General features: G+C 38.3%; 1 protein-coding gene and 1 pseudogene across 2 annotated transcripts; one reads left to right on the plus strand and one right to left on the minus strand.

Moving 5' to 3' along the window:
- The first annotated feature begins 40,238 nt into the window (after positions 1-40,238).
- CDH12 (cadherin 12) lies at positions 40,239-224,616 on the plus strand. 2 transcript variants are annotated; one of them, XM_068397004.1, is made up of 11 exons: positions 40,239-40,469; positions 88,593-88,887; positions 144,726-144,845; positions 150,870-151,037; positions 169,184-169,371; positions 178,634-178,887; positions 207,510-207,646; positions 213,206-213,327; positions 214,884-215,001; positions 219,035-219,286; positions 224,117-224,616. In XM_068397004.1, exons 1-11 carry the CDS (start codon positions 40,239-40,241, stop codon positions 224,614-224,616), a joined length of 2,385 nt encoding a protein of 794 aa, XP_068253105.1. The 2 variants fall into 2 exon arrangements, with proteins under 2 accessions (XP_068253105.1, XP_068253106.1); XM_068397005.1 differs by lacking the exon at positions 144,726-144,845.
- Positions 200,946-201,558, minus strand: LOC137661462 (zinc finger protein 330 pseudogene; annotated as a pseudogene).
- Positions 224,617-288,358: the final 63,742 nt, after the last annotated feature.

Here is a 288,358-nt window from a genome sequence, read left to right on the forward strand (position 1 = left end):
GGGCTGGTTTTAAGTAGTTCCAGCTCTGTGCTATTGTATTCCTGAAGCCTGCCTGTAGCCAGCTTCTGCAGATTTCCATTTATGATTACAGAAAGGCTATGGTGGAGCTGGTTTTGTCTGGGAATTATGGGGCAGAAGAGAGTTAAAGCTAAGTTAGACTGTAAAGGGACATGAGTCTCTTTTTCTGCTGCTTTGCTGAAAAAAAAAAAAAGACAAACCCAAACCAAAACTGCTCTCCATGTATTTAGAGTATAACATTTTCTTTTTCCTTTTGAGTGTATAGTCTGTTTTTCATATTCTAATTCTTTTCGCTAATAGTTCTTTATGTACTGTGGAAACCTGTCTTCTTCCAGGAACTCAAGTCAGGCAAAACTGCGAACGTGCTGCAGATTCTAGAGAAATACAATTCCTATCCAGCTAATCATATAATTTATTAAAACCACATCCTTTAATCTTATTTCTTAAAACAAATATGCATGCATCATTGATTGACCAAAATAAATTAGTGGCAAAAATATAGCTTTTTTGCAACTTTCCATTAATAAAGAAAAAATAACAACAAATGAAAACAAAATGAGAGATGTTCATGTGGGAAATTGTAAACTGATTTTTTTTTTTGAGACAGAACATGAGGGTTGCATTTCTGTTCAATGCTGACTCCTTTGAGTATTTGTGCTGGTACAAGAACAACATGCTGCTAACAAGATGAGTTGCAGAATGTTTTGTAGTCATTCTTATGCATCCATAGTAATGTGAGATGTCATTGAAGGACAAGAAAAATTCAAGAATACAACATTTATGGTTGGTTGTGTTAAAATGAGATGGATATTTAGATCAATATGAAGACTTTTGTGACAGGCTTAGTAATAGTTTATACTTTTAAATAAGAGTAAGCCCTTAAAAAGGCAGGAGAGAGGGTTTTTGGAATTTTTTTTGCCTGGAGTATATAGTATATACTGATTTAGATTCAATGGAAATGTTATAATTTCCTAATCTTACACTAATGCTTTAATTACCATTCTGCAATCAGATCCATGAACCCCTTCTGCTCACATAGAAGAAGATAAGTTTCAGTCTTATAGGTAGTACAAAAAATATGTTCATTCAAACTTTTTTTGTGAAATTAAAACATTTGGTTATAATATTTTTGAAGATGTCGTTTTTCTTACACTGAAAAGAAGAAAGAAATTTTTTTCATAGATGTAGTTAAGGTTAGAGGTGTTCATTAGCAGCTGAATTTCCTGCTGATTCAGTGATGGCAATAGGATGAGCTTTTTAAATGGTAGGGTTATTCTTCATTCAGAATTATTCCTTTAGCTCTTTCTATATTAAAAAAAATCCAACAAAAGTAACACTGAACAGGATAACTTGTCTTGTGATTGGCACACAATCTAGGAGCCAATATACCTTTCTTTTCCTCAGTCTAAAAGGTACTTCATTGTGAGGATGTAACTTTTAATACCCAGTTCTCTTTAAGTGATATAATTTGGACTGCCTACATTTAGGTACTTAAGTATTTATAAATGAGGTACTTAATAATTTTATTCTTTGGCATGTCATTTGAAAAAGACAGACAGGGCAACTTTTGTATACCAGAATGTTATATAAAGTTTGAAAGGAAATGTGAAGTCTTCAAAGTTCAAAGCTCTGTTAGGATATAATGAACATGAATTTATGAAAGAGGTAATACAGAACCTTCACAATAATATTATAGGTGATTTTTTTAACTCGGAAGTAGGTTTATAATTGCCTCTATAGTTCAAATGGTTAAATTCTTGCACTGATTTCACTGGCTGAGATAGGTGACCAGAAAAATGAAGCAATTGTTGCCAATGTCTGAAAATTTCTACTTACACAGGAATTTTCTGGAGTGTTTTCCCTAGTTTCAGAAAGAGAAAGAAAATAAGAGAAATGGTTTTAGTTCTTACCAACTGTCCTGTTGGATTGCTTTGGGTTCTGAGAAAAAGCAAAAACTTGCACTTTAGCTTTTTGAGTTTGTTGGTGTTGTTTTGATTTAATAGATTTTATTACTTATTTGAAGTACTGCGATGCTTGAAGGATATTTTCGTAACGATTCTTCATGGGCTAAGCTAAATTGTTTTGCTGTATGAGAAGTCAGGACTCTCCCGGCAGTATAGTGAGTTATGGTCTTACATATATCAGGCAGGGATGGAGACCAGACATTTGAAAAGAAAAGAAAATGAAAACAGGCTGCTTTATTCTTAAATAATATTGGGTTGGAAGCAGTGGAAGTCTAGTAATTTTGGCAAAGACTTCATAAGGTGTTTTTCAAGGACTAGGAATACATAAAATTCTCTCAAAGTCTTGCTGCAGGTCTCAGTTGAGGCAGGCAGCTGGAATTTGCCTGAAGTGAGTGGTTTCGTTGGTAAGCTGAGTGCCACCCTTTGGACCAGAGTCAGGAAGAGCCCTGTCTTGTCACAACTCCTGGTCCAAGACCAGGCTTGTAGTCAGGCCAGTAGAAACTCTAGGTTCAGTCTTCTTTGAAGATCTGCTCTTCCCAATCATGAGACAAAATAGTGTTTCCCATTCTTTTGGGAGCTTCAAACTCCATTGCTTTTGGGGGAGGTCTTTCCTTCCTTCCTTCCCTTCCTCCCTTCTTTCCCCCTCTCTCTTTTCTACTCTCCTCTTTCTCGCCCTTTTTCTCCCACTTTTTTCCCATTTTTGTAATATAATTCCCTATATCCCACTCCCTTATTCCTATACATTATTTTGTATTTTATAGCTGCAGCTACCCTAGTAACTTGTTCAGGACAGGGGGATTTCATAGTCTTTGTAGAATTTAATATATGAGCAACTGTGAGCTGAGCAGCAGATCTATTAGCTATGCACGTGATGGAGTCATCAATGTACGTGTGCATTTCTGAAGTTGCCTTTTATGGGCACAGCAAAAGCGACAAAAAAAAACCCCAAACAAACAAACAAAATCCTGTGAGATTTTAATAAGGAAGAGTGGTGAGGGAGGGTGGCCATTCAGCTCCACAGGATGTTCACAAGGGCAAGGTCTTTGTGGATTTGAAAGCATCAGGAAACCTAGTCATCACCCCCCTACAAGTCCCCACTCTCCAGGCCAGCTGTGCCCTGGTCATCTACTGCTGCTACTACCACCACACAGGTCTGAATTGTCCCTAATGGGAAAAAAGCTGTGGCAGTCTCATGCTTTTGGAGCAGTGCGCTGCTCCCCCAGTGCACCCTGCTGTGCCAGGTCTGAGGTTGGCTCAGATCAACTCACATGCTTGAAGTTAGGGCTGGGATAGAAGCACTTTGCTGAATCAGAGGCTCAGCATGCTGATTGATGTCTGTTCATCATACCTGCATTCTTCAAAGTATTCTGTGTCACTTTCGGTTTATTAATTCATTATGGTAGTCCTGTGCCAGTGATCCAAATACCCCTTATACTTTATATTTCAGTGATGGAAGCATGTGTCTGAAGCGTGATAACATTAAGAATGTCCAGTTTGTTGGGATGTAGATGTCATAGATCAAAGCTGAGCTTTCACTGTAAATCTAGGGGAAATTAAATTTTGAATGATTTATGGCTCTGTTTTCAACTCCAAATACTCCAGCAGGGTTTCGAGTTAGACTGTTCCAACATTCATACAGTCAAATAGTTATGTACTATAAGAGCACAAATCTAATCCCTAGAAAAGGGGTTTTTTTTGTTGTTGCTTTTTTAATTGATTTAGATTTCAGAAGTTTAAGACAGAAGGTTTTTATTAGTTTTTGTAATGAAACAATAGAAAAATGCATGCAAACGTTTGGATAAAAGCAAGGTCTGTTTCGCCAACAAAGCTTAGTAATAAGAGGAGGTAGAGCACTTGAATGGTATGTTCTGTTACAGAAAAACTAAATCCTAGTTTCCTGAAATCTTTTAAAATGATCACTGGTAATTAATTAGCCTTAGATGGTAGTGTTGGACTACTCCGATTTACACAATAAAACTAATCTTGAAAGTTAAAATATTGTGAAAATATCAAGTTAACTATAGTTATGAAACATATAACTACAGGAGGGATTGAGATTTGTTTGACACAACAATGTTCAAAGAAAATCAGCTGTAAAGGAAAAAAAAAACACCATAAAGCTGGAAAAAAAAGAAATCAGAAAACTATCAAAATGGTTTTGCGCTTAACTTTTTCATGGAGAAGCTGTAGCATGTATGAGTTGAAGGTGAATAGGCAGTCTTATGAGTTTAAACCAATTTTTATTGATGCTAACGTGATAAATTTTAATTCTTAATGCTATTTTCCATATTGCTCCACTGGTTAGTGCTGGATGAATTGTTTTGTGTATTGAGTCTTTTTCTGTCTCTGATAATGAAGTCTTTTCTCTTTCTCAAGAGGTTCTTTCATGATATGCTGAAGAGTGGGTGTTCCACCAGGGCAGTATTTTCTTATGAAAAAAAAGTTATCAGCACTTTTCTTATCAATAATGACAGCCTCGATACAGAAGTACGTGTCAGATGCAATCCAGAGATCCACGGCTCTGGGAAGAATGAATGACAGTTGACTTTAGGTTTTAAGACTGGCTAGACAGTTCTCTATAGTTCTTCTGAGAGAGCTATGTACAGCCAGAAAGAGCAGAAGTGATGACATGAGCCGAAGTGAAGCCTAATTAAAGCCACTGCTGTCAACAATTCAACTCCACCAGGACATTTTCTCTTTACTTCTCTTGAAGTTACAGGTCTCACCTGAGTGAAGCTAACCATTAGGCTACATATGTTAGGTGCATTTGGTTTTCATCATGTATTTATATAATATAACAGTACATACAGTATATATGTGTACATCATTAAAGATATACACAGTCTTCAAAATGAGGTTTAGATTGAGGTTTTGGTGAACTAGAAAGCATTACAAAACAGTACCCCATATATGTGAAGCAGAGCAGTTACAGTGCAGCAGATCCAGGCTTCTTTGAAGTTCTCTGGATGTGCCCCCACCCCCTGCCCCTCCAAAATGCAACGAGGTTGATGAAAACTTACTAGATTTCAAGAGCTGAATGTACATTTTTGAAGCTTCTTGTAGAAGAAGTGAAGGAAATTGTGTGTTAACTGTGATTCCCTTCTCAGTCATTAAAATGTTCAATCGCAGAGTTTGGTTATTTTCTGTTGTCTATTTAATTTATCAGCAAAAGGAGTGTGTCGAGAGAACATCAGAAGCCCCTAGTTGTCCTTTTCAAAAAAATGAAAAGTAAAATAGGGCATAATTCTGGCAATTACATCTGAATAAGCAAAAAATCCTGGAAGATGATGATTTTAATTTCAGTGGTGTTTTTATGAAATATTGTAATAGAAACACATATTCACAAAAATGTTAAGTAGATATTCAAATAGTTTTCATATTCTTTTTAATCTGAGCTCAATTTCCATCACACCACCAGGGTTCAAAGTGTAAGAAGGTTGGAGATGCATAGCACCATGACTGATTAACAACACTGGGAATATTGTAGTGCTGACTAAATGAAGTACTGCATGTTTTTAGATTTAATTTCATAAGCTCTGTCTCTGAAGGCAAAAGGAATAAACCAGCATGAATACATAAAAATTATACATAGGTCCAGGCTCAGCTATTCAGTAGCTTTCTGCCCTCATCCCTTTTCAATGTTTCATTTTTGTTGTATTTGCTTTGGAGGGAAATTTCAGGTCTTAAGGAGGATCCAGTTCAAAGAGAATAAGAGTTTTTCATACTGTATTAGCTACTTGCTGCATATTTAATTAACTAGAAATTAGCTACCTACTGTGACTTGATGATATCAGAAGTGGACTGCTAGAGTTTCATTTTAGTGTCTTAATAGGACAACCATGCTGTTCATGCATATATACATTCATTTAACATTGCTCTTAAAAAAAATTTTGTTGGAACAGATCTTAAATCCTTTTGTGGGCATGAGAGGTAACAGTGAAAACTGAGCTGCTGATGTATACCGGTTGTTGACAAACAGTTATCTTTTTGTGTAATGCTGGTCGCAGTTTAGAATTCATAGCCTACAGCTGCAATTGTTTTTCTTAACAATGGTTTAACCTTCAAAATTTAATTAAAAATCTCTGGAAAAACATATAGACCGCTTCCTAGCTACTTCTGATGTTAGCACTCTCATTCACATATATATTTTAATAACCTTACCAATTACATACTCTAAAAAATGTAAGTCATAACTTTTATTTTTTTCAGCCGATTGATTCTGAGGTGTTTACGCTTCATGCTTACCTCTCCTTCTTGCTAGCTTTGCTCTACATTATCATATGTAATGGGAAGTCCCATATATTTTTAAGGCTATAAAACAAAGCAATAATACTCCCTGTATGGACAGACATGTCCAACAGGTGTTGTCTGTGGCTCTCTTTACTCACTGGCCCCTTAGACGTGAGCAGTGTTGATTTCATTATCATGGTCTTCTGCTCCTTATGGCCTTTTCTCCTATGTCTTCTTTTGCCTCTTGCCTCTAGCAGCATGTCTGTCATGTGGCAGGTTCACATTCAGTTGTGCAATGGCATTACGCAGATGTAATTACATCATGTCATATTGTGTAATTTCTGTACATCCAGTCACATAAGCATATACATCATCTGTATATCCATCATGTGAGGGACAGGGCAACTTGATTTTTGGCCTTATGAAGCTGGTCTTCTGGTCAAGTAAAAGGTCAGGAAATATTTCCTTGAATATTAACATAAGAGGCTGTGTGGCTTCCTGGGCCATATGAAGGTCTGTGTATGAGGAATTTTGCAGATGCATCTAACATGGATGATACAGAAAACATCGAAAACATCAGAAGACATGAAAAAAATGGCTGAAAGAATAATCTAGCTCATGACTAGATTCAGTAGTGTATATCAAAGAAATCATGCACCTTGAATCGAAATTTGAACCTTCTTATTTCATCCATGTGGAGTTAAATCCAGAGCTGCTTTTTCTTTTAATGCCACCTTCCTATTAATGTCCATTCACAAACATTTTCAGGCACAGTCTAGCTAGTCATAAGTCATCTGATTTCTGATCTGTAACTTTATGGACTGATACAAAACTAGGTCACTTTTCAATATGCATAATATTGTGTGCAAAACTGAAAGAATAGAGTTTGAGAGAGATGCAGCATTATGATACTGACTGCTCAAAAACCACAAAGTAGATTCTTACCACAGAGAAATGAGAGAAAAAAAGGAACATGTGGAAATCTCTGTCTGTTTCATCTGCATCTGACTTTGGGCCATCTGACTTTGGGCTGGTAGCTTTAACTAGAAATTTAAAACAGAATGAAAAGTAGAAACTACTTATGATCAGTTCTTTAAATTTGTGTCATTGCTGCATCTCAATACACTAAAGGTAGCTAGAAACATTAATGGCCTGAGCTTTTCTGAGGTAGAAAAGCACTCTTACCTGAAGTTGCTTTTAAGTGTCCTTGTGTCAGTCTCATGTGGCCAGATCTACTGCAGAACTTGAAAAATGCCATGTTTAGTTCTGTCCTCAGTTATATGACTTCAAGGCCCAAGGGACTGGGAAGCATTAATGCCAATTTAAATGAATCCGTAAGTGTATGGGAGAGACACGAAAGAATAAGCAAGACACTTTAAGACACTATCTAGGCTTACTAAATACACGTGCCAGAGTGCTCTGCTTGGATTTCAAAAACATTCCTATCACTTGTTCCTTGCTTGTTCCTACAAACTATTTTGCACATAGTCACGGTACATGCACCTGGCCATAAGGTTTGTTATATTTTTCTCAAAAGGTGAAAACGCTGGCTAGGAAACCAGCAAACAGAATTCAGAACACTACCAACAACCCCAGACAAAATACTTGAGGCAGAAGTGCGCACACAGTTCAGAATTGGAAACCATAAAACCCTAGCTTTTAGTCTACAGACATGGGTAAATAGAAGCCTGTCCGGAAAAAGATGGAAGCATTGTAATAGATTACTGCTTTGTAAGGGGTAGTGCTGTTTAGAGGCTGGAAAAAGGGGAGTACTTTGACAAGAGAAAAATTCTGCTGAGCTGCAACTGATCAATATTACAGCTAAAAAGGAATAGACTATCTGCATAGGGAAAACACTTATTAATTTCAGATTAAGCACTTCTACATGAGAAAGTGTGATATAGTTACCAAGCAGGTGACAAGGGGGTAAGAAGGTAAAATTCTTGCTATACAGTGGCAATTTTACCCATATTATCGAAGTATCTGAACTACATGTGTAAGTTAATAAACTGGAGAAAGAGTGACAGCTTGTAATAACGTCTTGGTAAAAGACCTGGAATTGTCAAGAGACCGTTTTTATTACATTTTAAGAGATGCAAAGTACTTTAGAGTTCAGAGTCAAAGCAAGACTCTAACCCCACCCATGATTCATGTAACTAGGAGGTTCCCCTTTTCCTGGGGAAAATTGAAATTCCATAATTAAGATTTTTGAATAACAAGCAGATGTCCTGTAGTAAATATATATTTTTAACCTGTTCTAAAAAAAAAACCCAACAAACAAAACTAACCATCACATCACCTGTACCTGCAAACCAAAATTATGATGGAATTCTTTCCATATATACAGAGCTAAATAATTAAAGAAATGTGAAAAGGGGAGATTTTTTGGTACTAAGAAAAAAGACATTCTAGGAGATATGCTTTTTCAATGCTTTTATTAAAAAAAATAAAAATCCTCACATTACTTTTTGGGTTGCCTTTGGCATCTAGGATATCTTCTGGGAAAATACACTTTTTTGACATAGTAGAGAACATATTGGACATTTAATCTGAGGGGAAGAAACAAATGGAGGATGACCAGAGATTCTGAACAGCTCTGGGAAGAGCTAAAAATTTCGACCATATGAAACACAAACAGGGAAAATAGGGAAAATAGTAAAAAGGGAAATAGTAAGTAGGGAAAGTAGAGGAAAAAGTAATACGGAAAATAGTAAATATAACAAAATGTACAAATATGTCTCAAGATAAAGTCCATCTCTGGCATACCTGCTTTAGCCGTATATGTGTACAACACGTGCATAGATTGGTAAATACAGGGGAAAAAAACATGTTTTTGATTCTGGAAGATAAGTAGGATGTAAAATATAACTTTCAGTAAGGATTTTGAGAAACTGAAGGAATTTCTGTTAGAGAAGTCAAGTGCTGAAATACTTTTATGGGAAGAAAACATTCAGGTTTTCTGCTGATTCTTCCAAGATATTGGCACAGATATTGTGTCTAGTATTTTGCAGTAATAACATCAAAGAGAAGTGTCTGCTTTGGTAATTAAAATGTGAACAAAAGCTGAAAATAAACATTTTCTAAATACGAAAGGGATTTCAGCCATGATCCATGAGAATGTATAAATATATATTTTTATAAAAGGATATTAAGGATTGCTGAAGCTGACTGTTACTGATCTTTCCACTAGTAGCTTGGTGAAAGGATCTTTCAGAGTGTGAGATTTTGCACAAATTGTAGAGACAACTCTTTACAACAATTGAGATGTTCAGGGAGCAAAGACAGGACCTTGATTACAGGCCTGTCGTTCAGTACAGTGCAGTCCAGCAGCAATTAAGCATGACATTGCAGGTTGTAGTTAGGTCATTAAAGCCTGGAACTTATATATGTTCCCTTTCAAAGTTACTGCATATGTTGCTATTACTACAAACTAGATTTTAAACAAAGACAGCAGTCTTGTGACTCTGTCACTGCAGAAAAACATATTTTCATAACAGTGCATGAAGGTTATTTGAATTACAAAAAAAAAGTTTGACCTATTTGTATGAACCTTGGGTGCACAAGGAAATAGAACAAACTGTGAAAGCCTGTAGCTTAGGCCAACAGTGCAAGCTATAGATTACAGAGCCTAAACTGGTGGTTACTAAACCAAATAATACCTCTTTCTCAGCAACTGTAACACTCCTTGCTTCCAAAGGAGCAGCGACTGTCTTAAATTTGTAAAAAACATTTCTTGCCGGCTTGCCAGAGACCTTTTCACTTTCATTCAGAGTACAGAAGAATCACTCTGAAATGAGATCTCACAAAAGACAAGATACCGTTTTTTGCTTTATCCCGTTCACAAGCAGAGAATCATAGAGGTGTAAAAAGAAATCGCGCAACCTGCAAGGAAGGAGAGTCATACATAGTTTTCAGCTGCTGCCCTGTACTGTCATATACTGAATTAGCAAAATGACAGGTTGCCAATAAAACTGAAATAATCACATTCTAGGACAGCATGAGCAATATGAGGAAAGGTATCATCCATTTGTTGAGCTGTGTCTTCTGCTGGTAATGGAAAGTGAGTAGCTAGCTGTCTCCTAATTAAAAACCAAAAAGTTACATTTTATGCTAATATGACCTTAATTTAGTGTATGTGCTGGGCATGCCCAGTTAGCTAAGAGTACATTATACAAACCTGAGGCATTTGAAAGGCTGATGGAAAGCAGACAAGAAAAGTAATACTCAAAATGTAGGATTTTAATCACCATTTTCTTAATCTGAAAAAATTACTCTCACACTCCTATATTGCTATGATCTTTTCCATTTAGTACTATGGGAATTAAAAAATTATTTTGACACTTCAGTTTGAGATTTCATGCAGTAAAGTACTGAAGGTCTTGTGTAAAAAAGTAAAAAAAAGAGTAGTCTTCTGTGAGAGTCAGTAATCTGTATAATTCATGCAAAAAATAAAGTGACAGTGATATTCAGCATGCACTAATGAAAGTGGAAGATCCAGGTCTGCTTGTCATTGTACAGGTAAAAGCTAAGTTGAGTCGTGAGAAGTTGTTGACAGTGGCTTAGAAAAAGATGTTGAAGATCAGTCACCTGAGAATGACTAATTGCTACCATATTTTATCTTAATAATATTGAGCTATATATCTAGAAAACATTGAAATATTTTTCAGGTATGTTTGTTAATGTAGGAGAAAAAAGATACAAAATCAGTAGTGTTTATTGATTGTATATCACAGTTAAATGTATCAGTGGTTCACCAAAGGAAGAGAGGGGATGAAATTTCTCTCTGACCGAGTAAAAAGTTGTTAATTGGTCAGTCAAGCACAGGATATAAAACACACATATCTAAGGAAGCAGAAAAGTACTTATTTTGTTCAGAAAGCAGAGTCAGATGATTTCCTGTGTGGGTAGCAAATATTGTCATTTTCCTGGACAAAGACTGAATCTGCCTGAGTGCTTTGGGAGACTTGTTGGGGAAGCATGGCTATAGGAATGTAACATTTCACGAAAAGGTAATGATTTTTGATGGAGGCGGTAAAGCAGAGGTTCGCTCCAAGAGTGCTGTCTGTGGTATAAACTAAGGAAAAGATTGTGAATGCCTTACTGCCGTCTTCCCTGCGAGACCACAGCAGCTATATCTGGTTTTGAGAGGGGGAGAAAGAACATTCTGGTTTAACCTTAGCTGAATAGACCAAGTCTCTCTTTTGAACACATTTATGAGTAGTAGAGATGAAGAAAGAGGAAAAAAAAGTATTATTTTGAAAGCTGGAGGAAAATACTCATTTTACGTGAACTTGGATTCTGTTAAAGTGATTTTTGAATGTGTTCATAACTGCTTACCACTGAGATATTATAAACATAAGGATAGGATGAACTTAAACCTTATCTCTCCAACGCAGTGTTTGGGGCATCCAGAAGATAATAGAGAAAGTCCCCATTTCATCTGCATAGATCAAGCACCATAAAGATCAGAAAGGCCAGAAAGGTTTTCCAATTACTCATAGTAGCCTGCAACACACTACACCTAACACACTACTGGGATGCATGCGTGAATGCTGAGGATTCTCAGGGAGCATGTAATTTTTGCAGAGTAATTAGGATTTGTGCCTATTCTTCTATGAACTAAATCATGGTTTATCCATCCCATCAGTCACATGCAATGTTATGGGTTTGGTTTTGTTCTGTTTGTTCTAGAAATTTAAATTAGGGAACGTGAAAATACAGGTACTAAAGCAGAAGTCGTTTTTGGAGAGTTGGCATCACCTGGGTAAAAAGAGGCTGAATGGTCTGGTAGAAATAGACAGTCTCTCTGGTAAGTAGTGAGGTTTTAGAATAAGTATGTGAACTGCAATGGTCCCCACCGAGTGTGATGCAACTAAGTGTGAGTGAATGAGTGGTAGGGCAGATAGGTTTTCATAGTGTAGCTTCTTACTTGCATTGTGAAAATTGCATATATTAAAAAAAATCATCCTTATTTTAATAACAGTGTAGTTATTACAAAATAACAAATCCTTAAATTGCTATGATACTTTTTCTGGTTACCAAAACCAATCAGTGAGTTGAGTTAATCAATGTGTCAGTAATGTTAATTGAAATTACTGTCCTAAGGGGAAGAGAAATATGCTGTATAAGGCATTGCTTGAAATCACTGCTTTACCACATTTTTGATTTTTTAGTCCACTAACGTGCCGTACAGAAAGCTTCACTAGCTCATTTTTGTTTCTTCTTGATTGGCTGTCAAAAGCAGACATTTGTATCTCATTGAAGGCCACTTATGATTCCTCTAGGACGAAACAGGCTCTAAATATGCTAGTTGTGAGATGAATTGTGAAGTATGACATAGTATTTTACATATTTTATAAATCAAACCACCACATCATGCCAAAATACTTGAGAGCAGAAACATTGACAAATAAGCATTTATCATCTTACATGAAATCATTAACACTCGATTTGGGAGGTTGGTTTGGATGAGTAGACTTATCTTTGTATGAATATGTGGAAGTTTTCTGATCTTCTGCAAGCCCAGTGCAGGTTTTGAGAATGAGAAATACCTAAAGAACTGATTTTCTCTTTGAGAGTTTCAGGAGGGAGGTTGTGTGACGACTTCTTGAGCTACAGGTCAGGAGAACTGAAATCACATTCTGTCCCTTTGTTCTTGATCCCATCTAAGCCTTTGAGCTCTGACATGAGCACAACAGTTACTCTCTGTGAAAATTAACACAATCACCTCTTTGATTATATGGACAATTGAAAACTGAAATGGTAGAGAAGGGTGCAGATGGACTGAATTTTAAAAAATGTATTTGTGATCACTCTTTAAATACTCTTTGATCACTTAAAAAGAGAACCTGAATTCTCAGTACAGAAAGAAAAACAGAAGTATCACAGGGTTTGGAGAGTGAATGATGTAATACATTCCCGCTCACCAGTGGACCTTGGTTCCTATATGATTTTACTGTCAATTTACTTTACCTGCTTCAGGGAAATTGAGATTCTTTGAGTCCATTTTTTTTTCTTCAAGCATGTTTGTTGAAGAAAGCTGTTGTAAAATAGCTGATATTTGCTGCTTTTAAAATTAAGTGGAATTTTAGTCTTGCAAAAGCTAAAAAAACCCCATCTAAGTTATTCAGATTCCTACTATGGTCTTTTGTAATGCATGTTACCACCTCTATGAGAAAATGGATCCATATTGTCTATAAATGAACCAGAGTAATAAATCACTTACATTTTAGGTAACCACTTGTTTCCTTTTTTCTGCTGCTGATGTGATACAGGCAGCTCTGATTGTTGGGACTACAGAAACGGTTTTGTTTCTGTATTTTATTAAAGGAGAACAAAATCTTTTTGCTCCACGGGTTGGGGGAAGGGGGTAATGATGAAGGGTCAGACATAATCAGGTAGTTTCCTAAGCAGGAAGCTGGAGTGGGAACAAACAGAAAGTGGAAGGGAAACTGCTCCTTTCACTCATCAGGGTAAAAGGTCAGGTAAGGCCTGTTCAGTAAGGAGAGCTTATTGTGTGACAGAAGCATGGAACAAATTAGATGATGTTTCCTCTGAGGTTTTTTTTGGTCTTTCTGAGATTATAGTCAGGTGTGAACTTCCTGTATGAGAAACGTACTTTGATGCTGACAAACCATTTGTTTTTCTTTCAGCTGTGTATACTTCCTAGTGATTATCATGTTATTGGTATCTAAAATATGCAGAGTTTAGGATCAGCTTCAACACCTTGAATATATAGATAGTTTGTGAATCAAATAAGAAAACCAATTTTTTGATCAATGTGTAAAAATCAAATTCAAGATAATGCTGTACTATCATGAATAAGTAATACTCAAAAAATATAACCCATTCATCTTCAACATAACAGTGCATTTCAGCAAGCTTCTATAATATACAAAAGGGTAGCATATATTAAACAAAAGCAGTGAATTACACACAGTGCTATTAAAATATAATTCTCATAAACAGAGGTTTAATCATCCACTCTCTGTAGGGAGGAGAAGAATTCAATAGTATTCATGACATAGTGCACCTGAATAATCAAGTTTCTTATTCTTTTCTACACAGAATAACTTCCCTTTGAACACAATACACATAACAATACACTCAACAAATAAATTGCTGTGTATTTTCTATAGATTGCAATCAGCCTGGAAAATTGAAATGAAGTGTAGCTATTTTTTCCTTTTTTTTTTTCTTTTTTTTTCTTTTTTTTTTTTTCCTTGGATGGCTTTCCTTCACCAAAAATTCATTGGTTTGTGCTCTCATGGAGCTTCTAAGCTATTAAAGAAACTGGTGGTGTTTCAGATGCTTTCTTTTTGATTAAGTGTGGACATTTCAAGGTTACATGCGTGATAGATAGATAAAACCAAATGCACGTTGCATGCTCTGTGCATGTGATTTCCTGCAACATGAAGGCACTAACAAGACAATCTTAGAAGTGAAATCCTGGAAGCCGAGGAAAGCACTTGCTGTGCAATGTAGTTTTTAAGTAACACTGCCAACTATTAATCCAATTTTGTATTCTCAGGATGCAGTTTTTAAAAATGACATGCCCTTTTAGATATGAACCTTTTGGTTTTTTAATCTATCACTTAAAGCCAAGAAGGACCAAGTAAACGTTGAAGATACAGGGTTGGATTAAGTTCAGATCCTAGCTCTGGTATATTCTGTTGCTTACCCAAATGGATTTTTTCAGATCACTTCTCTCTACCTTCGATTCTTTCTTTGTGAAATACAGTTGCTGTTATTCATATTCTGTGAGGATCTGTCAAGATGTTTTATTCATTAGTGCTTAGAAAGTCATATGTACTACACTCTGAAGCATTTATTAATATGATATATATGGGCGTATAGATGAACAGTCCTACTATGTATACTGCTTAGTATTATTTGTATCAGTATTTAGTTTTTTTGGTCTTTGGAAGATTATGAAAACAAGTTTTTATTTAGTAAATATATAATTTCTTTAATCTTTAAAAAGTTTGATGTTCTTCATGTTCACCACCATGAAACTGGGCTGTAAATAACCATACTGCTATATTACAAACCTCTTTCATTTGTATTTTCTTTATATTAGTTACTACATCTACAAAAATGTTTGTTGTTATTTGTGGGGTTAGTTATTTTTTTCTTCCTAAACAGGACAGAAAAAAATTGAAAGCTAATTTTTGTTTTGTTGTGTTGTATGTTTTCTTGGTTTGCCTGTGTTACAGTTACCATGCTGTGTCAGATTTTTTTTTTTTTCCTGAAAAGTTCAGGAGTAGAGTTCAGGATAACAGTAGTAGGTTATGTATTAACATTGTAGTTTAAAGCTTACAGTAGAATTTCACTCGTGTCAGTATTTTCAGAAGGTGCATACTAAGTGTGTTAGATGCAGGGGACACAATCTCTGTTTCCTTTATAATGGAAGCTCTGCCAAAAACTTACGTGGTTAATGCTATGAACCTGCTTTTAACGAACAGCGTATTGAGGAGGTCCATGGAAGGACATTATACCATACAGGAAAGAAAGTTTAACTATTTCGGTATGTGGAACATGAAAAAATTCTACCTGCATCTTCTTCCAATGCAAAACTGAAAGGAGTGTTATCCATTTTTGTTTCCTCAACTGAAAAGAGAGCAGAAAAATTCTCCTTTAATTTATTGTTATTTGTAGTGGATGCAAAAGTCAATAGTATGAAGGTCAAAGAACAAAGTTTTAGTTGCCTTGTGATTTACAGATTTTTTTAAAAGAAGAATATTTTTACTTTTTCTGTCTTCCTATTTTTACTTGTCTTTCCCCTGACTGACTCTGGAAAAGACTGTGTCCAGTGTTTCAGCTTTTTAGCTGAGAAATGAGTTTGTGGAACGAGTGAGCACATGCTTTTGAACAGAGAAATGAGCAGAACAAAAGCACCATCAGGAAAAAATGGTCAATAATGACTGAAGGAACACCATGCTGTTTACCCAGGGCACTGCATACTCACATCCCAGCATGCTTTGCAGCTGTTCTGAGTAGAAGTAGTACTGGATGTCCTAGAAGGTGTTACCTGCAGTGACCATATGCAGAAAAAGGAGCCGTAGGAAATGTATAGGCTTTATAAGAAGCATTCACAGAATTGCAATTGCACTACATCCTTGAAGCAAAATTGTTCCAAATCCTTGATTAAATTACTGAAATTTGCACTGAGTGTGTATAATGTTTTTTAATCTTTCTAGTATAAGAATGAGAAAACTCAAGTATCAGTTTTTCAGGATATTAGGGACTTGAGGAGTTCATTTCAGGTGAAAGTGATGTATACTCATTCTTCTTTTTTTCCCTGCAAGCTACTTTTTTGTCTTCTGAAATGCCATTTAAAAATGTCTCCAGATCCTGTAATCACAAAGGTTTGTTTTGTTATTCATATCATTGCTCTAAAATGCATTCGACAAAAGTGGAAAGAAAAGTGGTAAATTATTTGTTGGGCTTTTTTCAGCATCATTTTCACAAATGTTTCCCTTCTCTTCCCCTTTTCCTTTTTCCTGATCAACTTTAGCAAAACAAAAGGGAACTAATTAACTCACAAAGATGAGTTATAAATGGCTGACATGCCGTTGACTTCATGACTTATGTGGATGCAAAAGAAATTAAGATTTTTCACTAGCACCCAGTGCAACCTGTGCTTCTTTTTCCTGATGTTTGCCCATCCTCTTTCTTTGCTCTTCGTAAGAAAAAAATGGGGGTGGAAGGTGGGGTTACAGTTTAGGCTGTGATTCTTCTTCTTTCTTTCTTTTTTTCCTTTTTTTTTTTTTTTTCTGTTGTTGTTACAGGCTGTGTGAATGCTGTACTTTTCAACTGTATGTTTCTAGACTCTTTAATAAGCCTTAGCAGATTTTTGTGTCAGTTACATTGATAAAAATCTATAACAATACTTGCTTGTCCTTGGTGCTTGTCTAGATGTCTATCTGTGTACCTGAAATCCAGAAAATCTTTTATCTTTTATTTTTAAGATCTGATCACTGATTGCTCGACTCCTGCAGGCAAGTTTGTTAGATCACAAGTTTAGTTTGCCCAGTGTCTGCTTAACAATGAAGTGTCAGGTCTGTTGCTGTTCATTGAGTTAAATGGTTTTAAAAAAAAAAAAAAAAAAAAAAAAAAAAAGAAAGAAAAAAAAGCAGCAATACAAAAAACCCCACATCATTGACTTTTAGGTGGCTACAAATTTAATAACAAAATAAATGCACAAATTCAGAGAAAAAAATCCATAATGACAAAAATACTCAGTAGTTTACTGAAATGTATTTATGAAGAAGGTGGGACTATAAGAAAGTGATCTGAGATCAGAAACATTTTCTATCAGTTTGTCCCATTCCCCACATTAATTTTATTTTCCTCTGAGCTCCAAAGTGCCTGTGTAAAGACAAAAAGCACATTAGCTTCCTTAAGAGGATTCTGTCTCAAGCAATGTCATAACCCACCCAGGCTCTCAAAGTGACATGCAAGACTTTCCCTACCCTTCTCCCTCCTCTATGAAACATTTCACAATGAAAGAGAAGTGTTAGGCTCCTCTGAGTGATTTCTGCTCAGCCAAGCTAATTCCATTATCCGTTAGTCATGTTTACATCAGGCTAACAGCTAATAACTCATGTGGAACTCCGTAACCATCTTTAATCTTGTTCTTCATCCAAGCCAGTGCTTCAGGAGCCCAGCTTTCTCTCATTATTAATGGTGATGGGTAAGTGTCCTGTCAAGCTTCTGCTCACGGAATAGGAGAGAGGCACAAGGTCAGGCCTTTCACACTCTGAAGTGACATTTGGTAGTCTCAGGTTCCCCTCCTCCTAAGGGAAAGAGCTGGCTATCTCATACAGAGTCTCAAAATAGTAATGGAGAGCTTGTTTTCACGCAACCCATTAAATAGTCGAATTTTCACTTCTGAAAAAGTTGGAGATAGAAGTAGAGAGAATTGTGACTGATGGAAAGTCTGCTGTTAGCTTGGTGGCAGGCTGTTTATATCCAAATGAGTCTTTTTTGTAGTAAAATGATCTTACAGAAGAATTCTGAATCCCAGTAGGCATACAGATGCCAAAGGATGCTCTCAGAATGAAATAAAGCATGGATGACATAGAAGAAAAAGAAATAACTTTTTAATACTTTTCTGACTTAAATGATTCAGAGTACAAACAGTATTACAGAGCAATACTTATTTTGTATTAAACTGGTAAAATGTTTATGTATGAGTACTTGAAGGCATGAATAGGTACTATAATTCTCATGCATGCTTATGTAGACAGCAAAAAATTATTAGTCTCAGTACAATAATGTCAAATCACAGTTTTAACTTTACATACTATTGGATAAGACAGACTGAAGTTGGAGAAAGAGCTTATTTAAGCAGTTTCTATTCAACAGGGTAAATCTGCTCTATTGTTACAACCAGAATGAGTGGAGTTTAAGCAACTGCAGGGTCAGTGATCATGCTTTTCCTCCTCGACAGTGCTCAAGAAGCCTGTCTTTCTCTACCGAATAAAGATGATGTGCAAGTATCCTGCCAAGCTTCAGTTTGTGGAATCTGAATGAGGCCAAGAGCAGACCTTGCTAAGGAATCTGTAATTTATGCAGCCCTGAAATGCTGAACATACTTATAGGGATGTTACTACTTTTATGATTTTTTTCTGTTTTTTTTTTTAAAAAAAAAAACAAAACCAAACCAAACCCAAAAAGCCTCCACCACAATTATTTGGTCATGTAAGTCTGTCAGGAACAAAAACTAAAGTTTAGGATAAAAATCATCACTATACTATGTGCATGTACTATGTTCTGCAACAGTCTCTTTTATCCATTCCAGGGTAAAATCTTTAGGTCTGAAATAGGCAACCAGATACTTATCTTATTAAGAGACATCATATCTGCAAACAGATAATGGTTGACTGAATAAAAAGGAAAATTAAGGGATATAATGAAATCTGTGAACTTGTCTCTTGATCGAATTGGAGAGCAATTTGCTATCTCAGTTAATGTTTAAAACTTGACTGCATCATCATATTGTAAAGAACAATTACAAAATTATATGAATAGGCATAATGGACTTTAAAATCTTTTCATACATTTCAGTTAATCATTTAAATACAAAATCTCTTTACTTCCCAAAGTATTAATAGTTTTCTTCACAAGGCTCTAGTTCATTATAAAATTGATAGCTGGTAAATAGACATTTTGGGCCAAATTCAGAATTAATTTAACACTATAAAAAATGAAAGTAATTTTGTACAACTCCACAAATACTTGAACTAAATGGTTGTGGTATATGAAGTATATATCCTGGAAACTCTGCTAAGGCACATGGAAAATAAGGAGGTGATTGGTGACAGCCAATATGGCTTCACTAAGGGCAAATCATGCCTGACAAATTTGGTGGCCTTCTACAACAGGGTTACAGCACTGGTGGATAGGGGAAGAGTGACTAAGGTCATCTACCTGGACTTATGCAAAGCAATTGATACTGTCCTGCACGACATCCTTGTCTCTAAATTGGAGAGACATGAACTTTACGGATGAACCACTCGGTGGATAAGGAATTGGCTGGATGGTCGCACTCAAAGAGTTGTGGTCAACGGCTCAATGTCCAAGTGGAGACCAGTGACGAGTGGCATTCTTCAGGGGTCAGAATTGGGACCGATCCTGTTTAACATCTTTGTTGGCAACATGGACAATGGGATTGGGTGTGCCCTCAACAAGTTTGCCGATGACACCAAGCTGTGTGGTGCAGTCGACATGCTGGAGGGAAAGGATGCCATCCAGAGGGACCTTGACAGGCTTGAGAGCTGAGCCTGTGTGAACCACATGAAGTTCAACAAGGCCAAGTGCAAGGTCATGCACGTGGGTCGGGGCAATCCCAAGTGTAAGCACAGGCTGGGTGGAGAATGGATTGAGAGCAGCCCTGAGGAGAAGGACTTAGGGGTGATGGTTGACAAGAAGGCTCAACATGAGCCAGCAATGTGTGTTTGCAGCCCAGAAGGCCAACTGTATCATGGGCTGCATCAAAAGCAGCATGGCTAGCAGGTCGAGGGAGGTGATTCTGCCCCTCTACTCTGCTCTCGTGAGACCCCACCTGGAGTACTGTGTCCAGCTGTGGGGCCCCCAACATAAGGAGGACATGGAGCTGTTAGAAAGAGTCCAGAGGAGGGCCATGAAGATGATCAGAGGGCTGGAGCACCTCTCCTATGAAGACAGGCTGAGAGAGTTGGGGCTGTTCAGCCTGGAGAAGAGACGGCTCCGGGGAGACCTTCTAGCAGCCTTCCAGTACCTGAAGGGGGCCTACAGGAGAGCTGGAGAGGGACTATACACAAGGGCATGTAGTGATAGCACAAGGGGTAATGTTTTTAAACTGAAAGAGGGTAGATTTAGATTAGATATTAAGAAGAAACTCTTTCCTGTGAGGGTGTTGAGACACTGGTACAGGTTGCCCAGAGAAGCTGTGGATGCTCCCTCCCTGGCAGTGTTTAAGGCCAGGTTGGATGGCGGCTTTGAACAACCTGGTCTAGTGGAAAGGTGTCCCTACCTGTGGCAGGGGGGTTGGAACTAGATGATCTTTAAGGTCCCATCCAACTCAAACCATTCTATGATCCTGAGTTGGCACTTTACTCATTATTCTTCAAAGTTGTTGGTTAGTAGCTGTGAGACTGTGGAGGTACTATTTAGGCTTCAAAAGTTTTGTGAATGACTACAGAATATAATTAAAATACAGAATAAGAATATAGAGCCAGATTCTGATCTCCACTAAAGGTATGTTAAATGCAGAATAACATGCCTGATTTTCCTTGCATCACAAAACTGACATTGGAAATTGACACTTTTCAGCTCTTTACGTTTTTTAATTAATGTAATCACTTATTACCTTAGTGGATAAAGGATGAAATATAGAATGATATTCCTAATTCAGACAACGGGAAGAAATAAAGCATATGGGTAAAATACTTATTTAAAAAAAATAAGGTCAAATGCAATAAAGATTAAATTCTGTTAAGCATTTTTCACTATTTTTTGGTATGGAATGAAGTGTAACCTGTTTAACCCAATTTTTAGTATTTCCCTTTCTTAAATGAGAAGCACTAGGTTTTGGGTGGCAGTGATTCTGTAAGACAGAAATCTTAACTGGCTTAGTGGCATTTGACTCAAAGTAAGGACTTTCTGTTACTGTATGCAATGGGGAAAGATGAGAGGAGAACACAAGTGACAGAAGTGGACGAAGAAAGCAAAGCAAAGCCAAGCTTATGGGCCCCATGAAGGCTGGTTTGCTAACCTCGACAGCTGGAGCAGGTGCAAGCATACAGGTTTGCCAAGAAACTTTGTGTTGACAGCATGATGGAAATTCATGCAAATAAGTGTTTCATGTCACAACTCAGCATTTGGTACATGAAAATTATGGTGATTTTATGAAATTAAACTGTCATTTTATGGAGAGAAATATTTAGAGCTGCTGTGTTATAGTATTCAATCATGTGAACATAAGTACAGGCTGGCTTCAAAATCTTTCCCTCTGAGTCCTTGCTCTTCCTGCCGGGTTCCAGGAATACTGTAGCCTCCTTTGCATAACTCTTTCTGCTGCTGAGTGTTTTGTGCCTGTAGCTGATGAATTCCTGGAGTCTCCAACTCATAAGCCATTGCCCATCATGAGGACATAGATTTTACCTCTCTGCTAATATGACACATTAAATCATCTGGGCATGTTAACCAATACTCAAAAATCAAATAAAATTCAATCTTAATAAGATAGGTATACTGGGAAAAGGGGTACTGTGTTTGCTATAGTCTGTAGAGTTAGCCATAGGTTGTTAAATTTTAACAGGTAACTGTGGACACCCCATTAGGTGAGTTACTGGACCTTTTGTGCTGTTAAGAGACCGTCATGGACACTAGTTGAATACAATAGGGTTACCTGGACTTCTTGCTTTGGAACCAGCTAGAATTGGTCGTGAGGTTTGACCAAGAGCCAAGGTGCTAATACGCCTGCACAAGAAGGAGAGGTGAAAAGTGCACAGCGAGGAAGACATACGGCCTTCATCGCGGAGACCCCGGCCCACGACCACCAGAAGAAAATACGCATGCGCAACTAGGAGGAGTTAAAGGCGGAGACTATGGAAATGATTTCTTGGAACTCATTATAATAAAGACCACCTTTTCGGGGAAAAGTTATGCATAGGTATAGGAATTCTTAGAATTATAATGAATATGTAACATTTTACTACATAAATACAGAATGATTTCTCAAGGGAGGGGCGCACGGCTTTGGAGGGGCTACCCCCCCCCCCCCGTGCTGCCCAGCGCTGCAATAAAGATGTGCCTGCTTCTTAATGCTACATTGGTGTTAAGAGGTTTTATTCCCGATTTCGGTGACAGGCGGACTTCCAGCTTGTGTTCTATATTGAAAATTACTCTTATCATTTTCTGCCTTTGCTTTGTTGGATGGCATCTTGTAATCTTCTTTCTTCCTCTTCTGCTTTTACCTCCCACAACTAACCCCAATTGGACTGTACTCCATTAATTTATGATAGTAGTGACTCCAGAATACAGGGCTACTAGTGTACTTGGTTTTCTTTCTTTGTTTTTTTTGGCTGGTGTTTTTGTTCATAAAGGTTTGCAGAGCTTCTGCTATTAAAAGAGAGTGGAAAACAATTGTTACATATCACTGCATCATACTGGTTTTATGAGAGATCCTACCCTGGAATGCTTTATTTTATTAAAAAAGAGAGGGGTTTTTTGCCTTTCTGTTTAAAAATCCCTTTGGAAACAAACCTTGTTTTACAGATGTTCTTGTTTTCAACTTATGTTTGATCTAAAAAGCTGATAATCCTAAAAGGGAAGGAATCTTTCCCTTTTTTTTTTTGAAGGAATAAGGCACGATTTACAAAGAAAATACGACATTTCAAAATACTATATAAAATGAAAATGTATTTTTTTTTTCATTTTTGAGTTTTGAGGTCAGTAGACATTTTTTAACTTAACTATTTTGATTTGGAAATGTTTCTGTTTTAAAAGGTATTTTATGTCTGAAAAAAATCTATTTTGAAAAACTCTGAAACAGCATTTTAAAAAATACTTCCTAATTTTGTTTCTAAAATAGTTTTTCTTTAATTTTATGTGGTTTAACTTAGTTTAAGCAACAGCACTATGATAGGAAGATTTTCATGTAAATTGTCAGTCATATTTACTTTTCAACAAAAAGTTGAAGAATAGTTCATATCTAGAAGGTCAAAAAGAGGGAGCTTTCCACCTTACAAAGTTTCCTACTTCATATAATTCTTGTAGAGTATATTGTACATTAAATCTAATTTCTTTTTTTTTTTTGGTAGTGTACGCATGCCTCCTTTCTTGGCTTCTATTTTCTACAAACTAAAAAGGAAGAACTTTTTAAAGTTGCATTTGGGGATTTTCCTGTGAAGAACTGTCAGATTAACTCTTCCAGTGAGTCCCAGAATCCCACAGTACAGACATAGCCTCAGATAACCCCTAACCTGTACTGGTGCATGGGGTTATTCCTCCCTAGGTGCAGGACCCTACACTTGCCTTTGTTGAATTTCATTAGGTTCCTCTCCGTCTAGCCTTCTAGCCTGTCCAGGTCTCGCTGAATGGCAGCACAGCCTTCTGGTGTATCGGCCACTCCTCCCAATTTCGTGTCATCAGCAAACTTGCTGAGTGTACACTCACTCCCTTCATCCAGGTCGTTGATGCATAAGTTAAACAGGACTGGACCCAGTACTGACCCCTGGGGAACACCACTAGCTACAGGCCTCCAACTAGACTCAGCACCGCTGATCACAACCCTCTGAGCTCTGCCATTCAGCCAGTTCTCCATCCACCTCACTGCCCACTCATCTAAGCCACGCAATGTTTAAGGCCAGGTTGGATGGGGCTTTGAGCAACCTGGTCTAGTGGAAAGGTGTCCCTTCCCATCTCAGGGGGGTTGGAACTAGGTGATCTGTAAGGTCCCTTCCAGCCCAAACCATTCTGTGATTCTATGATTCTAAGTGCTTTAAATTTCAAATCAAATGTTACTAGCACACAAAATAATAGAAAGTGCATATGAATCTTGTACGAGGAGTTTATACTCTTTGGGATAATGCATTATATTCAGGGCTTTTTTTTCAGTGGAAGAATACACTTCTTTGCCTTATTTCCACACCTAGGCACTGGACCACTGAACTTTGTGGAAAGTGGAAGACGTACTCAGTGGCTGCTTTGGTTTTTTTTCTACTGGAGAACAGCAACTCTACTGTTGAGAGTCTTTTTTCGAGTGTATATGGTATGGGAAGGAAATCTTGCAACTTAAAAAAATCTGAGGAAGTCGTATCAGTGGTGGTGTCCTTCAGAAATGCTTACTCTTTGTATAAATTTGGAAGTAGGAGGGATTTTTACACTATATTGGGAAGGTTAATTTACGTTAGTCAGCAGCTAATATATTTGGTGTTTTTTCTGACAATTTATCACTCTTAGGTGTGCCTGTAAGGAATACACTTTCATTTTTCTTACAAGGCTTATACACAAATACTTGTGTATATATGTGTCTATGTTAGTATTTGTGTATAAATATACACATAGAAACAACACAAAATAAAGGAAAATTTGTTGTCCTGAAATTTCTGGCCTAAAGACCAAAGCAAGTGTAGCTGTCATAAAATCTTTGTCCTGCTTAGTGAGGAGATTGTATCATAAGAATGACTGAGAATTATTTGATTTTTAAATAAGTTGAAGAAAATTGGAGACCTGAGTGTTTTGCCTTGATTTCCTAGGAATATATATTAAAGAAAAAAAAATCAATAAGAGCTTGATAGGAGAATTTGTAATACTTGACTTTGGCTTTGCTCTGAGAAAAATAAACATGTTCTTTGTTTTTTTTTCTTTGGGAGATGGAATGCTTAATCTTTACAGAACAAAAGGGACATTTGGGAGGTGAAATTTTGCTACCTCCCTTAGGCTGAAAGGGACATCAACTCTGAAAGTCAATTAAAAAAAAAAAGTCTTAGTTTTGCTGCAAATACTTGAAAAGATTCTAGAGTTCTTCAGAATCAGATTGGTCACAGTTTGGTCTCTCTGTTTCAAAGAACCCTTCAGACAGCAAGCATGTGAACTAAAGCATCATTGAGGATGCTGTAAATTTTTCCAGTACTCACATAAGTAAACAAACCCTAAGTTTTAACATGGCATATAGTCCAGCCTCCTATACAAACTGATCATGAAAAGATATATTGTGCCCTATGCTAATATGTATCTAAAACTTGTCCTGATTTTCCTGAATACTCTGCACACGCAACCTCTGACTGAGAGCATCTTTGAGAAACAGACGTTTTTAATTCAGGTGTCTAACCATAAACTTAATGTCTTGTGTTAGCTGTTGCATTTTAATAAACAAGACAGTCCCATTTCCTCTCTCTTCCCTTTGCCCTGCTCTAAATACTAGTTCTAAAATTTGCTATGGCAGATAAGAGAGGGAGGTAGGGCAGGCGGCTACTAAGTGAGCAGTAAAGGGGTGAGTTGCTCAATGTGTTGACAAGCTGGAACGCTGGTGCTGTATTTTGTTCTTAATTTATGTAATTTGAGCCAGTTAAGACAACTGGGATGGCTCATAGTTGCTGGCACTCATCTGTGTATTTATGGGGCAATTAGCAATTCCCTGCACCTTGTCTGCAGGTTCACTTACGTAATTGTAGTGTGGTTATTTCTCAGTAATAGTAAAATATGATAGTCTCTATAATCTGGCTGAAAGCATTTATTTGCATAACTATTATTCAGGTTGTTTCTGAACAAGGGCAGAGCAGGTAAGTCTTTTTCATTGATTAGCTGAGAGCCATTTTAGCCACCTCATTAGGAAATAATCACACTAATTCTTTCTGCTCTGATTGTCTGCTGCTCACAGGAGCTACTGCCCACCCAGGCTGCCAACTATTGCCCCAGATGCTAACTAGTTAAATATTCAATTGTCATTAGTGATGCTTGAATACCACAATGATGGCTAACACAGGTAGTAGAAGAAGTAGAACCTTTTTTATAGAGCTAGGAAGGGCCTTCAGAAGGGATAGTGCTTTCTGTATTTGGGGGTATGCATCCTAGTATTTGGGGGGTATGCGTCCTAGAGGATGAATTGCTTATTCTGTGTTAATGGCAAATCTGAATCTTGGAACCTTGTGGGTTTTTTTTTTTGTTTCCTTTGATGACAATAAATTTGTTTCTGAGCTTTCCATCATTACACAAACAAATATAGCAGAAACATCATGATAAATACTTATATGCAAACATGTGAGATTTCAGTCATTCTGAGGTAGAAAATGTGACTTTCCAGACATTTGGCAAAGCAGGAAGGAAAAATACAGGGATAGCCCCCTTCCTCAGTATTATCAAAATATAGTTAAGGCTCTCAAGTGAGTGACATAGTGCCAGTCCAGGTTTTGAACTGCTCAACAGAGATTCTGTTTCACACATGCCAGGTGAGAAGTGTGTCTGCTGGGCTCCTGTCTGGTCTCTCTCTTGCTTTGGTCCTCACTAGAAATTCCTTCCATCTCTGTGTCCGAATGAAGCTAGCAAGTAGATAGGTGGAAACACATTTGGCAGTTTAGCAGATGCTGAGGTATACAGGGTTGCAAGTGGTGAATGAATGAAAAATTGATCACATGAGTTTGTTACATTATGTTTTGTCTGCAAATCCAAAGAGCTTTTAATGCTCTTTAATGCCACAAACCATATAAAAATATGTATGTGTATCAAAAGGGGTAAAAACAAAGAATTATTTTAGTTCTTTTTGAAATGGAAAATAAGACTCTTCCTGGGGATAAAACCCTCCCAGGAATTTCAAAAGCTCCAACATCAGAGAAAATTTTAGCTAAAGTCAGGCAAAGTCATAAAAGCAGTTCAGCTGGAATGTCTCTAACTGATAATCTTTTACTGTCTTTCATATCATCAATTGCTTTTAACACCTTATTAACACCCAGCAAAGCAAATACTTTATTTTATGGTGAACTAATTGTTCACTTTATATTTCTGAATAATCTGTCATAAAATGGTGAGAAATGATTTTCTTGTCTCTGTTAGAGAAAGGTAGGAAGCTGATCACCTTTTTAAAGCATATTAGAGATATAAATTAATTAATTTACAGATATATTTTAAAAAGCTTACTGTGCAAACTGAGCATTCTTTACTTACATACAAAGATTATCCAGATAGCAATTGTGTCGCTAAACAAAGTTTGATTATTACATTTATGATAAAGTATGTCCCAAAAACATTAAAATTAAGAGGTTTGTGTGAAAAAAGACTTTTTTTCATATAAATATTTTAGGTATCATAGGTGAGCTAATCTTTTTGTTCACTGGAATAAAATGCTATCTTCCAAATAGCATTTATTTGGTGCATTTAATATCTATTAAATATCTGCATGTTTATTGCTACTAATTTGTAAGTCCTTAGAGTACAGAGCATATCTTGTTCCTTGAAAGCATTCTGAGGATTTCACCAGGCACGTGAAGTCTGTAGCGCGTCTGAAAAATCAAACTACTTTTATTTAGAAGCATAGAACATACACCTATATTTTGGCCTCCCATGTTAACAAATGAAATTACTAGTAATAATAAACAGAGGCTCATGCATTTATAAAGAAGAAATGGGGAAATTAGTTGAAAAGTGAACTATAACCATCTCTAAAATTCTTTGGGACTTTCAAAGACTCTTTTCCTAGGAGGAAGGGAAGAGGGGTTGACAAATGAGGGAGTTTATTTTGGCTCACCTACTGGCTTGGTGTGAACAACAAAAGCTATCTTCATGGAGAGACTTGGTCATAGTGCTTGTGGGTGAGGCTTTGAAAATCCAGAAAACCAGGAAGTAACTGCTGCTAACGAATGAAGCAAGATTTACCCTCAGTGGAGGAGGACCAGGTTGGGAGCACTTTAACAATTTGGGCATACGTAAGTCCATGGGGCCTGATGGGTTGCATCTATAAATGCTGTGGGAGCTGGCTAATGTCATTGCAAGGCCACTCTCAGTTATCTTTGAAAGGTTGTGACAATCAGGAGAGGTTCCCAAGGGCTGGAAGACAACAAATGATGTGACCTGCATCTTCAAGAAGGGCAGGAAGGAAGATCTGGAGAACTACAGACCAGGCAGCCTCACCTAAGTCCCTGGGAAAGTAATGAAGCCCTCGAAACCATTTCCGAACACATGAAGGACAAGAAAGTGGCTGAGAGTAGTCAGTATGGATTTGTAAAGGAGAAGTCATGCTTAACCAACCTGGTAGTCTTCTATAATGAGGTGACTAGCTTGGTGGATGAGGGGAGAGTAGTGGATGTTGTTTACCTTGACTTTAAAATGGATTTTCACACTGTCTGGCAAACATCCTCATAGAGAAGCTGATGAAGTACTGATTAGATGAGCAGACAGTGAGGTGGATCAAAAACTTGCAGAATGGCCAGGCCACTGGAATAGATTGCCCAGAGAAGTTATGGAGTCTCCATCTGTGGAGAAATTCAAAACCCGACTGGACATGGTCCCAGGCAACCTGCTGTAGCTGACCCTGATTGAGCTGGGGGGTTGGACTAAATGGACTCAAGAAGTCCCTTCCAACCTCAACCATTCTGTGCTTCTGTGATTCTGCAATGAGTGGAACCACACAGTGGGTCACATGACCACACATCAGAAGTTACATCAGGGGAAATACATGTTTATTTCTACCAAAGCGATAGCTTCCTCTGTGGTTTTTCAGTGCAGAGTATTAGCCTTCCTTCTAGCTTAATCTTTGGCCCAGTACTACATTTCTACCTGGACAAAATGTGTGTATCTCTTTGGTCTGTGTCCTCTAGTAAGGTTAATTCACTCATTTTAGGGAAGTATTTGATTTAGGGTGCTCCAGACTAAATGTGTCAATCTTTCTACCTTGAGGCCTGAAGATATATTTTTAGTACAATAGGACTGTGCCCTTAGTGATTACAATATATCTGATTGATTGGCTGCAATCTACAATACTGCAGGTATGACACTGTCCTCTCTCCATAATGCTGTTCTTTGTGAGTTCAGCTGAGGTGCAATTTCATCAGGGACTATTTCAGCACTTTGTTTCACTGAGCTTAACCTTAAAAAGGCATTATTGATTTCCTATCTAAACCACAGTTTTGCAAACTGAAGTAACTAGACAAATTTATACTTATTATAAAAATAAAAGAAATATATACTATAAACAAGTTGCTCATTACATGTCTTGAATTAAGTTATATAAATCATAAACCACCTATCCACTATGCAGTTGCATATTTACTTTAGCATGGAGGGAGCTCAGAGAAAAGTAAGGGAAAAACTTTGCTTAAATTGCAAACACAAAAAAACCCCAAACCACTGCCTTTTTTGAAGACTGGGGCTATTGGGTGTAATAGTTTTTAAAAATATTTGCTTTATTTTAATTAATAATGTTTTATCTATTAAAATAATTCAAAGCAGGATGTTAGGGGAAAAGCATAAGATAATATGGTTTCTATTCTAAGTTAAATCAATGCTAACTGAAAATGGCTTATGACTCTTTACAGACATTTTTGTTTCCAAAAGATTTTTTTTTTTAAATTTTAAATAAGCTTTCAAAGATTGATGAGATTTTTGCATTTCACGTTTAAAGGTGTCTGTTTCCTGCTTTTTTTGTAATGCTGGGAGATGGAGCAAATATATATGAACAACAAAACAGACACAAAAAATACTTGCCTATAGTTTATTAAATTAAAGCAGATACTTGCATAACTGAAATTATGAAAATATATTTACACCAGTTAATGGGGGACCACTTGTGTACCATATGGGGAAAAAACGGGTTAGTGAGAGGAAGCCTCCAATAATTTATGTTGCTGAGTGTGAGTGTTACACAGATGACAAGATCTGTCTCTCTTCTAATATATTATTTTCTTGTCCTTTTAATTTGAAATTTAGAAGGGTAAGAAAGAATCTGAAAGGGAAATTATTTTCACAAACAAGATTTGCATTTATTTCTCTGGACAAGACAGATAAGGCTGAGGTAGTAAGTTGTCACCAAAATGAGCCTTCTATTTCCTCCTGCACCACCTCATCTATTGTCTGCGTTGGGCCTTAATTGCTGAAATTCACAGCAGGCATCTGTTATAAGATTACTCAATTCATTAGACTTGAATTTGGGAAATGAACAGTCGCACACAAGAGACATGAGGATTTATAAAGATGAAAGGCAAGAATATTGTTTTAGCTTTTCTAGAGACTACATAAAACGCCTTGTGGTTGCTTTTAACATCTCTGAGTTTAATCGCTGACTAAGGTTGGGAACACTTCCACATTTACTGGAGAGTGGAAAGTTTTACTTCAGTGAAAGGTTTCTCGAGGCTATTCACAGACAGCTCTGATATTTGGTGAGTTTTCATGAAACACATCTGGTTCTGAACAAGAAAAAACAAATGAGGATTACTTTGACTGAAGTTAGTTATAGACGGCTGTACTCTCTAGTTAGAATAGCTGTTGTCAGTTTAACTAGAGCCTGCCTCAGTTGCTGTGATGGCCTTACATTCCCATGCTGTAATGGTGGGCAAACCAAAGAAAACCATTTTAAAGAATAGAAATAGAAGCACCAGAGTTACTATTTCTGATGTTTTAAAACCCATGAAGGATTTTTTTTGTTAGTTCATCAATGATCAGAAAACAGTCATATGCTCATTACAACTGCAGGTCCTAACAGAACATATGTAAGTAGGGTGAGAACAAGTCAAAATGAGATGTGAAAAGAGATACATTACTAAGCATGAGTTATTTATTATTGAGCATTGGAGTAAACCCAGTGTAAACTAGGTAATTCCAGAATATTGAAAGGCCTGAGCTGAATATTCTCACAGTTAAGAAAAATGATGTGTTGTATCTCAGTCCTGTTGTCTCTGGGACTACTTGTTAATATTCACAAGATTAATGGCTTGAAACTTGTTGGGTAAAGCTGCTGCCTGTCATTTTTTTCCTGAGGAGGGTACCACCTTCTGAAATTATATAATTCAGTACTGTTAGCACAAATATATTAACCTTTCAGAAGACCAAAAATATGAGCGTTGGGCTGAAAGTGCAAGTCAAGCTATGGATTTCCATAAACTATTATGAAAAGGAATAGTAAGGGTTAAATACTTAATACTATGGTGAGGGAGATAGAGTAATTTAAATCTGTTTTATCCAAATCGCAATAATTGGCAATAGGAGACCCATATTTTCTATTTTAAGTGTCTAATGTTATACACCAAGTTTGAATTAAGCAATAATTGTGCCATTATTTATGCAATATAGAAACAAATGCCTGCAAGGACTCCTTTAAAAATATCTATCCTTGAGCTAGTTATGTAATTTAGTATATTTATTTAGTCCTTCTAACAGAAGAAACTATAATGGATTGTATCAGATTTATTATAATCAGAGTCTGACCAATAGCAGAGAGTCTTTTAATAATGGGATCTTAACTAAAGTATGTTTGCAATCTGAAGTAATTAATAGAATCCTTGACAGGTTGGGAAAAACAGAAATGGCCTAAGGAATAACAAAATTATATGTTACAGAGCACATTAAAATGTGCTCACATTCATTTCAGTATCCTGTGTTACCTACAAAATCATAAATATATTTGAGTTGCAGCCTGAGATTTGTCAATTCTTCCCTTACATATATTGCTAATGTGTTGAAAGGTTTTGATTTCTTTGCTTTTCTCTCCTTTCCCCCATCTCATGTATTCATTCAAAAAAACATGACAGAAGAATGAAGGATGGTTTCCTGATTCTCCATGCTTTAACATTGACAGATTCCTACTAGAAATGGAAATTTTTGTAATTTATCAAAAATAAAGATTACAGATCATTGACAAAGTAGGTATAGACTCACTATAGTACTTTTCTGAGACAAGACCAACATAACATGATACAAGACAGAATAAAAATAAAATTGATGATGTTACTTAATCATCTGACCATCTTCCTAAAGTGAAGGAAACTTTGTGCTGTTCTGAGGCATTTTTTTTCTTGATTTTAACTAATGATAAAACTGTAGAGCTGTGTTATATATTTACGGAGTAGTACTGGCCCGGATTTGAATCTCTCCGAAATGAGCATTCATTTTTAACCTGTAGTGAAAATTTCATTTTACCGGAGGTAACTTTCAAGAGTTCAATGAACCGTGGAGCCTTGTGCATTGACTGATGTATTCTTATTTTTGTAATGAAAGTTTCAGTCTTTTTTATTTATTTTAACAGTTACCTCCCTGATATTCTTACACGTTTGTGAGTTAGACATGGTAACTTCCCATGTAGAGGATGATGGCTCAGTAGCTTATATTTAAGTCATAAATGATCCTCTGTAAGTATTGCTAAGGATGACAAAGCTGACAAAATATGTATAAATAATTGTATGTAAAACCAGTTTATTGTGTTGCACTCATACAGAATGTTTTTATATTGCTTTTTTTCATTACATTTTCTATAACCCTCAATATTGTACAGCTACACTTTTTTGGAAGTATGTATCATCTGATTTTATTATGTTACCAAACTCTCTTAAGTAATCATTTTTTTTATATGCTAGAAAGACAATTATTAAAGCATGTCTGTGGAGTTATAATACTTCTATTATTGTAATGCTTAGAAATGCCAAACATAATTAGACTCCTCTCCAACGTTAGGCACTGCATAAATATGTTTACTGAATACTAGTACAGTATATCACGTTTTTTGTGCTGTAATATATCTTTGTAGCAACCTTCCTGTGAATGCGCTACAAGGACACTCCTACTTGAAGATCAGGGACATTGTTCTCATCTCACTTTGGTTTTATCCCACTAAAAACTCAACAGAGTATTCCAGATCCATATCAGTATCACTCCTGATATCTCTAGGCATAACTGACATTAGAATTGAACTCTTAACTCAGTATAGAAAAATACAACTCTGCAAATAATCATTGAATAGCAGAGGGAGCTATAGCTTTGGCAGTCAAATCCAAACATCATAGCCTTAACCAAGCTCATATTTTTCTTGCCAAGTTGAATAATTAGTTAACTTTATATCAAGCAAAATATTTTACATTAAATATTAGGATTTGGGGGCTTTTGTATTGAATTTAACAAAAGGAGAGCTAAAGTCACCTTATTGCAGGAGAAAGGCTGTCATCTGCTTGTTGTCCAGTAGTTCAATCAGTACAATTCTTCTGCAGATGATGAAATAGATCTTACAGAAATACCAAGATTCATCTTCCATCTTTGCATTTTCTACCCATATTTCTCACATTCTATCAGAGTGCTCTCATCACTAATCTACAGAACATTTGGGGTTGGCATAGGGTATTCTGTTTCTGTTCTTCCTGTTTATCAGCAGCTTCATACAAACAACCCCTGAAGAACGGACTGAGATTCAGGTATTCAACTTCATGAGAGGTCAGTCTATAGCTGGAGAGCCATTCTAGGTTTCTACAGCTTATTGTGTTCTGCGCAAAGGGAGATAAAGGAATGACTGTTTTGGATCACATTAAGACCACAGGAAGTTGGATGTTTTCTTAGCAGGTAGAAACACTGATTTTTTTCCATCCCATGAGAGTTACCTGGCATGGATTCCAGATGTTACACTTGCCAAATGGGTTTTGTGGCTGCAGAGGTGGGACTTGCTCAATCACTCTGTTGAAACTCTTCTGACTTGTAGGATGGAGAGACTGAGAATTACTCTCCTTGGTAGTCTGAGGTTTCTAATCTGTTCACTTGTAATCTGCATCCTGACCCCCATTTTGATGTTACCAAGTAGTTCCTACCCTAAATAAAAAAGATAAGGTGGAAAAAAAGTGGAAAAAATGAAGAATTACTGTTATTTCTAAGGTGTCTAGATAGGTTGTGAAGCTCAAGAAAGTCAAACTCACAAAGATATATGGACATCTAAAGTCTAATCAAATGTGAATTCTTTAACTAAATACCTTTGAGAATATCAGCCTAACTGATTGCCTAAGGTCACAGAAAGAAAACATATCAAGGTGAGAGATGAACTGAGGTTTTCCATATCCTTTTACTGTTCCTTTAACCACAAGAGACATCATCTCAAATGCTTTCGCAGTTAATTTTAATAGATACTGGCAGCACAAACCTTTTTTTTTTCCTGTTGTATTTTCTTATTTCAAGATATTGTAGAGAAGCAAGGTTAGACGGTCAGGTATTACAGCATATCCACAGTTATAGATCTTAGCTGGCTTTCCATCTGGCATGAATAAACCATTTTACAGTACTGCCAAGTTTTTTCAAACCTCTTTATGGGTAGAAAGATGGTTGCTCTACATTAGCTGTTGTTTCTCATAAGCAAAACCATTCTCTGTGCTGATAGATTTATGATTAAGGTGGCTGCAGAAGTGTTCCCACCATCGGTGCATAATGGGTTCTTTGTCAGTAAGCAATTTGCCTCCATTCACGGAGGTGCAATTATCAGCTTTGCTGGACTGAAGACAGTTTTGAGTGCTTCATGGAGCTTTAGTGTTTCTTGCACGTCTGCATGTGACAGTAGCGCATCTGCGGTCTGATCCAAGTAGATACTTCATACAGATCTGCACTGGTTTTGGCTGGGATAGAGTTAATTTTTTTCATAGTATCTTGTACGGGGCTACGTTTTGGATTTGTGCTAAAAACAGTGTTGATAATACAGGGATTTTTTATTTATTGCTGAGCAGTGCTTACACAGAGTCAAGGCCTTTTCTGCTTCTCACACCACCCCACCAGCGAGTAGGCTGGGGGTGCACAAGAAGTTGGGAGGGGACACAGCCAGGACAGCTGACCCCAACTGACCAAAGGGATATTCCTTACCATATGACGTCATGCTCAGCATATAAAGCTGGGGTGAGAAGAAGGAGGAAAGGGGGAACATTTGGAGTTACGGCGTTTATCTTCCCAAGTAACCGTTATGTGTGATGGAGCCCTGCTTTCCTGGAGATGGCTGAACACCTGCCTGCCCATAGGAAGCAGTGAATGAATTCCTTGTTTTGCTTTGCTTGCACATGCAGCGTTTGCCTTCCCTATTAAACTGTCTTTATCTCAACCCATGAATTTTCTCGCTTTTACCTTTCTGATTCTCTTCCCCATCCCACTGCAGAGGGAGTGAGCAAGCAGCTGGGTGGGGCTGAGCTGCCTGCTGGGATTAAACCATGACAAGATCAAAGATCATTTAGAGTTTCCTTTGAAAGACTTCTCTAAATCAGGCCTTATGTTCATATTAGTGACTGCAGAGGATGTATGGCTGTCCTCTCTAGAAGGGATAACCTTTGCCGAGCTTGGTGAGGTGATTTGTGTCTGCAGTGTCATGGTTCTCTGATCAAGGGTTGTTGCAGCAGTAATGGCATGCATCAGTTTTGCTATTCCGAAAACATTCCTTTGCTCAGGCCGTTTAGATTAATGGCAGTATAATCCAGGTCAGTATCAAAATTCTTGCAGGAGCACCATTTGTGCTGTATTTTGTTATTCTCAGTAAATAATCTTAGTAGTGATATTTAATTCATCATTTGCATTTCGTGAGTTTCTAAGCCTGCAGTTTTGGGTACAGAGTAAATAGGATCAAAATTTCTTAATTATCATGTTTTAACAGATTGTCCATGTTTGCTGCTGTGTCACTTCACTTTTTCAAACTGAGGAAATTAATAAATGTAATCTCAGTGTATAAAAGCATGTGTGGGCGTAAGTTCATACAGGCTTTCCCTTTGTAGCTCTCTTTATGGGTTGATTAAGTCATGCATAATGGTATTTAAATCCATATAAGATAGTCTGAAGAAATGACTAGCAACAACTAATCTCAGAAAAAAGCAAGATCTAAGAAAAATCTGCCCTTCTGTACTTTCATGTTGTATGGGGAAGAGAGACATTGAGAGTGCATGTTTGTGCACAACTCTCTTCCTAGATAAGTATCTCTTTATGAGCATCAGAGGAAATAATTCCTTAAAAAATTCAGGAAACATAGTACCTTCCTTATAGCTAAATGTTCTGATTGGATTTCTAAATCCTTATCTCCTAGCCCTCATAGCAGTTTTCTGGGCAGAGGTATATGCGGGTGCTAGATTTTAATGTCTGATGAGCGTATGACAACTAAAAGCACTAAGACAAGTTTAGGCATCCTGGCTGGCAGGCTAACACATAGCTTAGCAAGAAAAGACAAAACAATAAACACAGACTAAAAGAAATATCAGTCTTAGCCTTTGAATTGCTGTACAAGTTCCAGCTGTGTTATTAGATATATTCTATCAGGCCACTTTCACCAGGCTTCCTCCAAAGCCAGCAATTAAATGCTTGGGGAGGAAGAGGTGTCAGGGGGAGACCCTCTGCCTCAGTTTCCTACTGCTTTAGTGTTACACAGCAGCAAGCCGGAGTGGTTCTCTTGAGTGCCAAAGTACTGGATTCTCAATTACTGGCCTTCTAACTGCTAGGCTTTAAATTAAAAAAAAAAGAAAATTCTTCATGATGGACTCTTTTGCAGCTGATGAGGGCATCTGTGCTGCAGTCCCGTACCACCCATTTTTTCTTTGACCCTCCCATTCATCAGCTTTTTGAAGCTGTAGGGAATGAAGCAAGTGCTGGCATTGCTCTTTCCTGACTCTGCAGCAAGTGTTCTGGAAGGCAGTCCAGGAGACCAACAGAGAAGGGGTTAAAGTGTTCTGTGTTTTGCACTTGGTTACTAACCTTCCAGCCAAGGGGGAATTGTTCTCCTTTCATTGAAGTCCTTCGATCTCTTTGCATTACTTTTGGTGCTGTATAACATTTTAAAAGCTCCCTGACTGACAGACATGACCGGAGGCAGAGCTCTGCTGGGAGAACTGTAATGTACAGTCTCCTCAGCAAAGAGCAGTGGTATAGCAGTTAAATTGAATATAGCATGATTTTGGGGTTTGTGAAGCAGTGCAGACTACCCCACCACTTTTTTATGTTGTTTATTTCCAGCTCCCATCTATGTCTGTGCACTTCAAAAGGATGCTTTGAGTTCTTTGTTTGGTTTTATTTTTTTGCTGTGTTTCATGGTTACTACGATTTTGCCGTAAAAGGTAGGCATGCACCCTGCAACCATGGATCAAGAGAGGCACAGGAGTTCAGAAGTCTTGGAACTGAATTATGGATGAACACAGTCTGAACCTGATGTTGTATGCTGTTGAATGCATTGAAGAGAGAAGCACAAAAAGTCGTATGCACCGTTAATAAAAAAAGCTGCTAATAGAAATACATACCCAATATATTAATATTTATTGTAGTTCTTTAGTGTGGTAGGGTCCTGTCTTAAAATTTCTTTGCTGGAATAAAATCCAGAGAATATAAATGATAATGCAAGTGGGATGTTTATACCCATTGTACCTAAGAATATTTTGCTCTAGATGAAAAAAATTGAAACATCTTGAGCACACTTAGAAAAACGTTTTTTTTTTTTGTTTTAAAGTATCATGAGCAGATAGTTCTTCCCTCATTTTTAATCTTATCTGAAGGTAGAATTAAGACACTCACTTGCACTAGATACCTTTTCACCACATTTTTTGCTTTCTTTTTTATGAAGACCTAAAACGTAACATTTCCAATCAGAACAGAAAATCTTGCCGTAAATTTAGAATAGGAAGTGCAGTTATTTTTATAGGGTAGTTTTTTTTCTTCTTCAAAACTTGTTAGGTTTTCCAGGCTCACAGTTATAAAACCTTTCTATTTAAATACTTCAGCATGTACCCAACAAATAAGAATTTCTATGTTATTTATTGTTATGGATAGTAATAATATTATTCATAAGGAAAATATAACCCTTGGCAGTGTTTGAAAATGAAAAATATGTATGGTTAGGTACTTTACTGTTTCTTCTTTTCTGAGGTCCATATTGTGTCATTGATTTTTAAGCAGAACTGTATTGATTTGGTAGAAACTTCTGCTTAAAAAATCAATGACACAATATGACCCTAACAAAGTGGTGAATTCCATAGTGATATAAGTTGTATTTTTGTTTTTAAAATGTAAAATGCATCCATCTTAAATCCTACAAGAAGTATTTCTTGTACCTGACAGCCAGCAGACTGTAGAGTAGGCTAGCTCTTCATTCCTAGGTTGTAGGTCTTAATGAGACAAGATTATTAATTTCTTCTTAAGTCTTCAATCCACAGTGGGATTTAAAATTTGTTAGCATAGAACTGTGGTTTATGGAAATGTTAGTTGTCAGAAAACAACTTCCATCCCATTCTATTTAAGTTAGTGCAACATGCAGCCTACCAGTCATCCACCCCTAACGAAGAAGAGCCATGGAAGGGAAAGTGTATTTGTTAAACAGATTTCCTGGGCCTTATGAAAGTGTGAGGGTTCAGTTTTAACACCTGCGTCAAGGCCAGCATAGGCAAGGATAGCTTCAAGAAAGCCATTAAGCCATTCTCTCTATCAAAAGAAAGATCAATGGCTTGGAAGAGTGGGGAAAAAAACAATACTAAAGCCTTCATGTTGCCTCAGTACTTACTTCTGCGCACCTGCAAATGAATGTAGATGTTGTGTTATTGTTTATTGTCTGATTCTAAATTCTAGAATAGCGCAATTTCTTTCAGCATGGATTCCATAGATTTAACAGTCTTCATGGTGTTTTTACTGAGGCCTGGGTCATGGAATTTTTAGACAGTGCAAGTGCTCATTTTCACCAGTTTTTATGGCTGCTGAATTTGGCGCAAAGTTGGAAATGACAGCTATAGCTACATTTTATTCAACTTGCTTTATACTTCATAATATTTAAATATTTACATCCCTAATATTTAAATATTTACATCCTTTAGCACTGTCATTTTATTAATTGCAGACAATGAATCAGAACATTTCAAAAAGAAAGCACCTCTGTTAATTATACTGTGGCTAGAAAACACAGTACATTTTCCTATCTGTCTTTCTGTTAAAATGGTCTGTGCTGTTATAAACAGAGCAATGTGAGAGCATAAAAATTCCTTTAGGTTTTGGGTTTTTTTTTCCTTCTTTGCTGATGGCATTTGGCTGCTTCAAGGATCACCACAATTTTAATTGTCACCTTGATGTGAGAGTTCTGTCTCAGCTCTGTAGTTAGTTAGCACTGATATATTTTTAATCTGTGTACCTGGCATTTGTCAGTATAAATGAGCATCACTGTCTTAACTTACTGGCTTCCGTGTTGTTTCATTTTGTACGCTGACTGCAGTTCTATCATTTTCTCCATATATCAAGACTGCATTTTTAAATGTACTTTGCAATAGTCTTGAAGAACAACACAGCTATCATTTTGATACAAGGATTGTCATGAAAAGAGAATGCCAGTCATAGACTTAATATTGTGTGTTGGCAGCTTTGTGGTATTTAGCTGTGTGGGCATTACTTCCCATTTTTTTATTTCCCATGGAATTCATACCAATCTATTCTCCAGAATCAAAGGTTCAGTATTAACTTTGTCCAAGTCCACCCACAGAGATAAGGGGATGCTTCCAAGATGCTTTTCTGGCAGAGACGACAAGCAAAGCATTCCTGCTCTGGACAGTAGGATGGAAGAGTGGGTCCCCTCTTCCCCAGTATTTTCTGTGTATATCTGGAGTAAATATTTTTGACATCACTGATGGGTAACTGTTTTGTCTGATAACTGGGTCATAAAATAAAGGCTACAGGCCTGTCCTCAGACAGACACAAAGGTAACACTAAGCAGAGCAAGAATGAGCTATTCCTATAATAAGTGTACAATGTGCTAGAGCAGCTCAGTGCTACAATTGAAATAGCAGTCTCTTTTAAAACTGTGATTCCTAATCTTTTTCTCGGTCTCTAGAAACTAACTAGGTGTGAGAATTTTGATGAATGCTTCAATGTAATTTTATGTAATTTGATGTTGCCATGTAAATCTCTTTTATAGGTCCCTTTAGATGGAATTTAATGCGGCAAAAACCTTGTCATCAGAAGGATTAATGCCTGCATTAGCATTTCCGCAATAAAATCAGAAGCTAAGTGGTGGAGGCCACAGACACCTCAAACCTGGATTCCTCTGCTCTGCATTAAGTGCTGGAGTTTTTATTACTTGCTGTAGGGAAGCCTTTGCCAATGCTTACAAGGAACTGCTTATCCCTGCTTCTCTGCGTCCTGTTTGATGGAGGTCTCCTAACGCCACTGCATCCACAACCACAACAGACTTTAGAAGCAGAGCCACGAGAAAATGTTGTCCCAGTGCCAGGGAGGAGGTCATCTGCCCAGCGAGTCAAACGAGGCTGGGTGTGGAATCAGTTTTTTGTGCTGGAGGAGTACATGGGCTCTGAACCTCAGTATGTGGGAAAGGTAACCTTTTACTCTTTCTTTGAAAGTTGAAATGACACTGATAAATAGTAAAATGTGCTATAAATGTGTACCTGTTTCTGGTGGGGCAAATCTTCTTCAACTGACAGTAGTTCCCCCTGTTCATCCCCTTCACCGTTCAGCCTCTCATATAGCCACTATAGACATTATTTTTAGTGCACAAGTTTATAACGCTTTCTACCTTTGTATGTTTGTCTTATTTCCTTATCCTTGGTTTTGGAATAAAACAACAACAAGAAAAAGGAAGTTCTGAGATAAATTTGTGGTGCACAACTAACTTTAATTGAATCTACTGTAACAACATACGTGATTTTTAGCAATGAATGTCAGATTGATGTCAGAGATAAGATTTAAACCAAAAATCTCTAGCCGAGAATGCGCAGTCATTTCTGTGATCAGTATGGTTACTGCAAGTCAGTTTTCAGCTAACGAAGATACCTGCTTTTTGTTCTGTTATCTTATGCCTCAGTATAATCTGCTTTTATTTCTGATTGTTCAGATTGTTTTCAAGTATCTCTGATACATTTTATTGCTTCATAATTCAAACTCTTGTATTATAGCTTGTATTATAGCTTTTATACTCTGTGTGCAGACATGTATGCTCACCCATGCAGAGAATTTATGCAATTCTCTCTCTCATAATATGACCACTGTTTCTGTAATAGGGCATAAGTAATTTGGTAGCCAACTGTTCGAGGAGTGTGGGGGGTGAATTTAGATAATAGTTTTCAGAAAGGAAAGCTGAAAACAAGAACTGAAAAAAAATAGTAGCACAGTATATAATTGCACGCTATGTATAATTTTCAGTTTAAGTAAAGGCCCTTGCTCAATTAAAATAAGAAATGAAGGATTCATTTCCTGGGACCCCAAATGCCACTTCCCTAGACAGTGAGGTTCAAATTCAACTACCATAAAAATGAGGCATCATGCTTCAGTTTTTACTTTAATACTGTTTTAACTTTTTTTAATGTAAAAGGTGGGAATGTGGGTTTTTCTTCTAAATATAAATAAAATTCACAGAAAATTAGTTTTCTCTCCTGCTCTTCCAGGAAAATTTTCTGAGTAGAGGATGTATAAATAAAACAGCAGAAGGCTACATGTGGTTCACTAGATGATTTGACTAACCAGCCAAAAATGTACTTGGATATTACACATGTAGGCATTAGTGTTGAGCACTAAAAATATTAATCAAAACAATTTACAAAGCAGTATGTTTATATCACAAAGATAATATAATGAGTTTGTTTTACAGTCTGAAGAGAGGGGGATCACATAATGAAAAATTTCATCTTTGATACAAATTACACTTTATCTAACACATATCTTTGTTCTGGTTGCTCACTAAAGATGCAAACGAGGACTCTAATCACATTGAATGCTGTAGCACAGGCAACGTGATTGCTGTGCTTTTTACCTCAGAAGACAGAGATGTTATTGCTGCACCACTGTAATTCATTAGTCTTTATTCCGTTATGTAAGATAGTTTCGGTAGTCACTTAGGGTCAGTTCTAAGCTGCCAAAATAATACTAGTTTTGCACAAAATTGACTATTATCAATACATTGAGTTTGAGCTTATAAGCACCTTCAGAACTAATGGGATATTTTCATTAAGAGTAACACTTATCACATCACAGATTTACCTGGCATGTTTTTAACTCTTACGACCTTTTTGAACTGTTACAAGTTGCAGAAAAGACACTTTTCAAGTATGAGGAAAGATCTAATTGCAGTGTAGCACATGCAATAGTGATGTTTCTTGACAGGGTATCATATACCACTGTTATGTGATAAATAAAATAAAATACGGAAGGATCTTGGTGGTGAAACACAAAATAAATTAGGATGTTTAATTAATACATCAGAACATTAAGTCAAAAAAATCTGCTTCCAGAATAATGCAATTCATTCTAGATGATAGTTTTTTTGACAATATTTATTACCTGCTAAACATCCTTTTGATGTTTATTATAACTTATTTTATCTATATTAACTATTTGCTTCAATATACCTGAAAAAAGAACCTGCCAGGTTTTGCATGTCTTCTTTGCCTAATCTCTTTAAAAAAAACTCAAACCAACAACCAAAAACCAAGATGGAGATGTTAGTGTTTTCCCCTTATTTTCCACAAAGCTCTCAAAGAAGGGAGAGCACTGAATGGGAGAAGCAGAGAAGTTCTTTAGAGAAATTGTGCTTTTAAATCCAGGTAGTGAAAGCCATGCTTAATATAAATTCATACCATTGTCAACATACTGAAATACACTCAACAGTGACTAATCAATATATTTAGATCTTATGTAATATTTTAAAATCACAGATAATTTGTAATGTATGACATGCAATTGAGTTCTTGATTGATTGCAGAAATAAATTTGGGTTATATTTACCATAATTTAACTTTAATCCAAAATCATATATTTTCAAAATAATTATTTTTATAATACCACTGTGCTATATTTTAAAGTGATACTAAGTATATTATAAAGTGCAGGATACTTCATGTAACCTGAAATCACAGGTTTTTTATCTTCTTCTTGCAGCCATCATAGCCAGACACAATATAGTGACATGGCATTTATATTACTTATTATAGAACTGCTACACTAATAATGTTGCAGTAATTTATGAATAGGAGTTTAATGTGTCTGTTAAATCAGCTGACAATTTCACTACACAGTTAGGGGTGACTAGTTAATTTTGGAAGCCACCTGTAAGAGAACACAGATTTACAGCAATAATGTCGGCTGTTATCTGCCAAAGCACTTAATTCCTTTTATGTCTGTTTTTAGAAGACTGTCTCAAGAAGTGTCAGGTTGCAAATCAAATTGTAGTTTAGAAACTGATGGGGATTAGTCTAGCTCACAGTTAGAGATCTTGAAATAGTGCTTCATGTTGACACATTAAAAACCATTTAACCTGAATACTAAATCAAAGTTTGGAAATCCTCTGCTTGCATAATACGGAAGAGCTATAAAAATCCATCAGGTTACCAAACAAAAGATAGCCCCTTTAGTAGAGATCCATGTAAGCCGACCCAGGCTAAAAAGCAAAATTGGAATATGGTGTTGCCATGTGACCCATGAAAATTGAAGGGATGCTTGGAAGGCTTGCTGTAAAATAAGGCTTGCTCATGTACTTACTTTGCTGTGCTTTATGTGTTTTCCCAGTACTGTGAAGCTCCAGAAGGCCATGCAGAATAGCACGTGTGTGGATTAAGATAAAAAAGTTGATGATTCTTTTTTTGTGCCAAAGCTCAGTCCTCACTGAATGGTGATAGAAATCATCAGAGTATCAGATCCTCAAGCATGGACATGTCCCGGCACAGTTTATAACCACTAACAGCATAGCAGTTTTAATTGCCCTTCTGCAGGGGTAGCTCAAGGGGGTGCTACCCCGCCAGAACATTATAAATCTTGCTCTAACCCTTCTTTATTGTTGTGTTTCAATAGCGGCATGCAGGGGCAGCATAATAAAATGAAAGTTCAAGAGAACAAACTAGACTAGAACAGTATAGGTTCTTCATTATCAAGATAATACTAATAAAAGTTTTTAGTTGTTATACGTGTAGCATGCTTCCATTTATATATGTGTGTCTTGGCATTCCTAGTGTGTAAGCGCGTTACATCTTTCCCACGTTGTACACCTGCACAGTTGCTCTTAGTATTTTTGCTGGCTGTCCTCAAGCTTGCAGAGACAGGCATGTGGCAACTTGTACTGAACACAGACTAGGTACATAGGAAAAGACTGCAAAGTCCATTTTGAGGTAATGGCCATTTTTCTTCTGTTTTCAGGTGTGCAACAACTAAATATTCTCAGTTTGCTAGATATTATCTTGCTAATGAATGACATATATGTTGCAACATTTTGTTCTTTCAACCTCCGTTACATTATACATGCTCACATACAAACTACTAGAGATTATATTTTTTTTGTTATGATCCCAGCCAGATGAAAAACATGTCATGGCTGCCCTGTGGCAGTACAGGGAGCACGTGACAATATGGTATTTTTCATCTGACTCAGTCCTGAGAAAGCCTCATCATCTTCAGAGATTTCACCATATATCAAGGCAGAAACAGTGCTGATTTGGAGGAAGCAGAGCTCCTGTGATCAGAAGAGAGTGCTTTTCTGAAACGTAATAATTTATCCTCTGTATCTGAAATATGAGCATAGAACTCATTTATGCATTTTATAGTGGATGGTTTTTAGTATAATGAAATTAATGTTGACTACCTTCCATCAGGCTTAAATCAACACCTCTTTCTGAACGCACACTCAGATTTTACAGTTATTTTCCCTCTTGGGTGAGTGTCTGGATGACAGGGCAGTCTGTGAAGGAAATTTTGCACTGCTTGTGCAGAATCTGTTCTCAGACAAACAAATTTACAGTGCTATGGCTATCATTTTGGTGTTATTCACAAGCGTTGAGTTAACTTGAAAGAAAAAATAAAATTAAAGGGAAAGAAATGTATGCAGTGAATTTGAAATTTACTGCCCTTTGAAGGAAAAAAAAAGCTTAAGTCTCTGTTCATAACTGTATCCTGATTAATCTGTTTTTTTAAAAAAAAATATATTTCTACTAGATTTCTGCTGAGAGTCATAAAAATATTTCATTTAAAGCTGTCATAAGGATTTTTCCTAGCTTATCAGATTCTATGCCCACAACTGAAGTAACAATACTAGAGAGAGACCTGCGTATAATTTTCATTAGACATATGCACAGTGCCATCTTCAAGGAGATGAGAGTTGTGTCAGAGACTGCTGCTAGTAATGTGTTAATTGACTCCCATGATGCAGGATATCACAGTTACTCATTTCTGGATGATTTTAATATGAAAGACCTTGCAAATAGTATTTGTGAGAATGAGCTTGTTCAGTGCATCATTAACCCACAAGAATTCATATACCCACCTCTCTCTGCAGTCATCACAGTGAAATTCTTGTTGAGCCTTAGTGGTCCTTAGATGATAATTTAAAGCATGATCAGGTATGATCATGTTAGCCTTGCTTACTAAACCGACTGACTGAGTTTATACCATGCACATTTTCAAGTAAAAGCATTGTCACAATTTATTACAGGTAAAAAAATTGATGAGGAGAAATGAAACAGTAAAAAAGGTGTAAGAGGAATTAGAATGGGGGACAGAACTCTGAACTTCTCATCTTGCTGTGTTGAGCTGAGACCTTTGTCTCTCTCACTTATGTCTGACTGGTGAAAAGAATTATGAGTTTAAAAGCTTTGCATCCTGTATATTGCATAAAGTATGTGAGACACAAAGCAATTTTGACAGCTGCACGTGAACGTTGGAGAAGGAAGTAGAACCGTGGAAACTCATAACTCCCATGAGCAAGTCGGATTTGCATTTAATGTTTACTTTTGCAAGCTTATCTTTTTACAAGATGTATAAAGACCTAGTTTTATTGTCATGTGTGGTAGAGATGAGCAACTTAGCATGTTTCTCATGGATGGAGTAGCTTCACTTATTTATTGATTTATTTAGGTAGCTCATAGTGGGAAAATTAGAAGCAAAATACTAATAGTAGCAACGCCTTTTGCCTGTGATCCTTGCATTCATGAAAATTACATGAGGTATTTGGAGATGAAACAAATATCAGAACACCAAGTAGGAAATTAAATAGAATTAGCTAAACAGCAAAATATGGAAAAGTATTAAATACCTATAGACATTCCCCTATATGGATTATAGTGCATAAATAAAAGTAACATGGAGGTTCAGAAATGGAATAAAATTTATGATCGCTGCAATGTGTGAAGTGTTAAAAACAAGGGGATAGCATAATATCCCACACCTCGAATACCGTGTTCAGTTTTGGGCCCCTCACTACAAGACAGACATTGAGGTGCTGGAGCGAGCCCAAAGAAGGGCAACGAATCACAGAATCACAGAATGTTAGGGATTGGAAGGGACCTCGAAAGATCATCTAGTCCAATCCCCCTGCCGGAGCAGGATTGCCTAGACCATATCACACAGGAACGCGTCCAGGCGGGTTTTGAATGTCTCCAGAGAAGGAGACTCCACAACCTCTCTGGGCAGCCTGTTCCAGTGTTCGGTCACCCTCACCGTAAAGAAGTTTTTCCTCATATTTATGCGGAACCTCCTGTGTTCCAGCTTGCACCCATTGCCCCTTGTCCTGTCAAGGGATGTCACTGAGAAGAGCCTGGCTCCATCCTCATGACACTTGCCCTTGACATATTTATAAACATTAATGAGGTCACCCCTCAGTCTCCTCTTCTCTAAGCTAAAGAGACCCAGCTCCCTCAGCCTCTCCTCATAAGGGAGATGTTGCACTCCCTTAATCATCTTCGTGGCTCTGCGCTGGACTCTCTCTAGCAGTTCCCTGTCCTTCTTGAACTGAGGGGCCCAGAACTGGACACAATATTTCAGATGCGGCCTCACCAGGGCAGAGTAGAGGGGGAGGAGAACCTCTCTCGACCTGCTAACCGCACCCCTTCTAATACACCCCAGGATGCCATTGGCCTTCTTGGCCACAAGGGCACATTGCTGGCTCATGGTCATCCTGCTGTCCAGTAGGACCCCCAGATCCCTTTCCCCTATGCTGCTCTCCAACAGCTCTGCCCCCAACTTGTACTCATACATGGGGCTGTTTTTGCCCAGATGCAGGACTCTACACTTGCCCTTGATATATTTCATTAAATTTCTCCCCGCCCAACTCTCCAGCCTGTCTAGGTCCCTCTGAATGGCTGCGCAGCCTTCCGTTGTGTCAGCCACTCCTCCCAGTTTTGTGTCATCAGCGAACTTGCTGACAGTGCACTCTATTCCCTCATCCAAGTCATTAATGAATATATTGAATAGAACTGGTCCCAGTACCGACCCTTGAGGGACTCCGCTAGACACAGGGCTCCAACTGGACTCTGTCCCATTGACCACCACTAAACCAACGAAGCTGGTGAAGGGTCTAGAGCACAAGTCTTATGAGGAGCAGCTGAGGGAACTGGGGTTGTTTAGCCTGGAGAAAAGGAGGCTGAGGGGAGACCTTATCTCTCTCTACAACTATCTGAAAGGAGGTTGTAGCAAGGTAGATGTCGGTCTCTTCTCCTAAGTAACAAGTGATAGGACGATAGGAAATGGCCTCAAGTTGTGCCAGGGGAGGTTTAGGTTGGGTATTAGGAAAGATTTCTTCACTGAAAGGGTTATCAACATGAACAGGCTGCCCAGGGAAGGGGCTGAGTCACCATCCCTGGAGGTATTTAAAAGATGAGTAGATGTGGTGCTTAGAGATATGGTTTAGTGGTGGACTTGGCAGTGCTAGGTTAATGGTTGGACTTGATGATCTTAAAGGTCTTTTCCAACCAAAACGATGCTGTAACACCTCACTCAAACATACTACAAAAATAAAAATTCTCAATAGGAAAATTCAAATTATAGAAATGTTATTGAAAGAATTGCTAGATGATAGGAGAGTAGTTTAAAGCTCAGGATTTCATATCTATGAGACAGGTTCTTTTCAAAATGTGGACTTTTTTGTTTCCTTTGCTCATTTGCACTTGGTATAAAAAACACTATTTGCAAAGCAAAATTGGAACAGCAAGCTTCAGAAATTTAAATTTATAAAATTTGTTTCAGAATTCCATTTGAAATATAAAAAGATGTTAAAATGTGAATATTTACATCATTTAAATTCATTGTTTTAATAAAATGCACAGAATTATTTACATTTTACGAAAACATAGCGTGAAAAATCACCACTGAAATTCAAAAATAATGTATGTGTATAAAATAAAATGCATTAACGAAATTCAAACTTAAATTTATTTTTTTAAATGAAATTCCAAATATCCTGAAACAAAAACATTTACCCAGCAAGAATCAATCAGTTATTAATTAAGCATGTTTTTCAAGAAAAAGAAAGAAAAACTTCCAAGCAGGTGCCCAGCGCCAGCCTATAAGAGAAGCTCAAGGGTTAGAAGATTATCCCTTTTTCAGCCGCTGCAGTTAATGTACTTGTGCATAAGTTATAAACAGAAATGAAGATGATTAGGACTGGCAGTCTTGTCAGGTGCTGCAGTTTCATCTAGCACGATTTGCAAGTCAGGGCCCTGAGAGTTTTTTCACAGCAGATGTCCTAAGGTGCGAAAACCCCTGTGCTTCTGAAGTACGTATATCAAACTGCAATTTGTAACTCTGTCTGATACAGAAAGCAATGGACTCAGAGCAGGTATTGGTTTTATGGCATGTACTGTTTCCCTCTCTCTCACCCACCTCCATGTCCCACAGTCTGTAAATGACCTGTCTCTTTTCTCCCTCTAGAGATGACCCTCCCCTAATACTTCTTTCTGTCTCCCTATGCCCGACATTCACTCTGCTGCAAAAGCTGCAATGACTTTACTTGTTACAGAGGGTCTGTTACCTATTCAGTTAAATTCTGAGCAACGAACCCAACTTATAGTTGTTTGAACTCTGCAGCTTCTGTTTTGATTTGAAGTACCCAAAAGCTTGCTTCCATTTTCCAAATATATTGGTGGAAGTCTAATGAAAGTAACTGCTTTCATAAATGAACCTTGTATTTGCTAAAAAGTAATTTGTATGTCAAAGATATTAGATTACATTTTTTCCTGGAAAAAAAACTACAAAAAACCCAACATGAATAAAAAGTCAAAAAAAAGTCTTAACAAAGAAGAAAACTGGAATGTGACAAGACTAAAACTGAGGAAAGAATATTACAGAAAAATAAACAAATATTAATTGGGTGTCCCAGTAGTGGAAAATATTTTTTGTAGGAACACTCTTGCGTAGTTCTGTCTCTATTGCCACTTGTTCCTGAACATTTACTCAATCTAAATATAGATTATAAAATTCCAAATAATCCAATAATGTGGTAGAGCCATTTACAAATCAGAGATTATGCTGTTTCTAAGGGTAGAAGATGAACTCAAGCATAAGAATAATCTGGTTGAAAATAACCCTTCTCACTTCTTTCCAGCATTATTTTAAAACTCTGATAAATTCCTTGGTGTCATTCACTGTGTGATACCAGAAGCATGTGTATTATGACCACTGCACTGCAATGATATATATGTTATAGCACTATATAGGCAAGACAGGATGACTAAGGAGAAAGGCGCTTAAGTTGACACTGCTGGATGGCATTTCCCTCCCACACCCAGCCTGGGGGCTGATATGGAACATGAAAAAGGGAGGAGAAAAGCTGAAAGACATGATAATGAGTGAAGAAAATGTCCACGAGCATTGACACAGGCTGAAAGTGAAACCTAAAATAGCTTTAATTAATAGTTACTAGCTTAAATTTAATTTTCTTCTGAAGAAGGTTTTGTTTCAAAAATACATGTAAGAAAAAAAACCCACCCTGTTGATTCTTGCTGCAAGACAAAATATAAAAACTGTAGGAGAAAAACAGGTTAAAATAGAATAGATGAGATAAGATTTAAAGAAATACTCAAGAAGTAAGATGGCAAGAGAGAGCAGTTTTATACAAATTCCAAAATTGCAGCAATAAAGATGCAGATAGACAGTAATGGGGGCAGCCAAGATCCTGGTCCTTTTAGAGCTGTCGGGACTCCTGCTGCTGCAGCAGGAAAGCAGGATTGCAAAGGGTGCCCCGTACACGACATCACAGTATGCAAGCTGCTCTCTTGCTCCACTGACCCATCAGCTAGTTAAACAATGACATTTTTCTTCCTCTAGGTTCACGTACCTGTACTTCATTATATTCTGAAATTATTTGGTCCAGTGATGGTAGCCAAAATGTTATGGCTTGAGCCATGGCAGTGTTAGTTTAAATAGTAAAAAATGCTTCAGAAGTACAATGGGTTTTGTCTAAACAACTGTGTGCAGTAGTTGTTCTTGTATTCACAACAAGAGAAAAAAAGTGTGTGTAGAGAGCAAAGCTGAGCTTGGAAAAAACCTCCTGTCTTCTAGCACCAGCTTTAATTGCAGAGATTGTTTTCTTGTGTACATTGTATTTATTTTCATTGTCTGTCCCTGAACATGTAAGCTAGAGTTATTATTGATACTGTTGAACTAGTGCCATTACAACCTTGCTAGTGCTTGCTGAAAAAATAGATTTTCACTAACAGATGGATTATTCACTGCTGGTGTAATGAAAATACTTAACAGGTCACTGAAAAAAAATATTACTGTGTTTCATCCTGGACACTCTTGTGTTATCTTCAGTATCAGCAAGGATTTAGACTGGGGCCGGTGTTGTTTAACATGATCATAAATGATCTGGGAAAGGGTGTGAATATCCAGGTGACAGTGTTTGCTGTTCATATTAAGCTATTTCAGTTAGTAAAGACAAAGGCTGAACGGGAAGAATGGGGAAAGGATCTTATGAAACAGGATTAAAATAATAGATGACATTTTATATAAAGTGGTACGTACTGAGGGGAAGAGGGGATAGTTGTAACTTCATTCATAAAATGTTTTGCTCTGAGGCAACCATAATCTCTTTCAAATGAGCTCATGTTTTATAATAGTTGTATGCACATTTGGTCAGTGTGCAGTGAGTGCCAAAATGTAAATGGGATGCTAAAAATTCTTAGCAATGGCAGAAGAAAAAAAAAGTCATTAATACAGCTTTGTATCTGAATTTCTCATGAGCCTGTATCTTCAACACTGCGTGAATTATCTCTGGTCTCAAAGAGGACATGTGTCCCAAAGAACTGTGAAAAGCACAGAGAAGGATACAAAGGGAATCAGTACCTTTGGACTGACTGCTCAGTAAGGAATGACTGAGTATGATGGGATTTCTTAGCCTGGAAATGAGATATGATAGGCCTCCATAACATCTAGAACAGAGTGGTGAGGCTGAAGGGGAAGGAATCACTCCTTCACCAGTGCAAGATAGGGGGCATCTAATGAAGCCAACAGTTGGCACGTTCAGAGTGAAGAAAATGAAGTGATTCTTCACAAAATGTATAAATCCAAATTAGGTAGCTCCCTGCCACAGGGTGCTGTGGATATTAGAATTTTTCATGTGTGTGAGAAGAGCGTGAAGAAGTTCATGAAAAATCAATCTGCTGAAGGCTAGTAACTAAGGAGTTACCATTAATGTCTCCACAAATTACTGGAGGCTTGGAAGTTACGTGGTGAACTGTGCTTTCTCTAAGCTTATGCTTTTCTCTAGGTATCCATTTTTGGCCTTTGCCAGTGAGAGAGTTCTGGGTTGAAGGCCACTTGCACACAGTGCAGCACACCATTCTCCTGTGGGGATCATTGGTAATAACAGATGTTCTCCTCCATCTAGGAAAAAATGTAAATGAGAGACCTTAAATAGGAAGTGTTTATTTTGGTCTTGTCCCCAGAAGTGGCTCATTTAATTTTGATGAAAGTCATATGGACAGTTTGATGAGCAGGAATATGATCAAAGAACAATTCAGTTCTAAATAGAAAAATATATTTACTTAAATATTATTTTTCCTAGTGAAAAAATATAAACATTACTCCTTATATGTAAAATGCAAATATCTGTGGTACTTCATGTAGCAATGTACTAATTCTTTAGTGAATGTGGCTATATTAGTAATAATGTTAGTTTAGAAACCTTTCAGACAGCAGAGCAGATCAGCATCCTAATGTGATGTTGAGAAAAACGTGCAGTTAGCAAGAGTTTTGTGATATTGTTGCAAATATTCATGCCTTGCAAGCTCTCTCACTACCTACCATTTCACCCTAACTGTTTCATTAGTTTTCTAGTCCATGTAGCTGGCAGAGGATCTTCTTTTAAAAGATCCTTAAAAAGAGATGAGCCTGCTCGGGCCCCTTAGAGGACCCCTTAACTCTAAAGTTGGCCTAAGCACTGAACACCTATGCTGTGCATGGCTGTGATGCAACGAAACCTCCCAAGCAAGCTCCTAATCTACATGTAACACAAATGTGATGACTCTTGAACTGCAGTGGTACCTGCACTCAAGCCCAAACTCAAACATAGCTGCAAAAGACAAGATATGGCGTACAAATATTCCCATGTCTTCTTGCTGTCATGTTTTTATGTTTTTAAACAAATCTTATGCCATTCTTAGAAAATGCAATAGGTCATTCAAATCATACTTTTCAATCTGCTTCATGAAACTAAAATGACCTGTTAAAGTGGATAAGAGTTTAAATCATGTCATGTTACCTTCTGTTTTACTTCTGTGGAAGAAGTCTTTGTTTATCTTGCAAATTCAAAAACCTTCAGAGTTCTTTATGTTTGCATACAGTCTTTATATACAAAATGAATACCACATAAATTGAAGGAGAGTAGGTGTTTTGTATGCAGGTTGAGTAAGAATTTAGGCCTGTCAGGACTGTGTACACTAGTCTTTTGATTTTTCTTTACTTCCCTGGGTCTTTGAAAGTGGTTTTCTGGTGCTCAGTTCCACTTGGCCTTTAAAGAACCTTAAGTGAAGCAAGGTGAGAGAAAATTTTCTACTCCAATGTCTTAGACGATAATGTCAATAAATGTGTTTTAATTAGTAAAACCTTTTCTCCCTGTGACTATGGCAGTGAGTAAACCATAGTCCCTGGCGATGACACTCTGCCATTCAGCAGTTTGTTCTATGCAATTTTTTCTGGTGTCGTTGCTTTTCAGCAGTGATGTCTGAGTAAGCTGTTGATCACAGCTGATTATGAGTCTTTATTTTTTTCTTATATCTTGGTGTTGATGGAGGATTACTCTGTTGAAGAGGGAACAGTTTTTCAGTATTTCATAACAGAGAAACGAAAGACATTTTCTTTGGTTTGTCAAAATACAGATTTCGTTAGTTAACAAGAGTTATTGTGTCAAAAAACAGCAACCTATAGATATTTATGTATTATGGCTTATGTGAATTAAGGATTACAATTTAAAAAGTGGTGCAGAGCACTCTAATTGCTCTAACAATATGTTTTTTCTTATTGTGAGAAGTGAAGCATAAACTGTCAAAGAGAAGCCAAAAAAAAAATCTCATCATATTTATTAGTGCAATGTATGTCTTCTAGAACCTGAGAGCACTTTTTCAGCACTATCATATAAGCCAGTCAATAGCTGCTGCTTGTCAAATCCAGGTGTTTCAGCCCATCAGTAGGTAACTACTTCTAGTTTAACCCTAATTGATGCCAGTACTAGAATCCAAGAAAAAAATCGATGAGTGTTTGCGGAATCGGGAGATTCCCACATAAGCCTAATGAATTCTGGCAGACAACATTTGTGCAGTTTAAGAACTGTAATAAAGATGCTGAAAAGAAACATTGACCAGTTTTACTAAGAATTTATTTTCAGTAAAGGTATGTGTTACTGTGGCATTTTAAAAAATTACGGTATATATTTCATTTTTAGTAATTTCATAGAGTTATAGAATGGTTTCGGTTGGAAGGGACCTTAAAGATCATCTACATCCAATGCCCCTGCCACGGGCAGGGACGCCTTTCCACTAGACCAGGTTGCTCAAAGCCTCATCGAATAGGGCCTTAAACACTGCCAGGGAGGGGGCATCCACAACTTCTCTGGGCAACCTGTTCCAGTGTCTCACCACCCTCACAGGAAAGAATTTCTTCCTAATATCTAATATAAATCTACCCTCTTGCAGTTTAAAATCATGACCCCCTCGTTCTATCACTACACGCCCTTGTAAAAAGTCCCTCTCCCGCTTTGTTGTAGCCCCCCTTCAGGTACTGGAAGGCTGCTCTGAGGTCTCCCCGGAGCCTTCTCTTCTCCAGGCTGAACAACTCCAGCTCTCTCAGCCTGTCTTCATAGGAGAGGTGCTCCAGCCCTCTGATCATCTTTGTGACCCTCCTCTGGACTCGCTCCAACAGCTCCATGTCCTTATGTTGGGGGCCCCAGAGCTGGACGCAGTACTCCAGGTGGGGTCTCAAGAAAGCAGAGTAGAGGGGCAGAATCACCTCCCTCAACCTGCTAGCCACGCTGCTTTTCATGTAGACCAGGATGCAGCCCTTCTGGGCTGCAAGCGCACATTGCCGGCTCACGTTGAGCTTCTCGTCAACCATCATCCCCAAGTCCCTCTCCTTAGGGCTGCTCTCAATCCATTCTCTGCCCAGCCTGTATTTGTGCTTGCCTTCATCTCCTGGGTAACCAGGTCTCCAGTTTCCTTCTGCAGAGGGCCCACATTTTCCCTAGTCTTCCTTTTATCACTGACATACCTATAGAAGCATTTCTTGTTGTCCTTGACATCCCTGGCCAGATTTAATCCTATCAAGGCTTTAGCTTTCCGAACGTGCTCCCTGGCTGCTTGGACAATTTCCCTGTATTCCTTCCAGGCTACATGCCCTTGCTTCCACCCTCTGTAGGCTTCCTTCTTGTGCCTGAGTTTGTCCAGGATCTCCTTGTTCATCCATGCAGGCTTCCTGGCGTTTTTGCCTTCCTTCCTCTTTGTTGGGATGCATTGCTCCTGAGCCTGGAGGAGGTGGTCCTTGAATACTAACTAGCTTTCTTTGGCCCCTCTTCCCTCCAGGGCTTTATCCCAAGGGACTATACCAAGCAGGTCCCTGATGAGGCCAAAGTCTGCTCTCCTGAAATCCAGGGTGGTGAGCTGGCTGCGTGCCCTCCTTGCTGCCCTACGGATCTTGAACTCCACCATTTCATGGTCACTACAGCCAAGGCTGCCCTTGAGCTTCATGTCCCCCACCAGACCCTCCTTGTTGGTGAGAACGAGGTCCAGCATGGCACCTCTCCTTGTCAGCTCCTCTATCACTTGGAGAAGGAAGTTGTCATCCACGCATTCCAAGAACCTCCTGGATTGCTTGTGCCCAGCCGTGTTGTTCTTCCGACAGATATCGGGGTGGTTGAAGTCCCCCATGAGGACCAGGGTCTGTGAACGCGAGGCTACACCTATGTATCTGTAGAGAGCCTTGTCCGCTCAGTCTTCCTGGTCAGGTAGCCTGTAGCAGATACCCTCTATAATGTCTCCAGTCCCTGCCCTCCCTTTAATCCTGACCCATAAGCTCTTGGTCAGCTTCTCCTCCTCCATCTCCAGGGGGAGCTTCAGGCACTCCAACTGATCATTGACATAGAGGGCGACACCCCTTCCTCATCTTCCCTGCCTGTCCTTGCTAAAAACCTGTATCCTTCCATTCTAACAAAAGCCTGTATCTTTCCATTCCAATGCTCCAGTCATCAGAGTCATCCCACCACGTCTCCGTGATGCCAATAAGGTCTTAGCCTTGCAGGTATGTGCACATCTTTAGTTCCTCTTCTTTGTTCCCCATGCTGCGTGCGTTTGCATAGAGGCATTTCAGTTGGGCCCCCGACAAAGCTGACTTACTGCCTGAAATTCCTTTTCTGCTGCTCTTCTGGCGCTCTCCTGCTGACCTACCATCCTTCTCCAGTCTCTGGGCACCTATTGCTGGCCCTGGCATCAGACTGGCTGAATTGGGATGGACTGAGGTTCCCCTCCCCCGGCAACTCTAGATTAAAGACCTTTTCACCAGCTTGGCAAGCCTATGACCAAAGATAGTCTTGCCCTTCTCTGACAGATGGACCCTGTCAGCTGCCAGAAGACCAGGTTTCTCGAAATGAGTCCCGTGGTCTAAGTAGCCAAACCCCTGGCTGTGGCACCAGTCCTGTAGCCATGTGTTTATTTGCCTAATTCGACTGTCCCTTTTAGTCCCCTTCCCTTTGACTGGGAGGTTTGATGAGAAAACTACCTGGGCCTCAGAGTTCTTTACCACTGCTCCCAGGGCTCTGTAGTCCTCCTTGATATGCCTCAGACTCCTCTTGGCTGTATCACCGGTGCCCACGTGAAACAGCAGCAGAGGGTAATAGTCCGTGGGCTGTACTAGGCTCGATAGTCTCTCCATGACATCCCTGATGTGAGCCCCAGGTAAGTAGCACACCTCCCTAGAGAGTGCGTCAGGTCGGCAGATGGGCACCTCTGTGCCTCTCAGTAGAGAGTCACCTACCACTATCACCCGTCGCTTTTTCTTGGTAGCACTGATCTTTATACGGGGAGCACACTGGGCTGCCTTACTGGGCTCCAGCGTCTCTCCTGATGCGGCGGGTCTTTCCTCCTCAGACTGCAGAGGACTGAAGCGGTTCTGCAAGGGCACCTCAGGCTTTGGGGGAAGTCTCTTCCTCCTGCTAGTCCTTGCCTTTGCATCCTTCCATTCCTCTGCAGTTTTATCCCCCCGTCCTTCTGTTATACCACTGGGGGGTTCTGCAGGGGCCCCTCAGGCTTCGGGGGAAGCAACTTCTTCCTGCTGGTTCTTGCCTTTATGACCCTCCAGTCTTCTGCAGTTTTATCTCCCCTTCCTTCTGTGTGTGCCGCTGGGGGGAGGTTTCGGCCATTTGGCCATGGACCGTGGGGCCACTGCAGACTGCACTTGGACCCCGTTATCCAACTCCTTCTCAGCCTCCTTTATGTCACACAGTCTCCTCACTGCCTCCTACAGCTCAGCCACCTGCTGCAGGAGGTCCTCCACCTGGGCACACCTATTGCAGGCAGGTCTCCTGCTGCCCATCCCTGCCCCAGGCAAAAGATCAAGGCACTTACTGCAGCCTGAGGTCTGCTGATATGCTGATAGACTAATTTGGTATTATCAAAAAGTTAAAGGGCAATAACACGCTTGTTAATTATGTTAGAAGCAATAATTCTGGCTCTTTTATATAGCAAAACATGAAACGAAAAATAAGTTCTTCTTTCGTGTGGGATACAAACAAGATTGGTTTACTTCATTTACCATTTTGTCATGTTCATTGTAATGCTTCATTTGCCATGTCTGAAAGCTGTTGTAAGGCCTGGTTCTGAATTACACTTACTACATCTTTCCTTCTTCAGCAAGCTGAGTGTAAAATTCTGCCTGTTGAGCCTGGTAGCAACTATAACATAATTTTATTATGCAGGGTAGTAAAATTAGATATATTGTAAATTAAAAAATGAATTAATATGCAACCTATTCTTCTGGTTTGGAGGAACTCTTTTTTTTAAAAAAAGAAATTGTAATTGATCTTGCACAAAATGAATTGTTCTGACCTCTACACTTACTATCATCTCTATAAAGTACTGTGATTCAGAGAAATGCTTTTATGGGCCTCATCACTAAGGCATCTGAACATTGCAATGATTATCCCTGTAGTGGCTCTGTGAGGCAAGAAAGTATTAACTCTCTTCCATAAGTAGGGAGTTGAAGCACAGGAAAGATTGAATTCCTTGTCAGAGTAATTATCAAAATTATATTGAAACTCTATAGACCAGAAAGTCCATCCTTCTGATTTTTAAAGTATTTCTAATGTGGCTTTTTAAATATAAATACTTGTCTACAGTTTGATATTGTCTGAATTGATAAGTAGGGAGTTCCGTCTATGCTGAACAACATAGTAACTGAGAGAGCTTGGCAGATCTCCCTACCTGGAAATGAAATGAAGGATTACTGATTAAATTTCTGTACATCCAGCCACTGCAATGCTCTTTAGATTAAATAGTTAGCTTCCAAGTCCATTCCTAGTCTTGACACTAATAATGTCAAATTTGTAACTGCAAGGTGAAGTAAACTCAAGGGAAAGAGGGAAGGGAAGAAAAGGGCGATGCTGTCAATTCGTTGCTAGCCTACTGTATTCATGGATCATCAGACTAGATGATAAAATTATTAAAATAACAGAGAAAACAGGCAATCAAAAGTATTGTGCTGTAAAACTCATAATAATCTATCTGCATTATGCTTCATGCTTCTTCACTTGTGTTCCTTGGAATAGATTTTTAACTTGTTTCTTTGGGGAGCCCAGCCCCAGAGACTGATTCTGAAGTAATGGCTTCCTCAGTGTATTAAATAATTCTGAGACGCTGCTCATTTTCTTTAATTATCTCCAAGTATCAGTAGTTAAAAACTTGTAAAAAATAATGGTATAAGTAATTAGCTTATTGGCATTACTTTTCCTATAGGCTATACAAGATAAGAAATGTGTACTGAATTGGATCACATTTTATGCATTATACAGATAATTTTGCACTATTGGGTAAAATTTAAAACGGTATTATTTGGGGGAAAAAAGCCTGCAACCGCTCTGCCCAACATCCACAGGACAAGAACCAAAGATTCTTTCATTCTGTATGTTTGTGTGGGCTCTATTGCTGTGTTTGTTAATGATCAACAGTTGGTATGCTATGAGTTAGATAATTATGCAGAAGTTATTTGCTTCAGTAGTTTATCTATCTCCAGTGTTACTTCCAGTAATGTAGCTCAAACTGCAGGAAAAATGTAAGTTGCAAAGATAAGTATAGGTAAAATTATGCAAGGACTTGGCAAAGCCATTGACATTGTATCATGATGATGTATTTAAATAGCTGAAAGCCATTTATAGTTTTAATATTCATGAGTGTTTTAAACTAAAGGACAAGATGAACAAGGGCCTAAAACAATGCCTACAAAGAAAGATAATGGTGACATTTGTCTAAATGCTGCCAATACTCCATACATTTTGACACACTTTATTAACACAAATACTTTTCAGAAAATTGATCTTCAGATTCAGGGATTTTAAAGTAAATTTTCATTTTTTTCCTGTTAAATTCCAGCTCACTTCACATTATGGCACTACTAATTTTATAACCAGCTGATGACAGCTGTATATCTTTACTTCAAGAGAAGTTTACAATACAAACATATACTAAACCCCATAGCCCATTTTGAGCTGTGTCCAAAAAAAGTAAATTGGGCCTTTCCTAAAAAATTCTTTTTGATTCTCTCAAAGTAAAGAAGTGGATATTATCCTTCTTAAATACAGAAGTCCTGACCATGTTTCAGAATCGTGGCATTTGTGCACTACCTGATAGCTGGCGAATCTCCATGAGAGTTTTCTTTCTAATCTAAAGTGCACTTTTGAGGCAAATCTCTTGATCATTCAAAGTTACTGTACTTCTGTTCACATCAGGAGAGGTCTTGGATGGTACAAACTAGATCACTTCTGGATAAAAATAAGCTGAGAGGATGCACTACATGAATTGGCACTTAGTCCATCGAACCAGATAAGATGTTCACAACAAAAAAAAAACCTTGAGGTGCATTTATTGTGGGCATCGGTTCTCAGCACCAGCTGCTTCATTCTACAGATCCTCTTTTACTGGTTCATGTTACTTGTTAACATAGGTACAGCTCATGTCTAATAAAAAACAGACATGGAGGAACTACCCAAGGTTAGGTGGGTGCTGGCATGTTTAGTCAGCCCTTTTTCCCTAATTTTTAGTTAAATTTTCCAGTCCTTTTAAGAAGAGCTACTGAGAAGAAGTGAGTTATACAGTCAAGTGTCCAAAGGTGAGGAAGAAATTGTGCAGAACAGTAGTATAAAGTAGGATAGTATGATCTCAGTTTTGGAGTAGCTTTTTGTGATATTTATATTAAGATTTATATTTATGCAATTTATATGCATAAATATGTCATATTTTCATGCTTGTAATGTACAGCTCTCATAATCTACAATCCTTGAAAAGTCTAGGTACTAGAAAATAAGTCTTTACGTGGTTTGCACAAAATCAGAGCAGAGACAGGCTATTGAGTTAGAAGAAATGAGCTTCCAAGGTACAGAGGCAAGAGAGGTGCCTGAGCAAATATTTCCATTATTTGCTCATGTGTATATCCTGCTGTGCTGTTGAAACACTTTTTAAACAAATAACCCCCAAATTGTATTCATGGAGTCTAGTATATATATATATATGTGTGTGTGTGTATGTATACATTCACAAAAATGTCTATGACCTGCATGTGAGGTCTACAGGTGGACTACATGTACAAAATAAAGCCTCCTTAGAAGTTGCATTTGCCCATATGCCTACTTTTTTGGTTAATTCTCAGTCTTATTTGTGTTAGAACATGCTCACCTTTTACTTTTTGCAATGTGAAAAAAACATACAAAGAACAATAAAAATGATGAGACAGATGAAATTTACGTTGAAGTCACTGAGAGATTTCCATTTTAATAAATTTTGACTTGATCCTAATTGATTGATAAGACAAAGCATGAAACAGGCAATGCAAAGTTATAAGAATCATGACAGAGAAATGAAAAATTATTTGTTGATGTACTTGGTCTGGGAAATACGGTCGATTTAAATAAATGTTTTCACTGCAATAATGAAAGATAACATGAAGTCTAGTTAATTTTTTTTTAAATAGAGAGAAAATTAGAATAGTTCAACTCAAAAATGAATTTTTCAGGAGACAAATTTTGGTGTGAAAAAAGAGTAAACGGAGTTATGAAGAACAGACATAATTTTCTAAATATTGATTTATGCTCTTAACAGTGTATTTATTCCTGTGAAGGCCGGTACTTTCTCCTGAATACGTGCTCATGAAAATATTCACTGTAATTTTTTAAAAAATACAAAAATTAATATTTCAAAACTTTTTATATATGAAAGAGATGAGAAAGGATGCATACATTATTCACAATCTGTGATAGAGAAATCTTGTATGTAGAATGCAGTCTAAAATCCCATCTGTCTTTTCCTTTAAGATTCTCATAAAATGCGTATTATTTGGCTATGTAAAATTCATTTGCCCTTTCTTTTGGAAACATTTGCTAGCTGTTTTGCAACATCCATTAGTAATGCACACGCTTTACACGGTTGATCATACTCTTTTTTCTTTTCCTTCTTTTTTTTCCCTTTTTTTTTCTTCTTTTTTTTTCATTTTTTCTCTTCCATGTCTCACAGGAAAAGAAGTACTCTAAAACAAGCATATGGAAAACATGTGGCTGTATGTTTGTGTGTGTAAAACTAGCAGCTGGGGAAACTTCATTTGATTATTTACTTTTGTGGTGATAAATGGTCCAGATTTTCTTCTCATAAGACCTCTGGTTCCACTGTCGTGACCTCTAGTGTTTTCCTACTTAAATCTTCATTGAACTGACCCAGTTTCATATGGGAAGAGGAGAAATTTACTTTAGTTGTTCTCTGTCGAGATCATAATCTCTCTTCTTCTTCAGAATCCACTGGAGTTACTGGGATTGATAATTTCTTAGGTGTTCCCAGCTGAAGTTTTATAAAGTTAGATTACTCTGCTTCACTTCTCTGATCTTTGTTTGGGGTTGTGTGGCTTGTACGAAAAGCAACCTTAATGCTCATCTACAGCTGCTATTGTGCTAGAAGGCAGCTGAAAGACAGAGTACTGCCATTAAAGTCACTACATTGTCACTGAATTCTGTTTAGAATTTGTACCATTGAGCTACTTTGTACCCTTTTATTTCTTTGTCTGTTTCCCTTCCTCTAAGTAGAGTTTATAACGCCCTCTGTAAATTGATGTACAGTTATCATCTGTAGTTCTTATATGAATGTGGGTTTGTAGAACCTGAACATCATTAACTTTCCTGTGTCAAAGTCCATAATACCTCCAGGACTTTGGCAGTGTGTTGCTACTCAAATCCCATATACACCCTGCAGTGCTGATATGTGCTGCTAATTTGCTGGTGCTGTGACCAGTTTATTACTTTGCCTGTCCACAGGGAAAAGTGTTTCTCAGTCCTTTTCACAGCAGACAGTACTACTCAGCAAAAAAATGTAGGAGTTCTTGTGGACAAAGCAGAGAAAGAGCTGGTATCTGCCACCCTGCTGTAGCACAACACAGGTACTTCTGTGGGAGAGAGGTAGGAGTAGCAGCAGGATCAGCCCACAAAATGTAGTCAGTAATACTGGGAGAACAAAGGTTTATTTGCACTTTTGGGAAGTCATCTGGAAGCACCTTACAACCTTCCATCAGTGGTTCTGGTGCATCTGTGTTGCTGTGCTGAGAAGGGATGTATGTTAGAATTCTGCACTGCAGCCACCAGAAGAAACACCTTCCAGCTAAGATACGTAATCGCTCCTCTATAACCTCTTTATAGATAGGCATGCATCTCTTCTTAGCTGTGCTTTGTACAGCCCAGCCTGGATGAAACACCTATTCATCTGCCCATTAAAGTAATGACATTCTCCATGGGCACAGGAGAGCCACTCTGTATAATTTTTTTCTGTCTTCCAAAAATGTTTCTTGTTGCTCTTTCTTAAAAATGAACACAGTGCTTTTTGAGGGCAAGCTTGCTTTGGCAGAGAGGGCACGTGTCAGAATTTTTTTGAGGGGGAGGTTAATCAGCATTTCTGAGGTTCTTTCACGTGTAGGAGCAAAATAATTTTTTATTTGTTTTTTTAATCTTTTTTTTTATTTATATGAAGAGACGTCTTCAGATTCTCCCATTGTTTTCTCTTCTAAAAGACAGATTCCATTTCACATTCATCTCACAATTTAGAATGAATTTGTGTATCTTTATCTTTACAAGGGCAAATAGAGTTTTTACTAAAAAAGAAATATCCCAAGGAATCCCGTATTCCGTGGTGCTGATAATAAAGGAGTCACACAAGTCCCAAAATTGTCACCAGGTGTGCACAGTACTAACACAGTTGACTACAAAATAGATCCTTCAGGAAGTCAAAAGTGCTACATTGCTACTAGCTGCAGCTGGTATGTCAATTTAGGAAGAAAGTAAATTACTGTTGGTCCAGGTAACAGCTGTTCCAGTAATGAAAACTCCACTACTTAGAAAACTGTTTAAAACAAACTAATTTTAAGATTATCTTTATCCTATGGCAGATCGGTGTTATAATGGATTGCTAATCATGCTGGCTAAGCCCAGTCTCACTAGGTCATTAAGTTAATGAACAAATTAGCAAAGAAATCTTAAGGTATTTATGAATTTCAAAATCTTTAGCAGAGGTGTCTCACTAATTTTGTCCATTTTAAAACAATATTTATAGAAAATTTAGTATTCAGTTGAATTCTTACGGAAGAACATAATCCTGATAAGGCTGTAAGTGTGCTGGGGTATAGTTTATTCATGATTTCATAGCATGAAATTACATTGTGATAGGTGTTTGGCATCCCACAACACCAATTCAAGCTTCCTGTAAAGGTATCATTAAAATGAAAAATATGCACTTTTAAGGCACACGTGGTAAATCAAAAGCTTGGTTTTGCTTAAATATTTTCTTTTGCCAGTGCTAGATGATTTTTCAAAGCATATTTTGCAGCACTCAATACAAGGCCAGCTGGATGCCAGTGAGGGATGAATCTATTCTGAAAGCTTAAAAAGGCCCACTACAAGTGAATGCTGTGTTCTTTTCATACCTCTGAGACAGCCTCTCAAAAGCCTTAGTTTTCGAGTAAAGGATGTAGCTCTAAATTGGATCTCATAGCAGCTCAACAAGAATGGCTATTTCCCCGTGCAGGTGTGGAAGGTGAGGGTAGGAGTGGGGAGCTCTGTGCATAAAGCCTTTCCTTTTTCTCTTCTTATTGAGTCAAACTCCCCCTTGTTCCTCTAATAGAACAAGCTCTATGGGGCATGTGGCTGGTGCAAATAGCCCTGTGCCCTGCTGTGGATATGGGTTTTGGTAGTTACGTGTTACCCCCTATAGGTAAATAAAGTGCAGTACTACAGAGTGCAGCCTTGCATGTCTTTCCATGGGTGGCTTGCACACTGTGTTTTCAAAGGCTGCACCTGCTATGTTCATATATTCACACACTATGATCATTGTTCAGGAGGTAGATCTTGCATCCTGAATGAGATAGGAAAATATAGCTTGCTTCAATGCTCAAGAGCAATACTCTTCGATTACTGTAAGCAATACTTACGACAGAATACTCTTGTAAGGCAGTTTCCACTGCATTGAATCTATACGATACAATTCTGCAGTAGATAAATCACCATCAGATATCCTTGAAAGAAATGGGATTTTGTAGCAAATAACTTTGCACTGACAAGAAATATTTTAATAATCAATAGAATTGGAAACACTAGCTTTCCACGGATTCAGTAATTTGTATATCTAGAGTATTTTCCCCTCAAAAAAAGATTAGCAACAGAAATAACTACTGTTTTCTGGCTTTCTCATTTTTTGAAAATGCATTATTCAGCAAGTGTAATTACCTGTTCATCCTTTGATTTGGTTTAAACAAAAGCACTCTGTTTATATATTACCTTCCTGAATGAATTGGATTCTTCCAGTAACTGACTTACTGTCCTACGTAAATTAGACTACATTATCCTTTATTGTTAAATTCAGTTCAATTTATGGTGCAAATATTGCTAGAGTAAGAGTTTCATTAACAAATAGATGCTAATTAGTTTAGGATTAACTGATCTAATTCTAAATAGGTACCAGTGTTCTGTGATCTCATTAACAAATATGTAGTTTCTATACTTATGTCTTTTAGGTATAGTTAAAATTCATCTGTCACTAGATTATATGTTTTCTTAAAGTGCCTTTTTCACAGCAGAGATTCTCTATTATTCAGAGAGTAAAAATATTTGGCAAAACAAAGTAGAAATTTGTTCTTTATCATAAGTTGTGTTTACATTGTCTTTTTAGAGAGGCGCAAACATGTTTCTCAATCCTGGTTTCTATATTTGGAGCAAATGTCATAAGATGATGAACTTGAGAACTGTGTTGTTAAGTCCTTGAAAACTTAAAGGAAGACAGCAAAGGAAATAGATGATGTTTGATGCTTAGAAGGTCTCTAGCCAATGAATTTATTATTATTTAATAGCTAAGTCTGTTCTTACATTCAAAAAGGGCATGTGCAAATCTTCTATAACACCAAAGGAATATTTTTTAGGAAAGTTGCTGAAAAATGCTTCCCTTTGTGACTATGACTTCCTTGATCATAATTAGCAGCTACTGCAAATCCAGGTGAATTTAGCTGTCAATAGCTGCAACATTTGTCAGTGAAAGAAGCCTTACTTCTGTGAACATCAATAAACGATAAAACCCCTGTCACGTAACAAGTAATTCCTGCATCAGTGGAAGGATTTCACAGTAATTTCTATCTAACTGAAGATTTATTGTTAAAATTGCAGAAAGCATTATTTGGTCAAGTTTATCCCATCTCTCAAATGTTGAAGCAATCAAATAGTATTATTTGAGGTTCTGGAAAATCAGAGAGAGAGAGAGGTGGTGAATGATGAAGAAGTGTGGTCTGGATGATCGGGTAGTGAGGTGGATTGTGAACTGGCTGAAGGAAAGAAGCCAGAGAGTGGTGGTCAATGGGACTGAGTCCAGTTGGAGGCCTGTGTCTAGCGGAGTCCCTCAAGGGTCGGTACTGGGACCAGTACTATTCAATATATTCATTAATGACTTGGATGAGGGAATAGAGTGCACTGTCAGCAAGTTCGCTGATGACACAAAACTGGGAGGAGTGGCTGACACAACGGAAGGCTGCGCAGCCATTCAGAGAGACCTAGACAGGCTGGAGAGTTGGGCGGGGAGAAATTTAATGAAATATAACAAGGGCAAGTGTAGAGTCCTGCATCTGGGCAAGAACAACCCCATGTATGAGTACAAGTTGGGGGCAGAGCTGTTGGAGAGCAGCGTAGGGGAAAGGGACCTGGGGGTCCTAGTGGACAACAGGATGACCATGAGCCAGCAGTGTGCCCTTGTGGCCAAGAAGGCCAATGGCATCCTGGGGTGTATTAGAAGGGGTGCGGTTAGCAGGTCGAGAGAGGTTCTCCTCCCCCTCTACTCTGCCCTGGTGAGGCCGCATCTGCAATATTGTGTCCAGTTCTGGGCCCCTCAGTTCAAGAAGGACAGGGAACTGCTAGAGAGAGTCCAGCGCAGAGCCATGAAGATGATTAAGGGAGTGGAACATCTCCCTTATGAGGAGAGGCTGAGGGAGCTGGGTCTCTTTAGCTTAGAGAAGAGGAGACTGAGGGGTGACCTCATTAATGTTTATAAATATGTCAAGGGCAAGTGTCATGAGGATGGAGCCAGGCTCTTCTCAGTGACATCCCTTGACAGGACAAGGGGCAATGGGTGCAAGCTGGAACACAGGAGGTTCCGCATAAATATGAGGAAAAACTTCTTTACGGTGAGGGTGACCGAACACTGGAACAGGCTGCCCAGAGAGGTTGTGGAGTCTCCTTCTCTGGAGACATTCAAAACCCGCCTGGACGCGTTCCTGTGTGATATGGTCTAGGCAATCCTGCTCCGGCAGGGGGATTGGACTAGATGATCTTTCGAGGTCCCTTCCAATCCCTAACATTCTGTGATTCTGTGTGATTCTGTGTGATTTCCACACAAGAAAATACTTCTGTGGTTTCCGTTTTGAGATCTTCAGTTTGTTAAAACTTAAAAGTAGAAAGAAAATTTACCTAAGTGTGTGAAGTGTGAAACAAAAGGAAATGTTTACTGTCACTCTGCAGGAGAGTACTCTGCTAGTACTCTGCAGGAGCATACCCTGCTACTACTCTGCTGGAGAGTACTGTGCTAGTATTTGCAAGGCCATAATTATTATTGAATAAAATTGGAGACAATAGGAGTTTTGCCATTGACTTTCTCAAGGCCACGATTTACGTTTTATGGACACAATTAGGCTTCCCTGGAGCCTGGAGAGATTTTACCCTGGTAAATTATTTTCCCCAGGACTTCTGGAAGAACCATATGCAGAAGGATTAGGAACAAATTAACACCTCTGTTGTTTCATTGAGCAGCTCTATCAGAAAACGGATGGAATATGAACTCACCCAGACACAGCTCTTCTACCTTTCTTACTGCTTCTTACTTCTTCCAAGGTTTCTGTAGCAATAACCTTGCTGCCCTCTGTCTCTGGGGTAAAATGATGCTATGTTGTTCGTTTCCTTCTCCATCCCCAATAGCAGCAGCAGAGGTGGCTGTTCTTTCATCTTGTCAGTATAAAATAAAAGTACAGCCACAGCTATAGAAAACAGAGATCTTACCACAGTCATACAATCATATCTGTTCCAAATTATAAAGCTCTTTAACTTATTTATCTATTATTCTGTATTCTCTGCTGATTCTTAAGAACATTTTTCTTTATCCATTAAAAACTTGAGTAAATCTTGCAGGTAAATGCTACAGCTAGAATATAACTTCATGTAAAGTCAACACATTTTTTTAAAAATTGCAATGTGACAATCCAGCAGAGACAATCACCATTCAGATTTATAATTAAACTGCTCCATTTGATCAGAAATTATTTATGCTTGAGCTATGGAAGATATTTTTCTTTTGCTTGTTAGTACATAGGGGTGACATTTTTATTAAAAAGAAGGCATACCAATATTCTTACACGGTGCAGCTTAATGATACATGAAATATCAATGTACCCATAACTTACAATATATGCAGGATTTCTGTGATTTGATTCAGTTCTGCATAGTGCCATCTAAATTCTGCTTGTTTTGTATAATATAAGCCTGAAGAACAAATTCTATCTGACTTTACCTGTCTTAAGAGCCCACTTTTATCCCATTCAAAAGTCGATTAATTGAAAGACACTACTGAAAGAAAAATTTTCTTATTATTGCAAAACTGCCACAAAAATTTTCTGTAAGTCAAGCTAGAAGAAAATGCAAATTATGCAGTGTGTCACTTATATGTATTGTACCAATTTGATTTATTTATTATATTGTCTAACTTATCAAGCTTTAATATCATGGATACCACCTCATATACAGTCTATTGAAAAGATCGATACTATTCCTGAAGACCCTAATTATATTTGATTGAGTAAAAAATTATAGATATGACCCCTTTGTTATTATTTTTAAAACTCTGAAATTGGAAATAAAGTTCATATCCTTGCCAGCTATATAGATGAAGTTTTTCTGTTTCTAAGGGAGCTTGAAAGTAACACAATCTTTTTCTCAAGTAGGGCTTCTCCCTCTGACAGTATGCCTTGGCTTACACCACTGATTTTAGTTGTCATTCTGGATACGAAATGGTGTAATGTTGCAGTATGGACGTCATGATGCAGGAGGTGATGCTCAAGCAGGCCTACAAGGCATGTGCTCCTTAAGTACCTTCATTCCTCTTCCTCCAGAGTGACCACATTAACCCAGCCACCTCAAAAACATGTTTCTGCTCCTCTTTCCATAGTAGCTCTTCATTAATCTCATTCTCTTTTTAATTTGTTGAACCTACTTACATTGAGGCCACAAAATTTCATAAGTTGCTACTCTGCTGTTAAGCAATCACTGCTTGTATTTTCCCAATTTCTCGTTGGTCCTTGAGACAAAGAATGTAAGTTGATCAGACTGGAAATGACCTTCAGCAAATAGTTTTAAAAAGTGGAGGGATGGCTGTTTATTGCATTATTGTTTGAATTGTGCCTCGACTTCTATCAGTGTTGCACGAAGATTGTCTCAACACTGTAGCAAATGCACAGCAAGTTACAGTTCATGCCCAAAGAATATTTAAAGAACATTTTGAGCCAATTTAAGTTAAGGACATTAAAAATTCAGAAGGTATTCTGTTTCTCTCATAAAATTCTGTGGCTGTAAACGGCTTCAAATTATCCCTCTAATACATGTGTTAAAGTTAATATTTTTCACCTCAGTGATAAAAACTAAGTTGTTTTTTTTTCCTATTTAGAAAAGAGAAGTGGTCAAATAGTTTATAATAGTATACCTTGTCACAGTGATAGACAGGCTGAGGCAGAATCTTTCTGCTCTGTCATTCCCTACCTGTTCTAGTGTGTCATTATCAAACAAAAAGAGACATCTTAAATGACGGTACTTTACAGCAAGTGTGATTTACAGAACAAGTTTTTTGTATTTAACATAACATTAAATTTAAATACATGAGGAATAGAGTTTTTATATTAATTTGCAACACAGTCAGTGAAGAAAAATATTTGAAATAATGAAAAAAACATATATTAAGGGAAAGATCAAAAAGAAGAAAGTTTAATCAGCACCAACAGAATTTAATAGGCCTTTGCTCTAAAGCCCCCCCAAGATCAGACTGGAGTTGAAGAGCATATTGATATAAATAAAGAATGAAACAGCAGAAGATTTATTTGCTACTTAAAGTTCCAATCAATGTCAAATTAAGCATAAGCCTTTATAAGCGGTTTAGAATCTTTGACCTCTTCAAATGCAGTGGACTTAAACTGATATCCTTTCAGCGTGTTTCCAACATGTTTACTCAAAAAGGAGGAGACTGTACAGCTCCAGTATTTCTTTTCATGTTCTAACTACAGGAACCTGTTCGTTTTGATTTATGACAGAGCTCCTGTTAAAAGTACTTAAAAGTTGTGTATTTATCAGTGATTTTTAAAAAATTATTCTTATTATCATCTATGGATATACCCACAGAAAAGATTTCAGCATAGGTAGACCACTGGGTAACACAACAGGAATCTGTATGGTGATCTGTGTCCTTTTCATGTCTCTGCATGTCAAAGAATTGTGGCTTCCTAAAGTACTGTAAACCTAGTTTAGGGAGTCTTATGGAGGGTATGCTTCTAGGAACTGTACTGAGCCTTTGACTTTTGGGAGAAGCTAGCTCTGGCTATTTTGCAGAGCTGAGGGAGCCAGAGTGAGGCTTGGGATTCATTTTGTGTGTGGCCAGGTGCACCATTTCTAAGACTATGGAGGTCAGCTAACCTCTAACCACAGTTTGCTGTGTTAGGGACTGATTAACAGTAGGAGAAAACTGGCTTCTTGACTACTATGCCTTTAGATGTTTATGACTACATAGTTGGACATATATTTCTTCTCCTAGTTGCAGTTGTGGTGTGGAAATGTATGCTGCTCCACAGCTACTGTCCCTCATACAGGTTGCTGCCTCCTCAGAAGAGCAACTCCAGCAGGAAGTTTGAATTTTATTAATTTCAGAAGAGCCACGCTTACAAAGGCCAGCTAGATGGGACAGTATGATATAAAGGAGTTCAAGGGAATTCAGTTAGCTCCAGTCATTTGGGGTGGAGGAGTGAATGCCACCAAGGGAAGGAGTGGGAAGCTGCTCAGAGCCATTATCTCTTCCAGCAGTGGATGTCATTCCATAGCCCCTATTTGCTGTGGCGGCCATCAGCAGGCAGCTGTCTTTTTGTCTGTCACTTCAGAAGCAGAATGGCATACAGTATACTGTCTTCTCTGTGACATACTCATAGCTAATCCTACAGCCTACACAAAGATATTCCCACTGGCATCAGTAGGGCAATTCCTGTGAGAGAAAAAAAAGGTCGTGCAACTGAGCAGATGTAGCTATAACTTCCACGGGAAATTAAATCTCAAGAGAAAAAATGTCCAAAATGTCATGACCTATTATTAGATGAGATGAGGAATCTCATATATTGATCATGTTGGATTTGGTATTCAAGCGTGTGTCCTCTGACACTAATGGTATTTTCCGTGTAAAGCCCAAGTAGTTAACATATAAGGAATAAGGAAAATTAACCATGATTTCTTGCAGCTTAAGACATCTATAGACTATAACTCTACAGAAAATGGATCACGTTCACACACACTTGAAAGAAAATTGATTTTGTCACTTCACAAGCATAAACACCTCATTTTAGACTGAAAATACCTAACCTTGCCAATAGCTTAATTTCAGTGACACTTTGCAATGTAAAGGTCCTGCTTGTTGTCAGCTTTTTAAACAGTGGTTATCTGGTGATCTTCAGAGAGACTGTCTTCATAAATATAATTAGGCAGTCATTAGAAATTATGAACACTCCTCTAATAGGTGTCTTACAAATTTTGTTATAGATATAGCATGTTTCATGTAAAGGCTTCCTAGGTATCTAGTATCTATTTTTATTATATTTATTCATACAGCATAATTCATATTTTCATGCATTAATCTTTTATATATGTTGTAGAAGGGATATAGCAGGGAACATAACGCAAAATAATGTATTACTCTCAGTATGTGGCATCCAGAGAGACGCTGGTCTTTTTAATATTCTTACAGTGATTCCTGTTGCAAAAAACGAAATACTACAGTCTTATATGCTACCTAAAAAGAGCACCACCTCTCTACACTTACAATTTTCATTAATTACAGCAATGCCATTGGGTGTTTTGCAGATCTTGTACAATTAAATAGCAAGAATGTAGAATTTCATTGTAATGTTGTCTTTTCTTCATTTAGTTTAAAGAATTAATAAGTATTGTCTTGAAAAGGGATACAAAAATCTGCTGCTGAAAGCTGTTATGGTTTTTCCCCAGGTCCTTGTTTGTGGCAAATTTCCTTCCCTCATTTCTCAGTTTCGGGCATCAGCGTTATGCTCCGACTTAGCCACCAGGACTCCAGCCAGGCACTAGTTCAGAGGGAGCGCCATTGCTTTCACAGGTGTAAATCAAACCAACTTCACTGGTGCCAACTGAAATGCATTCATTTGTAACACAAATGTGATGTGTTGCACAGACTCTTTCGAACCAGAAGATAGTTTATCATAGGTTTTAAGTGCACAGTAGTGAAAAGAAAGGAAAAGGCCACATTTATGCATGAGGATACATGGCACAACCTCACCTTTCCCATCTGATGCATTAAGGTCTTTGGACTGCAGGGGTTTCAGATTCAATCCCCTGCTCTGTTCCTGTTAAATACTTTGAAAAATTCTGAAATTATAAAAATTTAATGAGATGGTGAAATCATTTTCCACTGAGCTGTCATCAGCAGCTGCATGCTTCATTGTAGCTGATATTACTTCAGCAGGATGTATAAAATTGCATTGGAGAAAGAAGAAATTGGAAGTTGATAAATTTCTTCAAATTCTGTCTTCTGTTGTCTAATGGCTGATGATGGAATTTGTTGTTGGGACTTGTGATTATGTTGTTTACTTTACTGTGGTAATACCTAGAGGCCTCAGCAGATTCAGGGTCCCATCAGCTGTTACCATTCTGCAGAACATTTCTCTCAAATGGAATTCAACATAACGGTGGACTTAAACCTATCAGCATACATACGTAGAGCACATTGTAACATGGAGTTACATGAGTTCAGTAAGAATAATTTAATAAAAAAAAGAGTTCCAATATTGATTAAAGTATGAGAGGACCAGAACACAGTGTTTCTATACGCATCAACTCCAGCTGAAATAGGGATGTAAAAGTCATCATCAGAAATACATGAACTTGTAACTTACATATATAATTACTTGTATAATCATTGTAATGAGATATTATTGATAGACTTTTATTCTTTCAGTATTTTACTAGTGCATAAATATTTTCATTCAGCAATACTTTTTCCTGTCTATGGGCAATTGCATTCCATGAAAGAAAAAAATAATCATTTTGGAATGTGCTTTTGCAAGTGTTATTATTGCATAATGCAAATATACAAAATGTTATTGTAGATCAGAATTAGAAGAATAACAATCCCCGACCCCTCATGTCAGTGATGTTGGTAGGGATGAGGATTCATTTGAACTGACCATAAAAACTGACTGGTTTTATTCCTTGCCAATGACCTATTCGCCATCACATTACTAACTGGCAACCACACTAATTATTGTAAAAGGCTGGTCTGACTTAGTACGCTTAAACTAAATCCCGTGACAGAAGGAGATAATGTTTTGTTTAATTGGGTAATCGGTGTTTTAATTTAAATAAAGCTCAGCTTTATTTGCCAAACAGGAATCATTAGAAAAAAGAGTAGAAAACCTTTTTATTTAGTTCCTCTTGAATAAGAAAGTATTCTAATCTAATTTGGACAGTGTACAAAAGATATTTCAAAATGCAGAACTATGTTGTCTATTACCATTTTTATAAAAATTAGACCAAAGAATGACAATTCTTGGAAGTAGGTATTTTACTAAACATAGGAAGAAAAGCCATAGCAATACATCCCTAAGAAAATTAGTCATGGTGATATGATATGCACAACTTGCTAGTTCAAATAATTATTTTTTTATCCTTGGTATATTTTTTAATATCTATATTTATATATTTTATATGTATACATACACATCCTTTAACTGACATTTTAAATTATTGTTTAAAATTGTCATATCACTAAGAAAGCCTAGTCATGGATGGGGGTCTTGTAAAAGCCCTGTACAAAGCTAGTACAAGGACAGCTCATCCTATTGCAAATAATATTCAGTCATAAAAGGAAACAAAACCATCTTTTCCAAATGACCTTTAAAAAAAACATTATTTTCTGGGTTTGTTCATCTTTCTTTTACCTCATCATTTTATGGTTGGACTCAATGATCTTAAAGGTCTTTTCCAACCTAAATGATTCTAGGCTTCTATAATTTTAGTTGCTACTTCTTTCTGTATGCCTATTTTGCAAATTGTTGTTCATCTGACCCATTTTTTAGTAGTGTCCTAACTCCTCCCAACACAAGCTTTAGTCTGCAGTGTTGGCTGATTAATGCATGTTAACTGAGTATTCAGAAGATGCCCTAGGTAATCCAAATTTTTAGGATCAAGAAACACTTGCACTCAGGATGTTGTGAGCAGATTTTTGCCTTGTCTCTAAACGTCCTCTGGAGGAGTGTGTGTGTGTGGGGGGGGGGGGGGGGGGCGGGGGGTGATGGAGAGTGGAGGAAAGAAAAAATATTTGATTGTATTTGATTAGCAGCAATAATTGTATTGGGTTTTTTTATTACGCAGTTTCCTGAATTAAAGTCTCTGACACAACCACCCTTTTATCTTGGGAAAATCTTCAAATTTCTGTATTTTTAGGGGGAAGCAAAAAATGTGTTTGTATAAAAACAATACATCAAAATCTAATTACAAGTTTTTAAAAGGAGCTATGCAATCTGTGTAGACCATAGAGTTCTTGCCAATAGAAAATATGTGTAGAATAAGTATCTTTTAAAAGAAAGGGTAATGCGCCAAATAGAAAGTCTTCTTAGATGGTTGATATCAAAGGTTTCTCTAGGCTCATTTACACCCTTCTCTCCTGTAGTGGCCATCCCCGTTCCAACACACAGACTTTTGCAGTTGAGGACTGCCAAAACAGCTCTGCTTGCGTCTGTTTTCCATACAACGATGACCTTTTTTCCTTTCCTCAGCTTAGGACGTAATTCCGTATTTGCAGTCTTAGTTAATACTGGAATTAATTGGCTCTTTTGACTTCTTGAACAGTTTTCATTGTGCATCTTACCCAAGAAAGGGCAGGGGGAGGAGCTGGTGGCTACAGAGCAAATGGAGATACTTGGAAGTAGATACAGGCAGAGGAAATAATGAAATAAGGTCCTAAAATATATTACATAATGAAAAATGATGTGAAGATACAGATATGGGATGGATCACTGCTACTGTTGTGCATGCAAGGAAGGGTTAATATCTTGGAATATTTAGCAGTGTTTTTGGTCCAGATATGCATTGCAATTATAGCATTTAAATTGATCTACTAGCAATAAATAAATTGAACAGTGAAATTTTTTTCAGAGTGTGAAATTGGCAATGGAATAAGACTTAGAATCTCAAAGTATATCACAGGGTGAATATATCAATTTAGGGATGTTAAATATTCCTAGTATACAGCAGTTCTTGAAGTTCAGCAGCTAATGCATTTCTTGATCTTTCACGTGGTTTCATATGTAATATCAAATGATTTGTGCAGGTGTATGAACTCTTGAAGTGACTTGGAGTTACTAACACTGGGTTATTCAAGCAGTAAGGTCTTAATTTATTGCAAAAATACAAATAATCATGCTGCTTGTTAGGAATTGGACATAACTGCCTGAAGAACTGAATAAATAATTTCTCTCAGATGTGCTTGTAGTGCATTATTACCAACTTTTTCATCCTCTCTGAAGCAAACTAGCTTTCAGATTGCTAGATCACATGGACTTGTAGACTGACTCAGTGTCCTGGTTTGGCCCAAACCAGGCCAATTAGTCTTAGAGAAACCAAGGTCACTGCTAAATTCCTCACTGCTTATGAGTGAAGAGCCGAAGGGGGCTCGCACCTGCAGGGAGGAGCAGACAGGGCAGGTGACCCAAGATTGACCAACGAGGTATTCCATCCCATACATGTCATTCTCACTTTCCTATTTATCACTAACCCACTGCCTCCTGGAGGTGGGGCCCAGGAGGGAGGGGCCCTCCTGTCTCCCACTGATTGGTACCAGCTTTGTCAGTTTCCAGTTAAAAGCCTGCAGGTGTGATGGCAGGGAACTACTGCATTTTCCCCTCTGCCCGTGATGGGGGAGCAACTCTGCCTGAGGAGGATTTCCAAGCTCTCAGTCTTGGTTTTGTATATATTTGTATATATTTGATTATTTCTATTATTATTGTTATTATACTCTTTTTTTCATTATTATAGTTTATTAAAACTGTTTTAACTTTCCAACCCATAAGTCTCTCTCCCTTTTCCCTTTCCCTTGGAGGGGGGGGAGAGGGTTAACAGAGAGCATCTGCCACCTGGTTAATAGCCAGCCCAGCTTTAAACCGTGACAGATTTATTGGTGCCCAACGTGGGGCACGAGAGAAGCTCCAACAGGTTGCTCTGATAAGTTGAATCCTGGCTCTGGTGGGAGGAGACCCGGAGAGCTCAGCTGAGAGAATATCAGATTTCTTCCTTTGAGATTTACGAGGGATTGGAAAGTTAAAACAGATAGTGAAGATGGTGATGTCATTTTTGAATGCTGTGTTATCTCATCTTTTTATGGAGTTTCTTTCACAGTTGAGTATTGCAATGATGCCCTACCCGCCGTGGGCACTGTGTTATTGCTTGCTTCTTATGAATGTTTACATGCAGTTTAGCAGTGGGCGCTGGTCGAAATGTATTGTTTTGGTATGGGGTTTGATACTTATTTATGCTGTGATGAACTGGGCAGTTAATATTCCGATCTCTTATCTCTATGACACAATGATGGGCAGCTTTAATCGCGAATCAGTAGCAGCGACTTGATCTGCACGCTCCAGGCGTCCTTTAGCTGATTCTGTTAATGATTACACTTCCAGTTTTACTTTGGGAAATAGTACCTTCTCCTTTTCTGCCAAGCTGATTCCACTAGATTTTGCGAAATTAGGATGGTGCTGTCTAGGTGGCATGTTTTTATTTTTGGTTGTCCTGGATGTGTTTCTGATGTGGGATAAGATTAAATATCGGTGCAGGAACAGTTGTAGGTGTTATGCAGCCACCTCAGATCCTACAGTGTGTACTGCCGCTACAGCCACTAAACCCACTGAAACCTCGGCAGCCTGTACCACAGCTGCTACACCCCCCAAGATGGCCACTGCAGCTACTCAGACTCTCAGCACTCCCACGACAGCCACTGCATCTACTCAGACCCCAGCATCTATCGAATCTGTACCAATTGCTCCTGTAACCAGGAAGAAATACCAAAAGAAATCAGCTTGTGAAGAGAAGGATGATGACTCAGAGCCTTCTAAGGCAGAGCCATCATATGACCCAGGTGAGGGCCCTTCTCAGGCAGAGTTAGGGCCTGACACAGATGGGGGTTTCCTCGATCGTCCTTTTAAAGCAGACCCATCACAGAAGAAAGGTCCTTCTAAAGCAGAACTATCACAAGAGGACTCGGACGTAGAGATAACCTACCACTCCTTATCCCTGAAGGACCTGAGAAATATAAGGAAAGACTTCAGCCGTTATGACGGTGAACCTATTATTACCTGGCTGCTCCGATGCTGGGATAACGGGGCAGACAGCATGCAATTAGATGGCAGAGAAGCCAGACAGTTGGGATCCCTGTCCAGAGATGGTGGTATTGATAAGGCGCTCGCAAGAAAGTCAAACACTGTCAGTCTCTGGAGGCGACTCTTGTCAGCTGTAAAGAGCAGGTATCCCTATAAAGATGATGTTATGAGCCACCTCAGCAAATGGACCACTATAGAAAAAGGTATTAACTACCTTAGAGAACTGGCTGTGCAAGAGATCATTTATAGACACCCATGGGAAGTTGTAGATCCTGTAGATCCTGATGAAGTGGAATGCAACCGATCCATGTTCCGGAAGGTTGTGAAGAATGCTCCACCGACATATACCCATACATTGTCAATATTAGTCTGGGGAGAAGATGATATGGCACGTTCTGCTGTGGGCGAAATGGGTAACTGTATGCGACAGTATGAAGATAGTATTTCTTCCCCACTGCAGGCACGCATCTCAGCTGTGGAAAAACTGACTAAGGAGAACAAGGACTCATTTAAACAACTGTCAGACAAACTGTCCAAGATCGAGAATAAACTTGACTCTCTACCTACACAGGCCCGCGTTGCAGCTGTTAGGAGCAAACGCTCTCCTACAGGACCAGCTCAAAGGAAACGGAACACATCACGAGGTATCCTGTGGTTTGCCCTGCGTGGTTATGGGGAGGACATGAACAGATGGCATAGACAACCTACCAGTACCCTACAGGCACGAGTACGTGAGTTGCAAGCTAAAAGAAATACCAGAGAGAATTTTTCTAGAAGGATGGCTGCTCCAGTTACCAGTGAGCAGGACCCCAGCCAGGGTAGATGGGCCTCAAATCACTTTTTCCCAAGTGTGAATAGGAGAAATGAAGGTCCAGTCCCTGTGAGCAGCACGAATCCATTTCTTAATTAGGGGGGCCCTGCCTCCAGCCAGGTGGAGGAAGGGGACAACCGAGTTTATTGGACTGTGTGGATTCGATGGCCTGGCACATTAAAACCACAAAGGTATCGAGCCTTGGTAGACACTGGTGCACAGTGCACCCTAATGCCATCGAATCATAAAGCGGCAGAACCTATCAGCATTTCAGGAGTAACAGGAAGATCTCAAGTGTTATCTGTATTGGAGGCCGAAGTGAGCCTAACTAAAAATGAATGGAAAAAGCACCCCATTGTGACTGGCCCAGATGCTCCGTGCATCCTTGGCATAGACTACCTCAAGAGAGGGTATTTTAAGGACCCAAAAGGGTATAGATGGGCCTTTGGTATAGCAGCTGTAGAGACTGAGGACATTAAACAGCTGTCTACCTTGCCTGGACTCTCAGAAGATCCTTCTGTTGTGGGGTTGCTGAAGGTTGAAGAACAACAGGTGCCAATTGCTACTGCCACGGTGCACCGACGACAATATCGCACCAATCGAGACTCCCTGATCCCCATTCATAAACTGATTAGACAATTAGAAAATCAAGGAGTGATTGGCAAGACTCGCTCACCCTTTAATAGTCCTATATGGCCAGTGCGAAAGTCTGATGGAGAATGGAGATTAACTGTGGACTATTGTGGCCTAAATGAAGTTACGCCACCGCTGAGTGCTGCTGTGCCAGACATGCTAGAACTTCAATACGAACTGGAGACAAAGGCAGCCAAGTGGTATGCCACCATAGACATTGCTAATGCATTTTTCTCTATTCCCTTGGCACCAAAGTGCAGGGCACAGTTTGCTTTTACCTGGAGAGGTATCCAGTACACCTGGAATCGACTGCCCCAGGGGTGGAAACACAGTCCTACTATTTGCCATGGACTGATCCAGACTGCACTAGAAAAGGGTGGAGCTCCAGAACATTTGCAATACATTGATGACATCATTGTGTGGGGTGATACAGCAGCAGAAGTTTTTGACAAAGGAGAGAAAATAATTCAAATTCTTCTGAAAGCTGGTTTTGCCATAAAAAGAGGCAAGGTCAAGGGACCTGCCCGGGAGATCCAGTTTTTAGGGATTAAATGGCAAGATGGGCGTCGCCAGATCCCGATAGAGGTGATCAACAAAATAACAGCTATGTCCCCACCAACTAACAAAAAGGAAACACAAGCCTTCTTAGGCGTTGTGGGTTTCTGGAGAATGCATATTCCAGATTACAGCCAGATTGTACGCCCTCTTTATCAAGTGACCAGAAAGAAGAATGATTTTCAGTGGGGCCCTGAACAACAACAGGCTTTTGAACAGATTAAAGAGATTGTGCATGCAGTAGCCCTTGGACCAGTCCGTATGGGACAAGATGTTAAAAATGTGCTCTACACCGCAGCTGGGGACAATGGTCCTACCTGGAGCCTCTGGCAGAAAGTACCAGGGGAGACTCGAGGTCGACCCCTAGGATTTTGGAGTCGAGGATACAAGGGTTCCGAGGCCAATTACACCCCAACTGAAAAAGAGATACTGACAGCATATGAAGGAGTTAGAGCTGCTTCAGAGGTAATTGGTACTGAAGCACAACTTCTCCTAGCACCTCGATTACCAGTACTAGGCTGGATGTTCAAGGGTAAGGTTCCCACTACCCATCATGCAACTGATGCTACATGGAGTAAATGGATTGCATTAATTACACAGAGGGCTCGAATAGGAAACCCTAATCGCCCAGGAATCTTAGAAGTGATCATGGACTGGCCAGAAGGCCAAGACTTCGGAATGCCACCAGAAAAGGAGGTGACACGTGCTGAAGAAGCCCCACCGTATAATGAACTACCAGAGGATGAGAAGCAGTATGCCCTGTTCACCGATGGATCCTGCCGTCTTGTAGGAAAGCATCGGAAGTGGAAAGCTGCTGTATGGAGTCCCATACGACGAGTCACAGAAGCCACAGAAGGACAAGGTGAATCAAGTCAATTCGCAGAGGTAAAAGCCATCCAGCTGGCTTTAGGCATTGCTGAACGAGAAAAGTGGCCAAGGCTGTATCTTTATACTGACTCATGGATGGTAGCAAATGCCTTGTGGGGGTGGTTAAAGCAGTGGAAGCGAAGCAACTGGCAGCGCAAAGGGAAACCTATTTGGGCTGCTGAATTGTGGCAAGATATTGCTGCTCGGCTAGAGAAACTAGTCGTGAAGGCACGTCATGTAGATGCTCATGTACCTAAAAGTCGGGCAACTGAGGAACATCGAAACAACCAACAAGCGGATCAAGCTGCTAAAGTGTTCCAAATAGATTTGGACTGGGAACACAAAGGTGAACTATTTTTAGCTCGGTGGGCTCATGATACTTCAGGTCATCAAGGAAGAGATGCAACATACAGATGGGCTCGTGACCGAGGGGTGGACTTAACCATGGACTCTATTGCACAGGTTATCCATGATTGTGAAACATGCGCCGCAATTAAGCAAGCCAAACGGTTAAAACCTTTGTGGTATGGGGGGCGGTGGTTGAAATACAAATATGGGGAGGCCTGGCAAATTGACTATATCACACTCCCTCAAACCCGCCAGGGTAAACGCTATGTGCTTACCATGGTGGAGGCGACCACCGGATGGTTGGAAACATACTCTGTGCCCCATGCCACTGCCCGGAACACTATTCTGGGCCTCGAAAAGCAAATCTTGTGGCGACACGGCACACCAGAGAGAATTGAGTCGGACAATGGGACTCATTTCAAAAACAGTCTCATAGACAACTGGGCCAAAGAGCATGGCATTGAACGGGTATACCACATCCCCTATCATGCACCAGCCTCTGGGAAAATTGAACGGTATAATGGGCTGTTAAAAACTACCCTGAAAGCAATGGGGGGTGGAACCTTTAAAAACTGGGATAAACATCTGGCACAAGCTACCTGGCTAGTTAACACCAGGGGATCTATCAATCGAGCTGGCCCTGCTCAGTCAGACCTTCTACATACAGTAGAAGGAGATAAAGTCCTGGTGGTGCATGAAAGGAATCTATTGGGAAAAACTGTCTGGATTCTTCCTGTAACGGGCAAAGGTAAACCCATTCGTGGGATTGCTTTTGCTCAGGGACCTGGATGTACTTGGTGGGTGATGTTGCAAGATGGTGAAGTCCGATGTGTCCCTGAAGGTGATCTGATTCTGGGCGAGACTACTTAATTCTGAACTGTATGTTGTTGCTGCATAAGTGTCTTTCAGGTTAAGACAGTGGTGATGAGACCGGAGCTTCATCAAGTGGCGTCCAGTAACCTCCTCGAGTCTGACATCTTTAACCTGCAACCCGTGGGCACGAACCATGACAAAAGAGAGACTGCTGAGAGACTGCTGGCCCGATGGAAACCCACAATCCTGAACCAAATGAACTTAATGAACTTTTTGTATAGAGATGAATCATAAACTAGTGATATGTGTATATATATTTGAAAATGAAAAGGTAGTGGTGATCTGAGTATGACGTGAATGGTATGGAATAAGGGGTGGAATGTCCTGGTTTGGCCCAAACCAGGCCAATTAGTCTTAGAGAAACCAAGGTCACTGCTAAATTCCTCACTGCTTATGAGTGAAGAGCCGAAGGGGGCTCGCACCTGCAGGGAGGAGCAGACAGGGCAGGTGACCCAAGATTGACCAACGAGGTATTCCATCCCATACATGTCATTCTCACTTTCCTATTTATCACTAACCCACTGCCTCCTGGAGGTGGGGCCCAGGAGGGAGGGGCCCTCCTGTCTCCCACTGATTGGTACCAGCTTTGTCAGTTTCCAGTTAAAAGCCTGCAGGTGTGATGGCAGGGAACTACTGCCTTTTCCCCTCTGCCTGTGCTGGGGAGAGCTACTGCATTTTCCCCTCTGCCCATGCTGGGGGAGCAACTCTGCCTGAGGAGGATTTCCAAGCTCTCAGTCTTGGTTTTGTATATATTTGTATATATTTGATTATTTCTATTATTATTGTTATTATACTCTTTTTTTCATTATTATAGTTTATTACAACTGTTTTAACTTTCCAACCCATAAGTCTCTCTCCCTTTTCCCTTTCCCTTGGAGGGGGGGGAGAGGGTTAACAGAGAGCATCTGCCACCTGGTTAATAGCCAGCCCAGCTTTAAACCGTGACACTCAGTCTGGCATCTGATATTGGATATGATTCAAGAACACTGTCATAGTTTCTGCATAGATTTACGCAATGTATTTCACAATAGCCTCCATCTTGTTATTCATACTTGATTTTTTTATCAGTCATTTCCTTTGCCATATGTGTTATTGTTTGCACACATTAGCAAGAATTAATGGGATGATGTGTCTTCATCTGCCATCACAAAAAAATATTAATCATTTTCTACACTAGCAGGGTTTGCTGCAAGCAGCCATTAATTTTACACTTGGGGTAGATTTGCCCAAAGATCTGACACTAAACTCTGTGTTACTTAGGTAGTGAGAATAACAGAGCAGATTTGAGCAAAAGTAGAAATGAATCCCTTGCTTTTCCAAACCTTTATGGCATTTTTAATATTCAGGATTTACAGCTAAAACATAACAGTAAGAAAAACCCATGTGAATATATTAATTTGTACCTCCTTGTTGCAGTAAATTCAAATAATTCTGAAATGTAAACACATTACAGGGTTTTCGGTAAGATTTGAGCACTTGCTCTCTTGTCCTGTAGTTTTGCTCAAATAGCAGAAGAGCAAGAATTAGAAAATAAGTACAAGCAAGAAGGAGAAATGGGATACAAAACCAAAATTACTGCTGGACACAGTGTCAGAAAAACTAGTCTCTCACAAATCTTCTCTATGTTTTTCAGCACAAAAAAAAATAAATGTCTTTTCTTCTAGTGCAGTACAGCTTGTAACACATAAATCAGAGACACACTGGCAAGCACTAGTTCTTTAGCCTAAACTGCTTTCTGGAAAATTTCAGGCATTGAAAGTCAGGATTATTTTCTAGTGTTGTGCAAGTCCAGTCTATACTAACTCCTCTCTATCTGACCTTGCATCTGAATCTCAGTGTGGCCTGCCTTTTATTTTTGGAGAATTTTGTTCATTTGAAATTAAATCGATCAGCTATTCCCCTACTGTAATTTGACACTTAGTAATGTTGAATTGCCCCACAAATCACAGAATCACGGATTCACAGAATGTTAGGTATTGGAAGGGACCTCGAAAGATCATCTAGTCCAATCCCCCTGCCGGAGCAGGATTGCCTAGACCATATCACACAGGAACGCGTCCAGGCGGGTTTTGAATGTCTCCAGAGAAGGAGACTCCACAACCTCTCTGGGCAGCCTGTTCCAGTGTTCGGTCACCCTCACCGTAAAGAAGTTTTTCCTCATATTTATGCGGAACCTCCTGTGTTCCAGCTTGCACCCATTGCCCCTTGTCCTGTCAAGGGATGTCACTGAGAAGAGCCTGGCTCCATCCTCATGACACTTGCCCTTGACATATTTATAAACATTAATGAGGTCACCCCTCAGTCTCCTCTTCTCTAAGCTAAAGAGACCCAGCTCCCTCAGCCTCTCCTCATAAGGGAGATGTTCCACTCCCTTAATCATCTTCGTGGCTCTGTGCTGGACTCTCTCTAGCAGTTCCCTGTCCTTCTTGAACTGAGGGGCCCAGAACTGGACACAATATTGCAGATGCGGCCTCACCAGGGCAGAGTAGAGGGGGAGGAGAACCTCTCTCGACCTGCTAACCGCACCCCTTCTAATACACCCCAGGATGCCATTGGCCTTCTTGGCCACAAGGGCACACTACTGGCTCATGGTCATCCTGTTGTCCACTAGGACCCCCAGGTCCCTTTCCCCTACGCTGCTCTCCAACAGCTCTGCCCCCAACTTGTACTCATACATGGGGTTGTTCTTGCCCAGATGCAGGACTCTACACTTGCCCTTGTTATATTTCATTAAATTTCTCCCCGCCCAACTCTCCAGCCTGTCCAGGTCTCTCTGAATGGCTGCGCAGCCTTCCGTTGTGTCAGCCACTCCTCCCAGTTTTGTGTCATCAGCGAACTTGCTGACAGTGCACTCTATTCCCTCATCCAAGTCATTAATGAATATATTGAACAGAACTGGTCCAAGTACCGACCCTTGAGGGACTCCGCTAGACACAGGCCTCCAACTGGACTCAGTCCCATTGACCACCACTCTCTGGCTTCTTTCCTTCAGCCAGTTCACAATCCACCTCACTACCCGATCATCCAGACCACACTTCCTCAGTTTAGCTGCGAGGATGCTGTGGGAGACCGTGTCAAACGCTTTACTGAAATCAAGAGAGACCACATCCACAGCTTTCCCATCATCTATCCACCGGGTTCTGTCCTCATAAAAGGCTATCAAGTTGGTTAAGCATGACTTCCCCTTGGTGAAGCCATGCTGAGTGCCCCTAATGATCCCCCTATCCTTGATGTGCCTAGAGACAGCACCAAGAACAAGTTGTTCCATCACCTTTCCGGGGATGGAGGTGAGGCTGACCGGTCTATAGTTACCCGGGTCCTCCTTCTTGCCCTTTTTGAAGACTGGAGTGACATTCGCTTTCCTCCAGTCCTCAGGCACCTCTCCCGTTGCCCACGACTTAGCAAAGATGATGGAGAGTGGCCTAGCAATGACTTCCGCCAGCTCCCTCAGCACCCGCGGGTGCATCCCATCAGGGCCCATGGATTTATGGACGTCCAGATTGCTTAATTGGTCCCTGACCCAGCCCTCATCTACCAAGACAGATTCCTCCTCTATCCTGACTTCTTCTGGGGCCTCAGGGGTCCGGGGCTCCTCAGGACAGCCTCCAGCAGTATAGACAGAGGCAAAGAAGGCATTCAGTAACTCTGCCTTCTTTTTATCCTCTGTCTCCAGGACCCCCACCTCATTCATCAGTGGGCCTACATTGCCTCTAGTGTTGGCTTTACCTGCAATGTATTTGAAGAAGCCCTTTCTGTTGTCCTTGACCTCTCTTGCAAGGTTTAATTCCAAGGAGGCCTTAGCTTTCCTAGTTGCCTCCCTACATCCTCTGACAACAGACTTATATTCCTCCCAAGTGGCCAGCCCCTCCTTCCACAATCTGTACACCCTCTTCTTCCACTTGAGTTTGCCCAGCAGTTCCCTGTTTAACCATGCAGGTCTCCTGGTACCCTTCCTTGACTTCCTACCTGCTGGGATGCTCTGATCTTGAGCTCGGAAGAAGCAGTCCTAGAATGCTAACCAACTGTCTTCAGCCCCCTTACCTTCTAGTACCCTGTCCCATGGGATTTCCCCTAGCAATTGCTTGAAAAGGCCAAAGTTGGCCCTCCTGAAGTCCAGGGTTGTGATTCTGCTAGCTATTCTGTTCCTGCCACATGAGATCCTGAACTCTACCATCTCATGGTCACTACAACCAAGGCTGCCCTCAACCTTCACCTCTTCAACCAGACCCTCCTTGTTAGTGAGGATAAGATCCAGCAGCGCTCCTCTCCTAGTTGGCTCATCCACCATTTGCATCAGAAAGTTATCATCAATGCACTGGAGGAACCTCCTGGACTGAGGATGGCTGGCTGAGTAGGCCTCCCAGCAAATATCAGGGTAGTTGAAATCCCCCTCGACAACCAGGCCCTGTAATTGCGAGACTGCTCTCCGCTGCCTGTAGAAGGCCTCATCCCCCTCCTCATCCTGATCTGGTGGCCTGTAATAGACACCCACAACAGTATCACCCCTGCCAGCCTGCCCCTTAATTTGCACCCACAAACTCTCAACTCACTCCTGATCCGCCCCTGGACAGAACTCAATACATTCTAGCTGCTCACTCACATAAAGAGCAACTCCACCACCTCTCCTTAGCGGCCTGTCTTTCCTGAACAAGACATAGCCATCCATGACCACATTCCAGTCATGCGAGGCGTCCCACCAAGTCTCTGTGATTGCCACTAAATCATAGCCCCCCGACCGAACACAGATTTCCAACTCCTCCTGTTTATTCCCCATGCTGCGTGCATTGGTGTACAGGCATTTCAGGGAGCGAGCTGAGCACACCGATTTCACCCTAGGGGGATGGGAGGCCTCCTGGTCTACCTCAACACTAGAGCGTTGCCCCAGTGGTGCAAGCCCAGCTACTACCCCATCCCCCTTCGAATCTAGTTTAAAGCTTTGCGAATGAGCCCTGCTAATTCCTATCCCAGAACCCTTTTGCCCCTACGACATAAACCTTCCCCATGTATTACGGTCACGCCTGGTGTCTTATAAAACCAGCCATTATCAAAGAACCCAAAGCCCTGCCTGTAGCACCAGTCTCGTAGCCAGGCATTAATAGAGAGAATCCTACTATTGCATCCCACGTCATCACCTGAAAATGGAAGGAGGGAGGAGAAAACAACTTGTGCCCTAGACTCTTTCACCAACCATCCTAGGTTAGCATAGCTCAATGTGAGTTGCTAAGACGCATGCATTTGCCTGTTATCTAGCAATGACATCTAAAAAGCCTATATCGAAATCAGCAGATTAGCATGATTTGATGATTAAATACAGTGTGACAGATCCCCACTAAAGCAAAGCAATACAACTCTGCTTAAAACAATGGAATAGTTCCTGCGTTATACTAGCTGACTGATATTTGTGAAGCACGGTAAACACATCTATAACTGTAGAACTGTTAATGCTGCTGGTTATAAATCTTTTTTGCTCCAATACATTTGAAAAAATCTATGCTTGTGCTTGCCTTTGTATTTCACTCTTCCTTTCTCTTAGGAGCCCTTGTTTTGCTTTTTTCTTGTTATATTTTTTAACTTTTTCCCCAGGTAGGGAAAGCAACTATAATTATTTCTTTCTAGTATAATCCAAGCACTCGGATAACGCATGCGATGCAGACTGATTTGTTACAAGCTGCACATAAACCCTTCAGCTGGCAATCAGAAAGACACTCAACCATCTCAGCTTTAGTGCCCAATCTGATGACAGGAGATGGGAGTAGAGACAATATTCTTGGCACACTTTCCTGTTTACAAATCCCTGCTTCGAAACCACATTCTTTTGCTCTGTGATATTCCTAGTTCCAGGAGTATGGACCAAGGTAGACTTTACAATAAAGCTCAGACATATTTTATTCAATACAGGGACACAAGTAAGAAAATTGTGTGGTTTCCTCCATAAAGTTCTAACATTTTTTCTTTGAGCTTTCTCATCATAATTTAGATTTTTTTTTTCACTCCATGTGTTTCTGTAAGCCTCTATATGATAATGGAAGGAAAATACTAAGTTTTAACTGAGCAAGTTATAATGGAACAGCAGGAAGCTTGTGAGCCACTTAAATTAAAATGATGAGGAAGAAATAGACATTAATTATCTCAGGCTGCATTATCTTTTCATTTTGCAAGCAAGGAAATATTTAACACCCCAGGAGGAAAAGAATTAACTTCCTTTGAATCTTTCCACAGTGAACTAGTGCTCAAGAAGCAAAATGCTTTACTTCGGACTGGAGAGATAATTTTAAGTCACATGCAGGGAGCAGCTATATGAAAGATCAGTCTAGTATATTCACTGAGCAGGAATGGTGAGATGAAAAAGTAGACAAAGAAGAGACTATGTTCATGTTCTCTCTGTCCCACAAACCATGACCTCTTCACAGTCACAAGGACCTATTTTCAATTTCAAGGCAATAGCTATAAATGTTAATAATTGCCTTTACCTCTTTCTTTGTAGCTTAGCTTCTTGCCCCATTACCAAAACCATTTAGTTTCTCAGTAATTCATTTTCTACATAATCTCCTTTCATGTCCTATGTTTCCTCTATTGTGTTTCACCTTGGGCAGTACATCATGTAAATAAAGCCTATATCCATAATCGCTTTACTACACTGCTTAAGGGAATTCACTCGACAAGTCCATTCCAACCTGTGGCCATTATAGTAGATCTATTTAGTCCTGATTAGATGGGACAAGCAGGTGAATATTTTAAAAGCTATTTCAGCATCAGTGGTGTAACCTTGAGTATCTATTCAAAACTTTTAGATGTATTTAAAGGATGAGCATGAAACAGATAAAGGCATCTGAGAAAGAAGTTCATCATACTGTATTTTGATTTCAAAAATTCTTGCATTTGAAATAGTGCTTAAGGCCACATTATAGTAGTATAGACACTGATCAAATGGATAAAAACATCCCAGAACCTGTATTTGAGTATTTTTTCAAATTAAAAATAGAGATTTAACATATTAACAGCTTGGAAAATGTGTATATTGGTATTTAAGGCCAAAATAATTGAGTTAAGGCAGACATGATTGAGTTCTGTATTCTTCCAGTGAGCAAGAAAACTCCTAGTTTCACACTGTCCACAATGTGACTGTCTCACAGAGAGAAACAAACGATCAAATATTTGTGCAAAAGAGGTAGTATTATTAGTTCTGTTTAGCATTTACTGTAATTAAGAGGTGTATATTGTCTTTTTTAAACCAGGTTTGACTTTGAGTTTAGGATTCCGTCAAGCTCATGTGTGTGAAATGAAAATTAGATAGTTCCCTTCTGCTTCTCTGAAAGCCAAATGCCTGTGAAAGCTTTTCACAACTCTCTCATGTAATATCATGTTTGTTTGATGTGGTTATTGGTGGCTTTTCATCCTTGGTCTTAAATTTCAGTTTATAACAAATTCGAAGCCCTGATTCATTGCAGTTTTAGTAGTGAACAGTATTCATGGGAGAAAGCAGGTAGAATTTTGAAATGCTCTCTGTCATGGGTGCTAGATGGGGGTAAAAATATTAGATAACATGCTACCCACATTTTTTCCATGTACTTAGAGGCAGTTAAGGACTTATGAAATTGGTTCCTCTAATGCCTTTTATTACATGAGAGAAAAAAATGAAAATAATAATTGCCTTCCAACCTAGAAAAAGCCATTAATGTTCTTCTTCCTTTTTTTTTCTTTTTGTTCTCAAGCTTCATTCTGACTTGGACAAGGGAGTGGGCACTGTCAAATATACCCTTTCAGGAGATGGTGCCGGCACAGTTTTTACCATTGATGAGACCACAGGAGACATTCATGCCATAAGGAGCTTAGATCGAGAAGAAAAACCTTTCTACACACTCCGTGCTCAGGCTGTGGATGTTGACACCAAGAAACCACTAGAGCCTGAATCAGAGTTCATCATCAAAGTGCAGGACATTAATGATAATGAGCCAAAGTTCCTGGATGGGCCTTATGTTGCCAGTGTCCCAGAAATGTCTCCAGTGGGTAAGTAAGAAGCTTTAAACACTTGATAACTAATTGCATGTTACTTAATTGTCTCAATGTGCATTTCCTGCAGAGGAAAGAAGGAGAAGGCTGAAATGAAAATATAACTTCTAACACCTGTGATTACAACTGTCTCACTCTGTGCTTAGAAATATACAGATTATAGGGGTTTTTTAGCTTTATTTGCTTATATAGAAACTCATTATCCTGCAAAATGAGTGCTTGTGACTTTAAGTCTCTGAAGACAGGAGGAGAAAAAAAAAATATATATATTCAAGGCAGGTATGCTAAGGTCCAGGGGTTCTGTGTACTACCAAACCTGTTATTTCAAGTGATGAAATGCATTCCCCTCTCTTCCTAGTTAACGTTGACTGTTTGCTGTAGATGGTACAACAACAACTTGCCATTTACTGTTCTTGTCTCTGTGGCTGTTAAACTCCTACAGCACTTGCATGATCCTCTAATTATGAATTAGGGGCCAATTCTTTATCGAAGTCCTGCTACACTTTGGGTGCTGAAAGTAATGATTGCCCTTACCTGGCTCTCCACAATGCAAGAATGGGAGTCAGAGAGGCTCAGCAAGACTGGTTCAAGGTCTCAAAAACCTAATGTCCAAGAAAATATTAAATGCATTGGATTCTTAAGTGAAAAAAAAGAGAAGACTGACTGGAAACTAAGTTTTCAAAAAGCTAGTGTACAGTGGAGAGAATAATATTTTCTCCAAAGAAAGGTGACTCTAGTAAGGATACTGAAAAACTGGAATAGGTTTTTGTTTGAAGGATTTTTCACAACACGATAGGCATTTGCCAGGAAAGACATAAAGAGTATTCTGCTTTGGAGCAGGAGAAAAGACTAAATGGGCCCTTCAGGTCTCTGCCTGATGGCTGATTCGGTAGTGGTCCTGAGCAGTGTGTTTGCAACACAAGCACACTGCTTGTGTCCTGCTGCCAGATGGCACTTCAGGCTTCCCTGCAGGCACCAGAAATTAATTCATTCTGGGCTGGGAGGCCTTTAACTTCCCAGTGCTCTTTTCAGCTTATTGCTATTTTCTCCCCTATGTTGTCTTTTCCTGGTACTTCACAAGCCAGTACTAGTCATTTAATACTCCCTGTAGTTGCTAACAGTTTTGGAAGTTTTCTGACTCTGAAATGTGCAGAGGGATCCTGTTGCCCCTTCAGCTATGCAGCTCAGATGTTAATATTTTGAAAGACAATCTGGGAGGCAAATAGCCATCTACACAAGTTGTTATATGGAATTAGTTAGGTAGTATTTTGTGATTAGTTAGGTAGTTATTTTGTGATAAAGTGTGGTAGAATGTGATAAAATGTGATATAAGTAGACATGCAGAGAAGATCACATTAATCTCATACATGTGTAAGAGATGAGTTCGCTATAGTCACGCATAGAGGTGCATCTATATATTCATTATATAGATGTACTATTGTTGTTGCCCCTATAGAGATGCCTAGCAATATTACTTACAGTTATATTATTTATAGAGGGAAAACATTTGTTATATTTGCAAGTCTATTTCCGTGGCAAGTTCAGAATAAAATTTTCTCACCAGTGGATGTATGGTTAGTTGTTAAATTGTATTTAAGACTTGATCAGAGAGAAATGAGCAAAACAATAATGATAATGCTATTTACACAGTGGAATGCAGTGCGTATGTTCATTCGCTCACTCTTGCTCACCCTCCATCTTCCTTTCTTATTTTCATAAATATCTGTGTGCAGTAGCAGACAAAATGCAAACAGTGGTTTTATTTCATGGGAAACTCTCTTCAAGGTATGCCATGCATTGTGGCTGGGAGTTGCGTGAGTAAATGAGATGCAACTGAGTATTTCGTGTCATTCATACAGTGTTTTAAAAGAAATGCTTTTCAATCTATTCTCCTTTGGAAAAACAGCAGTAGATGCTATGGCAAAAACGCATCCTCTTGATCTTCACTTTATTCAGTCACATTCACTACCTCTAGATGTATTCATAATGGTTTTTATTTTCCTGTATAAGAAAAATAAAAGATGGATTAAAATTGATCAGGAAAGACAAAGCAAGGAAATAGTGCCCTAAATGGAGGCCTAAACTCCAATTAGTGGTTACTAAAGCAGATAACAATGTTTGCTGTTGGGTTGTCTTGCAGCAAAAATATCCAGAAATGCCTTCTGTTGCCTGTGATGTGCCAGGAGTTTGTGCCTTCTCTTATATAGGTGTCTCCACTCTCTTCCTCTCTCTTATCTATGCTTTTGCTACCTTATGCAAGCATAGATTTCTCAGAGGATCTAAAACTACTGCTCCCTATAATCAGTACCATTTAGTTGCACCTTTAGAGATGCCTAGACCTACCACTGCTTGAGGCTGACATTGAATATCACTTTTATTTTTCAACTGGTGCAGCATATAGCTGTCTTGGCTTAGGCAAAAACCCTGATAAACTTTTCCTCTTATCTATTTTTTTATACTTTCATTTTCTAGTTGCCAGTTTTCAATTTCCGAATGTCTTAAACTTCACTTACTGTATTTTTGCAACAGTTTTTATTATTAACTGCACTCATGCACACTGTTTCCATTGTAAGAAATGCACTACAACATGACTTTTTCCCCCACTTACTAGTCATTTCTATGAGCCTGACAAGCTTTTGTGACTAGTGACTTGCTGTCTTTTATTGTTGCATGATGCTTGCATGCAAAGGTTTACCCAGTTTGGTAGTTTATCCTAGGGTTATTGGTAATAAGGAACAAAATATGGATGCCAGAGTTCATGTTGAAAGGGGAATAGAGGTGCAGAGAACTAGCTGTAGTGTTCATCCCTGGATTCAGAGTTCCAGTCACGGGTTTGTAATAAAATTGCCTGTCAACGATAAAGTTGGACCTTGGTGATTTTTTAATGGAAAAGGTACAAAAAGATGGAAATTTGCAGGATCCTCAATATCTGTTTTTCCACACATAAATGGGATTTAGACATATCTGTCATATCCAAGTTTTTCGTGGTAGATTTTCCAAGAACTTTGTTGTGTTATTTTCCATGCACATTTTAGGTGGAAATTTATTTTTTCCCTTCAAATCCACTTTGAGGTGCTATTAAAATTTCTTCTACAGTTTCTCTACACTGAGGTTGGTTTGTTTTTCCCTCTCATCAATATCACTCCTCAAAAAAGATTATGGTAATGAAGATCTTTTAGCTTTTTCTGAAGAAGAGAGTATTTTAGGCTTGGCATTTTAGTGGTACATTCTTTACTGGGAGCCAAATTCCTTCATATGACATTTACTAAGAAAAAAATGTTAGCAGGATTTTCACTGTGTTCTAAAACTCTAATGTAAGCCCACTACAAACTAGGACGCCTACCTGTTTTATGCCAGAGGCTTGAATGGCCAGCTAGCCTCTCTCCTTCCATACATGCACTGTAATCTGCTCATGTATGATGGAGAGGACAGTCAATCACAGATATAAACAAAAAAGATACTCTCTTGAAAAGCCCCTTGGTTACTGACTGGTGTAACATGCAGGCTACTGTACTAATCTCTGACTTCCACTATTTCTGATATTTTCTAAATGTGCATAGTTTCTTGCATTGTTGCGGAAGGATGTTGTTACCTGCAAAGCTGACAGTGTATTGCTCACATAATAAATGGGGTGCAGAATACTTTATGGTAAAGAATTTATTTTGGAAAGGACAATGATATGAAATTCCTTTTGGAGAAACTCAGCCAATGGAGTCAGATTACAACACAGAAATAATATTTTAAGAACAGAGATTGCTATGCTGTTATCTTATGCCTAATAAGAGACGTACAAAAGCTTAAGGGCTGGAGTCCTAACATATTTTTTTCTGATATTGAATTGGTTTTGTCAATATCTTTATTTGAAAATATTGTCTTGATTTAGTAAGTGTCCCAAAATGTAGAACAAATTAGAAATGGAAATTTATGTGTGAGGACTGAAAAGGGGGCTGTAATTTCCCTATTTGTAAGTTAGTATTAGCAAAATATGTTGTCCTTAAGTATAATTTAATCAACTGTGTTGTTGCTTCTGGCAGCTGTGACAGCTTTTGTTGCAATATAGCTCACATAAGCATGCAAATATATGGTGAGTTTAAACCAAGGTTATCCCCTTATTAAAGCTATCAGTCCAGATGACTGAGAGTAGGGGTGTACCAGCGTTAAACGCCCGTTCAGGGAAAGATCTTACTATATATTTTTATATATTTATGCATAAAAATACATCTGCATTTCTCATACATTTCTTTCACTGACTCTGATGATTATAATTGATCATATATATTACATGTGGCAAATTTATACTTCTACTGTTACAGTCTACTAATTGTTTTCTAAGGTATTTCCATTATTCCTCTATGCTTATACACAGATCAGCTAGGGCTGTACTAAACTTACCAATTCCATAACATATAGATTCTATATGTTCTTTCCTAGGCAATTTCATTTCATACCTTTCCACTAAATTAACTCTTTATTGCATAGGTGGCCTCTACAAACTCCAGATCACTGTGGCAATTATTCTGCCTTTTTGGTTATTAATTAACGAGTAATGGAATATGTTCACATTAAATAGCCGTACTACTGATTAGGCTTGAACACTCTGTTTGAAACTGCCTCAATTGTAATACTATGTTGTAACACTAAAATGGTCAATGATACTAGAAAGTTGATATCAGGTTACTTTTACTGGGTATCCTCCGTGGTGCAAGGCAGCTACTTGGAGAGAGTTATGGATTTGCTTCCCAGGGTACTGACAGCCTAAAAATAGTCTCTATAAATTTTCTGGCAGTTTTCCTTCTGAAGTGAATACTTAATTAATTAATACTTAGGTAATACTTAAACATAGGCTTATATTTATATACATTCACAAATGGAACATATGTTTACTATATCTGTCTATGTAGTTTTATGTGAAAGGAGTACAGTGTGTAGAAAACTAACCTGATGAACAGGTGCGTAGGAACCTGCATTCTGGTTAGGCATAGCTTAGTACCATGTGCCTGAGTTTAGGCTGAAGCTTACACTGAGCAGAGGCGGGGGAAGGATGGACTATAAAGTATTGGAGCAAATACTGAGCGACCCTTCCCTTGATATAGATTCCTACCTTCTGGCGATATATTTTTAAGGACTTCCAAAAGTGTACCCTGACTGTTGCGGAAGATATTACTTTGGGAATCTGTAGAGACCAGAGAGATTTTTGAATGGTATTAACACAGTCATGGAGAGAGAACTGGCAAGATAATCTGTCTGCAGCCCATCCATCTCTACCCTCTCTGCATAGTTTTTTCTGGTGTTATTGAGTCCTTAGAGACAATGATGAGAATTGGATGTCATATTCAAGATACAAATATATTGAATATTCTTGTTTATTCTCTTTTCCTTATCTTATAATTCCCATCAATCATTTTCCCTTGTTTGTCTGTTGTTGATCATTTGGATGAAAACTTTGGAGGATTTTCCACAGTGATCCCAAGATCAAGAGTGAATAGGTAATCAAGCTACAACCCACTTCTGTGAAAGTACTGATAAGGTTTTTTTTCCTATGCTTCTTACTTTGTATTTCTCAGTGTGAAATCCCCTATCCCCACTTACTTGTTACGTTAAGATTCCCCTGTAACACTTCGCAGTCAAGCATTCTTTTCGTTAAGCTGTCATCTGCTTATATATTCTCTTTTACTGGCAACCTATGAGTTCAGATCCAAATGAGATGTCAGTGATAACCCACCTCTCATATAAGGACGGGCAATTTATTCCTACGATTTGATTTCTATTTTTATTTGGATATTATCTTAGAAAAGACTGTACTTTCTTAATCTATCTTTCTTTATCTTGCTGAAAGCTTTTTTGGAAATTTAGATACTGTTTATCTATCTATGAAAGTAATCTGGAGCTATATACTCACTGATTCACCCAATAGTTTTAACAGGTTTTGTGAAGAGCAGCTTCCTTTCACAAAACTGTACTGACTCCGCCCTTACAGGGTCATATCCACATGTCCTCTATTTTGGTGCTTTATTACAGAGTGTACAAATTAGTCCGTCGCATGGGTCAGACCTCGTGCCCTAGGTCAGACAGACCACTTTTCAGAAAAATTCATGTCCCATCACTGCCTTTCAGTTCTCCATCCTGGGGCTATGTCAGATGGCAGTTTACCCATCACAGTTGACATTTCAGTGGTTTCTCACTTAAAACTGCTTTGTTAATTACTGATCTTCGTTTTTTCATTCTTTTTTTTAATGGTGAAAAGAAACAGCTACTGCCCTATTCGTCAGACTAAATTTTATAGCCACTGTAGAGAAAGGTGAGTTTTGAGGAGGGAGCAAAAGGAAAAGCAAGCCATGGCTGCTTAGCCTTTTGTCAAAGACTTTTTTCCCATGTATAAGGGGCATTGCACAAAAAATACAAAACAAAACAAAACAAAAAAACACTGAGATGTTGAGAGAAAATTACAAGCTGGCAGTAAATGTTTTTGAAAGTGAGAAGTGTTTCTTGACATTATGATAGATCACTAGGCAACCTAGGTATCTTCAACTACTGTGAAAAACCTTAGAGACAAAACCCTTTTAGATCAAAGGGGAGGAAGAAAACAGTGCAGAGAGTCAAGGCTTGCTTTGTTAAAGGATTGTTGCTGTTGTCATACTCACTGTGAGTTTCACTTCATACACCCTGGCTGTTGGAAATTGTCAGCAAAACAGGGAAATTTGGCAAATACCGTTAGCTAGGAGAATCTATGTAAAATGAAAGCTGTGACAGACAGGACCCTACAAACATGCACACAGCAAAGAATCTGAGAAGCTTTTGCTGTTAAAAAGGTGAGATGCTGGGTAAATGTTTTCTGCTAGCTGGTTTCACAGTCCCAAAATGTCAACGTCAGTGTTGAATTCATGCAAAGCAGTTGAGTCTTACTTAATATATATCCAGGTCTAGTTTATTGTGTTTAACTGGAAGTGGGAAAAGTTAAAAACTCATATTATGGCAGATAAAGCCATTATGTTCCTATCCACATGCTGATTTTACTCCATCTCAGTAGCATAAATCAAATAACATTTTATTTTTCATCACACCCAAGTCTTCTGATGCAGACCCCTCTGTTAGGTTAACCAGCCAGTACTTCATTATTAAAATTAAGCTATTTGGTTATGCTCTAAATGTATATGTTGGTCACTTTAATGGTGCTGAATATTAATGCTTTTAGTATATATGGAGAAGCTTTATAATTATTGATACTGTCTTGTGGTTTGCATAATCATCTTTAGGTTCAAGATATACTGCATTAGAGTTGTTGGGATTATGTGTTATTTTTTTGTCAATGATACTATTGCTCAGGGAAAGGTATTGGCATGTTTTAGTGTAGTATTGAGAGATGCAGGAACTGTTTTTATACAGGCACATAGCATCTCTAAACATAAAACATGTATTGATAGTTGTTTTAGTAGCCACTGATAAGCTGTAAATGTTAAAAATTAACAAGAAGTTGCTTTTTTCTTACCACAAAATGACTCTGAACATTAAATATCTTTTCAGCAAGAGCTGTTCTTTTGGCCACCAAGTGGTTTTAAACATTAAACGTATTTTAAAAGTATTACTGTTCTTAGCCACTGAGTGACTGTAAACATTAAATATGTTTTATAAAAGCTGCTTTTCAAGCTACTGCCTGCCTGGCTATGAACATCATTTTTCTTTAAAGTTGCTTTCCAGCCACTGAGCTATTTTTTTCTTATAAGCTCAGTTCTATTTATAATTTTTCACAGAAAGAAACAAGTGCAAGGTTTCACTGGCACAAGGCAGCTCTTGATTTATGACAGGTAATCATGTGCTAGCCATCTTCTCATAAAGATACTGCAGGTAATGAGAACAGACCAAAATTAAAATGGATTTTTGTGGGTATTTTGCATGGACAGTGTGTGCATATCTAGTATTCTTCTCCCCCATTTTTGTGTATAACTGCAGTAAACCAAAATAATAAAAGCAGACGTGAGTGATATTTTGTACTAAGATAACTGGTCTAAGAAATCAGTCACTGATGGATTGTGTGAATCAATCAAGTCATCATCAGCCCTAGAGGAGGACAAAACAGAAGGCAAAATAGTCTCAAGATTGCTAAGCAAATGGGAGTCACTAAACCAAATATGATTAAGGGCTTTAATTCTGTGTGCAGAAATAACTCCATGTGGCAAATTAGATGTAATCCTAGGAAGGCCTGGAGTGATAAGAAAAGTGAGTGTGAGAATCTGGCTTAACAAGAGCTAAGAGAAAAAAATCACTGATCACAAATATTCTGTTAAGGATAAATTATTCTCTAGAGAATCCCATAAGTTTTAAAGTCTACAGAAAAGACACTGCAGATAAAAATAATACCTTAGGAGAAAAAAATCTACATAAAACAGAGGTCTAAAAATATCTGCAGAATACGGAACAGCACATACTAGAGTATCTTTAAATGGCATGTCAGCCAATTAGTAAGTGTATCGGTCTGTCGACCTTGGATTTAATGAATCCTAGATACTTAACGTTTCTCCTTATTTGTGGTAAGGAATAGCACAGATGAGTAATCCAGCCCAATGTCTATCCCATACACCACAGGTTTTTCCTAACTAAGGAAGCATTAAAGATCTTATGGTAACATGAGCCTGACATCCCTCCAGCCTTTGATCAACAAGGGTGCCGACAGAGCTGGTTGAAAGGTTTCCACAGGAGCCATTTTTGCTAAGTTTCTGTAGAACTGAAAGATGCAAACATGTAATTCTGTCAAAACTTTTTATGAAAAAACAGATGGCTGCCTGGTGAGTCATCCTCCAGATTAGCTGGTGACTGGCAAATTAAACAGGTGGTTCCCCAATTAGTAGAGGAGCATTCTTTATATCAACCTGACAAGCCAAGCACTGGCTGGCTGGGAACCTGTAGGCTGGGCATTCTTCTCTGGAGCTGGGAACCTGGCGGGTGTGTCTGTACCCTGATTTCTCTGCCACATAGTTGATGACAAGGCAGGTTGCCATGCTTCCCAGTCAATCTGCAAGCTAAGCAGGTCATAACTACGTAGGAAGAAGATCAATGGACATGAAACAAACTGTCCTCTTTGCTAAAAACTCAGCAGTGTTGATATTGTTTTCTGGAGTGCACAAATAATTTTTTTCTGGAGTGAAGCAGGATGAAGTGAAAGGCCAAAACTATCTGAACTATCCCAGTAAAGCAATATTCCACTGTTCAGACATCCTTACTTGCCAGTTACGTCTGGGGACCTTGTGAACAGAAGCCAGCAGTATAAGTGAAATCATTGAGGGTTAGGGAGGAGAAGGCTGGAAATAGAGATGGGTGTTGATTTCAGGCAGGTGTGAAAGTAAAGAATGATAGCAGAGGAAGAAGAAAAGCTTTACATACTGTACAGATTTCATTTCAGGAGCTACTGGAGAGAAACGTAACACTTTTAATACTGCCTTGGACTTCAGCCTGGCACTCCTAAAGAGACTGTTATGGTTTCTGCTAACAGACCTCAGGACCATCCTTTTATTTTTGTAAGAAACTTAAAGGCTATTAATTCATAAGTGAATGACACTTAAAATAAGAGTGAGACTGTGGAGCAGTCTTGAGGGAGCAGGGAAACAGCACGAAGTAGGCAAGGGTCCTCCAGCAAGGACTGCCTGACACACCAATCTGCACCAGTCATCGACGGAGAATGTTGCAGATGCCCTCAGAGGTGTAATTTCAACTAACTGTTTGCATCTTGGTACACATTTGTTCGCAACTGATTATTTTGACTGGAAATGATTGGTTGACTGCTAGTCATCCCACTGAGGCTGGCATGATGCTTTGGGGGTAGAGATTCTAACTGGTAAAGAAGAATATGAATCCCAACAGTCAATCCAGTAATAAGCAAGTCAGGATATCTACAGCCAGAGAATGTCTCCTCAATCATATCCTTCATCTTCCATTTGTGTTTATTGCTGTCAGTACAGTAAGCATCAATTTTACCATTTGTTCTGATCGAAAGGACTATCCTAACTTATTTGAAACATAAGATAATTACATAGCTAGGTTTCCAATATTGTAGGGACATCACCTTAGAAGCCTGTCTAGCCTCCTGTCTCTGTAAATGGCCAGAAGTAGAGGCTAGGAGAAAGTTAAACACACATTTAGGTAGATTATCTTGTCTATTTGGCAGTAGCTTTCATCCAAGCACACCTTATTTATTTTTTAACTCTGTTAAAAAGGGTTGTTGTTAGAGTTCACAAGCATGTCAAGTTCTTCTCTAATCCCCATTTTGTTAGGTCTAGTGACTGTACGTTCTTTAAATCGATCATGTCATTCTACAAGGCATTTCCTTTTCCTATTTTTAAAATTTTTTGACTTCCAGTCTGGAATATAAAAGATTAATAGGAACCGATAATTTATCTTTGATATAGTCCTAACTACTGTATACATATCTATCATGTCCTGTCTCTTTTTCTCATTTCTAAATTAAACAGATGAAATCTTTAAAGTTCTATGTGGAAAACTTTTCATGTCTCAATCACTGTCACTGCTTACCTTTCAGCTCCTTTTCCTTCTGCTGTCCTTTTAGTGATAGGGAAATGGTAATCAATATTTTCAACAGTCTTGAAAGAATTCATATGAGAAAGATGCTGGAAGGGCAGGTTCAAGTGCTCAAGCCTGCAGTTTATGGTCTTGCAAGAGACGATACAGACACAGATGCTCCAATTATCAGCCCCACTTGCTACTTCTCTGGTTCAGTAGTTCCAAATTCATCCACTCTTTCTTGCTGCTTTCACTCCATGTCACATCATGCCTGATCAGAAACCAAACCCTCTCACACAGTTTTCAGCTGATGTTTAATAGTCCTGGGATTCTTTCATGGCTCTTGCATGTGATTCTGAATGAATACTCTGTTCACAGGTTTTAAGTCCTAAACCAATATTAATCACTGAGCATAATCCAGTGAGACATAGCACCTTGCTGTTCAAACAGCGGATGATCCGGTGTGCCTTCAAAAGATCACCCAGTTGCTAATACAGCAGGGGAAAAAAAATCTTCCCCTGGTTGAGTAGAAAAAATAGCTTTACTATGATATATTAAAGAACTGTGTTTGATAGTTTTATTTGCAATACTGATGGGGGAATAAGGAGAGGACTTGTTAACATTTGTGGAGGAGAAGCAGTGGTTGAACATATGTAAACTGCTGCTTTTATTTGCCACAACCCAGATTCAAACACTAGTGTACTAGGAATTGCTCCAACATAAAATAAGGGATAATAATTTCCTACATCAGCTTTTCTTTGCAACAAATAAACAAAATAAAATTCTAGCCTTTCCTTCTGAAGAAAATCTTTCATAAATGACCTGAAAGGTGCCAAGATGCCAGACTGCCTGCCTGAATCAAAAGATGGCAGCAAGGCATCAGCTCCTTAAATTCCAAAATCCGTGTGAAGCTGATAATTGAACTGGCAAGTCGTAAAGAAGGAATCCTTTCTTTGGGCCACTGCACAAGAATAAGAGATCTCTGAAAGTTATGGGATAAGAACCGCACCAGCACATCCTGCTGTTTTACTGTAGAGCTGAAGTTGTGGCAGTTCAGTAATACCTATGCTGCAATCTGGATGCTTTATATTTTAGCAACTTTTATCAATATACTTTGGGTAGCACAAGGGGACAGTAACAGTGACAACAGGATAGGTTTTATGGCACGAGTAGTACAAGGGACTTCAGGATACTAACTCACCAGCTACCTTGCAGGGATTTCCTAATGGCTCATTTCCAGTGCTGCTGTTACCCAGACTGCCTACATTAAAGCCCACATGAGCCTCCCTGCCCACCTTGCAAATGTGGTTTATGATTTGAGTGTTGACTTACTTGCGGACACAGCGAGTGTCATGTCGGTACTGCTCTCATCAACAGTAGAGGTTGCGGACTTGTTAGTAAGATCTCATTAGTGAACGTTTTTCATCAGCACCTTCTCAGGCCAGATTTGTAAAGGTAAATTGGCACTGAAAGAGTTTTATAGGCATCTTGTGGGTTTGTTTTTTTTTCTTGATATCACTAAGTGTAGGGCACGTAAATGGTTTTGAAAACCCTAGTCAGTCTTTTGACTCCCAAATAGCTTTTAATAGCTTGAGCTGTACCATCAAGTTCCTCAAGCAATGCTGAGCATCCCTAATGTATAGGCACCTAAATTTTGCTAGTACATGTTATAAAAGTGAAGTACAGTGTTCTGGAAATTTGGCCAGGTAGTCCAAGCAATATCTCTGGAGCCCAACCAGATCAGACACAGATCAAATTCATCACTACTACAGTAGGTGATTTGGGATAAGCCATGCAGGGTTAGGTGTCCACATGGATTTATTTGTCTAGTTCTAAATGAAGTATCTTAGCACCTGCCTGAAGCTGGAAAAAAGTAAATTTCTATAAAGGTGTTTCATGGGTGCCTAAAATGTCACCTGAGCCTGTCCCCAATCTGCTTGCACAGAGAACTATCTGAACTTTACACTGCTGAGCAGCTAGATGCCAATTAATGCCTAAGTGCTGTCAGAAATCATAATTCTTTTTCGGAAACCAGTCAGTGACATTTTCAGAGTTCAGAGTTACATCCCATGCAAAATGTGGCGGGAAGAGAGGTTACATGGTTTTGATTTTGTAGTGAGGTAAGTAGAAAACTCACACAAAATGGTGCAGATGCAGCTTTAATCCTTTCCTTTTTTGAAAACCCCCTCCTCATATTTTAACCACCAGACCAGGGAGCCTTTCTTAGGCTTTCTCCTTTCTCCCTTTTTTTGACCTGATGAATATTTAATGATCCTATATAAAACAGACCATCTTTCTCCTTCTTCAAGAGAGTGATGGCCTGAGCATTCACTTAAGAGGTAGGAGATAAGCATTCAACCACCGTGTAACAGAAGTGTAACTTAATTTGCATCTCATGTCAACTGGGCATTCAGGAGGGACCATCATCTGCTTCTGCATTTTGTTTAAGCTATTAACACAAGAAAAGAGTTCAAAATTGCTTTTCCTCAGTAAATAATTTCTGAGAAGGAAGGTATCTAGGATGTAACTTTTCTCATTGGTGTTTCTTACAGACTACAGCACCTTTTCACTAATAAGCTCACTCGTATGGATCTTATTGTTATGCATCTAAATAACACCAGGTAGAAAAAAACTGCATCTAGGCTTATGGCATTTTGCAGTGGCTCTTTTTATGATTCATGCCCTCAGTATCTCTGTGCTGTAGTTGTTGTGTATAAAAGCACTGTATAGTGTTATTTCTCTGTTTTATAGGTGTAGTCTTGAAGATGGTGAAAACTGGGAAGGGAATATTCATTGAAGAGCTTGTTTCTTAATGCATATATGTTATGAGAACTGGGAAACCACAGATGAGAGTGTATGTGCAAGGGAACTGGGGGAAATTCACCTTAAAAAATAGTATGTCTTTTTTAATATGTTTGTGAAGGAGTCAGGAACAAAAAAAGTTGAGGAATAGAAAAAATATGGAGTAAAAAGCTAGGAAGTAGCTCATAGATGAATAACAGAATGAGAGTTTAGTGCTCATTAAAAAATCTGAGCATGATTAGTGAGTTAAGATTATAACCATATTGTCTGTCTTTATGTATGTGGGAAGGACTGTGCAAGGATTATTAAAATCCACCTGATAGCTTTTTTAACAAACCTTCATAGTTGTGTGGCTATTCACTGTATGACTCTCAGACCTAAATACCAATGGCTGAAAAGTGCCTCATTGTCATGCTGTAAATAATGATCTCATCCAGCCTCCAGCTGATGTAGTACTGAAAGACTGACAGGCTGTGATGGTTGGAAAATCTCCTCCTACTATTAAGTATGTGTATGGGTGTCAAAAGAAGTGCCATTTAGGGTATGGGGTTTTTTTAAATTATTATTATTATTATTATTAATAATAATAATAAATTTCTTATTGACATTATCTCCAGCTATAAAAATATACCAGGTCATTTCAGTGATTAAAATGAAAGTCCAGATGTCTGATAATGAATTTATAGCCCACATCCTTTTTCTTTCTTTCTCTCTTTTTCTTTCTTTCTTTCTTTCTTTCTTTCTTTCTTTCTTTCTTTCTTTCTTTCTTTCTCTCTCTCTTTCTCTCTTTCTCTCTTTCTCTCTTTCTCTCTTTCTCTCTTTCTTTCATTTTATTTCATTTTATATGGGATTAGGATAGAATTTTGTTTTGCAGCTCTTGCCACTCTTGATCTTTGGGCAAAATCAATACTTTGGATTTTAAATCATTTAGAATTTTCAAAGGGAAGACAAGAGACCCTGGATACTGAATACATTCAGATTTTAGGCAGTTGATATGTAGGCCTGGATTTGGTTTTTAACAGACATAGATTCATCTGTAAAACAATAACACAACAAATGTTAAGCAAATATTTTCCTAAGAAATGTAAAACTTTTTTTTTTATGAGCACAGCAATAAGTTGCAAGATATCTAGGCCGTACTTAGGTGCATTTGATTTTAACTTCGATATTTCACAAGTTCAGAATTTTATGTATATCATGGCTTGCTTATCTCACAGCTTTTAGAATTTATGAATAAACATAGAGAACTTGGGGGGTAGCTGGCGTAGAAAAGCAAATTTCTAGAACAGAATCCTCACTACAGGTGAAGAAGGGTGAAACAGCACTTCAGCCTGGACAACTATCAAATATGGTCTCTCTTTACTATTTGAATTTTATCTTTCCTTAGTCTGTTTTTTGTTCTCTTTTTTTTTTGGCCAGTGATGCCAACTTAAGCATTGCTTTTTTTCTGGTCTCCAGAAACAAATGATTTTGATCATCACAATGTAGAGAAAAATGCAAATCAGGGGAAAAAAATCCCAGAGCAGGCTCAGAATAGCTCTAACATGTACATGATTCTAACTCCTATCTGGTAAGAGTTATGGAGTTTCTACCTTGGTTATTTAAACAGCATGAAGTACAGAGTTAGGCATTTTGTGTCATCCTTAAGTAGAATTTTCTGCATCATAGCTGTGCCATACAGATATTGAAATACCTGTAGTTAAGCATGTATGTATGGTCACAATTGTTTTGCATGTTGTATTGGGCTTTTTTTGTCTTCTGTCTTGTTTGAAGAATATAATCTGTTTCAATAAAATTGAGGCATTAAAGAAGCCCTCAAATAAGCTACAAGAGCTTTAAATTAAAAGTAAAAAAACAATGCTGCAGCCTGCTATAGAGAAAAAGAGCACACTGCGGCAGCAGCAGCTTATTCCTTTAGAATTTTAAAACAACTGAATTTGGCGTCAGTGTCTGATTTTACTCTTTTTTTTCAAAGTTCACGTATTTGAATTTAGGAAATAACCATTTTCAACATGTTTCTTTTTAAAAACCAGATTACAAGTGAAATATTTTGAAAATGTATATATATAGCTGTGTACGTATTGACTGATATCAGAAGGCTGTGTTGTGGTCACTGATGTTTGCAAGGTGTTAACTTAGTGGAGTGATGACACAGAATTCTCAAACAAGAGAAATTCTTCTCAACAAAGAATTGTTTTAAATGTTGTAATAAAGATTTGTCTGTCCGTAGTGCAGTGATAGCAGGGGAAGACAAATAAATGTTTTCTGCTTACATTTTACAGCTGCGAAAATGAGCAGGTAAGGAAAGTTACTGTGTTACAGCTTAGATTTTTTCCTCACAGCTTTCTGGCTACCAGTTACATCCCTAAATTTTGGGTACAGATAAGGAATATAAGAACATGATGAAGGAATGACCATGCATTAAGGGAGTGAAACTGCCTATATTACCACATATCCTTCAGTCACTCCAATAATAAATCCCAAGTACCTTTTTTTTGTGTGTAATTATTTGGGTCTCATTGGCTTCAGTACTTTTAAAAGTGTTCTTTAAATTAACCATATGCCTAAGAGATTTGCTTAGAATAGTTGTGTTCTTAAAGGTCTTTCTTGAAGCCAGGCTATCATTCATATTTTAGATGTCTCTAAGGCAGTGCTTACCCAAAATATTTGGGCTGTGGAGCGATGTAGTAGGTTCCATGAGTGGAAATTTACCCAGGGATAACTCTCCGTGAAGAGGGAATAACTTCTACTGCCACTGTTTGATCAGTGTAAGCTTTTGACAGCACTCAAGCAGCAGGAAAGGGAGAAGAGAAACCCACCCTGAGTAGCAGGAGGAGGGAGAGACATCCTGGGTGGCAGGAGGAACTCAGGACAGAGAGGATGAAGTTGGAAGGAAGTCCCAAAGAAAAACACCCTGGAGCCCTCATGCAGGCAAGGTTCAGTACAGAGCTCCTGCTGAAACTACTCAGAAGTCCTCTGAGAAAACGTCTAGGGAGATGAGATGTTTGAATATATATCATTTCTGTACCGGAATGGCTGGGATACTGCACTCATGAGGACCATGTAGATGTGAAGGGAGAATATCACATATGCTTCTGAGAGGTGTTTTTCAACATTAGCTTTTAAATACTCAGATAATAGGCAGAAATTCACAAATTTGAGTGTTTTCTTTGGCATAATCCAGAACTGATGTGCCCTTATGTTTCTGATATTGCAAAAACATCTGTCTCAGCACACCTCAGCTCTCTCAAGTGGTAATAGGCAGATGTACGTACAGGAGCGTGGCAGCCCTCCTTAGCGACTGGCATAAGTTTCACAGGTCACGCACGCTTGTTTTTTCCCTTCACACATTGTGCTAGCAAACACTTAATCCCTGTCATAAAGTTTATCTGATAGAGAATAACAAATACTGTTTTCACTGTTAGAAATACCTTCATTTTGATGATCAGGAAGATAAACCACAGGCATGCCTTTAAAATCCAACCCGTACTATACTATATACTTATCTATACTGTACTCTGTCTCAAACTAGACAAATAAAATGCCACATAGAATTATTTCTCTTGGTACCAGTATTTCGTCTTAACTGTTTGATACCTGGATATGTGTTTGCTTTCTAACATCTGGGGGAAAAAAATGGGGGTCTTGGTTTTTCGATTTTTTTACTTTTTCATATGTTCCCTGAGCTACACTGTATTTTTATAGATTAGCGAATGAAGGGTCTTGACACTGTATTCCAGTTTGCAGAACACCAGATATTATCTACTGAAAGTCTACTGTGATGAACTAATATTTTCCATGGCAATTTCCAAATTTTTCATTCAAAATAGAATTTGACAGGATTTCAGTTTTAAGGTAAAACAATGTCAGAGTTACAGAACTGCAACTGTATTGCCACATGCAGAAAAGACAAACTCAAGCTCTTGGACAGATTTTGAATCTGGGCAACTCAGAACCTCATTCTTCTCCTTGGCTGTTTTCCTTCCTAATCTCCCATCTGTATTTAGGGGCTCCCTTCTGACAATGAAGCAGTACTGCAATATGAGAAATGGAGTCTAGCCAGAACTCCCAGGACCATATTAATTTTGTTTATTTATTTTGTTTGCTGTACCATATTTTGTTTCTCCAGTTCCACATGAGAAATATGATCTTATCTGTGTAAATAGACTTTTTTTCTTGTTTACCTAAGGGAAAGAAAAAAATCCCATTTTGTGAAAAAGCTCACCATATTTTTAGAAGGAAGAGGATTCTTCCAATTCGGAGAATTTTGTGAGACTAGCTGTTGTAAAAACAAGAGGAGTACTGCATGTAGCAGTGTATTCTGAAAGTACAATTGGAAAAGTTACCAAGATCATATCTTTCACTGGGCTGATGAATTCCTATGAGCTTTTATTCTTACAGATGTTCACATCAGTTCTGAACATTTTTCCTCTTTGTAGATTAGTTCTACATTTCAGCAAATTCCCAAGTATTCCTACAGATCTTGTGCCCCAATTCTGCCAAGCAATGTATCGTTTAATCTTAGCATTAATTTCAAGCATATTGAAATACTTCTTTAAAACAGATTTAAGGCATGCAGCTTTTAATTTTAAACTACTGCTTGTCTAAATATCCGTACTATATATAGAATAGTAGATGACCCACACTGATTACATGCTTATTAAACTAAGAATACTGAGGAAAATTCTGCTAGTAGTATTTAAGATATATAATATATAATTATATAAGTCAGACATTTGCTGTCAGAGCTCTTTGTCTGAGGGATATTTTCTCACCTGTATTTTAGTACAATGTAGTTTTAAATTATGCATTATGGTAACATACAACATTCAGTGTTGTTATTTATTTTTTGGCCACAGATGATATGAAAGGCTAATGACCTTTAAAGATGTTTTTTTCATGCACTTGTTTTTTTTAAGAAGACGCTTACTGTGCCTTTCTTTTACATTTGTACAATAAGAAATGACATGTCACACCTTAGTAATGTACAATATATTCGCTTTTGCCACTGGTCCCTTTCCTAAAGCAGATCTTTAACTTGTGAGCAGAAATTTAATTTTCCTTTCTTGTCCATTTTTCATCTGGGGACCATGCTCTGACATTGTATTTTCTTCTTTCACAAATCTCATGTTTTGAAAGCGTATGCTAACGCCCTGAAGAGTCATCAAGACCTAATCTTATTGGGGAGTCAGAGATGTAGGTAAAAACTATTTAACCTTCTTTTAATATTTCTTTTTGTGCCATGGAAATAAAGAGTTACGACATACAAAAATGCCTGTAAAAGCAACAGTTTTTTCTTAGTTTACTGACCTGGAAGATTAGGGTGACCTAAAAAAATTATTCATTTTGGAATCAAACCATGAAAGTTTCAAAACAAAACGCTTTCACCGTTCTGAGTATTATTTTAGGGAAATTTATGGTAAAGCTGTTCAGCACAAATTTTGAAATATCTTTGATTGAGCTGAACCTCTGTTTTTCAGTGATTTGTCTACCCTCCAAAATTCAAATACTGTTTAGGATTGTATTCACAAGGTCAAAACCCATTGCAAAATCTTTCAAAGACTTTTTAGCATTTGAAATATTTATAATGACCATCTTAGCTGAAGATCAGTTCTCTTTTGCAACATGGCTGATGCAAACTCTGTGCAGACTCAACTGTGCACTAAGAAATAGATCTGAGATCGACTTGGAGGCTGCATGATATGTGTTGTGCGTATCAAGATCTTTTTAGCAGTAGAGTTCCCAGCAGAAGTGTAAGCAGCGATTTATCCCAGATGTCAGTGTGCAAGAGGTATGTAATTGCAGATCTATAAACACAGCTAAAATGTTCATGAATATTAAATATTTCTAGAATTTGTTTGTGTTTTTTTTCCTAGACAGGAAAATTATAATGCTCGAATGCAAAAGATTCGAGTAAAATGAAGTGAGCGATTCTCTGGCCGAGGGGACTGCAACTGGCCATAGCTACTCCAGATGTTTACAGAGGACCTGTTCAGCTGTCCACATCTGGTGTCAGCCTAAAAGGCCAGTATCTGGATGTGTCTATTCACAGCCGGCTCCAGGCACTAGACAGGCTGTTGTGGAGGCCAAAGAGCAGAAGTGTTTGGGAGCCAGGCTGTGGCCTTTTACAATGGGTTACAGCACTGGTGGATAAGGGAAGAGTGACTGACGTCATCTACCTGGACTTGTGCAAAGCATTTGATACTGTACCACACGACATCCTTGTCTCTAATTTGGAGAGACATGGACTTGACAGATGGACCACTCGGTGGATAAGTAATTGACCGGATGGTCACACTCAAAGAGTTGCGGTCAAGTGCTCGATGTCCAAGTGGAGACCAGTGATGAGCGGCGTTCCTCAAGGGTCAGTATTGGGACTGATGCTGTTTGATATCTTTGTTGGTGACACGGACAGTGGGATTGAGTGCGCCCTCAGCAAGTTTGCTGACAACACCAATCTGTGTGGTGCAGTCGACACGCTGGAGAGAAGGGATGCCATCCAGAGGGACCTTGACAGGCTTGGGAGCTGAGCCTGTGCGAACTGCATGAAGTTCAACAAGGTCAAGTGCAAGGTGGGTCAGGGAAATTGCAAGCACAAATACAGGCTGGGCGGAGAATGGATTGAGAGCAGCCCTGAGTAGAAGGACTTCGGGGTGATGGTTGATGAGAAGCTCAGCATGAGCCAGCAATGTGCACTTGCAGCCCAGAAGGCTGGCTGCAACAAGAGCAGTGTGGCAAGCAGGTCGAGGGAGGTGATTCTGCCCCTCTATTCCACTCTTGTGAGACCCCACCTGGAGTACTGCGTGCAGCTCTGGGGCCCCCAACAGAAAAAGGACATGGAGCTGTTGGAGTGAGTCCAGAGGAGGGCCACAAAGATGATCAGAGGGCTGGAGCACCTCTCCTATGACGACAGGCTGCGAGAGTTGGGGCCGTTCAGCCTGGAGAACAGAAGGCTCTGGGGAGACCTTCTAGCAGCCTTCCAGTACCTGAAGGGGGGCTACAACAAAGCGGGAGAGGGACTTTTTACAAGGGTATGTAGGGATAGGACAAAGGGTAATGGTTTTAAACTGCAAGAAGGTAGATTTAGATTAGATATTAGGAAGAAATTCTTTACTGTGAGGGTGGTGAGACACTGGTACAGGTTGCCCAGAGAAGTTGTGGATGCCCCCTCCCTGGCAGTGTTCAAGGCCAGACTGGATGGGGCTTTGAGCAACCTGGTCTAGTGGAAAGGTGTCCCTGCCCATGGCAGGGGGTTTGAAACTAGATGGTCTTTAAGGTCCCTTCCAACCCAAGCCATTCTATAATTCTATGATTGTTCCCTATTTTGTGCAAAGTGAAAGTAAGCCAGAGTGAGGAACCCGATACACACGACATAGCCTGAAAGACCCAGGTAATGGCAGGTATTTTGAAAGCAAAACATAACCGAAATAGTTCAGAGAGCAGATATTAACTTCGTGACAATATGTTATACCTGTTATGGCTTGTGTTTTTAAAGGTATGGCTGTATTTTAACAAGATGGCAGGGCTGATGGTGGCTCTTCTGAGGACAGTAGTGAAGGTGATGAAACAGCTCTGCAGTTGACACTGTGCCATGATCCATGAGCCAACCCATGCCATGCACCTAGCTGGCCCAAATGGAGCTTCACTAGACCCCAGCTCTTCCTTCTTGCAAAGTGAAGGAGTTTTAGGATCAATATCAATATGTAAAAAAGGAATCAAGCTCTCTGACATACAGTAGTTTTACGTCACTTAATCTCCGATAAAACTGAAGTAGATACTGTTTTTCACCAGTATGAGTTCTCTAAAGATGCTGAGTGTTGTCTTTTAGTCTGTGGAAAGCACTAAGTGCTATGCTAGGCATGCGTGATACTTTGCGGGAAAGAAAAGTTAGAAAAAGAGAAAAGTAACATTTTTTCCCCTGATGCTGTGCTATAATTTGTTTAACCTCTGAAAATTGTCTTTAAGAGGATTTTTTGGCCAGAGTCTGGGAAACTAAACAGATAAGTTCTGTGTTCAATTTCAGCTGAATATGATTTGAAATGGGGGTGATATTAAAACCTGAAAATAATAGTTTAAAAATGAAAGAAAGCCCCTTTCCAGAAAAAAAAAAAAGAAAAGAAATCCATAGCACATCAGTCTAAACTGTGATGCATCAGAAGTATCAGTATGGGACTGCATGTGTTTATTACGTCTCAGTGTGTTGTTTCACTGTCTTTGTACTTGCTGGTCTGTGTAATCATCACTCCCTGTTGGATTTCATGTAAATTCCAAGTGCAAGCAATATTTAGCTCTTCTGGAAGCATTTTGCTGTACCAAACTACCACATGAGGTGATACGATATTCCCATTGCTCAGTGGTCCTCTTGTTCTTGCATCCATATCTGTCAGCCCTGAGGGACTGAAGCTGCATCTGCTGCGGAGCTGTTTCTGTAATAGCTCTCTGAGACCCTATTCCAGGTAGTCTCTAATTAGACACACCCAGATGATCGGCACTGAGCAGATGTACTGCCAGCTTGGGGTGGATATGGAAGAAAGTTTCCTTTTGGCTCCCCATAGTTTGTCTTTCTAATGTTTCTTCTCAATTTTTCTTCACAGTGAGCATTTGAAATGTTTTTTCACAATTTCTAAAACATGAAGCAAACTCAAGCACTCTAATTTTTGTTACAGCTCTAATCTAAGGTACTAAACATTCACAGTGCTTGGTGTAGTCTGAAGCCTAGACATATTGAACTCGTGTTACCCAAATGCTGTCATGAACAAAACTGCTTACTTATGCTTTGATACAGAATCTTTATCAGCAATTAAGATTTTCTTCTTGGAAACTAATTAACAATTATGTTCATGCTGCCAGAGACTAAGTAAGCACACTCAATCATGTCTGTGTAGCCAGCCTTGCAGGATCAAATGAATGTAACAAGTTGGAATAGAGTCTGATGTTTTCAGTCACATGAGTAAACACAAGAAGCAGATCTCCAGAGTGAGAAACATTTACTTTCTGACAGATTCTTTTCACAGCAGAACCATACTTTAAGTGTTTAGCTACATCTGACATTGAAAAGATTTTGAGGCAGAATACTTACTTACCCAGCAATTCAACCACCGTGTTCACTGTGCTGTGTTCCATGCTTCATTTGCCATAACCGTTGATGTATTTTTCACAGCATTCGAGAAAATAACAATTTTAATTTAAAAGTTCCTCTGTTATTCCTCCACCTTTCTAAGCCTGATCTCACTTAGAATTTAAAAAAAATATATAATCACAGTTCCTATGAAACCTCTTGGATTTGCAGTACAGCGTCCTGTAATCACCTATGTTTCAAGAGTTTTAACAAAGGTATCTTTTTACTGTATTGTCATTTTTTTAAGACAATCATTTAATTTATTTGAAAGCAATGTTCACGAAATGGCTATGCGCCAAACTTAGTCATGTATGATGTAAGAATTTGTAAAGTATAAAACTTGGGAACTGAAGATACACTTGAAGTCCCGAACGCAGCCTTTGTGAATCAGAATACTTTTTTGGGGGAGGTTTGAACACATCTTTACAACCTAACTGTCAAGAAACATAACTAAAATATGTTTAAGTTGTTATTTGGATGATGCTTGAATGATAACAGATTTTCACAGTCCATGTGAGGCTTACTGTGTTCTTTCTTGTACGTTGTTCTCTGTTTTGACATTGCTTGGAAGGAAGTCTTTCTGACTGTGTTATCTTTGAATATCTTGTATGAGAGAGAATTACACTGATTGCTAATTGGTGAATATGTAGGATACCCACTAAGCTGCTGCTTAGTCATGCTGCAGCCAGATGAAAAGCAAGAAAATATGGCAGGAAAATACTATTTGTAAAGAAGAAAGAAGAAAAAAACAACCAACCAAAAAAAAAAAACAAAACAAAACACCAAAACCAAATTACAAAATCATTTTCAAGTATTAGTTTTTAGAAGCTAAACCAGCAGAACCTTTTCCATTTTTTCATCATTTGACAATTATGGAGTTGTTGAGACCATCTGACAAGATACATGCAACCACTTTAAAAGCAATTTTATCAGTAACTATATTGTATTTAGATATATTTTAAAATTAGGTAAAGGCAGACCTATTCAGTGAAGAATAAGCATTCTTCTAAAACATTTCTAGAATCAGTCCAACTTTGAAAATTCAAAGATGCTCTGTAATTGATCTTTATTTCCCATTATTTGTTCATTTTCAGATCTATCTTCACCTCATTTTCTAGCGGAGAGTGGTGTCAAAAATTCTGAGAAATTGTAAGCAAAAGTGTTTTGCTCTTTTTCCTGGCCAATTGTGTGCGGAGTATTGGAGACCTACTTCAAAGAGTCTCTTCTCATGGGTTTTTAAGTTCAATTTTACAGACTCAACAGATGTAGAAAAAGTCTTTATCTGATTGAAATTAGAACCCTGAAATTCTTTAAATTCACCCATGGCTAGTGAAAATGTATTATTACACACAGTTACAGTATGTATGGCAAAAAACTTTTAAAATTTTTAATCTTAATGTCCACTGAAGCCAGGTACATGATGCTAACCACTGAAAATATAGCTTAGTAAAATTTGTGTAAATTGACAGTGTTTTAATATAATCTGGTCAGCCAATGCAGTTGTGCTTCTGATAGAATTTTTTGAATGTTTATTTTAAGGCCATAATAGGGCAATTGCTGCAAAAAGAAATATGGTCATTTAAAATGTTACTATGCCTCAGAAGTACCATGCCCACGTTTGAGCAAGCAGAAAGAATCACATGAACACTCCTCGTCTGTTTTAGGGGCAAATCATCTGTCTTCGCTTGAGCTGCTGCTGCCGGAGGCTATTCAAGCTAGTCTGGAGAACATTGCACTGGGTTCAGGTGCAGAGAGCTCCCAGCCAATGTTCTGGCAACTTGGCTGTGCAAAGTCTGACCTAGAGAAGGTGATAAATGCGGATATGGAAGTACATGGGTGGGAGCAACTAAAGGCGTTACATCTCCTGATTACAGGGTGCAAGAGCAGATACATGGCTGTGCAGCACATGCTGTTCACTTTGTGTGTGCTGTTAACTCTGCTAGCAAACAGGGTGGTGTAGCGGTGGTTTGGCTGTGGTATAAGACAACATTAAGAAACGAGTATGGACATTAAAAGTAGTTTAATCAAAGCAGTGTGCTCTCTGCCTGGGGTAATTTCTGTTGGTATTGTGGCTTTTCTGCTTTTACAACCTAACCAAGCTCTTGTTCATCTCAACGCAGCATGACATTCAGCTGTATAGACCTAACTAGGTAATTTTAGATAGCTTGGTTCAGGGATAGAGGAGGTTCTGATAGCAATGCATGTAATCTGTCTGCATCACTGCTTCCACTGTTACTTCTGCTGGTGGTGGGGATTATACTCCTAGAGTTTGGGGTTTTGGTCTTTTTAGTGTTTTAACTGTCCTTCCATCCCCCTGCTCTGAGAGTGTTTAGTACCTTCCACAAGTAACAATAGTGAAAAGTTAAAAACCAACATGGCATTTATAAATGTAATTATAACTAAATGCAATTTTCCCTTTGTCTTTTAAATGAAACTGACAAAACATGTACATGTCACTGATCTTAAATGAATGTTAACTCACAAAATCAGAGGAAGGAGAAGAGAATATTCACATTCAGCCTCAGTTATGTCTATATTATTAAATTATCTCTGCTAGTCTGCCTATTATTTTGTGCTCTGAGTCCTTTCTTTTCCTGCCCTTGCTCTCATTCGTATCTTCTCTCCCTAAGAATAAGTTATTTATCTGATTAAATGGTAATTAGTGACTTCAGTGGGGCTGCATGTGTGTAACTGAGAACAGAATTTTGGCTAAAGAATTTTTTAAATCAGATTTGTAATAATAAAAGGAAACTGAAGTGGTGTATGGTTTTTAATATAATGACCCAAAAATTCAAGGAATGGAAAGCAACCTTTCTGGAACAAAAGTCTTTCCCAGCATGTGAAGTAAGCAGAGAAAAGGGGCAGAGCACGTGTCATGTTTGGTAGATTGTCCTTTCATATTTACTTTTAATTTGAAAAAATTCAGATATATACAGATTAAAGAGAAAATAAAAGTAAAGTCAAGTGCAGGAGTGAAGTATATTTAAATTTAATATAAAATTAGACTAAGACACCTATAAGTGCTTTGTTGTTTTTAAGTTAAGCCTTAGAACTTAAGCATCATATTCATCATATAACTATTTTTAATGCAATGTTTAAGTTGTACAGTACTTACTTTATTGGTTAATGACTGCAGAGGGCTGGGAAGAAAGAAGAGACCTGCCCATTTTGTTCCTGGATAACATCTGGGGAGGCTTTATTTAGTTAGCTGTTTTGCAGGTAGCTAGCTGCTTTATATGTCCTGCAAGTTGAATTCCTGTATTGCTCGGGAAGCCAGTGCACGTGTCACCCAACAAAACACACAGAGAAATGGCAGTGGACACAACCTGCAGAACAAATGTGCAGCAGGTTCAGCAGGTTGCAGGCCATGACTATTTGTCACTCCTCGTGCTATGTTGTCCTGAGCAGCTGCCTATTTTTCTGTTCCCAGAGTGGCTCTGTAGTAAGGTGCTAATAGCTACCTGTCAGCAGTTCCAAAGCTTTATCCGTGGGAAGTAAAAGGCAGTAATTGGGAATTATATCTAGGTACATACTGAAAAGGAAGAATAAAATCTCAGCCTTTCTGCAGTCCTGGTGTCTCTTACAGAGGCTTTTCTTTTTCCTGTGGTAAAAAGAGATGGAAGTGTGTCATTAAATATACTTATATGAAGGTGTGATTTGGTAAGTCTTCCTCGTATGCCATGTGGTGGCATACCTGTAACTTGCCAAAGATAAATCAATAGCTTTCTCTTCTGTGCACCAAGCAAAATAAAGCAAATGTGCCAACAATCCACTGTGGAGATAATTGCACAAGCTTTGGCTTTACCAAACCCTAAGCCCAGAGAAACCACAATAAATTATCTAGAACAGAATCTCTGATTTCATATTTGGAGAAGAGGGATTGCTTCTGTGGAAGAAACTTCATTGTGTATCAAAAGGAATAAATCTTTAAGTTGCTTGTTCTACTAACGTACAATCAAATTAGCTTTGTGCAAATATGGATGGAGTGCACTGCATTTACAAAGGTGACAGGGTGCTTTATGGAATTCATGTCAGAGCAAGAACTTGTTTCCTTAGTGCTGCTGCCTTGTGAGTAGTGGTATTCATAATTTTTTATCTTGCAAAAAACTAATGGTGAACAGCCCTATGTGGTTTATTAAATAGCAGTACAGTGTGTTCAGTTCCTATGTTTCATATATAAGGGACCAGGGATTTTGAAAGCTCATAATTTCATGATTCTGTTTTCAAACTAAGGCTCAGTTCTGATTAGAAGTGTTTTTCCACCTAGCATATGACTTAAGTAGTAATAATGAGAACACACCTGTAACTTTTAGTTCTTTCCTTTCACTAACTTGCACATAAGGAAGCCTGTCCTACTTTAACACAGCTTTCTTGCTTGCTATACCCCAAAAGGGATAATTTAATCTATTCCATAGCTTCTTATACAGGAAGGCACAAATTTCTTATTACAAGGGGATAAGAGAACAAAAAGGAGAAATTATTCCATACCTGTTTCAGTATTTCCTTGTAATGATGGGAATACAAATGCTTCTTTTAGTGCATTATAATCAGGAAGTGAAAGGGATGAAAAATGAGGCATCATTAGAATGATGTCATTCTAGTGGCCATGCATTGTTGAAGACAAGGAAGAACATAAGGTGTACAAATACTGGGAAAAAAAGAGTTTAAATAAACGTGTAATTTCAGATATCTACTTGCAGTGCTTTTGAAGGATGTATCCCTTTAAATGAGTCCTGCCCCAGATCATCAGTAATGTCTGTGTGGAGTCCTTAGTGTGTGTGGCTTGCTGTCAGAAGAATTCCCTAGTGGTTCTGCCACAATCCCTGTAAACACCACTCATTAATCATAGCCAATAACAGTCACAAAGTCAACAAAAAGCAAAAATAGGTAACTTTAATGGCTTTATTTTGGTCTAAACCACAGACTTTTCTTTTGTTTATTTAACGAACTCTGAATAAAGAGCTGATTATCTTGACAGAAGGGCATCAGTATACATAAAACAAAGGATTTCCCAAAGTTATAGAGTTTGATTCAGAATATCATAATGACCATAATGTTTTAAGTCAAGCTATCTATCTGACATCTTTCATTCCTTCTGTGTTGACAAAGGACTTACTTACTTTAAGGGTGCTCCTGCTTAACCTTTCTTGCACTGCCGCTGTTCTTTAATGAAATGCATTCCCCTAGTGAAAAGGAGGAATAATGAATGCATAAATCAGCCCTTGCATCACAGTCTAGGAGCAGCAACTAATTCCACTGGAGGCAAATTAAAAAAAATATTTTCTTTTTGAATGCATACATACTTCCCACAATCTGAGCTATGGAAAAGAACCGCAGTCAGTAAGAACAAACATGTTGGAAGTAGAACTCAGATTCTGTCAAATTTTGGATTAGTGCCATACTACCTGTATCAATTTTTCAACACTGTTGTGGTTCCTGTCATTTTAGTTCGATTTCAGAAGACAAGAGTTGTTCTAATACTGGTGTTCTAATACAATCCATTTGAGAAACCAGCACTGGGCTGAAAAAAAATTAGTCGGCTTCAGCAGATTTAGCTTGATCCCCATATACCTAGGAACTAGTATGACTTCTCTTTTGTACTAGTTTTACTTTCTAAAATTTAAAACGTGAAGTGATTATCAGTCTTCCTTTTTCTGACTAGGGAATCATTAACCTAAAAAAGCTGAGAAACTGTTACAGAATGCTTTTCTAGCAATTATGTAATTTACCATATACAGTCTTGACTCTGTGTAGTTTGCATATGAAAGCCTGTTAACTACCACCATCAGTTTAAAAAAAAAACAAACCCCAAGAAACCTGATGCAGTGTAAAATCCAATAAATCATAAATGGGACAAGATTTAACTTTCTCAGGTTGGTAACAGAAGACAGGTACATGTATATACACACACACATATATACTATATTCATGCCCCAAACCTGATTTGTATGCATTTATATATGCAAAAGTAGGATGTCTAAGTCTGGAAACAAGTTGGACTACATTTGTCTGTAGAAAGGATATTTAGTTTAAGGAAAAATCTGTAGAGAACAGAGAACTGGTTGTGAGAAAGTAAAAGCTAAGGTGTTCTAAGAATACATCAGGCAGAGAGCAGGCTTAGAAAGATGAGAGTCCTGCCAAAATCCATTAGCGTTGTTCTGAGTAACGTGTGAGAGACTCCAAGTTTAAATGGGAAAGTCATTTTGAGAAAGGAGGCACTTCAGTTCTTTGGAGGACTCTGCTTACACGGCGTTCCAGAGTTGTGAAGAAACTGAAACCAGGTGTTACATAAAGTTGCTTATTTTTTTCTCTCAATGTATAAATTTATTGCATTAAGTAGAGAAACGTTTGTTTTGCATCCACTCAGAGTTTGTGTGCATATAGTAGTAGTGCAAAGTCACCACCTCTCCCTGCACACGTGGTGTGAGAGGCAGCTTTGCTCCCAAGGCTGTTTGTGCTCATTAACACACATTTGTGCAGAGACTAACATGTCCTGTATCTCAGGTGGTATTTTGCCTATGTGGCTTTCAGCCATGTGGGGGCTCATAAATATATAGGAGAGTGTCCAGAATTAGCATCAAACCATTTAGTCTGTGTTTTCTGTTTAATCTGTTTTACCTGTGCTTTCTCAGTAAGTGCAGTGTTTATGCCTACATATGTGCCTTGTTCCTCAGGCACCTCAAACTTTCTTGCTGTCAGCTCCAGGTACGTTTGGTCTACTGACATTCCTGGGCTGGGAATGGTAAGGACAGGTGTCCTGTGGCAGGTGTGTTGAGTGGGAGTATCTTCCGGGGAATGGAGGCAGACGAAGATCCCTTCTCTGACAAATGCCACATTAAGGCTGAGGAAAGAAATTGTGTGCTTTCATTAAGCCAAGAGCAGGTAAGGATGTAGGAGCCTGTGCAATGGTCTTCTGGTGTGTTCAAAAGAAGGATGAGGCAAAACCATGGATACTGTCCGAAGTAACATTAAGATATGGTATGAAGATAAAAAGAGGGTAAAGTTCTTGCTAAAATAAGAATCTGGACTTGTATTCATTATTTCAGTCTTAAGAGACTGATAATGGAACAGTAGATGTAAAATTAATCTTCTTTGAGAAGTGTAACTAATTTGAAGTGACCATTTAATGTAAATCAGAATAAGCTTGCGATTTTTTTTAATTTAGTAGATAGATCCAGCTCAAGCGTATGTCAAATCTAAGATCAAAATTTCAAAAAAATTAGAAATATATTAGCCAATGATAAGACGTTCTGAGCAATTATGTAAGACAAATCTAAGTAGTGATACCGAGGGAAAAAGTAGGGGACTGAGGTATAAGGTTTTGCTTTTCTTTTTACCATTTTTTTTCCTTGATTGCATGCAGGTTTTACATCAGAACATGGGGTTTTTACCTCAGCAAATAAAAGGTAGGAAGTTACGAACAAATGGTGACAGCAGACAACTCTACTACTGAGCAACATGCTGAATAATCTCTGGCCATCTACCCTTTCTTGAGAAACAGATGCTCTGACAAGTTTAGTTCTTTAAGTAAAAGTCAGCATAGCATTCATAAAAGCATAGGACATAGATAAAATGGTGAACAAGCAGATATAAATTATTAAACAATATCTATGAATAAGAATTTGAGAGCTTTCATGGACCAAATTCTGTATCCTGCTAGGGGAATGGCACCATCTGGTGGATCTTCTCTTTGGAAAATTTCCAGTGGAAATTGCAATGATAATTTGGAGGCTGTTCTTCTACCATAAAATTAAATATTTTGTAAGAAGTGCTAAAAATTAAATAAGAGGAGAAAACAGGTAATTGCGACTAACAATATAATTGTCACAATTGTCCATTGTGGAAGCTTGCAGTTATTTCTTGCACAATAAATGCCATGTGACTATTTAAGAGAACGAAGAAAACTACTCAGAAACTGAAACAGCTTATTAAGTGTTGAACTATCTGTAAAACTGCTCAGGAACTGAAACAGATTATTAAGTGTTTACTTGAACTGTCTGTTCAGAGCTATGAGCAGCTAGTAAAGAAATGGTTCCATGAAATAAAGTTTTCTGAACACAGTAATGGAGTACAGGAAATCAAAGTAATATATAAATTTGGGGTTTTTTTTGGATAGAAGTGCCCTCATTTACTCTTTCATTACAGTACAACTCAGTTGATTTTGGGACTTCTGTAGTAGTAATTTTTTTATTTTCAAATATGATGACAGTCATTGCTAAATGCTTTCTGAAGGTTACCAGTGGCATGGAAGTCTCGTCAGTCAGTTGCTCCCCTGCAGATAACACAAGTGACCATATCCACAGGAGTCTTTGAAGACAGTATATTCTGGCACCTTCTGCCCATCATACTTGCCCTACTACATTGCACTACCTGTAACTTATCAGGTAAGTGGATGAACTGGATATACTTCCAGAGCTCATTTCTGCCTAAACAGCATGCAGTCCGTATGATGGACTACTGCATGGTGGCCCATGAGAAGAAAGTGTGGGAACCATGACTTTATGAAAATTAACATCCATATCATCTTCATTATACTGTAGAGGAAAATTCCAGAAAGCTTTTCCAAAAATTTGTGTTTAGCCTAAACAAACAAATGGTATTCTAGGCAATGTAAAAGAATTAAGTATAGCCAAGAAGGATTTTTCTTCGTGTGACCACAACCAGCAACTGATGTGTGCTTATGAGTTTTCAGTGAGAAAATACTTAGCATTACTTAAGGGCAGTAAATTGCAGCTGCAAAATTCAGTCACCGTTGGGAACCCAAGTAGTCCCAAGCATATAATAGAAACATATTGAAAGCGACAAAGGAAAATTAATTAGACATTTTTACATAATGCTCAAAGAGTGCATTCGCTCATTCAGTGCAGCCTTCACATGCCTACTGAATTTTAAGAAAACCAGACTGTATTCAGCATTATATTTAGCTGCAGTAGCAAAGAAATGAATAAGCCTGTTTTCTCCACTGTCTTCCTATAAATTTTTCCTCAACTAAACCCCATTCACATGAGTTATTATTAACTTCCTTTTTTTTTTCACTTTCAATCATAAAAAAGCATAGGGACCCATAGAGAAAGTGAAATGAATAAATTAAAAACCAGACAATTAGAAGTGGCCTGACACTGCTTATATTTCTCATTAAAATTCCATATTTTTTAGCTAGTTGTGACATACGGTAATTTTTGCCAGCCTCTTGGCACTAGATGCGGTGGAGCCAGGAAAAAACTAGTTGTGGAGCACTGTCAATCATTTGATATGCAATGCATTTCCAGAAAACACAATCTCACTTTTATTCATCCCATAATTGATTAAAAAGACTGAAATATGTCAAAAAGAGTTATTCCAAATATCGCTATAAAATAAAATTAAAAAGAAAATGAAAACAAGAGAAGCAGGCTGATTAGAGTCAAAGGATGAAAAATGGCTGAGCAGCCGAATGTCAGCTGCATCCAGAAGTATTGCTTTCTGGGAAGGAGACAGACTGTGAAAGAGCTTTTTTTTTTTTCTGTTGAGAGAAATCTAGAGAAAGCAGGAGCTACTTCAGGAACATTTTATGAAGCAGGGCTTGGGCCAGGTTTGAGAGTGGAAGTCCCAGAGGAGAAAGAGGCAGGTGGAAAAGGGAGATCGTTGCAGAACAGGCACAGTAGGCCACATGGCAGAAGGAAGGAGGATGAATTAATGTAGTAAGTAAACATGGGAGAGTGCAGACTAAATTGGCTGAATTTGGAGCAGAAACCCACTTTGCTCTGTGTGACTTGCCAGCTGGAGTCTATGGGAATGAGAATATGGCAGTCAAAGATTTAGGCCTTGGAAAATTGCAAAATGTGCGAGTCTTCTCAGCAGCCAAAGAGAAGACCTGCAATCAGTCTATGTAAGGTATCACTGTTCGTAAAGAGGAGAGAATACTTTTAGCTGCTGGATGGTAGACTTGCACTTTTATTGTTTGGGATTTCGTTTTGCTATTAGATGGTAACTTGTTCTATGACCAGAATCCTTAGTAAGTTTGAGAGGAAAATTGAGAACTTACTGCATTCAGAAGCTGGAAGTCTTAGCACCTCTTCCTGTAGGTGCAATATATACTTGCAAATGCACGTGCTCCACATCATCTAAAGGGTTCCAGAGTTGTAAAAAAAAAAAAAAGAACAAAGTTATTCTGCTGCAGGAATAAGGGACTGTTCAGCTGAACTACAGTATGATCCTGTGTAATATTCAGAATGATCTCATTTGCCATAGGTCTCTAGTAGTTAATAAACCAAAAATGAATGCTAAAAACAACTGCTGTCTTATGCCTGAGGCTTGTTATTAGTTTTGTCACAGTGTTGAATAATTTGGATCTCATTTCAGGATCAGTTAAGTTGACAAATGTGATTGTGGCTCTTGGGGAAGAAGATGATGTTAAAAATGTTTAGATTTAGGACATAAATAATTTATTAAAGGGGTTATTTTTTGGTCTCCTCTAGCATCCCCCTGTAAGAGGGGATACTCTTACAGGTTGGGGTACATTTCTAAAAACTAACAGTGGTCTGCATCAGTTTCAACTGAATTTAGTAAAAGAACCCTGACTAGCGTGTTTTTGGAAGTGTTAAAAATCTACAAGCTGATCTAGTAAGTTAGAGAAATGATTCCTCTAAAAAGAAAACATACATGAAATCTTCTTAAGTGCTTCAGAATCTAAACAGATTTTTTTAAAAAAGATGTTTGATGTTTAATGTTACTTCTTAAAGTCATACCACTTTGCAAAAGGGACCAAAATATTTTGAAATTGAATTTCTTCTATACATTAATAATGAGATGTGTCTGTGACAGATGACAGAAGGTTTCATGTTTTAAGAGTTCCCGGAGAGTTCAATCACATATTTTGGATGCAGAATGCATTGTCTGCATAGTTAATAATTTGAAGAAAAGGATGGTTGCAGAATCATGCATGCAATGTTTCAAGTCAATATTTCCGTGAGAAAGGCTGCTGAAAATCAGTCAACAGCTCACAAAATCAAGTTTGAAAATTTTGATTTTAATCCCATTTCCCTGGATAAGTATCAAGATGACAGGAAACATCTGGTTTTATCTAGAGTGATAGAGCTAGATGGATTTCAAATTTCAAAACAACAGGAGTATCTAAATGTGTGGTCCTTCACTATATAATGTAATGAGAGCTTCTTTGCTAATTCTAGGATGAACAGGACCTCACTGTTCCCAAACAAGGCTTTACAATGGGAAGTGCAGAATAATATGAGCTGAAATATTCTTAAGTGGGAAAAAGATAAGGAGTATAATTACATTTTACCAGAAGATACGTTCTTCAACTAGCTGTGAGAACAGTTTCGTTTGCCAGTCATGGTTAAAAGAAGAAGTTTTGGGAGTGGAGGTCTGGGCTTTTAATTTACCTCTGACACACAGGGAAGAGTGGCTCGTATGTGAATACAGCCTTTAATATGACCTAGAATGGCCTCAGGACCGCTGGTTAACTTGTCACCAGATCTGGCATAATTCCAGTTTGAAGGTTTACAGCCACAATGCGCTCAGTCGGTAATGCAAACTATCCCATGAGGATTCAGGCATTTATTTTTAGATACAGGATGAATGAAGATTTAGTTGATAAATGAACCCTGTCTGCGTTTCAGGGTGGACACGTACATTAACTTTTAAAGTGTTGAGATTGAAATCTCGAGTGCCTGAAGTTAAATCATAAAACTTCAGCACCCACAATTAGGACACACTGATGAAAACTGTACTAATCTTAAAATAGAATAATCTTAGAGTAATAGTCTTCTCTAAGCAGAGGAGGAGAGGGTTTTGTCCAATACTTCAAACCTCCCTCCCCCCATATCCTCCATCACATTTCTTACTTGCCACAGTAGTAGTTTATGCCGGAATCACGGCACTGCCTTGAAACTCTCTCAAGAGATTAAAGCTGAGTCACAAAGGACAAGAGTGTTACTAAAGGCTTTTTTTGTGTTAGTGAAGAGTTCATTCACTTAAAAACTCAAGTCCAGATATCTTGAAACTGTTTGCCAGTTAGCTGATTATACACACAAAAATGTTTTAGGAAAGGTTTTAACTCAATAGTCCAATTTATGTAGAAGACCCAGCTTCTTCCTGTTTCACTGCTAGCAGTGGTCTTATCCCACCTATTGTAGGTAAATGGCTGTCTTTCAGGCTCCCTTGTTAATATTGTTCCATGTTGCTGAAAACATTTAAGTTTTCATTGATCAGGAGTGCTCATATAGAAGGAGAAAATGAAAGAAAGAGTGACATCGCATGACAGTCAGAAAGCTGTCGTAGAAAAAAGGCATGTAACCTTGTAAATAATTAAATAAATGAAATGTAAAAGTTTATAAGCAGTCATATATATGAAATTTTCCAGAAATGTGGGCATTACAAATTTGAACTTCCTCAGGCCAAAAAGGCAGCTGAATTGAGAATTCTCAAAGCATGTGTGAGTGTCTCTTCCACTCATACCATCCTGGAAACAAAAGCTTTCTTGCTCTTGCCTGTTTACTGTACTCAAAACTGAGATGTTTTGCATGTATTGGAATGCTTGAAATTAACTTATAATCATGTTTTTGCCTGAGATTTTTTTGTTCATTCCAAAAGTCACACTTTATCTTTCGGTTTTTAACAAAACAAACAAAAAGAAAACCAAGTATTTGCACAGCCATAAGTTACAAGATGCCTTCTAAAATATCATAATGTCCCAAATAAGCAATATTTTATAATTCTGTAAGCTCTTGAGATTGTTTGCTTCTTGACTGTAGCTCATAATTCTTTCAAAGGTATGACTTTAAGGAATTTGAAGAATGCAATATACTGCTTTATGTCTCTTAGACTGGGATAGTCTGGTGTTCTTCCCAATGCTACATTTCCAGATTACATATATTATTATGTAAAGACCAGTGATATAATAGAAGACCTCTCTATTATCACCACACTACAGAGCACCAAAAATCTCCGCACATTGAACTGTCTTAGAACAGCATCTACCACTGGAAGTGTGAAGGCTCGTGTTTCCATTTTATCATGGAGAATCTAAGAAATAGTGAAATACTTTGTTGACCAACAGTCTGGTATAGAAGTAAGAACAGGACAAGATCTCCCTGTTCCAGTCTTCTGCTTCAGTCACTGTCTTTCCTGATGCTGAGAAAAAATCTGCCTGCAGTATCTTGAAACAGAGACATGCTTAGTAAGACAGAAAAGAATGAAAAGCATGTTTCTGTGACCTTCTGGCAAAGAACGTCCTCCTAGTTATGCCTGGGAAGTGCATTCGTCCAGTGAAACACCGACATTTTCTTTGGCTCACTGGGCTTTTCCTAAGAAAACTGGTTGCAAGTCCCTAGTCTGGCAGCACACAGTCCAGAAATTCGCCTGCTGTGAAGGACGCTTGAGGTTTTGTTTAATAATACTGTATTGTCAAGGCATTATACTGATCCAAATTGCAAAGTAAATACAAAATTGGATTTACTGTTCAGATCAATAACAAATCAGACTGGTACACTAGAGAGTTATAATATGATTTTAGAAAAAAAAACAGAATGCAGACACATGAAAAGAAGGGAATCGTCACACTAATATACGATATTTGAGACAGGCGAGTCACGATCACAGCTAATTTTAAGTGGATATATTTAAGACTTCCATATGTTTAATATGACCTTGTAGTTTGAATTTCTTCTCTCTCCTAATCACTAAAATATTCTATTTTCAGTGCTATGAAGTTGGCTACATGTGCATACTAGTATTACCATAACATTTTTTTTCTTCAGTTAAAACTTCATAGATTTTTGCTAATTAATTTGCAACTGTTCCTTAAGTGAAATAATAATTATACCTATGTACTGTTATGTTAGTATCTAAAGGCTCTGAAAGGGATTAGAGAAGTATTACTCCTGATGCTGTACAAAGAAAGAGTGCTACCTACGTCATACTAGACAGTAATATGATGCAATAGAAACATATTTCTGTGATGAAACACTGAGTGCTAATAACTTGGCATGCAGAGTATAGCTACTCTCAGCGTTTCAAATAAACTCTCATCTGGCCCCTTGGACTGAGCATCTGCCTATTAACAGATGTGTTGTATCAAGTACACACCTACAGCATGCCTTCCAGTTTAATGTCACCCCAAAATAATCCAGTTTGCATACTTAAAGAGTGCTTCACATATTAACGAGAGCATAGTAAGTGGGGACAATTGAAAGATTTGCTTCAAAAGTACGGTGCTGAACCAAATTAAAATATTAACACAGAGGCACTTCTATCATAACCACAAAGGCAAGGACATAGTAATACTGCAAGAGGAGGGATGTCTGTTTACACAGTGCACAGAATCGCAAAGCTAGGGTTAGAAGGGATCTCAAATTAACAATGCATTTCCATGAAGATCAATCACATATATGTAATTCCTAATGAATGTCTAATCTGTTCTCAAGAACTTCCAAAGATAATCACACTACAATCCCTCTAGGAAAAAAAAAAAAATACTTAATTATGTGCATTAGTGTTCTGTTTGAAGACTGACCGCTCTTAACCTGAATGCCTGCACTGTTTTCTCTTGCCAGCCGTTTGTTCCAACTCTCTTCAGGAGTTTCTGCTGCAAGGATGATTCAGCTGCTTGTGCAAAGTCCACTAAACTACTGTGAATTATCAAAGAAACCTTAAGTTGACCTCGGTTTGTACCTTTACAAGTGGCTGGGTCATTCCTACAACAGGGATGGGATTTCTGAGAGGGAACAGAAAGTACAGCTAAGGAGAAGAGTCACCAGAGTCAGCCCTGTGCCAGCTGTCTCTGTTCATCCATCAAAAACCTCTATGTATGTTCAGTTCATTGCTCCTTACTCTGTTCCTGTAGAAAGGGAAATCAGTTCATTAGCTTTGTTTTAGGAAGGCCCAACTATTGTGGTAAATAGAGATGTTTGGAAGGGATATGGTGGCTTGTGTTTCAGGGTTTAAACCAATTACTGCTAGGAATCAGACCAGCACTTGGATACAGCCATGTTAGCCTGAGTGTTCTCAAATGATGTATTTCTTCCACCTTTTTTTCTGAAATACTGTTTGTGATGGAGGCTGAGCTTGATGTCACTTGCAGTAACAATGCCTCTTTTACCATTTTTCTTATTCTTGCAAATGAGCGTGCACAAAGGAAACTTTTTGTTGGGCCTGAGGACATCCATGCCATTCCAAGTTCTGAAGCCCCTATAGTCAGACCCTGTCATGGGTATGTGGGGTTACTGTTCCCTATCACTGCTGAAGGTTAGTGTAGTTGAATGTTGATGTAGGAAGCTATGTATAGTATAGAAATTGTGAATTAATTCACTGAATGGATCAGATGACATTTTAAATTTTAAGGCAAATATATAGAGTAAAATTCTATGGATTCTTCAGTGCTTTGATCTTGAAGTAGCAGGGAAGTCTTCAAGTGATATTCTGATTAAATAATTAAAGAAAAATCAACACCTTTCACAGAATATCACATTGCATACTAGATTGTGTAGAAGTCACCATTGTGTTCTGAGGTTACTTTTGCATGTTATTGTGTCTCTGCCTAATCCAGGTTTGCCCTTAGGAGGTATGTAGATTTTAAGTAGGAGAAAAGATCTAAAGGAAAATACAAAAAAACATGAAGGAAAAAAATGTTCATGAAGACTGCTCTGCGTCCTTCTTGAGAGATTTAGCCACAACACTTTAAGTAGGTATGAAGAGCTGTGATGCAGGCAAAACAAACTTTAAAAGTGCTCAGTCATCAACCTCTCCAAATCTCTTTTCCTTGAAATGTCACCATATTAGTATGAAATTTGGTTACCAAAATTTGATCCTAAGTGCATGACTATTAAAATATAACTGGCCAAAAGGTCCTGAAAAACTTCTCCCTGTCATTCAAAACTAAAAAGATTTTTTCACCAAATTCTGGTGTAGAAATGAACTTTATTCACGTAAAGATGCCTGGGTGAACAGAGAATAAGATTATTTCTAACTGGGTTCAACATCTGGTAAAAATAAATGAAACAAACCTGCCCACATATACCATCCGAACATCTACTGAGAATCAAAATGAAGTCCCTTTAACTGACATTCCGTACACACGACATTTATTTCTGTTGTGTTTAAGAGGGCTAATTTGGCAGAAGCTAAACCCCCTTGTGTTCGCAGAAGCTAAACCCCCTTGTGTTCCAACTTGTCCTCAGATATTAGAGGGGCTGGGGGCAGCTGAGCTTAACCTCTGAGTAATGCCCAATTTGATACCTTAAATTTTGGCTGAAATGGGCCAAAATCGGCACTATCAGTCCGGCTGCGTTCAACAGCTGATATGTTGAACTAACACAGGTCCAGATGCACTAATAATGCAGGGCCCAGTCGTGGTTGATGAACTAACACGGTTCCAGATTATGCCAAAGATCTGGACACATCCACTGAAATAAAATCCTCGCGACCAGATCCACAATTCAGGTAATTTATTTAAGCAATAGATACAGATTCTTTTAGATTGCCGGTGATGAACACACTGTCTGTAAAGCACACTTAGGTACCAAGGTACATATGTATGTTGCAAGATAACTATATAGTGCTACTAATAAGATTACAAATACAAGTTGATTTCTAAGTTTCCTGGGGAAGCACCTGGTATAACCAAGTGTACGAATCTTACCCAAAGGCGTCCCTATGGGTGGGGAGGAGAGGTTCAGCCCGTCAGCTGGTTCCCAAAGTCCATAGTGATGTTTCCCTGACTTCTCAGTGATGTTATCTTCCCCCCCTTGCCTCTTTCTTAAGTGTTCTTGTACTATTTTCCTACGTTTAGGTGGAGCTTGACTGACTCTAGTCATATATACCTTTATTATTGACTGGTGTAAAATTATCTTGCTTCGATTTTAAAGGTATAAACTAAGAAAAATTCAGAGAGCATGCTCAGGGGCAGAGGGAAGCACATAGCTTTTGGGATGGAGGTGTGTTTTGGTATTGTAATGAGATTATAACGAGCAAAGTTCATCCACAGGACACAATTTTGCCACAATCGCTGGCTCAGCAACCAGTGTTCTGGGTGGAATGGGATATTGTCTCTTATTTGACAGTAGCTATGTGATTTATTGGCTACAAGGTATCGTGGAGTTCCTGTATCTGCCTCGTTTACGCAGGGCCTGGCCACAGTTATCTCCACACCATTCCACCCTCTGTTCTCTCAGAGTTAGCATGCCAAGATCCCTTGGTGCGCGAACATCTAAGAATGCAGGCCAGGCTGCCTGGGGAACCATCACGGTACTTGCCAACCATGTCCCACCCTAGACGCTTTCTTAGTTCTATAAGATGTAGATATAAGATTTACTCTCAATAAGTGTGCCTACAATGGTTGGTTTCAATATGTTGCCCCTTGGTAGTTACCCCACAATTTCACACTAATTTTTTTCTTGTGTCCTGAGTAAAGCTCAAGTTTTCTTATTACTACATTCTGAAGAAATCATTTGACATTTGAAGAATTGATGTGTGAAACTCCAGCTCATGAAAACTTCAGACAGTAAATTAATAGAAGTACACTATGACATGCTTTCTCCTGAATTCTTTGTGTGATGTCCACAATTTTTGGTGTACTTCTTTTTTTTTTGAGGGGGTGGGGAGTGTCACAATTTCAAGAACTTTGCCACACCTTAAGAATGTCCAGGAGCTCTTCCATGAGAAAAGTGAATGTCATTTCCTGGGTTGCTTAAAAATGCTTCTTTTCCTGGTACTCTTTCATCTAACACTAGAAGGATGGTATGTTGTTGAAAGGCATGCAGCTGATATTCACAAGTGCTGTACAGCTAAACATCATGACAATCATCAAGCTGCATTAGCATAGGAAAAGCAGGAAATCAGTCAAATCAGAAATCAGGAAATCAGCTTTCAAAAGCTAGGAATCAGTTCCGGTATATCACTTTCTTCACTCAAACTGAGCTTAATACTTAGCCTTTTCTTTGAACATTTGCATCTGAAAAGTATTTTGATCACACTGAAACCACTTTACAGATTAATAAATGAATAGCAACTCTTTGTGCTATTATTCTGGGGTTGACTTTTTTCCTCAAACCCTTAAGATTTCAGTGCATCAGGTATGACTAACATCTATTATTTCACAATTCCATTGAAGAAAATATTTACTTCCCAAGGCACATCTAATTTCATACAGTATTTCTGGCAAAGTCCTCTGGTTCAGACATAGCATTTGATGTCAGAAAGGTTCTTTCTTCTAATACAGCTTACACTACCTCCCTGCAAAACGTAAACTGAACCAACAAAGGCATGCTTTTATCAGCATAGAGGCATCTACAGTAGGGGTTTTGCCAGCATAGCTATCATGATTAGAGGGTGTACTGGTTGTTTTTATCTCCCACATTGAAGCCATGATAGGTATACTGGCAAAATTAGGTCCCTGTTGAGTCACGGCCTGAAAAGTTATCAAGTTGTCAAGACAATAAAAGCAAAAGTCAAAGCTAAGTTTTTCTATTTGCTAGATTTCATATATGCAAGAGGAACTTCTGTCACAGTTGTAAGAGGAAAACAATCCACAGACTTGAAAACAGAAAGGAAAAATCACTCTCAAGAGATGTTTCTCAAACAGACAGATATTAAGCTTAGTATTTGCTAATTGGTTCTTGTGCTGCTCTCCTTGAGCATTATTTCCAGCAGTTACTTTACCAGGCTACTCCTTTATGTGCATATTGGGTATAGACTATTAGCTGCTATTTCAAGCTCCTCGTTTGCTTCAGAAGTGCAACCTCTGTAAACATTATCACAGCCTTGGGACTGTGTAAGCAGCTGGATGTCTTTATAAATAAATAAATAGCCTAAATTAATAAAAATAAATAAATTAAATAAATATTCAGTACTAACACAGTCATTATTAGCTTAGCCAGATTGTGTGCCCTGAGTGGCTTAACTCTGGCCGACCTCAACAGATGAGGGTAGGAAAAAAAAAGGAAAAGAAAAGAATTGCTTTGCTGACTTCCAAGCTAAATAATTATCTAAAAAACCCACAGCTGTAGGCTTCCCCTGTTTACCCTTATCATCCATGAGGGAGACAGGGACGGCCAGGAGAAAGGGACCTATTCATTAGTTTGCAAGAAAGACTTTGAGAGACAAAAAAAATGTGGGCAATGAAATGTGCGGACTCTTTCTAATACCTTAGTTCCACTTCATAAAGCATTTACGGCATAAGGAAGAAAACTCAAAAAATTATTTCTCCTTCACAATGCCATGTCTTCCAATTTGCCAGGAAAAAACCTCAACCTTAAAGCACTGTTTTCCAGATGAAATCAGAGTGTGCATGTGGTTCAGCATAACAAAGCCAGCTTCCATACTCCCTGGATTGTTGCCACTGTAAATCAAATGTTGTTCTAGAGATACTAGAAATATGTTTGATTATGCACTAAATTCTGAGACTTGCAACAGCTGCTTTTAGCTATCAGCACAGCAAAAGTATTAGCAAAAAGCTGCCATTCTTCATCAATTACAACAGGGAATAGCAGTGTTGCTTTTGTGGACATGGCTGCTTCTGACAGCTGGGAGAAAAATATATATATGTTCTTTGTGATGTCTGGAATGCAAAACAGGAGAAAAGTGTGCTTGCCTGATTGTGTCTAGTATTCAAGATATTGATGGAGCCAGCAAGCTTGTGTTATTATCAGGGCTGCACAGCCATGAATACATAAACTGGAAGCTGGCTTTTCCACATAAAATATGCCTTCCTCACGTTACATTTGTGAGTCAGCTTCAGGAGTATATCTTCAAAACATATTATTGGTTATTTCTTCTATAAAAGATAGGCCCCAAAAGGGCAATGTCAGCATCTCTCTTTACAGGTGCACATCTTCTCCCAGTACTGGAGCTTTGCTAATACTGCTAGTGGCAGGTCAGGGGAATATTTATTGAGACAGGGGATCTCCTGATCTGAATTGCAGTGTAGTGCTGCAGTGAGTCATAAACTCACTTTTCCTGTATTTTTTTTCCCTAAAAAAAGAGAAAACACTAGACAGGTAGATGTTGATTAGGTTTTTACTTGAATTCTGAAAAGAGTGGATGTTGTTTGGGTTGGCAAGGTGCTGTTCTTGGAATTGTTTAGGAAGAATATTGTACAAAGTAGTACGTTTCAATGCCAGCAGCTATGCCTCTCCTTCCTCCTGGCCATATAAAAAATGTTTGCACAATCTTCTGATTTCTTTCAAAAGTACTAGGCACCAAAAACGTCCAGCAGAGTGACAAAACCACAAAATCATACCTGTGGTAGGGGAGAGGTTGTACAGCAAGATGATGACAGCTCTTCTAACTTGACAAGAAAACCATGTTTGGGGCGGGGGGGGCGGCGGAATAAAGAAAAGAAAAAGAAAGCGAATGGCAGAAGATCTGCTATTTGATCTTTACTTACCATGAGTAGATGCAACTAACTTGATAGTCCATTACAAGAAGTAAATTCTATGAAAATTCACATATAATGTCTCATACCCATTTCCTACTAACAAAAGACATGAAAAAAGACAAATGGTAAAATCACAGCCCCGGACTTTGAAAGAGGAGACCTCAGCTTGTTCAGGAATCAACTTGGCAGGATCCCATAGGAGCATCCAAAGAGACTGTGGGATCTCTGTCATTGGAGATATTCAAAATTTGGCTCGACAAGGGCCTGGGTGACCTGCTCTGACTGAACTTCTGATCTACATGGAGTGGAGAGAGGCTTTAGCCAGAGTCTGTGGAACACTTAGAACATGCTGAAGTCCTGCACTCACTTTCAGTATTCCTTCCTCTCTTGCCTCTTCAAAGCCTGAAAGCAGGTCTCCCTCACTTTCTGTGGAGAATAATGCACTCCTACTACTTAACTGAATTTTGGCATATATTATCAATCTTCATGGATTTTACAGGCCTACTGAAAGCTGATCTTAATGAGAAACGACTTGGCATATGGCCACGGCCTTTTTTCTTTGTCTTTGCAATTCTATTGACTCTACATTATTTTTGCAGGAATCAGGTCTAAATAAGTCTATTGTCTTATTCTCCTAGCCTTGAATCCTCTCATTTTCCTCTACAGTGGAAAAAAACAATTTATCTAGTCCCAGTTGAGTTTTGTGAATTCTTGATCATGCCCTTCAGTTCAATGAACTAAACATAAGATTCCTGCTTGGTTTTTTTGGAAGCCAACAATAGCTCCACAGCCAGAAGGATACCCCACCTACACTTTGGTGATAGCAAAACTTATTTTCAGGCTGAAAGAGTACAAAAGGTCAATATTGTAGTCTTTTATGAGAAAAAATCAGAGGAAAAAAATCAAGAAATTAAATGTTCTGTTTTGAAATTGGGAATGGTCTGAATTTTGGAGTAATTTTTTTAACAAATTGTGACTGGCCATTCATAATCATTTTGAAAATATCAAACTGGGTGTATCAGAAAATTCTGAAATTTCTTTCTAGTACTCTTTGGATGGGAAGAGATTTAATCAATACTGCTCTTTCAGGGATTCTCTTGATTTTAGCAAAGTAGAATTTTTACTAATGAAAGACTGTAAGAAAAAATGGAAATAGTCTAGAAGTCAAAGCCTTATTTCATAAACATTTGCATTATTTATGATTATTGGTATAAAATTTTTTAGTGCTATTTTGGTCAGTTTGGCCACTAAGTTAGAGGTCTTGGACTCCATTCTATTTGCAGTTATTGATGGATTGCCTTTGGACTTCAGCCAGAGTGAAATTCAGGCCAGTATGCTTGCTGTGATTAAAACAACTATTTACAATATGTTAGTCCTCAATATTGTCTGTATTATTTTAAAGAAAATATGATATTCATTGAAATTCCATACAATTTCTTTGAGCTGTGTGAATGCTTTAGCATTATTTTTCTTTTCTTTCTAAAACATAAATAACTACTTAAGCACATCATTCCAATCTTCTACATTTTACAATGCCTTATATCAAATATTTATTGATTACACATCAAAAATTAAAAATATAAGTCTTTTAAAATGCTATCATACAAGGTATTTCCAAACAACAAAAAATACTGTATTTTCTTGTTAATTTGATTACTCCATGTAGTAATGTAAGTGTATATTTTAATTAAAATTTCCTGAGCTATAGTAAATGTGATCCTCCATCACTACCTTTGTGCATTACAGATTTACAGCTGTAGCGCCCTGTATTATTGCGTGGAAAAAAATAATTAGATTTTAGAGTTTGCTTTTAAAAGCATATTGCTTTTATGCTTTGCAATAAAATAGAAAGCTTGTTAGATAAAATGGGCAATGCTTGATAATACTGAAAGGATGAGAAGCCAATTTCAGAAAACCTGTTTAGAATATTAGGTATGTATTTAAGTTAGTAAATGACTGGAGGCACATTAAAAAAACATGCCTGACCTCTCATAAAAATATAAGCTTTATATATTATCAGTCTGTTGTAAAAGATCTGACAGATTAATTAATACAGTTGAAACTGCTATCACTGTGAAATGGATTATTTTTCATATTCAGTGCCTGTTACTTACTAGGCTAAAATATGACTTTGAATGTCTGCCTTAATAAAACTTAGTTCATAAATCAGCATTTCTTCTTTCTTTTGTGTAATAAGGTTGAATTACCTGAAGCATGTAACTAAGAATATGTAAACTGATATTTTTAGACAGCTACGAATTGGTCTGTGCAGGGATCGTCAGGCACCTAGGTCGGTGGCAGTTTTCAATCAGGCTGATGGCTGCTGTCTGCTTTCTTCACCTTGCAACATCACATTTTTGCATGAGAACTTAGACATAGGTATGGATTCAGCTGTGGTGTTTCACATGCCTACCTGTGCATCACTAGTACCTGCAGACCAGGCTTCCTGAGTCCAGACCCTGGCTGCAAAGTGAGCTGCAGGTTTTCACTTTGCAGAGTGAGTGTAGATGCCTACATTGTAGAAGTCCAATAATAGGTGACATAAAATCCACAGTATTGCCATGAAAGCACTCATTCTGGCTCACACTCATTCAGCAAATCTTTGTTTTGGTAACTATTTTCTGGTGTGGAGGAAGTTGCTGCTGGTGGTGTAGCAGAGGCCACTTGCTGGTCATAGTGGTTTTGGAAAGAAGGGGAGCTGGTCACTGTTCTATGAAGAGGATATTGATTGATTTTAAGCTGCTGTTGCTAGAGCTTAGGAAACAAATGCTGGAATAGAGGATGAACTCCAACATCCATTCTCAGCCACAGCAACTTTGCTTTGAATATGAAAAACCAGATAAACACATTTAGTGCTGTATTTGTTGTTCCAGTCCCCTGAGACACTCTGTCGATTAAATTTATGAAATATCAACTTTGCTTATTAAAAATCCCTCCCGAACACATTCAGTACTTCACATGCCAACATCTTAAATATGTGTGAATACTTACATCATAACAGGAAACATTAAGGTTGCTTGAATATCTTAATTGAGCATTTCTTACCTAAATCTGTTGGAACTTAAGAGAAGCTGATGAATATACTGAGCCCGTAGTTCTTGAGTTCTGTTAATTTAGTATACTTTGTAAAGTTTCTCTTATTCTGAAGTGTTATCCATCCATGCATTCAGTCGTAAATTGTAGATGGTTTGGGTTGGAAGGGACCTTACAGATCATCTAGTTCCGACCGCCCTGCCACAGGCAGGGACACCTTTCCACTAGACCAGGTTGCTCAAAGCCCCATCCAACCTGGCCTTAAACATTGCCAGGGAAGGGGCATCCACAGCTTATCAGGGAAACCTGTTCCAATGTCTCACCACCTTCACAGGAAAGAATTTCTTCCTAATATCTAATCTAAATCTACCCTTTTTCATTTAAAACTGATTTAAAACTGTTTCCCCTCATCCTATCACTACATGCCCTTATAAAAAGTCCCTCCCCATCTTTCCTGTAGGCCCCCTTTAAGTACTGGAAGGCTGCTATGAGGTCTTCCCAGAGCCTTCTCTTCTCTAGGCTAAACTCTTCTCTCAGCCTGTCCTCATACAAGGGATGCTCCAGCCCCCTGATCATCTTCATAACCCTCCTCTATACCCACTTGAGCAGGTCCATGTCTTTCTTATGCTAGGGGCCCCAGAGCTGAATGCAGTACTCCAGGTGGGTGTCTCACGAGAGTGGAGCAGAGGGGGAGAATCATCTCCCTTGACCTTCTGGCCACACTTTTGATGCAGCCCAGGATGTTATTGGCTTTCTGGGCTGTGAGCGCACATTGCTGGCTCATATTCAGTTTTTGATCCACCAGTATCCCCAAGTCCTTCTCTGCAGGGTTGCTCTCAGTCCACTCATCACCCAGCCTGTGTCCATATTTGGGATTGCCCTGATCCATATGCAGGACCTTGCACTTGGCCTTGTTGAACTTCATGCAGTTTGCACGGGCCCATATCTCAAGCATGTCAAGGTCCCTCTGGACAGCATCCCTTCCCTCTAGAGTATCAACCACAGCACTCAGTTTGGTGTTGTCTGTAAACTTGCTGAGGGCATACTCAATCCCATTGTCTGTGTACCAACAAAGATGTTAAATAATACTGGTCCCAATACAGACCCCTGAGGGAGACCACTGATCACTGGTCTCCATTCGGACATTGAGCCGTTGACCACAACTTTCAGTGAGACCATCCATCCAATTCCTTATCTGCCAAGTGGTCCACCTGTCAAATCCATGTCTCTGCATTTTAGAGACAAGAATGTTTTGCAAGACAGTATCAAAATCAATTACAATTGTTGGATTTGGGGTGATTTTTACTGTTTTATTTCACCTGGAGGAAATACATTTATGAATTCCACTAAATCAGATTTATTCTAGGTATTGTTTTGATAGAGTAAAATAGTAAAGAAATGAGTTGGTATTTTAGCTATAATTCTACAAATAAATGAATAAATCACACTGTTCATACGAAGGTAAAAATTTCTTAAAGCATATATAAGTTTTCCATAAGAAAAAGACTGCAGCATTTTTTGTACAAACTCTACCAGAGTTAAATCTGCATTCTGCATATGACATAGCATAGCAAAATAGCATATCTTACAGTCCTCTTCAAAGTACACTGTAATTCTTTTTTCCTGAACTGAGCTTCTAAGGATTAAAAGAAAAGCTCTGATAGGGATAAATACAGGTGCAGAATTGTAACTGAAACAGACAGAAAATAAGCATTACTATTTAACTAACAGCTTCAGTTCTTAAGGGGCACAATACTTTCTTCTTAAATAATTTCATTAAAATCAAATCACATTTATGATTTATTTTGTCTCATTGCACAGAATCACAGAATCACAGAATCACAGAATGTTAGGGATTAGAAGGGAACTCGAAAGATCATCTAGTCCAATCCCCCTGCCGGAGCAGGATTGCCTAGACCATATCACACAGGAATGCGTCCAGGCGGGTTTTGAATGTCTCCAGAGAAGGAGACTCCACAACCTCTCTGGGCAGCCTGTTCCAGTGTTCGGTCACCCTCACTGTAAAGAAGTTTTTCCTCATATTTAAGTGGAACCTCCTGTGTTCCAGCTTGCACCCATTGCCCCTTGTCCTGTCAAGGGATGTCACTGAGAAGAGCCTGGCTCCATCCTCATGACACTTGCCCTTTACGTATTTAGAAACATTAATGAGGTCACCCCTCAGTCTCCTCTTCTCCAAGCTAAAGAGACCCAGCTCCCTCAGCCTCTCCTCATAAGGGAGATGTTCCACTCCCTTAATCATCTTCGTGGCTCTGCGCTGGACTCTCTCTAGCAGTTCCCTGTCCTTCTTGAACTGAGGGGCCCAGAACTTGACACAATATTGCAGATGCGGCCTCACCAGGGCAGAGTGGAGGGGGAGGAGAACCTCTCTTGACCTGCTAACCACACCCCTTCTAATACACCCCAGGATGCCATTGGCCTTCTTGGCCACAAGGGCACACTGCTGGCTCATGGTCATCCTGCTGTCCACTAGGACCCCCAGGTCCCTTTCCCCTACGCTGCTCTCCAACAGGTCTGCCCCCAACTTGTACTGGTACATGGGGTTATTCTTGCCCAGATGCAGGACTCTACACTTGCCCTTGTTATATTTCATTAAATTTCTCCCCGCCCAACTCTCCAGCCTGTCTAGGTCTCTCTGAATGGCTGCGCAGCCTTCCCGTGTGTCCGCCACTCCTCCCAGTTTTGTGTCATCAGCGATCTTGCTGACAGCGCACTCTAATCCCTCATCCAAGTCATTAATGAATATATTGAATAGTACTGGTCCCAGTACCGCAGCTTCAATGTATCAGTTAATATTGATTTCAAATGTCAAGATCAGTTCAGTATTAAGTTTAAGAATTCTTTTTTAAAAGAGCTGTCATATAAACTTATGTGTTGTTCTCAATTTGCAAGCAAGGTGCAGTGAAGCAAAATTCATAAATATGATATATCCTAAAGTCTAAAAGTAATACAAAAGCATTGGTTAGGTAACATGAGATTTTCCTCACTGCCTGACTTAAGGAACCTTTTAACTGTCCACTTTTGGTGTCCAAACTTAGTTGATGTGAACAGTCAGTAGTAAAATATGTGATTCACCCTCTTGAGGTGATGGCCAGTGCTTTCTGTGACAGGTCTGCTGTTTCTATCTAGTCTCAAGTGTTGGAGAGAGCTTCATTATGATGTTTGCAAGTTCTCTGTTGATAACCTGTGAGAAGGCAGGTGGTGTGGCTAGCCTTCCAGAAACATTTTTAAATCCTGACCTTTTGTAGGTCTTCTCAGAGCTCAGCACTTCAGAAAATAAGGGCACACACAAAGAAGCTTAACTTTCTGCTCTTGCATTTGTAAATCTTGGTCTACCTGTCCTGTTCTTTTATGGCAAATGTTGCTCCCTTCAAGGAGCAAAGCAAAGGTCTTGGTAACGTGACGACAAAATTTTGTCAGTTTGTACTCAGAAAACAGACTAAAATCAGCTCCCTGAAGTAGCAAGCAGTGTGGTATCAGAAACATGAGTCCTGGCCCAAGGGAAGACATAGGAATGTGTGTCAACACTGCCTTGTTTTGGCAAAAGTACAGGCTATTGTCTTAAACCAGTCCCAAAGCAGCACACTTCTCAGCCAGAGTGCTCAGTCACCCAGTTCCAGGTCAGACCTCAGCATCTGGGAATCTGATGCTTTGCTCCACCACTTCAGGGGGGAGCAAAATTCACCAGCCTAAAGTCAGAACACAGTGAAAGATTGAATAATTTGTTAGGGAGGAAAAAAGGTGTAAACTATGTTGAAAGGCAGCATTTCTTTCCAGTGGCAAAAAAGTAGACTGAGTTTTTTAGATTGGAAAGATAGTGGGATACAGTAACAATGAAGGAAGACAATTGTGTGTACACCAGGAAGGGAAGTTGTACTGCACAGTGACTGAATATGACATGTTTTGTCAGTGTAATTGCTCCAGAAGGAACAGATCTCCCTTTTTCTTCAACAACAGTAAGGACAACCAAACAACCTAAGGACACAACGTCCAAAGGTGGCACGTACAGTGAACTTCTGGTTTTTGAGGGAAGAGGGGAAGAAATTTGAAAGCTACCATTTCCTTCTCCGTCTTGGTCACTAGAGTTATTGCTGTGGCTCCCTGAATTTCTGGAGCAGAAGACAGGGCTGAAAGTGGGAGATCCTATTACAAAGATATTCCTTATGGACAAGAACAAATGAAAACCATCAAACGCCCTACAGGTATTAGATAGCTTCTGTCTGTCATTTCAGTAGGAAAATGTATTCCTCTAGCTGGGCTTGTCGAAGCTATTTGATGTATGGTCAGTTATGGTGATGTGTTATGTAAAGAAAGGCACAAGTTAACTGAATTTATCTCTGTGGTTTATTTTCATTCATTTATTCATTGCTAATCTTTTCTTTCTTTTAGAGGTTGGTACTAAGGAAACTTACCCTCAGCTTAAGAACATGATCAGCCTATTGACTTTAAAAAGTGATTGTTAGTCAAATAGCCCTTATATTTCTGTGTCTTCTTCAGAAGATCGAAAGAATATTGTCACCAAGGCGAGTAGCTCCGGTGCTGGCACGATCCACAGCACAGCGCTCTAACCCCAAACCAGGGGGAACCTCAGAGGGAGCCAAGAGAGCCACCAGGAGCCCACAGCTCGCGCCACAGCGGCTGATGAGACCTGAGCGGGGCCAGGAAGGATGATGGCCCAGGCCCGCCCCCCATATAAAAGAAGCCCTTAGGGAGCGCCAGCGACCAGGGTGGGCAAACAGGGCGTGGCGCGTCAGTTTGCATGGAAGGGCGTGCAGGCATGATGCTGAAGTTCTACCAGCTCCATCGGGGAGCAATGGTATACACCCAGCAGAAGGCCATGGCCTCTCTAAGGTCTGCACCCGCCACAACCGATGCAGCTTCCCAGACAGAGCCCCGGGGGAACACGCTGCCACCCAGGTGTCAGGCTGCAGGGTCTGCCCTGCTCTCGTGCCAGCACCACACGGCAGCAGTGAGCACACCCTGTGTGAGGTGCGCCCAGGTAGAGGAACGCCTCCACTTAGTGACAGAGCTCCGGAAGGAGGTGAGCAGGTTGAGAAGTATCAGGTAGTGTGAGAGAGAGAGAGACTACAGGAATCACGCTGTACTTTCCCTGAAACTGGCCCAACAGCAGACAGAGCCCATGACAGGGGGTATTCCCTGTCTTCTCTCCGCCTGGCTGAACAGGGGGACTTGAGGGGTAGGGGGCAATGGCAACAAGTTCCTGCTCGGTGCAGCAGGCATGTCTCATCCATGACTGCCTCACCTTCCCATGTGCCCTTGCATAATAGGTACGAGGCTCTGCAAGGGCACCAGGACAGTAATGAGGATGATGGTTCGGCTAGCTCAGAGGTGTCACCGAGGTTAAGTTGACCTAAGCCCTGTGTCAAAACAGCATCCATAAAGAAAAAAAGACGGGTCATTGTCATAGAAGACTCCCTTCTAAAGGGAACAGAAGGCCCCATATGCAGACCAGACCCACTTCTTAGGGAAGTCTGCTGCCTCCCTGGAGCCGGGTTAAAGATGTGAAGAGAAAGCTCCCTACCCTGGTAAGACCCTCAGATTATTATCTGTTATTGATTTTTCAGGTTGGAAGTGACAAAGTTGCTACAAGAAGTCTGAGGGCAATTAAGGGAGATTTCAGGCCCTTGGGTCAAATGGTTAAGGGATCAGGAGCACAACTGGTGTTCTCCTCTATCCCTCCAGTTGCAGGGAATGATCAGGGAAGAAACAGGAAGAAAGAGGAGATCAATACCTGGCTCCGAGACTGGTGTCACTGGTACAATTTTGGGTTTTTCGACATGGGTTGATCTATACAACACCAGGCCTGCTGGTGACAGATGGAGTATACCTGTCTCGAAGGGGGAAGAGGATCTTTGTGGAGAAGTTAGCAGGGCTCATCAAAAGAGCTTTAAACTAGTATTGAAGGGGGAAAGGGATAAAATCAGGCTTGCTAGAGACAGGCCTGGGGGTGGCACGCCAGTGTTTGTGGGACGGTGTGCTAGTGAGGTCCTTTGGTCTGACAGCTCAGTGGAGGCAGGGGATGGAGAGCCATGCAACAGCAGAGATGCAAGGGTTAGCGATGGGTTAGAAAGCATGGAAGTGCCTGAGAATGGTCATGCAGGAATTAGAGCTTCTCCCCCTAAAAAGGTGGTAGGATCAATAGCCCAACTGAAGTGCATCTACACCAATGCACGCAGCACGGGCAACAAACAGGAAGAGCTGGAAGCCCTTGTGCAGCTGGAAAACTATGACATAGTTGCCGTCACGGAAACATGGTGGGGTGACTCACACAACTGGAGTGCTACAACGGATGGTTATAAACTCTTCAGAAGGGATAGGCAAGGTAGGAGGGGTGGTGGGGTGGTCCTCTATGTTAGGGAGTGTTTTGATTGTCTAGAACTTGAGGATGTTGACTATGGGGTCGAGTGTTTATGGGTAAGGATCAAGGGGAAGACCAATAAGGCAGATATCATGGTGGGAGTCTGCTATAGACCACACAACCAGGATTAAGAGGCAGAAGAAATATTCTGTAAGCACCTGGGAGAAGTCTCAGGATCAGTAGCCCTTGTAATGTTCTGTAAGCACCTGAGAGGAGTCTCAGGATCAGTAGCCCTTGTTCTCATGGTGGACTTCAACCTACCAGATGTCGGCTGGAAATACAATAGAGCAGAGAGGAAACAGTCTAGGAGGTTCCTTGAGTGTGTGGAAGATAACTTCCTGACACAGCTGGTGAGTGAGCCAACAAGGGAATGTGCCCAGCTGGACCTCTTGTTTGTGTACAGAGAAGGACTTGTGGGTGATGTGATGGTTTGAGGCCGTCTTGGGCATAGTGATCATTAAATGGTAGAGTTTTAGATTCTCAGAGAAGTAAGGAAAGGGGTCAGCAGAACTGCTACTTTGGACTTCCTGAGGGCAGACTTTAGCCTGTTTAGGAGCGTGGTTGACAGAGTCCCTTGGGAGGCCGTCCTGAAGGGCAAAGGGGTCCAGGAAGGCTGGACACTCTTCAAGAAGGAAATCTTAAAGGTGCAGGAGCAGGCTGTCCCCATGTGCTGAAAGACGAGCTGGTGGGGAGGACGACCAGCCTGGCTGAACAGAGAGCTTTGGCTGGAACTCGGGACAAAAAGAGAGTTTATGAGCTTTGGAAGAAGGGGCAGGAAACTCAGGAAGACTACAAAGATGTTGTGAGGCTAGGCAGGGAGAAAATTAGAAGGGCCAAAGCCCAACTAGAAATTAATCTGGCCACTGCCATAAAAGGCAATAAAAAATGTTTCTGTAAATACATTAGCAACAAAAGGAGGGCCAAGGAGAATCTCCATCTTTTATTGGATGCGGGAGGAAACATAATGACAAAGGCTGAGGAAACGGCTGAGGTGCTTAATGCCTTCTTTGCCTCAGTCTTTAGTAGTAAGACGAGTTGTCCTCTGGGTACCCAGGCCCTTGAGCTGGAAGGCAGGGATAGGGAGCAGAATGAAGCCCCCATAATCTACGGGGAAATGGTTAGCAACCTGCTATGCCACTTAGACACACACAAGTCTATGGGGATAGTTGGAATACACCCAAGGGTACTGAGAACTGGCGGAAGTGCTCACAAAGCCACTTTCCATCATTTATCAGCAGTCCTGGCTAACTGGTGAGGTCCCAGATGATTGGAAGTTAGCAAATGTGACACCCATCTACAAGAAGGGCCAGAAGGAGGATCCGGGTAACTATAGGCCTGTCAGTGTGACCTCGGTGCCAGGGAAGGTTATGGAGCAAAACATCTTGGGTGCCATCACGTGGCATGTACAGGACAACCAAGTGATTAGGCCCTGTCAGCATGGATTTATGAAAGGCAGGGCCTGCTTGACTAACCTGATCTCCTTCTATAACAAGATGACCCGCTTACTGGATGAGGGAAAGGCTGTGAATGTTGTCTGCCTAGGCTTTAGTAAAGCCTTTGACACTGTTTCCCAGAGCATTCTCCTGGAGAAATTGACTGCTCATGGCTTGGATGGGTGTATGCTTCGCTGGGTAAAAAACTGGCTGGATGGTCAAGCCCAAAGAGTTGTGCGAAATGGATTTAAATCCAGTTGGCAGCCGGTCACAAGTGATGTTCCCCAGGCTCAATATTGGGGCCAGTTCTGTTCCATATCTTTATCAGTTATCTGGATGAGGTGATTGAGTGCACCCTCAGTAAGTTCGCAGATGACACCAAGTTGCGGGGGGGGAGAATCATAGAATTGTTTTGGTTGGAAAGGACCTTTAAGATCATCAAGTCCAACTGTCAACCTACACTACCAAGTCCGCCACTAAACCATGTCCCTAAGCACCACATCTACTCGTCTTATAAATACCTCTAGTAATGGTGACTTAACCACTTCCCTGGGCAGCCTGTTCCACTGCTTGATAACCCTTTCAGTGAAGAAATTTTTCCTGAAATCCAATCTAAACCTCCCCTGGCACAACTTGAGGCCATTTCCTCTTGTCCTGTCACTTGTTACCTGGGAGAAGAGACTAACACCCTGTGATTCTCTGATTCTGCTATCTCTTGGAATATCTTTTTATTCTCTATTGTTCAATAAACAACTGTAACAGGAGTAGTCTTGTATGACCAGCCATCATGCAGCAAGTATTTTTACAATGTTAATTCCAAACCCTTCAGCGTCACTGTCAATCCTCGTATGGAGAGATGGGGGGCGGGGGGGTGGGGACTGAAAAAAAGTCCTCCAAACAGCTACCTTTGCTATGAGTTGCTTTCCTGTCAAAGTCATAGAACCTTTCACATGGACCATCTCTCAGTGAGACACTCCAGAAATAATCTTTGACAAGGCCATTAAGGTTAATTTTAGATTGTGAACATCCTTTGAAATTTGCCAGTTTTCATTACAGAAAAGGAGCAGTCTTGAAGCATTTGCAGTATTCCATGGATATTCTTGAAAAAATGTGAGATGACCTCCAAATGCAGAACATTTCTTAAAACAAAAACAGTGGGGATAACCCTCCTCCCGGTGTTGTTTCTCATGTACATTGTCTTAACCCTCATTCACTGCAAATCAGCATTGCAAATTCCAACATTCATTTGCACAGGAGATCATAGGAAACTATTAATTCTTCAAAGCTGACAGGAAAGTCTAAATATATGGCAGTTTGTTTTGCTGAAGACTATAGCTTGAACATTTTTTTCATTATGGGGCAGTGGGAAAATGCAGGTAAATTGCTTAGCGACCAGCAGGAAGGACAAGACATTTCTGCAAGACTTTTGCCATTTACAGTGAGTTTTCTGTCTTCATGTGTGTATCTTTTGCTCCATGGCATGAGTCCCCTTAAAGTTAGAATATAAAGCAAACTGCACTAGGTCTGGTCTATAACCATGGCTGAAAATAGAGTATCAAGGGGAGGTTCTTCCTCCACAGTACTTTTGTTTCCTTCCCTTTCTTCCTGAAAGGGAAGAAGACTCAAGTCTGGATTTTGAAGACAACTAACTGAACCAAACATCTAATTTCATTCTACAGTGGGAATGTGAATTCCACCTTTAGGAGACTGCAGTGTAGTTTTTTAAGATACTTAGAGATTGGTTCACTGGCAGATTCAGGAGTTGCTTTACCAAACACTTGTTTTAAAGGCAACTCATATTTTACTTCCACAGTTCACAATCTTTTCACAAAACTGTGGGGCATACTCCTTTTTCAAAATCCAGTATTGCGCTTCCCCAGGCCTCCATCCTATATATTGTGGGTAAAAAATTTTTGTAAATGATGCATGCATCATAAACTGTTTATAAATATCTTCTGATGGTGGGCTGCTTTCACTTTCCTTCTCATTATACCTCAGCTGCTACCTAGATGGTTGCTAGCATGGAGCTGAAGAATTGACTGTTTTATTCTTGCCTTGTTTCCAGTGGAACAAGAATTACAGCAGAATCCACTAGCAACAGGACTAATGTGTCTGAAATATCCCTGATCACTGCTCTATACTGAAAATGTGATGACCTGTGTTTCTTTGCAGGTGCATATGTGCTTCAAGTAAAGGCAACAGATGCTGATGATCCCACTTATGGAAACAGTGCTAGAGTGGTTTACAGCATTCTTCAAGGGCAACCTTATTTTTCCATTGATCCGAAGACAGGTAAATAGTTTGTCAGCAACAGTGGAAGATTTAAACTTTGTATTTTGATTCATGTGGGCAGTATCAATGAATAAATATGGACTGGGCTGATATGACCAAAAGCCAGTAGACTAACTATGCATATGATTCAGTTTTGAGCATTGACTAGTTTTTGAATGAATCACAATCTGTTGTAGAAACAAAACAAACATGTTCCTTCAATCAGTCCTGGAATACCTAAAATATGTATACATTGAACAATTATTTTTTTTTATGCTTTACCATTTCTCTATAGCTAAATCTTTATCAGCTACATGCATTCTGTTTTTTGTTTTTTTCCTGATGATTCAGTTTTGTATCTTGGGTCTACATTCTTTTTTCTCATTGTTTTTACTTACTGAACTTACAGTCAGAAATTCTCTAGCAATTATTGTTTTGCTATATAGAGCTAATTTGAGACTGTGGAGCAGCTAATCATCTCCTGCCCTCCTGTTTTGCTGGGGCATAGTATGTTTGTCTAGGGTTACTGGAAGTGTGGGCAGAAAATTATAATATGTTTAAAGAGACTGAAGTATTTGGGAGGTTGGTAGACATGTTAATTAGGTATCTTATCCTGTATTTCTAAATGTCATTCTTGTTTCTATATTTAGTAATTCAGTTAAGGAGCTGATGATAACCTACATGGTGAATGCCATGCATTATGTCATCCTGAATGTGTTACAGGGATAGCTGTCCATATTCCCCTTTCAGCAAATAGTTTCTCCTTCCAGTGAAGCTGTACTTAAATGTCAGATTGCGTGTTAAAGAGCCTTTATCTCTCATCAATCAACAGTTTGGGGATGAGGGCCTTATAAGGCTGTTAGTGCACTATCTCCAATGGGCACATTCCTTTGTCACATTCTCCATTTAGCAGGAGATCATATTGCAATTTGCAGTGAGCAACTTTACTTTTCAAATTGAAATGGGACTTCTTCAAGTGTCTGGGGGAAAAAAAAGTATTTACCTTTATACTTATTTTTTAATTTCAGTCTTGCAAAGAATGAGGAGGAATTCAATGGCAAGAAAAACCTTTACTGAAGCCACAATTGGAGTTCTAGTATAAGTTTCCCAAGAAAAAAAATTAATAGTTATTAGTACTTCAAGAAGAACATTTTTCCCGTGGTACTTTGAATTGCTGTATTATATACTCTCACCTATTACTCAGTAGTGAGTAGTGAGTGGACCACAGGTGATGGCCTGCACCCCACTAGCCCTGGAACATAATACAAACCCAGTGTTTCCATATCTGTCTGTTAATATCTTTAATGAGTTACTCAGCTGGACCTTGGTGGTAAAAGAATGGACACAGCTCTAAAGGAAGATTAATGAAACAGCTAGCCCAGTATAGTTTAAAATCCTATACCAGAAAAAAGCATATAGATTCATGCTTCTACGAGCAACAATAATGTGCTGTAATCTGTCTTACATTAGAAAGGTCACAATATGAGAGTTACCTGTGGGTCTAACAATGACTGTGGAGATAAACAGTATGTACCTAATAATGCACAGGAAGCTGCTTAATGATTTGTTCTAAAATCCAGAAGTCTTGGGCAGCACTAGAGATTTTCTCGCATTTCCAATTCTTTATTTTATAACTGAGGAGGTGATACAGTAGTTTTTCACTGCAGAGTTTTACCAACAGACACCTGCCTTGAGTGTTTTTGACAAGAAAGAAAAAGCAAGCCATTTTGGTACAAAATGACAGACAAACTCAGAACTGCTGGCAGATGAAGAAGCAATTTTTGGGTTACTGTTGTTGGCTTTTTGCCATCTCTTGCATTCTAGTGACAATTTCCCTTGTAGTTATGTAAAGAACTTAAGAACATCCGTGCTAGGTCAGGCCAAAGGTCCATGCTGCCCTGTATCATATTTCCCAAAGTGATGGCCTGCTCAGCTCTAGTGAAGGATAAAAGAAGTAGTATTTAGTGATGCACTCCCTGAATACTCTTCTAGTCTTCAACAACTTGTTCTTACAAAGTTCCTGGGTGATTAGCAGTGCCTATGTAACTAAAACTCTGAAAGGATTTCTCCTCCATAACTTGTCCACTTCCCAGTAGAGTTTACTTGTCCAGGGAGCACAGTATCTGCACACCCAATGACTAGTAATTCCACAGCAAAAACTTTTTGGGGTGAAGAACCAGCTCCTTTTGCTTCTTTGAAACATGACATCTTTTAATATATTTCATACCTCACACTTACATTGCACAAGACAGTGAACAGTTAATTTCTGTTTATGAGTTCCCCATGACCTTATAGACACATATTCTCCCCCAGTTGCCTCTTTTCTAGATTGTAGACTTCTTTAAACAGAAGCCATTCCATAACACTGATCATCCTTCTCATGATGAGAAAATACACACAGTATTCAAGAAGGCAGCTCATATGGATGTATAAAATGGTTTAATTGTAACACTTCTATTCTTTATTCCTTTCCAAACATTTCCAAACATTCTGTTTACTTTTTAGCTTCTACTACACAAAAACTGATATGTTTGCAGAAATTTCTATTATTGCCTCAAGATCTCATCACAAAGTGGTGATGGTGAAACCACTGACCATAACTTTATATGTGAAATAAGGATTGTGTTTGGCACGCACATGACTTTACAGATACTCCTTTTTCAAATCATTCCTGATAGGTGATAAACTCTTACTCTGGCATGAATCTAGTGTTGTGGACTGCTTTCTGATGTTGAAGTGGGCTGGATGGAGCCCAGGCACTGATTGTTTTTCACCGGATTGGGTTTTTTTTTGCGGAGTTGTTACTTCACCACAGTGGTCACAAATGATAATGATAATACTGCTGCTCTGGAACTGTTAGCAGACCCTCTCTCTTTGAGCCTGGAGACGTTTTATCTCTTGATTTCTGGGTGTGGCATCACATCTCTTGATTGCTCCAGCACAGGTGTGTGGCATCATCTGAGTCAGCAAGAGCAGCAAGTAGCTTCAGCTGTTCCTCTTGGCTCTTGCTCTGGCATAATAAGCTTCCTACAATCTAGTACACTTAAATAGTTTTTAACCTTCAGGGGTCTGAATATCACAGCTGCCCCTTTGCTCCTCTTCTTTACTGACCTCCTAATTTTTGCAGTGCTTTGCTAGAGGTAAGCAAACTATGTGGAAGTGGGAGAGTTAGCTTTTATGGCTATTGCAGGAAGGTTAAATGCGTTACAGCCCCTGCTGGAGAGGAGCTGTTGGACCGGCACATTTTAAGGCCTCAGATCTTATATATGGGGGTTACTTTTTTATGCTATGAAATTGCTATTCTGATTTCAGTGTGAGTTTTCTTTGACGCAGAGAACTTCTCTTAAGACAGATAACCTCCCTTATCTTTCCTCTGTACGTTCTGTTCTGTTACTAAAATGTCCTTTTAACAAACTTCTTTCCACCCAATTTTCTGATGTGTTTATGAGGTCAATATTCTTATTTATAGCTACATGTCACCATTTTTTTCTTAGACTCAGTATTCTAGTTCATATTCTGACCTCAGTAATATTCTTGAGATCCAAATTGGTGTCAGCAGGAGTATTGATGTTAATATTTATTCCGGAGGTTTTTCACGGAACCTGTATTTTCTCATGTTGAATTATGGCTCAATAACTTTGCAGAGTATATCTTCTGGCCCAGGTCCCATACATGCTATTTTCAATTTTCAGCAGCCTTCTCGAGACCATACTTTTCTGCACATTTGATATTGATGACATTTGCAAAGAAAAAAAAAATCAAAGTTACTCAGTTCCAGAGCTGAACAATCTTTATTGTAAAATCTTAAGGTAGAAGGACTTAAAAAGACTCAGAACACCATTACATGCATATAAAGCCTCTACATTATAGTAAGTTTTTGATTTAAAGTTTGGATATTCTTTGTGAAGCTGAAGATGGAATACCAAAATTTGTAGTCCTTTCTTTCCCATGAATTTTTACTTCCATTTTATTTTTCTATTTTGCTGGTTAGATAACTTTGAATCACCTTTGTCCTGTCCATATGAACTGATGATTTTGGTAGAAATAGTATTTTTCAAGGTTTTTTTCTATGCTTTTGGAATAGAGTAGGTAGAAAAGGGAAAATTGCCTATGAACTGCTAGACATGAAAATTATTCTCATTGATTTTTTTTTTTTTGCTGGAGACAAAGGGTTTTTAAATAAAAATATATAGAATGCCCTTATACTTCCCGACAGGAATAAACGGTGGGTGATTGGGAACTTCACTGCTAGAGTGATAGTCAATTCTTCATTTTCTGAGACCGTATGGAATATTTCTAACTGAAAAAGCCACTCAGTTGTACCTAAAATAGCTATAACAATCAGATGAACTGCATCTCCTGCTCACAACCTACTATCTGCCCATTTTCAGTTTTTTCTACTTACTGTTATTTTGTTTTGCTAGTATAACAAGAGAAGTTTTTAATGCTCATACCTCTTTTCTCCTTAGAATGAGCATACCAAGGGTGTTGTAAAATACTGTGGAACATATAGTCTCCACAATGCAAAAATATGGAATAAGAGATTCAAGAGGAAACCTAGTAATGTTCATCCTATTTACAAAAAGATTTTTTTCATTAATATCACATGAGTATGAACAAATTTTTACAGTTTTACAATTCAAGATTTCTGTCTGGAACAAACAAAACATTGAACAACACCGATTGTTTTCAAAAGCTCAAAAGGATAGTGTTGCAGTATCTAAATGTTCTTAAGTATTTGCTTATCATATTCCAGATTTATGCAGTACAGTATATGCCATGCTGAGGTAGAAAATAGGAGTTGTTATTAATGTTGTCATTATCATTATCAGTGTTACAAGTGGAGAGAAAGAAAATTGTTATACAATTCAATTCAACGGGAATTTTTAATAGGTTCCAGAAATAGCAGATTTAGGTCAGTTATTTCTAGACTCTGAACAAGTACTATAAGCTAACGATTCCTATTCTTGCTGAACGCAGCAGCAGTTAGTTGCTGTAAAGATAAGAATGACCCTTGCAGTGTGTTTCTTATCATCCCAGACCCATTATAACACCAGGGGAAAAAGACTACTTTTAAACCCAAATGATTTAATACTAGAAGATAGTATCTTCTAAAACAATAATAACTTAGAGGAGAAGGATGCTTCCAATTGGTTTATTTTTCAATTGTGCATGCTATCTGCACCAATCTGCATCTAGCCATTTTCTGAAAACTATTGCTGAATATATAGCATTTTGCAATGTAATATGCACTTGTAAAATTTCGACAAAGAAATGCATTTTCTCCTCTACATTTGCTTTCAAGAGAAAGGCTTGAGTGCCCAAAACCTTATAGCTTTTTACAACCTCATCAGCTAATACTATGATCAGTAGCACCTCTCTCTACAAGTCTTCCTTTTATCATATACATTCTTAACACATCAGAAGGGAGACTATGGCATCAGCTGTCCAAAATCACTGAAGAGTCATTTGGGTAATGTCCTACCATGATATTTTAATTACATTTCTTTAAGGAAACTCCTTAAGTTTTCACTGCATCTATGTGCTATATTAAGAAAACTTTCTTAAGCAAAAGACAGCTTTCTAATAAAGACCTCCTTTTGTACAGAAGGAATATTGTCTTGGCTTACAGTAGCTTAATTGTGGTGGTGAGTGACTGGTCAGAAACAGTTGAAGATGCGGGCTCTGAAATGCATTGCCAACTCTTCATACATTGCCCTACATGGCACAATGCAGTGTTCTTTGGTCCCGATGTGGCAAATCTATCTCATGCCATTCACATCCCTAGTGAAAATGCACCATTCTCTTTCAGCCATTCATGTCCTGATTGAAAAGACACAGCAGTCATTTTGAATGGTTGAATAGCTGATGAGCACACTTTTGAAAAGCCCAAGTGATTTGCATGTTTCTGTATGAGCTCCTCTCTTATCAACCCTTTAGGAATAATTCCATTCCTGGTCCAAGAGATCCAGTATTAAAATGTAGTAGTAGACAATCACAGCACTTTGTTTACTTGTTCTTTCTCTTTCCCATTTCTTCTTGTAGGTGTCATAAGAACAGCTTTGCCAAATATGGACAGAGAAGTGAAAGAACAATATCAAGTTCTAATCCAAGCCAAGGACATGGGAGGACAGCTGGGAGGACTAGCTGGTACTACCACTGTAAACATTACTCTCACGGATGTCAATGACAACCCACCCAGATTTCCTAAGAGTATGTTGTGTTCCAAATGCACTAATTTTTGAATAAGCATGACTGAAAGTATTAATGTGCAAAATCCTTTAGATAAGGAATTGAGATCCAGAAATAAGAACAGTATATGATGAAAAAATTTAGAATATTTTAGAACTTTTATTCTTTTAAATAATATAAAGATCAATTTGAAAGTATGAGTTTTGAATGTTTAAGACTAAATATATCGTCATTCCACAGGACCAGCCTGAGCCTGAGAGTTCATTTCATTTACACTTTAAAAATCAATTGGGAAATACTCTTTTGTCAAGGGAAACTGGATGATCCCCTTCAAATGACAAAGGGTTATAACATGAGACTTCCAGGTACCAAAGACAGAACTGGCTCATGCTAAGAATTGTCTTATGATAATAAGGAACAGATTTTTTACATGTCTTGGTCCAGAAAATTATATCTGTTGTTGAAAACACTTACAGCCTCAAAATAGTGATCATCCACTGACAATTTATAACTTTTCGTATCAATTAGTTTAAATGAGGCTTTTAAGAAGTATGCTAATTTAAGTAGTTTCTTAGTCTGTGTATGATTAGCAGGATAGTCACTTACTGCATTCCATAAATTTATTGAAGTTTTGTATATTCTGTACCTTTGAAATGCAGACACTAATCAAGCATAAACCTTGATGACTATGCCAAAACAATTAACTGCAAAAAGTTGTTAGTGAGGCAAATTCATATTAAAACATTCCTGTGAATTTGCAGTAAGATCATGGAAGCTTTTTACCTTGTATCTCTTCTCTTGCACATGAATTGTAATCCCACTTTATGTATTATAAATGCTCCTTAGGTACCAAACCACACCTGAAACTTCAGTTTTCTCTCACATAAAAATTATTCTTCTTCTTTTCCTCAGCATGGAAATATATTGCATTTCTGCAGGCATGTAAGAATGACCATGTTAAGACAAAGATCCATCTGACCCTGCCTTCTGTCTCATACACTGATATCTAGAAGGTATACTTAAGAACAAGCCAAAAAATACTCCAGAATATTTCCTCAGTTTCTAATGATTTTTAGCCCAGATGGTGTCTTTGTATTTAACAACCCTCAATGGATTTTTCTTACAGCAAGTTGCCCCATTGCTTTGAAACTTATGTCAAATTTCAGAGTCCACAACATCCTATGTTAGTGAAGTGCACAGATTAATCATATATCGCATGATAGTTTCCCCTCATTTGTTTTGAATCCATCTCTACCTATCTACCTGCATGTTGACCTCTTTAAAGAATTCAGAAAGCGTTGCAAAATATAGCCTTTATTTAGAAAAGGTATATTGAGTTTTTTTCAGTATGGGATATCCTCCATGAGTCCATTAATCCTGCTCCTATTGTGTTGCCCTTTGCATGTCAGTCATATCCATTCTTAGCTTCCCTGAACTCCTTGGAAATCTTTGGGGGAAAAAAAAACAGGGTTATATTAGCATCTCCAAGCTTTCATGTGCCACAGTGGTTTGAAGCAAAATATTACACATCATAATAGGTCGCTTATTTCATCCTTCAGGCTCTTGGGCATGTAACAGCTAATCCCAGTGATGCATTACTGTTGTGTCTGTTCATTCCACATCTGCTTCTGTATCTATTTTAACCTTCTCATGAGTACGCCACAAAGAAGAGTTCCAGGATAGAAAAATCCCCCAGATATTCCATTCTGAACACAAAGAAAAAAATGTATCAAGATTTGCATTTGTGATCTTATATTCTCTGAGCACTTCTTCTATATCTCAATTTTGGGTTGGCTTTACACAGTTCCTCTCAGGCTTTTGCCTCCAGATGTCTTTAAAAGACAATTATTATTAGCTTGTTTGCCAAGATTTATTCAAACTCAGTTTTTGTCTTCTTTATTGTGGTTTTATAGATAAAGCAGATTTTATGGTTCTTTCTATTGTCCTCCCTGAGACACAACTTCATTTTTTTGAAAAATGTGTTCTTGCTTTTATTAGCTCTGTTGTTTACCCTTACTGACTTGCTTTTTAATGGGTGCTGTGCGTTTGCTGTGAGTCTTCAAAATGGTGTCCCTGGATAGCATCCACACCACCCGCAGTGATTTAACTGTCTCGGCTATCCCATTTAGATTTTTTATAGCAGTTTTATTTATTTCTACTTTTTTTTTTGTTTATTTAACTGAGTACAACCATCATGTAATTTTAGCTCTTATTGCTCCTGCACAGATATTGCATTTATACTCATTATGGTTGCTGTAAAATTTAGAACTAAAGAACTTTTCCCGACTAGCTAGTGTTAATACTGTTCTCTTCTTAAAGACTTATTTCTTAGAGCTCCCTTCAACAACCATCATTATTCCTCCACTGATAAGGTTACTTTGTATTTCCTATGTATTTTGCTTCTTGGTACCGCCTGACTGATTTTCTTCTTTCCCACAGATTTCAAACTTGCCTATTATGCTGATATTCTTGTTTAGTGTTAGACATTAAAGTTACCCATACTAGTTCCCATTTTAACCCTTGGCTTTATATTGTGGCTTTCTTTCTCTCATTACTGGACCCTAATTTGATTCTGTGTGATCTACCATTTCTTCATTTCCTACTGGACTCCCATCACCTTTTGTAGCATTCTTCTGTGAAGAATGCAGAATTCTGGTGACTGCACCCTTTATCTGAACTGTGTACTTTTGCATTTCTTTGAATTGTGTGCTTTCCAACACACCCGCAAATTTTCCTGAACTTTTCAGCTAGAATCACAATGGTCATAGGAAAGTTTTTAAACTTTCTGAATCTTGTTTTTCCTATGGCCAAAATGAATTCTGCATCTTCTCTATGGGCACCCATTCTTTAGCAAGTGCTCCTGCTTTCCAATAATGTGAATCTCTTCTCCTTACACCTTTTTCTCAGCCAGGCATTTAAAGCTTCGCCTTTCCATCTTTCTCTCCCTGATTGTACATAGTGAGACAATTTCAGAGTATACTACTATGAATGTCCTTAACTTCAGCTTTCACTTGTCAGCTTAAATTTCACCCCTAGGACCTTTGTCCAGTCTTACCTTATTTTGTCGGAGCTCATATGGACTACAGCCACTGGAGCCTCCTTGTGTTTCCTGACATCTTGTCAAAACACTTGTGAGATGCTCCAAATCTAGTCAACACGCAAATCATCCAAGAGGGTCTCTTTGAACCAACATGCCCACTGTCCTCCTTCTCAATGCTTGTTAAGCTGCCCACCACTGCAGTCTGCTCCTTCCTTTCAGCTGGAGCCCCTGCTGCTGGAAGAGTACCACAGGTGCAAGAGGAAATAATGTAACTTCCTGGAAATTAAAAAACTCAATGCATTGGCAAGTTCCTTGGGCCCAACGCTCTTTTGCATGTCTGATTTTCAGTTATGTATTTTACTTTCTTTGCTGTTAGGGGCCTTAGTAATTTTCTATTTTATTGTATGCCTTCATCTACTATGGTGTTGCAAAAATACACAAGTCTCACATAATGTCAGACAGTTTTCATGACAGAGAGAAATCATGGAATATATCATCCTTTTTGAAGAAGATAGCCTTGGGGTTTCATTTAATGCATACACTGTAGTTATGTCTTTGCCCAATTGTTGCTATGAAAGAGCAAAAAAAATTACAAGAGACCAAGCGTCTCCTGTGCTTTGCATGCTAATAGCGTTGAAAACCTTTTCTTTCTATTATATCAAATGTCACAGAAGCTGAATTATAGCAGTGACTCTCAACAAAACAGAAGAGAATGACATTGGAGGTTCATGTTGATATTGAAAAAAATAAACATTTAGCATGGCTTACAAGCTAAAATGTCAGTATGGGGACTCAGTGTATTGGAACAAGCTTGATTATTTTTTTTTTTTTTTTTTTTTTGGATGTGTTACAGGCAACTTATTTATATTCTTGTAAACTAAAGACTTCTACTTAAGCAAAAATCCTGATCAATAGGAATTTACTTAGCCAGTCTCATTGGTTAAGTGGTATGTGAGGTGATGTATAGTGTGCCTGAAATTCACAGACACAAGGCTAATTACAACTAAACAAAAATAATTGATAGAAAAAAAAAGTTGAGTATGAATTCTATTTCTAATATAGTAACTATATTTTTCAGTTTTGCTCTTTGAAAACATTGCAATGATTCAGAGTAACTACCTGCCAGGAAATGGAGTTTGTCATTTGCTTGACTGTCATAGCTAAAAGGATGCTTGTGCAGAATTTTAGTTTATGTGAAAAATAAGCCTTTAAAATCAGGTCCAGGTAGATGCCAAGTTCAGGCCTGGCAAGACCTAAAGAGCCTTCACTATTGCTGGGAGTTGAGACCTTCCATGTCTCATTACTCATCGTTGGTCAACAAAGCCAGGAAGTCCAAGTGCAGACTGGAAAAAGGGACTGAAGGTCATTTAACGCTAACTGCTGCAGGGTAAATGTTTTTGCATCACATAATCAGGACCACAGTTTCTCAAAAGGCTTATACCAAAGATGCCATGTTTTAGATTACCTTATCAAATAAGAAGATATTACTTATCACAGAATAAAGTTTAATTTTATTTTCTGAACTAAGTTAAGCTGAAAAAAAAGAAGATTTCACAGCAGAAGTGAGAGAACATATATTGTTAATGCTTGGAAGAAGCTACATTGATAAATAATACATAACAAGCTTGCCAAAAAAATGTATTACAGAACACCTTCATCTCATTGAGGGTCCTTTAAGGAGACAGGCGGGTTCGGATGGGATATCAGCATCCAGGGATGAAAAACCACTGACTATCCTGCTGAACATGGAATTTTTTATTTAGAACCTGTGCTTTTGAACATATTCAGTGGGGAACTCCCACCTTGCATGTCTCACAATAATGAATAGCATAACAAAGAGGAAACCTCTAAACATTATATATTTCCATTAGGGTTGTTTGACCTGCAGGTATCTATTGGCCCACATTTCAGAAAACTGAGACACTTCAGAAAACTGGTATTTTCTTTATAACTATAAGGAAAAATGAATCTGAACGTTTTTATTAGTATAAATTTATTTCCAAAAGTGTTTTATATGTGTCTTGCCTGACTCTTCATTAGTACACTGACTTTCTGCATTACTGTGCATGTTTCATTGTTAAAGATAGAACTTTTTCATAAATATAAAAATAAATTTTTCATACTAAAGTTTCTTGCCAAAACCAGAAAAAAATAAGGCAAAGACTGAAAGGGAAAGTGTTTTACCTATTATAGCAATGGTGTTCAAGCAATTAAATGAAAATTTTGTATAACACAACATTGCATTTGAACAGAGTGGGTAAAAGCTGTCTATCTGTAGGCATGCACCCTGGTCTGCAAGGGAGCTGATGGCCTTACTCTCTCAGCTACTCACATATATGATGGCTGGTTAAGTAAAAAGACAGTTCAGCACATCCTTCCTGGACGCTAATGGGCTAACCATTAATGCATCAAGTGTTAGACCAGTCTAAGCTAGCTGCAAGGACAGCTGTGGCTTGCGTCCAACTCTTAAAATAATCTTCAAGAAAGGATGGATGGGTTATATTTACTTCAACATTTAAATGACAAAAACTGTATAATTATTTGGTATAAATTATACTTTATGGAATCAAACCAATTAAGTGGTTGATTCATATTTTGTAAGGTTATTGTGCTTCAGTTTTCTTGTCTCTTTCTTTTGTTCACTGATGACAGAGTGACTATGAAAGCAATTTAGAGAAATAAACCCTTATATATGCTGAGCAATAAAAGCACATGCAAATAATTTTAGTCAAAGGAATAGTATGTCTTTTTATTTTAATATGACATAAATATACTTTTAGAGGATAAGGCCCTGATATAGAAGAAATACAATTGAATTTGCAAATTTATACAGTTTTCATTCTGATATTAGCAAATAAAAGACCATTCTCAAGTATCTTATGAAGTCAGCAATAAGCTGGGTTTATTTTTAACATATGTATTTTGTATGTGGCACTCCCTTCGTTTACTTTTTTTATTCAAAAGAACTATTTGGCTAAAGCTATGTTTTATCATATTTCCAACTCATAGGTGAAGTCAATATCATAGGGGAATGATTGAAAACTGGTTTTAGTAGAAGAAAAATTAATTAAGGTTTGGACCCAGTATTTGAATTTTTTCTACTTGGGCATGTCTTGGCTTTAAAAAAAGCAGCTTTCTAATGGTCAGAAACTGTTATCTCAGGGCTGTTTGGCAATCACATTTAGAATGCTCAAATGGCTGCAGAGCAATGCCTAGACATCACAAGGGCCAGTTTTTTTTCTGTCATTGGTCTTTCCAGAAGCATCAGATTTCCAGTGAAATCCATCAAGTTAGTTTGCATAAAAGAGCATGGCAAATTTCCAGGAATGCTAACATGCTTGGAAACAGAAGTGCAACTATTCATCTTTCTGGTAATGACATCTTAAGTATGGCAAGGTTGAAGGATCAGTCCTAGGACCTTGCACATCATCTGCTTGTCCGTACTGTAGAATTTTGCAGCTAATTGGATTTGGATTTCAAGAGTGGCCAGTACAATGCATTTCACAGAATGTATTAAATCCTCCACTGGAGACTGCAGAGGAAACAGTGATCTTAAATAGAAAAGTCAACAAAACTGACAATTCAGAAACCAGAAAAAAAAAAAATCTTTCATTGATGCAATTTCAGGAATTGCAGTGCAAGTAAAAAAGACCTTTATAAAAGAGAGAGAGCCTTTTTTTCCTCTTCGTTATATAACCTTTGTATGCTACTTGAATGATCTATTATCTGGGTGATTTATTATATAGATCTATTACCTATTTCACAATTATGATACTAGGGAAAGTTTGCATATTGTTACCCTTTAGATAGCATCTATTTTCAGTGATTATTTATTGGTTCATAGCATATTTTAATAGGTTTACTTTCAAGTACTAAAATCTGTATAAATATTTTGAAAGAAAAGACAACCAAGTGCTGAATTTGGAATAGCCTGCCTGTACATACTTACGTATGCACACTCAGTGGATTGAAAACTCTTATCATAGTTATTTATTTATATATTCTGGGAAGCTTAGTACATCACAGAAATTGCACACACACTATTTAGCATAGGTTTTACTATATAAAAGCAGGCCAATTTTGTTCACTCAGTAAACTAAATGTGGCGGATTCCATTCATTTGGCTTTGAACCAGTCTTGCTCAGATTTTGTTGCGAAACTGGGTTCAGATGCAGAGTGCAAGTAAAAGATCTTCTGGTCCACGAGATGATAGAAAGAAAAATCTTTTGACCTGCTCCTTTGGGTGAGTGGCCTATGAGAGAGAACTTCCTCAGATATTGGTATCTGCTTTTAAAGTTTTCAGAAGAATACAACACAGATCCTACCCAGTAGTAAATTAAACATTTACAGAAAAGGACTGCATGATTAAGAAATCATTCTGTTCACTAACCTAAAAAATTAAAATAATGAAAGCAGAGGTTTTGATTTAAAAAAAAGAGTGAGGAAGATTTATTCCCTCCCTACTTGGACAATTTGCTAGAAAACTTACTTGGGATTAAGGTTCAGAGCTCTGCTCTGCCTAATTAAGTATTTTAATAAGTCTGCCCAACTTTCTGGGAATATATTCTGCCCACTGCAATTTAGATAGGGAATTATGGCTTTTTCTTGGTACTCCTATTAAAAGTTATTGTGCTTTGTATACACTACTTGTATCTTCATTGGCTCTCAGAATGAGAATGAGTCTATCCTTCATTGATTAAAGAATTTGCCTGGCAGGCAAGAAGCCCTAATTCAGTTCCAGCAACTAATTACTTATTTTGTACCAAATGGGAGATACTTACACAGGACAGGTGGACAGATTCATTACAGACTAGCCTGTAGGCAGTGATTAGGTGGGAGACCGAGTCAGAACTTGCTTTGAATCAGAAAAGGATGGAAGGTTGAATCCTGGTCTGCTCTGGCTTTGTTAATTTTCTAACCACTACGTCATGAGACATAAAGGGAAAAAAAGCACCAGCTTGGTTTTGTAAACCAAGTGTACATCTTTTAATGTCAGCAAATCTTAAGCAAGTCTGATTTACATTTAGCTGTGCGTTTTGGGTAAACTAAAACTGTATTTTTGAGTTGAACATTTATTTTGCCAACCATTTCAAGGAGTGATGGAAGACAGGAATGCAAAGACTCCAGAAACGGTCCCATGCAAATATAATCCAATAATGAAACCAGCAGCCATGCAGACATCATTATAATTTTGGATTGTAATACCAGTAAGTCCCTTAACTAGAGCTTTAACACCAGCAAAACAGTAGTCAAATCAGTACCTGAATAAATACTAGCAGGCCAGTATTTGCACAGTGCTCTTACAGGAATCAGAGGAGGATTTAGGGTAACTTTAATCCAGGTTCCTTCCAAGTCTCACACCTCTGTACTACCTGCATCTGCCCCTCCTCTGGCCTTCTCTTCCCTCCTTACCCTGTCTATCCTTACATTCAACATGCACTCTTGTCTCCCTTCTGAAAGAGACACAAATTTATCCTTGATCTCATTTTCATCTTATAACTATAGTGTGGCCATCTCCTACTTCTCCTCAAGTGTTTTTTTTTCTCCCCAGTAATAACACTGCTAAAATAATTTATCCTTTGTTAGTTCACTTCTAGCTCTGAGTCTTTCCACATTTTGCTATACTGATATCATGAGTCTTCACCATCCGAGACAAGCTCTTTACAGTTCTGTCTTGCTTGGTTTGGCCACTACACTGTCAGCTGAGTGACCCTTGCCTGCTGTTTCTATTTGACCCACTTGAGTTAGCTACACATTTGACAGTTAGTCATAAAAAAGCCTCTCTACTTTTTTTTTCCTACACCACTACTTAATCGGTGCGATTATAGACATTTTCACATAGACTAAAAGAAGGTATTACAATGGCCCATTTGGCTCATTTTATTTTGCTTTGAAGACTTAAAGAAGGACGTGAGAGTGTCAGGGAAAGTTCCTGGACATTTAAATCATCTGTACTGTTAGCCTTAGCACAGCCACTGGGCACAGTTTTGACCAATACCAGGTAAAGCTTTCTCAGACAAATTCAGGGCATTTGGGGAAATGCGTACAGATCGGGAACTATTCTCTGCAGTCGCTTTCCATGAAGCTGACCTATTTTGGTGTGAGTAAAAGAATTTAATAACATGGAAATAGGCCATTCTATACTGGCTAGCTTCTGGGCCGCAGAATACAGGTGGCATGTGACATTTCTTTGTACAGTTGTAGCTTTTTTGAGCCTATGCTTTGCAATCCAGGCCATGGAGCCCACCTTGGGTCACAGTTAAGTAGGCTTCTGTTACTATTTGTGTGTGTGCAACATAAAGGAGTTAACATAAAATTCAATATCTATACAGATTTCTATTTACACTTACGCCAACTTTCTCTTAGTTTTTTCTTATTCTTTTCCACATCAGAATTCTTCAGGCACTTTAAGTAGGAGCTGATTTGCCCCCAAAAGTGGATGTAGTCTTAGTAAAAGCTCCCTATAAACCTTTTTTTTTTTTCTGGGTAGCTGTCACTGTTGCATGATCTTGACCATAAAGTATCATGAAGAGTGAAACATTTGATTCAGACTAAACAATGACAGAAAACCAAACTAAAACATAATATTTTGGACAAATATGAGAAATAAACTGGAGGGATAAATATTCAGTTACTATAGATTCCCAAAACACTAAATGTTTAGTAAATTTTATGTCTGCTACATTATATAGTTTTTTAACTTTCTCAAGAATGCATAACTAGCAAAGGCTATTCTTAGAGGACTGTTCGGAGTACTGACTGAATGAAACAAAAACCTCTTTAAAGCTCTAAACTGAGAGGCTGAACCCTCAGCTGCAAAGCAGAGCATGAAAACAAACATAGCTTTTTCTTGGTACTATTCCATAACCAATGAAAAATATAGGTAATTTGTCACTGGGTAAAATGTAATGCTCTGATTGCGCAGTAAGTAATAGTCCAAGAAATACAAATGAGCATAATAGTGGTTAGTCTGCACTTATCCAATTCATTTTCCCCCATCATCAGGTTTAAGTGGTAATTGATCATTAACAGCAAGATTTCTAGGTCAATTATTTTTAACACATCATTATCATCATAGTAGATTATTAGAATTAATAATTGTACTTTACATCTGCTACCTTCTGTATAGAAGATGTAAACAAATATGGTTCATAGGAATTCAACAACCTTTGGCAAGAATCATGACATTCATTCCACCCCAATGTATTTTCTGTGGGGAGTGGTGAAGGAATTACTCATTCAAAACACAGACAGTATTTAGACTGGATACATGAAATTATCCACAGTAACCTTGGGTTGGCTTAAACGCACCATGCATCTCCATCTACTCTCTGATACTGAAAAGTAGCTACGGCTACAGATTTAACAGCATGGGGTTGCCTTGCAGTGCCTTGAGAATTGCTTGCAAAGTGACTCACAAACTATAGTGTCACTTGCTGTGTCACTGTCATTTCTGGCATCATCTGCCTTTTTCCCTGAGGCTTTCCATCCAAGTAAGAAATCAACACAGCCTTTACACTTCTGATCGTGGTGGGCTTGCTTTCTGAAAATTTAGAAGCTACAGTGCAACATGAAGTGAAACAGACCGTATGTAATTATCTAATTATAATCACAATAGTTTAGGCTTGTGATTTTCAGAAATATCTAGCAACCACAGTTGTAGTCAGATTTTCAGGAGTGCTCCACTCCTTGTAAAAGCATTAAATGGGATGCCCGAAAAGTACTTCCAACAATCCAAAGGTTCCTACTGACAGCAATAAGAGCTGCAGGTAGCAAGCAGTTTTGAAACTGTCTTTTCTGAGCCCAAAATAGGTTTAGTTGAATTTTTATGCTTTCTAGCTATAAAAATAAAAAGAAAATAGTAAATAGTCTAGAGGAACTCTTTTAGGTTTTATCATGAATGCATGACAATTATTTTTTTTGCAGTGGCTTCCACAGCAAATTTGTTGATCTTATAAATGTGATGACCAGTGCTCTCAAGAGAAGGATTAAGCACTCACTACCCACAGATTTCATTGCAAAAGGAGCAGTATTTATACGAGATCTCACCTTTAAACACTTAAATTGGAAGACATAAACGTCACTTTTGATAAGTTGGTCATACTTACTGTAAAGTATGAGAGACTACAAATGTGAGGCCAATTGCCATCCTGTTGTATCATTATTTTTTGGCCTATATCACACACTAAATCACAAGTATTTTAAGGAAACTGCATACAGTAAAACAGAACTTAAAGAACAGTGGACTATTATGTTCTTGTACTTGATTTCACATTTTTATCTTTAAAAATAACAATTTCCTGCTTCAGGCTGTGCCAACATGGTGAAGAAAAGTAAGACATATTTTAAGCAAAACCATTTACATAAAAGGTACCCAATGAGCATGTGAAAATCAAAGTTTCACAGGGAGTCTGCTGAGTAATACAGATGTTGAGCATGTTTTGTTAAGGTGATTCTTAGGCACGCAACTTAGGTGTGACTTGTAGGACTAAAGACAGGGACCTAATTTCCTTAGTCAATGGAGAGAAAAATGATTCTTCCAATACTGATGATTTAGAGCACTTGGCTTAGATCCTAAAGTAAATGGTTTGACCACATTCTTAAGAGTGAATGAATTGTAATAAAATTGTGTTATTATATTTTGTGCCGGAGTAATAAAGAAAGTATGAAAAAGCTCCTGCAAGGTATTTAAGAAGCCTTTAAGAGATGTTAAGCAGAGCATTACAAACGCTGTGTCTCATCCTTGGCAATATACTTTTTATCATGTTAACGTTTCACATATATCATACAATTTAAATTTTATAGAGGGAATAAGTGTATTGATTTATTTCATGGTGACGGTGTGATCACCAGAATATTACCAATAGACCTACCTTATAAATGCCAAGTACGTGCTGCCTGAGATTCTGAAAAAGGAAAGAGATTTTCTCCCAAAAACTATCTTTTTTTTTATCTGTAAGGCATGCTACACCTTGATAATTCTTTATAACCACTGTATAACTTACATAAAAACACTTGATTCAAGCTTTTAAACTATACCCCCAAAAAAATATTTTTCTCATTGTATTTTGGACTTTCTTTACTGACTTTTTTTGTTTGGTAATAATTTCTTAATCAATAGACTGGATATTAGCAGAACAGTTCTTTATTGGTCATGATACATAGTGAAGCTGTTCTTCTACAACTAGTTTTCCACATAAGCACTCATAGATCCAGGAAGCATGTTGTCTAACACATGAACACATGGACAAAGTCAGACTGCACAGATGACCATTTAGCCGCCACTTTTCCATATAGCAAGACCAATGGAAGAGGAATTGGTAATGGTGGGATCTTTCCTATACAGTAATAACAGCATGATTAAAGCAGTTCCTCAGGAACTTGATTTGATCTCCTCAGCTTGTCAGACTTCAACTCCCTATCATCTAGCAGAAACTCTTAATTATAAACATGAGGAAGTTCTAGAAATGAGCATTTTCTTCCCTTCCTAGTAAAACTGTGCCACCATACAAAAGAAAATTTAAGATTCTTCAAAGAAGATTATTAAGTATTATTCTTGCATAGGTATTAGGACACATACATCTGAGTGTCTGTGGCTCCAAACAACTGCTTGTAGAATTATTTCTACATTATGCGGTTAAACAGAATATTCTCTGTTGTCTTTGCTACACCCAGCACTCTTTGGAGACAGAAGCTGTAGGTCTGAATATCTTCAGATGAGAAAATGCATTGGCATCTCCCATTTCCTGAACCCTTGCTCTGGCAAGGGGGATATTATGCTCTGTGGAATTAGTCTGTGACATGAAATGGGGAGGTTTATTTTTAGAAAGGTTTCCAACAGCAGCTTATCAGTGGAAAAAACTGAATAGTTAAACTGAAATTTTTCAGTATACAAAAATTATACCAGGTGTGTTGAACTTTTTTTTCCCTTTAGGGAAAGAAGAAAGAGGACAGCCTCAAAAACTCAGTCTGCTATCTCACCTGAGGGGCTGATAGAGTCCTGGCTCAGCAGCTGCCAGCTCTGAGGAAGCTCCAGCGTGTTGATTACCCTAAACTTGGGCAGGATCAAACTCGAATGGGGTTTTGCTGCTGCTCATTTTGCCTTGAAGAACTGTAGGCCTTTGGACATCCAGGATCTCTGCAGTCTGGTTAGATGTAGCTCTTGCTAGGTGTGGACTTTGGAATCCACAGCAGAGAACCAGTAATTTTTAAGAATGGTTATGCTATATCTAATGAGGCCATAAACCCTAACTCATAGCAGTGGGTTTGAGGATGGAAGAAACCTTGCCATAACTGAAGTTTACCAGCCTATGCCAGGTCATGCATGACCTGCATCAGAGCACATCATTGCAAAGCCCGGCCTTTCTCTTCCCTACACAAGGTCCTAGCTCCCTGCAAGGCACAGAGCTGAAGCTAGGAGAGGCACGAATGTATCTCGCTGCTGTGCTAAATCACATCTTCCCAGTTTTAGAAGCATGTACATCAGATGCCACTAATTATTAGGCTGTTTAGCTGTAGCTGATGTAACAGGTTTAGTATACTGAGTATCTGCTTGTATTTACAGCATCCTTGCTTTTGCCTATTACACTATTGTTAAAACACCAGCAAGTAAATATGAAGTTTGTCTTTGGGTTCTTCCTAAACTGACAGAAATCAGTGCCCTTATAACGTAGCTAGGATAAAAAATGAAATGCCTTGGTAAATTAAGCTAACAATACTATTATAATATACATAAATCTGATTATGTTTTTTTTTTTCCTGAGAAAACATTAAAGACAGATCAAAGAGAAAGAAATAATTTTATTTCAATGTTGCCTATAAGATTTGTGCTATCATGATTAACTGCAATGCAATACTTCAGCAGCTGACAGAGAGAACTGCAAAAAATATAGACAAAGAAAAAGCGGGAGAGGATAATCTTGCATGCACACATGTATGGTGACAGATTAGAAAAAAGCTCAAATAGCATTTACAGCTGTTTGGTTGAAGGCCATTATGCATTTAGTTTAAGTCCTTAGATGCCAACCTGGGTTATTTCTTAATGGTTGTTTTGCTTGTGAGATGTAATGATGGTTTTAATTTATCATTCCCATCAGAATTGAAAACCTTTTTGGTAAATGATGGTGTAACTGTAAATTGCAGATGTGGAGAAATAAAAAAAAAACCACCACCCCTTTGTAAGTAAAAATCAAACCCCAGAACAGCTCTTGAGCCTTAAAAATGAAAACTAATCTAATCATGTCAAAAGAACTGTAAATGTGTGCTGAATTTCAGTCAATATGACTGATTACCTGTCACTTAGCTTTGATTTCTTCTCGCTATGCGCTTTGGAACCATCTTTGTTTTAGAAACTCAGAGGCAGCACGTATTAGTTATTAGCTCACCTCCACCTCGGTTTTCTGAATGCTTTTGGGGCTGAGTAGTAAGCCCTATCAGTTATTTCAGCCTAAAAGCCTCAACTCATTTATTTTTATCGTCCTCATTGGTGCTGCTCAACCTAAAAATCTGAGGAAGCTTCACACCTTGAGTCACATAAAGACTACACAGGCTTTACAAGGGAATGCCTGAATGCTTATGTTGAGCTACATAATCACTACACTTTCTCTAGTTTTGGATTCTGGGTTGCATTTTAAGCGTAATTTGAGTGTGAATTGCTGCATAAGTTAAGCATGTCAACTGGCACGTGACTTTTGGCCTTAAAAATAACATTTAATTATTTTTTCTTAAAATTCCATTTACGACAGAGTGAAAAATCTTGACCAGGCAATATGCATTGCTACTAGCTTTCCTATATGTGAAAATATTCTGAATACAGTATGCATGACTGAAATCAGCAAAAGGGTAACTAGTTGAAGAGTCCAGTTTTGTAGTGCAGTCTGAGGGAAGTAAGGTCTTGCTCCTCTGGTACATCTGGTATCACTCATCCTTTACAACAGCCAGCAGCAAACTTAGAAAACACATTTAAAAGAGATTTATGCAAATAGAAGAAAATGTTTTTATAGGCAGAGAAGTCACATGAGACAATCTACAAAATTTTACAGAACTGTTTGAGCAGTGTAACCAGCTGCTGCATAAGTTTGTCTGAGCTGCTTGTTCCATCATTCCTAGAAGTTGCAGAGAACAAGGTTTTCAGGACCTTTGGGAATAAAAGGCTGTTACTCAGGCCTGTTTCAATATATCTTTGTAGCAAATTGAGGTATTAGTGCATACAGGCAAAATGGACAATAAAAACTGAATAATCCTAAACTGTCACAGCAAGAAGTAATGTCTTCTAGAAACAGAAAAAATAAAAATCTACAAAACTGTCTTTCTGTTACATTTCATATGCAGCATGTATTGATAATTTCAAATGTCCTCTGTACAAAGACTATTTTCAGGGGGAAAAAAAGAAGGTTTTCATGTTATACATTTTATTCTCTTGAAGTTTTTCCCTGAGCTGGCAACAATATACATTATTTGTTTTCATTTATTTTATTCTGAAAGTATGTTGTCACAGTAGCACCATTAATAGCTTTCATATGCTGTGAAGATACTATTATAGGAGGACGATGGCAGTGTAATTACATACTACATCTTCGGAGATCTGACTCTGTCAGAGTTGAAGATTACTTCAGAGTTTCAAATTAATCTGAATGACCCCATCTTTATTGCCGTTGAATTTCTGGAAGTGATGAAATGCCAAGTCATTGAAAATAACTGATAAAAGCCTAAACAATCTGAAATGAGTAATGTAGTGTTTCTTTGACTTCATCTAAGTCCCATACGCTTTACAGCCAGGTACAATTTTTTATAGAGAAATGTTTGTTTTAATGAATCTGAGTGCTCTTCAGTTCACTAAGAATAGATCAACCAGGCAAAGGAGGAAAAATCCATTATCATGTGCTCTTACATTTTACCTTCGCCAAAATGGTAACTGTAAAGAGCAAATACTGCAGCAATGATTTCTGCCATCCAGTCTCAGTGCTGTAAAAGACCTGGGCATCAGGGCTAGAACTATGTTGTGGAAATGTAACATAAGATTCAAGTGCAGGCAAAACCCTTTTGGATCCTTTTTCTTCAACCTCTTCTGAATAACTTGCATAGCAGAGACCGAATAATACGTATATTTGTAAGTTACATTAGAGAATAGGAGGATTTGTGATTGTCTCCTGCATACCATGTTAAAATTTTGTTCTTTACTCAGAGTCATTGAAGTACAACTAAGAAATAGCTGAGGCTACTCTTGTCTTGATAATATTTTGCATCATAGTGCTCCTTTCCAGCTGTTAAAACAAGATGAAGAAGAAAAAGTAAAGCTTCCTTTAGTACATTCCCTTGGAAAGAAAAAAGGAAAGGTTCCTTTAGTATATTCCTGTGGAAAAAAGAGTGAAATGATAATTGCGCAGTCAATGAGTACTACAAAGCTACACATGGTAATGTCCAAATGTGGATGTTGACACAAGCAGACTTTACTTACAGGGATTTTCTCAAACACACAAAGCAAGTTTTGCCTTCAGATATATTTTGCATACTGATGGACAGAGGGAGGAAGCAGACAAAACACATTTTTTCAGAGACAATCAAACAGACAATTATGCAGGTACCATAGCCCAAACTACTAGCTCATAAAAGAGTAGGTTTGCTCCTAATCCAGCAGTGCTAATGTCACTTATTTTCTCACCTGGAAATACTGTAATGCTGAAAAAACTGACAGAGCATGCAGCGTAAGGAGATAACGACAGGGATAGTGTCTGCTGTTTAGTTCAGTGGCTGGATGTGAAAGTCATCTATCCTGCTGTTACATGATATACAACTTCTCAGAGCCTTATTTTGTGAAGTGTGACTGAACCGCTGCCAGGCGGAAATCTCTGACACATCCCCCTAACATGCTTCCCACTAGTCACAGATGCCTGTCCTGCTGTACTATTGAAAAAGAGGTGTAAATTTCCTCCTACATGTTCACGTGTAGAGGAACAGAGAAGGCCATTGCTGATGTTTCCCTGTGCTGAAGGGGCTGCTCTGCGAGAGCTGTTAGAGGATGACCCAGGAAAACTAAATGATGGGGCAAGCAAATGCCAGCTTTGTTGAGACAGGATGAAGCTAATCGAACATCTCGGGCATGCTGAAATCAGCTCCAAAAGCTGCTGGCAGTTTTGGCAGACAGGCTACTGCATAAAGAAAGGCGAGCACTACCTGCCCATGGGAAATACTTGCCATGGTGGTGTTCACTGGCAGCTGTGCAAAGTAACAACTCCAGCGAGAGGCGCAACTGAACAGGAGGGGCCGGCGCTTCAGCAGCGGTGTAAGAAGCCAGGGCATGGTGTTAGTGCTGCTACTGGTGTGGTTAAAGTCAAGGCTGACCAAAAGTACTTTAGACCTTTTCTTTTAGCTATTTTAACTATTACGTCTAACATTACTTCAACAAAGCTGCTTCTCTGAATAAAATCATTTTGTCCTCACATGTCAGTAGTAATGATTATTTTAAAAGTGTGCAATTTTCAGCGTACTTTTTAAACTTTCTTACCATTAATGGTAAATAAACTGAAAATAGAAGTGCGCAGAGCTAAAAATTTCTGTTTACCGCTGAACTTTTAGTAAGAGCACCCTCTGGTGGCTAGTGTATAAACAACACATTTCCTATCTTCCCTTTCACAAGTTGTGCATGTAATTATAATACTGAATAATGCAGAAATGGGTGCACATTCTTTTTACATTGAATTTTTTCTTTCAACTACTGTGAAATGCATAGATATATTTTCTCAAACAAAACAAAAAATCAAATACTAAAACCTGCTAAACACAGAAAGAGGAAAATGCTTATAAACGTGTTGTCTACATGTGGACTTCAATTCAAAAGAGTCAACCATATGGGTAAAATTAAAGACAGAAATATAGACAGATAACTCAAGAGATCTAGATGTTAAAGTCCTTATGGTTGTATTGGACCATATCTAGAAACTAGGGGAAATTAGCCTGTTCAGTGGGTAAAACATGCATATCTTTTTCTAATACTTTGGGGTTTTGATTTCATAATTTCATTTGGATTATTTGAGTCTGTTTATTTTGCACAGGCTCCCTATTTTTAATCAGACATACTATGTTAATCATCAAGAAATCCCAAGAATGACTATTTACCACTTTGTCACAGGTATCTTCCATTTAAAAGTACCTGAGTCCTCTCACGTTGGGTCTGCTGTTGGAAAGATCAGAGCTGTGGACCCTGATTTGGGGAAAAATGCAGAAATTGAGTACAACATAGTTCCAGGAGATGGAGGAAACTTGTTTGACATCGCAACAGATGAGAACACCCAGGAAGGAGTCATCAAACTGAAAAAGGTATGTGGCACCGATGGGGTGTATTCACCTATGGCTCAAGTGAGAAACTAGGTAAGGTAATTAAATGTTGTGCAATTATACCTGATAAGTAACACACAGTAGCTTGTATCTTTATTAGAATCTGTGGCTGTGATCTTAGTCTTGAAAGAAATTGGAGTTCAGTGTTTCATTTCATATGCAATCAGGTATGACTATTCACAAATAATGTCAATTTTAGAGGCAGAAAAGTAATTCGTGTTTCTGTCTAGAAAGTATGATTTCTCTTTTATGGGAAGTTTTCTGTGTAAAACCATATGAGAAATGCTCCAATTCACAGCATGGAATGAAAGAGCTGTATTTTATGTTTGAGAAAATATATATCATTTTCTCTTGTAAGCATTTTATTTTGAAAGTTTTCATTTTATGTTTGTTATTTTAATAGTGAAACTGTTGTACAGTACTGTGGTGAATAGAGTTTTTACTGAGGGTAGATTCCTCCCAAATGGTTGCAAAACAACATGTCCTATTTCCAGTTTCCTAATAATGTCCCAAATAGCTGGTTATCAGATATTCATATAAGGGAGTACACTGCTTCTCAGCAGCTGCTGTTGCTTTAGTGTACTAGAATAAGTTCAAGATTACTGAACTTATGAATTTCGAAAATGGAAAGCACAAGCATTATTTGGAATGTAGTGATTAAAGCACTCAGCAGGAGACATCCAAAACAGGGACAAGTCACATTTTAACCAATGGTTGTCTTCTGAGCCCAGGCATGTACACATACATCAATAATCAACTTGTTTAGTAAAAAGAAATCTGAACCACCAGCTTATTTTGAAAGGCCACGTTATGTTTTATGGGCAGCTCATATTTGTAGAATTATTTTTGTAAAATATACACGCCTTTGAGCTCAACACTGCAAGGGTCTGGGAAGGAAAGGGTTCTGAACATATGTATTAAGAAAAGCTTTAGGAAAAGAGAAGCTTTAGTTCCAATAAAATTTAGAATTTAAGTGCTTAAATTTTTTCCTGACTCTGACCATGGATCTATATTTGCATTACACTCATTCTAACAACAAAATTCCTGGCTTCAGCGTCTTGACCTGGGAAATAGTAAGTTGTCTATGGGTGCACTAAAGGACCAGATGATGTCAAGTCACTTATTCTTTTGCTAGTTTTAGTAACAGAAAATGGAAGCCACAATACCCATGTGAAGTTACATGTCAATGAGACATAAACTCCACTCTTCACACCCCCCCTTCTTTTCTGACTAACAGTTGGATGTACTGCTTCCTCCTTATGTGCATTTGTAAACTTTGTTTCATTTTTAAAAATCATTCTGATCACCTTTTTCCCTCAATGAGATGACTCAAAAATAGCTCCATCTGGAACTGTCAGGCTGAGCAGCTGCATGCCCCTCCGTGTGCACTGCCAGTTGGAAGCGGCAATGAGTGGGAACCATTGAAAAATGAATGTTTGAGCATCAAGAGTAGGTTTTTTGATAGGATTCAGTTCTCCGTGGATTAGTCCTAAGCCTCAGCTGTGCTGCTTGGTTTTATACACAGCAGTGTATAAAAAGTATATAAGTGGAATTTTTCCATACTTATGGTTAAGTATATATATTGGACTGTATAGGCAAAACATTTAAATTGGTATGGCAGATTCAAGCAGCATTCATATAATATTTGTTACCGATGAAAAGCATCCACATATGAATTTGCCTGATACAATTATCTTAGGACCAGCACAGGCAAAATGCTTGGTCACTTTTGAGACTGCTATATGGGGAACTATATAATAACTAATGAACTGCTAATTTAAAAAAAAAAAAATTGACATAACTAATTCTGTATCCAGATACTTTAGAGTTGGTCACTGTATTTCACTGCATTTATTTAGTCCTTTCAGTAATAAGATATGGCATATCTGAAATTTTAGGGCACTTTTACAATAGCAGAATGTTGGTTGATGTTGCTTAGTGTAAATGATAGATCTCTGTCACTGAGCAGGAGGGGGGAAAATCCTAATCCTTTCTTAATCTTATTCATCACAGTGAGCCTGGGGACAGTGACAGGCTGTGAAGGTCAGGGAATGCCAGCTTTGTTCTGTGCAGAAGTGTGGAAAAAACAGACCCAACACGCTGGTGCTCCAGCAAATAATGCCTTTATATGGGCCCTACACATTGCCCTTCTGAAACTTTTCTCAGGGAAAAGGTCCCATTCACTAAGCTTTAAATGATCCAAGTGTTTCAAGACATTTTGGAATCATCCAAAATTCATCCACTGCAGTTCCTTGCTGAATCCCAAGTTAAACAAGAGCAATCCGGATTCTTAAAAATACTGTTAACTCAGTTGTCTTTTCATATCCTCTATGCTTGTAATAATATAAATGTTTTTTCATGGGTTGCAGTTTTCAGATTTTCAGAAGTGCTGGACATTCATAATTCTATAGACATCTATTAAAATTCATGCTGCTCGTACTGTACAAACCCACAACAGCACTATTCATTTGCCTGCACAGAAGTGATTTCACATTGCATGGTGTTCAAGACACTGATTTGACCTTGTGGGATTATGCAAATATTTAAGTTAGGTATGCATTTAAGTCATTCTTTAAATCAAAGCTGGTGAATGAACAGGACCAACGCTTTCAATTATGAATTATAAATAAGGAACAGTCAACGCCACTAATAAAAAGTGCCATGTGCTTTAAAAACAGGTTTGTACTTTTTTCTGTATCATAGCATATTCTGATGCTCTAAGTGTTGCAGTAACTCAACACTGAGCCATTTAAAAAACATTTATAAAGTTTGCTTTTATTTTTCCTGAAAGATTTCTTGCAGCCAGAAACTGTCAGTCACTGCATAGATCCTTTTTTATTCTATTGTTATGCAAAAAACCATGGAGACTTTTCTTAACAAAATTGAGAAAAATGAAGTCTTCCTGGACTACATTTATTTTTGGTGGAAAATGCATTTGATGATAAAAAGCTGCACAAGCCAAACTGTTCCTTTTAGTACACTAAGTGCATTGGCGGGGGCAGAAGACCATTCTCTGCTTCTCAGATGCTAAATGGGCACAAACAGCTTCAGCTGGACAGGGCGCACATCTTAAATCATCTGGTTTGGTTGCTCATTTATTTTCGTGCTATGATCCAATATAAGCTTGATTACTACTACTCTTTTGCTATTTGCATATAGTAAAAATGGAATAGATTTTCTTATATTCTGCTAAAGAAATTATACAAATGCCATTTAGCACCACTGTGTGGAAAGTACTGTAATAGCTTCCTCTCTCAAACGAAAAAAAAAAGGAAAACACCACCAGCAAAAAGAGGGGGAAATGTCTGGCTTTAGGATAGTGCTGCATACAGTTCTCTGTAAGAGTAAGAAATATTAGTATACGAGGAATAGAATGGCCAATTTCTTCCCTTGTCTGGTGCTATTTCATACAGTGTTTATTGGGTTTTACATTTATATAGTATCTGTCATCCTACCTGAACGCTTCGGCAAACTATGGTGAGTGTAAGATCCAAGAAGCAGAGCGACAGAAGGGACCATCCCCTTTGTACCGGAGTGTAGTGGCCTCAGGTGGGGCACGGAGTAGTGCCCCCAGGTATGGGGGATAATGCATCAGTCCCAGGCAAGCTCCTGATTTTATTGAAACTGATAAGAAGTCTTTAATGACCATACCCAACAGAAAACAGAAGGACCCAAGCTTCACTGAAAAGATGGCACTAAATTTGTTAAACCGAGGATGAGTTTATAGGATAAGCCTGTTATGTGCTGAAGCCTCTTAATTGGCTCAGCACGAGCTAATCCAGAAATTGAGCACGGTTCAAGCACTGAGTCTGGCTCAGACATTACTGATTTGTGCAGAGTGTCATTAAAACACAGGAAAAAACTGTTTTGAGGCTTCACCTGGTATGCTTCACACTGCTGCACTGTACTGGGTGAGCTTCTCCATGTGGGTCAGTGGAAGCTCAGGGAACATCTGCATCTTATTTTTTGTAAGCTGTGTACCACTGCTAACTGATGAGGTGACAAAGCTGTGTCCATGAAATCACAGCATGTCAGGGAGGACATAGCACTCATGATGAGAAACAGTAACTTTAGTGATTATAAAATAACAGAAACTGGGGGCACGATGAACAGACCCAGTAGCTGCAGGGAGGTATTTGAAGTGTATGCTTCCTTGTAACCTCAGGGGCCACTTTTAAAGAGCCTTTAACTGGAGTCAGTAAGTAGAAGTTTGATTGCTGACTAAGCCGAGTTGTCTTGCTCATGGGACAGCCCATGTGTGTAACGCTGGGACATTGCTATAATGTAAGAGCAGTCTGAGAGCATCTGTAGACCATAATAGTAAGCATAAGGCAGACTCCTGACATCCCTCAGCCAGAATTGCATTACTGCTACTACTTGCTTTACTAGCAAGACTATACAGACTGGTCACCCCACCCCTTCGTTCTCCAGAGGCAGGGAATACCCTCTGCAGGTGTTTGCATAGGCACTGTCTGCTTATAATCATAACTCTTGCGTTTGTGTGAGTGGGAATTGTGGTTTTACATTTTGAGGAGGAAGAGTAGGCGATATTAAGTCCTTGAGTACAGGCAGAAAGTGGTGACCTAGGTGCGCACACAATCATGAAGAGCATGGCAGCCACAGAGAAGAAAGTCAGGAAGAGTGAGGAAGGGGAGATCTTCAGTCTCTGCGGTTTGCAGATACAGCTGTTGGGTTTGCTTTTTCCTGGAACAGTGAAAGGCACCTGCAGAAACAAACAAGATGCTTGAGAGCAGCAAACAGCTGAACCCCTGACACTGGTCATCTTCTTTCCTTCTCCAGATACAGGATATACATAAATTTTGCCCACTTCCTATCAAATCTTGAAACACTCACTTAATATTTGGTCAAATCTACAGCACTTGCTGTAGATTGGCCTACAGATCTCATTTTTTACTGTGCGTTCTCAGCTCTGTAATTAAGGAATGTTCCTGGTTGATCTGGAGCTTGCTTTAATAAATCAACCTACTCTATAATACCAATTATTTCCTTATGCTATTTAAAATCCAGTGCAGAAGTGCAGTTACTGAAATACGCCAATGCACAGCGAATAGTCTGATGGCAGTATTTCACAAAACATACAGACGCTCAACCCATCTTCAAGGGGAAATTGTTGCCAGGTTTTGAGAAGAGCACACATGACACAGAGTTGCTCTACAATTGTAAAATGCTAATATAAAGACAAGCCTAAGTTAATACGTGCTTCCTCTCAACCCAGTGCTACTGTCCATAACTATCCATATGTTCTGGGGCTTACAGTCTCACCCTAAAATACGGCTTTTCTGTCATTGTAGATGTGGATCATGAAAGCCAGTATCACAAACAATACTGTTGTATCTCTTATGTGTGGATAAAAAGCAGAAATTTCTGGAGTTTCTGGTCCTGCCTCTTTGTGAAGCAGAGTAAACTGACAGGGTGGTTCTTTTCCCACCCTTGCCATGCTTCTCATCAGAATACATTATATCTTTGAGGCCTGGGTTTTTTTTTTTCAGTTCTTTAATTCTCTCTCCCCCCCCCCTTCCCCCACCATCTATCTAACTAATATGTAAATTTAGGTACATATACATCTATATAGTAGCATTTCTTAACTTCTACCTCGAATATGGGAAACAGTAATATTTCAAAATACATTTATTTCTAGCACAGAACTGTTTATGTGCTTTCCTAGTCATACTAAATAAGCCCATTCATGGCACTTCCAGAGTTGCAAGATAAAGTGATTTGTCAGTATGTGTTATTTGATTTTGGGATTTGTAGAATGCCTTTGCTGCACACAGCTGTGTATAAGCTGATAGTGCTTTACTATGCAACTATATAGAGCAGCTTGTAACCGCAACACAGGAAAAGGCAGATAAGAACCTGTAGGGGGGCCAAAAACATCTATTCTGTCACTTGTACTTAGAATATCAATTAGAAATACTCCTCTAATTGTCGAGTAGTTCACAGTTAATAAGACGTTACCGTAATATTAGCAAAAATGTGGAAAAACTAGTAACTTTTGTAAAACAAAAGCCTTATTCAAAATTAGCTTTCTGAATATAATTATTTTATAGAAGAAATCAATATTTCTATCAGTTATTTAAAAAAAGACACCTCTATGTACTCATTCCATTAAAACCTGATTGATAGAAAGACATTTCAGTAATCTTACAGTTTCTTTCTGTAAGATTCATTCTGCTATGTTTGTACCCTTACCAGAATTCCAGATTTTAAATGAAAATAGGACCAAGCACTGTCAGACACTTATGTAACAGCAAAACATATTTTTTAAAAAAAGGCAGCTAAAATATTGTGTGGACCACTCATTTCCTTCACAGATTTTAGTGGCATCTACTGAAAAAAGAAATACAAAGAAATACAATTTTAACATCTTTAAAATTAAAAATCCAAAAAGTTTCACCTGAGAGCTAGATAGATACTCAGTTCTTCTGTTTTCAAGAAGACTCTGGACATATCAGACAAATGGCAAAATTTGAGACTATCAATAGCTATCTGTATGGCTCAACTGTTCAAAACTGGGAAGATAAGAACTTAACAGGAGATTGTAGTATGGACTCCCCATAAACAGAATACCGTGAAATCATACTCTTTTGCTGCATTATATATGTGGTACAAAATCTTTTACTTTTTGATAAATCCTAGGTTTACCATTTGCAACATTTCCCGTCTTTCCACAGACCTTTCAGCTGCAGTTTAGCCTCACTTATATTAAAAGGCTAAATTCTGCTGCTTTGGGGGAGTCTGTCACTGATTTCTTTCTCTGATGATGACTCAGCACTTTCAGCCTGTCTCTTCTTATTTTGACTGCCATCTGTGCTTTGCATTGCCACATATTATTTAACCTCTAACTATATTTATCAGCAGACCCATGGAAGGACAGAAAGAGAGAATGGGTTGCTCCGAGGTTACAGTGGGAAAACATATTCCTTTCTTGGTGTCGAACTGTCTTTTCAAAAATATACCGTAAGGTTGCCCCATAACGCTGGCGAGAGAGAAGAAGAAAATGCAGCCACTTTATCAAACTTCTGGGTAATTGTGCAGTAAAATATGCTTGAAAATTGCTTGAAATCTTATTCCTTTCTGTCCATCCCCAAACAAGGACTCTGATCCCCTTGCATCATGAAAGTTGTGACTGGGCGCTGGCCAATGATCTGGTACTGCTGCCTTGAAGAGCAACTCAGTGAAAGACAGCCTGCAAGGACCACATGGATTATGGCTTTTTCCATTAGCACATCTATCTGCAATATAATCACACATCACAAGAGCCAGTCTGAACAGTTTTAATGCAATTTTGGGGATATGAAAGATATGTACAAGGCATGATTTAGAATTACTATTTAATTGAGAGCTAAGATTTCTTGCTTTCTCTGTCTTAATCATTTATCTCTAGCTTAACCCCTCATACTTAGACTTTTTCCACTCCAGATTGGTTCTTTAAACCTCAGATTTTCTCCTCGTAATATATTTTTTGAAAATGTGTTAAAAATTTATATAATCAGCTGGAGAAGAGTTTGTGGGGTTTTTTTGTTTGTTTGGGGGGGATTTTTTTGGCATTCCATAACAGTGAAAATGAGTAGTATAGAAACTGAAAAGACAGCGTGACAACAATTTGGATAATGAAGCAGCATGTCCATTTGTAGTGAAGCCAACAGCTTAGGGTTTTACCACTAGGGTACAAGATCTTCCACACTTGATTTTGTCTGTTTCTTCTTAGCCTTAGTTTCTTGTTCTTTCTGTCAGTCCAGTCATGAAGGTGCAGCTCATACTGACTTTTACTGGGACTTTTGTCTGTAGGAGGATGGTTGCATGTGGTAGTGGACTGATTACTATCCTTGGCTTTCAAGCTTGTTTATTTCTACGGCATATAGACTTCGATGGCTAATTTTAAACCCCCAGCTCAGAAAAGACCATCTAGTCTATTAAAATTATAAAGTCTTTCGTAAGGATTTAAAATCGTCACACTAACGAGTCAGCTAATGTGAGTCAAGGTAACTCAACTGATTTTAATGGAGCTACCTCAATTTACACCAGCCAGTCATCTGGCCAATTATGTCCTGTTGTGATAAGGACAGAAAATGGCAGAATTTAAATGTATCCTAGCTGTGACAAATGACTGGAAACACTGCGGTAATGATGCCTGGAGAAAAAAAAAAAAATGACAGACATTAAAATATTCTTGCTCATACACTTGTGATCCTGCTGTCTTCCAGGTAGCATAACCTTTCCTGTTAGAAAATTTCCAACTTGACAATTATAGGTAGAAACCACTAGGTGCCAGTGTTACCCAGACATCAGGAAAAGACTTTGTCGGTAACATTAAAAACAACATGAAAGCCAATGCAGCTAAACCCTTTAACTGAAAATAAAGGTTCTGTGTCTTTTCAACTAAATAAGACTGCATTAAAGTTTTTGAGATTATTATTTTTCTAAAACCAAAGGCACTAAATTGGTGTACATTGACAGAAACCAACACCAAAACAATCTGATTGCAGGATGCATTTCCATCAAAAACCCAGAGAGGGACACAAAAGCTGCTGTGCTGCCTTCAAGATCTTATGGATTACACCTAGGATCATAAGGCAGAGTCAAAGTCTCCATTTTTCAACATACATGAGGCTCAAATAGATGGCATGAATAGCAGTTCACTGCTAAGATAGATAGACATTTTACAGGAAAAACTTGGTTCAGATGAAGCTTGAATTCACATTTCAAGCCACACCTGAAGTTGGGTTAGACCCATTGGTATATATCAGAGTTTTCATTTGGGCTCATTTCCATTATTGTCATGGTCCTCTGAAAGGTTTCCCTGCTAAAAGAAATGGAAGTCTTCTGTTTAGGGAACTGGATCAGCTAGAGACAGCTGATTGCTTGTGCATGGGAGTGTATGAATGCAAATCTCTGGCTAAATTGCACACAGCTCATTTGCAAGAGATGAATCTCACTCATTTAATTTCAGATATCTACAGTGTAACTGTTTACATCCATGCCAGTCATCCTGATTTTTTTGATGTGGAGAAACAGTCATTTCCTGGGTATGATTCATCTGGCCTATTTCAGAAACCACCTTAGCATGAGATGGACTGCAAAACAAGCGTAGCTGATTAGCTCAGGAGCTGAAGTTCACACTGAAGGTGTCTTAAGTTATGTCAGATTAATCCTATCAAAGTGATGTTGCAATGTTTAATCTTTAGTCAGATCTGATGTTTTGCTTTTATTCTTTCTGCAGCCATTAGACTTTGAAACAAAAAAAGCATACACGTTTAAAGTTGAGGCCTCCAATCTCCATCTTGACCATCGATTTCACTCGGTGGGTCCATTCAAAGATACTGCCACTGTGAAGATAAATGTGTTGGACATGGATGAACCTCCAGTTTTCAGCAAGCCTATGTACACAATGGAGGTTTATGAGGATACGCCTGTGGGGACCATTATAGGTGCAGTGACAGCACAAGACCTTGATGCTGGCAGCAGCTCAGTTAGGTAAGAATGCTTTTCCTCCTTCAATAACTCTCAGACAACCCAATGTGCTGCTGACAGTGAGGCTGGGTGGCAAAGAGCTAAGTAAGAAGTCATAAAATGTTCCAAGTCTGTCACTGTAACAGATAACTGCTGCTCTGAAAAATATTGAAAACAGATGCTAGTTTGGGTGGGTTATCTGGAAAAATACATTAAGTGCTGACAGCTTCTTATCATACAGGTCATATAAGTTACCATCCACTGACATGACTTCAGAGATGGTGTGCTCAGACCAAGGAAGTAAAAACATTGCTTTCCCTGGTGTCTGGGGCTTCCATGAAAGTGAAAAAAGGAGGTTGTACATGCTATGTCTGTGTTACACCTCAATGGGTGACAGTGAGCACCACCCCTTTCACAAGTACCACTCAATCTCTACATCTGGCAAAGAAAAAATGCTTTGAGAAATAATTGCTACATCTGTCTTGGCTGAGGCTGCAGGGACGTGATTGCTGACCAACGTGACTGTGTTCAGCAGACTTCAGCACAAGTAAACCCCTGTGAGCAAAACCTCTCATCTACTGGTATAGTTAATTTTCCTGAAATAAAGGGAGAGTTGAGCTGTTATACAAATGTAATATATCGATTTTACTGGTGTATTTCCAGCCGTATTAGAAACTACAAAGTGAACCAGACTCATGTTCCAATAAGCAAGCTCCTGTGCAGCACGGTCTAAGATGTAGGCAGTCATTACACATACTTCCAGTACCAATTCATAATGGACTTATCTGACTTCAGGAAATATTATTATTCCCAGACTTTCATAAGCAATATTGCAGACATAATGGAAGTCATCAATCTTTAAATATTAATGTTTATCAAACAGGACTATGATGGAACAGGAAAATGCCACTGGTGTCTACCAAGTGCGTATAGATTCATGCATATTTGACTACAAATTAAATTTGGACTTTCTTAACTGTGTATTTTGACTCAGTACTTCTATTCTCAAAATGTACAATAAACATGCTAGATGATATGTTGTAATCATATGCAAAAATTTAACATGCAACAGTGACAGTTTAATTCCTGCTTCATCAATTGCTTAAAGCTATTACTAATGTTGTTTCACTACTTTCTTTTTAAATACATTCTTCATTCTTTTCTAATACAGAAATGTATTTGTTCATGAATCTCTGACACATTCCTTCCCTGACAAAGGATAGAAACCTTCATTAACAAAGACTGAAGCGGGAACCTTTTTCCCTGGTGGTAGCCTATGAAAATAGCCCCACTGAAGTCCATATTCTGTTGAAAACCATAGTCTCTTGCAAACAGATAGCAAGCCTTTAATCATATTATTGAACAGTTTTTCATAAGACAGCAGAATCATTTGAATGTATAACCACTCCTCAGTGAGAGGTTTTTATTTCACAAACCCTCCTAGGAGGCTCAAGTCCTTTAGTCACTGACCCAACATTTGCAACTAAACAAGAAAAATCATTGTCTCACGATAGTTTCTCCATACACTGCACTCAAGGTAATATTGAATCCTAAGCCATTTTAAAGTGTCCATGTCTACATTTTTTTAACCCTGAAATAATTACTTTGGTGTCCAAATGCCCATTTTCAGTTAAAAGATCAGGAATATTATAAAATACCCTTGCATTTTAGTCTCACTGCTCTACTTGCTGACCCCTTTCACCAACAAACTACAGAAGTGCTCCCAGAGTTACTTTTTATGAACCAGTTCAGCTGGTTCATGCCCAGGGAAAAACATGAACGATGTCCCAGTATTACTGATTTCTCAGAGGAACCTGTTCCTACCCAGAAGTAAGCCACACATTTAATTCTGTGGACTTTGGAGGGAGATGCTTTGCTTTAAGGAGAGGGAAGTGTTCCAGTAAGCCAGCTGACATGCTGAGAAGATTAAGCTGTAAATCTTTCCATGCAGCTCTCTTCCGGCTTTGTAATATCACTTATTTCTGTCAATTTTCATGTTTCAGTCCTAAAATCTCTTCCTTGGCTCTCATTTACCTGAGGATATATTTGATTCTCTGTATTCAGCTTGATCTCCAGCTCTTTGGTGTTAATGACAAATTCTCACTAATTTATCGGAGATCTGACCATGCTCTTATGCTCTGGAATAACCTACCTGTATCTGAATGCTGACAAGTCCAGGCAGAGAAAGAAATTACATGCAATTGTTAGTTACTGATGTATTAGTGTTCAATATTCCATAAGTTTTATACCCTCTAACTGAAAAAAATTACATGACCAGAAGTTAGAAAAACATAATTTAGCTTGAAAGTTACACATGCTTACAACTTCTTAATGTATCTTAACCAATTATGCTCTTTCAACTGTTTAAAATCTAGATCGTCTCACAGATGTAAAGAATGACTCCATCAATTTCATCATATTTTAAAGAAAGAGTCTGAGCATCTTCTAAGTAAATATGCCCTCTAAACAAACATGGAAAAGCAAGTAAAGTTCTTTGAGGCAACAGCCCATACAACTTGTTGGGTGGCACAGTTTCTCTACAAATCCATTCATTTTCTCTGAAGTGTTTTCCTAGAGCAGGATGGCCAATAATATGCCCATTACAACAACAACAAAATCAACAATCTGCCAAACAATAGAGACTGGGATGAAAGACCAGTGTGCACTGCATGCAACAGAAAGCAAAACTCTGGAGAACAAAGCAGGCTAGAACAGCTACATGAAAGGAAGCAGGACTAGTCACAGCAGTCCCTGTTATCAGACAAAAACTTCAGCTCTGTTATGTTAAACACATCAGGAAGGGGGAGATAACAGCTAAGAATGAAGACTAGATTCGGCTGTTAGACAAAAATATTTTGCTGGAAGCCATTGAAAATGTTGATATTTTTCTCTTTTCTCCTGTTACTGGAATCAAGGTTTTGGATAAGTCGGGAATTTTAAAAGGTTTGTTTTGTGGGATGATATTTTTTAGAGACATTGAAATGAAAGGGCACAGAGCGCACATTCACTAAGAAACAGGAAATTAAACGCAAGGAGAAAAGGGGCCGCAGGTACTCAACACCTGCAAGGGTGGCTGGCTTTGAAGCTGTTTTGGAACATTACCCCAGTGCACCTGGTTTTCAAACTGTGTTAAATCTGGAGTTTATGTGTCTCAGGAGAGCTATTTTGTCTATTCGCATTTTATCCATAGTGCTGCAAGAGGTGCTCAGCATAAATGTTAAGATGAAGTCCTGTGTACTTTGTGGCCATTAAAAATCCCAGAGCACTTCTGAAAAGAACTACGATCTCATGTTCTTCTCAGATTCCTCTAGTTTACAATGGTTACAAGCTGTCTGGGGAAAAAAAAAAAAAAAGCACAAGTGTCTTAGTGCATTACAATGTATGTAATTTGTAAATACGTGAATTGTTTTAGTAAAGATCCTTGTACTTTTGGTACAAGGAATTTTAGGACTTCCTAAAAATCACTTTTACATGTGTCCATACAGTATGAATGTTATAGACTGAGCTGTCTAATTTACAAGAAGGTGCAAATGGATGGTAGGACTGAGTTATCTGCAATACTTTCTAGAATAGTGAGATTTATCTAACTGTGTGTATGAAGTTCAACAACTTTGCACTGACACCTTTGAAGTTTTCATATTTCCTTGGAGACGATCTTCTGGCACAAAGCATGAAAGGATTTTTGCCCCTGATGTGAAGCCCAAATATGACTCCAGTTACAATGAGTTTCATATTCCATGCCACAACAATGCCCTTCAGATCTTCTCTGCTTGACTGAGGAATTTTGCCTTATGAACCACAAGAACCACTCAAAGAGGGAAAGCTATGGGGACTGTGCATTTTCCTGTCCAAGTCCAGAGTCATGACAACATGATATTAAAGAAAAAAAAGTCATGTATACTAGTCACAGGTTAATCCTGCCCTTAATATCTTGGGGACAAGACTGTATTCCCTGCATGTGCTTCCAAAGGAAAAGCCTTATTTGTTTTCTGAACTAGTTCACAGTGGTCCGGAAACTTTTATGGATAGGTTCTTTTTCCTCAGTGCAACACTTTGTCACATAAAGATCAAGAAAATACAAATAGTAGGTTTCTTCCTGAATCCTTAATCACTTTATCTTAATGTACAAGCACAAACAAGATGATTTAAAGTTACCTATGTAACAGGAAAGTGCTTGACCTTCCAATTCCATAATCTGACCTTTTTTTCTGCGTACACTTTTTGAATTTGCTTTTTCTTCAAAAAGAAAAAGCCCATCCAGTGACATCAAAATGAATCTTACAGTTACATACATACATAGAAAGACTGGGACTTCTAGTTCCAGCACCTCAAGCCTCTTCATTTAATAACAGATTAAGTGATAGCTATTTTTCTGTGTATAGTATCATGCTGGAGGGGAATAAGACGCTTTGCCAGTTGGTTTTGCACAGATAAAAGATGGTGGGACTCAAGAATTTTGGTTCCTTTTTAGCTGCTCTGGTGAGTTTTGCACACTTCATAGTCTGTTACCTCTTGTCTGTTTCTGTCACAATTTTAGCTCTACGCCATCCCTTGCCTTTTACTGAAGTCCCAGTCTCCTCAACCACTTTTAAGACCTCTGTTCCAGGTTCTAATTTATCCAGGCTAACCAATTCAAATCCCTGCACCAGTACGTCTCAGTTCCTGCTGCAGATCCCTTGCTATCTTTTTCAGCCCTCTGACTAGCCCACTGTTTTCTTATGTCTCCTATGCTCTGGCAGTCTAATACCAGTCTCCTATTTCACAGTCCACCTTTCTTTCTCCCACAGCTGGTTTCTGCCTTTTTCTTCCTGAACCACATCCTGTTATCTTCATTGGCATCCTGCTTTCCTTTCTTCTGCTGCTAACAGATGTCTTTTTTGTTCTCAGCAGCTTGATGTATTTTTTTCTCTTTGTTCCAGTTACTTTGATCTTCTTTCTAGAACTATAGAAACTGGGTTTCTATCCCAACATTTTCTCTGAATCCCGAGGGATATATTTGGCTGACACATCTACTCTTTCCCCACCAGCCTCTCTGCTTTCCAGTCTCATTTGTCTCAGTGAGCACTCAACTACCATATACACAACAGCATCACCACCTGCCTTCCTTCCAGCAATGTTGGAAATGATCCAGGGCAACAAACTCCTACTTCCTCCTCCTATTTATCCCTGACTTTCTGACTCTTCTTCTGTTCCCTTCTCTGGCTCTTGATGACCTCAGGCAATCACATCCTCCACTCCATTGTCCTCTTCCTGTAAGTTCCTCCCCATACGATCGCATGTACCACTCTACTGTTCTCTAGCTTTGAATGAGCTGGCTTCCTCAGCAATGGGGTGGTTTTAAGGGACTGAACAGAAGGTGACTTCTTTTCAAACACAAGGCAGAAAAATCTTCCTCTTCTGTATATAAACTGTCTTTCAAAAGGAACTGTTTTCTTGCAGCTTAATGAATTCCTGCTCTTCAGCAGAGTCACAGCAACTGACCTATGTCCCCACTTTACCTTTACCGTGAAGCAAGATGTGTATAACAAATTATTATAGTAATCCCCTTCATAGTAGTTTGAATTAATATGTTTTATTTCACAGTTGCAAAGAACAGTTACCACAGCTCATCTGACAAGTGACTCAGTTGTATTAATTGAAGGACTGTGGTACCTTGGTTCCAGGGATCAGCTTGGAGCTACTACAAGTAGGCACTACAAAAAATGTGCAGATTTGTTTTAACCTTAATCTTAAATGTGTGGACTTAAGGCTGAAGGGATCATGCACCATTTTTTGTTGGGGAGGGTAGGCGTAGTGTCACTTATTAGGTCTCTGTGGTGCTGCATCATGTTCACTAGGAACAGTCAGAGACGAGCTGAAAACCCTTCTTTGTCATTTTGGAGCACATGCAAACTGACTTTTTTATCTGTGTGGGTTTTCACAGGACTGGCAGGAACATGGAGCAAAGGTGAGTACTTTCTGGCACAAGTCAGAAAGCCTGTGCTAGAGGAAAGTCAGACCTTCCCAAATAAAAGATTGCTAGGATTCATTTGACATGCATAAATTTTTATGCATTTGATGTGCATAAAACTCCTGGAAGCACTTGCAGCATGAAATAGTATTTCCAAGTCCAGAAAGTCAAAAGCAACTGAAAACAAAGTTTAAAACTGAGAGAGGCCAGTAACCTTTATGTACAGTCAGTAATTCATCAACTTACTAAAGCTTGTGAAAAACAGCAAACAATCTTCAGTTGGCATGTGCAATCACGTTAACCTATAAAATGTCAGTCAGGAGTTTAGAACTAAAGTACGTGTAGATCCAAGAAGTTCATGGACTACTGCTTTCAATGAATGACCTGTTTGTGAGAGAAGTGGATACTGGAAATCAAGAAGTGTGCATTCATCTCCAAGGCAGAAAAGAACAACTTGGCAGGGGAAGCTTTTAAATTAATTGAGAATAGCTAAGAAGCCAGACCGAGGGGAAAGGAACAGTCCGACCATAATAGTTCTGGTTTACTTCACAGCACTTGTACCACCTGGTGATGTGATTTTACAAAGCCAGTTCGCATACCAGAGGCACACACTGTAATTTTACTTTAGCTCAAATAATAGTCTTCCTGATTTTTGATCAAGGGCTCTTATTCCAAATTTCTCCAGCAATGGATTTCTCGAGCATTCTAGAAAGCAATTGTGAGATTAAAACAGAGGTTTAATGGCTGCAGCCATATTACCTCAAGCTGTGAACTTCTCATGGCTTGACACTAAAAGAATTATGAAGGGTCAGGACTTAAACCAACATCTAAGAAAAACTTATGTGCTACAGGGAAGCATGTTAGTTGGTTATTCTGCACAGTGGTACACAAAGTCAAACCTAAAACCATCCTCCTAGTATAAAGTTGAGCTTCCCAACATTTTTAATGAAAGATCTTGCGTCCCTTTCCAGAAGAATAACTGTTTTAACCATCACAACCAAGTCAGACTTCAGGTCCTTTCAATATGAATTTCTCCTTTATGTCTGTTTGTAAACATTTGCCTTACTTTCCTGTCCTAAAATGCTCAAGTTTATTATTATGTTTAAATAATTATTGCATATAGAGTTTAGTATATATTTGGTAATTATTTTTTTTTTTTTGCTTGCAGGCTTGTTAACGAAGTTTAAACAACAGAGTTTTTGAGAGTTATACACTTTTTGGGATCTATGTGTTTGGAACTTTCAGTCACATCCTGACTGTAGATGCAGACAGATCTCAGATATTTCTACTTTTACAGTGTCCAGTTCTGGGCTCCTTAGTACAAGAGATACATGGACATACCGGACAGAGTCCAGCAAAGGGCCACAAAGAAATGAAGGGACTGGAGTGTCTCTTCTTTGAGGAAGGGCTGACAGAGCTGATACTGTTCAGCCTGGAGAAGGGAAGGTTCAGGGAGTTCTTATCAATGCATATAAATACCTGAAGAGAGGGTGCAAATAGGACAGAGCCAGGCTGTTCTCAGTGGTGCCCACTGACAGGACCAGAGGCAACAGGCACAAACTGAAACACAGGAGGTTCCCTCTGAACACCAGGAAACACTTTGTTACTGTGAGGGTGACTGAGCACTGGGAGGTGGTGGAGTCTCCCTCCATGGAGATATTAAAAAAAATCTAGAAATGGTTCTGGACAACTGGCTCTAGGTGGGCCTGTTTGAGCGGGGCATTTGGACCAGAAAACCTCCAGAAGTCCCTTCCAACCTCAACTCTTCTGTGATTCTGTGACTTCCATCTGGGCACTGACTCCCTCCCAGTGCACAAGGCGAGGAAGGTGCCAAGGAGCTGTGAACCACGGGTGTCACTTACAGGTATTTCCCAGCTCAGTGAAAGAACAATGGTATCTACCCGGCGGAAGAAGACCAAAATGGATGTGGGAACCCAGACAGAGCTCCCACGGAAGGAGGCAATGGTGCAGGTCACAGGCTGCAGGGAATGCTACAGCGTCTCTGTGGTGTCAGGGGGCTGTGTGCGCTGTGAGCAAGTAGATGATCTGCTCAGCCGAGCGGCACAGCTGCAAAGCCAGGTTGAAAGGCTTCAAGCCGAAGTAGAAAGGCTTAGGAGCATTCGGGAGGCTGAAATGGAGATAGACTGGTGGAGCCAGGCTCTGCCCTCCCTGCAACAAAAATGGGAGCACCTGCCGGAGAGCTCCCAGGATCGAGGGACCCCTGTACTCTGCCCCTCTCAGGTGGAAAACAATAACCTAGAGGAGAGGAGTGAGTGGAGGCAAGTCTATGGCCGTGGCAAAAGGCGAGTGTCCTCCTTGCCTACCTTGCCTCCACAGGTGCCTCTGAGCAATAAATATGAAGCCCTAGTGGAATACAGCTGGTCCAATGGGGATGTGGTGGAGAGGCAACCTATATCAGAGGTCCCACCACAGTCAGAAAAACCTGACAGGCGTATAGCTACCTCCTCCACAAGGAAGAAGAGAAGAGTTTTAGTGGTTGGAGACTCCTTCCTAAAGGGATCTGAGGGCCCAATATGCAGAGCTGACCCCCAACACAGGGAGGTCTGCAGCCTGCCTGGAGCCCGAATCAGGGATATCACCAGGCAACTCCCCAACCTGGTGAAGGCCACAGACTACTACCCCCTGCTGATCTTCCAGACAGGTGGGGAAGAAGCTGCATCCCGTAGTCTGCGGGGGATGAAGAAAGACTACAAGGCCCTAGGACGGTTGGTGAAAGAGTCTGGAGCACAAGTTGTTTTCTCCTCCCTCCTTCCATTTTCAGGTGATGACGTGGGATGCAATAGTAGGATTCTCTCTATTAATGCCTGGCTACGAGACTGGTGCTACAGACAGGGCTTTGGGTTCTTTGATAATGGCTGGTTTTATAAGACACCAGGCGTGACAGTAATACATGGGGAAGGTTTATGTCGTAGGGGCAAAAGGGTTCTGGGACAGGAATTAGCAGGGCTCATTCGGAGAGCTTTAAACTAGATTCGAAGGGGGATGGGGTAGTAGCTGGGCTTGCACCACTGGGGCAACGCTCTAGTGTTGAGGTAGACCAGGAGGCAATCTGTCTTGGTAGATGAGGGCTGGGTCAGGGACCAATTAAGCAATCTGGACGTCCATAAATCCATGGGCCCTGATGGGATGCACCCGCGGGTGCTGAGGGAGCTGGCGGAAGTCATTGCTAGGCCACTCTGCATCATCTTTGCTAAGTTGTGGGCAACGGGAGAGGTGCCTGAGGACTGGAGGAAAGCAAATGTCACTCCAGTCTTCAAAAAGGGCAAGAAGGAGGACCCGGGTAACTATAGACCGGTCAGCCTCACCTCCATCCCCGGAAAGGTGATGGAACAACTTGTTCTTGGTGCTGTCTCTAGGCACATCAAGGATAGGGGGATCATTAGGGGCACTCAGCATGGCTTCACCAAGGGGAAGTCATGCTTAACCAACTTGATAGCCTTTTATGAGGATGTAACCCGGTGGATAGATGATGGTAAAGCTGTGGATGTGGTCTATCTCGATTTCAGTAAAGCGTTTGACACGGTCTCCCACAGCATCCTCGCAGCTAAAGTGAGGAAGTGTGGTCTGGATGATCGGGTAGTGAGATGGATTGTGAACTGGCTGAAGGAAAGAAGCCAGAGAGTGGTGGTCAATGGGACAGAGTCCAGTTGGAGGCCTGTGTCTAGCGGAGTCCCTCAAGGGTCGGTACTGGGACCAGTACTATTCAATATATTCATTAATGACTTGGATGAGGGAATAGAGTGCACTGTCAGCAAGTTCGCTGATGACACAAAACTGGGAGGAGTGGCTGATGTGCCGGAAGGCTGCGCAGCCATTCAGAGAGACCTAGACAGGCTGGAGAGTTGGGCGGGGAGAAATTTAATGAAATATAACAAGGGCAGGTGTAGAGTCCTGCATCTGGGCAAGAACAACCCCATGTACCAATACAAGCTGGGGGCAGACCTGTTGGAGAGCAGCGTAGGGGAAAGGGACCTGGGGGTCCTAGTGGACAGCAGGATGACCATGAGCCAGCAATGTGCCCTTGTGACCAAGAAGGCCAATGGCATCCTGGGGTGTATTAGAAGGGGTGTGGTTAGCAGGTTGAGAGAGGTTCTCCTCCCCCTCCACTCTGCCCTGGTGAGGCCGCATCTGCAATATTGTGTCCAGTTCTGGGCCCCTCAGTTCAAGGAGGACAGGGAACTGCTAGAGAGAGTCCAGCGCAGAGCCACGAAGATGATTAAGGGAGTGGAACATCTCCCTTATGAGGAGAGGCTGAGGGAGCTGGGTCTCTTTAGCTTAGAGAAGAGGAGACTGAGGGGTGACCTCATTAATGTTTATAAATATGTAAAGGGCAAGTGTCACGAGGATGGAGCCAGGCTCTTCTCAGTGACATCCCTTGACAGGACAAGGGGCAATGGGTGCAAGCTGGAACACAGGAGGTTCCACATAAATATGAGGAAAAACTTCTTTACGGTGAGGGTGACTGAACACTGGAACAGGCTGCCCAGAGAGGTTGTGGAGTCTCCTTCTCTGGAGACATTCAAAACCCGCCTGGACGCGTTCCTGTGTGATATGGTCTAGGCAATCCTGCTCCGGCAGGGGGATTGGACTAGATGATCTTTCGAGGTCCCTTCTAATCCCTAACATTCTGTGATTCTGTGTGATCTTTTCTAAGATGGAACAGAGAGTGTGGCAAATAATGGCACAGGATCATCTAAGATGGCTGGATGTGAAAAAGGAGCAAAGATAATCTAAATACAATGCTGAGGTTCAGTATGCACAAACACAAAAGAAAATAATTGCAAAGACTGCTGTCAGCATTCATGTAAATAAGTCGTCTACAGATTTATAATAACAAATTGTTTAGGCAGTAAATCAGAAAATAGTATGGAGGAAACAGTGCAGAAATTCCAGCTCAGGTAGGAGAAGAACCAATTTTAGAGGCAAATGATGGGACCTGACTTGGCTCAGGTCAGACCATCAATGTGCAAGGGAGAGCAAGGAGATGCTTATCCAGCAACTTTTCCCTGGGGCCCTCATGAAATTCATAAAACTTTTTAAAAGATGTCTCCATACTTATATTGATTGCTGCAGATTCTGGGTTCCTTTATACACGCAGAGGATTGGGGAGGAGAAATGAAAAAGGAACATGCAGCAGCTCCTGCAGGGTCACAGCTGTCCTGAATAATCTCTTACTTTATGAGCGCTTCACCAAACCAGCTTCAAAGCAACAATGCAGCCTCCAATTCCTGACTTCATGGAGTGTTTCCTCTTGCAGATCCAGCTGACAATCCAAGTGAGTCCCAGCTGAGGATCTAAGCAAGCGATAAATCCTCTACTGTGTGCTGCAGTTTTCTCTAGAGTCAGCATGATTGCTGTTATTTGCTTTTTCTTTGATTGTCTCAGCATCAGCATTTTACTTCAGTTTTTTTTTTTTCTGGGGAAAAATATGAGATTTGTTCAGATTTTAGTATCCGAAAGATACAGAGCAAAGCTAATATTTACATGATGCAAAAGCATAGCAATCAAAGATTATTCCTGTTGAATTTATGCCACTAGGCCTGCTCTCCTCTATAGCAGTTATGCTACTTATTACCTTAGCACTTTATCAGAAGGCAAAGCACTTCAGGCCAGGCATGGGAACAGAGGCCCAGGAAGCATCTCTGTCTTATCCCATGGTGTTCAGGTCACACGCACCCAAGTACAAAATAAAGTTTCATCTTCTGCTGAGGCTGAATATCTGATGGAGTCATCGCTTCTGTTTTCCCCCTCTTATCTTTCTTAAGGGTTGGGGGTTCCACTCAGACTCATTTGCTCCCTATCTTTCTATACTCCCTCTGCCCATTGATAGAGATATTGATACACATCCAGATGCCCAGTCCCAGCACGCTCTTTCCCCACCTAAAACCAGCAAAGCAGGAGCCCTGCTCTCCTCTTCACCAAATGTGAGATACACACTACAGTGCCTGGGTGCCTCAGTGAATGCGGGTGGCGGGTCCTTCGTGCAGGATGAAGGTGGAAAGAACAGACCATGGGCAGTAGTGCAGAGGGCAAATGTACATCTTTCCAAATCAGGGTGAAATGGTGTTCAGGGCCTATAATTTGTGGTGCTGGTAGAGGAAGTGCTCTACTGCTTTCCCACCATAGGAATATTGAGTGCTGTGCCTGGAGTGAAGGGGTTAAGTCCAATGTGCCTTCTACTGCTGCTCACAGTCTAAACAACTGAGACTTAATTAAACTGTAGGAGAAAGCTTTCCCTCTGCCTGGCTGTTTTGCAGTTCTGCCTGCTCAATGAGGCAGGAAAAATGATGTTAAAACTGAATAAAAACAATGCATTTTCCAAATGACAGCAGATTTTGATAAGACACTCAGCTAGTAATGAGAAATGCAGAGAAACAATGGAGCTGACTGAAGGGTTTGATAAGCAAATGAGCAAAATCTTTAAAGGGAGAGAGGGGAGGAAGCAAGGAATTTGTAGACAGACAGAGCTGGCAGTTTGGAAGGTCTGATAACTGAACTGCAGCACATTTTATTTCCTATATTGCCTAGTGTGTTTTACTAAAATTCTTATGTAAGATTTATAAGGCTTATGAAAAGTTTAACAGCTTCCCTTGCTTGACTCTGAAACATCGTTAGAGTCTAGCTGTCTGCAGCCACTGCTTCCTTGTCAATTAATTCTGCATAATAGTCAATTTTCTCCAAAAGAGCAAAGTATAATTTGTTTGCACGGATATTACTCATTCCAAATCAGGTAAGATACTGATGGCTAAAATCACTAATCCTTCACCCTCCTGATTAAAAATGCAGAAGTATGCAGCCATGTGTGAAGGACTGTGAACCCAGTCACGTAGTATGCAGAAAACTCAAACTGTGTCATTTTCTTTGTGTGGAAGATTGTGTGTTATATGAAAGGCATGAAGATGATAGGCACAGGACATTCTGACAAGAAGTGTTTGCTCCAGTGTTGGCTGATACACCAGAAGGCTGTGCTGCCATTCAGCGAGACCTGGACAGGACAGAGAGTTGGGCAGAGGGGAACCTCATGAAGTTCAACAAAGGCAAGTGTAGGGTCCTGCACCTAGGGAGGAATAACCCCATGCACCAGTACAGGTTGGGGGTTGACCTTGTGGAAAGCAACTCTGCAGAGAAGGACCTGGGAGTCCCAGTGGATGAGTTCACCATGAGCCAATAATGTGCCCTTGTGGCCAAAAAGGCCAATGGTATCCTGGGGTGCATTAGGAAGAGTGTGGCCAGCAGGTCAAGGGAGGTTATCCTCCCCCTCTACACTGCCTTAGTGAGGCCACACCTGGAGTACTGTGTCCAGTTCTGGGCTCCCCAGTTCAAGAAAGATAAGGAACTACTGAAGAGAGTCCAGTGGAGGGCTACAAAGATAATCAGAGGACTGGGGCATCTCTTACAAGAAGAGGCTGAGGGAGCTGAGTCTGTTTAGCCCGGAGAAGAGCAGACTAAGGGGAGGATCTTATCAGTGCTTACAAACACCTTAAGGGCGGGTGTCAAGAGGATGGGACCAGTCTCTTCTCAGTGGTTGAGTAACGGGACAATGTTATTTCTAGCCTACCTTTTGCTACCAATATATTTAAAAAAAGCCCTTTTTATTGTCCTTCACAATGCTGGCCAGCTTCAGCTCTAATTGAGCTTTGGCCGCATGAATTTCCTCCCTACAGTGGCGAACAGCATCTCTGTAATCCTCCCATGTCTCCTGACCCTGCTTCCAGCAGTTGTACACTTTCTTTTTTTTGCCGTAGTTGAAGAAGAAGATCCCTGCTCAGCCAGGCTGGCCTTCTGCCTCGTCTGCTTGACTTTTGATGTTTTGGAATTGCTTGATTCTGTGCTCTTAGGAGGTGGTATTTAAAAAGTGACCAGCACTGAGGGACCCCAGCCCCTTCAAAAGCTTTTTCCCAGGGAGCCTTATTAAGTAGTTCCCTGAGCACCCTGAAGTCTGCTTTCCTCATATCCAGAGTAGAGGTCTTGCTGGTAGTCTTCGTCCTGTTACCATAAGTTTTAAACTTGACAGCTTCGTGGTCGCTATGGTCAAGGCAGCCACCAATCGCCACTTCCCCCACAAGACCCTCTCTGTTAACAAGCAAGAGATTGAGGAAGGCCCCTTTCCTGGTTGGTTCCCTTAACACTTGAACCAAGAAGTTATCATCCAGATGGTTTCGAAATCTTCTGGACCTGTTTGTACCAGCTGTGCGGCATTCCCAGTTAACATTTGGCAAATTGAAGTCCCCCATAAGGACAAAGCAGATGACTTAGATGCATCCCTTAGTTCCTTAAAGAATACTCATCTGAGTCATCATACTGGCTGTGTGGCTTATAGTAGACTCCCACAACAACATCCGCTTTATTTGTTTGTCCTTTAACCCTTACCCAGAGGCTCTCAACTGTGCCATCGCCAACTGTAAGCTCCATACATTCCAGCCCCTCCACTACATACAGTGCCACACCCCTGCCTCGCCTGCCCTGCCTATCCCTCCTGAAGAGTCTGTAACCATCCCTCATGGCACACCAGTCACAGGACTCATCCCACCAGGTTTCGCTTATGCCAATAATATCGTATCCCTGGGACTGGGCAAGTGCTTCTAGCTCCTCTTGCTTGTTCTCATACGGCGTGCATTTGTGTAGAAACACTTCAAATGCAGTCCATTGTGCCCATCACCTTGTGGAGCAGTTTGAAGAATTTCACTAGCACTCATCTCTTTGAACTGTGTCATGCTATCCTGTGTCTTGTCACTGACTAGCCTGGTGTTGCCCCTTTCCCCCTTCCAGTCTAGTTTAAAGCCCTGTCAATCAGCCCTGCTAGCTCCTGAGCAAATACCCGTTTCCCTTTCTGGGAAAGATGCGTCACATTGGAAGTCTGTAGACCTGGCAACGAAGAGACCATCCCATGATCGAAAAACCCAAAGTTCCGCTGGTGACACCAGCCTCGGAGCCATGTGTTAATTGTCTGGGTCTGCCTAAACCATTCAATATTCTTCCCTCCTACTGGAAGGATGGAGAAAAGCACTACCTGAGCACCTGATCCTTCAATCACCCACCTCAAAGCTCTGAAGTCTCTTTTGATTGCCTGAGGACTTCTCTTTGTTACCTCCTCACTGCCGACACAGAGAACCAATAGCGGGTAATAGTCTGAGGATTTCACCAGACTAGGGAGTTTTCTAGTGACATCTCTTACCCGGGCCCCAGGAGGCAGCAGACTTCCCTGTGGGTTGGGTCCAGTCAGCATATGGGGCCCTCTGTTCCCGTCAGAAGGGAGTCACCTATGACAAGTACCCTTCTTTTCTTCTTAGCATGAGTGGTTGTGATGCAGGGGGTAGGCTGCCTAGGTGACCCCTCCACCCCAGAAGGGCCTACATCCACATCATCAGTTGTCTGCCCAACCAATTCCAGGGCCTCATATCTGTTGTGTAAGGGCACCTGGGAAGGAGAGGCAGGCTGAGAGCGGATTCGTCTGCCCCCCCGAGCAGTAACCTGCTTCCATTCTCCCCTGTCTCCTGGGTGTCCTCCCTCTGCCTGGTGACGAGGGGGTAGGGGGTCCTTTGTCCCTTGCACTGTGGTCAGCTGGTGCATCTGTCTCAGAGATGGTAGAGTTTGATTCCACCAATCAATTTCCCTTTCTGACTCCCTGATACTCCTCAGCTTGGACACCTCCTCCCGAAGCTCTGTCACCAGGCTGAGCAGCTCCTTTACCTGGGCACATCATCTCCCATAGGTGTGCTCACTGCTGCTGCTGTCAGATACTGGCCTGAAACTCAGGCACTCTGCAGCCCGGCACCCGGACGGCTGCGTGTGCTCTCGCAGGCTCTGTCCAGGTGGCTGCATCTAGTCTTGCAGCTGGCGGGGCCGCGAGGGACCCTGAGGGGGAAGCTTTTTGCTGGGTGGCTGCCATGGCTCCTGCTGTTCTCAGCTCCTCACCAGCGGGTTGCAGCCCTCGTGTGAAGGGGCAGGGCCCTCTCTGCACGAGCTGCTGTGCCCACCCTTCCTGACGCTCCTCTCAGACTCATTACACTGCTGAACTCCTGTGGAAAAGGGGACAGAGGGGTACAAAAACTTACTTAGGCTTCTATCAAAATAATCTAAAATTCTCTGCTTTTTAAGCTGAAATATTTTAACAAATACAAAGCTGTGTTTCCACTAAAAGACTAGATACGTCACTTCAGCGGGATGTTCAAAAACACTCACTTGGACTATTACAACAGTTTTACATCAGTACCTTCGAAAATCTCTACAAAATCATAAAGAAATATGGCATTTTGAGTGGAATGATAAAGGAAAAGTCATGGTAAAACTGTCAGAAATATTTTAATGTATCAGTAAATTGGGAGGTGTATTTATTTTTAGGTGTGGCAAATGTGATGTGGTATAATATGAAAGGCAATTCTGCCACTTACATAGCATCGCCCACACAAGCATCTCTACTTTTTCCTACCTGTGAACAAAGCAATGCCACTAAGACCTTTCTACCTATGCTCACCTTGGGGTTTTGTGTTATTATATGACAGTAAAGGCATGTAGAGCAAATTAGACCAACTACATTGTCTGCTTGTATTTTAGTTGCATCTGTATATGCAACCTTGAGATGCTCATTTCAAAGCATCAACCATGAGAGGGTTATCAACATCGGTTCTGCAAGTGCAACTGCCCATTAACCCAATTTGTGAAACAAGTTAGGTTAGAAAACAACTGAAACCGAACTACTTCTTTACAAACTGGCCCATTTCATTTTAAAAATAAATTGCATTTGGGAGAACTGTAGGACTAATACTGACTGGAAGGAGGTGAGGGTAGGAGATGATAACCACTTAACCTGGAGCAGCAGCAGATGCCCTGCTGTGACTGTCTGACCGGGCACTTAGGAGAGATTTTAAGACTTACTGGCAATAAATAGTACTGAATAGTGGTGCTGGTTCCTTTTCACATTTCAATTAGGGTTTGTTTTTTGTTTGTTGGGTTTGGTGTTAGTTTGTTGGTTTGTTTTTTTGTGGTTTTTTTTTTTTTTCTTCATGCCCAGTTCCACCACCGCCTCCCCCCCCCGCCCCGAAAAAAAAAAATCAAAAAATTAAGCACTGAGATTATTATGTGTCTGCATGGGTAGGGCTCTTCCAGATTTCAGCAAACAAATCTGACAGCAAACCAGTCAAGGTTTCCTTTGGTTTGACCTCTAAGACCTCAGCAGTGTGCTGAACATATTCAGCAAAGCTACAGAAAGCTTCTGCTCACATTAAGGGACATGATGGCTTAATAAATTATTTAAACATATAAACAAAAAAAGGCAACCGAGCAGAACAGCATCTGCCACTTTGGAATATTACCACGTCCTTTACATTTTTTGGTTAATGACAGGAAAATTTTACAGCAAAACTTCAAATGTTATTTTGCTGTTATTAGCGTTACATTTTTCTAATAACTCATGCTATGAATAGATAAGATTACGTTTTTATGTGACAGTAGATAAGTTTGACTGGATCTACTTTCTCTAAGCAGAATATCACAGTATTAAAACCAGGGTATTAAAACTAGCAGTTCTGCACAAGAGAGATCCTATTTCTTTTCATTATATTTAGAAATTTATTTTTTATATTAACAGAGTTTTATTCACAAAAAAGTATTTTTATTTTATTATTACATATATATAATTTTTTATACATCTAATACTTTGTATGCATACAGCACAACAGTTGCTGGGTTGTACAGTGTAAAGGGAACTTAAAAAAACATGAGAAGGAGCCCTGTGGTTGTCTGCTACTGTTAGGCAAGTAGTGCATTGCACCTTACTTCATATTATCATGCTGCACAGAGGAGAAAAACGGATATTTACCATTGCTGCTCTTGTAAAACCTCATGAGACAGCATTTTTAAGTTAATAGAAAACCACAAGACTCAGAATCAAGGGTAATCTTTAATCAAACGAAGGTATGAAAAAGAAACTAAAGTAACTTAATAGTGATTCAAGTGCTGCAGCCCTGAGGAAGACTGTGGAAATCTATCATATTTAGCCCTACAAACAGATAACTCAGATGACTGTATCATTTAACACAGGAAAATAAAATGTTATGTTACATCTAAGTATACTTGTTTGAGCTTCATGGCTTCTCTAAGCATGCGTAGTCTACAGAGGACTTGCTTTAAAAATTCTTGATTGCACTTTTAGTAAAATCATAACAATCATTCCTCAGTCTTAACTGGAATGGAAGGTACTTCCAGTAATCAGCAGAAGAGTTCAGCACATACATTCGAAAAGAGCAATAAAGAACTGACTTAGTGTTTCAAATATATATGTATGTACATATGGTGATACAATTTTTCTGAGTTTTACACAATGATAACTCAGTGAATGGATCATCTTAGGAATTGCAGGAAGGAACTTTCGCTGGCAGGATGGGATTTTGGAGGACACGAAGTGGTTTGCATGCTTCAACACATTACATTCTCTAACATTTTAATCTCTTCCAGCCTACTTGAAGTCTGCATTTCTTGTTTCTCATTGTAGTAGTGAGTTTTCTGTTTCTCTACTGTTTAATAACTCAGTCTTTAAAAAAAAACTTTTCTAGTTATATTTTAAAATATTTGGAACTACATCTTAGAGTAGATTTGTAACTGAGTATGATTAGCATAAAGATACTGGTTAGTGTTATGTATCAGAATTTAACATTACAGGGACTAATAGGATTATTCTGTCCATCTTTCTAGAAATTTCTCTTATTGCATAGTCTCCATTACTTTACTCAGCTCAGCTTTCCGGTACTAAGTGACAGAACTCATTTCTTTTCGCTTGTGTGCAGCATAATATACATCACCGCTGTATAACATTTTCCCTTTCTTAATTTTGCCCCTCTGCTTCTCTGTGCTGAACAAAATAATACCTTTCCTTTCTAGGTGTTTAATCCCATCAGCTATCTATAGACCATTATCATGTCTCCCTTTTGTCATCTCTTATCCAAGCTAAACATATTTTAGTTCTTTTAATCTTTCCTTATAACTCACAATGCCTAGACACAAGGCCGTTTTCCTTGGTCTTCTGTAAACTATGTCCAATTTGTTGATATCTGTCTAGTGACATGATGCCCAGGGCAAAATTCTGTTGTAGAGGTGTCATTTTCTTAAAACCTGGTTATGTGTAGTAATCTCTTAATTTCCAGCCACAGCACATGATTATTCTACTCATGAAAATTACTTTGGACTTTCAGGTAGTCAAACCACACCTAAAGTTTCATTTGTATTCTTCTAGTCCCTCAACCCTTTTGCCACTCCTGCTTTAGATGTTTCTTTCATTTATTTAATTATATATGTATTGGAATTACAAAAAATCCTAACTGATCACGATTCCCAAATGAATCTTACTATCTTTCATTTATATTTCTAAATTTTTTTGATTCCCATCTATTATTTCTGATATGATGGGTGGTATTTAACTGTCCTAAATTGGCATAAACTCTGAATTTAATTTATCTGCAGTTCAATATTTAAATAAAAGTGAATGCAGTTTAAACAATTCAAGTTCATGTTCACAAATAGTGATGTATCACATTACAGCAAATTGTTTCATCCCTCACCTTTCTTTGCAACATTTTTCTCCCAAAAATCAGTGTTCTATCTCACTAAGTACCAGAGTAAGGAATGTGCTTTACATCAATGAATGAAGTGTGAGTTGGGACAAGTATTGATATTTTTATAAAGCACTTCTGTCAAACAGGTTATTTGTCCCTCTCAAACTAAAAAAATCAACAGGAATTTTTGAGGAAATGTCTGTTCTGCATGAAGGCACAATAATGAGAAGCCATTAACCTTCAAATGCCTAATTTCTGATTGTGGTGAGCTCATATTGCCACTGCCTTTTTTAACTCGAGGATACACCTTGCAATGAGGCACCAAGTAATTTACTAAGAAAAAGAGGAATCACTTAAATCCATGTCTTCTGAAGTCAGTCAGTCAGCTATCTCTAAGGATCTTGGCCTGAAGATCTGATATTTTACATGATACAAAATGTAGCCTTCAGTTACAGGAGAGAAATTACCAGGACGGTAATCCTTTCCTCCTTTGAAGATCAGCCTTAACTTTGTCTTGTTGTTGTTGTTCCCATTTCTTCCCATGATCTTTCCCCCTCAAAGCAGAAAAAGTCTGTGTTTCTGTAAATTCGTTCATTCCCTTAATCATATAAGATTCATAGTTCAGAGTAGCTAATTTGCATATATTAACATTTCATACGTATTGCTCATTTGCTCCTTATCAACAGAACTACCTTCAGTAGCAATTCTCTCAAAGTGGTCAAACTGAAACCTCTGAAGTGGGTGATACTGAATAAATCAATTTCAAGCACCGAAATACACCAATGATGCAGCCTGGACTGAGAAAGTCACCTTTACCTCAGTTGAATGAGTTGCCTAAATCAAAACCTGCATCCCAACCAGCTCCCCAGGTGTCTGCAGCGTGACACAAGCACTCTCAGAGGTGCCTCAGGCCATCTGAGAGCTGCAGGCACTTCTTCCTCACACCACTGACAAGCCATAAGGGCTTTCCAGAGTGACTGGGCAAGGATGCAGTGCTTGAGGAAGATCAAAAGGGACTGGTGACCCAAGAGAAGAGCACCTTCAGCGAAATTAAACTTAATCTTTCCTCTTTCCAATATGGTTCAGTTAGAGGGAAAGGCATTACGTACGTACTTGAAGTTGGAAAAAATTGTGGGTTGGAAAAGAATAGTTTCTCTTAGAAATGATATTTCTTTTTATCTCATCATCTCAGGAATTTTCTTACATCTAAAATACTTCATTCCAGTGCTTGGGTTTGACAGGCTGTAGTTAGAGTAATCAGATGCTTTCTAAACTGGTGTTGGCAGCCAAATTTTTCGGAGTGTACACAGAAAATTTGTGGTTTGGGTTTTCTTAGCTTCACCATGTGGGTCTGCTTAAGGTACAATTCCACAATAGAAATTGAAATACAGGCAAGAATATTTATTCTGATGAGTGGCACGGATGATAAAGGACAACTCTGTATCAAAAATAAAAATTAAAGGAATGTCCCTCCTCACCTTTTTTTTTTCTTTTTTTTTTTTTCCTTTTCTTCTTTTAAAAGCCTGGTTGCAATTACTGTACCCTATTTGTGGAACAGTAAAATAAAAAGGAAAGCCAGTAATTAAATGTTAAATGTGTTACTGCTCACTGAATTGGATGATTCCTTTCCATTTTCTTGCCAAATCCAATTGAATAACGTAGTTTACTCCTTCAGATGATTTTGTGTGTGCATCCTGTTGCAGCAAGAGCAAGTTTGGTCAGAGTGCCTTCAGCTTAACAGTGTCTCTAGGGACATGATCCATGCTTCCCTTCCCTGCTTACTATACAGTGACAAAGGGTGTGGACAACATCATTTCTTCACTATTCCTTTCAGCATCTTGGGCAGGTCAGAGATCTACTCCTCATGTTCACCATCACTGCACCATACCTATCGTCTCTGTTTTAGCACTCTACTAAAACTCCTTTACAGTTTTACTTCTGTGGTATTTTGCCTTAATCCTTCCAGTCTAGCTTGCAAGTAATCTTCTCTTCCTCTAAAATACACACACTTATATATGTCTTACCTTGCTCATTTCCCGGCTTGAATTGCATGGTTGTAATATCACAGAATCACAGAATCACAGAATGTTAGGGATTGGAAGGGACCTCGAAAGATCATCTAGTCCAATCCCCCTGCCGGAGCAGGATTACCTGGATCGTATCACACAGGAACGCGTCCAGGCGGCTTTTGAATGTTTCCAGAGAAGGAGTCTTTTTTTTTTTTTTTTTTTAATCTTTCAGTTGACTTTTATTGTGCAGACCGAAAAAAAATGCAGTCAACCAACCCACTACTACATTAATTTTATGGAATCAGTTAACAACATTATTGTAAAAAATAACAATTTCTGATGAGCAAATGGAAACAAGTTGCACAGCCCTCCCGCGTTCTTGTATTGACAGGGGAAAATGGCATTGAACCATCATATTCAGTAACTCAAGGACAAAACCACTCCTGTTGCTTAGGGGAATAAAAATATTCCTGTTTTTTTCCCCAGTTCCAAACCCAATATTGGTTTATACCAAAAAAAAAAATCTTACTTGGAGTTACTGCAGAAGTCTCACACTCTTTACTCTCTAACTTTGATATGTAAGTACCTGATAGAGCTATCCTACTGGCACGTACACAAGTAAAGTGAAGCATTGCTTGGCTCCTTCCAAGTGTCTTTAGCTTGCCAGCATACTAAGCTTAATCTTCTGGTTCCTCATAATGTGCATACCCACTAGCATAGGTCCTTCCTAAATTCAAATTGCTGAATACATCTGTGGTCTCAGTATCTGAATCCTTCCCTCCTTCATCATTGTCATCTTCATCGTCATCTTCTGCTTCATATTCATCATATTCATCCTCACGGTCACCTGCATCTCCAGCTTTGCTGGAGGAGAGGCTTTTCCAGTAGGCATCATAACCAGAAGCTCCATCTGCATCTTCACCTCCAGTCTGTCGGCCAGACTTCAAAGAGCGTGTTGACATGCTCAGATGCTTTGTCTGCTGAGTTTCATGGCCACATTTAGGCCAGGGAGGCTCTTTTCCTTTTTCCTGCTCGAAAACCTTATTTCGCACATAATCGTCACAAAAACAAGCCTTACAACGCATTCATGAATGCTGCCCAAGCCTGTTACAGGATACACATTTAAATGTCTCTGCTTCCAAAACTTGACAGCTGGTTTGATGTTCAAACTGATCATCTTCACAGAGGAAATTGTGGCAAAAAAGAGCAGGCAAATATTCTGCCCCCATGGTCCCAGACACTTCTTTTGCACTCGATGCATTCTGCATCTGTGAGAGGGCAGATGCACGCATGCGTGCTGAGACACTTCCTCCTGTGACACACCCAAGCTTCACAGAAATCACAGATTGCACCCACCGTTGCAAGTCCAGTACTGTACACACCAGCATGTTTTATTACACAGTCTGAAGGCTTCATCATGCATTTGGTTTTTCCACATTGTGCACAAATGGGTAATTTTTGAACAGAGTTACAGAAGTAGCAAAAAGCTCTATTCTTCTGTCATCTTTGGCACTTACCACATTCCATTGAAGCATTACAAGGATGTTTGGCTAAATTGATGTTGGCTCTTGAAGCCCTTATCTGCTTTTCATGTTCACGATGGTTCTCAGCTTTCTTACGAGCGACAGTCTTCTTTTTAGGCATTTTTCACTATCTGGATTGCCGCGCTCCGTAGGTCCCGGCACTGATCTCTGGGGAGGTCACTCACCGCTTCACTTGCTCTGACGGGGAACCCGCGGGGGGCCGGGCCGGGCCTGCCACCCCCTCAGCGCCCCTTGCTGCACCCACCCGGCTCCAGCAGCGGTGCGAAAGGCAGTTAATATCATGAACAAGTTTTAAGAACGGCATATTCCATTTCAGATGATCAGAGTTTAGCCATGTTACCAAGTGTTTCATCGACTCATCTTTCAGGTCCAGTATCAGAAAGAAAACTTTCTGTAAACAAATGTTTTTTCTCCAGATTCATAAGTCCCCTCATGCACCTCATAACCAGTGATATGGCAGAGCTACACAAGACTGTTCCTGCTTGTGCTCTTACTTTTTAGGAGGTATGGGTGTATATGGGCAAGGTATTGCAACTCTGCTCCTTTAATTAGTCTGTGAGACCTTCCAGTCTGAAACAACATCAAAGCAGCTTGTGTGAGGCCTGGATGCTGCTTTTCTGTATGGACGGATGTAGCTGTCAGCTACATGTTAGCACAAGGAAGTATAACTACATCAGGGTGCCTCTGGGCTAGAAATTCAGGACAGAGAGAGCACTTAGACCTTGATATGACCCAGCTTTCACCGTGTCGAAGTTGTGCACCTTGTAAATTTTTCTGGTCCTCTTGATTCTCTGTTACTTTTACTTTCTCTACATTTATGACATCCTCTTCGAAAGAAGATCTGAGAGTGCTTCCGTCACTAGAACAATCCCAGCAAATGCAAACACATTGTACAAAGGTGTCCCTATATCCTTGAAAAACATAGAACAAAATACTTAGGCCAATACTTTGTAACTGTCCTTCTTTGGAGGCAATAAAACCCTATCAAAAGAGAGCTGAGAAGAGAAAATGATACTGAGCAACAATGGTGGCTATAATACATTTTAGCTGGTGGAAATATCAACAGAAAATTTTATATGCGTGTGTATATATGGACTGCAAGAGAGATTTGAGTATGAAACTGTAACAGTGTAGGTTATTTGGTATCAAGGTAGTACTAGCAAGACTAGAATACTCAGCTGAATATTGTAAAACAGAAAAATATGGCTATTAACTTGAAAAGGATCTTGTAACTTTCTCCTAAGCTTCCCTTTTTGAGCTTAGTCCAAGCCACAGTATGCTTTCCTCTGCAAATTTGGAAACAGCTGGTGAAATCCCCACTAAGAGCCAATTCATGGGCACACAAATGCATGCTCTGTATTATGTTTAAGGATCAACTAAAAAAAAAAAAAGAAAAAAAAGATGGTAATATGTTGTAAGTTCTTGCATGCTGTAACTTGTTATGCGATTCCTCTGTTGCATTGTGTCGCCACTGCTGCCACTATCAAGATAGAACAACAAAGACAGACTTTGGCAAGGTTTATTAACTTTTGGTGAGAATGGACCCCACTGATTCCAAGGCCATCCCTGCTAGGCAGGGGAAGTCTTTCCCTCTACAGTTTTATGACCAAAAAACACAACCCAAGTCCTGAGCTTCACAGCCTCCTTAGCCTGCTGCCACGTCCCATCCCTCCTGAGCACGTTGTCACACATGTTTCTATAGCAGCAGCAGGACAGCTGTCCAGTTCTTTTATTCATGGTATAACAGTCTGAGGCAACTACAGTTGTCTGCTTGGCAGCTCAGAGTTCCTGTTACCCTCACAAAGGTGATCTGCTGTCACTCGTGTATTCATCAACGCTTCATTAAGCACTCTGCTGTCTTCTGTGCTGCAGCTAGAGTCAACACAGTCTTCCCCATTGTCCTCTGCTCTTCAAAAGATGAGCCCTCTTTCAGGGGAGTGCTCTGTGAGACCCCATGAGCTACACACAGCCTCACCGTTTAGCCAAGATGAGTGCAAATTATTCTTGGAGCTCCTAAGAAAGCAGTGTATGTCTTTGCGAACACTCTGAATGAGAGTCCTTCAGACTTCACTCTTAGTATTTTAAAAACAAAATGTTTCCATTCTGACTCTTCTATCTTATTTGATATACAAATACAGCTATTCTTGGGGAGATCCAAACAATGTTAGCAAAGGTATATCCTTCCACACTTATCCTCCTGCCACTTCAATAATACATCCTGGAATACTATCCTCTTCTGGGAAGTATTTTCAGGGAGACATACAGTTCAAAGTTTCTTCCTCGTCAGTGAATATAAACAATATATCAATGTCCCGGTACTCAGAGCTGACAGGCAGGCCTGTTCAGGTGCTTCTGAAAGTAATACTGCTGTGTCCTATGTCAACAAGTAAGGCTGTGCCTGTTCTCCCTAACTTTTCAAGGAGAGAGCTGCCTCTTGGGATTAGTGCAGTTTTCCATGATCTGTCTTGCAAGGACTCTGAGCAGTCAAACAAACCAGCTTCAGTTGCTTCAAACTGCTAGACCATGACTAGAAGATCTAGACAGCTGTCCTAAAACTAGTATTTCAACAGAGTTCCTCTGTGTCACAATCTAACAACAAATGTCAGGCTTTATGTCCCAGATACCTGGGTTTATCTCTGGAAAGTTACTGATTTTTCTGGTTGAAGAGCCCTTTCCCATTTCTTCTCTTCTTGAAAGCATTTTTTGCAAGTAAGAGAGCTCAGGCAATACTGTTGGCCATAGAAAGAGACTCTTGCTGTGCTGCTTACAAAGAATCCCACATTGAGCATCAGACTGTATGAGAGAGTGCTTTTGGGCTGTAAAAGGAACCTACACTTCTTTTAGGGCCTTCCTCAAAAGTGACCTCTCTTTGGGATGTTCCAAAAACTCACGTTTGAAAAGCAGCCAGATGGGGTCCCATTCACTTTTTCCTAAGCCTTACAGGCTTACTGAAGAATCTGGAAGCAATACTATATCCATAAGAGCTGTCTGTAAGAGGATCTTCTGCCAGATATGTTTTCATGGATGCTGCACATGGACAACCAATGAAAAGAGGAAGAATGGCTACTTGTTTGCAGTTTTTCCTGTAATATATATATTTTAGGCAGTACATCTCCAATACTTCTTCCTACTCTTCCCTCTGTAGTCTAATTGGGTATTTAGCTTCTTAGGATGAGAGATGCTGAAATGACTGGCTACTCCACCCCTGATTTTACCATATGTGCAGCACATGGAGAGAGAAGGAAGGGATGTCTTTAAAGATAATGCCAAAGTTAAAAAAAAAAAGAAGTCTAACAATACTAACAGTGCTGACATAATAGCATCCATAGTGTTAACACCGGCGAAAATTAATTTGGAAGAACTGTTACAGTTCTGTTTTTATCAAACTTGAATTCCACAGATCCCAATCCCACTGAAGCCAAGAGGAATTCTGCCATTAGTTTCAACAGGAGTGTGCTAGTCTTGCAGTGTTTATTGTGGACTTTGATCCTGCTTATGCTTATGTTTAGGAGCAGGCATACTGGGCCTCTGCATGAAGTTAATCACCTGCATGAATGTTTGTGGATAGTTTTTGATCAGATCAGATTTTGATCCTACAAATATTCATGCTTGAACTCAACTTCAAACACAACTGTTCAAACTGAATATGTTTTCTGCAGTTTCAAAGCCTCCTGGTAAAGGAGGCTATCACCTACACTGTGCTTTGAATTAGGTCCTGTACTTTCTTCATTGGCTTGTACTGTGGTGTGTAGGGTACTTGGACAAAACTCATCTTTCTAAGGGGAAAGATAAGCAAAGTTACTTTCTCATGCTTCCATCACATTTATTTATGTGTGGCTGCATATTTAATTTTTGAAGAAATTATAATCTATTAAACATGCAAAGCCTGAAAGAGTAATTTTGCTGTTCCTGAAAGAGTGTCTTGGTGTAATGATATTTCTAATAAATGGCTTATATATTTTTCATAATTTTTATCTTAACCAAATTTTGAACAATGAAATTGAAATTACAAATGTGGGTAGACAATATTATCATATTCAAGAAAATGTGCCTGCTCAGCTGTGTAAAAGGATACATGCTGCCTTTAGCAAATAGTTTCTGAGGCTTTTCAAATAGAGCGGTGAACTGGTAATGATGCCTGTCAGTTGATGAAATAACGTATTTCACCTACAGATAGGATTTTCTTGTGATTTTGATTAAATAAAATGTCTCCAAAGGAGCATGGTACCTTATTTGTGATTTTTTTACTATTCAAGTGTTCCTGAGCTATTGGCATTCTTGAATCCTGATCTGAGATATTTTCTTTGGGAATATGCCATATACCCCTTTCTACCATTGCTTCCTTCTACAGCAACAAACATCGTGTTTATCATTACATTCCCTATATATTCTTTCTATAAATCACACTAATTAGAGAAGGAAATGCTAACTTTTATTCTTATTCTCACTGGTTTACATGAATTGAGGTGTCATAGACACAGTCCTCTGGCCTTTGTGATCTTCTAAATGTACTTGTTGTTGAGGGCCATTTTGTTCTTATTGCCTACTGCTCACAAATGGCTTTCTCAATTTCATCCTGCCTAGTTTTTGAGAAACATCATCAAGGTATGAAGAGACTAACAATGAAAAGTAAATTAGTAGCTGGCGGCACTGCATCAGAAAAATTATTATTCTGTTATGACTACAAACAGTAGCATCAAATGTGAAAACAGACTTTCAAATTAATTAGCATTTAAAGGAAATGGGTTTGGGATAATTATCAGATTGCTTTTAAGCAGCTATGTTTACAAGCACATCTCTGCTTTCTATTAACTCCTTGCTAGGGAAAAACAACAAATAAGTACACATTTTAAGTTTTGAATCTGTTCTATGTTCATACTTTTTTACAAAAAAATGCTCAGTAGAATAAAAAACCAGCAACATTGCCCTGTTCCTCACAACTCCAGTGAAAGTTGCCTATTCTTTCCAAAGGCAAAGAGCTTTTTATTGCACCTATAGATGTGGGGGAATAAGCACACTCTTCTCTGTCTCCCATACTGTGACTCTTCCAGCATCCCTTAGGTGAGGGATCTTTGAGTAGACTGTGCCAACAACCTGCAAACGTCCCCTGGGACACCTCTTTGCAAGCCCAGTGAGGCTACTACCAGCCTATTGCAGCTACAAATGGATGTAAAGAGACCAGATCTGATCCTTCTTCATTGCTGCTCATACCTTAAGCACTATTTCACATATCTTTTCTCTTTTTCCCTCTAAACCTATCTAGTGATTTCCAAAGTGACTGGTGTAAGCGATCAGGGTCACAGAAACTGTGCATCATCTTCTTGGGAGCTCAAAGATTTGAAATAATCTGAACATCAGCAGTACTAAATTTTTTATTATATCCCCTTTTCCCTTGAGCATTCCAACTCTGCAAAAAATAAATAAACAAATCATTCTTTATTGTCTTCTTCCTGCAAGGATGCTATTAGCTGCGAAGAGAAAAATAACAAAACTTGAGCTAGCTAGACTGCTGTTATGATAAATTAGTAATCTTTGCACATTTGCATCTACTTTGTTTAATATTTTTCACATACAGATACTTCATCGATTGGAAAAATGATGTGGACAGTTACTTTACAATAGATGCTACTGAAGGAACCATTGCTACTAATCAATTACTGGACAGAGAAAGCACAGCACAGTACAATTTCTCTATAATTGCAAGTAAAGTTAGTAAGTATGACACAAACTGAATTAATATGCTAATGTGCTATTTTTTTCAGAATGTAGTGCTCAAGCATAAATATACTGTAAAGAGTGCATGTATTACCAAGAGATTATTTAAGAAGGGCCAATAAATATCATTTTGCCAGACTCATTGTGAGGCTAAGTGTGATGTTCAAACAGCCCTGTATGGTAAGGTTTTTCTAGTAGCCCTCATGTAGGCACAGTTCCCTCAGAAGCTGAAAAACATTTTGTCAGCATGAAGAGCATGAGGAGCTGTATGGAGACCTTCCAATTCTTATTTCTGATTTTGTATTTCACTTCATATGAAATTAGGTTAGTAAAATAACAAGTCTGTCAATCTGCTTTTTTAAGGTAGAAAAATTTAAAGATTCATTCGATTCTCAGACAAAAAGTACACTAAAATTAAATCAAGATTTAAGGCCCTAAATGAATCGATCTGTGTGCTGCATCTCTGCTCTTATGTTTTCTCTCTGCCCAAAACTTTATGCCTAACCACTTGTTTTCTCTTCCTATATGATTTGTGGTGGGTTTTTTCATCTTTTTCTTCATTTCTTCATTTTCTTAATTTCTTTTTTCTTCTAGCTTTTTTTTTTTTTGATAAGAACTCCCTTCTTCCACTGTATTATGTGGCTGAAGCTTTCTTCATTGCCATCCTTCCGTGTAGCATTCCTCCTTCATAATCCTGTCAAACCGAAACTCTCACAGGCGTATACCACCCTTTGAATACAAGTCTTTTGGTCACTTAGTGGTTGTGTTAAGGCCACAGAAGTTTTTCTGTTGACATCAACAGGCTGTAGAAGAGGACCCCCGCTGTCTTTCTCATTCATTCTGTATTGTTTATGTGTCCAGAAATGCAAGCTTCTAAAGCAAAGAACTTGTTTTCCTCAATGTATTGTTTGGCACTGAGTCTTCAAAAAATAATACATGCTACTAACAGGAAGAGGGAGATTTTGGAAGTAAGAAGGTATACATTATTTAAAATAAGAAAATAAATTTGTAGCTATCTCAAAAAAAGTTGTAGCTATCTCAAAAAAGAACCCATAGGCTCACTCCCTGGAGCCTGAAAATATAACGAGGACACCAGTCAAATGAAAACTGTAATTTTATCCATAACTTGGAAAAGGAATACACTAACAGAGGAGACTAATCTATCACAAGTGATTGAGTATATGGAGATACATGTGCGTGTATATATTGACAGAAAGTCCAGCAGAACTGTAATTTGTTTCCAGAGAAACTGAAAGACAGGTAGATGCAGAAGGGAGGTCTTGTAATGGTCTATGTTTCAGTAAACATATTAAACATAAGTAAAGCTTAACTAGTTAGATTTATTGGTGGACAAAGAACATTTAAGACTTCTAAATATTTTCTGCAGTAAGGCAGCAGTTTTAGTAAAGTTGGTGTAAATCTGTTTATTATTCCCAAGAGTAATTAAAGCTAGCTGAAACCTCCAAGTCTACTTGACTGTGCAGCTTCCCAGCACATATATAATAATACCGCTTTTATGTAGAGCTGTAGTAAGTAGGCTATATTATGAAATTCTCAATTTTAACAATTGACGAGTTACGAATCTACACCTAAGACATATTTGTGATTCATTTCAGCATACCTCAAAATATTTATACATTGACCATTATCCATAGCATTAAAAACAATTGTCATACCGGTACTACACCAGTAATTGGCAATATTTTGGAGGATTTGAGGTATACTAACTGTCAAAACCTTATATGCAATTGTCTGACTAAGAGCTAGCACAGAAATAAAGGCTGGGGTTTGAGGGATGACACACTGCACACAATCAAAAAAGGTTAGAGAGAAGAAAACATCTGAAGAAAACGTGGGGGGGAATTACTATATTTGTAGAATTTCTGCTATAAAAAAATTGCCTCTTGTTCAGTGCTGACATAGAAACACGGAAAAAGCCATCTCTTATCAAGAAAAAGTGCTCTGAACAGTGCCTTGACATATACATTATTACCTAAGGAAAGTGGCCCAGAATTGCAATCAGTTGCTTAAACCTGCTGCAATGGACACTATTGTCACATAAGTATTTTCAGTTCTCCATGACCTTATCTCTTTAAAATAAACAGACTTCAAAGGAGTAATAGGCATATTAAGTTCTGTTACTTAAAAAGCTTTATTGCTAAAAATATGCATTTTTGCCTTCTCACTGTGAGGAACAAAAACAACAAAATCCCACCTTTTAGACACATCCTAATGGTCATTCTGCAAATTACCTTTTCTTGAACAGGCCAATTATGAACAAAGACCACCAGTTTTATCCCCATCAAGTCTAAGAGAAAAATAAATTAAACCAGCTTTGCCATCACTTCTTTATATGTGGAAAATGATGCCAAGGTCACAAGCAGACTTGCATGGACTCCCTGCCTGTGCCTGAGCCCTGGGGCCTTCTATGTGATTGTTCCCCTTTTTTCTTCTGTAGCTTCAAAATTAAATCCTGTCCGAATCACAGATGATGCTTGTGTTACATTTTTTCTCACAGTCAGTAAAGTCTTGAAGTAATATTATGGCTTTAGAGCAATCAAGTTACCTTTCAAACAATGGCACACATGGCATGCAGTTTAGACAGCTAAACATAGCAGCAGACAAATGATTAATGTAACTGTATATATGGATGTACCACTTAGACTTCTCTTACAAGGTGATACTTCTGACTATTATTAGCACTAAATCACCAGAAATTATAATTTTTAAAGGAATACATTTCAAATATAAGACAGAAGAGAATTACCTTGTGTTTATTAAAGTAACCTTTGCTGACATAGACTACTGTGGAGGAAAAAAAAAAAAAAGTTCAAAACCCTGTTTATTTGGGAATTTGTAAATGATTTGATGTCCAGTGTCCTCATTCTGCATTTATTTGACATATATATTCACATATATATATATATATGTACACCGAGATTATTCTTCCCTAAACTCCAGGTCCTGCCCCTTCATCCTTGCCTACACCAGACATGGTGCAGGTTGGCAGCTTAAAGAGAGGCAGAACTTGGACCCTTAGCAAACAGTTAATTATGAAATCTGCTTGTCCTAGGCTTGCTTGTGTCAACTTGTACACTCACAGACAGGGAAGTCCTGGTTACCCAGCATTAACACAGTATGTCTTGCATATGGACAGTAGCCGCTGGTTCCACATAGGGAACTGGGATAAGGGAAATTATTCTACCCAAGTTATGCAATGACCAGCTCTGAGCATGTATCATTATACTGTAAACTCTATTTCTGACCCTAAAAAAATTCCAAACATATGATCTAAATACTGTCTGTGAATCTGTCTCCAAATAGCAGCACAACAGACTCTTGAGAACATCTCAGAAGTGTACCCAGCATGGAGTGATGGATAGCCTACTGTCATGTTTAACACAAGACATCATAACTTTATTCTTGCCCTTGTTAAAGAAGTCTGTCCCAAAGTAGAGATCTTTTTAAGTGGGAGGTGGATGATTGTTCTGCTGACACGCAGATGATGACACAGGCATGAAGTCAGCTGAATGCAGAAGGTCCCTTACTAATGCATAGAAATAAAAAATCATCCTTTATCTAGAACAAAGTGCATTAACAGGGAGGCGATGTTTCAGACTCACATTTTTTTCCCCCATTTCACTTCCCAGTTTCTCCATACTTCTTTTTGCTCCCTGACTATATTTCATTGTAGTTTTTTTTCTTCTTACAGTAAATCAACACCCTAGTTGACTTCAAGGTTGCTGTTTCTGAAATTTTTGATCCCACAGACTTGTCCAATCTAATAAATTAAACATAGCTTGCATTCATTTCAAGCACAAAGGCCAGCTGGCACTTAATAGCCTATTTCTATGCCATTAAATACTCCTACCTTCTAAACAGGGTGCCCACATGTAAATCGATTCTTTGAGAGTGGTCCCTCACTCATACTAGCTTCCATCACATGCATGTGAATTGTTCACAAGACCACTAGTTGCCCCAGGCCAAAACTGTGCCAAGGGCTGCTATAAGAACATAACAGTATAAAAAAATCACAGTCCAGTGCTCAAAAAGTTCCTCAGTGTGCTGCTTAATTACCTAGTATGGAAATGGTTTTTGCATCTTACAAAAGAGGAAATAGATATGATGCATAAGATCTTATTTCTGATTTCCCATCATCAAGGCACTAATTAAGTTTGAAAAGAAATATAAAGTAACCATAATCCTTCCTGTCCAAACCATCTTCCCAGCTCCTCTAACTCTAGGCCCAAATTTTGTGAATGCTAAAGATACCTCAGCTTAAATCTCAAGATCTTCTCCTCCATACCATAACTGGGATTAAGGAATCACCAGTTCTACTCAATGGTCAGTATCTCTTTTCTCAGATATCTTGGTTTCACAAGTTCATTAGTCAAAGTACTTTACATATTTTCTACTACCATAATATCCTTGAACCATAAAGATGTTAACAGATGATGGTACTCGAAGGTTTATACAAACTATGAAGTAATGCAACTAATTTGAAGGGCCCATTTATGTCTGAAGATTCAAGAAAACTGTTCTTGCACTTAACCATGACCCCATGCTGTCACTCCTACACCACTCTGACGCATAGCATAGATTTCTTGAACAGGTAACTGTGTCTGTGTAGTGGCTGCCACTCTTCTTAAATGCAAAAGGATAAAATAATTATCCTTTTGACTCACCAACTAAACTGTTTTTTATGTATCTGCTCTCTTGCAAGGGGTCTCAACATAAAGTAAAAGAGAATATTGTCTGGTTTGTATTGAATTTGTGTCTCCTTTCTGTCAGACATTGCATTTGCAGGTAAACTTGTTTATAAAATGCATCTAGTGACTGATGAAGATTACCTGCATTAGTAGGACAATGGAAAGAAGCATTATCTATACTGTTTTTTGGCATTTCTTTTGCACAAAAGTATTTGCTGCTTGCAAATACGTACGCAGTTAAAGAAATAACTGTTACAACATAGCCTAATTGTTTAACCAGAAGTTGAATGCTAGCTCTACATGTTTCACTGCTAAATTTACCACTGACTCTGTCTAGCTTTCAGCAAGATTTTTCTTTATATCTTTCTCTTACTTTTATCCATCTTCTAAATGGGTATGCTTCACTTACCTCCTTAATATCTTGAAGATGTAAACAGTGGCTAAGTAGCAATGTCGATGATGATTTTCTGCCTTCCATTGTGGAAAACAGAACTCAGCTTTAATAATTGGAAGTGTTTTCCACAGACTCCATGAAAAGTGGTCTGAGAAAAGTTTGCATCTTTAATTACAGGTACAACTTCAAGTTCTTTAATTTATGCTCTGATAAACATAATCATGTTGGTTGATTCCTTACTCCATGAAGACTAATGGATCACAGTCTGGTACAAATTGATAAGAAGTTTGCTTCTGATTTCTCCGTAGTACAAGTCAGAAATAAACAGAAGTCAAGGGCTTTTAAAGTCACAGTACTGGGATCAAAACAGTTTATGGCAGCTCATGGGCAATGGTGATGACAACAAACATAAATAGCATTCCTTAATGCTTTTCTCCTAAAAATCATTTATAGGTAACCCACTATTAACGAGCAAAGTCAACGTTATAATACATGTCCTGGATGTCAACGAGTTTCCTCCTGAAATTTCAGTTCCATACGAGACATCTGTATGTGAAAATGCCAAACCAGGACAGGTATTTCAAATTTGTAATGCTTGCTATTTTGATCTTTCTTTCCTTATTATTCATAGCAATAGAAATTCTGGGTTTGAAAATGACATCATGGTTAGAATTCTTTTACAAATAAAATGTCTGTGTTGGAAGTATTCACCTTTCAGAATTTTGTTTGTTGACCTTTATGGTCTGTTTATGGTCTGTTTATGGTCTATCTATTTTTATTATCCCTGATTACATGGGCCTGAGCAACCCTTTACTGTGCATTTGATAGCTATGACAGGAGAAAGAATCCCTTCCTTAAAGGTATTTAAATATAAGGGTAAAACTACAGTGAATAAAGGGAGTAGGATGGATTATACACATTTCTGTGTCCTATTCCAAGAAAAAGAACCCACAACCCCAAGGACAATCCTCCTGAAAGCTTGTTTTTATAAGTAGTTTCAAATGTATACAGAGCATGCAAAACCTATTTCAGATTCAGAATATCACCTTATACCATGAGTGGTGCCAGTATTAATAGAGCTGGCCCCAGAAGCTGTTGGCATGTGCTCCTTCTGCATTAAATTTGTGCAATTAAACACACTGCTGCAAAGCACCAAGGCTGACCATCATACATATTAACAGCTGATACTGTTTCCAAAACAAGACTTCTAGCTTCAACTGTTCAGCTTTGAGAGTTACTAAAAGCCATTGCAGGAACATATTCAGCCTGCTGTGTAATCAGTGACTTCTCTTTCTATGTATGTAATCAGTCCATGTGATTTTTATTGCCTTTATTTGTCCATGACTTCATATGATATTCCCATCTCATTTTTTTTTTTTTTTAATGTATGTTTCGACTACCTACCATACAACCTAATTTAACTTTTAGTTTATCAGCTACCTTTAGTTAGTACCTTATGCAGGCACTAACAGTAGAAAGGGAAACCTTTTACAGGGAAGGCTGAGACAAGCACTGAGCTGACAAAAAATTATAAATATTTAGACCTTTGTTACATAAAAAAATGCCTTCCTTTTTAAAAGATCAGTGGCAGTCCTACTATGACACATTGTAACTGCACTGTGCTTGCCTGAAATCTGGTAGGTAGGATTCTGGGATCCAAAAGTTCCTTCACGCCTAGATGGTCCAGACATTTCGACCCTCTCTACTTCATTCCAAGCTGTAAAATTAGGGTGCAGCTTTGTGAAGTAATACAACATGTACTGGTAGTAACAGTGATAGTAGTAGTAGCAGATAAAGGGAACTGTTTAAGTAATCACTCACCTGAAAACAATCACTAGCATTTTGATACAAAAGACAAATATTAAATACTTCTGCTATGAGTATAGGGTAAATCTACCTTTCTGATTTCCTTCAGGTATGTCAAAGTGAGACCTTCTGAGACATCACAAGTCCTCTGGAGGCTATAGTATTCAGACTTCTGGCCTCCACTGTCCAATATATTAGGGGAATGAGAGTAATTCAGCAGGATTTCACTTTCATTGTTTCATTTGATGGTCACTTTCTACTTCTACAAAACTACTTCTTTTAGAATAGTGAACTGACTTCAGAATTAATCTTAATCTGGTTTCAGGTGATACAGACTGTCACTGCAGCAGACAAAGATTTGTCACCAGCTGGGCAAAGGTTTTCCTTCAGACTGTCAGCTGAGGCTTCCAACAAACCAAATTTCACAGTCCATGACTACAGAAGTAAGTTGCTTACCCATATCTCTCTTCCAGAGCAGAAGGCTGTGATTATAATGACAAATATGATTACTTTATATTACAGTCATATCTACAGAATAGATTTTTTATTTGACATTTCTAATTGTTAAACTATGTAGGACATATATTAATACAAATTCAGGTCTTGCACATTTTCTCATTTTTAAGGGACAAGAATTGTCAGAACACCAAAGGCTGAGATTTCCCTACAGGCCTGCAAAAATACTGCTACCTGTTTTATTTCCTTTCTTTTATCGTTCAGTATCTCAGGAAGAACTCATATGCCAATACAGGTATACCTTTAAACAAGGCACTATTGTTGCCTAGTTTGAATACTATTACTTTGCTAACTGTTTTCAAAGTATCCAGCTATTGTGCTTTCTGGAGGATAGCTCCTCTGTGAAGATGATAAGACAAAACCAGTTTATTTCCAAACTTATTAGTCACTTTTATCTTAGTATGTCATAGAGAGCCAAAAACAGTTTACAGATGAGCAAAAAATTTCACTTAATGATTTGTAAATACAGTATATAATGAAACCATAATAATTAATAATATTACAGACATGAATAATAGTAACTTACAAAAACAAAAATATGTAGATCAGCATTTTATTGGAGAACAGTTAAATAGTTTTCTTGAGCCAGACAGCTCAGTGAATATGAAGGACAACATTACAATGGATTCAAGTCCCCTTACTTCTATTCTTGGAAGATTAGGTCATCACTCTTCTCCAGAAGTGTTTAGTCTAAACAGTTTGGTTTTAACAGCTACTAGTATTTAAAAATGTTGTGGTATTTCAACATCTGTCTATAATTACGCCAAGCAAGATTTAAATGCTTTACATCTGTGTCCCACTGGACTTAAAATTTTGCATAATGCTTAAGTTTGCTACCCCTCAATGCTGCACTGTACTTTCTGTTATTTTCTGTTCCCTACTTAGCTGTTGCTAGTATTTCCTTGGAAAACTCAGCATGATGAACTTTGCTAATGATTATAATTAAAAGAAATGTGCTCTTATCTTAACGGAAGGAGGAAAATATACCTCTTTAGATCTTCCTCATATTTTACAGGAATTACTTTCACCTTTTCACTTTTCAACACATTTGAAGGCCTATATGGGTAGTATCTTTGTAATTATGCAGTCTTACAACACGAATACTGTGTATTTCTAAATACCTTTGCTCTTTTGGTCAAGATTTATTTAAAGAGTGAGCTTTAATTTCTTTCTTTCTGTCCATTTACTAAAATGTCCTTTAATTTCACCAAAATTTGTTTTTTTTCAAATAATTACAAACTATTTTTTTTTAAATAGAAGTCTTCCAGTTCATCTCAGGTCATTTTAACATATTTAATTCCTCAAAAGAATCTTTAAACTTAAAAAGGCTATACAGTAATTAAACTGAAAGACCTTTCCCATTTATAGCTTTCAAGAAGCGTGCTTAGCCTAAGTTTGGTGAGGAAATTGCTCAAATATTATTAGATGATTAAATTGCCCCATTTAAACCAGTAATGTTGACACCAAGATGACTTTGTATCTCAGTAGTCTGTTAACAAACTTTCTCTACTGTATAGAAACAAATGCAATATTCCCATAAGAAAATGGAATTAGAAACCACCAAGACAAACAATTTTTCATGCATAAATGTTTGTCTGTGTATGTACCTATATACACACTCTTAAAGGTGTTTCTTAACACTTACTACAAAAGAAGAAAGAAGTACACTATTTATTGAAACATAAGTAAGACAGAAAAAAAGCTTTTGTGGAGTATTTTCCCACCATAAAATACTTTTTACACAGCTGTTAGAAAAATCTGTTCAAACAGAAACTCTGTACAATATTTTCAGTATCTTCTGCCTTTTGTTTGACAAAAAGTTGGAAGGTCTGCTCTGTGCACAATTTGGAGTTATAATAACACAACTTTATTTTCACTACAGAAACCATTTAAAAACATAAATACCATTATCTTTTGAGTTAGCAATTATTTTAGTACCAAGCAGGTACTTTATGAAAGGAATTTTGATTTTTTTTTTTGAGGAAACAATCTTGTTCCCTGTGTTACAATTAACGCTTTTACAAGTAAAGGTGTCATTTAACATTTTTAAACACATCAAGAAGCCAAATAACCAGTGCCATTCTATACAGCTAAAAATCATGGGTGGTGTGATATTACAGCAGGTGTAATATGTTTGTAGTGCACCTAAGAGAATACACTTTTCCAGATTTCACACTTCCTCAGAATCTAACTTAATGAGGACAGAAGCAGGAGAGAAGCTCAAGGTTTCCATTTGGAGCCTCTATAAATATAAACACAGAGAAATGTTATGTTTCTAGACTATGCCTTCAGCAGTTCTGAGACCAATCCACCAGCTGTGAATAGAAGTGAGAGGCCTTGGCAGAGCTGGAGTGCTTCCAGCTGAACCGCCCACCTTCCTCTTTCCACTTTGCTGGCCTCACTCTGCTCCCTAGAGGACTGCTTCCCTGCTGAGCACAGTTGCTCATGTAAGAGAGAGAATTTTCCTTCTCACCAGGCTGTAACACATATCCTGAAAATGAGTTTGTTGTCGACAGACTGAAGAACCAGAAGGTGTCTCAGCTTCAGACTGCAGCTCCAGGCTGCTCTGTGTAGAGTTCAAATACATGCCTCTGTTCATACTTTCAAAAGGAGTTTGAACAACTGGAAGTGGTCATAGAAAAGCAACAAAAATTGTTCAAAGACTTAAGAGCTCTGTTTGTTTCATTCTCAAAGGAGAATGGAAAGTCATTTAGTTGCATTGTAACATGTATTAAAGTGATCTTCAACATTGCAATTAGAAGAAAAAAAAAGAGCAGAATTGATTCTAGTAATAGAAATAAGAATAGAAATAAGTTTAAGCTGGATTACTTCAAATTAGATCTAAAACTCTATACAGTGCAAATGAAGATGGAAGCTGGTTTGATTCAAACAATTTTGAGACATTTTTCTTTTTCAAAACTCAGTGTCACTGAACTTGACTTGTCCATGTGCCATGTTTGAGTTTGATAAAAAGGGGACTTCTGAAATAAGCATTTTGTCAGTCAAGTGCTTTCTCAATGGTGTCTAATCATAACATATCTGATTTTGGATATTTAAGGTTCCTTCTTATTGTCCTTAATCAGAACTGCACACAAGTATTTGAGTGCTGAATTCAGAGCCCTTAATCCTCCTATGTAGTGATAAAACTCCAGGAAGGGATGAAAGTCATAACATAGACAAGTGACTTCTTCTAGAGATTTAATAAAGCACATGGGTGAGATGGTAAAATGGTGACTGCTGCAGGCTACCTTCATTCACATCTGTCAGCTAATTTATTCTTTGATAATTTCATTTTGGTTTTGCTTTCAGTGTAATTTCTTTAATCTGCACATCATTTCCTTGCTGCTCTCTTTGATTCAAGAAAAGCAACGATAACTGAATACCTACTGGGAAGAAAGGACAAAACGTAACTTCTAGGAGTTCTGAACACGTTAATGACTAATTGATGGAGAATGTACTGATCATAAAGTACTTGGTTCATTTCTGTATTTATTTTTAATGGGACAGGAAAGTTGAAGGGGCTTTGCATCTTGTCTAGATATATTACTTTCAGTTTCAAAGGGGAATTAATTAATTAATAGGGACTTGATTCGAAATCCGTGTGCAATCAAAGTTCTTTGGGCCACAGGCTTGGAATATAAGGAGATAAGGAGAAAAGAAAAACTGAAAAGCCTTCCTAATCTAATACCTGTAAATGCTTTTTTTAATTATTAATGTCTTCTTTGAAATTTTAGCTGTCAAGCTAACAAGTTTACAAGAAATGGAATATTATTTAATGCTCTGCAAAAAATAGCTGTACCAGTCAGAATACAATACCTTCTGTAATGATAAATTGCGTAAAGCCTATCGTTCACTGAGTTTCAAATGGAATAGCTGCCTGTTACTAAAGGTTATACAAACTACAACGGTGAATTGAATTACACAATAAAAATCCTGTAATGACTATGTCATGTTTTACAGACAACACAGCTGGGATTGAAACCCGGAGGAATGGTTACAGCAGAAGGCATCAAGAGCTGTACTTTCTTCCAGTAGTGATAGAAGATAGCAGTTACCCTGTCCAGAGCAGTACAAACACAATGACTATCCGTGTTTGCAGATGTGATTCTGATGGTACCATCCTGTCCTGCAACGTGGAAGCAATCTTCTTACCAGTAGGCCTCAGCACAGGAGCACTGGTTGCAATCTTGTTGTGTATTGTTATACTTCTAGGTTAGTTCTCATGAAACCATGTGAAGTGCATTACTCTGACTATTCACCTCTGAATTAATTTGTGTTGTTATTAGCTTCATCTATTGTTTAACAAAGGCCATTGAAAATGTGTGGCAGTTTATGAGAACTTTTATGCTTCTGCGTTTCTAGAGAAGTATCCCAAAGCACTGGCCATGACCGTGAATCTGCTAACACCTATGTATTTCTTATTGCATGGAGAGAACTAGCTTTCAGTAGAATCCAAACCATATTTTTTTCTCTCTGAAACAGTTTTGTTTAAATATCTTCTTGAAGAATTAATATTTTTAGATTATTACTAAGGTACACAAGTCCTACTGACAGTAACAGCAGTAAGGAATTAGTAAGGGCCATTATTTGATTCTTCATGCCAGCTTGAGCAAAAGGAGAATGAAGAAATGAGAGAGGAGAAAATAATTGTAATGTAGACTGTGACTGGCTAGATCCATGTAAAACTTTACAGGAACATTTTAATTTCAGGCAGGCAAGGATTCCATAAGGTGGCATTGTCATTTGATCTTCAGTATATTTACATATTGCCTTATTTACAGCATGCCCAGCAGTCAATACTCATGTGCATTCTACTTATAATATAGCCTTAACGAACTGATAACAAAATAAAATCAACTTTGTAGCTTACACAGGCACAATGTGGGCTGCAGAAAGCAGAATTATTTTTACAGATGCTAGCCTATGCTGCTTCTTGATACCAGTGGGCTTCCTAGATCTTGTGCTACTCCTTATGTGGGTCTCATGCATAGGGAAAAATAGCTGCAGATGCAGAATATAACATATGGATACCTCTTTGCATTTGGATAATATAGTAATTTACCACTTAAGTAAATTACTACAGGCTCAGGGCTACACAAATACCTTCTGAGTAGCAGTGGGTAAAAGTCAGAATTTCTGTTCTGTGTAAAAATTTTATGTTGTGGGAAAAGTGTTGTTTCATATCAGAATGAGAATGGCAAACAGTCATACTTCCTATGGAACAGGAATTAACAAATACACCCATTCTGAAGAATTTAAAACAAAACAAAACAACTTTAGGTCAGTTTTTTGGAAGCAAGAAGAATGCTGTCTCCTTTACCACAATTCCTTGGGACTACTTTATTACTTTTAGGGGTTTCCTGGGTAAAAGCAGCCAGGGTTGAGCCTCAGCATCAAACAAATTCCATTATGATAACAGCTTTAACTTATTTTCACATGATGAGCTAAGTCAATTAGAGCTCTGTCTTAAGGCACGATTCCCAGGATATCTAAGCTATCTGTTACAGAGCAAAGTGCCTAGAAACCCTAAACACAGAGCGGTAGCAAAGCCTTTCAAGTTGCCACCTTTGTGTACAGTAATCTGGACAGTGTGAACTACACAGCAGAGAGCTCGGTGCTCTTGGTAGAGACATCATTTACAATGACAGAGTATCTGGGGAAGTGGGAATACCTGAAGTCTGAATTTCCCCCAAATTTGCTACGTGATCATGGAGGCATTCAGCAGAACTGTGTTTATGTTTCCCTAATGGTTTGTTGAAATAAATACATTTTTTATTTAAATAAACCAGCATATTAATTCAAAAATAATTATGTCAAAGAAGTTCTTACCACATCTGCTGTTGATTGATGCTCTTGGCATATACAAAACTAATGAAGATATTTTAATTCCCGCTTTGCACAGAATGCCAGACTGAATTACCGAGATTATGTTTGGAAAAGAGGTTTTGGTCCTTTAATAACTCCATTCCAGTCAGCCTGGCAATATTACCCAGAAAACTAATGTATAAATAATGAGATCTCCAACGCTGTGCGTAACCTAAGAGAATGGCGTTTATCTTGTATCCAGACTTTCTCCTTACTATTCCATTGATCAATTTAAAAACTGCTTTTGGATTTTCATTTATTGCTGTGAACCTGGCCTGCCACAGAGTCGTTAAAATTGTACTTGTAGTCATTCTTGTCAAACTCATTTCTACACAAAAGACAGTCAACATATTACTAGAATCAGAAGTTATTTTAGGTCACACAAGCCTGACCATGAATTTATAATCATTGCAACTCCTGTATTCATTATTGTGTTACTTCAACAATAGCACTTAGAACACTGTCATTTCTACTAAAGGCAGTTAGGTAATAAAAAATAACAAAAAGGGCAGTTTACTGCAAACAGATTTTGCATTCAATGAAATATATCTCCAAAGACAAACTATTGAAAAAAACACCACAAGTTGATTGTCATTGAGTTGTCATTTGGAATAAAACCAGTTTGTAACATTTTTTATTATATCGAATCACAAATTCACAGTTGGAAGGCACCTCTGAAGATTATCTAGTCCAACCTCCCTGCTTACAGCAGGGACAGTTAGAGCAGTATCCAGTTGGGTTTTTAATGTCTCCAGGCCTCTCTGGGCAACATGATTTAATATACCACAGCTGTTCTGGGCAACATGATCCAATGCTTGACCATTCTGACAGTAAAGCTTTTTTCTTACATTTTAATGGAATTTCCTGCATTTCAATTTGTGCCTATTGCCTCTTGTCCTGTCATTGGGCACTACTGAGAAAAACCTGGCTCCATCTTCTTTACTTCCATCCATCAGGTATTTATACACATTGATAAGATACCCCTGAGAATTCTCCAGGCTGAACAGTCCCAGCTCTCCTAGCCTCTCCTTATATGGCAGGTGTTGCAATCCCTTAATCATCTTTGTGGCTCTGCACTTGTGTTGAGAAGACCAGAACTGAACCCAGAACTCCAAGTGTGTCTGACCTGGGCTGAACAGAGGGGAATGATCACCTCCCTCGACCTGCTGATAACGTTCTTCCTAATGCAGCCCCAAATTCTGTTGGCCTTCTTTGCCACAAAGGCACATTGCTGGCCTATGGCGAACTTGTCCATCAGGACCCTAGGTCCTTCTCTGTCAAGCTGCTTTCCGGCCAGTCAGCCAACAGCATCTACAGTATGTGGTTATTCCTCTCCATGTGTGGGACTTGGCATTTCCCTTTGTTGAACTTTGTGGTGTTCCTGTTGGCCCATTTCCCCAGCCTGGTGATGTCACTTTGAATGGTGGCACAATCCCTGTTTTGTATCACCTGCAACCTTGCTGAGGGTGCACTCAGTCCCATGATCCAGGTCATTTATGATGATGTTAAACAAAATTGGTCCCAGTATTGGCCCCTAGGGTATATCATTAGTGACTGGGCTCCATCTTGTCTTTGGGCTGTTGATCACAACCCCTACAGCCTGACAGTTTGGCCACCTTTGCAATCCACCTCACCGTCTACTTGTCTAGTCCACACTTTCTCAGTTTTTCTGAGAAGGTTGTTATGGGAGACAGCAACAAAAGCTTTGCTAAAGTTAGGATAAAAATAATGCACTTTCCTCCCTTCATCCAGCAGTCATCTCACTGTAGAAGGCTGTCAGGTAAGTTAAGCACAATTTCACCTTCGTAAATCCATGCGGACTATTCCTGATCCCCTTCCTGTTCTTGACAGGTTTGAAAACAATTTTCAGAATTATTTGCTCCATCACTTTCCTCAGGATCAAGGTGGCCTGTAGTTCCCTAGCTCGTTCTTCTTGCCTTCTTGAAGATAGGAGTAACACTTGCTCCAGTCCTCAGAAACTTCTCCCAATCTCCATGACCTTTCAAAAATTACCTCAAATGGCCTCACAATGACATCTGTCATCTCCCTCACCACTCATATGTGCATCCCGTCAGGTCCCATGTCCTTGTGTGTGTCCAGTTTGTTTAAGTGTTCTCTAACCAGACCCTCTTCCACCAAGGATAAGTCTTTCATGTTCCGGGCTTTCCCTCTGGTCTCAGGGACCTGGGATTCCTGAAGGACAACCTTACCAATAAAGACAGAGGCAGAGAAGCCATTGTGTAGACTGGCCTTTTCTGTGTCCTTTGTCAACATGTCCCCTGCCCCATTCACCAGTGGGCCCACAATTTCCCTACTTTTTCTTTTGCTGCTGTCGTACTTGTACAAGGCCTTCTTGTTGTCATTCCTATCCCTCACAAGATTCAATGCCAGATGTGCTTTTACTTTCCTAAATGCATCCCTGCATGTTCAGACAGTTACTGTACATTCCCCCTGGCTCACCTGTCTCTGTTTTCAGGTCTTATATGCCTCTTTTTTTATCTCTGAGTTTAGTCAGGAGCTCCTTATTCATCCATGCAGGCCTCCTGCTGCCTTTGCTTGATTTCCTGCTCATTGGGATGGACCACTGTTGACCTTGGAGGAGGTGATACTTGAAAATCAACTAGATCTCCTGGACCCCTTTTCTCTCGAGAACCATATCACATGGGATTTTTCAAAGCAGATCCCTGAAGAGGCCAAAGTGTTCTGTATAAAAAACTGAAGCAGGATTATCTTTTCTCCATTTCAAAGATTTCAGATTATTTCTTTCTCTTTAATACTGTAGGTTTTTTTGCTCTGCCATGTGGAAACTTGGGGATTTTTCTCTATTTTGCTATGGAAGACATTTTTTAGAAAAACCTCGTCTCTCTGTATCTCTAAACTAAAAAGGTGAAGTCCTGTCCAATTCTATTTGTTCACAAAGCAGGCCACTAGGAAAATTTTTTGTTACTTCCTTTAGCAGCACAGCAAGCACTAAGGAGTTAGACTCATACATCAAACAGCAAATGACTTTTCTTAGGCTAGAGCACTGCTATTTTTAAAAGAATAGTAGGAGCATATCTTCTAAGGAAAAAAGTCCCTTTGATTGCTTGCAACTTTCAAAGGAAGATATAATGATATATCATCAGAGTAACAAATTATTTCTGTGCATGTCTTAACTTCCGTTTTCTCTCGTTACAGTCATTGTGGTACTGTATGTAGCACTACGGAGGCAGAGGAAAAAAGATACCCTAATGACCTCTAAAGAAGACATCAGAGATAACGTTATCCATTATGATGATGAAGGAGGTGGAGAAGAGGACACCCAGGCTTTCGACATAGGTGCCCTGAGGAATCCCAAAGTGATTGAAGATAACAAAATACGCAGGGACATAAAGCCAGACACCTTGCGTTTTCCGCGTCAGAGACCACCAGTGGAAGATAACACAGATGTGAGAGATTTCATTAATCAAAGGCTGCAGGAAAATGATGTTGACCCAACTGCACCCCCTTATGACTCCTTGGCAACCTTTGCTTATGAAGGAAATGGATCTGTTGCAGAGTCTCTCAGTTCTATAGACTCCCTTACTACAGAGGCAGACCAGGATTATGACTATCTGAGTGACTGGGGACCTCGCTTTAAGATCTTGGCAGACATGTTTGGAGAAGAAGAAAGTTATAACCCTGACAAAGTCACATAAGTATAACTACAACAGTGAAATAAAAGAAAAGCAAACCAACAACAAATTTAAAAGATAAACCTAAGCTTTATAATAGGACAGAATTCCTCTGATTATAAAAGACAGCAACTGTTCCCAGCAAGTTCCTACATTTATCATACTGTCAGTTTTGGTTTGATCTGCGAAGGAAAGATAAATCGTGTGATACACACAGTTTTTTGTTGTTGTTATTTTGTTATTCTGGAATTACATTGAGATAAGCTCAGGCCTACAAGGTACGGTTTACTGACCTGACTTAGAAAGAAGATAGCTTTCTGGCATCATGGTGGAAGAGTGGTAGCTTTTTCGTAATTCCACTAAAGTGCCTATTGAAACTTTTATCATTTAAGTGGTAAGGAGTCTGCTGCGATGATGTTGCAAAACTGAATGGTAAATTGGACAGGAACTTTAAGACAAGAAGCAATAGCAACATGCTGACTTCTTTTAGAATGAAAATGGAGATCACTTCCTGGAGAATATCTAATGACTAAAACTAAGGCGGGGTGTGCATTGTGTTTAGGGGTTATGTTTGTTTTTTTAAAAGAAGAAAACAGTATGTGAAGACATCATATTTCTTCTTCCAAAATTTCACTGAAAATTTAAATTTTAAATGCTGCTGCTCACTCTGAAGATGTAAAGCCCAAATTAAAAAGGAAAAGTTCTTAGCATACATCAATGAATATTTAAAAAGTTCATGCAAATATTACATTTTTCCAAAGTAATAAAAAGATGAAAGCAGCTATTTCTTTATGTGAAGGATATTTCTCTTGGCTCCCCCTCTTCTTTTAAGATGAGACTATTATTACAACGTAAAATGGAGAGGGTTTTTTAAGAGCATTATTGTATTTTTAGTACCAAGACATTTTTTTCCCTTGTAAATATCACTAAAGAAGTATATGTAAAGAAGTCCACATCACTTTTCTTTGCAATTAGATTGTTACTCTGTAGGTATTATAGGCATACATATTAGAGGGTTATTTTTCAACTGACCATCTGCTACAGTTCAGCATATCATCGTATTTCACTGTCAGATACACATCAAACATTTTAAAAAGCTTTTTGAGGATGGAAACCTTATTAATTTTGTTCTTGCCAAAATATTAACAGAAGCAGAATAAACATATGAAACAGTATGTTTGTGCACGCTTTATGTACATACCCACACATAAATGTAGCTGTGCAGGTCACAGAAACACAGATCTGCACAAGGCATTATGCCATGGAAGATCTCTTGTAAAACTATTTCATCTGACTTTTTCTGATGATCTAAGGCATAGACATTTTTGTAAGACAATGGTTTATGGCCCCTGAAATGCATATATCCTTATATTCTCCTTCTAAAACCTCTGCAGTGCTCTACAATCTGCTTGAGCTCTACTCATGATTAATGGCACTGGCAAGGTCAACGCGAGTCTTTCATGAATCACAAGTCTTTTATTCACCTCAGGTCTACAGCTTACTTTTTGCATCGCTGAAGAATTAGTAACTATCAATCAGATATAGTTAGCTCACAAGTCTGATAGTAACATACATGAAGTTCCATTTACTTTCTTGGGGAAATGTAAAGATATTTCAGAGTTGTATAAACTAATCTCCCAATGAGACTTTAAAAGGTGTATAGTTTAAATAAGTTTTAAATCATTCAGAACAATTGGACAGAGCTGCATTAAAAGCACAATTGGCATAGCTTCTACCAGCAGAGTGCTGAGGAAGAGACACAGCATATGATAACAAGAAAAGTTTGTAGTTTTTTTTCATTATCAGCAAAGGCATCCTATGTTGCCTGAAAGACAAAATAAGCCAACAAAAGCTCTCTTCTTGCAAGACAGGGAAGCAGATGGAGTGGTGGGGCCCATTTGCCAGCATAGCAATTTTCATGTGGAAGGTTATATTTTTGATTTTCGCACATCTTGACAGCATAGCAAAGGCAACTTGATACTATCCAGTGGGCCTAAAAGAGGGCTCTGGGAAAAAAAAAAATATTTGCTACTATTTACAACACAGGTTTGAGTTATACAAAATTCACACTTGTGGCAGTACTTAGCAATGCTTCCTCATGTAGCATATGCATAGCAATGCTTATCTACCCTTCTGCCACAGCTAAAATAAACATCTGACACTGTTCATTTACAGATGTGCAATCCTGTAGCCAAACTCTGCTCTTAGTAACTGTATTCATCCTTTACACGTATTTCACTAGTAAAGTCAATATAAGTGAGAGCAGTGTTTGACTTTTTGGTGTCAGGTGGTATACTTGCTCCTGGGAAAGTTGTATTTGTAGCGGATACAGGGTGAACATTATGTCTCTTGAATAGGTTGGCATTTGCTCTAAGCGGGACAGTCTGTATAGGAGCCTGACTTCCAAAATGGGTGAACAGAAAATGTGGTCTTAAACATGCTGCTACACAGAGTCCATATTTGAGAGTGAGTTGTTGTATGTTAGATTAATACCAAATTGAATATCAAATGCATATTTTTGACATTTAATTTGTAACTGAGATGTTTCTATCAGATAATTAATAAACCTCCAGGAAGATTTAAAAAAAAAAAATTGGTATGTAATTACTAACGCAATTGTCCTATAAAATCATAATTAAAATCTTTTAAGAACTTTTTTTAGAGAGTGATCAATTTTAACTGAACAGGGGTATTTTTTGTAAACAGCTCTATAGAATTAAGGAAAATAATTGCTTTTCATTTATGCATAACCTAGGATCCAGGAAATTTCTGTTTAGTTCCATGTTCTCTCACTCTCTTTCTAAAAGATGCTTGTCAGGTTTTTAACACCTTATTTTTTAAAAGGAAATTAGACAAATATGATATTCACAAGATTTAAAATATATCAAGGCATCTCAGATGACATGAAGTCAATGGGATTAAGGAACATCAGTGCATTTGTAAATTGTATCAGATAACTACTTCAGTTTTTAAGCATTATATTTTCAAAAAATCTTTACAAACCCTTACACAATCAAGATGTTAAAGTGGATGTCTGTCTCTCGCTTATGGAAAGAGCTGTGAACCTCAAATTCTATCAGAGTGACAGGAAGCTAAGATAATGCTTAGAAGGCACAGAAGGGATAGAAATGAGAAAAATACTTTTGTTTAAATTTCCAAATGTAAGATACTGGTGCACAAACATCTAGCATCATCTTAAACATCTGAACAGTGCCCCCCCTGCAAATCACAAGACATTCTGTAAAATGCCTTCTGCACATGAAGGCATTGAGACACTTCACTGGCACAAACAAATCCATGTTTTAAGTTAAATAGCTACCACGTGGACTAGTGGTGCTGAAATAAAAGTCTAAATATAAAGCATTCAGCTAAGAAGGGAAGTATCTAAGGAAATCTAGCTGATAACGCTTACATTGTGGACATACAGAACTGAAGACAAATTTATAATAGAACATTTGAAAGGAATTTCAAGGAAGAAGGGAAGAGTCTTCTCTGCCCTTCCAAGAAAGCTGAAAATGCCACTTCTTAGGAAAGTTCAGACAATTTCTCTGTGGGATCAGAACATAAAAGACTGCTAATATTTGGATTTAAGAATGCTACCACACATATCTGAAAATGCTGTTATTCTTGAAACACAGATTTGCAGTATTGTCAGTGAGTCAAACAGCAAGAATTTGGAAAGTAATGACAGTAGATGATGTGTCTTGCACAAAGATATGTTTGAATATTTTATACTTTCACAATTTTTACTTATTTTATAAATTTGCTCTAAATTTTGGTGTTCAAAATAAAGTCACAGTTACTGAGGATTTACTCTAGGTTATGGAAGCAGAGTTCATTATGGAGCAAAGAGCAATAAATGACTCAGCAGATTACTAGCGATATTATTCTAGAGACTACCTTGAAAATAGTCTTGCCTTAAGAATAAGATGTCCATATCCACATAAACACAACTGGTCCTTCACACTAGCAAAAAATGTGGTTCTTCAGATGCCATATTCATTTTAGATTTACCTCCGTTATTGTTATGAAAGAGTTCTTAAGACTTCGTTGCTATGAAATAACAAATCTATATTAAATGAATACAAGAAGAAAATATAACCCACTGGGTTACAGGAATGACATTAGTGACTGGATGTTACTTACTGAGATTTGGGCTTGTAAATTCTTTGCAGTTATTTTATTAGTTGTTTTATTATTATTATTAACATAGACATTTAAATCCTGTACATATAGAAATATTTTTTGAGCTTCACAAACCTTCATGAAAACAAATAATGAAATGACTCCTAATAATAACCCAACTGAGGTGACATTTAAGTGTGAATGAAAATCAAAGTCTATATTACACCCCTTCACAACCTTCTCTTAATGGCAAACCTATAATAACCTGATTCCTTTTCTCTCCTTATTTTACTCAAGAACTGGGTAAGTTGTGAGAACACGAGCAACAGTTGCTATTTTGAGCAAAACTAGGATAAGTTCCTGGTTTTTTATCTTTTTAATGTTCTGTTTATTTAATTGATAAACCTCCTTTATTCAACTTTGCAATTAAAATACTCAGATAATATTTTTCTGTCTTACTTTCATTGCTGTGGTCCCAGTAAAAATCCTTCTCAGGGCTCAGAGGGATCTTATCAATGTGTATAAATACCTGATGGATGGAAGTAAAGAAGATGGAGCCAGACTTTTCTTAGTGGTGCCCAATGACAGGACAGCAGGCAATGGGCACAAACTGAAATGCAGGAAAATTCATTAAAACGTAAGAAAAAAGCTTCTTTACCATCAGAATGCTCAAGCATTGGATCATGTTGCCCAGAGAAGTGGTGTATCCATCCTTGGAGATATTAACAACCCAACCGGATACTGAGCAACCTGCTTTAACTTGCTGGACTAGATGATCTCCAGAGGTGTCTTCCAATCTCAGCTATTCTGTGTCTTATGTTATAACCACCCTGTGTACTTAGACTCCTAATCTCTGTTAAACTCAATGGCACTAGGGACTTAACTACATATGCATAGTAACTATGACTTGTTTTAGAGAGACAGCTCAGGTAGGAGTAGAGGAATAGAATAGCAATCTGTAAAATTACTAGCAATGTAGATAGACTGGAGAGGAATAAATTATTTACTGTCACTTCCACTATAAGAAGTAAGGGGCATCACATGAAACTAGCAGGAGTCGGGATGAAAATAAAAAAAACGGAGGTGGTTATTCACATGATGAGTAGTTGAGAGAGTCATGGAAGCTCAGTTTACATAAGGTGAAAAAGAGGCTGGACAAGTTCATGACAAACTAATAATTTGTGGGTTGCTTAATACAGAGGAATCACATCTGGCTCAGGGAGTCCCTGAATAGTGCTTGATTAGCACCTGGGGGAATCACATAACCTGGTCTGTCCTACATCTTTTGCTGGGATATCAGCTTATGCCAGTGCTGAAAAAGGTTACTACCCCAGTTTGACCAATCTTATTTCCTTATGATTTTATTGTAAATTTAATTGATCCTCAAATCACTATTCTCTTAGTTCTAATTTTCCAAATTGCATAGATAAAACCAGTTATTTCTTTTTTTATTACATATCGCATGCATATGTGCATGCATATTTTATGATTTTCCTCAGATTTTAACTATTGTAATTACCATATTTCCTTCAATTCTGCACACCTTTATACAGTACTTTTAACAGGGACGCTAACAGTGATTGTTGTCAGTGATGATGACACAGTTTGTCTTAGTCTATATCTAAAAAAACCTTTCATTACAGCGTAAACATGATAATGTCTACAATACATGTGATCTTTTGCATGCATTCCACTTCATTAGCTGTCCTGGTTACTTCCCTATATCCTGAGAACATATGAAGAAAGGGAATGGAGAATGTAGTGACTGGCTGGGTGAGTGGCCAGTGTTAGTCCAGGATTCAGGAGTACAGCCTACTGCTTTCCTATGTGTTGTAATGTTAGAGGTGACTAATTGTTCTCACATGTTTAATATTGTGCATTTACTAGTCAAATGCATGCTTTTCTGCTATATGCCTCAAAAAGGATAATTCAAGAAGCATAAATTAATCCACTTCTTTCTCTGAAGCTATCAAGGTGTATGGGGATGAAGTGGAATCACATTAGGAGAGATCAAAAATAAATATGCCTTAACAGGATGTCTTATATTATTCGGTCACATGCCTGCAGTAAATACTTACATTTTTAATTTCGTCCTTGGAGTTCACTTCCTCTCCGTAGTCAGTGAAGTCAGGGCAATACATTTAATATTATTCAGAACGCTCCTGTTGCCTTCAACCCCTCCTCCTTTAGCCTCTTTGGTTTACTTTGAAGTTTGATCTTTATCCTCCTGTGCGTTCATTATTCTTCCAGTTATGGGTCTTCCTGCACACCTGATTACAGCTGAACTTTCATGTCAGAAACATCTGACCAAAAAATACATGACACATCAATACAGGCGCAGAATTGTCTTTTGGGTTTACATAAGATATTTCAGAATGAAAAAACATCAACTTAATGTTCTGCAAACTGACATCAGCAGAAATCAAACTATGAACTTAATAAGGAAAAAACTAATTACTATCAAAACTTTTAGTATATTTTTTCCCATTCTTCTGCAGTATGTAACTCACATACCTGCTTTCTGTGAAGGGAAGGAGATAGATAGAAAGAGAAGGAGGTGAAGGACTCTGGAGTTGTTATGTCCTCTTCTTTCTGCTATTTGTATTTAGCATTCCTTTGTACATGTAAATAACAATCTAGCATTTCTTAGCTTTATTTTGCTTCTTAGTCTTAAATTATGAAAAATATATTCTATGAAACTGAGGGAGATTTGGCGATGACAAATGACATATATACAAATGTTTCAAATGCAGTGCAGAAAGATATTACTCTTCAGTTCTTAAAAGGAGAAATTTGAGGACAGAAATTCAGTTTATCTTTTTTTCAGTTTTACTGAATTTACCTCACCAATAAATGATTATTGTTCTTTGTAATGCTGTTCCACAATTGGTAAGTGCTTTATTTTACTTTCTAGGACTACATTTTATAATTGCAATTGTAGTTACTTAAATTAAATGATTTCAGATAATATAGTTCTTGAGCTTGGTCCAGATGATGTGACTGTAAGTACCTAATATCATATATAATCAAGAGAGCATGGTAAGTAAACTCAAAAAGTGATTTAATGAAACTATCTGCTGACCAGAGATATTCAACACAGATATTGAGCACAGGGATTTGTCTGAATTGTTGCCTATCTGGAAGATAGTGCTCTGTGTCCCAAGCTGACAGAGGTGCTTGAGTTCTCTCTTGATAGTTATGGAGAGGAGACAGCCCTGCCAGGGCTCAGATTTTATGAAACAACATATCCATTTGACAACTCATCTAGGTAATAGCTCTAGAAAACTGTTGTCATGAGCAGAGTGAAACTCCCATTTCAAACACTAAGCAGCAGAGGAAACTTAAGTACATGGGAAAAGCTAAATGGGACCATTCTTCCCATTTCAATGGTCTGTAAAGGACTGTAGGGCAGAATGGCCTCCCTAGAAATAGCACATCACTTCTGATCTGTCATTCAGAGACCATTTATGTATTTACACTAAAGCATTTCAGCGTTAACACAAAACAGATAAAATGTTGTGAGCCATGACTGGCTCTCCATTTTGTTAGAAGTCTCTGAGCTGAACCAGGCTCCATCATGCTTATTATTTTCTCTGTATTCAGGAATACAGAAATTTCCCTCCTTTTCTGCAAGTGATAGAGCCTCTGTGGTGGGTTGGCCCCAGCCAGCAGCTAAGCACTACACAGCCACTCGCTCACTCCCCACTCCCAAGGGGATGGGGGACAGAATAGGAAGAGTGAAAGTCAGATAATTCATGGGTCAAGATGAAGACAGTTTAATAAGAGAAGGAAAGAGGCAGGGGGAAAGAAAAAAAAAAAACACCAAGTGATGGACTCACCACCTCCTACAAGTAGATCTATGCTCAGCTAGTCTCCAGACAATGACTACCTCCCAAGAAAACTCTCCCCCGCCAGGTTTATTGCTGAGCATGACATCATATGTTGTGGGATATCCCTTTGGTCAGCTGGAGTCAGCTGTCCTGGCTGTGTCCCTTCCCAATGTCTTGTGCACCCCCATTCTACTCACTGGAGTGGCAGAATAGGAAAAATAAAGCCTTGACTGCTCAGCAATAGCCAAAACATTGGTGTGTTATTAATGCTTGTTTAGTCACAAATGCAAAGGTTTGCTAACTCCATCCCAGCCAGATCCAGTACAGCCTCCAAAGGTGTGATGAAGAACAAGTAATCTGAAACCTTCTCACAGACACCTGTATACCATGCATGGCCTCATTTACGTACAATTGAAAATGTGCTCTGAAGAGTACTTTTCCTCCCAAGATAGCGTGCCAGGTTCTTGGAGGAGAAGTTGTCCATAGGTTTTCTTTACCAACCAAGATAACTTTTCTATGGAGAATTTTTGGTTGAGGTAGGAAGTCAGTAGCAGAACAAACCAGAATTTAGTGTAATCCTGAAAATCATCTCTCACTTCATGCCTCTTCCTGTTTACATTTACCCAACTGCCTCAGCCTCAACAGTGCTCAGTAACACATCTACATCCTGCTGAAATGCAGAAGGAAATCCTCCCTCTTCTAAATCGCCAATGGCAATCCCATGTATAACAGGCCTAGCATCTCACACAGGTTGCAAAAGTCACTTGCAGAAATCAATCAAAAGAAAAAACTAACCTTGCCAAATGACAAGAAACCTACTCCCTCCTATGTAATAGCTCAGCAGTTAAAGCATGCACACAAAATTTAAGAGCTCCAGTTTTAATGCCCTCCAAAGGTTACAGCAAATAAGCATCTTGCTTCTCCCAAGAGTGTATTGCGGCCACTATTGGGTTCCTCACATCGTCTGCTGAAGCTATGTAAAAATTGTGTGCAAAAGAGTACATGATTTATTAAGCCAAACTCAGAAAACATAATCAACATGCTCCATAGTAAAGGTTAGGCTCTCAAGCAAGGCACTCTGCTGTCTGGGTTCTTCTCCCACTGCTAATCCTGCGCCTTTTAGAGGCTCTAAAAAGTCCCTGGCAAACTCCTCTTCCCTGCCTCAAGAAAGAATGAACCTTTGTCCATGTATTCCTCCCAGGAACTTCTCTTCCTTCAACAGAAAGACTGAAATACCTATTTTACAAGAAGATTTGACTTGATCAATCAACAATACATGCAGGCTGGTCTTTAAATGCTTCTTAGGGCTGGGACTGAAGATGCTCCAACTAGATCTAGTCAGGTACATGCTGATTCCTTCTCAGTGTTTGTCTAATAAATTGGCTGCTCTGATTCACCTTTCTGAAGTGTACAGAAAACCCAGATACCTAGTCCAACATCTAACCTTGAAGTACTGTTTGGACTTTTTTTCTGGCCTGAAGTTGCTTTCTGTGACTATCCAATAAAAGAAAGTCAAAAAGCTTTTTTTCTAAGTGCTCTATAGCTGTTCATTTTGTCTGTGCTTGCACATGCTGAATCAGCAATATTTAACATAACTGAAGAATTTTGTTCTATTTTCTATTTATAGCATGAGAAACACTTGTAAAAGAGACTACTGCAGGTAATAATTTTTAAAAATATGCAGAGTAAATGGTTTCCTGCCTTCCTCCTGCAATGCTCAGACATGAAGAACTTGAGAAATAAAATTTAGGAGAAAAAAATATATGAAAAATTCATAGGAAAACAGTAAGCAATTTTTAATGAGATAGCAGAACACTGTTTTCCCTGTATGTGACAGGGTATCTGTATATGCTATTTAACTACTTAACAGATACAAATATTTTTGAACAGTAAAATTTAACAATTTATTTTTTTTTACTTACATAATTTTGTCATATGATGTTTTTATGACTTTGGATGTCATACATGTTTTACAGTAATGTAACACCATGAACTCTAGTGCAGATACTACTGATTTACACTGACACAAGCCTTGTACATGCAAATAATAGTTATTTTGACTTGCAAAGTCTGTTCTGGGGTACAGAACAAGTTTTCACTGAAAACGTGTATTTTATTATGTTAATTATCATTTATGAGAAGTCATTTAAAAACGATACAAAAGTACAGCAGTCTACTTTGTCAGCTCTATGTACTGGAACAGGAAATATACTTTCAACAGGAAATGTGTTTAAAACAGATATATGAACTTACTCAAGCATGGCTTTAAAGCGTTTCAGAAAGTTATGGTATTATTCACAGGACAAACACAAGTAAAGAGAAGTAACTGAAATAAATGAGGTACAGCATACTAGGAAAAAATGACAGAATTTTTTTTTAGTACCAGTCAAAGTCTTTAAAATTAAATCCCACTGAAAACAGAAAAAGCTAATAATAATTTTAAATAATATTGACTATCTAGGCAATAAAATCTCTTTTTTCTAACCCTAGATTTCTTTCATTAAAACTAGAGGTTTTTCGCATTGCAGTCAGGCTGGTACATTTAGGAATACACAGAAAATAACTTTACTCATCTGGATGTGGTGGTGTCTAATTTAAACTGTGACACTTTATCATGTTGCATTCAAACAGTTTATTGATTTTTCTTTGCCCAGTTATCAAGAAGTTATTTTAAAAATGTATTTAATCAAATTTGACAACATTGCAATTCTAAATTATTAAGTTTTAAAACCAAATGCTGAGCATTTTTAATAAATATTGAAAATTGGCTACAGTTATTCTTTCAATGATCAATACATTTCAATACATTGATTTCCAAGCCTCTGAAGAAAATTAAGGAAATTATTTCATTATTAATCTGGCAATTTTATTAGGATTAATCATTCCAGTTTAAAGACTCAGACTGAGATTCCTTAGTTTGCTAAAATGGTGTGAAATCAATGATTCTGTGGTGGAGACAACCTCTGTCCAAAGCATAACTATGCTGCCCTGTGAAAATGAGTTGAAAGGGAATAAGAAGGAATTCAGAAAGGCTTCAAAGCCTTTGCTGGTTTAAAGCTTCTGTTGGCGCCACAAAGAAATCCATCACCATGTAATTTCACACAAGTCAAGCTCTTACTGCCTACAATGCATGACTAGCTGAGTCAGCGTGACTGACTGAAAAATGTTATACCGCAAAGAAATTATGGTAATGGCATGCAAATGGCTTGGGAAAAAAACACAAATCCAGGACTAACGTATAGCTAGAGTTAGTTTCATCTTCCAGACCTAAGGTTCAGTCTATTTTACTAGCCTATTTTAAGCGTCCTCACTAGAAGAATTTCCACTTTTACAGCAAATCGGACAATGGATAATTTAGGTACCAAAGCTCCTTTTGATCTCTGGGCAGCGATATATCATCATTCTTTTAGGAGATGCCCACTAATGTCCTGAATTACTATTATATTGGTCTGTTCTGAAGCATAAGTAGGATTACACACGTGCTGGTACTCTTGATCTCTTAAAGGGGATGGTGAAAGCATTCTGTCTTGGATACAGTCTCTACACCCCAAAATACGCAATTAATTTTAATATTATTAGTTAATAATATCTGTCCACTAACTCACATTTTTGCAACAGTCTGCTGAAACACTCACAATAGACCTGCAATCATTACAAATCTTGATGCACGATCGATGTGCTCCTCATCGTAACTGTTTTGTGTTGTAGTATACTCATGCTACTACTCACAGGCATTGAGATCCTTTTTTGCTCTAACTGTATAAGGTATGCTCTAGCCCTTGCCTCCCTCCTCTTCCTTGATAGGCTCTCGATTAGAGGAAGAATGTTTGCAGCAATTTCATTTATCCTGAGAAACAGCTGAAGATGACTTTGCTAGAGGGAAGAAAGGCGAGCAGAACACAAATACACACTACACATCTCAAAAACACCAGCTGCCGATAAGCAATCTATCTTTTCTCTTTGAGACAGGTCACATATACGCTTATGCCTCAAATGAGGTATGAGAGGCATGCAGTCCTTTCCCACACAAGAAAAGGGTGTAATGCAGTTTGGGAGATGGTATGTGGCCCTTACATATAGTAAACACAAAAGGGAGTCCTTTGCTGCAAGGACTTGATTCCCTCACTCAACAGAGCACCTAAGGAGAACTCAGTCTCCCAGCATGTGCAAGGCAACGCTAGCGTAAGCAAAACCCCACATTGCTATCTGCTTGAAAGACTGAGTTCTGATTATGATTAATGGGGGCTGGGAGTTAATGGGTAGGGCCAAAACCAGCACACATGGGAATTTCATCAACTTTCTAACAGCAGCTGCATAGCACCAGTGACATATCAAACCATATAGCTTACAAGTTTTAGAATTTTAATTTACAGCAAAAGCTTTACATTTCAGAGGATCTTGACTCAATTTTGACATAAATTTTGACTCATTTCACTGTGTTTAGTTGTGAAATTTTCTGTATAGTACAAGCCAAGAGGGCTGCAGGTCATTCATGCTTATTCACTGAAATTTTATGCATTTCTATTTCTTTTAAAATTTATTCTCTGAGAAGTATGAACACTAGAAAGTAAATATATAAAAACCTGAAAGGTATACTCTTGCTATTTAAGATAAGTTTGTATTGAAAAGGCATTAGATAGTTGGGGTTTGTCTTGGCTCAGATTACATAAAGTTTCCATTTGTGGAATTTATAAAGAATTGAAACTTAATAATAAAGATCACGGTATTCAGGTGCTTTGTAGTCAATGTGACAGAAAAAGCAGGTGTGAATGTGAACAGTAAAGTGTACTACTCAAAAGAAGAAATAAAGCAGTGCACCACAGGAAAACTTTCCATATTCTGCAATTTAGGAACAAAGGAGAGGAGTTTTGGTTTTTATGCCATGATTCAGTTCCTCTCATCCATAGTGTGGAGAAAACAGGCTTTACCAATCTTTTGGGGGATTACAAATTAATGTTGGAAATGCCTACTGAAAGCCATTTAACTTCCCTCATGGCAAGAGAGTGCCATCAAGTATGTACCCCCAGAGGCTTGTCCAGTTTGTCTAAAAGACTGCAGTGATGAACTTGCCACTGTCATTGACATGACCTTCCTAAAATGTAGCTGGGAAAAGAAAAAAGGGAAGTGGAAGAATCAAGAAGCCACTCTGGCGTGTTTAGTTTTGTCAATGGCTCACGCAACCGTCGCTTCCCGTTTGGGTCTTTGCTGCCCTCGTGTGGTTGGTAACTTTTAAGAGTCCTCTCAAGGCAGAAAGGGGGCCTTGGTGTGTTCAAACACTGGCCTGGTATGCTTTTGTTACAGTAGATTCAAACTTCACAGTATCTGATGGGGTTTAATTACACTTAGAAATAGTAAGTACTCCTTAAGAAATAAATCATAGCAGGTAGTATTAGGGATTTCTATTTGTCTTCTTATTTCTATTTTTTTAAGATAAGTATTTCGTTGATGTTAACATGCATGCCTGCTTATTTTTTTTCATGTGTATTAATCATAAAAATAATCTTGGATGTTGTCAATTAATGCAGAAGTAATAAGGTTAATTGCTACTACCAGTAACAAAAATGCCTTATACAGGTTAAGAAGTGAGATCTAAAAATGGCACTGTAACTATAACCATTTTTTTTTCTTTTTCTTTTTCTTTTTTTTTTTGTACTCTGTTAATAGATCACAGAAGCACAGGCTGAAATCCAGATTACCTTACTGTCAACAGTGACATTCCCATGAACTCTATAAAAGTCAAGTTGTCATAATTCAGGCTTAAATTTAAAAAGAATGAACACAACCAATGCTAATTTCCATGTAAGTACAATTTCTTAATGTGTTCATTCTGCAGCCCACTCATATTTCATTAAGTACTTGCTATGCAGTCTGCAACAACAGTCCGCTGACTCACACCCGTTGTTACCACTGTTCTTCTCAACAAAGCAAAGGTTTGCCAGCATTAGTCTTGTTGTAGGAAGTCATTTAGTTACTTGCCTTGAGCTTTTCAAATACTGTTATGGAAAAGGACTGTTACTCAGAAAATCTGCAAATATTTTGAAAAGCATGATATCAGAGTGTATAGTCTATAGTGATATACTAGCATCAGAGATAATGGTTCTTTCTATAATAAAGTCACTTCAGCCTGCCCAAAACTTGACAGAAACAAGTATAAAATGGTTTGGCAATCAAATACTAGCTAATGAGTAATTAAAGGCTTTGATGTCTTTTCAGCAGTATCACCGACTGCATGCAAAGAGAGGCTTGAATCCTACCGAAACAACTCTGTGCAACGCATATTAACACTGTGGAGGACTCTGTGCACTTCACAAACGTAAATGAATAGCAAGTACCTGACAATGGCTCTCCACAGTTCCTATATTTAGTGCAATGCTTCTCCTGCTAAGTGCTCACAGCTTTAAGAGCAATGGACCGAATTCAGCTATGATGAAAGTGCTGATCACTCCAAGTCAGGAAGAGTTGTGACAGCTTACTTATGACATGAATTTAACTGTATGATTATCAGAGAGGCCTCAGTGAGGAAGAAATTTCTTAATCATGATAAAAGAAAAATCCTCCATACCACTGCAGGAGGCAGGGTATGGATCCTGCAAGCCTGTTCCACATCAGGCAACAGTTTCACACCATCTTACAGAAGTGTCACGTTTCAAAACTTTCCTCTAGTGTTGATTTCTTGCTAGGGTAAAATTAATGCCCACAGTGGGCCAGTCTCTTAGAAGAGTCCTATACAATTGTGCACATAAATGAAGCAGGCAAGAAGCACGTCAACTTATAACAGCAGCTCTTCCTGCTTCCCACTTGACAGCCTCTGGACCAGAACTTGCTGTACCTGGATACCAATATGGTTGGAATTAGGCAGCCCAAAGGATCCAAGAATTTAGATGTTTCCTGTATCTTTGGGTACATATTCATTTTTTGGAAACAGAGCACACCATGATGTTTTCAGAATAGTTGCATGAATTTGTTTCATAAAATGAAATAAGATATTCAAGTATAAACATTTCTCACAAACCAGAAATTGTAATCTTTGACTAGCACTTTCTTATGCCAAACCTGCTTTTCAAAATGTTGAGACAACCCTCTCTGACATCAGTTTACTCCAGTAATAATATACAGAAATATTTTTAGGTTTCTGATTTTTTAATTAAACATGATTTATTATTATTTAACAATGACAGAAAATACAGTTGTTTATGCATCCGATTTTTTTTGCTTTTACTACTCATGACACATGATCCAATTTAGAATTCCAACAACAAGAGCACTTTGAGTTAGAATGGATTTTCTGTTCAGACATAGAGAACACAGACTTTTAGTTATAAACTATAATGCAATTGATGGACAGCCCTCATAATACTTTATTCTGAGCACAAGGAGCTTTCCAGGGTTATGTTAGGAGTCCTAAGGGAAACTTTTATTAATTTGGAAAGGGCAGAACATTTGTTTTATAGGAAGGGAAAAAAAAAAAAGAGGAAGAGGGTATTTTACAGAGATATCCTCTGTACAGCAAATCTAAACACAGCCTCTCTCTCTCCCCCCATCCCCTCTTTCACTTTTTTATTTTTTTTAAGGGGGTTTTTGGTGGCAATTTCCTCAAGAATGTTTCATAAGATTAATTAATCAATATGTGAAGACATTTAATATGTCCTTAAACCATTATTTTGTTATGCTGAAATAATGGCATTTATTGAGTTCTGTGGAATGGACATACATACAGTTAAAACTCTGTGTGTACTTTAGTGTGTTAACACAGGAAAATTGAATTGCATCATAACTCCTACTAAAGAAATATGAATATGAAGAAGTTCCAAGAGAAATAAATAAAATATTTACATTAGTAATATTGCCAGTATATGATAATAATTTTTTATTGAGCAACTTTGTGTCATTTAGCTTTCATCATAAAGCTGTGTATTTTATAAAATAATCTAAAACAGCAGTGTGCCACTGCACAATATTTTTTCATTGTTGCTTGAGAAGCAACAAGGAAAAGCTGTCCACTGATTTTGAATATAAGCAGAAATCTTAATACAGAGAATGCTGTCAGCTACTTTCAAAATTCATTGCAAAGTCACTGAAACTATTTCATTTATCTTTTTCACAAACACATGGGAGAAGTGAGACAGGCTGAGGTTTTTCAGTAGTTTCAGTGGATACAGAGGTTTTTGCTAGGAACCTGGTGAATTAAAAAAACAGCCATAGGGTTTGGATTCCATTGTCAGGAGGTTGTTTAAATAGATGATTTTTGTTCCTATCTAGATTTCAGGAGTTATACAAATATGGATTTTGAACTGATTTACTACAGCTGGCAGGTGAATATTCAATCAATTTTGCCAAAGACTATAAGCCCTTTTTCATACCAGTGAGCAATTAGATGATAAGTACTATTGAAGCAGTGCAAATGTACTTTTTCCTTTTAATTTAAGGCTGATTTTGTCGACCCATCAGTTCTGAAGACATTTATGCTAAAATTTCAGCAATCAATATGTAAAATTTTACATTACGGATGCAATTTAAATTTTACCTGTGACCTTTGAAAGATCTCAGCACTGCACTTTTTCTCCATTATTATTAATACTCAGAGATAAATGAGGTTTTTTGTTGAATAACTCAAAATACATTTATCTCCAGAATTTCTTTAATCTCAGTTACTGTTTTCATGTGGTTTTCTTAACCTGCTTCATTCTCATTCATACTACATAACTGTCAAGAAAGCAAAAGGATTAAGTAAGTCCCTTCCTGTCTTTTTGAGGTGTTTTTTCTTTTTTTTAGTTCTGTGCTATCCATTAAGATTACAGGAAGATAAACAAAAACAGCTAAGTAAAACAGAACTCAAGGAAACACCACATTAAGAGACACAAATTATTTCCATAAAAGTTTCTGAGAAACCCCACCAGGTGCAAACATGCTAGTTCTACATTTGCTAAATTCAACCACACAATTCCTGAAGGTTACTTACCATGTAACATATTTTTCTATGCTGTACATTAAAAAGACCCATTAATTTTCTGGAACCCTTATTTGGCAAAAGTAACTGCAGAGTACTCAGATTTTGAAAGTCGGGATGATAACTCCTGTCACTTGCCCTGGAATTTTTCTTCCTCTGAAAAAAAGAAGGATCTAGCCTAAGCAGTTTTGATGCATTTGAAATAGTCTAAAATAAAACCCCACAATATTATCCAACAAGTTTTGTAAATGTAACAAATGATATCAACATGGCATCAGATGTACATATAGGATTTTGTAGATGTGTATGAGGTTGGTTTGAGTGTTCTCTGTACTGGTCAAAAGCCATGAGAATGTAACTTGTTTTGGCTCATTATGGATCTGAGCTTAAAAAACACTATCTAAGAATTTATCTGGAAACCAAAGAAAGGTCAATGCAGGTATCAGTGCACAGGTTTTATGTACTTTCTAAAAGGAATTCAAGTTACCAAGCAGATATATTCTTCTCCAGCTCTGATTTCCAGCTGGGCTGTTTTATGCAGCTGCTAATAATATGTATCAATAGCCTGGAGTGACAAAGTCAGAGATGACTGTTGTTGGTCCCTGCTACTGTAATAGTATCTGTAAATAATGATTTGTAAAAGGAAAGAAGAAGAAAAGCTTTTGTAAACTTTCATTTTGGCTTGGTTTTGTAAAGTGCTTTCACATGAACATTTTCGGCACATCAATAATCTGTTCAATTCTCCAAGCCAAAATCATGTTGTTAAAGGTAAGAATTTGTCCATACTGAGCTGAGGCCATGAATGGATGGCAAACACCAGATGACAATGAGCTTTCTCACATTCTCACAAAACCTAACAGTTTTCCATTTACCCTACTGCGAAGCTGGGCCATGAAACTACTCCATTTTAGAAGTCTTAAAGGCTACTGTGAGACTATGCACAATGGACCAACAGTCACTGGATACATATGGAGAAGACAAGCTTTTGATGCATTTTAGTATGTTAGAAAATCTCTCCTGCTGCCTGTTTTAACATGAAGGACAGGGAACTATGAGGATTAACAGCCTGAATTGAAATACAGAGGTTTTTTTGAGCGCTCTAGTCAGAAAGAATCCAGTTGTATAAACCAGCTGGAGTTATCACCATTGTACATGCAATTACAAAGGAGTCTACGTCTTCTGCAATAGAAATGACTGTCTGTGAAGAAACAAGAATATTTTATTTGCTGCATCACAGTAGATACTTAAAAATGTTAACAGAACTGTTATGGATATGTTATAAAACTATATTCATATAAGTATTTATATCTTTTTCTCCTTCTTTAACAAGCACAGTTTCATTCTCCACCTCAGAAATTAATGAATTCCTGAGAAAGCTATTTCTCGGTGGAAAACAAGCTCATCAATATGCCAGAACAAGTGTCTAAAAGAAAAATGACCTGCAGACTTTAAAAGCATACAAGAGAAGCTGGTTTAAAAAAAAAAAAAAAAAAAAAAAAAGAAGAGAGAGCATTTAATTACACATACTGCTTTCCTCTGTGGATCTAGTTTCCCAGGATGATTTAGTCTCCTTCTCTGCTCTGAAATAAGACAGGATCCTCCCGTGAGTAATGCAGCCTCATCTTAGGCCAGCTGCCTTCATTGATTATAGAAAGAATCTGGAGTGAGTAGGCAGCTAGCTTAGGTGTCGCAGTTCAGTGTTTAAAGATATGGAGCATAATTCTAGATTTCTGGGGATATTTTCAAAGGTTCATTAGCAGCTAAATAACACCACCCAAAATAAATGCCTAAATGCCTTAATCCCTCTTAAAACTCTCTATGTGTTGCAATTCCCCCATCAGTATACCAGAAATAATCCCACTATTCTGCATCTCAGTTTTCTCTGGTGTGGGTTTTTTTTTTATTTCCTACCATGAGTATCCATAGTGCCCCTTACCACACGTATCAATCTGCCAGCCTTGGTTCTACAGCACTAACCATGAAATTCAGACAATCCTTCCTTTGTTAGTTGTTCAACAACACAAAACTCTCTGAGACTACTTCCCATTTCAAGCTGAGAAAAATAACACCTTCCTACCTCACAGGAAGGAGGAAAAATGCATTAATTTTTAGGAAGCACTTAATTTATGAAGGGAGTGATAATGTAAAATAACATAAACAAAGTGAAACTGTGCCACTCATTAGTGGAAGTATAATTTTCAAATCTACTTCTCTTTAGTTTTTCCTGATCAGCAATCCCTATTTTTTACTATGAATTATAGATCCAGTTCTGCAGACACAGAAAAAAATTGAACTGAAAGCAAGTCTTTTTCAGTTTCAGAGGAATACTACAGTTGTTCAAACTATTCGTAGGAATTGTTTAACTACAAATGTAATTACTTTCTGCCCTTCCTGCCCACTCCCATGATTCATATAAACAACCTTTTCTTTTTTAAGAATTTTCAGATAAATCTTTTAGGCAAACAAGCACAAAATTCCATTTTAAAGCAATTGAAATACTTAGATTTTTAAAAGTAGGGTTCCTACAACATACACAGTCTATTTGTCTCTGTGCATGAAAACAAAATGTACATGTGTATACACACATGCAAAAACCATACAGTGCTTGTTTTGATGAATCCAGGAAAGAATAATACACAAGTCTTGAGGGCTTAATCTAGGCTGGCATAAATTAGTTAGTGTATAGCTATACCAGAATACATTGGTCTAGAACAACTTTCAAACTCTCAGGTTTCAGCCTACTGCTGTAAAACTTAAACATTTTTGAAAGCAGCTTACAAAGTGATTTTAAATGTTCTCCTGAAGAAAGACACAAGGCCACAATTACAAAATGTTCTTCTTACACTGCAGTTTCTCTAAAAAAGAGCACTTCAGCTTTTATTATTTCTACAAGAATGAGAAAGAGGATATGGCTCTGCTTGCAGTTTGCATTTCATTTCTCTAAGCTCTTTAATTAGACAAACTTGTTTTCTCTTCACTAAGTGTTAATTCAGTCACATTTGTCTATAACATGACTCACTTAAATGTGTACATCTTTAACAGGAAAATGTTAGCAGTGAGAAATAGATAGCAAAATCTTGTACCTGCATTATGGTCAACTCCTTTAACAAGCTTTTAATAAGGTTTACGAATTTGAAGTGTGAAGGCCAATAGAGTACAAGGTGAAAATGTTTCAAAATTCAGAAACTATTCAGCAGCAGGCCCTAACAGTCACCATATCTTTGAGGAGAAATGTTTAAGGTGTATGTATAAGGGTAAATAGTTCCTTTAACTCAGTTTAAGGATTATTTGTTATTTTAAGCTGTGTATGGAAATTCCCTGCATATTTTAGGTATAAAACCATTTCTTCCAGAAAGTGGTGAAGACAGGACTATGTACATTCTGTAGTACAGTTTCATTTAGGTACTTCTATTTCTGCACAGCAAACAGTGATGAGTCTATCTACCTTCTACCCTTCTACCTTAGGGGATTTGAAGCCACACATACTGACATCAGTGACAAGTATTCATGCAATTTTAATAATTGCATGAATTATTAACACCATAGGACCATGGTGTTAATCAAGCAAATCAGTAACAGTCAGAATAAATGAAATAATCTTTATGCATTACTTGTATGGACCATTCATCTATCCAACACAAGGATTCATGCACACAGTTATCTTCGATGACCTGAACACATATCCACTACTTAGGGAACATACTTTTCCAAGTTGTCAGATGTAGCATAACAAAGTAATGGATAACTTTACACGAAATTCTATACACCAAACATAAGAGTCCAGAGTTTCTACATTGCCAGAATTACACTCCACAAATATAGCCTGTCTGACAAAGGCTTTCCTGATATTCTAACTACTATGTCTGTCACTTTATCTTCATATCTGTCAGACTACTTAACTCCCGTGCCTCCCCTTTTTATTCATCCCTTTCTCCTTAAGTGTTTGCTCTCCATTTCAAAGGCTAGCATATTCTACTTTTTCTGTCTTCAATGCAGTGACATTTTATCCATTTTTTTTCTCAAACTGCTATCCCATCTCTCTTACTCAGCACCGGTTATTCACCAAACTGGTTAAAGGCAATACACGCATACTCTTTTTTGCTTTAGTTCTGGCTCTCTCTAGCTGCGTGAAAAATAGCTCCAGAGAAAAATGTCATTTTTTGTCCCTGTGTCAAATTATCTTTTAGGATCAGTAAGAATTTCTTCCATTTTGAACAAACACAACTCAATATCTTTAAAAAAAGTATGTAACCAGCAGCAGGGTTGGGGTGGAGTGTTGAGGGAATACACAAAATAAGCTACAACACCACTTTGTGCTTGTGAGTTAGAAAAAAAAAGTGGTTGGATGTTTATTTAATATTTTCCCTTTCTTTCCAGAAAGTTTTCTTAGTTAATAAGACACATTCACTGGAAAATAATCGATCTCTGAGTAAAAGTAGTCAGTCCCTCATCTTTGGTATCTTAATCACTCAGGCTTTCATGATACTCTTCTCACTTATCCTTCTTTATACCTCTCATCTCTTTCAGTCTTCCTTCTCCATTCTGTCACTATTACACTGCAGTATACTACTGGTATTATATTGTCTTACTATGATACTGTTATTTCTAAAAGTGGTAAGTGTAAAATAGCATACCTCATTTCTTCTATACCTCTTCTTTAGGTGGCTTGGTCTAGTCTCCATGCCAAGTCCCACTATAATATATAAGCTCCTATACACTGGTTATTCCTTTGTCCCCACTCTCACACCTATACTCTCATGCTTTGACTGTTTTGTTATAGTTTATTATATCAGTTTTAGGCTGCCAAAAGATGTAGTACTTTTTAATGAACTGTTTTATGTTCAATACTAATAGAAATTTACCAAGAAACTACTGTACACTTTGAAAGAGGCATTCTGTCTCAATTTTCATTATCTAGCTTTGTACTTGAAAACTTGCACACGTGACAAATAGTGTTTATGAGTGCAGTTCGGGTAATCAAGTCCCATGTTGTAGCACAAATTTAGATGTATCTGATCACCACAATGAATATTAAAATGAAATTCCACGATTAAGTTGCTATAAAACTAAACAGACAGTTCAGTAAATATCAATTTTTTTTTTGCTTGATCTGATTTCCCCTTTAGCAAAACTAACTCCAGAAATCTTCAGAAGGTTCCATGTTCTGTGGAATCTGACCTAAATAACCATAGTAGGTTCTTTCAAATACAAAAGGAATAATCAGACAGAAGTATTTATTAAAAATGACCACAGGTGCATAAACAACTATTACAGTAATGACTATTTTTCTTTTCTTTTTAAGTTAGAGGAAGCTATCACATTTAAAATTGTGGGTCATGTTCTATTCTCATACATGCCTATGAAGTGTCTTCATTTAAAGAATAGTTTGATATGATTTATTTTATTTTAAATCCGTACCTGCATTAACATTAACATTCAGAACATTAGAATTGCATTAATTTTTGAAGAGTTACTTATTTTTGAATAGTTACAGAGAATAATTTCTTTTCCTAATTTGATAATTGAAAAAGAATGGATCTATTTCAGCTGCTGTTAATTGTATTAATTCTTACAAACCAGAGTAATGATGTCAAAGATGTAATACTGCTTCCAAACCTTGCTAATCATGCAGGCCTCAGTTAGGTAGGCATTAAGAACCAACTTTTCAAAAATGGTCTTTATTTAAGACCTGCTATCACTGAGATCAGAAACTAAAATACAGGATGGGATTTAGAATCATCATAATCAAAGTAACAGCAAAAATCAGCAAGCCTGGAATCTTTGGGTTTAGAAGAATCATCTAGTGGTTTTCTTACTCTGTCCTTCAGCAGCTTGGAAAAATCTTTTAAAGATCTGAAAGTAGTTCTATTGGTAAACTTTTTTTCTTTTCTCTTTTTTTTTAAGGTTACTGAAGAAAGTAATATAGATTTGGAGTGTTCCTACCATGATTAACACATGCTTTAGAATTTGCTTATTTGAGAATTACAGACAAACAAATTAGGCCAGCACATTTGTATTACTTTCCAGCATCATTCTTCCTGCTAGTTTTCTTTTGAGCCAGCTGCCAGCCCAGACTCAGGACAATCTTCTGATGATCTCCCATTCTTAATGACTTTCTTGGTGAGTTTTACAAAGCAATACCCTACCCTTCCCCAGTGTAAGTGTTTGGGGACTATAATTAAAGAATATGTAGGTAGGTCTCGCCCATATTTCACCAATCTGTTTAGAGTCTGTGGAGATATCTGGCAGCTGATAAAGCTTGCCTTTGGGTATGTTCTAACTTATAATAGGAACTGTGCTACTTGAAGGTAAGCCTGAAGAAAGATAGGCATTTTTTTCTCCCTTGTTTCCAGATTCCTATTAGCATTTTTCAAACATATCATGGAGGGCAGGATGATATAATACAAGCATATAAGGTCCCAAGTGAATATAGCATACTGCTTCTAATAAAGCACCATGATAGGTGATAGTTCCATGTAAACTATCCCATTATTTCAAATAATTCACCTTTAAGCAAGAATTGTAGTTCTTTGACAAAGTAGAATATAAAAATACTGGTATTTGCCTTGTGTAGATGGAAGCTTGTATCCACACAGAGAGTTTTCATTCAGTTCTAGTCGACATTTAAACCAATCATTATTCATTTTGCTATTAACACTTTAGATGAACATAATTGTATGTTTGCTTAACTAATATCCCAGGGCCACTTAAGCTGAAGAACGTAGCACTCAATTATTCTTGATAAAAGAAGTAGGGTTCATTCACCTCTGCTAGAATGAATAGGCTTTCTAGGGGAAAGATGCTGAGAAAACTAGCATTTTGGATGTGTGTAGATCTACAGCCCCATAACACACGACCTAATCCCATTTACCAGCTAACCTTCAGTCTGCGGTTATTGATTTGACTGCTGGGATGCACTGTGTTATTGCTTTAGGGATTAATCAGCCTTGTCCCTGCAATAACCTGGTCAACTCCACTTGAAAAGGTGATGAATAATGAAGAAGATCACAGCAAGACATTCAGCAAACCTGGAGAGATAAAAATGTAAACTCAGCATGACTTTCACGTTTACAGAATGTTGATTTAAACAAACAATTAATTTAAAAAAGAAAGAACTTTGTTACAAGGTAGTTGTCTTAGCATTTACTATTTGGTTTAGTTCTCATAATTTCACATGATTTATTCCAAAGATAGACATTGACACTGATTTTTAATGGAGTTTTTTAAAAGAGGAAAGAAAATGTCCCCATTCTGTGACAATTCTGAAAATGATTCTCATTTTAAATTGGTGGGAGAAGTTGAAAAATTTTCCAAGTGCTCCTTGACATCAACATTAATTAATTCGGGAAAGAAACCTGAAAAGTTTCCTATGCTTTGTTTAGATCACTGAAATTAGTTTCAACAAGGTATTAGAGATAAATTACATTTTCTAAACAAGAATTTGGTTTTAACAATTTTTTTTTTAAGTCAAAAGGCAACTCTTGCAACCACATGTAAACACTGGTTTTCAATAAAAAACCTGAATTGTAGGTTTTGTTCAACAATTTGGATTCAGCAAATATATTTCCAAGACAACAAAAACAAATACAGGCAACCTGGTGGTGCAGGGCAGAGGAACCCTCTCCCACAATATCTCAAATAGATCCAGCTGGGAGTTAGTAGACAGACAAATGTGCCAAAGTTATCTAAACCATTGTGGAATAGGAACTTAGCTGCATAGCAAATTGCTTCTTCAAGACAGTGTGGGAATTGTGGAAGAGAGCAAGCATCCTGGCAGGAGTTCCACAGTGAGTAGTGGGGCTTGCACCAGCTACTGTGGGAAATGATGTCCTGCATGCATTTCCTTTTTTAAACCAGGGACATTAAAAAGACTGTACGATCACTGAATGGAACAGGACATTCTGTTTTCTACTCTCCTTTACAGGAAATCTTCTCCTTAACTACAATATTCACGAGGCACCTCGTGACAACTAACTACAATACCTATTTTAATGCCATCAAAAACCACCAAACAAAACCTCAGTTTTGATGATACTTCAGTGCAGCATGTGTTACCTTAGGGCTTGCATCATCATTTTGTTGTGAAGAAAGGTGTTGTCTGCAAAGGGGTATTTAGAATTAGAAAAGTGGAAGAAAGAAACCGGTTCTTCCCTATTCTCCCAGGGCACAACCGCAAGTATAGGAGAAAGGGAAGAGCTGGGTCGCTGCCTCATTCCCTTTGGGGCATTATCCTAATTGCATGAGAGAGCATGTACTGGGAGGCAGCAGTAGGCAGGCTGCCTTTAGGTACCTGGACAGGTCCAGAGTCAGCTGGTTTGGGAAAACCAGAGCCAGTTATTCCTCACTACTGCTAATTCAGCACTAGGCTGGACTCCTAGCAATGGTCCAACCAATGAACTATGCAGTCACATCAACTATCAACGCTATAAGCTGCCTTTTAGATTCCCTCTATGAAAATGATTATTTTTTATCCCCATCTAAAAACATGAAAGCAGTAGGAGTTAGCATGATGAGGTGACTCTATGCAGAAATTGTCTTAAGGCAATAATCTTCAACAGCATTTCTCAGGCGGGTAAAACTGCCAGCTTGAAATGCCTAGGGTGTGTGTCCATATGAATTTATGTAGTTTCATAGAAATTTATAATTTCAACAATTACAGTGATGAGAGCCTGAAGCCAAGCAAGGCTTTCCCTTGTGCCTCAGACTTCAAGCTGAATATTTCATTTATGTAGACATAACTTGTGATGAAAACTACTGTTCTGGCACTACAAACAAAATCATCGTAATATTGTTTTATAGATAATTTAGCAGGAAAGAGTTTATGGCACACCCTCATTCTGAATTAATTTTGCTGCCAGAACAATGATAACATAAGTATAGCTAGCTGGCTAGCTTTGTGCTATAGTTCATAACCAAGCCAAAGGATGCTCCGTACCCTTAATTTTATAAAGGACTTAATCAAGCTAAATTCCAGATGCTACCTTTTATTTTTAACACTGCCACCCAGACCAGTGTTGTGTTCTACAGTCTTACTAAGGATTACATAATAAAGTGCTGCTTCTGACCAAAAACCAGGACCTTTGCACCTCACGCTCTCTGCATCTCATCTGAAGGCCACAGTACTCAAGACAGTTTCACCAGATGATACCTTTAATTGCAATAAATTTCTGGAAGACTAAGCAATGTAGCTGTGTTAATTTACATCTACAGTAAATTATACAATTTACTGAGAATAACTAAAGTGTGCTATTTAGGGAAGAAAGAGGGTTTTAGCATTACAATTACAAAATTAATTTTGCAGGTAGAGCTGTGCAAATAACTGATTGTGTTGATCTGTCTGCTGCACCAAAAAACAGTGAAAAATATTATTATTTAGGGCAGATAGATACAAAAATAAAGAATTTCTGTTTACTTACAGAAACGGCATTCTCCCTATCCCCTCACAACATAGTTCTCAGTCAAAGTAAACATTCCCTACTGGAGCTAAATAATTAAAGGTTGTTTTGTTTTGTTTTCTTGTTGTTGGCTGTTTTTTGTCATGTGTTTTTTTTTAATTTATCCAAATTTGTGGTTGAGAACTCATTTTGAAACAGCAAGTTGAATGTCCAAATGAAGCATTTTGGGTTTTCTCCCCTCACACACACCCTGTTCTCTGCTTGCTTCCCACCTTTCTTCTCCCACTTCTTACCACAGACTGTTCAATGAACCTGGCCAGAACTCAAGGCGTGAGCTTTCTCCCACACCAAATTCTCAGGCTGTAAAGGCAAGTAAAACAAGTCAAGTCCACAGTCTTCATCCTTTTTTATGCTGAGCGCTGGTGTGTTACTCCACAATCGTTCCTATTATAATTGCCACATAAGTTTGCACCATAGATATACAGTCAGAGCAGCTCACCCATCCTCAGCCAGTTCAGAAAGGAAGCTTTCTGAAAAGTTGTTGTTATTTCAGAATACAAAATCCACAGCCAGAAAGAGAACGAAGAAGAAGGCCTGTATACAGTATGTATATGACAATGCAAAGCCCAAAAGACAAACAGTTCTGGAACAAAAAGAAGAGGGAAAAAAAAGGATGATTTGCTCATAAAACAAGAGTAGGGAAGCAAAATTCTAGATTAACATTACTTTGTGAAATTATGCCATATGCATTCTGTCTCAAATTTAGCCAGTTTACGACTTCCTGTTTTCTTCCTCCAGCTCTCAACCCTTCTTCTCTTTGCCCAAGCCACATTTGAGTGTTTAACAATTTAAGTGCTCCGAGTACAAGAGTTTAATATAGCCGTTAACATTTGTTGCACACTAGGAACACAACATTAACAACTGTTGCATCATTAAAGTTTTTCTATAAAGTATATAAAGCAAAAGGAAAACATGGCTTGGAAATACTTAAAGGTATTCTTATCATTGGACTAAATCGAGTACTGAGAACTGAAGGGGTGATAAGCATTATCTGGGATCTTTCCTATGAAGTTATCAAAAATTGTGCTTTGAGAAGTCCCTAATGTATTTGTACTCTAGCTACTGGCCTGTGCTGAGTCCTGAACGCTGTTCACATCATTGGCCGTGACACCAAGGTCAAACATAGATGGCTACTTTTGCTTGTGCTGCAATGTAACACTCATCTTGCTATGTATGTGTTTAAAGCTTAAGATAAAGGGCGGGGTAGAAATCACATCCCAGAAAGAAATGTTCTGGAGGTCTTAGTACTTTGTCTTGTAAAACATACACCAGTATTTGCAGTGGTTTCATTGGCAGTGCTGACTTCTGAAGTGTAACGTAAGACTTGCTATCCAGTAAGTTAGAAAGCTCAGGCTCTTGTGCTTTGCATATCCCATCTGCTTCACCCTTCCAGGAAGCAACAAAACGTAGCAACTGTGGTTCCCTGCACAGCTTGTCCTTCTTTCAAACTGCAGAAGACAAGTGTGGGGGCAAGGCAGAAATTAACCCACAGCTCTAAATCAGGTCAAATAATTCAGAGAACACAGCAAAAAAAGCTTTTCTTCCCCAGCATCCCAATTTGGTTTTACCCTATTGTTTTACAGCTGTGACATTAAACCCACTGCTGCTTTGAATAATTAAAGGTTATGGTGTTATTTATTTTTTTTCTATAAGTGTTCTCTGTCTCAAGCCTTCTGGGCACACAACATATTTGTTTTCTGTATTTAGATTAACCAAATATGTTTTCAGTCATCTTTCCTCATCCTCGTTACTGCACATAGCAGTGAGAGCTTATTGCCTTGTGAATCTTTTCCATAAATCACTGAGAAGATAATTTCCTGTTAGGACACTTATAAGTTCCTTGCAAATTTCATTTCTAAATTTTGAGCAGAAACAAAAGAACTTGTTTTGCTTTGCTATGAACTTTTCCAATTCCATCGGCTTTTCATAAAGTGCACCTGATGAGGATCAAACTACTTCAGAAGGATAAACACTAAAACAATTCTACTTATTAAATCATTAGAAACTCACCCAGAGAGAAGTGAAGGGATACTGTGAGTGGCAAAAGTCAAAAGTCCATCTAGGTGAATGTCATCTAATGTATGTTAACATTTCCTCTATGTTTAAAATTGTCACCAAGTTATTCAATACTGCATACTATCACCTAATGTTATTTATGTTTGCCACTCTGTTATCTCTGAGTAAAGGTGTTTTAGCATTGTCCTGCAGCACAGTGCTTGGTTTCATACACCTGGTGAAAATTGCAGGCAGAATTTTTTCAGATGAACTAGAGGATTTGCACATTTACATTTTTCTCCATATCACAGTATGAAAGCAGTCGAAACAGGCCCCCAGATCCAAAACATTAAAAACTTCCATGCATTTCTAGACACGCTATTTTGAAAAACTATGATACACTGATCTTGAGAATGGTTGTAATGAGATTCATAAGGAATCTTATGTGAATTCTTTTGTTATTAATTCAATGCATCTTTGAACAACAACCAAATCACAGGGCAACACCAAAAAACCACAGCTCTCCCTTTAACCTAAGGATATATTCATTCCCCATGCAAATGTTTTAAAGACATTTGACTTTTTCTCTTTACTTCAGCTTTCACTTCTATACTGATAGTTGAGAAATCTAGTTTCAGCCTCTTCCATTGTGTCAGGATTTGAACCTCTACTTTAAATGGATAGGCACCATCCTCAGCTTAGCCCTTCCAAACCTGATGTGGGTGAAACACATGGCTAGCTAGGATCTTAGAGCACACTTTAATATTGACCTGATTACCTGGACCAATTCTCTGCTCAGAATCATTGTTTCTTTCTTCAGGTCATCAAAAACCCCTTCTTTAGACTAATTGTGCTTATCCCCCAAATTGGCCCAAAAAGAATCTCTCCCAGTCTTATTTTCAGTAAATGATGCCATTGCACAAATGATCCTTTCTCACCTTGCCCAGTAATTCCAAAATTATGTACCAACAGGATACCAGACCCGGGCTCTGCCTCCTCTCTCTGAATTGACTACTGACACTGGTGAGACACTAAACTAATCCCTAGAGTGTAGTAGATGCTTGCAGCTATAAAGTCTTCTCTGCTTCATAAGGGATGATGTGATTCCACACAGCCCTTAGTATACACTGTCCTGAAATGATGCTGCTGAGCCATTTATACACAGCAAGAAGTATGAATCTGTCTAAATGACTGTTATTAAAAGTACAATGTTGTTGCATGACAACAGTAGTTTCACTCCACGTGAAAACAGCTCTCAACAGCAGAAATAAAAATAAAAGGAGTGGGGACTACTAATGGGGCAAAAAACCACTCAAATCCTTTTCCTCTTAGCTATATAAAGCCAAATTATCCAGCACAATAAAAATATGATGCTGTTTACAATAAGCATGCAACGTTACACCTGTAGACTAGTTTAACATCATAATTAAGACAGTTTCTCCCCTCTTTTTTTCATATAATGTTAGTTTATATTAAAAAAAGATAAACCCCTTTGTATTTAGAAATGACAGTTATCAATCTTTACCTTTGTTTTCTCATACAAAATGCAATTTTTGATTATATTATCCCACATAATAAATGCTCTAGTTTAGTCCTGCCAAGAGGACAATTATTTTGCCTGGTGCCATACAGGATTTGCGTAGGCAGGCATTCACTTCTACACATCCTCCTCACTCTGAACATTAAAAATGCCCTATTAAGTGTTTGCAGCCTGCATTTGCTTCTTGCCAGGAATCCAATTCCCATCTTTCTCTTGTCAGTTGCCACATGAACATAATGCTGCCAGCAGCCAGGCATCCAAAATTTGTTGTTCCAGAATGAAGTTTCCTTAAATTAACTTTATAGAACTGCACCTGGAATTTACTCTTTGCCAGAAATGCATTGTCTGTATTTGCTCAGAAGTAAATACAAACGATGTAAAGGAAGTTTCTCTTAGCAATGTTCTGCTCATGCAGCTAGAGACTGTCTTTGTAAAATTTATCTTAATAAAAATATATTTATAATATGAAAAAAACCCCTTACCATTTCCAAAGTATAATACAATAAAACTAAAGACAAAAGAATGTATGTTCTGGTTCTACAGTGTACGCCGTACTTGTGATTTAGCTTATTTTCTGTGGTAGTGGAGTCAGAATGCAGTGAGCAATATCTATAGCTTAATCTTTTCCAGTATGCATTCCCTTTATTTGTCCTAGCAGCAAAATTTGTACTGTAAAACAAAAAGAAAAAATAAGTGTGTGCCATTGCAAGGGTAGAGTTGTCAACATAGTTCCTTACTAAGTAATATGGATAGTGTGTTCAAGCATGACACAGAAAGCAAGACTTCTGGAGGAAAACTACAGATTTTTTTTTGTAGTGAAATGACTTCATTTTTCTAGAGAGTAGCAAATGCCCAACTATACAACGAGCATCCAAATACGAAACTATCAGGAGAAAAAAGGTCAATGTTACTAAAACTGAGTAACGCCAGAGCGTAAGACTCTGCGGGAGAAGTATATAAGCAGACCTGATGATGGGAAATATCATAGTCTGATTGGTCATGTGTGACTGTGGCCAAAGATTGTTTGGTAACGCCATAGAAGGTTGTTGTTCCACAGAACAGACCGAAGTAGACTATGCAAATGACAATGAAAGATTATATGGTTACAAATTTCTAATAACAAAAGTCTAGTAGCACACTGTTAGACAGAGATGGAAAACATCTTTTTGAAATACTTTTGCTGTAGGTAGTTGTGTCAAATGATTTAATCTCTTTCTCTCTATTATTCCTGGCAAAGATTTTTTTTCTATTTATTCTTTTAAAGGAATGCTTACAGTTCTTACAGTACAAATCAATGCTGTACTTTATATAACAAATTTATGAAATTGATTCATATGTATTTGTATTCTGTATTTATTTACACAAAATCACAGAACCGTTTAGGGTGGAAGGGACTTCTTGAGGTAATCTAGTCAAACCCTGCTGCTCAAGCAGGGTCAGCTACAGCAGGTCGTCCAAGTATGCGTCCAGTCAGGTTTTGAATATCTCCACAGATGGAGACTCCATAACCACTCTGAGCAACATGATCCAGTGATATCTTCCACTTTGACCTACTTCTGATACCCAGCTATGTACATCTTGTTTTCTTGCTGCCTTTCCAGATTCAACATACCTAACAATCTTTATTTAACTTTGTTCCACTATCAATACCCACAAAACATAATGCTTATACCATCAATGGATATCACTAACAGGGTTGTAGTCTACATTGTATTATATCTGCTGTAAGAAATTCTCACACAGTTTGAAAGAATATAGCCACACCACAAACAAATTGTGACTGAACTGTATAATTACATTTTTTACAGTATTTCCTGCAGCATTATTTGTAAATATGCACAGAAAATGGGGGGGGGGGGGGGGGGGTGGGGAACCACTGCAGCTTTAATTGCACTCATGCCAATTTTGTATTTTTCTTGTAGGTCAGGACAAGCTCTATCAATCACTGAAATTCTCCACATACAAGCTTCCTGAAGAGAAGTTGCTCCTGAGGGCAAGCAGCTTGTGAAAGCTACCCTTGAGTAGTAAATTCTCTATAAAAGTGTATTTTTTTCTCTTCCAAACCTTTGTTTCTTCCATTAAACAGAACATTTTTTTACTTACTATGAATTATTAGTGTTCATTTTTATTATTGCTAGAGATTCTGTGCAAGAATAGAACAATGAAATCAAAAGAGGCTGACACACAGTTGTATTCTGTAGTGCAGGCAGCTGTATAATTGTTATCTTTAAACAAGTGTAACAATTTCAAATGTCTAAGCTAGTAGTTCTGAATGCTACAGCTGCTGTTCTGTCAGGTAATTGTTACGGCATGGTATAAAGGCACTCAGTGCTTTCTCATCAAGGTATTATATGTGATTTTCCACTTACTCTGTGCTTCCTTTTGTTTAAATTTGAATTCTTGCCTACTGAAAACACAAGATTATTCAGAAGCAATACTGCACAGCTTTGCCAACCTTCCATAAGTAAGAAAGAAAAAAAGGAAAAGAGGTAGGAAGAGGATAACATGCTGACGTGCAACCTAAGTCTCATGATTCTCTTCTGCCTTCTGAAGAACACAAAAACAAGATTAAGAGGCAATGCTTCCAGTATTAAGAAAAGCCATTACAAACTTACCCATTCTTTGTAAGGCACAGAAGGAGGAAATCACAGAAGCAAATTTTTCAGTAATTTACTATTAAAGGGCTGTCTTCCAGTGCAATTGTGGCCAGTGACATTCTTTTTCTTTCAGTAGTCTTTTTCAAGGCAAGAGAATGCGCTTATCTTGTGTAGTGTAGTGGTATCGAATAAAGGTTTCAACTGGTGTAATGGATATAACCTTTGATGAACTACTTTGAAAGAAAGTGCTGATGTCACAGAGCCTTACATTAACAACTGAGATCTCCATTTTGCACACTATTTTCTCATAGCTAATACAGCAAGAATCCTTGAATGCTTTTAACTACAACACTAAACTCACACTTGTCGTCTCATCCATACACCTTCATTTGTTTCTGGGTTTATGATTTCTCTCTCCCCTCCCTTGGTGTACAAAGACGACTGGTAAGAAGGATGCTGTGTCTCTGATTGCTTTCTGGTTATTTTTTTCTGAGGCCTCTGATTCTAGCTCAGATTTTTGTACAAATATAATCCTATGGGTTAAAGTGTGAAAGGAAGACAACCTTTATAGATTTTATTAGGTTGTTTATAGTCGCTAAGCAGGTTGCTAGCATTGTTAATATAATAAAGCTTTTTTAAAAAAGCAAAATTTTTCAGGTTATGATGGATGAGTTGCAGATCACAACCAAGAGATGTGACTTTCTAAGGGGATTCTAGGACATGTCAGGGGATATTTCTGCTGAATCCTACTTGGAAATGTTAATAAACCATGAGTAGAAAGGATTTGAACTAGTTAATGCTCATTCTACCATTTAAGCATGAGGATTATGAAAATGTTGAACATTTAAAAATAATTTACATTAATATATACTGTAAATGTTAACCCACTACAGAATCCAGTTCTCTTCAGTTATACCTCAACTGTGATTTCTTATTTTTTGTTTTTGCCAGAAAGCTGCCAGGTGAAATCCACTGAAGAAACAAACATCATAGTACTGAATTGCGAAGACTTCATTTTTAGAAATGTAATTATAGGTTCCTTAAACATGCACAGTACATGCTGAGCCAAAGGCTCTTATCAGAGCATTTTAGAAAATCTCATCTCCAAGGACAAATAATAATGAGGGAACCCAGAGTCAAATCCAGCTGACAGTACTGACAGAGTAAATCTGGAATTTATCTGTTTAAATAGCTGGAGTTATTCTGCATTTACACCTTCTTATTCCACAACAGAATCTGGCCCTGTAATATACCATAAGGCTGGGTTCTGTTTATTTTGAACTTCATTGTACTTTTCCACCTATGAAGAACTACCTCATATTATTCATTCTCCATTTAAACCTGAACCAGCCTTGACTTCTCAAACTTACATAGAATATTTCCCTAACTTCAAAGAAGCCACCATTTTCTCACTCTGTGAAATTACTGAGTAGAAATTATTGCTGGCACTGATTTCCTTTGGTAGATAATGAATCATAATGAAGATATAATTTAGAATTTTTTTTTTAAAGTTCTTAATCTTTCATGCTAAATAACATGAAATAAAGTGTAAATAGTTGCAATGCAGAAGGATATAAAATACAGATACTCTTTTGTGGATGAGGAGGTCCTTGTTTGTCTCAATCATTGTATATGGAAGCTCGCTGAGCACTGTTAGTTAGCAACTTGAGACTTCAAAAGCAAATGAGAACAAGCTGGCTACAAACCCAAACTTGTCTCCACCCTTTAACTGATGACATAAGAAGTCTCCTGATGAAAGAAGTACAGTATTGTCAATACAGCAGGTTTTTTTTGCATTCAGAGGAGTATAATTGCAATATATTTACAAATTCAAAGTTGAATGGACATTCTTTTGCAAAAACACATTTTAAAGTCTGGTCAAAGTTCAGAAAAGATTCTACTAGAAATCCTTTATTTGGACTTTCTAAAAACTACTGTGCCCCTTCCCACCCCCTTTTATTTTTAACATCAGTATTTGTAACAACTAGGCATAGCAAATTAAGAAAGACATAACATCTTGTTTCTCAGCATAAGATTTTACCGTACAGTTACAAAAATAATTTGTTTCCTCTTGTCTCAGAATTTAAGCACCAAAAGTGAAGGAAGAAGTATCTTGGATGTGGTAGATGAGTGTCCCTCTGCTACCACAAAGCTTCCCCTCATGAGAGACACAGGACACAGTACAGAATTGCCTCTGCAAATGCAGGTAGTAGAATTTTCCTAGCCAGAAATTCATGATGAAAAGGAAAACATCCCTCCTATACAGGCACATGGACAGACATGTAAAAACACACTCCACCAAAAACTGGAGAGCAAATTGGGTACACGACTGTTAATTATGTTATGTGGCTGTAAAGTTAAAATATTACTCTGTAAATATTATACGTTTGTTTTATGCTTGTCTTATAGCTAAAAATCTCAAATAGAGAATTTTTAGTTCTCTCCTCTGCACTAAACACTACTAAAAATGCTGCTTTCTTAGATCACTACCCTGGTTCTGTTCATACCACATACATGATTTTTTTTTTTCCATAGTTTCACAGCATCTGATAAAAGATTCTTTTGATAATTCTTCAGTGTATTCCATAACTACTTCCTTTTCTTCTAATTTTTCAGGGTAAAATGAAAAGTTAACAATGTCTGAACCTTTAGTTTTCCGCTTTTCTCATTAGAAATGTCTTCTGTCATTTCCTGTGAAGAAAAGCACTGGGGGCAACCAGACTTTGGTGTTTTTTAAGGGCTGCATGGGAAAGAGAGCTTGATCCCTTAAAGGTTTACTTAAATCATCCCTGTCAACTAGAATATGTGGCTTTGTGGCTGATTGGTGAAACAGAAGGGTATGGTTTGTATGTGCAGTTAAGAAAAGGAACACATGGGCCTTGTAGGCTCATTATGGGAATGATTTTTTGAAAAAAATATTTAGGAATGGGTTTTGCAAGAGAAAATCATTGTGCCTTTCCCTAGATAAATGACAATAAAACAGGAAATGAAGGTAAGATTATTTTTTATAAGGGCTAAAAGTCCCTGTTCCACAAAGGTTTATTTCTTAGAAAATACAAGGGCGAGCTCCAAAGCTATAGCTTATAAATATAATCAAAGGAAGGGAAGGCCTTACACAAGCTTCAGTAATTGCAAGTCTTCTCTTTCCCCTTATACCTTGTTGGAGCTAGCTAGGGAAGGACTGCCCTGCTGACAGCGGTACAGTGCAAGATTACAGACTAACGTATTCTCTGAAGGTTCAGGGTTCCTACTTATGGAGACTGACAACTCTGTGGCATCTCAGTGCTAACTCTGATATGCCACTTATATTCACAAAATTAGGGGAGTAGCCATGATCAGAAAGTGGCTCTTTCCAGTGGCAGACATCAACAATACACACCCCAGAAGTGGTATTTGAGGAAACCCGTGACAGAAAGTATCAGACAGTCCCAGGTGGGATAAGAGGATAAGTCAGAGCCAGGGTCCATCCAGCACAAGAGACGCCCGCAGAGAGCTACCTACCGTGTGTGTCCAAGGCCCATGCAGGAGACAAGGCTAGAAACAGAGTGGAGAGAGGTGCTGAAGCTGCTGGTACTGAGCTTGCTGATACTGAACTATACCTACAAGAGGCTGCTGTGATTCGTTTGTCATCATCCTTCATACAGGCTCCACAGCTACCAAGCCAGATCCATAACTTTGACTGACATGGACTGTTTTTGGAGCACAAATATAAAAATTTAAAAATACACCAGAAGATAGATTTTATGGGACCTAACTTCTTTCCAGTCTCGACAAGAAAAAAATGTAAATTCAGAAATGACTAGTAATTTTTTTTTAGTATGTTCACACATTTGATTTACATGATGATGTAAAGTTTTCTCATTGTTAAGTATATGGCTACATAAAAGGACCCTGTTATTCTTCTTGTATCTTGTTACTCAGGCTGTGGACTTTTCAGGGGAGAGACTGGCTCACTTCATGCTATTTATGCAGTGACCAGCGAAACCAAAATTCTTATTAGTCCAGCCAAGCATAACAGTTCTCTAAACAATAATACATCATAATAATGGATGCCAGTATAGTTCATCCTGTATATATGTGAAACTGTCCATCACATGAAAGGATGTGCAAAACCATGAATTTTCAAGCATTGCATGTCATAAAATACTCTGTGTTTGAAATGGCATCACTATATCATCACAAAATGCATACTGCCATTTCAGAATTGAGAACTTTTACATTTGTAGGAAGAACTGTAAGGATGAAATCTGTAGGAAAATGAACAAATAATGGAAATAAAGCATTATTTCATATATCTTTATTTCTGAAAATGAGACTTTCCTCTTGTAAAAAGAAATTATGGCTAAATTTCAGAAGAAATGTGTACCAAAGCCCATCTTTATTACCATGGATGTCTGATGGGAACTAGTTTTCAAGTACCCTATAATAGTTTTTTTATAAATTTACAGAAATATGTAGTATATAGTGTTAAATTATATATAAATTTCTTGAAGGAATACAACAGTGTTGAACCCAGCATAAAATATAAGGGCCAAAATTTTTTCCTGCTTGCTCCATATATAATCCTGAGCAACTCACAGAAATAAATGGAGTGATTCCTAATTTAGAAGGTACAACTACAAAACTGAATTTTCACACAAACCATTTCAAATTGTTTAAGCTTTTTGGAAAGCAAAACAGCCTTATACTACTGCAACTATTATGGTACCTAGTTTGAGTCACCATCTCTGAAGGTATTTAAAAGACATGTAGACATGGCACTTAGGGACATGCTCAAGATCATATTCTGAATATTTCTCCCCTGAAAGGAGCCTGAGGAGAGACCTTATTGCTCTCTACAACTACCTGAAAGGAGGTTGCAGTAAGATAGGTGTCTATCTCTTCTCCCAAGTAACAAGTGATAGGATGAGAGGAAACAGCCTCAAGTTGCACCAGGGGAGCCTTAGATTGGATATTAGGAAAAATTTATTCACCAAAAGGGTTGTCAAACATTGGAACAGGCTGCCCAGGGAAGTGGTTGAGTCACATCCCTGGAGGTATTAAAAGATGTGTAGATGTGGTGCTTAGGGACATGGTTTAGTGGTGGACTTGGCAGTGCTAGGTTAACGGTTGGACTTGACGATCTTAAAGGTCCTTTCCAACCAAAATGATTCTAAGATTCCATGCCAAAAAACCCTAACTCCTTACAAAAAGCAGGGGATCCAAAACCCTTCTAATCAGTAAAGTTACATTAACTCTATTATACCAATTTACAGGAACACTAAGGAAGCTGAAGTATCCTCCACTAAAGGGCTTGCTCCTGATCACAGGATAGTGCAGAACAGAGCAGTGTCCACCTCACCATAGTGTACCCCATTTTAGAAAGAAAATCAGTCTAGTTTGCAGTTAAACCTGCTCTACGACTCGAAGCAGTAGTGACATACAATTTTCAGCTTTGTGACAGGTCCAATGAACTAAGGGGGCACTATTAGACCTTTGGATTGGTGCGACTCTGGAACCCAAAGTAGTAGATCTGCGCAGAACTGCATTGCACTGTTTTGTGCAGACATAACAGCTTGTCTGAAGCTAGGTTGAGCATCAGTGTGCCATGCAAGTATGTCCTAGGACTCTGCCCATATCAGTTTGTCAGTTCTCCAGCATACACTTACCGAGATATTAAAAGTATATTCAGCTACTTATGGAAAACTGAGTAGTTTTCCCACAACAGTGTATATTTGAGCTGTGTTTAATTAATATCTATTTTTTAATCCTCATAACTTGGACACAGTCATGCAAAAAGCAATGCGGGCTCTTAATGGAATAAATTTAGACACATGTATTTGCTGAGCATTTCTGGCTCTGCAATAAAGAGTTACTAATTTGGAGGTCTCCAACTTTATCTGACAATGTATCGGTTTCTAACTGCTAATAGTTCAAGACTGTAATTGACTTTTTTCTGTCACATAAATCTGCAGGACTACAGCAAAGTGCTTCAGCTGGGTGATAAAGCTCAAAAATGAGAAAGCTGTGCCCATCTAATAACTTCTCAAAGGCTCATAAAGTTTATCTAAAGGTTCCTAGAAAATGCAAGTTCAATTTCTGTGGAAACAATTTTTTACTTGCATTCCCCAAGGTCAGTAAAACTGTCCTTTCAGAATGCAATTGTGATTGCAAGTGCAATACTTTGAGCAACTTTCCATTATGCTGATTCATGTTTCAAAATTTGCATTCCACCTTCCCAGCAAAAGAAGTGACAGGAAATACCAGAGGTTAAGCATGAAGTTAACTACAAAATGGCAATTATGGTTATGAAAAGGAAGGCTTGAATCTGATTTGTAGGGGTCAAGTCATGATTTGTGTAGGTATTTCAAGTGACAGCTAAGGCTCTACACTGCTCCCATGGGAAAACACCCTGTTGCACCATTTTTAGAGCTTCTGATAAGTCTGCAACCTAATGTGGATGTCTTTTATACATTTAAAATTGCTGCCTCCAATTTAATTTTAAAGAATATTAATATTTACAAACCAATTTAAAAAATCTTCAGAGGAAATGTCAGCATTAATGAACCTTCTTCAAATGCCGAGTGGAGCAATTCCCTTAAAAATTATAAGAATCATGAAGTTTGATGAGAAAGTACCTTAATTTTCCAAGTTATTGCCTTATTAGCAGAATTTATCATTACACAAATTTGGTTTTCATTCTTCACTTCATACAAATTGTAACTGAGTTGATGCATGGTGCAATACCTGTCTGTGTTAAACCCCAAACTAGCCTCAGCAAATTCCTCCCACTCGAAGCAAGAAAATTCCTTTTTCCAAGAGAAGCTGCAAGTGAATATCAGGTAGTCAAACTCATTGCCAGTGCATTAATATAATATGGATAGGTCAGTATTTTTTTATATATATATATATATATATATATATATATATATATGTTTCAACAAGTGATGAATAGTCACCAAGGATATTGGGAAGCATTTAAATCTAATCCTGCTGACTACACTAGCTTTGGCTATTCTATCAGACATTTCTGCTACTTGTCAGCAGTGAACGGTTGCTGTGTATGCAATAATACTGAAAACAATGATGCAATTTATACAGAAAATCTGTAAGTCATGGAAGATACGAATGCCATGCTAATCTTAAGACACAAAATGAAAAATAAAACCTACCAGTCAATCAAGCAGTTCAGAGTCCTAGACAATGAAGCGTGGAATTTTTTTGTACCTTAGCTGCTTTCAGTTATTCTCTCCACTACTCCATGAACTTTTTCTAACCACATCGTCATGATGAGTTTAAGGAGTTTTTTTTTCTTATCAGACTGTAGTCTTCCCATGACTGTGTTACCAAACTGTTAACAATAATTTAAATTGTATGCTAGAGCAATCACTAGGGCAATGAACTTAATAACCTGTCTTTGTAATTAAAAATCAGAAGAAAAATGCACTTGGAGCAAAACTGCAATACAGCTCTGGATGACACTGATATACCGTCGAAAACTCCTGTCCTCTGAGCAAGGTTAATCTAAATATTAAAATCCTAACCTTAATATCTTCAAAAAGTAGATGAATAAAAATTGCTATCATTTCTGCCCACAGCACAAGAGAGTTAAGCAAGAACAGAGATAAAAAACCAAGCCAGATAAGGCATCACTAATTTTTCCCTCAGATTTTACTTCTGCAATACTTATGACATTAAAACAGAAATAGTGTTTATGCCAAGAAATTGATTAAACCCAAGAAAGCTGGTGGAAAAATGAAAAGAAAGAAACCTGTTATGGAATTCAGGGTGTCATCTTTTCTCCTCTCGAGTTCCAAATGCCTCAAAGTCAACTCTTGGATTTTTGTTTTTTGCTGTACTCTTCATACTAGCCTCCCCATATTTTCAAAAGAAAGTAACAAACCTGTTATTTTTCTGTGCTGCTAAGTTTTTCTACTCTGTTTCAGAACTTCTCCAATGCTAAAAGGAAGAAAAGACGGAAGTCTGATCATGATAAAAAGCTAAACAGTATCCCCATCATACATGAAAAGTAAAAATTCTAATTTTTAAAGCTTTCATTTCCTCTCCGATTAAGGAAAAAATAAGAACAGTTTCCAATGGTTTCCTGATCATTAGATTTTATTAAATAATTGAATGACAATATATGATGAATAATTTAGCAATTATTCAGGTCAAGGAGAGCTATTCAAATAATTAAAAAAATTCTATTTGGACTGCTTTAGAGTTGTTAGAACACCTTATTTAAGTGATTAGAAGGCATTTGTTTGATGAACATTGACTGTATTTATCTAATATGAAATGGATCAACATTCCATTTCATTTCTAATTATCAGCTTTAGTAAAATTTTATTCTCTGGCATTTCAGAGTAAATCCAAGATAATTTCCTTTCTTTGTGCAGTACATTTGGTTTATGAGAACAAATGAAGGAGTAACATAGTCAATTGTGATGCTCTATAAGTATTTCTCTGCATTCTGAGAGAACAAAAAAAGGTTTGAGCTTTCCCAAATCTCCTGGGTCTTTGTTGTTTTATTTTTTTTGTCCCTGGGAGGGGGTGTGTGGGTATAAGTGCAAAGAAATAAAAAAATATGAAATTGCACCTGTTAATGAAAGAATTTACCAAGATCTAAATGCATATAATTCACTTTTTAATTTACTGCACAACCAGTAAGAGTAGTTAGAAATAGCCATCTACATTTTCCTCCAAATACTGCCCTGCAGAATAACCATTGAAGTCAACAGATATACACCAGAGATCTCGCTGATACATAGTTCTGGAATAAAAAGATATTTGAATACAGAAAGACAAAGAAAAACAAACAAAAAAAACCCCCAAAACAAACCACTGCCAAAACATTTAACTTGAAGACCGACTTGTTTTGCCAATAGATGGGGTCAGCACAAAGGACACAGACACCAGGTTCAAAAGATAAGGTTACTTTTACTTTAGTTTAAAGCAGCAAGAGAATAGTAAGGGAAAATAATACAGCAGGAACAAAACAAAGCAAGGTGATGCATCTAATCATTACTACATAAAACTAAGCATAGTGATTAAGAAAGATTCATCAGCAATTGCTTTAATACTTTATCATCATCCAGATCCTCAAGTCGCTGGGGAGCCCCGGTTACAGCGAGGATTTGGAGAGCCTTTCCCGGCAATTGGGAGGTCCTACGCAGTGCGTCCAGTCGTAGGTGAGGTCTCCGAAGTGGCTGTAAGAGGGTCCAGCTTTTATACTATTGAATAAACAAGCTTGCATAACTTCAAATGCGGAAAAGTCTGGTTTCACTCTGTTAGATGCCACCCAAAGCCTGGCCAGGGCTTAAGGAGGAACTAAGGGAGTGTCTTTATCTATTTAGCTCTGACTACAGAGCCAGACAAGGCTGGACACCTCGTTTCAAAGCCTTGACAGCCTGCCTCTAAGCAAGGAAAAATAGATATGTTCTCATCACATGGATACATTCTCATGACTTTTCATTTTCACTAAGGATTATATTTTACCTAAGCTACACCTTTTGTTAATAATCATGCATATTTCACTAATAATCAGATACTAATATTATAAAATGTGTGGTTGGAGGTTCATCTAGAGGTCAACTTTAGTTCGGGGCCTATTACTCAGGCCTCAGCAATTCACAACTTTCAATCATCAGATAATGAAAACCAAAATATACAAAGTAATACATGTTTTTTAATGTGATTTTTGCCATTTTTAATTTGTTCTCTGCCTTTTCTGATCTGGCTTGGGCACTTCAGGAAAATACCTTGGTTACAGAAAAAAATTAAATATTCACACAAAAACTCTCTGGTCAGCTAAATTCTAGCAACAGAAAGAAGTTCGTAGGCTAAAACAAAAATCACAATGCATCTATCCACTCTAAATGACAAAGAATGACTAAATTTCCATTTGGGTATAAACACATGCTTACATAGCTAAGTAAGTATGACTAGAAATATGCTACTCTAAGTTGGAACACTGTGCTGTTTAAGTTAGAAACTTAAAAAAAAAACCCAACAAACTGTGTGGGCCAGTATCTTACTGACATCTAGACAGCTGTTTCTAAGCAAACATGGACAACCTGGTATCAATGAAATGAAACTCATGCTGTAAAACACTGACAAGAAAGTAGCAGGTTCTAGCATAAACCGATGTAGTCTTCATACTCCTAGAGAGGAAAATAACCTGACAGCCTCTCAAAAGTGTTGGTTTTACCACTCTGCTGTCTTTGCCCCTCTTGAGTTTAAACTCAGTTCACAGATCTACTGCTTCTAGAAATGCAAGCAATGATGGTGTCAGGAAGTGGCTTCATTTATCTTACGATACTTAAGATATAACACACTTTTTAGGACTGTTCAATAACCAGAATTATTTCCACTTTTATTTCCAAATCATGTCTTCTCAAGATTGACTATGGACCCATGTCTATATGGACCACTGAAGCATACCACAAGAAGCCTCAAGTTACATCCCAGAGGGCTAGTATATTCACACAGCACAAAAGAGTACAATACTGCTTTGAAGCTAGAGTGCAGAACATACACATTAGCCTGGCACAGGGCCTGGGCTAATAAGTCTGTCTTAAGAGTAATTAGTTCAGGCTCAGAACCATGTAGACACAGCATCTTTGTAATGCTCTGTAAACATTAGATTTTCTCTTTTCAGCACAGAGAAAGTAACTGTGATATCAGAAAGACCAAAGAGAACCAACTGTTCATACACCAGCACCTGTATGATCTGTTAGCGCCCTGGGTTTATATGAATGAATGTCTTACTAACAAAAGCTCAAATATCCTGATACCTGGATAGGACCCCATAAAGTTGTAAAGCATCAGTAATGCAGAAAAGGACTGGAACACTGAAAAACACTGGCAGACTGGTATGTCTCAGAAATGGGATGTTTAACAGGAGAAATACATTAAGGACTAATGTGAATACTGACTCTTCACTGGGAACTAGAGTAGTCAGAAATACTGACGGAAAAGACACTAAGTGACAGACAATTGCCACTGAAATGGACCTGTGAAAAAAGGCAACTTGATCCCTAAGATGTATGAATCAATACTTTTATAGTACAGGAAGATAGGTGATAGAAATATTTTAAAAAGACACTAGTGACACCTCATCTAAATTGCTCAGGCACTCATGGTCAGAATAAAAGAATCCAACTAGAGCAGTGGAGTGAAGAGCCATTTAGATAATCTAAGTGCAGAGCCTTTACTTTTTAGTTCCTCTAAAAACCTGAATAATGAATGCATATCCTTCTCTGGAGACATTCAAAACCCGCCTGGACGCGTTCCCGTGTGATATGGTCTAGGTAATCCTGCTCCGGCAGGGGGATTGGACTAGATGATCTTTCGAGGTCCCTTCCAATCCCTAACATTCTGTGATTCTGTGATTCTGTGATACACAGAATTTTCCCATTTTTTATTGCAATATCTCAACTGGTCTAGTAAAAGCCATTCCTTCTCTCTGGAAACCTTGTCCATCTCTTGAGAATACACAAATGATGGGACAAAGGGAGGTAGGGGTAGCACAGGGACAATGCATACAAACTCTCAATACACACATTTAGCTCAGAAACCCAAAGTGGGAGATTCCAAAAGATTCTCCCCATGGAATTATGGGGTGAGGACTGGGAGGGAATTTGTAAGATGCAGATTGATAAATTTGTGAATTGGTATATAACTGCTTTCCACAAGAGCAGTAAACTGCATTTTACAGCCTAAAGTTGCAAGCAGCCTCCTGTACAACACACTGCCAAAACAGCATTTTTTCAGGATTAAACTCAGTGGTAAGCTTGTATGCCTTAGATAGATCACTCAACTCACATGCTTCTTTGTCTTCAGGAAAAGGTATTGAACCTAAATTTCCATGAAAGTCTTTTAATATAAAAGATGGCAGAAAACCAGCCGTTCACCATTTTTTGCAGATAACAACCAGCATGCAGACAGAAAGCTCTGTAAAGCAATTTGAACCAGTTCTAAAGAAAGTAGTTTTACTTCTCCCAAAGAAAGGAAATATGAACACTTTATGTTAAATCACTGTGAGTAGATAACCTCATTTCATGAATTCACAGGACTGAGTTATTTTTACTGGATTGTAGGCAAAGAGCCTCACACCTCAGTTACATTTTCTTCAAAGAGTGCAAAGTGTATTTTGTTCTAATTTATTGCCTGCAGTAAGCCACAGAATCTGACCCCAGTTCATCTTCTTCCTACTAGCTTAGAAGAGGTAGAATGAACCCAAGGAGCCTTCTTCCCTTCCAAATGTAGCATAAATGGTAGTAAGACATTGTTTTTGCCCTTGCATAACAGTGCAGGACAGGCAACTATTTTAGCCCCAAATACTGCAGAAGTAGATGTAGCAATATCTTGTTCACTTTGAAAAAAAATATACTTCCAAGGGTCATACCTTACAGTATTCACCAAGACAAAACTCCTGTTACACCAGCACTTTGGATATACTTCCTTTAAGAGCTGATAGTTCTTGTGTTGTTATACAGCATGCGATTTATTTTGGAGTTAGTTTTGTTTTTACATGACTGTGATTAGACTAAGTTACCAATGCATGTCAGTAAATTGTTAATACTGTAATACTGATCTGTTAATACTGACTGTAAGAAACTGTAGTTCTATTATAAAAGCAATAACAACAATGTATTTTATCACAGCAGATAACCCAGATAAACTTGGGTGCACTGCGCGCCACGACTGAGGGCCAAAGGCCTTATGTGCTGGAGAAATAAAAGAATTTGTGCAAAAAAATTTTTTGAGTGTTACTACTTTTGGAGGTGTCTAATTGCTTTAGATATTTTCTGTTGCTCATGAAACACTGAATCAGTCAGAGTCTACCTTTTATTAAGAGTAACTGCATTTATTGGAAGGCTGTTTACATCCAAACCCACTGAATTAGCATCCTTCTCTACTAAGATATAAGGCTAGATTCTAGCCCCGTGGTAGTGTTACTATAGCATAAGAATTGTGGAAAAACCCTGGAGAGTCCTCTCAGCTGACATAGGAAAGTATAAGGTAGGAAAAAACAACGAAAGCGCACTAGTGAAGAACAGCACGGTATAGCCATGCATCTCTGATGCTACCTTCATTTCATGTTGAGAGTCAGCGTTCTGCTCTACATCACTGTAGAAAGATTCCTGCATACTACTTACTCCACAATTCTTAAAGACATTTCTGGTATAAATAAAATGCGTTTGTACCATAGGAAAGAATTACTGAGTATAGAACAGGATCCTCACCATACATCACAGTAGGAAGGGGTAAAATATTTTATTACTAAACACGGGCCTGGGATTTTAGAGGTGACATTCCTGACTCAAGAATTATAAAAATCAACTACAGAACTTCCACAGGTTTGTAGAACCATGCACGCAGAGAATGTAGAGATGTAAGTTTCATTTCCAGCTCTGCCACAGTTTTGCTCATACTATTCTTAGCAAATTGCGTCTTCACTGTCTGCCTGATAAAGTACATTGTGTGGGAAATAATGCACTGCTGTTCACATCTCTCTTACACTTGCTTGAAAAGGACAGAATATTGTTGATGTTAAATAATGTATTGGTTTCTAGAATTTTGAAGCAGACAATAGGTCTAAGCATGCTCTTTCAAAACATGTATCTATTATAAAAGTCCTTTTAATGGCAGCTTTAGAAAGATCAAAAGGAAAAGACTTGATTTTTTCTGTGATTCTGTGATTTTTTTCTATGAACAAGGGAAATATTTCAATATTCAAGTATCTAAAGTTACAGTTATTTTACTTTTTCACAAAAACAGTCATTAATATATGACAATATGATTTGCAATATGCCATGCCTTATTGAGTTTGTTATAATTGAGTAAAATAATGCATATTCCCGTGTGTGACTGTGACTTCCTTTCATCTACTGAAGAATGGATATAAATTTAACATATAGTTTAATTTTGCTCTGATCAGATATGGTGAAACGTATCATTGATTTTTCCCACCCTTCAGATTATGTGATAGTTCATCAACCCTTATACTACCCCTGTACAGTGGCTGCAATTATGAATATGAATATGAAATAAAGAATGACTGGAAGAACAGAAAATAGGTATTTCAAGCTAGGTAACACAATGAGTAAATTAAAATTATTATGACACTGAAAAATATTAGGAATATTTTGACTTCATATGTATCATCCAAAGTAGTTCAGTACTCTTCATAATTCATAGATATAATGATTATTTCACAGAGTTGTCATCTAGCTTATGTAATCTTTTCATAAAATAATAAAACATAGTAAAAATTAAAATCTGAAAAATTTTCCAAACTACAATGGTAGCAATCTAAAACAGACCTCCTGTAATCTCTAAGAGATTCTTTAGCATAAAGTAATAGTGTGGTATAACCACACTACTGACTTTGTTGCACTGCGGGTATAACTGGAGTAATTTGGAGTCAACTTTTTGCAGTATGTTTATTTAAGAACTGGTATGGCTAAGAGCTAAATTTCAAAAGTCCAAAGGAGAAAATTCCCAGCTATGGCTGCAACTCACTTCTAAAAAGCCAAACAACACTTTATAATTTATTACTTCAGTCAGAATTCATTGATTAAATTTACTGGATAACAAACACACACATGTATATATGTATGTATGCACAGGTACATGTACACGTAAAATCAGAAAGCTTATCTTTTGCCCACTTCGTAAGTGTGTGACTTAAGAAGTTGCTTAATTTGCTCATGCTTCCTCATCACTCAAAGTAGAAAGCAGTAGAAGGAAGGCAAACAGGTATACATGTCTGACAAATGGTTAACCTGAAATCAAACCTGTTGAATGAGCACAGATAGTAATTTCAGTGTAAGGGTTCATAAGAGATTCTCCATGATGCCATAAGTTAGTAAATGTAATTACTGCTTATGAGTTAGTGGGATAATATATCATAAACAACAACAAGCTTCATTCACAACAGACATTTCTCATACATCACCTAACTCTTTCCAGAGAATACTGGAGTATGTTGAATACATATGGTGAAACTTATCTGCAAATAAGCTGTGTTTGTTACTGAATACAGTACTTTCCAGACTAATTTTGTTTATTTTTCGCTAGTCTTTAATCCTGTACATAAATTAGATTTTTTTTTTTTTTTTTTTACGTACAGCAAAAGAATTATTTAAATCCTTGAACCCTAAATAGTTGAAATTCATGTGAGTATAACCTCTTACACCATGGAACATACTTTACTTGCACTGCTTGTTGTTTCTATAGTTGATAGTAACACAATTCTCAGGACTTTAAAAAATTTCCCATTAAAAGAGTGAATAAAATGTATGAAGTAGAGATGTAGAGTATTGATTCCTTCACAGAAGAGGTGAAAAAGTGATTTGCAATCTAGCTGACATTGCAGTCAGAGAGCTAAACAATTCAATCAGCTTAGTTAATCTAAGAAAAAGAAAAGAGCTAATAGTAGTACCTAACCAAGAATGAGTCTTCTGAATGATAATATGTATTTTAAAGACAAACAGACTAAATATGAGACCCACACCAAAATTTGAAATTAGCTCATTTCCAGATTAGAAACAGAGGCAGAAACATTTCATTGCTGAAATATTTTGATAGTGTCTACATCACTTTAAAATATTGCCAAAACGAAACAATGCTTTTTGGAATTACAGACGTGATGCAAAATTCCTTTTTTACTGGGGACCATGTCCTTTGGACATAAGTATAGTTTCTTCTGGTCTTAAAAGTTGCACAACAGAATGTCATAGCAAAGTCAATCCAAACAATCAAATAACCCAACATAAACCAAAGTTAACCTTAGTTTTCTTTGTCATTTGATCCACAAGTATTTTTTTTTTAAATTTGCAGAAGGAAACGTATACTGAAAAACGTAGAGGTCACTCAGACTCAAAATAGCTGAAATATCAAATAATTGCTATTTATTTTTTATAATGTTCATTGTTTAATCTCAATGGTCTGACAGTTATAATCAGCTAGTATTCATTCAGTTGAAATCTTGCAGGTCTTGCTAAGAATTTAGAGCGATTCATAACAAACGGAACTGAAAAAATAAACAACTATCATTATTTCCTTTATGCAGGATATTAATTGTGGTCAAAGATTATTTAGAGCACAGTTACTAGACTATGTATGTATTAAACAGAAAGAATAGAAAAATGTGCTTTGATAGCCTAGTAGATATGCAATAGCTGCAAAGAGATAATTAAATGATTCCTATGAAAGCTTTTTGAAATGGATAGTATTATTTATGAGTCATACAGAGCCAGGATGTTCAGCCAGGGCTTCAATCATCCTAGTATCTGCTGGAAGGACATTAGGGTTGGGCATATACATTCCAGAGATATATGGAGTGTCCTGAAGAGGGTTTCTTGACATATGTGATCTATAGACCAAGGAGAGGAGATGCCCTTCTGGACTGGATAATCCCAAAAGAAGAAGAACTGGTCAAAGATGTGAAAGCCAGTAGCAAAAGTCAATAGCAGTGACAAAGAACTTAAAGCCCTGAAAGAAGGGAGCAAGACAAATAGTAGAATCACATCCCTCAGAATGATCCAACTGCAGAACTGAAGCTTTCCAGAAAATTATACTCTCAACAGTGATTCAGGCCTTTTGGCATTTCAGGGTTTTTCTTCCCCCCTAGCATTTTCTTATTTATGTTTTAAGGCTAGGTAAGAAATAGCTTGCACGTGCTCTAAATAACTGAGATGTCAACATGCACTTGGACAAAGGTTTTTCAACATTGTGGAGAGGGAAAAAAAAAAAAAAAGCAAGCATTTATACATTTTCTCATACTCCAAGACCTGATAGTCCAGTCGTTAGAATTCTCATCTAAGGTGTAAAAGGCCCATTAATTTACATAACTTCTCTGTCGCACAGAAAGCCAGGCTTTGAAGTGCAAGCTCTCATGCCTACTTGAGTACCCAACTAGAATTTCTAGATTAATAGCTTAGTCTCTCCCAGGTATGTTTCTACTTTATACTAAAAATATTCACTGAATCCAAGAGAGATGAAAGAGATGGCTGGAGAATCTAATGGTAAGGTAATGATAAAATGCCAGAACAATGACTTAAACTTAAATATTAAGTATCTGAAGTATAAACTTCAGTACTTAACTATCCCTTGACTATTCTACAGAAGTGCTTTTTTCTTTTGTGGTCCTGATTAAATATTCTCTGTTGAATCCTAGGAATATCTCTCAGGTTAAATTCTGTTCAAAGCAGTACAACCATGTGAAAAGCCTTCCTTAGGCCAACTAACCAAATTTGGTATCTGACTCTACGTGAGACTGGAGTTCACAGCATAATTGAAAAGAAGATCCTAGGGTTTGGGATGGGGTTTTTTTAGGCTGTTTCATTTTAATTAAAATGTTGAGAGAGCACCATTTTAATGCCACAAGGTGATCTCTCTAATCTTGGCCCAGAATAGCATTTAAAACACTGGCTTTACTGCAGGCCTAAGGACGTTTCATGGTAGTATCTATATAATTAAAGTTAAGAAGGTGCTCTTTTGGTTGATCGAAATCAAAGTGGTTAAATGCCACACTTTCCAAAGGTTGCTGAGTGGCAGCTATAACTAGTAACTGCCATGCTGTAAATGTGACATAGGAGCTTTTGGCAAAATTAAGGTTTCTCAGAACATAGGGAAAAACTAACATAAAGTGTCAAATGACACAAGGAAGATAAAAGATCAAGGAAAGATTCATGAAACAAAAATTACTAGTATTTTCACTGAAATTCTAGCATAAAAATATAAAGCCTATGTACAGCTTCAGTGTAACAGCCAATTGTTTTCAGAACTTCTTTATGAATTTCAGCTCATAATTTCTATTCGCAGCTTACTTAAGACAAACATATGCTTGGGTTTGGAAGTACATATCAAGCAGAAATTTACCAGCAAAATAACGTGTCATTTCAACACAATAAAAACTTCATAGTATATATGTCCTCTTACTTAACCATTGGCATTTCACATTTAACACATTATTGTGCACAGCTATAAACTTTATTTCCATTTGGCCCAATGTAAAATACTTCTAAAGAAAGCTTTTATTTGTAAAGACAAAATTTCCCATGAGACACATATGGGGTATTTTTTTAATGATCTATAGAGGCTTTAAAATTTTGCAATGTCTTACAATTGTTTCACTAAAACTATGTATCAGTATTTATGTTACACATATTTAAGGCCCAAGAGTTTTTTGGCAAGACTCCTCTAGTTCAGTGTTTTGAATTTCAGTTTCTCTGGGGAATTAAAAAAAAGGAAAAAAAAGAAAAAGAATCACAGAATCAACCAGGTTGGAAGAGACCTCAGGGATCATTGAGTCCAACCGTTGCCCTGACACCACCCTATCAACTAGATCATGGCACTAAGTGCCATGTCCAGTCTTTTCTTAAACACATCCAGAGATGGTGACTGCACCACCTCCCTGGGCAGCCCATTCCAATGTCTAATAACCCTTTCTGAAAAGAAATTCTTCCTAATGTCCAACCTAAAGAAGACCAACATCCTCTGAAACAAATTCTCCTGTGGAAAATGAGAAAAGAAATAATTCTATAAAACATTCTTCCCCTTTTTAGTGGTCCTCCCTGGAATCATGTTGCTTATCTAAAAGCGTTTGACTTAGAATCATTCATTGGTTCCCCACTGTAAAATCATTCAAGATAATATGTTTTAGCTACTATTAAAAGGAAATGGTCTTCATAATGAGAAATTCATATGCTGCTTCATGTTTTGATATGGAAAATGGATCATTCAAATTATTTCTAAAGGATGTCAGTGTTATAGGGGTTAATGTATCATTATCTACATTTCTACTGACTAAATAAATGTTATTTGTCTACAGTTTTCATTATCTTTTGAGTATAAATTAATGTAGCCTTCAAGTTGTTGTTACTTATATCAAATGGATGGTTCAAATGATGTATAATATTTTCTTTTTCTAGAACACAAGATTATTAAGGTTAAGAACATTCTTTCACAGGGTCTGTTTTATAACATATTTGGAATCACACAGGTCAATAAGGATGCCTGCAGAGAAAGGCAGAAGAGAAGTGCATATATAATTCTAGAATATTTTAAGAACATAAAATAGTAAGTGTTGACATGGATACTACTTTAACTAAGTTGTCTTCATAGCTAGAACTAGTATGAACGTATTTTTAGTTTAATTTTCAAACAAAAGTAACTTAAAAAAAAAGCAGACCATATTACTAGTGCTGAGTGCTTGTGGGCTTATGATTTCTTATAAGTTAACAAAATATCAGCTGTACTTAATAAAGTTGCTGTTTTAATACTTACATACTTTTAAACTCAGACAATGAAAAAAATATTAACCAGCTATTAAAAAATAACCCAGACATTATGTTAATGTTTATTTGATATATTGGTGTCCTGGTTTGGCCCAAACCAGGCCAATTAGTCTTAGAGAAACCAAGGTCACTGCTAAATTCCTCACTGCTTATGAGTGAAGAGCCAAAGGGGGGTCGCAGCTGCAGGGGGGAGCAGACAGGGCAGGTGACCCAAGATTGACCAACGAGGTATTCCATCCCACACATGTCATTCTCACTTTCCTATTTATCACTAACCCACTGCCTCCTGGAGGTGGGGCCCAGGAGGGAGGGGCCCTCCTGTCTCCCACTGATTGGTACCAGCTTTGCCAATTTTCCAGTTAAAAGCCTGCAGGTGTGATGGCAGGGAGAGCTATTGCATTTTGCCCTCTGCCCGTGCTGGGGGAGCTATTGCATTTTCTCCTCTGCCCGTGCTGGGGGGAGCTACTGCATTTTCTCCTCTGCCCGTGCTGGGGGGAGTTACTGCATTTTCTCCTCTGCCCGTGCTGGGGGGAGCAACTCTGCCTGAGGAGGATTTCCAAGCTCTCAGTCTTGGCTTTGTATATATTTGTATATATTTGATTATTTCTATTATTATTGTTATTATACTCTTTTTCATTATTATAGTTTATTAAAACTGTTTTAACTTTCCAACCCATAAGTCTCTCTCCCTTTTCCCTTTCCCTTTCCCTTGGAGGGGGGGGAGAGGGTTAACAGATAGCATCTGCCACGTGGTTAATAGCTGGCCCAGCTTTAAACCGTGACAATTGGTTATTACAAAATTCATTCTGCTAATAGAAAATAAATGAGGTTTCTGTATTCCAGAAGAAATAAACCTGTTCAACAATGAAGTCTAAAATATAGAATAATTAAAATAGAAAGAATAGCCTATGTTTAAATATACAGATATATTCAACCTATGCATCGCAATTTATTCTAAAAAGGGGAAAAAAATGACGTCTTTTTATGGCCTCAGCTATGATAGAAATGTAACTAAGCGCACATTATATTTGCTTTCAGATAGACCACCAACAGTTCATCAAAATGACGATACCAGTTTCTGCATAGATTTAACTTGATACATTTTGTGTGGTCTTTGAACCTTAATCTAAAATGATTACAAGAAGATTCTGTATTCCACAGCACTTATTTATACGCAATGCAGAGTCAGCTAGCTAATAAAATGAGTGATGTTAGGTGCTAAGAGTATGGCTACAAACAAATACTCCTGCTTTCTTTTTTGATTCTCTAGAAGACTGCACTCTCGAAGACAGAACAGGGTAGTTTGATTTAGTGAAAGCCAGTAAAATTAAATCTTCTCATTCTATGAATCACTGTCTGCAAGAAACGAGATCTTTTTTTTTGTAAATTTTGAAAGACATTTTATGTGAGGTTTAATTAGGGAGAATACCACCAAAAAGTTCTTCCTCTTTTCTAATTCATTACATGTTTAAAAAGAATGAATGGGGAAGCCATTAAAATACTAATAATGGCAAAATATTTCAAAACAACCTTATTGATATGTATGTCACTGAGAGAAATTAAGATATTTACCTGCATCGTACACACTGTTTTAGGTTGCATACCATTAAATATACACTTTTTGCACCTTTTCATAATTCTGGGTTTCTTATGTCTCTTCTTTAAATAATATTTGTTAACCAAGACAGTAAATGCAGGAGCATGACTTCAGTTGTAATGACCAACATTATGTTTCACTGACACCATGGTATTTTTCTCTTCCATTCTATTTCTAATATTCCAAATGCTGTGGCAAACTCCATTACTACCACTTCTTTGAATGATAAATGGTTCATAGCCCTCAAAAGTCATTTGAAGAAAAAAAAATTTCTATGTTTTTTCCCCTAGTATCTCCATGCCTCCCTTGTAGGAAATAAAACCAAGCAGATTTTTCCCTTTAAAGTCGTAAGTGAAGCAAGGAGGTGGCTGCTGGCATCACTGAACTGTACAGTACAGATACAGCTGCTGAGTATAAGATCAGAAGTACCATTCCCAAGAATATTATTGCATTATTTTGATCCACTTCTGGCTATGAGAGACTTACAAAAGATGTCAGAATATATGTTTTATAGTAGTCCATTATGGTTCAGGAAGGAAAATGCAAGTAGGTAGTAAAATCTTTTTTTTCCTTTTCCTTTTTTTTGTTAACTGTCCACATTTCATGAAAGAGTACTTCAAATGGGAAAGCAGTTATCTAGAAATTTAAGACCACATCTGTCATGAAGAAAATATGAACAATTGTAAGATTATGAACTCATATGAGTAGGAGCATAATTTGGGCTTACATCTTTATGAAAGTTGCGGAAGTCGAGTGGGGAAATAAAGTGGAGTAGAGTCTTGTTCATTAGCAAAATATAAGAGCAAAGAAAACATCCCAAATTCCAGAATGGACTTTTTGTTTGCTCAGCATCTACTTTTCCTTCTACCTATGAAAAACAGTTAGAAAAAAATACCTCAGCGATAACTACAAACTTCGAGCGTTATCAGTCCTGGAAGCAGACACTGTCTGCAAACATGCAGTTAGTTTCAGAAAGTGCAGTTACTTAGAGGAGACTTAGCTGAAAGTAAAAATCACTGAAAGGAAAATCGGCCTGGTTTAGGCCAAACCAGGACAGCAACTAAGGTGAGAGGTACAACAATGGAGTATTTAGAAAAACAACTCCAGCACAGTATTTGTCTTTAAGACACAAACAGTTGATGGAGTTTCAGGTGACTAATGCAAGGACTCATAAATGCTGTCCTGAAAGCTCCATGTATAAAATAGATTAGGTACTGTGTTATGGAAGTGCATTATCAGTTCTACAGCTGCAGTTGCAGTGAGGGTTTTTTCCCAGCTACAACATGTATTTTATCAAATTAAGTAACTTCTCATGAGTGCTTGCGAAGAGCCAAGAACGCTTTTGGAATGTGGCTGCAATAAAAAGTGCATAACTAGTGTAACCTAAAGATGAAGAACACGGATCACTCACTAGGAAGGTGAATAAAAGATGGAATAAGAGGTTCTATGTTCTAAATATTTCAATGATTAACATAGCTATCCTTGACCACTGCTAAAACACAACCTTCTGTATTTAATTCTAGGGCCTGAATGACCTTTTTTTTTCCTGCTTACATCCCGCCAAACCATTAAACATTATTAAATCCATCTGAGAAACTGTGAGTCCTCCAATGCATGTGCATATGCTTCAAACTGTTTCCCACCCTCACACAAATGTCTACAACCTATGTAGAGTTTTCAATGACTGTTTCACTACTTCACTGCTTTTTTGAAAAAGCAGCAAGTCAATAGCGAGACATAGATAAGCTTTAGGTGAACTACTTTTAGGTACTCTCATCTTAGGAATCTCACTGCCAGCTCTCCAATTGATTTTATACACATATCTAAAAGCAATGATTATTAAACTGATCTTGCGTGTTAGAAGACTGTTAATCACTACCTCTCCTTAAAACACAACCAAGAAAAATTAGCAGAGATATACAGGCTATCAGTCCCACTCATCCATATAAGAACATCCAGTTAACTGAACACAACATGTTATATCTGAACAAACTATCAGATCTAATGAAAACGTTCAGCTAAGCAGCCATCACACTCTGTTGCCATTCCTAACATATGGCACAGACTCAAACTTACACTGGAAAAGATCAAGTTCCACACCATGCAGATAAAACTCTAGAGATGCCTAGTTACGTATTTTTCCACAGAAAATTAACAGATGGGAATCTCAGAGGAGAATGCCTCAGTTTTAAGAGAAAGTTTCCCAAAGGCTGACTGTGGAAACAACAATTTGATCACTGCCAGAACTTTGCACTGAAGAAAAAATATTTGAAGTACAGAAAAATAAACGTAAAAAGAAAGAGGAAAAAACATGTTTCCAACATGGATGAAAATTTCTAGAAAAGTTAATTTTAGTCAAAATAATATTTTGGTTTAATGTTGGCAAAGAAAATTGACTAACTCTGATTTCATATAGAATCTGTGTTTCATATAGATTTTTCATATAATCAGATAGATCTCTCAGCAAAACACCTCTTTTTTGTACTAGGATTGCACTAGCAAGATCATGAAAACAAATGTCTACAGTATATCTTGATATAAATTTAGAAGAGCAGACATATTTAAAAATTCAGGGTCTCCATGTTGCAAGACTGCAGTTACTTTCTCCTTGGTTTACAACGCTGATAAACTTTGTTGCATCCAAAATGCAGCTTTTTGTAGCCCCAAGAATCCAAAGTAAACAGAAATGAAGATTTCATTCCACTTAAAATATTAAGAGTTCAAATCAGGCAACAACCCGAAAAACTTCGAGTACACACACATGGACTTCCTGATCTTCATTTGAACGTTTACTCCTACGTGGAGGATAATTATAGCTGTTTACTAAAACAGGATTATTACTTAGGGCTCAAATTTCAGCTTACAAGAAGGGTAGCTTGAATATAGACAGGTTCAAAGGAATTTTACATAGTCTGTGTGTGTGTCTCTATTTGTATGTAGACATTCATTGCTTCCACAGAACTTGTGTCATTGAGATACATCAGAACAAAAAAAGCGGGCCCTGTTCCTCATGAGCTTATGAACACACTGAACATTAACCAGCAGTTCTATTGTTTAGAGTTTAACTGTACATTTAGATTTAAATCAGAAACTTAAAGGTTATACAATTCAGCTATGCAGCAGCACAGTAACAAATGACAATATAATGAAAGATTTAACCAGCTTCCCCTGTCACAGCTTTCAAGAATGCTATGATGGGTAGTCCTGGAAGAGACCCAATAAAACCAAGAATGCGGGGGGAGAAATGCTAATGCCATTTCTCAAATCAAGTACCTATTCCCAGACTCACTATCCATGCTGTTATATTCAGTCTTTACATAACAAAAGACCATTTATTAAGATAGGAAAAAGAGACTGCACTAAGTATTTATCTCCAAATTTATCTTCAGATTGCTCTAATTGTTACGTGAATCTTGAAGACAGGAATGTGTTAATTAATGTATACTATAAAAGTGGTAATGTGAGAACCTTGGGGAGGAAGGGGAATGTGAAACACTCAATCGTGGCTAAAAAATTCAGCCTTCCAAAGCCTAAATAAAGCTGATTAGGAAGTGCAGGTTGGGACTGCAAAGAAGGGCTAAAAAATATACTTTCTTTTTAAATCTTCATTAGTGATACAACCGATTCTTGCTAAGCTCACTCACCTAGGCTGGGGGTGAATTCTAAATAAATAAAATAAATTAAAATAGTTTTCCCCAAGTTGAGTCTGTTTTGCCCATGACAGTAACTGCTGAGTGATCTCTCTGTCCTTATCTAGACCCATGAGCCTTTCATCATATTTTCCTCCCCCTGTCCAGTTGAGGAGGGTGAGTGACAGAGTCGCTTGGTGGGCACCTGGCATCCCACACCAACCCACCACATCTAAATGCTGGACATTGAAAAGCTTCAATAAGCACAGATATTCCCCATACTGTTATTTCAACATATCTAAAGGGTAATTAACAGTGTATGCTGCCTTAGATGATATATGATGAGTTGGATTAAGATTTGATATCACAGGGGTCAGAAGAGGAGAACTAATTGACACCGATTACTAGAAAAAGAATTTTTGCATGCACTGAGTTGGTGGGGAGGTCACCTAGGGCCTTGGGAACTACTGCAGTTCCATATCAGTGAACGATGGTGAAAATTCCTCTAGCAGTACTATATCAATGATCCTCACTCTAGTAATAAAAAACAATTTAGAAAAAAACAGTCATTAATTGTATCTAGTCCTCTGAGAAAGTATTGTTTTTACTAACACAGACATTGTCCTAATTAAGAAACACTTCTGTCATAGCCCACAGCCCTTCTGTCCATATCTAGACATTGCCAACAAATCTGCTAGTTAAGGGTGCTCGCCTTGTTTTTCTCCATCCTCCAATATATCCAAAAAAGTGAAAACATCCTGAAATATGAGGGTCACTGGAACTGTTCAAAAGTTGGCCATTGTTATGAGTTCAGGAGCCCTAAAAAAAAGTTACATTTTTTATTTCCAAGGACATACTGCAGTATATGGGGTTTTTAGAATCACTTAAGGATACTTTTAGGAATTAGTTCAAAGACTTGTACAGGCACACTTTAAGCATGTAAAAGTGGAACAAGAAAAGCAATGACTGAGCAAGAAACTGAGTTTTAATCTATGGAAACAGAATTACAGTAACACTTCATTATTTATAATATTTACTAACACCCCAGAAACTAGAACATTGAATTATATCCTGTAAAAGCACCAGCAGTCAGCAATAGAACCTAGGCCTCCTGAATCCTAACATAATATGTTATCGACAGGAACATACTGATTCTCAGTAAGTGTTGAAATGGTGCATAGCAGTTTTATATTCTGAAAAAGAAAAGAAACAAGTACTTTTCTAACGTAATGTCAATTATGATAGTGACATAATGACATTGTCCACACTCTTAACAAAAAAATCATCCAAAGTAATTCAATGGCAGACAGATTCTCAAACACTGTGTTATCACCCTTCAGACCAAACTGCATCTCTAACAATGTAGTTGCAGAGTGCATACATGTTCCATTTTTATGCACAACTACAAACAGAACCAGATTTTCCTCATAAGTCTAATGCCTAATTAAAATGAAACTATACAAATCAGGAAAAGCATATCCAAAAAAAAAGAAAAAGGATTTGATCTGCTATGTCTGAAATTACACTGGGCAATCCTTACTGAACAATGAATATGTACTCATATTTGTAGGTACTCACCCCCAAACACTGAAACTTGAAATATCTTCACATAGTTAGACCTAATGCTGAATTTCTTCAGCTGAAATTTTAGACATTTGCATTATTTTCTTGTCACTTCCTCATGGATTTTGTGAACTCCATAGACGTTACATGATTTTTATTAGCAGCCTACTAGTCAGCATTTGTCCTGTTTACCTTTAGGATGGTAAACTAAGCACTGATTAGTTCTGAAACAGAACTAATGGTAATATGATTGATTTTTTTTGTCTCACCCTTTTGATCAACAAGTGAGACAGGAGTACTGTGCATGCAGCTTTAAATGGTATATTTAAATAACTTTTATGTAAAGTATTTGTCATGTCACTTCACTGCCATCACGTAACTTTATATTTCTCTGTATTGTTTAACTATTTGAATCCTTCCTTCACTGGTTTTGCCTTTGGTAATTCAAAGCTAATTCATTACATGATATATATTCCATTTCCTCCTAATACTGATTTCAAACTTTTTATGTGCATTTCTAGGAGTTCTAGAAGCTTTTCATCTATGGTCACAGAATGGGGGTTATTCAACTCTACACCACTAAAATATGAAAGATTACCATGCAAGGGAAAAAATGCCTACTGAAACTTTTATTTAGGTCTTAAAGAATATGCTTCCTCCTACGAAGTGTGTGGTCATGCTCTTTCCTTCTACTCCTTGTAGGTCGGGAATGAGGCACTGAAAAGAAACTCTATGGAGAACAAAAGGGCTGCACTTGCTCCTGGTTTAAGATGGAAGGTAGAGTGTTTCACTCTTCTTCCCTTGCGTATCCATCAAAAGGCTAGCCGTAATTTGCCCTTTATTCATCTTTGTTAACATATACCTTCAAAAATTGCAAGAATAAAAAGGTTAGCTGGTGACAGAAAAAAACCCAAATGGAGTAAACGGTTAAGTTGCCAAGGTGAATTTAACCTAAAATTGTGTTAAAAATAGATGATATCCAGAAATAATTTCTACTTCTCCTCTGTCTTCTACTCTATACAGAACAGAAGCGTATGTTCAGCTAAGCTCTTGCAGAAGTCCTTTTCCTGAAAAGAGTTAATGAGTTTTTAAATGAGAAATTACAGGGTTTATATTCTGATAGCAATCATTTTTAAACAAAACAAAAATAACTAACAGTTTGATATCTGCATAATCTGATTTTTAGCTATACTAACATCTTCCTATTTTTCCATATCCTGAGCTGGCAGACAGATCTTAGTCTTGGCTCAATCAGTTTTCTTTTTAAGTCACTTGAGCCACAGACTGACTGTTCGCTCTTAAGCTTCTAAGAACACTTCCTAACTGGGCCCAGGTAAAAGCCGTCAGCTTTAGATTAGATTTTGGGTTTTTTTAAGGGTTTTCAGCTGATGTTTGCTTGAAGCAAATAGAAAGTCCTCATAGGCAGAAGGGAGCAAGGACAGCCCACTAGCCAGTGTTCGTATAGAAACAGAGACAAATCCAAAAGGTGTCTTCTCATGACCTTCTGAATCAATAACGAGCTGCTTATCTCCACTCATTATATATATGACTATATTTTCAATTATTCCCTTGAAAACTTCTCCCTCAGACCTGACTCTGTTCCTCCCTCTAATAATTTCATGGTAATAGCTTCCTTCTGTAAGTTTTATTAAAGTACAATCATGTGATAAGCATGAAGTGATCAGCTGCAGTGATGATGAGGGTAACGTTAATACATAAGTAAAGGGGATGGATTGTACAGCCTGTATTTGGGATAACACATAGTTGCTAAAACAAGCCGTCCACACTTTCATAAATCCTCATGTAAAATAGACCTTTTGCCCAAAAATGTTATACATACCAGCAGCAGTAAAACCCCTTAATTTAGTCCTGACATACTATAAAATCGACAGACTACAGTTAAGGAACATAAGCAGAGATCTCAAACAGCAGAGGAAAAACAGTAACTTAAAATTCTGTATTGGTTTTCACTTCAACTGACTGCTTCAGACTAGAAGGAAACCTGAAAAGCAAAAACATTCTCAGTAAAGGACTGTGCCTCAGGGAGACAAAAGGTTGGTCTATATTATTCATCACTGAATCCTGTTTTGAGTATTAGACAAGCATACCTGATCAAAGCGGGTACGCTAGGGGTGTACAGAAGGCTGGGAGGGGACACCGCCATGACGGCTGACTCCAGCTGACCAAAGGGATAGTCCACACAATGTAACATCATGCTCTGCCCTGCGCCGGACACAGACGGTTCCAGCTGGCTCCAACGGCCCCAGCGCAGGGCACAGCTGAGCCCCTCAGCCCCGGGCAGGCGCCTCGGGGAAAGCCTGTGTCAGAAAGGGCAAGATGCTGCCCGGCAGCCAGAGCTGAGGGGAAAGGGGTGAGAAACAGCCCTGCGAGCCCCGAGGGGAGAGCAGGAGGCGGGGGGGGTGCTCCGGGTGCCCCATCACAGACACAGACCACAAAGACAAACACAGATAGCTGTAGATTATGAAATCTGAGAACAAAATAGACCTGAATATCTTGTTACATGCTTGATTGATACATATCAAGGCAGTGATGTGTGACAAGCACTTCGAGGAGAATAAAACACAGGAAAAGTGAGAACTGTGATGCTGTTCCCCCGTCAAAGACAGCAGAAGCCCAATACAGAAAATAAAAAAATAAAATAATTAAAGATCCAGTTTGTTTCTTCTATCTGGATGCTATTCAGATGCTTTCCTTTAATTCCCATTAATGTAATTTCACTGGACCATGTCCTGTTGCTCTAGTGTAACTTACAATCTGATCTGAGCACAGAATGCTCTTTGCATAATGTACTTGTTGATATTCTCCTTAAATCAATTCCCCAAAATATGTTATTTAGTTGCATGTATTCCTCCAATCAACTGATTTTGATTTTTGTGGGAAACAGGAGCACATTGTTCATAAGCAGAATGGTATAAAGGCATCTATCCTCTATATATATGTTTTTCTTCAATACGATAGTGAAGACAGGAAGGCAGTTACCTTAACTCAGGCTATGTCCAAGCATCATTTCACTTTAAGCAATTTCACTGCACCTTGCTTACAGAATACAGCATTGCTACAATAAACTACCTGAAATTCTCAAAAGTGTAATCTTCAGAGGTTGCTAATTGATCTTAACCAGAATAAATTTACAACCTTAACCATATATGACTCAAATAAATACCTTGAATGTTCCTCCCTATGTAAAATAGTGGTGCAGTTTGAAGAAAGGATTTTACGGTTAACTTTTTTCCTCATCTGATTTAACTGAAATATCTTCTTTCTTACCATGGATTTTCTCTTATGTCATGATTCTTACAGTAATTTAACCCTAATGCAAACATATCAGCTTCTTTCTTTCATCAGCTGAAAATGTCATCACTGAAATAAACATTGTTCTGACCATTAGCTCGTTTACAGTGTTTCATCTTGGCTTTTGTTTTGAGCACAAAATCCAAAGGGATGACTCATCTCTTAATGGCTCTATCAGCATGGGGAGCTTTCAGCATGTTTAGAACTCAACTTTGTGTTTTCAATTTATTGTTCAGGAAAGTGTAACTGTGCAGAACAGATTTTAGAAAGATTAAATGATTTCTGATTGTATTCTCAGGACCAACACTATACCTGAACTGTAATTAAACAAGAAAACTAAAAAAACCTGCAACAACAATACACAAGAAAAAAAACAGCCCTGCTTACTAGCATTTTTTATCAGTGGCAGTTTGGTCTTCTAGGAAAGAGGCAAGGGTTTATATCCTGTGACTGGCACTTTATTATGGCACTTATCTCGCAGTTGGATGCATTCTGCGTGTCACAAAAACATTTCAATGGTCATAAAGCATTCCAACATCACTCTGAAACATGTAAAACTGATTATATTTAGGTGCATATCAGCCTGACATAGAAAGGGTCATGACAACATTAATGAGTCTGAAAAACTGGTACAGATTTCTTCTTTCTAAAAAAGCTGTTTCTGATTCGGAGTGTAGTAACAGTGATTTTCCAGGCAGTTTCCATAGAAATGCACAAATGGAAACATACATTTGTTTTCTTTGTAAACAAGGTATTTATATATTTATTAATTTTTTTCAACTGGCCTCTTCCAGAATTGGTGCATAACAATGTACTTTTTATTACCATGCATTTTTTTCCTTGTCTTATTAGCATGAGGATACAATATCACATACACAAAAGAACAGAGAAGAAAAATCTGAAAGCTCAATATTCATCGATTATTTGCAATTTGCACTTACAGTTGCAGTACACCATCCATCGCACAAACTAGTTGACTCAAACCCACAAAAGTTGCACTTAACTACATTTATTCATTACTTACAAGTAAAGTTGGGCACATACAGCCGCAGTACTAGTTCCTGACCTTAGAAATATTTGGCAAGATATCTTTTTTTTTTTTTTTAATTCTTTCGCTTTTTATTTGAGTGCTTTAATTACTTCTTCCAGGTAATTTCTACTTATTTCATGCAGGATTCTAGAAAAAATCCTGGCTTTATCAACTTTCTATTTACTTGTATTTCATTTTGTCTTTGAACAGTAATATTTTATCCAACTGCAGCTAACATTTTTGTCGTATCTTATAATTTTGGATTCTTGATATTTAGTATGTTGAACAATAAGATCTGAGTCCATTCTGAAGAGTTTCTGGAATGACACTTAAAATTAGCCAATTCAGAAAGCCCAGTCTGTTTCTTTACATCCTCAGTTGATGCAACTGCTCATAACTTCATGACTACAAAACAGCAAAATCAAATCTCTAAGGAGTGAACCTCAAAAATCTTTCAATCAGAAAAGCAAAGACAGAAACTCTGTGTTCCTTAATTTCTCAAATTTTAGTTCATATTGCATTTTCATATCTTTATATAATCACATCACAAAACACCATCCAGTATTTCAGATCCTCTGCATAGCTAACTCAAGTTCTTTCCTTGTATGTATGGATTTACACTTGGCCCTGTGACTGCAAACTTCTTACCTCTTAGAGCTATTTTCTTCCAGATGCGTGTCTCGGATACACTAAACCATTCGAATGTATCACCTCGCTTTGTGTGCTGTACTTCATAACATCCATTAAAATACTTCTGCCTTGCATGTGCTTTGATCTCCACTTTATTTGTCACTAAATTCCATTTCTACTTCAACTCTGGCTTTCAATGTCAACTTTTCATCTTATTCATCCAGCCT

This window comes from Nyctibius grandis, chromosome 3, assembly GCF_013368605.1.
Source record: "Nyctibius grandis isolate bNycGra1 chromosome 3, bNycGra1.pri, whole genome shotgun sequence".
NCBI classification, from domain to species: domain Eukaryota; kingdom Metazoa; phylum Chordata; class Aves; order Nyctibiiformes; family Nyctibiidae; genus Nyctibius; species Nyctibius grandis.

What these genes read in the sequence shown, in the direction of transcription:
- CDH12 (XM_068397004.1), top strand. Translation starts at nt 40,239, where the DNA reads ATGCTTACAAGGAACTGCTTATCCCTGCTTCTCTGCGTCCTGTTTGAT. An exon ending in CCCAGAAATGTCTCCAGTGG is followed by an intron (nt 88,888 to 144,725) that starts GTAAGTAAGAAG and finishes GTTTCTTTGCAG; the next exon opens with GTGCATATGTGCTTCAAGTA. An exon ending in TTCCATTGATCCGAAGACAG is followed by an intron (nt 144,846 to 150,869) that starts GTAAATAGTTTG and finishes TTCTTCTTGTAG; the next exon opens with GTGTCATAAGAACAGCTTTG.